The sequence below is a fragment of the Notothenia rossii genome (genome assembly GCF_949606895.1).
Source record: "Notothenia rossii genome assembly, chromosome: 11".
Classification (NCBI taxonomy): domain Eukaryota; kingdom Metazoa; phylum Chordata; class Actinopteri; order Perciformes; family Nototheniidae; genus Notothenia; species Notothenia rossii.
Genome location: NC_136910.1, coordinates 34622027 through 34863295, shown reverse-complemented (window position 1 = coordinate 34863295; position 241269 = coordinate 34622027). Strand labels below are relative to the sequence as shown.

The following is a 241269-nucleotide window of genomic DNA, read 5'->3' as shown; positions in this document are numbered from 1 at the left end:
CAAACCATGCCCCATCGGAGGTCATCTGTCCAGGAAGGCTGCAGGCTGTCCCAGCAGTCCTCTCTCTTCCCCTCCAGACGCTACACACACATCCCTGGCACACAGAGCCCGTACAGAGTTTGTACACCCCACCCCTCTGCCCCTGGACAACTGCTCTGACTCAAACGGATTAAAGATGACTCTCTTCTCTGGCTTTCTGTTTTTTTCAGTCTCTCTCTTGACTTCTCTTTTCTTTCCATGCCGGATGAAAGGCCTCCCAGACACCCACTCCATGCACATACCATTCAGGCCAGGACACACAGGAAGTCTATGTGCTGCATGTAGAGGAGGGGGACAGCGGGGAGGGAAGTGGTGGAGGAAAGAAGGGAGGGAGGGCGCTCGGTAGAGAGGGAGAAAAGAGTGGGGGTCGGGGGGGGGGCAAGAGAAGGGCTAAATGCAAGTCATGTGAAGCTCATGAGAACTAACCTACAAAAGTTGGAATCTTGTTTTCCTCTCACCAACTATTTACTGTTATTCCTTTGTTTCCGTCCTCTGTCCTTATGCTATTACATCTTATCTTAAATCTGTTTCTTTCCTGTTACCATGGCAACTTCATCATAATTGTATCTTTATGTCTAACTCAGAGCTTTAACTGTGTTGACAAGATCAAAATACTGAAACAAAAGTTTGTTTATGTGATAACCCAAACACTGAATCATTGAGGCAATACATGTGTTAAGTGCATAATTGCAAACATTATTGGCCATATTTTCTTCTTAGAAACAGTAAAGTTACTAACTTAAATTCTTTAAAGTTGTTTGGAAGATCTGTTTTTCTTCAAGAGGCGCCTACCATTTAGTTATGAGATTAGCTTCAGCCCAAATGTGCTGTAACTGTGAATAATTGGATCACGTGGAATGGAGTGCTCAGTACATTTGTTACTTTTACAGGGTACACTTTGTGTGTGTGTGTGTGTGTGTGTGTGTGTGTGTGTGTGTGTGTGTGTGTGTGTGTGTGTGTGTGTGTGTGTGTGTGTGTGTGTGTGTGTGTGTGTGTGTGTGTGTGTGTGTGTGTGTGTGTGTGTGTGTGTGTGTGTGTGTGTGTCTGTGTCTGTGTGTGTGTGTGTGTGTGTGTGACTGCAGACCCAGCTTGCAGGGGACGGCTGGTAGACCGTCTGCTGCCAACTGTCTCTCAGTGGATCAGACAGCTAACATCAGCGCTGTGGGTTCTGCCACCAGTCCTCCTTTAATTCCCACTGAGTCTTTTTCCAACATTTTCCTATTTGGGATTTCTTTCACCACCCTCTCTCACTTTCTACACACACACATTTGCAAACCCGGCTCACTGTCTCTATTTTTAATCACTTAAAGTTATCTGTCTTTATTATTTATTCATGCCATTTTTTTCCTTAAATCACACGGAATATATACAAGAAAAATCAGACACCGACACCCACACACATTCCTGCATGCAGCTCATACAAACACACAGATTTGTCGGTGTGTTTACACAGCTCACTAAGCAGCTAATCTTTATGGCACTGCTGACTGAAGCCTGTCTTTTGTATTGAAAGGCCTTTAAAAAAACAGTCAGGTGACTAATCAGGCTACATTGCAACAGCTTCAGTGCTGCAATAAACCGCCTGGCCTCTCCTGGCCAGGTGGTGCCAGGGAAAGTACTGGTGACATCACTGCAAAGGTCTCAACAAAGGCAAAGCATTCTTCACTCAATCGCAATCCACTTAGTTAATATTCAGCCCGACTTTGACAGGACAAAACCAAAAGAGGCTTTTCTCTTTCGCCACTTGTTCCCTGCTTCAGCCTCTGTTAGGGCTTGTTTCTTACTCACAAACAAACACCTTGATGACGTTCAAATAGAACACACCTCTGTGCGTGTCAGGATGTGTGAACTGATTTGACAATACACCACTTGACAATGTATTATTTTTCCAGGAACTCCCACACGATATGTCTTCTGTTTTTGTCATATGACTTGACTTGAATGAACTTTTCTCAATTGGCTCTAAGATGTCATCGTATTAACCATAAATAACGTTACCCTTCACAAGCTCTTTGATCTATTTTGAAAAATCATTACATTTCAAGGATTTCCCCAAATGTGTCACTTTTGATTCTGCCTTTGGTACTCAATATTCTGCCATTTTTCTTAAACTCAATTTTCGAATCAGATCAAAAATAATCTGGCCCTATCAAATCTAATTCTTGAAGGCAAGTAAAACAGAGTAAACTGTTTTTGCAGTGTATACAAGAATGTGAGAGTTTAGCCACACTGTAAAAAATGGCTGTGAAATCTACAGTTATTTACAGTGTTTGTGCACAGTAAATTACTGTAAACCATTTTAGATTATAATACCGTGTTTCGAACCAAAAATTACAGCAACTCTGGAGTTACTGTAGAAATAGCAGTAGTAACGTCCCAACTGTATAAAATCACAGTAACCAACAATGTACTGTATAAAATCACAGTAACCAACAATGTACTGTAGAAGATCACAGTAACCTACAATGTACTGTAGATATTCACAGTAACCAACAATGTACTGTAGATATTCACAGTAACAAACAATGTACTGTAGAACATCACAGTAACCAACAATGTACTGTAGATATTCACAGTAACCATCAATGTACTGTAGAAGATCACAGTGACCAACAATGTACTGTAGAAGATCACAGTAACCAACAATGTACTGTAGATATTCACAGTAACCATCAATGTACTGTAGAAGATCACAGTAACCAACAATGTACTGTAGAACATCACAGTAACCAACAATGTACTGTAGATGATCACAGTAACCAACAATGTACTGTAGATATTCACAGTAACCAGCAATGTACTGTAGATATTCACAGTAACCAACAATGTACTCTAGATAATCACAGTAACCAACAATGTACTGTTGATGATCACAGTAACCAACAATGTACTGTAGATATTCAAAGTAACCAGCAATGTACTGTAGATAATCACAGTAACCAACAATGTACTGTTGAAGATCACAGTAACCAGCAATGTACTGTAGAAGATCACAGTAACCAAAAAAGAAAGAACCAACCGAAAAACCCCATTTATAGCTAAAATATCTTAAATAAACCGACATATTTTTCTTAATATATATAATTTTGATGCAGTTTAATTACTAGTTTGGCTATACTAGATATTTTATATACTTATTAGATATATATTTGCGTAAGGGGGTGAAAAGTTAGAACGATTCTAAGGGCCCATGACTGACATGGGCCCAAACAATTTTAGAATATTAAGAAAAAGATGTTTAAGCAACCAATGTGATATCTTTTCATGGGGCCCAAAATCCCTGGCGGCGCCCCTGTATAGTTGTAAGACCCTATGTCTTTGCAAACCGGAAGAACTACAAATGTGGTGCTGATTTATACAAAGAATGTGTCTTGGCATTGCACCTTAAAAACGCAACACAGAGGAATAAAAATAGACAAAAGTAAGGTAATAATCATCATTTGTATTATTATTGTGGCGGCTCGAAAGTAGACGAGAATAGCCGATAACAGCTGGGGGAGGTCTCAAAAAGCTTGCCTGAAGTCGGACAGCTCGGAGTCGACTTGACTCGGTTTGCAATGGCGGGATTTGCGTTACCGTTCTTCGTTGCAGATGAACAATTATTATATCACTACAAATGAATGACTCAAGTGTCTGTTCATTTTAAAACAAATCAATACAAGGGGGGTTGAATCCTACATGTAAAAGACAGAACGACTTAATACTTTGCAAAACTACTTCCGTCAGTGGTCTTGACCAGTTTGCTTTTATAAAGAATGCACAAATGTGTTTAATCGTTAATGTCAGATATGTACTAAGTAAAGACATTTGTTCCTGCTCAAGATTAGATTCAACTTTATTGTTATTGCACAGATGAAAGGTACTGAGACAACGAAATGCAGTTTAGCTTCTAACCAGGAGTGCAAAAAGCAGTAAAGTTAAAAGTAATGTACACAATCCACAGAATAACATTTAGAATGAATTGAATGATGAATAAACAGTGAGGGGTATGAACAACAGGACACAGGAGTGGTTTAAATAAACAGGGTTTTTTATTTACCCAAAAGTCCACAGAAAACATCATAAACCAATCATTTCTAATAACTAGGCCTATAAAAGAGGTCAACAGAAAATAGTTCAAAGAAACATGGCATCAACTTAACACTTTGGTGTTAACTCAACAAACTGACCTGCTACAATGAAAAACCAAGGAACCTATATAGTGGCTTGGCCAAACCAAGTTGAAACCAAGGGATAATTAATAGTAACAGAAAACACAAAGGACACTGACAAAACCCAAATCCTCCCTTTAACATGAAAGCAGGTGGTTTGTCCCAATCTGTCCCAATTGGCTCCTTGCAGTATTTATGAGTCCTCAGCGCTAGGCCACGCCCTTTGCTGAACCAGGAAGTAAACTCCCCCAATAGACATGGTAACTCAAGAGACAAAGAAAGTAATTAATAGAAATAATTTTGTCAGTTAATTTATGTAACCCTAGCCAAAGTTTGACAGTCTGACGTCAGGCCGCTTAGTGAAAAAGCAAGTTAAGCTAACTGTACTCGGCAAGCTTATCAAAATGTCTTACACGTGTAAGGTTTGTAAGTTCAGTAGCTACAGGGTCCATTCCTGCATACATTTGGTTGTTTGTATTCAAAGTGTTTTCAAATATTGTGTATTATCTAAGAATAGTGATAATGTATTTGCCAAACAGTGCCTTTTGTTGTCTCATGTGTTGGTTATGTTTATCTATTATGTCTGTCATTTCACGTTTAGTAAGGTTTTCATGTTTATTCACGTCATGACAGGTCTGTCTATTTATGTCATTCATCTCTACTTAAGTCCCTGTGTTTCATGTCGTGTCTCGTTTTCCATTTCCCGTTTAATTTTCTACTTACCTCTTGTCTCTCATTTCAGGCCCTGTTACTCCCTCCCTTTTTGTGTTTTCCCGCCATCGTCGGTGTCTGCCCCGCCCCTGATTGTTTCCACCTGTTCCCACTCACCTCATGTTTAAATAGTCCTGTCTCCCTCCTGTCCTGTGTCAGTTCATTTTTGTTCCCACATGTGGTCGTGCCAGGCCTCAGAAAAGAGAGGATAGTTTCCAGTCTTGTCAGGTTTTGTTGTTTTGTTAGTTTAAGTTTATTTTAAGTTTATTTTAGAGGGATTTTCTGTTCAATGACATTAAAAAGAAAATGTTTGTTACATTCAAGACTGTGTCTCTGGGTCGTGCATTTGGGTTCTCCAGTTTGTGTCGAGGTTGTGACACCTTTTCAACTACAGCACGTCTCTAAAATGGCTTGGCAGAAGAAATGGCTTCATATTCTTTGTGTTTTGTTATCGACACTGTTTTAAAAATGCAATCTCCATGTTTTTGGATATTAATATCGATGGTTTTATGGATGAAAATATGTATCATTTAGCACAAGAAAATACATGGTCTTGATACCGTTCAACAATTAAGAACACATAGTTAAAATGTATTGTTTGCTGTCTCCCTGCAGTTATTCTTGAGCTTTAACATTTTGTCAAGAATTTCTGGTAATCTGTAAATTACCAGCATGACATGAAGTATACTATAATAAAAAATGTTACAGTTACGATACTGATACTGTAACTTTAAATTATGGCATTAAAGTTTCCATTTTACAATTGAAACACTATTACCGTAAACAAAAATACAGTACTTTTTAAATGGCAGTGTTTTATTTTATAGTTAAAATACTATTAGCTTAAACAAAAATACAATGCTTCGAAATTACTCTTTTATTCTATAACACTACTGCTGTAACAAAAAATAAAGTAATTAAATATTACTGTGTTTCATTTTACAGTTAAAACACTATTACCGTAAACACAAATACAGTACTTGGAAGTTACTGTTTCATTTTACACTGTTACTGTAAATAAAAACTTGTAAATACTGTGATTTCCTTTACAGTATTTAACTGGCAGCAATTGACAAGTTACTTACTGTTTACAACAGTAACTTGTCAATTGCTGCCAGTTAAATACTGTGAATTTCACGGTACGTTTCTTACAGTGCATGTTAGCATTGCCACTGTGAGCCTATTAACGAGCTGACACATTTAGCTCTAAGCACACAGAGCTGTTACTCTGGCTGTCCCCTTTCCTGTTTAATTCATTTCCTCCCTCTAGTATTAAACCTGAAATAAGTAATTGTGTCGCCACTTGGAGGGCAGCCGACACGAGTTGTAATATACCACTGTAATAATGATCACCCTTTAAGTTCCTATCATGCTACCAAACATGTTTCTATCTGTGTCCACGTCCAGCAGCTACGGAGCACCATTAGCACTCATTTGGAGTCTGTGACCATCTGGCAAATGTAAGCCTTATACTGTAGGCACTCCCTTTTTCGCTCTGGGTCCGCAGGGATATAACCTCTCATTTTTGGCTGCTTAATGGTCCATTATAGGTGACTATGTTAAACAGGAAACATGTTAAACATCTGCATGTTAGAATTGGGGACACTTAGATTGTGAGTGAAACAAAATAGTATAGGACACGTGTAGGGCCTTTAATCCAATACATGAGTTAAAAGAGGCTAAAACGCTCCGTCTGGGGAACTGCAGAGTCAGGTGATAATATAATTATGATTGATGTTCACATACAATTACTCATGTAATCTTTTATTAATAGATGGGTTCAATCCATTTGTTGGAGTCATTTAAAACCCCACATGTGTATGTGTTTTTACACTCCTCTGTGTGTGACTGCATGCGTGAGAAGTGTTCTGGATAAATGTCATGCTCCAACACTCCATAGATGATAGACACATAAACAAAGTCATCAACTTCTGTGTCAGGCTGCAGCCCCCCCATCTAAGCACAGCATTCCCACTGTGACTGTTCACTTGCGACAGTAAACAGGCCGCTGTGACCCTCTGGCTGTTGTTGTGTTTGTTATTGAGAGCTCTCAAATAAAAGGATGTACGGAGGGGTCCAATCATATTAACACCTTTTTACAAGTTTTAATTATGTGTTTTAAATCCATATAAATGGCAAATCCTGGTAGATAAATTAATAATCATTTTTGAAGTTCCACATGACTTATCTCAAACAAAGACATCAGGCCAAGAAAGTGGATCAATTTGACACATTTCCTGTCCTGTTTTCCACTAAGAATACAGCCTGAATGTCACTGAAATGCATTTTTTTTTTTTTTTTTATCACAAAATCTAATTGAAATCAATTACATAAATCGAGTACATTGCAATAAGGGACTTTTTTGAGTTTTTTTATGAAAATCACTTAATGGCTTATGTGCTGCATTTAGTTTGTTCAGCTCCTTGTAGTTGATGGCTTTTTTTCAACCTTCCTTAACAGCAAGCGAAACAATACCCAGCAGGCGTCACAAGATAAGTTACTGACGCTCAGGAAGGTTTCCCTTCCTTTTATTTTGTTGCCTTTTCCTCTGCAGGTCAAACTCTCCGACTCACCACCATCTGCTGTACACAAACATAAATACACACATATACAAACACACTCAGGACCATCGCTCTACTCAAACACAGGATATGCAAATCACTCCTTAGCAACTACCTTCATCTGTAAAGACATAAACATTCTCCCTAAAAATACAGACGATAAATTGCACAACTTTGCAGTGATAATTGTTATTGCACAAGTCTACTATCTGAACTAATCAACCCAGTGGACATAAATACTGACTTGCTCAGGATAAGCCTGCAAATAACTCAATCATACACTTCCTGTTTTTGAGCACGTATTTGGTGACCTCAGGAGGAGCACAGGATGTGCTCCAAGTGGAAGATACAGATAGAGATTTCCTAGAGTTTTAGTTGAGATACATGCTTAACTTTGAGTGGATGGGATGCAGCTGTTATGAAACTGGATGTTGTATTGTTTGTTCCAGATTAAAATGATTGTTCGTGCATGTTTTTTATGTGATTTATTCACTTCTTCTTTTAAGCTCCAAACAAACTGCTAACTTTTCTTTTTTTCCGCCCTCTTTCCCTTTTTTAGAGTATGGGATTACCTAGGATGCACTGAGCAGTGTACTATGAGTAAACAACACAGTGGTGTAACAACTCTCACATCAGGGTTTTTATCAGATATTTATCTGGGAAACTGAGGTCATCTCTCATTTATAGATACTCTAATGAAAAACAGCATTCCTCACATGGCCAATTCACAGTTTTCTTTTTTTACATTCACCGAGGCATTGTGTCAAGACAGATTCATTATAACAATGTAACATTATTATAATGAATCCCCTCCCCTATGTTCCCCACCCCTCAATATCATGACTTTGGTCACAAGATATTTAACCAGTCTTCATGACATTTCATAACACATGTTTTTCTAAACTGGTGACTGACTGAGACAGACATTTACTCTCCGTGTCCGGTTATTGCTCAATCCTTTTTCGTCATGAAACTGTCTGACTCAGTGGCTTGCATCGTATTTATTTATACTAGTTCTTTGGCTCCATTTGTTTATTTGTTGGTTTGTTTGGCTAATTATCCTGGCATGGTCTAGTGTAGGTTTTCCCAAATAACTTCCGCTTTCTCCTCCCTAGACAGACAGGCTTCAGACCCACTTTAGATAAGATTTTGTCAGCAGGAACCACATTTGAGAGGATGTTTGCTGTTTGATATAGTCTAATACAAACAGTGGAATAATGTTATAGTGTCACTGAATAGCCGCTGACCACCTCTATATATACTGTGGAGTTCTTCAAGTGCAAAAACCCAGAAAGTGTCTTCACTCTGGGAAACTGTTTGTATTAGCTGCATTCTAACAAGTAACATGTAATGTATTTGTGGGAAATCTAGTGCTTCATCCTGTTGCACATGAGTTAGTTATTACTAGTTAGTCACATATTGCATAGGCTAGTTAATGGCTATAGTTGTTGGAGTGAGTTACTGATTACTCAATGTACCTCAAGCACCATTACAATGTTAAAGAAATCTGTGCTTCAATGTACAATCCACAGAAATAGTTGCAACCTGTTAAAGCACAATGAAATGTGGTTTTGTTTCACATTTAAAACTAGTGGTGGGAATTACGTTTGCTAGTCTATTTAGAGGTACTTGCACTTCACTTAAGTAATAACCTTTCTGCTACTTTAAACTTATTTATTCCTCTACATTTAATTTCAAACTTAAGTTAATTTTCAGATTCAGATTAATAATAGAAAACGTATTCCAAAAATAAATTGTCTTGCATTTTTACAGTTTTATACAACAAATTGTTGTTTGGTCTCGTCTATTCAGTAATTGGTCTTTTGGATATAAAGTGCATATTTAATTAATGCTTAAATATATTTGGACTTAAATATGTATAATTGTGATTGCATTGTACGTATTAATTATGATGTTTTGAAATATTACTGCTGCAATAATGTGTATGTTGCATGTACTGCAGTAAATGTTGATTTTAGCTGCTTTATATAGCCTGGTGGTTAAATCTACAGCATTTGCTGCTTCTTCTATAAAAATCGAAGTCTACTTTTAGAGCTCGGAAAAAGCCCTGGTTTCTGCCTCTGGGTGATGCCTTTTCCAGCTAATGCAAGACTCAGAGCCTTTCTAGATTGCTTATTTAGTAATGGGTGAATGCTGTTAAAACATAAAGGAACAATTAGAATTAAGTGTATCAGGTAAAACAAATTCAAAAGGAACACATTTTAAGGTGCATGGCTTTCATCGGGCATCTGTCAAAAAAATATAGTGGAGTAAAAAGTCCATTACCTGCGTATATTTTGGCCAAAGGCTACTTAGTTACTTAAACAACTGGTGGTATTGTTACTTTTGCCAAAGAGTACTTCTAACTCTGTTGAGAAGCTCATTAATATTCAAGGTGCAGCGATGTGATTTGCTGATGGAAACTCTGTCTCTGACGTCGCACGAGCTCTAGGGCAAAAAAAAAAGTCAGCGGTGGTGCTCAGACCGTGTCTCTCTGAGCTCCCAGAAAAACTATCTAAAGTTTTGTCAGTGCCTAGTAAACTCATGAAAGAAACCCGGCGACGGATAGCTTTAAAGCTGGACTTGTGTTGTTGTTTAGTTTTTTTACTATAATTGTGCTTTTTAGAGACTTTAAACTGCTTGGTTTGTAACGCGAAGTCGCCGCCGGGATTTCCTCTCATCTCGAAGTTCCCAAGATGAAGTTAGAACCGGTGGTCGGGAAACTTTATGTAAGTAAACACGACAATACACCCCTCTGAAAACTCACTGTTTTGAATTTGTCTTTTTTTAAATGCCAATAATATGTCTTTAACTTGTATCGTTTTCTGTTGTACTCGCTTCACATACAGTTGCATTATTTTGCGAATAATGCGATTCACATGTTGATTCAAATTGTCGCTGCGAAGTCAGAAGGGGTCTAATAAAAATAAAAACCGACTGTCTCATTAAATAGACACTTAAGCCAGTAAAACCTTGACTTTTGTTGGGAAGCCCTGCTGTTCACATGGGTGCACAAATCCCGACCGGGCCTGTGAACTTGCTGAAGATGATACAAGCCCCTGCATTGTCCCAAGAGCGCAGGAAGCAACATTGTGTTTGTTGTTGATTAAAGTGTTTATTTCTGTAAAGAATAGACTCATTTGGAGCTTATTGGCTCCTGTTACTGGTTTAAAGCAGCCTACATGTGCTGCAGTATTCATTACCACAGCTTTAATATTACAGTCACCATCTGTGTTGGACATCATGTGGTCATATTGTTCAGACATTGATGGCTGTGTGGGTCTGTCACAGCGGATGTAGCTGGCCCTATAGGCTAACTATTAATAAGTGCACTGCAGCTATGCCTGTGTGTAGTGAACTTTTGCTCTAGCTAGCTTTAAATCAAATTGTGTGAAGAGTGTGTTGAGAGGCACGGTTTACAGAGACATGTCTAAAGCTGTAGTCCGTTTGACCCTGGAAAAGCCAATAACTTACCTTGCCAGTTAGTCAATTAAAGTCACTAAGTTCTCTCAACAGTTTTTCCAGTCAGCTTTATTCCACTCTCAGTCCCTCACAGAGACGTCTTTTCATTCCTCGCCTGTTGTTTTTTCCATCTGTGTGCAGCATTAAAGCCTGACACTATAAATACTTTAATGTAAAGCCTCAAAGTGAGGCCACTTCATTAAAGGTTATTTGGATTAATGCACAATATGTGATTACTTTATTGTGGCAAGGTTCCCTTTTAATACTTTAAAGTGTGAGATGGGAAATGAATCACAGTTCTAAATGACAGAGCAAATGAAGGCTTGGTCGCTTTTGTGGTTGATAAGAGCAGCAGTGTTAGCCATTAAGCTGCAATGTTGTGGCATGTCATCACATAATGCCTATTGTATGTGTTAAAGCAAACATCTGCTGATGGGCCTGCAGCTTTAATGTTTGTTTTCTGCGTCGTCTGATCTGTGTTTTAAGTAACGCAGTGTTCCATTACTGAAATCAGATTGAATTCTCCGGGTGGCAAAGTCAATGTTTATCTCTTCTCTAAACTGCAGTACATTCTGGAGGCCTCGCCAGCAGGCCTTGTTGCTAAGGGACTATGGAGAAACTTCGCCCCCGCCCCCCTCGCCTATATCCACCCCCATTCCTCCCTCTCTAATCCCCCCCACACCCCTTCAAATTGTGAGTGTACGTGCCTGGGCGTCCAGTAAACTTCCTGTCTAAGAGTACACAGATATGCTGATATTAGGGGCATCAATTGACTTCTGAGGATTGTCATGCCCATGCAAATGTTCGCTAGATTGTTATCTGTGATTGCTTACCGTGGGTCTGGGTGTGGGTTCACACAGGAAATATCCCTCCATGTCTCTGTGGACAACACAGACAAGGGCAGGTCTGACATCTGGGACAAGTGGAGGCCAAGCTCTGTCTCTGGGGGCCGAGCAGTGGTCAACAAATGGGCCACTCTACTATAATCCTGTAACTGTTGCTTCTTGCTGCTTCGCTTGGTGACCATGTGAACAGTTGAAACGGAGCCTGCGGCTTAGAGAGGCTGCATAGACACTGCATGATGCAATGTGGTGCAACAAAGTCGCTGTCAGATACCAGGTGGTGGTGCCCCTTTTATGTTAGCCTGTCAGGGATTTATTGTGGAGAACGGACACACTGAGTGATGTCTTATTGTTGGTAGATGAATTATTCTGAAGAGCCTGCTGTTTCTGTCGGCATTATTAATGTGAATCATTGCATAGTTATCAAAGACCTGCTGACTCACTTAGGGAGTGCCACCTGTTCAGGTGCTGCCTTCACGTGTAATGCATACCAACAGGGCCAAGTCAGCGCTCACACATGAATGGTCCTGCTTCCAGATAAGTGGGGAGAATTTACGAATAAACAGATTAAGCCTGGTATGTTGTTAGACCCAAACACTGAGAACCACTTTGAGTCTCACAGCTCTCCCATGTGTACACAAGTCATCTGACGGGTCAAATCACATGACTTTACTATCCTCTTTCAGGACGTTAAGGAAAGAGTTGTTTGCTGTTTGCTAAGGGCTGCAAAGATATTTTTGATCTCTTTTTTGATTTTTGTTTTTTTATTATACCTGTTTTACAATGTTTTAATACAATAGTATAATTATCACTGGAGGGCATGTTATGACATGTATGTCCATATCAAGTGTTTACTTCTTTGTTGTCTGTACAATAATATAGAAGTCTCTTTTATAAGTTGGTAGTACATTATGTGAAAGCATTTTTTGTTTAAAAAAAGAAAATCATGTATACAAGTAGTACAAAGTCACTATTACAAATCTGTAATGCTTTTCTCCCCAATTGCTGCTAAAGCAAATGTGGGCATTTTCAGAAGAGCTGAATCAATAAGTCAGTTCATCTTCAATTATTTTCACAATTGGTTTATTTGCAGTCACTTTTGCAAATAATACCCCAGACATCGTCTGCTTGGTACTAGGGCTGCACAATTTTGTGAAAATATCTAATTGCGATTTTTCTGACAAATATTGCGATTGCGATTCGAATTGCGATATTTGTTTTTAAGCGACCCAACGTAAGTTTATTGTAAAATGCGGCCATAACTCCGGCTAGGAAGGTCGTATCAACGTATTCCCGTCTCTAGCACCCCCGCAGCCCGAGCTACGAGTGAAAGAACTAAACTTACCTGAAACTTCCGTTGGGTTTCTTTAAAGTCAAGCTTCAGTTTAAGACTCAACCTGTAATAGAAACATGTGATGGAGCATTACTAACCTGACTCAGATGCTTTGTTTCACCAAACCATATAGGAAAGCTCCATTGGAAGCCATTTGGAAAGGGCAGGCACTTTCAAAAATACTTGGCAGGTGATTGGATCAATCTATCACCTTCTATCATGGGCCACTTCTGATTGGTTAATGGCTGATACATGTGGAGCACAGCACTTCTGATTGGTGTGGATGACTGACACACAAGAAGATTTTTTTTTTCAAACTTTTTTTTTTTTTAAATCGCAGGCTTTGCGATTTGATAATCGCATCATTTCAAATCGCGATTTCGATTTAAAATCGATTAATCGTTCAGCCCTACTTGGTACCAACTTTCTCCATTTCTCTACGGTTCTGTTTTACGTCGCTGAAAACTATATCTCTGGCTTTTGGAGAGTTGGTGGAAGACAATAAATATTTACAGATGTCACTTTGGGCTGTGAGACATGTGAGTAATATATATTTTTAAACAATTTAAGACATTTAATAGACTTAAATGGAAGTTTTTTAAATATGCACATTTTACCTCCTTTTGGACGAGTTGTAGACTTCACAAACACGCCTTTTATCAAGAAAGTAATCATTTCATTAAATAAAAAAAGAATGAAAATGCAGCCCTAAATTAGAGCTTAAGAGCTGAAAAAGATTGCACTGCAATAAGCAATCCCTTTTTATTATCCATTAAGCAAGTAATGAATGAAGTGTCAGAAAGTAGGACAATTATTATTTTCCAAAGCCCAAGTTGATATCTTTAAATTGCTTGTTTTTATTCAAATAACAGTCCAAAAATATTCAATATACTTCAATACAACACTAAAAAAAAAAAAAGCCTCTCTGAAGAACCAGCACCTTACCGTGGTAGAGAGGTTTGTGTGCCCTGATGAACCTGGGGGCTGTGTTGTCTGGAACCTTGTGTTCCTGGTAGGGTCTCCCATGGCAAATTGGTCTCAGGCAAGGGGCCAGACTAAGATTGGTTCAAAAGACCTCATGAAAGACGACACACGAAGTGAGGATACCCGGCCCGGAGGAAGCCCGGGGTCCCCTTCTGGAGCCAGGCCCAGAAGGAGGACTCGTCGGCGAGCGTCTGGTGGCCGGGCTTGCCACGGAGCCCGGCCGGGCACAGCCCGAAAAGGCAACGTGGGCAACACCTCCGCTTCTCCGTCCCGCGGGCCCACCACCTACGGGAAACAGCAATGGGGTCGGGTGCGCTGCCAGAAGGGTGGCAGTGAAGGCAGAGGGTCTCGACGGACCAGACCCGGGCGACAGAAGCTGGCTTTGGGGACGTGGAACGTCACCTCTCTGGGGGGGAAGGAGTCGGAGCTTGTGCGGGAGGTGGAGCGTTACCAGTTGGATCTGGTTGGGCTCACCTCTACGCACAGCGTCGGCTCTGGAACCTTACTTCTGGATAGGGGTTGGACTCTATTCTTCTCCGGAGTTGCTCAAGGTGTGAGGCGCCGGGCGGGTGTGGGGATACTCACAAGTCCCCGGTTGGGTGCTTCGTTGTTGGAGTCTACCCCAGTGGACGAGAGGGTTGCCTCCCTACGCCTGCGGGTTATGGGGGGGAAAACTCTGACTGTTGTGTGTGCTTATGCACCCAACAGCAGTTCAGAGTATACGGCCTTCTTGGAGACCCTGGAAAGAGTCCTGTATGGGGCTCCTGAAGGGGACTCTTTAATCTTGCTGGGAGACTTCAACGCACATGTGGGCAATGATGGAGACACTTGGAGGGGAGTGATTGGGAGGAACGGCCCCCCTGATCTGAACCGGAGTGGTGGTTTGTTACTGGACTTCTGTGCTAGTCATGGATTGGCCATAACAAACACCATGTTCGAACATAAGGATGCTCATAAGTGTACGTGGTACCAGAGCACCCTAGGCAGAAGGTCCATGATCGATTTGGTTATCGTATCATCGGACCTGAGGCCGTATGTTTTGGACACTCGGGTAAAGAGAGGGGCGGAGTTGTCAACTGATCACCATCTGGTGGTGAGTTGGGTCGAGTGGCGGGGGAAGCCTTTGGATAGACCTGGTAAGCCCAAACGTGTAGTTCGGGTGAACTGGGAACGTCTGGAGGAGGCCCAAGTTCAGGAGGCCTTCAACTCACACCTCCGGCGGAGCTTTTCGGGCATTCCTGTGGAGGTTGGGGACATTGAACCAGAGTGGTCGGTGTTCAAAGCCTCTATTGCCGAAGCCGCGGCGGGGAGCTGTGGTCTCAAGGTCCTAGGTGCCTCAAGGGGCGGTAACCCTCGAACCTCCTGGTGGACACCGGTGGTCAGGGAAGCCGTCCGACTGAAGAAGGAGGCCTTCAGGGATTTGTTATCCCGGGGGACTCCCGAGGCAGTTGCAAGGTACCGACAGGCCCGAAGGGCAGCAGCCTCAGCCGTGGCCGAGGCAAAGCAGCGGGTGTGGGAGAAGTTCGGAGAAGACATGGAAAAAGATTTTCGGGCGGCACCAAAGTTGTTCTGGAAAACTGTCCGACACCTCAGGAGGGGGAAGCAGGGAACCATCCAAGCTGTGTACAGTAAGGATGGGACGTTGTTGACCTCAACTGATGGAGTGTTAGGGCGTTGGAAGGAGCACTTTGAGGAACTCCTGAACCCGACAACTCCGCCCTCTATGTTAGAGGCAGAGCTGGAGTATGAAGGGGGATCGACACCAATCTCCCGGGGGGAGGTCACTGAGGTCGTCAAACAACTTCACAGTGGCAAAGCCCCGGGGGTGGATGAGATCCGCCCAGAAATGCTGAAGGCTCTGGGTGTTGAGGGACTGTCATGGTTGACACGTCTCATCAACGTTGCGTGGAAGTCGGAAACAGTACCGAAGGAGTGGCAGACCGGAGTGGTGGTTCCCCTTTTCAAAAAGGGGGATCAGAGGGTGTGTGCCAATTACCGAGGCATCACACTACTCAGCCTCCCCGGGAAAGTTTACTCTAAGGTACTCGAAAGGAGGGTCAGGCCGATTGTCGAACCTCAGATTGAGGAGGAACAATGCGGATTCCGTCCTGGTCGTGGAACGACGGATCAGCTTTTTACTCTCGCAAGGATCCTGGAGGGTGCCTGGGAGTATGCTTATCCAGTCTACATGTGTTTTGTAGACTTGGAGAAGGCATATGACCGGGTTCCAAGGGAGTCACTGTGGGAGGTGCTGCGGGAGTATGGGGTGAGGGGGTCTCTACTCAGGGCCATCCAATCTCTGTACTCCCAAAGCGAGAGCTGTGTCCGGGTCCTCGGCAGTAAGTCGGACCCATTTCAGGTGAGGGTTGGCCTCCGCCAGGGCTGCGCTTTGTCACCAATCCTGTTTGTAATATACATGGATCGGATTTCGAGGCGTAGTCGTGGGGGAGGGGGTCTGCAGTTCGGTGGACTAAGGATTGCACCACTGCTTTTTGCAGATGATGTGGTTCTGATGGCTTCATCGGTCTGCGACCTTCAGCACTCACTGGATCGGTTCGCAACCGAGTGTGAAGCGGCTGGGATGAGGATCAGCACCTCCAAATCTGAGGCCATGGTTCTCAGCAGGAAACCGATGGACTGTCCACTCCAAGTAGGGAATGAGTCCTTACCCCAAGTGAAGGAGTTCAAGTATCTCGGGGTCTTGTTCTCGAGTGAGGGAACAATGGAGCGTGAGATGGGTCGGAGAATCGGAGCAGCGGGAGCGGTACTGCAGTCTCTTTACCGCACCGTTGTGACGAAAAGGGAGCTGAGCCAAAAGGCAAAGCTCTCTGTCTACCGGGCCATTTTCGTTCCTACCCTCACCTATGGTCATGAAGGATGGGTCATGACCGAAAGAACGAGATCGCGGGTACAAGCGGCCGAGATGGGTTTTCTCCGCAGGGTGGCTGGTGTCTCCCTTAGGGATAAGGTGAGAAGTTCGGTCATCCGGGAGGGACTCGGAGTTGAACCGCTCCTCCTTCGCGTCGAAAGGAGCCAGTTGAGGTGGTTCGGGCACCTAGTTAGGATGCCACCTGGGCGCCTCCCTAGGGAGGTGTTCCAGGCACGTCCAGCTGGGAAGAGACCAAGGGGTAGACCTAGAACCAGATGGAGGGATTATATCTCTTCTCTGGCCTGGGAGCGCCTTGGGATCCCCCAGTCAGAGCTGGTTGATGTGGCCAGGGAAAAGAAAGTTTGGGGCTCTCTGCTGGAACTGCTACCTCCGCGACCCGACCACGGATAAGCGGGAGAAGATGGATGGATGGATGGACAACACTAAAAAAATAGCGAATATTCAGATTAAGAAGTAGAAACATGATAATCTGGCATTTTTTGTTGAACTATTCACTCATTTTCAAAACAGTTGGTTATTAATAATCTGCAGATTGACTAAGCGACTAATCATTTAAAGCTCAACGCTGTAGTCATGTACAGCAGATAATAGTGGCACCTTAAATGCTTCACAACACTAACCCCAGTGGCTTAAGGGTTATGCTCTGATTTCCTGCTCTCCAGGATGAATGAGCAGATTATAACACAAGTTTAAAAGTCTTAGAACAAACTCAACCTTTGTCCGGAGAATGGAGTTCTGTTTACAAAGACATAAATCCAACATACATTCCAGCTATTGATGGTCACTTAAATCCTTGTTGACCTGCTTCAGCAGCCACATATTCTACATTTTTGCTGTGGTGTGTTTATAGAGAAGGCTACAAGCTGCCGTCGCTCCATGCACTTCTTTCCCTTTTAACACAAAGACAAGCTTTAATGGAGCTAATGTGATTGTCTCCAGAGCGAGGTGATGGATTCCTGCACATACTTGAATCTATTAGTCATCCGTTCCTGCTCTTTTCATTCTCACCCTCCTGGGGTTGTCTTATGAGTCGCCGCTCAGCTTCTCTCTGAAGGTCCCTAATCAGAATTTGAAAAGGCTAAGTTAAAAGCCCTGCTGCACACAAATCTCTAAATTCAATTTGTGGATTGACGTTACGTTTCTCTGTCCCTGAACAATATGCCGTATGACTCACGGTGATGGTTTGCGCTTGTGTGAGCTCAGCAGCCAAACCTTTAGAAACCACACTAGAGACCAACTCGACCTCTCAACACAAACATATTGGAAAGTGTGTGTCACGCTGCACCTGCTTACACCTTTTAAACCCTGCAAACTCTCAGAAGCCCTCTCTCTTTCATACATCACAACAAGATGTTCTTGTGGTCAAAATCAACGTCAGCTTCTCAGTCATTTCAGTAACTTGTGGTTCTGCGACGACTGTAAAGAAATTCATTACACCTGTCGTCATCACACATCATTGTTTTCTCTCTGATAGCTAACCTGCTTTTGACACTGACACACTCATGTAATAATCAGTGAAGCATATCTCCTGAGGAAACTCAAGAATTTGTGTCGTGGAGCTGCTGCTTCCCTGAGTTATAAATATCCAGCAGTAGCGGATATGTTGTGGGTCCAATCAGGTGGCGGGCCCGCTCTGAGGACGCTGCTGTGGAGGGAACAGTTTGGAGCTGAACCCCGCATGAAGCCTCTGTATTGTCTCGAGCTTCCTGTGCTCCCTGAGAGGAGGGGGCCGCTGCTTTTCACACGCTCCAACACATGGTGTGTGTGTGTGTGTGTGTGTGTGTGTGTGTGTGTGTGTGTGTGTGTGTGTGTGTGTGTGTGTGTGTGTGTGTGTGTGTGTGTGTGTGTGTGTGTGTGTGTGTGTGTGTGTGTGTGTGTGTGTGTGTGTGTGTGTGTGTGTGTGTGTGTGTGTGTGTGTGTGTTGTGGTTTAACAATGCCTTTTGCAAACTGTGAGCTCTTTCTTGCCCAACTGCTTCAAATTGACTTGGGAGTTATCCTCGTTCTTTTTATATTATTCCACTTTCTTGTCTTACATCTATGTTGTTTACTTATTTCTCTGTTTTACTTGCACCATTGTGTCTCTTGCACAACTTTATTTAGTTTTCTTCTTGCACTTGATTGGATGTTGCATTGTTGGAGGAGCCTAGGATTTAAGATTGTTTTGACAAAGCTATGTGTTAGCAATGGTGCATATGACAATAAATCCTTTCTTGAGTCTTATAATGATACATGTATCCGAGCTAGGCTGAACTGAAGGATGGTTTAGTGCTGTAGCAAGTTTCAGACTTCTTCTCTTGACACTGGGTCGTACATTCCCTCATCATTTAAGACAGGATGCCGGTGTAATCCATCACTCAAGGAAAGTCGTGCATGGTCCCCTGCTGTCTCCAGGCTTTTTCTGTGGAGGAAAACGCTCTCACCGTCTTGTCAAGGTCAGCTTTGAGGGATCTGAACTCCACATTACACATCAGTTTCTTCAAACACTGCAGACTCTATTGCCAAAAGAAAATTAAAGTTTCATTTAGCACACATTTGATTTGATATCTCCTCTTGAATCATAAGTCGGTGCATGCTGGTTAAATTACCAACCTAACATTGGGCATTGGTTTTCACTGATAAACTAATGATATTAAAGGAGACATCTGCTGCGGGACTGTGGCGATATGTTTAATATTTCTGCTGCTAACCTAATGTTCAAAACTTACTTCATCTGTTGTGTTCCTTTTGGTTCAAAGACCCATCCGCAATACTTTTGTGACAGGTTCAATGAGAAATGATTGATTCAATAAGACGATTTTAGTTCCCATTATTCCTTAAAGGTGTCGGCTTGCTGCGTTTCTTTGATAAGAATTGGACAAATTGTGCAGAGAATTTAAAACTCTGTTGTGCTTCTAAACAGTGGCAACTGTGATGCAGATAGTGCCGCCGCCTCCTCCGTTATGAGATGGGGGGGGGGGGCTCTTTCCTGTGCTTGTGAGAGGCCATGGTGTTTGATAAATATTGAGCTGTGGTTAGGACAGAGGTTGACGCATGTCGTTGGCCTTTTTAAAAACTGTTACGTAAGAGTCATATAAGTCACTATGACGCGCTAAAGAAATGGCAGCGATGTCCAAAACATGTTTGTTAAGACCTTCAGGCTCTTATGCGCCCCAAACTTAGACACTTTCAAAAAAGCCCTCAAAACGCACCTTTTCACCAAGGCTTTCCCCACTATATAGTTAGTTTGATAGGTTTATTTTTCCGCTACTTGCTTGCCCCCCCCCCCCCCCCTAACCTGTCTGCCTCTTTTCCCCTACTCCCCCCCTACCCGACTTGTAAAGCGACCTTGGGTTTCATGAAAGGCGCTATATAAATATTATGTATTATTATTATTATTATTATTATTATTATTATGTGCTGAAGCAACGTTGTAATATGAAAAAGTATTAATGGATGGTTGAGTCTCAGTGTACATGATGGAGCCTCCAGCTGCTGACCAAGTATAATCCAGTGATTTCAATCACATTTCACTCAGATCACAAATCACTGCGCAGTTAAGGATTCACTCCAAAAAACTAGATTTAATGTACTGAATTAACGACACTTTGCACTTGGTTTTATATGGACTGAACAAGAAAGTAACATGTATTATGATGCATATTTTCTATATCTATTCTACCATCATCAGCACTTAACTCACTCATAACATTTTAAATCTTTAAATAACTCTTCTTCTTCTCGAAAAAACTCAGTCGTCAATTATTATATTTTAAAATGTTGAAACAATTCAAGCGTAACCTGGTTCCAATTAATTGAATGTGCTGCTTTTATGTTCTCATCTAATTATAAAACGCATGTGAATGAGTTTCTGGATAAATACTCTTTCTAAAAACATGTATTGTGATTTCTATCTTTGTTCTACCCTCCTCCTCAGGTCATCCTCATTCGTAGTAATACGTTCAATTGAAACTTAAAAATAACTCTTTCCTCTTCATCTTGATGACTGAGATTATGGATGAACAATATCGTTACTATCCTGAATGTCCTGTAATTGTCCCGTGAAGAATTGACTAATAAGAGAAGCATGATATGGAGAGTCAGGTCCGTATACAGGAGTTCTAATGAGGTGCAGCATGTTGTTGCTTATCTGTTGGCTACAATTGAAATCATCTGCCCAATATGAAGGAACTAATCCCCTGTAGTTTGTATGTGTGTGCATTGTATCTGCGTCGTCTGTGCTAGAGTTCATTGCATGTTGTGCCCGTTATTTTCTGTAATGAAGTTCACTATACTTCCCTCAGGGATATGGAGTGATCGCAGCCCTCTAAATGGCCCATTGATAACCCAGGTCAGCTGAAAGGATGTCCTGTCATTTAGTCACAAATGCATTTTCAGTGAGCATTGCATGTGTAGTGTTTGTGCCAGGGCAAGTCGGAAGAACCCAGGGTGTTCAGAGGAAGTGGAGGGGAGCTACTGTCGCATAAACAGAGCTCTGTCATTCTTTTATTCCAACTTTTTATTAGTTTAACATCCACACAAGAATACCTTTCATAAATACAGATGGGAAGCACGACAATAGGACGCTGTTTGACCAAATGGTCTGCAGCCAAGCCCACTCATTGTACAGGATGAAAGGCTGTGAAGTGGACTGAACCTCTTCAGCAGGGCTTGGAGAGCTTCCAGGATTGTGGGTTTGGAGGGCTTTGGACATTGAGGTTATGGTCACTCCTTTAGCTCAGTGAGAGGTCAAACTAGCCGCACTGTGGCTGCCCAGAGTGTTTGTGTACACAGTTCATTTATATCCATGTAGTTTAGTAGGATCATATTGTGGACACATGTCGGTGGCGTTTCTTCCTTGTCTGCAGGCGGGGTGTTTTTAAGAAATACCACACTTTTTTATTTAAAAATATATATATCTTCTTGTGTGTCAGTCATCAACACCAATCAGAAATGCTGTGCTCCACATGTACCAGTCATTATTAACCAATCAGAAGTGGCCCATGATAGAAGGTGATAGATTGATCCAATCACCTGCCAAGTATATTTGAAAGTGCAGGCACTTTTTTTTTCCTAGATGGTTTGGTGAAACAAAGCATCTGGGTCAGGTTAGTAATGCTCCATCACATGTTTCTATTACAGGGTGAATCTTAAACTGAAGCTTGACTTTAAAGCAACCCAACGGAAGTTTCATGTAAGTTTAGTTCTTTCACTCATAGCTCGGGCTGTGGGGGTGCTAGAGACAGGAGCATGTTGATGCGACCTTCCTAGCCGGAGATATGGCCGCATTTTGCAATAATAATAATAATAATAATAATAATGTAATAATAATTTTAAAATGCAACCTGGCTCCAGCTTTGGAGATTTGCTGCTTTTTTAGGTTTCATATAATTGTAATCTGAATATTGTTGGGTTTTTGGACTGTTGGATAGAAGAGTAAGACATTTGAAGATGTGGCCATGGGTTAATGGGGACATCTTTTGTTACGTTTTATAAACCAAACAAATAATAATAAATCAATAAATGAGTCAGCAGAATAATAGTTTATACAAATATTTCATAGCTTATTTTTCATATTTTTCAGAGCTTCTCTTGTGTAAAAGGCTACAGTATCTTCTGTGTAGCAAGCCTTTAACTGCTGAGTCCAACAGGTTCGCTTTCAGGGCGGCTGCACCTGGGACTGTTTTGAATCACCGCCCTGGAATGAACAAAGAATTGAAATGATGTCATCTCTATGCTGTCTATGAATCTTCACTGTCATACACACCTGAGTTTTATGTCATTACCTTTTCTAACTGCTATATGATTACATTATTGGACATACAGTGCATCGTCATATTCTGCTTGTGCTTTGTAGAAGTGTAGGGTTACCTTAAGAGCAGCTCATTATTTCCCCATCTTTTCTTTCCACTGTTGTCATGTGCTCACAAACAGCTCTTTCTCTCTTGCCTTTTCACACGGCCTTCCACTTTCCCTTTCTCCAAGTCCATGTCTCTTTACATTCCCCCACCCCGCAGTCAGACACATACTGTATTCAAGTCTAAATACTCGCCCTGTGTCATGCAAGCTGTTAGTCCTCCCCTCTATTTGATCTGCCTCCCCTTTTCCTTCTCTCTTCTGTCTCCCCCTCCCCAGAATGTTTGGATAGATCTAAATGGTGTGATTGTGACTGCTCTGCCGGCCGTCTGCCCCTCCACGTCTCGCTCTCAGCGTCTTTGGAAAGTCTGACGTGAGCGCAGGGAGAGGAAGAAGGCAGGGAGAGAGGGAGAGGGGAAAGTTCTTTTGAACAACAAGGCATGGCGGCCCTCCAGAGAGCCAAGTCTAGCGTCAGGAGTCGCTCTCCACTCTTTCCCCACCTCTGTTCTCAGTCTTTATTCCTCCCATTTTCCCACACTGTCTTTTTGAGACAACCTATTCCCTGCAGAACATCTTCAGCTAGCTGTCTACAGTTTCTCACTTTGAATCCATCCTTCTCTTCCTCCCTCTCTACCTTGCCCCCTCCACCCTAACCTGTTCTTTTCTGGTGGAGGGGTAGATGGGAAGGGGGGTGACGCACAGGAGAGACAAAACCTCCAAATCTAGGCCTCTCATTTACCCAGGAGGTGTCGCGTTGCGTTGGAGGCGCTTCACGGCGGTGTCACATGTCGTGGCATTCAAAGAGCCGGGGTTTGAGAATGTGGGTCATTTGAAGTAGAGGCACTAAAGTGTGTTGTTTGCCAATGAATGGGGCCTTCTCACATTGACATGGTGAAAAGCGTGTGAATAAACACCAGCGCCTGGGGGCCACACTAAAGTGTTGGGCCGTATTCTTCCCCCTATCCCACCTATACAAGCCTGTTATTATCTAGCACATGAATAGAGTTTTGGTATCACATTTGATACGGGCACCAAGCTGGTGTTCGCTGAGATTCCTTATCGACTCCCTTTCTGTTACACCAACTGTTTAGAGCCTCTGCTTTTTTAAATGCCTCCTACTTAAAAAAAGATAATAGAATAATTTGGTTAGGGTTGCGCTGCGTGCAGTCAGTGTATAGCTCTGCATCACGGATGTTTTGCCTCCACTTCTGACCAGCTGCTCGGCTCCCGTAATTGCTTTCCCACGGCAGATGTTCAGATCAGATGGTTCGAATTAACTTGTAGATTGCTCACACAAGGCTCCCTATGAAGTAGAACTCTCCTGCTTGCTGTCCTTCATGTAAGTTGTTACACACAACTAATGCACAGTCTTTTTGTTCCCCTCTTTTTCTCACTGATGTTTCAGGTGTGTGTGGCAGCGCTCCTCGTTGGGCTGGTTTGTCACGCAGCAGAACCTCCAGCCGCTCAGTGGTCCGGCGATGATTACAAAAACCTCACCCTCCGACGGCACAGAACATGTGTGGAGAACGAGCAGTACCTCCAGCAGGGACTCTGCTGCCTCAACTGCCAGGCTGGTAAGGAGACCACATTAGAGGGATATACAGTAGACAGTGCAGCTCCAGTTACATGCAACTAAACACATGTGGAATGCTGGGCCTGTGTAAGTACGCCGGCTGCAACATTTCAACTTGAAACTCCCTTTGATCAACATGTTTTTATTGTTTCCTGTATCATCAAACACCAACTGCCAGTCAAGAACTGAGAGCGCGCTAGAGCTAACATTTAAATGGCATTTTGTGTGAAAAAGTCAAATGTCAAAACCTGAACTGTATACCAAATGAGTTTTGCAAATATCCACTGCATGGTCTGGAAAGAATGCATGATGGCGAGGAACTACTCCAACCGGAGTGAAGGGGAAAGGGGAAATGATGCAGGAGAGGTTACTTTGAAGTCCCAATATGTTAAGCTACAGGCCATATGACTTGTTTTTGTAAAGAAGTTGCTAAATGTACACACATATTTAGCTAAGATGTAATTGCTGCATGACATTTCTAGCTGATTGAGTTATTTCATTTGCAAATCTGATTTCTAAGAAATAATTGTATTTGATCAACTCTGGCATTAGTTTGGGTTCACAGTCACTTTATAAACTAGTGCTTTGTTTCCAAAACACATGCCCATTCATCAAATCCCCAAATTGACTTAAGGTTACATCTCTATCATGTGTTTTTCTATCAGTTTAACTGAGCAGACCTTTGGGCCTATACATTTGTTGCTTTCTCACTTCTGAAATCTAAGGCAACAATAGAAATGGCGCCTTTAGAAAATCAGCAGTTTGTACAAAGAAATAGAAGTGTTGTCATTCATGGGTGAGAGATCATTTCGAGATATGAACTGATAAAACAGAGCATCACTGCTTGGTTGTAACCTGTAGAACATTTGTATTCTCTTGGGTTTGACGATTTTTCGAACCATTGTGATTCTTTTGTCTTGCATTTACAACATTAAAAGATGACCTTACCGATTGTACACACTGAACTGTAAAACACCTTTACCATCCACAGTTACTTCATCAATTCAACCCAATACATCTTTGCCCTCTTTTGCATATTTCGTATCCTACTGTGTCTTTGTTCCATTGGTGCATCAGATAAACCCTCGAACACATGACAATCTAGTGGTTTTCTTCACGGGACACATGAACTGAGTATTAGAATTTAAAGCATGACAAGTGACCACAGGGGGAGATCACTGTGTAATTCTCTTCTTCTTCTAATCCCCATGACATGTGGACATTAAATCAACATAATGTAATCCTTTGTATTTGAGTGCAAGTCATTTATACACGGCTGCAGTAAAGCTGGAGTAAATGTGGATTGCGTTTCAAATGCATTTGTCATTATTACAAAACGGAAGAAACACAACCAAATATCCAAAATATAAAAAACACAAGACATTACAACCGGGCAAACATGAGTTAATGTCGGAGAACCAGAAAACCAGAAGGCCACATTGGTTTCTGTTTTATGAGTTTCCTATCCCCAAGCTTCTGCCAAAAGCTCAAAGCCAGCCTGATTCTGTCACAATACAAAAGACAAGATTCACTGGACTTTAAATGCTTGTACTTTGGGTTTATTAATCAGATGATTTTTTGGTTGTTTTTTATTTTTTGCAGGAACCTTTGTGCAGAAAGTATGTGAGAGAGAGCAGGAGCAGGGAACGTGTGTGTCCTGTGAGCACGGACAGACGTACACGGAGCACTCCAACGGGATGAACCGCTGCCTGCCCTGCACCCACTGCCGCTCAGGTGACCACCCTCTGCCCCCCCCACATGAAGCCCATACTATCAGTATGATGCATGAGTTAGAAACGATAGAACCGGTTTCATTTTCACGTTTTCTTTCTTTCTTTTACACTCTTAGCTTTTTATTTCAAATGTACCAAGATTTGGATATGCAACCGTACAATCAAACATTCCACCAATTCAAACAGAAATAGGGCAGCAACTCACATATTTTATTCATCCAATAAATGGAAATTCTTTTTGTGATTGTTGTTCGATCCCAAAAAACGTTAGCTAATATAAAAAAGGGGTCCAAATACAAGTTCCTAAGAGGTGTAGTTGTTGTTTTCAGATGTGTTTGTTTGTCTGAAAAACAACTCAAAACTTGGCAAAACATGAGACCAACTACAATATAAAGGTTTTTTTTTCAAGAAAATGACTAAACTTAACAAATAAAAGATCATTATAAATTAAATTACACAAAACTGACTTGCCCTTTAATTCCTATAAGCCTGCCTTTATGCCGTTTTTCAAAGATGTATTGTTTGGGGAAAGTTGATACCTTTTTGTCTGCGCCTCCGCCTTCAGATCCACTCGTGAAAATGTGATCTTGTGATGTTACAGAGCAGCAGGGCGTGTCTCTGTTGTTTTGTTTCGGGGCTGAATGTGGCCATGTTACCTGTCTCTGGAGGTTTGCTTGTGTCTGTCCTAGCCTGGCTGAACTGGGTGTGGCTGTTTCTCATTGTCTCCCTCACTGTGCGTCTTTGTGTCCAATGAAAGGACGGAGCCACAGAAAAGAGACTACTGTTACATAGGATGTCTTGTGTGCTCTTTTCATGGCTTTTAAGATAGAGCTTTTTGTGTTTCGCTCCAGTTTTAACTTATTTACGACAATGTTATAACTAATGGTAACGTGGCAAAGGGGATTAAAATACATTTCAGATTTGACCTTGCTCTGGCATTCCTGTTGGGGGGGGAAAACATGCATTAACAAGGCTGCAGTGGTTTGAATGAATAACATGTGCTATGATTATGTTATGCTAATTGTAACTTTGCTTTCTTCACATTCTAAGCCCTAGTTTAGCATGTTGTATCTCTAAAACAAAGCTTTATAGTCAATTTTGTTTTTTATTCTGAACATGGTGTTATTCATCAAAGCTTTCATTCCAATTAGGTCGACTTGATGAACTACTTAGATTAAACACAAAGTACAGAGAAAAAGCTTTTCCTAATCGGGATGGGCTGAACCGACACTTGACTCTGATTTTGAGCCTCCCCCCCCCCCCCCCCCTACACACCGACGCACACAAAGCACCTGCCAATTGAATAGGAATAGCATAATCAAGATATAATAGTGTATGCCTCAAAGCACCAGCTGCCAGTTCTGTGTAGTTTTCTGGGTTGTTTTTTTGAATGATGCTTAATATTTTCTAATTCAAACGGGCTTATTAAAACAAATGGTTCTTTTGTCTTTTTTTCATTGGAGTATTTTATTTATTATTTTACTTTACCTATTTAAATGTACGGTATGCAGAAGGTTTTTAGCAAAAATAATGTTTCATATTTCAGCATTTTATGTTGAAGTCAACAGTTTTTTTTTTATCTGAACTTTTGTTTGCTTTTAATGTTTAATATTTTAGTATTTGTATTCAAGTGATGAAAGTTAAATAATGAATAATACTCCTACAGGTTACTGTATGGGTGGGGGCTTAGGACAAAAAGAAGAGACCTTTTGGACTATGGTTATATTTTGAAGTTCTGGGGCCTCATTTATAACGCCTTGAGTAGCATTCACGTGGGAAGGTTGCTTACGTAGTACAAAGCAAAAAATAGGTACAGATATTTTCCGACATTTTCCGATTCACAAAACATTGCGTACCGGCGAGGGAAGTGCGTACGGCACTTCTTACGCCTGTTTCTATTTGTGAATCCCAATCAACTCGAAAAGCGGCACAGCTTTTGGGGGCTTCCCGTCACAGCCATATTTGCCCATAAATAGTCATTGATACGCCCATAATGAATATTCATCAAACCGATTTCAGGCAAACACGAACATGGTAAAGACAGAAAAAAGAGGCAAGAAAAGAAACTTCAATAACTGTGAAGTTGAAATCCTTGTCGGAGAAGTAGAGACAAGGCAAAACATTTTGTTTGGTGGCCATAGTATAGTCATACACACCCGGCCACCTGATTGTATCTGATAAGGTACAGGTGGTGAAATTACCCTGCTTTTATTGACTGGTCCATTTGCTAGCCTTAATAAGACGAAGATTCGTCATAATCATAATGAATATTAATATGGCTTCCTTTTTACTCTATAAGGTATGTAAGGCACCTAAAGCTGAATCTGTGTTAACCCTTGTTGTAGCCTACTACTGTACTACTGTTAAAAGTTATTATCGATAATTGATTTTAGACCATGCAAGCTTTTTTAATCACAGAAACGTATAGTTGCACACCGAGGTGTGCCCGTCACCAGACGCACAGGATGGCCTACCTCAGATGTAACGTAATGTTCTTCCCTTTTTAAAAATGATAGTACACCGAGTGCAATTAAGCTGGGTTTGCACATATATGTACAAACAGTTGGGGCTTTGTTTACAAACGTGGTTTGTGTTCCAGCTGCCGATCAGCTGTGTGCAGCAGCTCCACTGCACCATGTGTGTCTCAACGCCACCACAACAACTCTACCCACCACTTAAATTAAATAAAACAAATGTGTTGTGTTAAATCAGCTGTACAATTATCCAAATATATGGTGTTCTTAGTTTCCTTACCTCCTGTGTTTTACGAGCGACTTATCAAGTCTTAGCAAACGGCATCAAATGCGATTAAACGTGATAGTATATAAAACCATGCTCGTAGCTACACAACCTATAGAAATGCAAAACGGCGTCAGTTTAGACGTAATTCTGTCCTCCTGCTTACCGCATCATTTATGAGAAAACATTTCATAACATTATCACAACATATTCGAGGTGGTTTTAAATAACATATCCATATTTATTTATTTATTAAGTTATGTTTTTGTGTGCACTGAGGAGACTCAAACAAGCGTTCGTTAAATCATTTTAAGATTGGCTTTAATCAATGTGTGAAAATGAATTCTTCATATGTGATAAATGAGAGGTAACATTTTATTTATGGTATTATTTCCACATATTTCTCTCCATTCTTCCTTCTGCCAACGGTGTCGCAGTTTCTCGTCTCTCCCGTTTTTGTGCTTAGTGCGTACGCATGGGTCAGAGTTTGCGTGGAGGACCGCACGTTTTCCCGTCAAGTTAGTATTTTATAAATCGCAAACATTGCGTAGAAACTGGCGTACGCCATTATTTGAGCGTATATCCCTTTAGGAATGAGAACGCTGGCCTTTTTGTTTGACTCTTTCCCGACCCAGGGGAACCACTTGAATCACAATTATGCTGGTATTTCAATCTCCATTTTTTGCTCAATGAAGCCAAAGATAAACTGCCCACCCTCTGCATGTGTTACTTCCCAATTATATCTACGCATAATTATGTGACAAGACTGAAAAACATGATTTTTCACTTCACTGAGCCACAATAGCAGTGTCTCTGTGCATCAGTACAACAGGCTGTGAGTCCGTGGCCAATGTGAAAATGTGCTTTTTTTTAGTACAAGGAAGCATAAAGTGCTACGGTGTGAACAGTGTGTGAAATGGCTCCTCTGGTATTGAAACTCAACACACATTTATACAACTTTATTTCTAGCTTGATGTAATTAACTAAATGGCAAACAAATGTGACAGAATGAGCCGATTTAGTCACTCAACAATATCATCCACACCTCAGCTTTGTTTAACTACTATTTAAGTCTTTGTACAAATGATACACTAAGACCCTTTTTCTTGCAGCGAGCCATTATTTTTTTTATCAAAGGCATCATTGTGAGAAACTTCAACATTTTTTAAGTATAAACACATTTCAAAATGTTTATTTGTATTTTCACAGTTATTGTCAAATATGTATGTGTTCGACAATCACTGAGAGATGATAGTTTGCTACAGGGTTTTAGAGTTTAACAGCCGTGCAATTTACGAGATTGTCCCTAAGAGTCCACGCGCCCCCTTCATTAGAAAGGAACAAAACGTTCCCAAAAGAAATTGTTTTATATTGGAAAAATGTTCAGTAAATTTGTGTTCTATGATTTAACCATTAAAATGAGGACAATCAAATCGACTCTCTCCATAACTTGGCAGCGGAAGCACTAAAGGAGTAGTCTAGGAATCTTCATAGCAGCGTCTTTGTTGGTGTAAACAGTGAGTGCCGACACTAGCCAGCCCAAAAAACTAAAATACTGACGGGACCAGGAGGAGTACCAATTAATTATAATATGTACCTAAAGAACACACTTTGAGATAGCTATGTCAGTACCTTGGACATCATTTGGACCAAAAAGGGGAATTAAGCACACAACAATCCAAGTTGTTGCTGTGAGCCATCAAGTCATTCCATATATAGTATTACATAGCATAGCAGCTGTTCTATCTACAGGCCTGTTCTACCCAGCTACATTTAGGTGAGCATTACACTGATAGTCGCTCATAATTAATGACAGGACAGATGCTAAGAATTAAGAAGAGTAGACAACCGCTTTACTCTTATTACTCTCTCTTTAATCTTGCTGGATTGGAACATGAAATACTTAGTCTAACATGTGTAGACAGAGCTCCCCCAATCAAATACACATGTTCTCAGCTCATAAACAGAGCGCTGCTGACACTCCTTATTCATGTCCTTATGAAGGTGGCAAAGTGGAGATGACTATGGACTTTGTATCCATGCAGGGAAAAATGTCAGCTGTGGAAAAAATGACTGAAGATGTCGTCATGTAGGTGAACGGGGTCATAAAGTGCTAAATATGATTATCTAGAAAACTACTCTGCAAAGTTCTTTAAAGACTTAGGTAAAAACAAAACAAGATAATAAGAGTCTGTAAAGGTCATCTTGTGTAGGTGCTTTTTGATTTTGATCATATCTGAAAGGCTAGGGTTACTGTCTTTTATGTTCTTAATTTAATAAATGAATGCCATATTCTGCATTCCTTATTATCCTCTTAAAATGAGGTCAATTGTATCTCAGAGGAATAATTCATTGAAAATCCAATGATCTAACCTTTTACCACATAATTGCTTCAAGCACACAAGTATTCTATGCATGCCAATGGTCACATGGTTATTATGAATGTACTTATACAACTCTGTAGAGGCTTAACACAGTTAGATCTTGGATTGCAAACTCCACTGCTTTTTGAAAGGATTTCTATAACCCAAGATACTGTATGTTTACATTCATCATATCATATTGCGTTTGTATCTGTATGTGTATTTAATCTGCATTTAAATATGCACTGGTGGAATTTCATTAAGTACATTTACTCAACCTGCAGAATAGTAGTTGAATTTTACTTGACTATTTCCAGTTTAAAACTCATAGTTAGTACTTCCGTTTTACCTATAAAAATATGTTATATGCTTATATGATATGATGCAGTACAGTACTAATAATATATACATCCAAAAAAGTAACAAAAATTGGCTCTGTGATGACAAACTACAACGTTAACATGCTCTTATGTGAATGTTTGCATGCTGAGTACTTTTAGTACTTTAAGTACATTTAGCTGATTATACTCCTGAACATCCCTTAGTAGTTTTGAATACAGGACTTTTACTTTGAATGGTGTATTTGAGTACTTCTACCTTTACTCTGAGTACCTCCACCACCTGTGTAAAGAAGTTATGTAATGAGTAAGAAGTTTGTTCTTGGATTTATTTCTGTATATATCATCTGTTTAATTGAAATAGATTTGTGTCATGATATGTCACACCCTTATCCGCCATGTCTTCATCTCTCTGGCCTCTTCCCTCTCCTCAGATGAGATTGTAACGGCCTCCTGCAGCACCACCACAGACACCCGCTGCCAGTGTAAATCCGGAACCTTCTGTGTGCCCGATCAGGCCTGCGAAGTCTGCAAACGTTGTGCCAGGTAAGTCTTGTTTACTGCTCTCAGTTCTACTCTTCAAGTGTATCAATTTAACTCAATGTTTAAGCTATTAATAGGAGATTAGAATGAGTCTTTAGGACGTACTGCATTGTTCAGTTTTAATCTCAAACACTTGTTTTTTTTAATGTTTTACCACAACTGCCAATACGTCTTTTTACTCATTTACAGGTGTAAACCTGGGGAGGAGGAGGTGAAGAAGTGCACCCCGTTTTCTAACACAGAGTGCCGAAAACGGGATCCGTCCCCTACTGAAAAAACTCCAGCCCCCCCTTCACCAACACCCGCTTCTTCAGCAGACATTGGTATGACTATGTTCATGTTGAGCCTTAAGCCTAACCTGGTCTTTTAAACCTAATTCTTCATCTTCCCTAATTTATTTCTGTTTTGTTCTCCAGTTACTCCTGTGTGCATTTCCCTGGCCATCCTCTTCATTATTATTGCCCTGACTGTGTGGTGGCTCAAGAGGCGTTCCTGTGAAACACCATGTGAGTTTAGACATTGTGTGCTGTGACCTTTGCTGTCACCTGGTTGCTTATTGATGAAGTACTAATGCTTTGTGTCCTCTTTAAACAGGTTTAAAGAGCCACTGTGATTCCAGTGAGATTGTGAAGATTGCTATTGTAAGTTATTGTTTGGCTCTGGTTTGTTTCCTCTTATAATGTCAACTTTTTTTAATGTGTCTCTTCTGTGTGTAAGCTGTTCCAATACATATAGATAATGTGTATTACGGATCGCAATAAAGGCGCTGTATGTTCATAACTTACACCTGCACATAGATATACTGCATACGTGTATTCATTTTTTCATTTTCATTCGTACTTATCTTTACTCGTGTTTTATGACTTATCATATATCTTTTATCTTTAATATTTGAAGCATGCTTCTTAATAATATCTTTGGCTCTTTCTGTTGTAACAATCCAAATGTCCCCACTGTGGGAAGTTTAAAGGTATTCTGATCTGTGTATATGCAAATTCAGCTACTAATTAGTTTACTGTATCTTAGAGTTATATGTATTCACACTTTTACTTACATGTTTACCCTTTTTTCATTCCAATAATCCTTCTTTATTCTGTTGCTGCTATGGCACCTGCATTTCCCCCCAGAAATGAATAAAGGTCTATCTTAAGTTATTTGTGAGACAATGTGTCACCTTTTTCTATCCTGCATCTTTTCCCTGTGCAGGACGAGAGTGGAGCCACGGCGGAGGAGAGACAGAACGATCAGAACGCCGGTCTGGAGGGGGAGGAGCCCCGCCCCGAGTCGCGGCCCCTGCTGCAGGAGACCCAGGCCGGGATGACCAAAGCCTCCCCTCCCCTGGAGGATGAGGACCGGGGGCTGGGAGACAGTTTACCAAACACCACCAGCTCCTCTCAGACCAGCCTGTCAGCCATGCCCACAGCAGCCTCCTCTGGGAACACCCCCCACCAGACCCCCACTGCCATCAGGATGCCCCCTGCAGACATGGTGAGGGCGAAAAATAAATGTTAAAGAGGACATATTGTGCTCATCTTCAGGTTCATATCAGTATGTAGTGTCTCTCCTGGGACATGTCTTCATGCTTTAATGTTCAAAAAGCTCTTTATTTGTCTCACACTGCCTGTGCTGCAGCACCTCTTTTCACCCTCTGTCTGAAACCAGAGGCCAGTCTGATCTGATTGGTTAGTTGACCGGCTCTGTTGTGATTGGTCAGCTGCTAAGAGATGTACCGGCCCTTAGCCTATCAGGTGTAATGTGTTAGAGCGCTAGCCAATAGAAGCACAAGTGTTATGTAGTGATGTCAATATGTTCCGGAGTCCAATGGAGGCATCTTTAAGTCATCAGACCAATCTCAAATAATTTATGTTTAATTCTAAATTGTAATTCATAAATGTTTATCTTCTGCTACTTATCTATTTTTTATGTTGAGTTTATACTTATTTGACTTTTGTTTGTTTAACATGTAGTTGCCTATTAATTTCTTACTGTTTTATTGTTCTCTTTATCTGTACATTTCCCCGGTGGGATCAAAGGATTCCAGATGTGTGATGAATCCCCTGTTCATCTGGTTCTGATTTGTGTGTTTTATTTTGTAGGATGATCCTCTGCAACAACGCTTGGTGCCACTATTAGGTAAGAGATAAGATTCTTGTAATAGGAAAGAGAGATTTCCCCTCTAAACATGTCGGTACAACTCAACTTAAGAGGCAGCTGTACTCAGAAAGCAGCACCGTTTATTTTACACTTCTTATCATTCCACAAGGAAGTGAAATAAACAGGATCTCTTCAAGATCCCACATTTGTTCTGCTGGATAGATTATTAATCTCATGACAGTCAGGCCGCATCCGAGCCTTCCGGGGGTTGGAACATGCTGTTTCTCTTCTGCTGTTCCTTCTTCTCATGCTGATTTAAAGAAGGGTTATAGCTGAACAGATGTGTTTGATCCTCCATTAAACACTTCATGTATGCATCCCCCTAAGGAAAATGAACTGAAACGTCCTGATTGTTCTCGTATAGGAACAATGTTAACACTGTCATTTTAGAAATTGCTGTGTGAGTTTTCAAAGCGTTTCATTATGAGTTAGTGTCAACAATGATGTATACGTCTATTGTAAGAGAATTCAAACAAGTAGAAATACAATGTAAACATTTCAAGAGTTTCTGTGTAAGCAGCTAACATCCTGCCTCACGATCTGTTATCTATAGGGTCGGAGAAATCCCTGAAGAAGAGCTTTGATTTGTTTGACGAGTACCTGGATGTGCGGATTCATAACAAGTTCTTCAGAATGATCGGAGTCAGCGACAACCACATTCGGATTTCGGAGAACGGAGCCCCCGTGGACAAAGTGTATGAACTGCTGAAGAATTGGATGCAGAGGCAGGGACTAAAGGCGGACATCAACGACCTGCTGGAGGCTCTACTGAGCATGGACCAGCGGCGCTCCGCTGAGAGCATCGCCTCCGCCGCCCTGAGGAGGGGCTACTACAGACACGCAGATACCCCCTGAGCCTGAGGGGCCGGGCTCTGCAGATGAAGTAAACACAAAGTACTTAATCCAAGAAAAACTAAAAAAAGCACATAGACCTTGTCGCTGGACATTGTGTCTCACGAACAGGCTTACCTCTTTGTGGCTGACCGGCCATGTATTCAGAAGCCAGTAGTTTTTAAAAAGAAAAACACGAAACGGGGAAGGTCGGGCCGTATTTATCAGAGCTCTGAAGATGTTGACTACTTGCCAAATGCGGACGTGTAATAACGAAAAATGAAGAATATGTGTTTTGGTCAAATTAAACAGAAGAGCAGACTAACATGAAGGTGTCAGCTTCCACAGGCAGGAATTGGCTGCATGTTTTAGGCTCTAATGAAGCAACATGCGTAAAGAAACTGAACGCTCATACGTTTTTGGGCGTGTGTCTCACAGATCACCTGGAGACAAGGATATACACTGGTTTGTAGCAGTGGCATTAGCTATGTCGCTAATACTGTGCCTCTCTGATGCACTGTCCTCTGGCACATGTAGGATTTAAAACTTACATCATGCTTTAGTTTTATAGATTTAGGGTTAGATGTTACCAGATCATGATCCTTTTCCTGACAAATGTTAGGAAACTGTTGTTATGATGGTCAATTTGCAGCCTTGCTATCATACCTTTTACCTCTTCAGTGCCATTCGATAATCTAAATGTATTTAGATATCAAGATTTCATCCCGTTAAAAGAGCGAAGTGGTTTCATAGATTTTAGACAACTGAGTCACGTTGGAGAAATGTTTTCAATCGTTAGCGTGAGGTCTTTTATATGTTCCGTGTTAGCACACACACACGACATCGTAGAAGACATTTTACAAGCTGTTTCCGTCTGAACAGCTTTCAATAGGTTAGCTTAGTGTTTCCATAATGTCTCCATGTAACTTGGAGAACTTCAAAGGTCATTTTATTTATTGACATATTTATTCTTATGAATAATAATTACATTTCATTATTTATACCATTGTAAAAAACAAACAACCTTGGAGCACGCACTGCGTCCGTGTTGTGATAATGTTTTAACTTCAGGGTAAAATGACTGTCATCAAACATGTTCAAGTTGTGTTTTAAACTTGTTTTGTTTAGTTAAAGTGTGTTTCTGCCTTACCGTGTTCAGGGTAAATACTGTGGTGTCAATGTTACATGTGCACTTCTTCACAAGACTTTCATGATGCTTAATGCACAACGTGTCATTTCAAATTCGAGTTGAGTTGCTATCTTTGAATACGATGATTGACCTGTTGAGTCGTAATCCGGCTGAACAAATAGTCCCTCTGTGAATGTCTGCGGTGACACATGCAGGTACGGGTGGTTTAGTCTTGGTTAGACTCACACTAAATGAAGGAAAGTTCCTCTGGATTTAAAAAGCTCAAATGTATTTTCCTTATTCTGTCACTTGTACATACAAATGCCCAGAGAGCATTGAAGCCTCACAAAGTGTATATGTGTATATATTCAGCTTTATTAACAAACCAAAATGAATATAGAACACCAGCAGAGTAGTTGGCTGTTGAAGTGGTGACATTTGAAAGTAGATTTTGCCCGGTTTCCTGCAGTCTCTCATGTATAAAGGAAAAAGTTACAGAGTTATATATTATTTCTGAAGAATGATGCTACAGTGCTGGCACTGCCATCTATTGACAGACAATGAAAATACAGCCAGCATCCATTTCTAGGGATCCTACAGTACACACCCTCTGACTTCTCCCACAGTTCTCTTTTCAAATGTTCTTTTCCTTCCTGAAGGAGCGTAGCAGTGGATAGGCTTCAGTGCATCTTCTCTTCTCTCTGTGGCACTTCATGTCTTTCTTTTTTTGAAATAATTTCTGTGATTTGAATTTAACATAATCCATTGCTAAGTCCTAAGCTGTTCAATTAACTTCCTTTGACTTGTATAAAAACATTCTGTCCAACGTTGCCATTAAGATTTCTCCCTTAGTTATTGTTTGCTTGTCATGAATTTCAGATATAAATTATGCAAATACATCAAAGCTGTTTTTATGTCAATTTCAAATAAATGTTTTGTACAGATGAGTGTCTTTGAACTGTTTGAAATTACTTCTGTGTTCATGTTTGTCACACAAGATCAATTGCGTAACCCTATTAGCAACAGAAAAATATGTCCAGCTGACCTGGCCAAAAGTGTGTTTTCTGGATGAATTTAAGCCTGTGCAACCCTGAAATGATTTTTTATGTGCAGTTTCAGAAGGAAGCAAAGCTTATTTGGAAAAGCAAATTATCAATATACAAAACCATTTCTAAGAGAGTTGGACTGTGTATGTGTGTAATTAACGATAATATCAAAGTGTAGACCACTTAGCCGGATTTTCACCCAGTCGTTCCTTTCGTTTGTTGAGATGAAAGACCCTTCAATCAGCATTTCATATTTAATTTTCTGGCCAGCAGCTAAGAACAGATATCAGCTTTGTTCGTGCTGTATTTCTGTATCCTGCATTTTAGTGTATTTTTCCTCCTCTAGTGTATTCTATCTCCTCCATTTGATGTGACTGGCCTTATTCCTCAAAGCAAGGCGTTTGACATAACTGATGAGATTCTCACGAGTGAGTCCTTTGTTTCTCCCTGTCAAATCATTACTCTCCGTGTTATCAGAGCTCATTTTCCTCCGTCTTTGTCTTTTGTAATCATTTGGAACTCTTCTCAGTACTCCATCAAAATAATAGAAATGATCATATTGTTGATCATTAAGAAGAGTGTCTCCGTGGTCTCTGATCGATGTAGGGTCTTTCTCCTGCAGTCCTGCATGCCTAAATGCAGCCATGGGTTCCTCTGAGGAAGGAATGTTCCATCCCCTTCTAATGGATCTTTGCTCGCAGTGTCTTCTCCCAGCTTCAGTGCGTTGTATTAAACCTCTGCACAATGGCACATCTGTAGTCTGTGGAGGAAAACTTTGCATCAGTGCATGCAGAGAAATGTGACCAAAAAAGTAAAACATGATTGTGGCACATTATTTTGATCAAAAGTCTTTTTTTTTATAGCAAATAAGAATTATAACTTTTGTTTTTTTTAAGTGGTAGATTATAATCAATGCATCTATTTTGCTCTCTAACATACAAATGGGTTTTAAAAAGTATATCCAATATTATGCCTATTTCCCTCAGAAAATGTGATTATCCTTGTAGCATTCACAATGTATTTCCCCTTCCTGTTGTATTATGCACAGTTGGGTGTAATGTATTCCTATGTTACCTCTAATTGTAATCTCTTTTTAAAGTTCAACATATTGAGAAATAAGATTAGTTGCTTTGTGGCCAATGGTTAAAGGAATAGATGAATGCCCCTTGTATGTCTGTCCTTTAAATGTTAGGCTCCAGACGGCAGCCGATTAGCTTAGTTTAGCAAAAAGGTTAGGCTAGTTTCACTGATTGTGCTAAGCTAGCTGTAGCTTCACAATAGGAGGACAGCTTTGAGACTGCTATCAACACCACTTGTTAGACGCTTTTATCCAAAGCGACTTACATACAATGCACAACCCACTGTGCCACACGCCTCAATTCTCACTCAATACAGTTTTCCTTTATAGTAATCTACTAATGCAACTTCACTTACTTTTGGAATTGTGTCTGTAGGTTGTTTGTGGATTGTTTGTAAAGGTTTTCCAAATGAGTCCACTTTTGGATCATTTTGGACATCTTCAGGTTCTGGCCTGTTCATAGTTACTTCAGCCCCTGAGCTGTCATGGAGCTTGTTGATGTCTGTCAGGATGTCCTCTCTCATTCTGAGGCCTGAGAAGAACTTTATAGATGTTACTTGCATATTCCTTGTCATACATTTGATAAATCTGGGCTGAGTGTGGGTCTCTGGCCTCGTTGTTGTCCTCCGGGTCTCTGAGCGTGGCAGTATGTCTGATTTCTGTGTGCTGCCTTGATTGAAGACTTCTGTACTTGATGTTGTCTGTTTTATCTCTGTGTTTGCTGCAACTGTCTCCATATGCTCTGTTACTGCAGTTACTCTTTCTGTCATTTTGAGTGAGGGAGGTGAAGGTATGACTGGTTCTTCTGGTTGTTTAGTATGATTGATGGCCATACGTTCAGGAGGTGTCTCTGTGTGTCCTATTTTCCCTTCTGTGTCTTTCTCAGTATATACAGACACTGTAGCTGCACTTTCTGCTGGTTTTATATCTATTCTCTCTGTTCTATCAAACTCATACATTTCTAATGAAAACAGGCTTCCTTTCAAGCACTCTGGTTCAATCATAAAGTTCTCCTTAATAACTTCAGTCGCGGACGGGGGGTCATCCAGATCCTTTATTTTGACTGTTTTCCACCCAGTGTTCAGAATCCGTTTTTTTCCCAATGATGGCTCTGTTTGTGTCTTTCTCTCTGTGTCTGGAAGAAGTAACACAATTAGGACTTCCGCCTCTGTAAGCATTTGTTTGTGATCAGCATCATTATTATTATCGGATTTATGTGCAGATAAGAGGATGTCTGGTTCTGTTTCCCTTTCTCCGTCTGGGTGTTGAAAGTCTGCTTGTTTTGTTATTATCTTCTCATTGAAATCCTCTTCATTATCACCATGAGAAGCCTTTATCTCGCTCCGTGGTTTATTTGTGGATTGTTTCTTCTCCTTGGATACCAACAGTAGTTGCCTCACAACATGAAACCAATCACCATCACATCCACTAGAAGCCGTTTTCAAAGGCTGTTGCTTCTCAGCACTTTTTTGCAAGTTGAAAGGTTCAATTGTCTTTATCATTCTGTCTGAATTTCTCTTTATCTCTAACTGCGATATAACTGAGGCTTTCCTTGAAGATTGCAAAGTAGCAGCTTGAAAGACTTCATGTTGACTGACTTGTCCACCATGCTTCCTGAGAACTTTAATGTCCATCCCTCGCTGTGTGCTCTCCTTTCGTCTTATTTCTAGTTGTGCAAACTGTTCTTTGGACATTTCCTTGATGTTCACTGCTGATCTTATGTCACCCTCTTTAAACCCACAGGAGATAATCACAGTTGCAGCAGCACAGTATCTCTTTGTCAGCATTTTCTGCCCTTGAACAATGGTGGTGGGTGCCCAGCTCTTGGATTTCTCTAGTAAGAAAGCTTGAAAATTGCAGCCTGAGGCCTCTGTGGGAGGAAGCAGTGTCCGTGCAGACTCTGAATCAGGGGGATCTTTTATTATTTCCATGGCAATATGACTGCTTTCACTAATAACATTCAGCGCTGATGGGGTATCTGACCTCAACTGGAATGCAGGAACACTTTTTCTCTTCCCATGAAGGCGAAAAACAACCTGAAACATGAGCGAGATAAAGAGTTGGTTACAAAACTGATACCAGACAAATGAAGGAACCATGATGAAAACAACCAAAGTACACTGATTCCTCCATGTGAACATTTCAGCTAGCAGCATGGCTCTAAGGATGGAAATGTCATCCATCGTTTTTCCATACTGAAGTAGCTCAACCACTTTTTGAGGGACTTTTAATCTGGCACTATCATCAGGTACATTTTTCTGACCAATAGCATATTATCAAGTGCTGAAGTTAGCATTTGGCTCAGCACAATGCCTCAAAGAGCTGCTGAGTCAGTATCACTATAAAGTAACTTTGGTGTCCCCATCAGAATCACTCAGTTATCATGAAAATAAAGCAGAATAATGAAACTCTGAGGTCTTATTATAAATGGCCAAACATTTACACACATATCAGTACATATGATAAGTCTCTTGAAATGTGTTTCCTTCATTGTATACCGTATTTTTTCATTGGATGTACGTGATTTTGGCATGTCCCACACACTGCTCTGATAACTACAGTGTGTGTAATAAGTGATTAAATGATACTACATTTTTTAAATAATTATGTCCACAACGAGTTATTTCATGAAACGAGTCATTTTGATCATGTATATTCTATTTTCATAATAATATTGAACATTTTGCATGTGTCCCTGACATTGCTGTCCACCCTGTCATTATGGGGTAACTGCCCCATAAAAAAACATCTGATGTTTTCAGTGACATTACTACCACCATTTTGTCTTTTCTCAATGGAGGCTGAGACATTGGCTAGTTGCAGAGTAAGTATTTCAACTTATATTTCGTAATTTTAATCATATTATGTGTGTAGTTGGATGTTGTCAAGCTTAACATGTCCACTCTGTCATAGTGAAATGTCAATTAATATGCAATCTTTCAGAAATTCGAAATATATTTGTTAAACAGTAGCGCCTTGCTAACTTAAACATGTTGCTCACTGAAGGTCCACCATATGTGCTCATTCCATGCTAATATTAGCCACAAATGTCCACCCTGTCATTGTCCACCCTGTCTGCAAGTTCCATGACAGGGTGGACATGGTACAAATAATTTGCCATAATTTCATTATTATCCAAATACTTTTTCCATTAACTGAAATATATTGTTGAAAAAGGGACTAAATAGCTTTCTGAAAATGTACATTTTATAATCACTATGTAATTACAATGTATTTACTCTACTTTGAATGTGTCCATTACAGGGTGGATACATTTAGCTGTTTGCATGTACATTGTCTGCCTGCAATTAATTTATAAAAAGTTATTTTTGCCTTCCCATAACTAATCTTAACAGCTGCAAAAAAAGATATAAAATATTCTTATTATCAAGAGTGTCAAATTAGTGTAAATATAAACCTGCTTATTATTGTCTGTGTTATCAGCTTCATACTTTTAGGCAGAATCATTTTGGGCAGACTTAATTGTTATGTTGATGATTCCTGCACACCAAGGAGCAGCAGAACAAAGAAATTACAAACATGCTCACGAAGATGCCTACCAGTGCTGGAATATGAATTCTATGGATTATTCCTTTAAATTCCTTATGTGACAAACGTCCTCCATGATCAGCATGGACGGTGTGTGCCCATTTAGAGGGGAGACTCCTCTGTTTGTGCTGCACAGCAACATACACACAGTTTCTGTGCGTACATCCATGTTCAGTTTGAGTCTGGAGTATCTCAGGTCCCAGGGGAGTCTTCTGAAGCAGTTTACTGCATAAACTCCCACTGTGATGATTTATGACCCAGTCCCCGTCTCCAAGGGGACTCAGGTCAGAGACAAGCAGGGACACCAGCAGCAGCCACGGCCTCATTGTGCTGAGGAGGAGTGCTGGAAGGCAGCATGAACCCAACAGTAACACTCTTATCTATACATCAGGTCCCTCATCTTACTTTGAATATGCAAACAATCGAGCAAGTTACAGCTCTGCTCTATCTAAAAATGTACCTCAATTACAAAGAAAGAAAAGCTTTTGGAAAGCTTACCTTTGTTCTTATTGAGTGCTGAAGCTTCTTCACTTCTAATACAAATGTAACTGGTTGGTTGGCACCCCCAATGTATCTTATATACCTGTTTGACAGATAGCTCAATTATTGTCCAAAAACAATATACTCATTTGATCTCAACTCTAAATGATCCCACACACACTGTCCTGCTGTCAGAAAATCTCACAAAGACACAAATTGTGTATTAATCCGCAACACAAAATAGTCCCCAACAAATGCACTTTACTCCTGCTAGAGTTATGCTTGCTTAAAGGTCAAATGCCCAGTTGTTTAAGAAAACAATTTGTTTTATTGAAACTATTTATTTGTTGCCTTGTTTGAGAGATGTTGGTCTTCTGTAGGCAGAATGGGCTGGGGGTTGAATGCCCAAGAAAGGGCAAGAAAGTCAGAAAGTGTTAAAAGAGGGACTAACATAACACCAGCCTTGTCCTTTAATCGCCTTCAGGACAGGTTACTGGAAATACAGTTGATCCTAAAAACTGAAAGGGAAATACCCACAAACCAATGACCCTTCTTTGATTAAGGATGTTGAATTGTAATATTAAGTGTGGGTTGCAAACAAAGGAGATGCTCTTTGAAGCAGTTGCATATAATATATTGCCTTACACTCGCTGTGCTAACAGTGGTTTGCATATTATCAGACTTTATCATAAGACACACTGTGCTCAGGTCAGGAGGACGGTCACAGAGCAGTCCCTTCAGCAGCAGGTAAGATGACGTCCTTGTGTTTTATAGAAGCTAGACGTACTAAAATAATAGGTTTAACCTTCGTAATTTGATCTGTGTTACATGTCTTCCAGTGAGTGTGTTTTTTGTATGCACATGTAGAGAAAAGCAGAAGATGTAATGTCTTGGCATGTCAGTTTGAATGACCCAAACCAAACTAAAAGAACCAGATTCATTCACTTTTTCTTTTTAAATGGAAGCATTGTAGCCAATGTCTTTTCATTTTCATTGATTTTGAGTATATATATGTGTTTTTTAATGCATTAAACGTGAACAAAACCAATGAATTGTCATGCTTCTTTTCCATAAAAACACTGGAAGAATGCTTTTCTTGTATAATTTGTAAAACGGATAATTGTGTTGTATACCTACAAAACACAATATAATACAGTATAAATATATCGAATGCTGGAGAAGGGTGGTTTTAAAATAATAAAATGTCACATGCTCATAATATAATATAATATTTAAGTAATAAATAAAAAGATAGTGATAATTAAGTGATACCAGTATACTTTTCAGGAAAAGTGTATAATCTGGGCTGGGATGTCCTTTTGAATATATAACACATGTTATATGTCCTCTTGTTTGAATCCTGCCTATGAAGAATATCAGTGATATGTTTACATTACAGCTTCAAGCCAGACGTGCAGCCCTGACCAATCACATCAGTCACATCACACAGAACAAAATGGGAAATCTTATCAACTCTCCATGCAAGATGAGCAACCTCAGCGGTAGAAACATCCGACTGTTCATCACAAAGGAGAGCTGTGAGATGGACGCCTTCATCACCTCTGATTCTGCGGGGCTTCCTGAAGGCAAAAGGTTCCTCTTCAGGAAAGATGTGGACGACACCCAGGTCCTGTCCTCCATCCGGGTCCTGGCCTCTCAGACAGAGGAAGTGCCCTGGGAATCTCACAACTTCCTCTCTGCCTTCGTGGAGGATGAAAATGATATGAATATCTGTGGCAAAGGAATCATACACAACATGGTGCTGAGTGCTCCAGTTACTGTGCTGGTTTATGATGTGTAGATTCACAATTTGTTCAAGCGCTTATTATTCTCTGCTTAAGAAGAATAATGTATTTGTCATAAGTAGGTCTGAATTCATTTGATAATTAAAATAAACATTAAACACCTGAATGATTTATGGAATTATATTCTTGATGCCTCCAACAAAATGTCTGCTCAGCTTCACAATCCTCCTGCTTTTCCATGTATCATTTCAAAGTAAAATGAGGTTAAACATTCACTGAGTGTCACTCTCCTTGCGTGACCGGCCCTCTCTGATCATCTGCTTGAGTCCAGATCTGCCGATAGTTGCTGAACAGTGGAGGCTTTATTCAGACTGAAGGGCTGCTAAATTAGATGACATGCTTAGGGTTCTCTATCTTCCACATGGTTGTGTTGAAAAAAAAGAAAGTAATTGATGACACATTAAAAAACAATGCATGTGATCCAGCATGTTAGTAGCTAATGATTACACTTCAATAATTAATCATTTTTGAGTTACATAGGGTGTTAAATCAAACCAAATATTGGGTTGATAAGATATATAATCAACCCAAGACAGAGCTTTCTGCACTCTAGTTTGATTATTTTCAGGCCAATTATTATTATTATTATTATTATGGCATGTTATTATATCTGATGTAAATTATCTATATGTTATAAATTAAATAATATAAGTATATAGTTTAATCATTAAATAGTCTTATCAGTGTGATTTTGTAGGTATTGGATTTTTTCGGTATAAATAATAAGTCACTTTTATAATTTAAACTGCAGTGTTGTTAAAGCCTGGTGTAATACAGGATCTTACCACTAGAGGTCAGTGTAGAGCAGCAGAATAAAGTACAATACGTTTATTTATTATACCACTTTTCACAGAAATAAAGTTCACAGTGCTTCATAATAAAAAAAGTTAAAAAATAAGATGCAATAAGACAATAAAAAACATAGAAACAAAACACATGCAACAAAGAGTCCCAAAAGGAACACACAAAAGAACCTAACTTCACATCTCAAGGAGACACAAAGCCAGTCAAAATGACAGTTGCATTTTTTACATTTAGCAGCACTTTTTTCAGTTTGACATGCTGCCATATCCTAAACTCTGAGCTCATAACTGTTGTCACTTTTCTGTGTAAATATACTTATTACTTACATTTTGAGTGTAACATGATGAGAAAAAAGGCGAACAAAAGCAATTAAGTCCATGCTGTTTACATTGCTGCTGCCAAGCTCAATTTCTATGTTGTAATTTATAAATAAACTGTGTGCACTTGCCTAATGTGACACAGCATGTGTAAAATGAGAGAGATGTAGAAAAATATCAATAGAAAATAATAATATGAAATAATGGATAATACAGTGTCTACTTTTGTCATGCCAAAGGCAACAATGTGTTCTTGGGTTGCATTATGGAACATATACTATCAAATAGCATTCCTTGGAACACATCATATCAATAAAATGAACGTAACATTTAAATACGAAATGTAATCAAAACGATTATATTTAATTATATATTTTATAATATTAGAATTATTAAAAAGTTAATGTTGTTGTAGTTACCGTCCCTGGCTGCTAGAGGCAGCATTTCATCTTGAGGTTCTCCCAAACTAAAAGACGAGCAAGGAAAGCCGCTTCCTGTAAGGTCAAAGTTCACCAGCTAGCATAGGAGCTAACTTCTTCCCGAAAAGACCATTCACTCTGTCAAAATGGATGTAAGTCAAGCGAAACAGGAACACCTCCTCGCCTTAAAAGGTATTTTAAGCTTCTTACAACATCCTAAAGATAGCGAGTCTAGACGTTGTTTTATAGGTAAAAAGTGGACATAAATATCCCAGTTCAATGCCTGGTTTTCATTTGTTGTTGCTATCAGCTGCTAATAGCGCTAGCTGATACAGTAACACTTTTACAGATAGCATGCAATCCATGTAGTCAATGACAGGTGTATCTTTAACTAGTGAAGTGTGTGTTGCTATTGGACCTCATTGCTGAGATCGAAATACACTCTGTAGCAATGTATCAGAGCAAGAGTCGTGCCAGATTACCAGCTATGACGTTTTTGTTAGCTAATTTAGCTAAGTGCAATAATGTTATCTGATGAATGAGTGAATTACGCCCTGAAACACTCCGTAGCTTTGTTATCTTTGATATGTGTCTGTATGTAAGCGTATATACTTTTGTCAATGTATATTAGTACTTACTTGGAAGGTTACTGACAGTCAATGATGTGTCAGGAAACTACTTAGCCAATAAATCTGATTCCGTTTTTTTACCCATTAAATGTGTGTTAAGAAGAAAAGATAGAATAAATAAATACTGAACCCAGATCATGCATATGGATCCAGTTGAATTTATCTTTATAAGCTGACAGCTGCTGAAATGTACGTGACCAGTAAATCATGATTATCAAATTACAGTCAAACATTCACCCTTACAATTATGTGTGGATTCCCTAGAAAACAAACCATGTCCAAGCTAAATTGATAAATTGCAATGCAACAATTGTTGTTCTATGCTTTACAGCCAAAATACATTAGCTGTTTGGTTGTCTTCTTGTGTTGGAAATTGTAATCTGCCTCTTTGCTTATAATAGGACAATTGCCTATTATTACCCTACAATTAGTACTTTAGTCATTTCACCAGGATATGTTCATCTGAGTGGTAGAGATGACTTTCAAATAAGAGCGAAATACGTCTAATCCCTAACCGATGTCCCTTTACTTTACAGTGATGCGATTAACAAAACCAACACTCTTCACAAACCTGCCTGTGACATGTGAAGATCGAGACCTGCCAGGTAAGCCTGAGTAGCTTCAGAGACACACAATCATTCTAATTGAATTCTCCATTTAACAGATCTATAGCAGAAGGGGGCAAATTATAACAGGCTTATTTGTGTGGTACCACCATTTAAACCAGGGTTGTCAAACTCAATTTCATCGCGGGCCACATTAACATTATGGTTGCATTCAAAGGGCCGGTTGTAACTTTAAGACCATATAAAAATACATATATAAATATTTAATATATATAAAATAACGTATTATATTACATTATTGCCTCTGCATTGGATTATTTTCGGATAGGGTAATAACTTAATAATTAACTACGTCTGAAAGAAGAAGTCTAGGGCAAATAATTGCAAGTCTTTTCAGTGAGAATGTCACAAAATGATCTAAAAAGAAAAGCCAAATTCAGGAAGAAAAAGGAAGTGACATTTTGAAAAAAAAGTAACATTTTGAAAAAAAGGCAAATTCTAAGAAAAAAGGCATATTTTGAAGAAAAAAAAGGCAAATTCTGAGAAAAATTAAAAATTTAAGATGCATTGTGGGACATGCTACGTGCTTCTGTAAATCGGCCTGTAACCGTATAATAAACATATTATATTAGTTGCAAGCTCTTGTGGGGCCACAGAAAATGAAGTCACGGGCCGGATTTGGCCCCTGGGCCTTGAGTTTGACACCCCTGATTTAAAGGCAACAGGAGGGACGATACCTGCATTAGCTAAGGGGTTTTCATCGCTTCATTGGATGAGGATCACAGGGCTGTCGATCTATTGATTTTTAGATTACAGTGAATTTCCTACTTTTCACTTGTTGTGGTTGATATGTCAGTGTCCTTAAGCAAAGACAAGGAACAAATAGAAAAAACCTTTCTCTGGACTTGAGTACAGAATAGACAAAACATAATACAACTGTGCTATTGACTATCAGGATGACTATTTGTACATATAGTACACGTAGGCTATGAGGAGTGGATCCAGCAGGAGGTCGGGATCACTTCAGCGTGTGTGTTGCTTCACGTGTCGCCAAACTGACCCGAGCCACACGACCTCCTCTCTATCTTGGAAACCATCACTGTTATAGATTTACACTCTCAGAACTTTCTCCCACATTTAGATGGCAGGCCTCCTGAGAGCGTCACTGCTTGTTTCCACTCCGATTAATGACAGCAAGGAGAAATGTTTTAGCTGGTAACTGAAGTCATGACACAGCATACATCATGATTATGACCCTTCTAAGGGGGTCGCTATTTATACAAGAGTAGAAATGAAGTGAGGACTCATCTTAGGTCACAAGTTCACCAAGATAAATGAGTTGAATATGACATTAGAAACATCAATCTATGACTCTTTGCTCTCATACAGTACCTTTACCTCCTGCAGACTCTTTCTGATGCTCTTATTGTTGAAGCAATAGTAGAGATAGTATTATTGTTGTATTAGTCGTGTTAATGAGTCAGTTGGAACAGCATTAGATCTATGTGACATTTGAACCAAATATCACGCCTTCAGGCTCAGACTGTTTGAAACCTGATCTTCAGAGGTGCTGTGTTTCTCTCTGTGATCCTCCCTGCTGTGCAAAGAATACTCAAACCTTTATAAGAACATATATACTGTATATATCCCTTAAAAAACCTTACTGTGTCAGAGCTGTGTCTACATCTTATCTTTGTACACAGTCCACAAACAGACAGGTTTGCACGCACTGTGATTTTGGCAGCTCATTGAAACACATTCAAGTTTATTTTATTGATACATTTGCAACCACTTGCATTTGAATGCACAAATAACATAAATATGTGGATGTTGCATCCAGTACAGGTGTGTGACTTCACATATCTTTAGGTCACATTCATGCACCGTGACATCAAGTCAAATTCCTCGTACGTGTGAAACCTACCTGGCAATAAACCCATTTCTGATTCTGATCTGATTCTGAAGTATAACAGAATATACTTTATATTACATTACTAGGTATGACTTGTCCCTTGAATTAACATCAAACTCAAATTTAAAATCTTTGAAAAATCATCTGGTGCGATTTATAAGTAATTGCTATCATTTTGGCACAACTGCTACTTACTGTACACAACTATAAAAAACATATATTACCATATGTATATGTTTTCTGCTACTGTCATATTGTGGAAATCTAAACGATCAAGAACATTTTATTTTGAGTATCATTTGTGGTTTAAGTCCACCTTTAAAGATTTGAACATGTTAATGCCTGAATACATTGCTGCTGCAACAAAGTCATTTGCCAGTTTGGGATCAATAACGTGCCTATCTATCTCTATCCATCTATCCTTCTAATAAGTGTTCATACGTTTTTTTCAACGACCAAATCAAAAAGAAATCACTTTTTGGACTTATATTACAATTGTGGTTTGTTCTGCGATATTAGAGCGAATCATTATTTCTGAAATGTTTCTTCACAGTATCATTCATCATCATCATCCTCATCATCATCATAGTTTGTCTTTTGTAGAAAGGGTGTTTATTAGGTTGTTTGTAGGTTGGGACCTCTCTGCAGCGCTACAATTCTTCCATCAGATATTTCAACACACATTTAGCCTTTAAATAATACTGTGCTTACTGTGATTGAGATATTGAAATTGTCCATATTGCATTTTGACCAAATTCCTAGTCCTATTTGTTTGTTGGCTAAATTGCTTCTCTCTGGCCCAGGGATAATGATGTTGAGCGATATTCATCAACAGAGGCTGTATACACGCTGTGTGTTCTTCCCTCCGTAGGGGATCTGTTTGATCAGCTCATGAGGGAGGACCCGTCCACCATCAAAGGAGCGGAGGCTTTAATGCTGGGAGAGATGCTCACATTACCGCAGAACTTTGGGTAATAAATGCTGATCAACTGTTGGAGAATCATTCAATCACTTCCTGTTTGTTTTGAAGTGAAAATATCTGACTTTTCCACCTCTCTGCATTACACAGAAATATTTTCCTGGGTGAGACCTTCTCCAGTTACATAAGTGTGCACAATGACAGCATCCAAGTAGTGAAGGACATTCTTGTGAAGGTACTGTAAAAGTAGATCTCCAGCACGTTGTATTCCCCCTCCTGTTTGACCCACCTGTGATGTCCCCTCCTGCAGGCTGATCTACAGACCAGCTCACAGAGGCTCAACCTCTCCGCCTCAAACTCTGCCGTGGCAGAACTCAAACCTGAATCCTGCATAGATGATGTTATCCACCATGAAGTCAAAGAAATTGGAACTCATATGTGAGTTTTCCAGTATGTACCCTCCTTTGCACCTTCAATCATCTAACATAGGTTTCTCTCTTCTAAGCGTCTCTTTCCTCTCTTCCTATTCCCAGTTTAGTTTGCGCCGTCAGCTACACCACTCAGTACGGGGAAAAGCTCTATTTTCGGAAGTTCTTCAAATTCCAGGTGAGTTATATTTGAGCGTTCTCATTAGCTGACAGACTTTGGAAAACTCCTGTGTAAGCTTGGAGGAGACCTGAGAAATGTCACAGGCCGACAACAGGGCGAATGCAATTACCATCCTCCCTGTGGATTTAGTGTCCTGCAGTCTCTCAGTTTGTGAAGTAACTCTCCAAACGCCATTCCCTTCCCTTAAGACATATCTCCAGTGTCAGAGCTCAAACGCCATTCCCTTCTTTAGCGTTCAGTCTGATTAGTCCTTTTCCCACGGATATTGATTATTGTTCCGCCGAATGGAGTTACAGTGTGACAAAACAACAGCATTCAGTTTGCAATCTATTCTCAATCAGGTTTTGAAGCCGCTGGATGTGAAGACAAAGTTCTACAATGCAGAGGTAAGTTAGCCGCTTTCAACAACCAGCACAGCATAACATGTAGAGCTCCTGTCAACACGCTGAGTATATCTGTTACCATTCTGCAAATAGAAGAACTGTGCTGTATGACAGCTGTAGCAAATACAACATGCTTCATATCATATTTTATTTTTAGCACGGATCATTACTATGTGCTAATGGGGGCAGCTAGTATAAGAATGTCTCCTGGAAAACCCTTGTACCTCCAGAAATGTAAAAAATATAATTGTGTAATGTTTGAAGAGCTGGAGATCAAGCGTTTTCCTCAGAGACAACAAACATTTTCATTTTTCTCATTCTCATACCAGTAGCTTTTTATATTAGTGGTGTGCTATTATTCATTGTCATCATCTTTGGCATGTAACTTCATTTGTTTATTATGTCTTGTATTTTATTTTCTCCATTAGAGTGACCTCAGTTCTGTGGTAAATGTTCCCTCTGTTTTCATCGCTGAACATTAGCTTTCTCTAATCCTCTTTTGGTGCAGCAGACTTTCTGCAGCCAATAGAAAGGCGCAAAGTGGAAGAATGGAAAGTCATCTAAAAATGATAAAAGCCCTTCTAGATTGTAGACACATTAAACCTTGACATGAACTTTCCATTTTTGTTATTTTGCCCTTTCTTTGGTAGCTTATGCTTTCTTGCAAACTCATCCTACACAGGGCTTTGACTTTTAATTGAAGTTTGTGGTGTTAAATTGTGGTGGGTGGGGATTGCTCTGATTATACAGTGTCTAATCATTGGGGAAATGATGATGATGCTCTATGATTGTTCTTATTTTTCTATGTATCAAGATAACATCGCAGACGGTAATGAGGGTGTCTAAATTCTTTGAATCTTGATATTAATTGTTGTATTGCTGGGTTAAAGGTGTAAAGCAACAGGCCGATTGAGTTGCTACGGTCATGGATTATAAAAGCAAGATTTCCTTCTTTCTTTTCTTTTACAATGTTTGAGTTAATGAAGCAAGTACATCTGATTATTGGTAATGGATCGTGAGGTTTCAGGTTTGTTTTGGAATGGCTGTGCATGGAGCAGAGGCTAAGCTCTGTGGTTTAACATGAACCTCACTCAGAACAGGCTATGATTCATTTCCTATGTTATGGATTGTAAAGGCATGAACTAATCTCTGCTTCCCTCTCCTTGTATCTTACTGTATAGTAGAGGTTGCACTCAAAATGTGAGCGTTGTTTGGACCACTGAGTGATACTTTTCCAAAGCATCAACTAGTTGCCCACAATCCTGTTCAAACACCAGAACCAATTATCTTAGATGTAGGTTAAACAGTTCAAGTCATATCACTTTAGGTAAGTATCTTACCTTTTTTTTATTAAATGCATTTTCATATTGAAATGAGATGTTATTAGTTATCAATGAAAAAACGAGTTGATGTTTGAGAGACCTCTTTATGACCTGTGGATTGGTGAAACTCTGGTTGTGCAACCCCTACTGTACTCACGCTGCTCAGCACTGCACTAACAATGTCCTCAAAGGTACACTGAGCAAACATAATACAATTACATTTATGTTATTTTAGTTTATATGTTTAATGTTAGTTAAATACATGTGATTAATTATGACTCTCACAACACTTAAAGTAGTTAAAAGGATATGTTCACGTTATCTTAAAAACATTGCTCACATGCTCATGTGTACATTCAAAGAGTTAAAGCTGGTTATAGTCATTCCTCCTGTTCATACTTTTTTTTAAATCCAATGGACTAAAACCATTCCTTTTGTGTCACTTTGACACTGATATAAGGCTTCAGTAATCTGAGTTCAATCATGTGGGTAAGTCATAGTATAGTTAACACCTTTACCCTTATTATTCCTGCCAAGCTGCAACAGAGGGATAGTAAAACAAGAGTCATATTATATAAATAACTTTACACACTTGTTTTAAGATCAACTTGTATTAATCCCAGAGGGGAGATACAGTTTTGTATAACTCTGTATAGACTACAAAGGCATCGTTTGATTTATATCATTATGTGCAGGAGGAAAAGGACAACTGTTGAAATGAACATATGGGTGTGTGAATGAGACATGAACAGACGTGGACCTGTCCTTTAGCACAGTAGGGTTTCCACAAGCCTAACCCTTTTAATACCCGATAATAGTGTACATGTTGCTCAGTTCACCTTGGAGATAACGTGTTTGTGCTTGATGGTGAGCAACACATATGAGTAAGTGACTGGAGGCTTCTCCGCTGCAGACAGATGAAGTGTTCCTGGAGGCTCAGATCCAGAACATCACCACCTCTCCCATGTTCATGGAGAAGGTCTCCCTGGAGCCCTCCATGATGTACAACGTCACCGAGCTCAACACGGTGGCAGGGGGAGATGAAGGGTAAAATCAGCTTTACATGTATATTCCTTATTGTTAAGGTATACCACATCAGCTTTTTACACTCAAATCTCAAACCGATCTTTTAACTTCCAGAGAGTCCACATTTGGGAAAATGTCTTACCTGCAGCCCATGGACACGCGGCAGTACCTGTACTGCCTGAAACCAAAGCCGGAGTATGCAGAGAAAGCTGGAGTCATCAAGGGAGTGACGGTGATCGGGAAGCTGGACATCGTGTGGAAGACCAACCTCGGGGAGAGAGGGAGGCTACAGACCAGTCAGCTGCAAAGAATGGTATTAGGACTCTTTTATTTATTGTCCACTATTGCCAACATTCAGAACATCCAGTGAACAAATATGGCATCCATTCTTTAAGTCTGATTTAAAAAAGAACCTTATCTGGGTTATTTTAGTAGGTTAGGGTTATGGTTAAAATCTTTCTTAGTTACTTACATTTCAATCATTTTCATAAAGATCATGTTTCAAGTGAGAACATGAATGTGTTTTTGTAGAACATGGAGTAGTGGGGTAACCGTCAGCCTCTTGTGGCTGAATTGAGTATTACAACAACAAAACAATTGCAATTCTTTTCGTAAAATATTTTTTTATTTAAGAAGCATTGAAAGATTATCCTTAAAAAAAAAACGTTGGTCATCTTTATGAGGTCATCAACACAGGAGAAAGAAATTATTTATTTTAATATTTTTTAATTTGTATTATCTTTATTTCTGTAATGCTTCTATCTGTGTTCTCCAGGCTCCAGGGTATGGAGACATCAGACTGTCTTTAGAGATGATTCCTGACACCGTCAACCTTGAAGAACCTTTTGACATTATCTGTAAAATCACCAACTGCAGGTAAAAATCCCCGGCCCAACATATGAAAGAATAATTGAGAAAAAGAGACATGACCCAACAGCGTTCTCATGTTGCAGTGAAAGAACGATGGACCTGGAGCTGGAGATGATGAACACCCGGTCCATCCACTGGTGCGGGGTGTCAGGGCGACAGCTGGGGAAGCTCAGTCCTGGAGCCTTCCTCTCTCTGCCCCTCATCCTCCTCTCCTCAGTCCAGGGTCTGCAGGTACGATCCAAACCTTTAGGAAAAGTGTTGCTTCATATGCTCGTGCTGTTCTTGCTGTTCTTATAATCTTTACGTCTTTTGTTTCAGAGTATATCCGGATTGAGACTTACAGACACATTTCTGAAGAGGACCTACGAATACGATGACATCGCACAAGTGTGTGTGGTCTGCCCATACACCAACAATGAGTGCTAGAACATTTTATTTGGCTTTTTTTGCATTTTAGATATGAATGGACCAACCTTGGGATTCTGCACATGAAGCTCACATTTCACTCTTTTTGCAACCTGATGGGATACTACTGTATTTTAAAATGAATTGTGTATAATATAAATCACTTTCTTTGAAATTAATAATGTAAATGGGCATAAATGTTAATAAAATCTCTGTGATCTTTGATTTCCTATGGCTTTCTATGGAGCCTTTGTTGACTGCACTGAGCATATTTTCTTAAAGATCTGTTATAGGGATTTTTGGACATTTTAAACCACATATTTGCCAAACATACTAAGGTGATAAATACATTAACCTGTTAAGCCCCGAGCATTTAAGTAAATTGACCAAGATATTACTTTTAAGACATTTTACAAAAAACTCGTTGGTGGTAGGATTCTCTGGAGGTTAGGTATATTTTGAATGCATTTACTACGGCCAATACAAACGCACTGCAAGGGCCAATAAACTAATGAGGAACGCAACTTGACGAAACATGCGCAGTGACTGTCAACACGTGCTGCGGTCCCAGCTGTGTGCATCACTTTTTAGTTTCTCCGTTTCCGTGTTTTTTTTATTTTCTTGCAGCATTTTGTATTTGCAATCCTTTGTTTATGCAACACTTTTTGTAAATGGTGCGAATGTTGGTGATTGTTTCTAAATGCTGCAATGTGTTGTGTAGTTGGTGGAGATGTTTCTTGATTTGCATTTGTTTGGCAAATGTGTGTTTTTATATTAGCATTATGCTGGAAAGCGTTCTACTAATGGAAGTGTTTTGGGCCGTTGTAAACTTTGCACCTGTCGGCCACCGTAATAACCCGCTATGTAAAGATTTAACACAAGTCATAATACACTCACTGGCCACTTTATTAGGTACACCTATTTCATCAGCCAATCACATGGCAGCAACTCAATAGTCTACATTTAGGCATGGAGAGATGGTGAAGACGACCTGGTGAAGTTCAGACAGAGTATCAGAAAGGTGATTTAAGTGACTTTGAACATGGCATGGTTGTCGGTGCCAGGTGGGCTGGTCTATTTTCAGAAACTGCTGATCTAGAATTTTCACACACAACATTCTCTAGGGTTTACAGAGAATTGTCTGAAAAAAGAGAAAACGTCCAGTGAGCGGCAGTTCTACGGGAGAAATCCTGTCAGCTAAGAACAGGAAACTGAGGTTACAATTCACACAGGCTCACCAAACTGGAATAAAGAAGATGAGTCTCGATTTGTGCTGCAACATTTGGACAGAAGGGTTTTGACCCAACAACATGAGGGCATGGATCCATCCTGCCTTGTATCAACGGTTCAGGCTGGGGGTGGGTGTGTAATGGTGTGGGGGTATTTTCTTGGCACCACAGCTTACCTGAGTATTGTTGCTGACCATGTCCATCCCTTTATGACCACATTGCACACATCTTCTGATGCTACTTCCAGCAGGATAACACGCCATGTCACAAAGCTCAAATCATCTCCAACTGGTTTCTTGAACAGGACAACGAGTTCACCGTACTCTAATGGCCTCCACAGTCTGCTGATCTAAATCCTACAGAGCACCTTTGGGATGTGGTGAAACGGGAGATTTGCATCATGGATGTGCAGCCGACAAATCTGCAGCAACTGGGTGATGCTATCATCTCAATATGGACCAAAGTCTCTGAGGAATGTTTCCAGCACCTTGTTGAGTCTATATGCCACTAAGAATTAAAGCAGTTCTGAAGCCGGTACTGGCAAGGTGTAGCCTACCTAATAAAGAGGCCGGTGAGTGTATAACAATCACAAAAAAGCACGAGTGAAACACGTTGCTGGATTTCAAGACATTTATTCACATGTTTTGGACAAAACATTGTGCTGCCCTAGCATATACCTATTTGTTTCCATAAAGCATCTGATCTCAAATACCAGATTTAAGAGCATGCAAAATGATCAATCTTAGTACTCTAGTTAATGAACAATTAAATATGCTTAAAGGGGGTATATTTAATCTTTGCTAAAGTGCAATAACAACATAATGCAGGCTGCAAACACTGCTATACAATTACATTGTTGTCTTAATCAACAGTTAAGTAGTACTTGTTGAAAAGCAGTGATGTGAGTCCAACGTGTTTTCAATACACAAGTAGAGCCTATGCTGTCTACAAAAATAATATTGAACTGGATGCAATATAAACCTGGTGTGTTTTTCTATGAACACACGCTGAATGTTTCCTGCAGTCCTCCCTACTCTCTAAGTATCATGAATAAACAGAATGATCCCTAACTCATAACATGAAGCGGGCAGTATTTTCAGCACATATAAAACACAATTTCAGCAGGATGTAAAAGCAAGCTTCTTGGCTCTTTTTGTGATTAAGTGTTTCAAATGTGTTTTGCCCTTCATGTGTAGGATGCTTCATTTCATGGTCCAGTCTCTAGGTCTTCACCTCTCTCCGCCTCAGAGTTTTTATTCACAGTAAAGTGCCTTCAACCCGATCCTTGTCCCTTCGTTCCAGCTGTGCCGGGGATTTGATTTCAAGAAATGGGTGTAGAGATTGTAATCGCGCCATATGGTTGCCCTTCCTTGGAGAAAAAAATGTGAGACTGGAATATAAAAATAATACATGTTAATGATATATATATTTATATACGGGCAGCTAAGATTTGGTTTAAAAGTATAAAGACCTTATCAGATCAGGAGTGCTCCTCCGCGCTGCCGCTGAATGAGCGGCTCCGGATGTGGTTCCTCAGCTGCTCGATCAGCTCGGGGTTCTGCTGCTGGATCTGCTGCGCAAACTGTTGACCCCTGACAGACCAACCAGAGAACTGTGTTTAAAACAATAGCTTACAAAAAGCAAGAGGAGAAATATCTTAGTTTTTAATATGCAGTAGAAGAAATTCCTTTTTGATAAAAGCCTTATTTCCTCACCTTGTTGACATAAGTAAAAGTATTCTGACGCTGAGCTACGTGGGAAAAAGTACTATCAACAGAGCCACTGCTTCTCAATATCTAAGGGGTTTGTGGTCTGAAAATGTCACCTCAATTTAGGGAGTTATTAAATTCTGTTTTAGCCTCCACCAACGTGTATAAGGTCGTTTTGAAAAATGTTTGTTGAGGTGCATTGCTCCTGCATCAAATTTCCCTTGATACATGCCGGAAAGTACTCTAACACCACAAACTGGCTTTGACCCTCAGTGGGCAGCATGCCCCGTTGGAATCAGATATAAATATGACATTGTTTCAGAGATGTGCCCATTTTTTTATTGTCAAGAGTTATATCAGAAGATCTATATCACTCTCAGGATTGTACCACAAATGTAAAAATGGTGCCAGTAGATAGTTAGACTAGACTGGAACCATTCAAATGGATTCCTGTAGTTTTATATTTGTCGTACAGACTGTAACATTTTGAATAACTACTTTAATGTCTTATATTTAAATATGTTGAACTCATTCAAAACTCTCGACAGTGAATAATAAACAAGCAAAAGTATTTTCATCTATTTCTATGTACTTACGCTTCAATCAAACTGGAGATGTCCGACAGTCCCCCGACTCCTGCTGCAGGACCCCCGACTGCATTAGACATCATTCCTGACATACTGACCCCCAGAGACACAGAGACAGGGAGTCAAATCATGCTTCTTCTGCACTTTACTCTGAAGGCAACAATTCATTCTGACACTCACAGCTGTTGCACTTGTTGGTTCTGCATCACGCTTGCAGCCTGTGGACAAAAATCTAGTTTTTCATAGATGTATTAAAAGGACGATTCATTTCTGATTATCTAGTGCGGTACAGCTGTATACGGACAGATGATTTAGATGTATGTTGTCATTGTTGCTGCAGTAAACTCTGGTATGCTTGTAGAAGCGTTCTTGTCCTGGCAGACATTCCCTTGTGTCATCGTTTAACGAGTCCGCGCTGTCAGAAACCCAGGGACTGTGCTCTCCCCTCCACAATAATCCAGTTGATTAATGGGCTAACTGTCACTCATGGGGCTAATTAGGACAAAAGAATCTGGTCTAACCTTCAAAGAGACAAAACAAGCATACAACACCTGTCTCCAGGACAAATGTTTGCTAAACAGCGCTAACCTCTCAGGCTTTATGTGCAGTGCATACATTCAGACTCACCATGCTGATGAAGGCAGGGTTGTTGATTAAACTAGCCATGTCGAAACCCAATCCAGCAGCTATCTGTGGCGCACATTAAAAAGGTCAAAATAAACATGACTCGGATATGTATGTAAGCTTTGATGGGATATAACTAATGTTACATAATAAAATTAGGTAAAGACAGCTTGCTTTTACTCACTGGGCTGCTTGCTTCTTTCTGCTTCTGCTCCGCTATCTTCAGGTTGGATTTATAGGTATCATTATCTGGATCTAATACCAAAGCTTTCTTGAAGAAGGAGATTGCCTCTGGATACTTGTTCATGGCTGTCAGAGCCAGACTGCAGCCACAAAATAAAGACACAGACCGCATTTTCTCAGACCTTGAAATATCATTGAGACAGAAAAATCCTTGTTTTAATAACGCCTAACATTAAACTCACCCCATCCTCCCGTAGGCTTTGCTGTAGGTAGGATCAATCCCAATGGCTCTCTCGCAGTCACCAGTTGCCTCTGTGTAGTTTCCAAGTTTACTGTGAGCCGCCGCCCTGCAGAGGGTTACATTCAGAACCCATGCTTAACTTTATAACTGTGCGTTGTACATACATAACACAAGGAAGGGATTTAATCAACAATTTAGTTCTCCTGTTCAAATGTGCTTGTGTGCTGTAGTATATAATATGTAAACCAGTACAAGTTAGGTGGAGAACATTGATAGTAAATCCTGTTGCTTGAAGTTGTAAAGACCTGTTGCAGTAGTACACAGCGTTTCTAAGGTCCAGGTCAATGGCCTTTGTGTAGCACTCCACTGCACATCTGTAGTTCTCTTCTTTCATGTGGTTGTTCCCTGAAAATAAAATGGGTAGGGGTTAGGGTTGGAAAAAAATATGTTGTTTAGAATTTTTTGCCAAAGTTATAATAGATGCATCACAGTTTTGCTTTTTGTCATGGCTTTTTTAAATAAATGATGCAAATGTATCAACAATTGATGTACAAATAATAATTCATATTGGGATGAACGTGATATCAACAGTAAGATATATTCATGGTAAAGGTCTCAATGTTGTCATGGATATCATCAGAATTTCATTTATAGGCATACTGTCTCTATATTTATCTTCTAGTTACCTAGTAACCTCTTCTGTATTATTTTTCTTTATCAGAGCACAAGCACTTTGTGGTGCTACCAGGAAGGCTACAGAGGAATGCAAAGTTTTAGTTATAGTAACAATTAACGTTTGACTTTACCTTCATTTTTAAGTTGCTCCGCTCTTTCAATGTCTTCTGGAGATGGGGAGGTCTCTGGTATGGTAATATTGTCATTCTAAGTAAATGTCAAATAAAAGAGTCATTACTTCTAAGTGAATAGTGACTGAATTGTAAACAAGAGATGTTGACCTTAACAGGAGGAAAAGCAGGTGTAACTCATTGTATTAAGGATTTCTATATGCTGGCCATTACCTAATGGCATGTGAGCCAGCATGCACAGGTGTACACAAAGATGTAGTAACAGTTATATTGACAATATATATCTGCCATAAGAAAGGCTTATAGTGTTGACTTTGAGTTTTTATGTGCCATACATAATGATGAAATATCGTACCTCCTTCATATGTTAAGTCATGGATGGTGCATCACCCACCTTAAGCAGGGAGTTGAGGAATATTTCTGTCAGGGGCTGTGGCACAGCGAGGTGGGAGTCACTGGAGCCGATCTTAAAGGTCGTCTCCAAACACTGTATGGCAACTGCATTCACAGAAAGATGTTGACCAGATAAATAACATTTGTGAGATTTTAAGTTGCCAGCCAAAAGATTGGTCTTCACAGTATTGTTCTGGTGGGATGGTGAGTCAGAGCTTGGCTGCTCATTCAGAGTGAGACATTTTTCTATCTGTTTACATAGGATGAAACACACCACCACAAGTACTGAACACCATGCCCTAATTCCCAGTCTAGTGTGATTCTTTATCTTTTATTCTCACTTTATAAGGATAGTGAGATAAAAGCATTACTCTGCTGAAAGCTGAAGCATGTTGTCCTATATTTGTGAAGTGTAGATGCACAGCGAGTTGGCCTATACCTTCGAGGCTCTCCTGCTCATCAGAATTCAAAGCACCGTGATGTGTTTGATCTCGTAGGAACTGCACAATAGAGAATGCCAGACGCTTCTCCACTGCCATTTTTATCTGGAAACTGCTGCACACAGGAAGTTGTTTGGGATGGAACAGAAAAGACAGCCACAAAAGAATGACTGTATTTATTCATAGGGTGGCCCTTTATAAAACACATGGTAAGATAATGAATAGCTAAAAGTTGCCACATTATAAATAATGCAATATAAACTTATGGTTAAACTGTTGGTCAGATGCAAACATCCAGGGTCAACAAAAGTTATCTAGTAAACCTCACAGTCAGATACAACATCGATAGTAGGTCGATTTGTCAATGAGCACCAGCTAGATATTTGTGGGTTTAAGTGAATAAATGTCTTCAATATCTCTATTGAGATTCTTAATATTCACTAACCCTAACCCAAACCCTAGCCTCAACCCTCACCCTAACCCAGCAACAAATAAATGCCATGATAAATTATTTCAAACTCATGTTCCATACCCTTTTTCCTACTAGTTTGATAAACAGGTTCACATTTCTATCTGAATATGAACAGGTGCGCTCTCAAGTGGCTGATCTTTGGATCGGAAATGATCCCTTTTCTAAGTCACAGGTTTCCATTATTGATCAAGGCACATTAATTCATAGTCAAAGTCCCTGCACAATCCTGATATATGGTATGTGGTGGTGAAATAGGCCTATGGGTTTTTTATGGTTTGTTGAATTATGTCAAATCCCAACCAACTCTTAAACAGTGTTGGTTATGTTGTTATAGTCATTAACATAGGCCTCAAAATAATCTTCAAGATTCACTACAACTCAAATGATTGTTGGTTATTAATAAATTGCAGTGGTTAAGAAGTTTGCATAACACATGGACTAATGTGAACCCTGCAGGGGACGCAAGGAGCTCTGTGTTTACAGCCATTGCTCACTAAAATGAAATGACCACAATATTGGCTCAATAGCAGATTGTTGCCCCGGGGTCCTGCTGCTAACAGGTTGATTTAGTTATTCTATTAACTCCGGCAAAATAAGAAATGATGCTGTCGGTGCATGGTTCTTGTTTCCAAGACAACTCAGAGGTGGATGAGAGCTAAATTATTATTGTATACTATACACACCAACAACAAAAAGATTGCTCCATTAAAAAGATGGCCGTTTTTCATCTGTCTGACCGAAGCAGTTCCACAGAGGTTGGCTCAGCAACCAAAATGTAAACAGACTCTATGAGGAAAATACATCGCAGACACAAACAAACAAACAAACAAACAAACAAACAAACACACACTGCCTCATATCTCCATCACCCTGATGCCATGCGTTGCTAGGGTTATATTCGGGCTCACCCACTCCTCCTCGGTGTGTTGACAACATAGACTGACACACGGACATGCAGTGATGCGGAGGCTGTGGTGTAATACCATCATGGAGATGGTAATCAGGAGACGATGTGTGTTTTTATTCATTATGCAAGCATTATTATTGAATAGCCTAAATCCAATGCATTCGAGAAAACACAACCACTGGCGCATGCAGTTGTTTGTCATAAAGCCTGTCTTTAGGATAATATCCGCTGATCGCCACTGTGCAGATTGTGAGGCTGAAACAATCACAACCTGCTGTCAGGGCAGCAAAACATGCCGGAGGAGAGGGAGGAAAGGATCTCAAATCACCTAAGTAGCACTATAAATCACATTTATAAATAACATTGTGTCAAAGGATGCCACAAGGAACCCCCCGCCCACCTACCTGAGCTCTTATCCAGCTGTCTGTTCCGCCGCGTCATGAGGACTTGTGTCGGATTTGATCGCATCTTCTGCGCCTGCGCCTTAAAAGCGGAAACAAGGAGCCTTTTCCACATTTCAGAGGAGAGGGTGCCTACTCTGCTGCTGCTGCTGCTGCTCTCTCTGTCCCTGCACAGAATGGTTTGGACTGAGCCACAGTAAGAGGAACAGAAAGGGGCTTTTTGTTTGTACGGAGAACGCATGAACCGCTGGCATGTGTGCGTTAAGAGTTATGTGCCGCGTGCTGTACAGGTATGATTCTGCATAGGCCTATGTTAAGACTGTTAATTTAACACCGGTGTGATTTGCTTCATTAACTTACTATATGGTGTTGGAGATTTGAGGATATACATCCTCAAATCTCCAACAATGGTTGCTGTTATTTCATTTACCACCTGTTAATCATAATAAAGGATGATAAAATAATGCTCCATTCACTCCTGCTCTTTAAAGGAAAGCGCTGAAATGTTTATAAGTCTTGGCAGTGGTTTGTCACAGCTGCTTCCCTTACTATTTATGATCTTGTTTTGAAAGGCTTCCGCTGTCATGCTATGAAACTCGACCCTGAGTGGGAAAAGGCTCCCTCTTAGCATGGAAAAAATGCAGAGCACGTTTCAAGTGTGACCTTGAATAATTAACCGCTTACAGTGGCCTTGTGCCACCTGTTAAATTCAATCTGAACTGTAATTCTGATTCAAAGTCGAAACTGAGAAGTCGAATGTTTTACAGCGTCTCCAATCCTCTGCTGAGAACCACCATCCAGAATGGATCTGTGATATCTGCCAGAGACTGCTCCCTGGCAGGAAATAAGAGACGCGCTTTGAGATGGGACCTGACCCCGGATGATATCCGGACCTCTACAGACAGCTTGATAAACAGAGTAAAAGCTGTCTATGATGACATCGGGTCTCTAAAGATAGAACATGTTTCAGTTGAAAACACCCTGAAAGCCTTGGCTCATGCCAAACTGGATTATGCATGTAAGTGTTGAGGTATAAATCTGGTGATAATGTACATGTTTCTTGTTGATAAGAACCGTGTGCCAATATGCTCCATTGTTTTCCTTAAGCTATATAAAACACATAAATGGGCCTCATTGTTAAACGACGTGACACTTTGCATTATTACCATGAAGTAAAGTAGCCTATACGTTCAGTCAAATATACTGTACATCTACGTATTATCGCACAACATTTGTATTATACCCCAGCTGAAAATAGTCCCAGACAAACACACAATAATTTATTTTTACGGATTTTTGAAGGTTTCGGTTTTCAGCTTGAAAACATAGTGGGTGTGAAAGTGTGGATTTGGTCTTTCAATGGGATCTTTTGAGAAAAAAATATATGTAATAACATCTTTCATTTATTTGTTTTATTTTGTAATCGTTTATTTGGCAGGGACAATGCACAGTAATGAACACTTAAAACACTCAAATGTGTCAAGCGTTACAGTGCCAGATTTAGTTTTGAGCTAATTTCCATCCGCAGTCCCTTACATAAAACATTTAAGAAGATTACATTTTACAAACAGAATGGGTTACTTCATGCATTTTCCTATCTGGCACAATGTTAATGCTGTCTTTTTGTCTGTTCTGTTCCCTTAGCATCGCTCCATGTGCTTGATTTCCCCCAGTACGTCTGTCCTTCTAAAGAGGTTCGGGCAGCGAGCACAGAGGCCGACAAGAAACTGTCTGAGTTTGACGTGGAGATTAGTATGAGGGAAGATGTTTTCCAGCGAATCACAGCGCTGCAGGTACGCCTCATATCACATCCACTTGAACATACACATCACGACATGAGGGGAGTTAGGCTAGTAAAACACCCAGTCAACTCGATAATCGTGTTAAAGTATTGTTAACGGTAAAATACATGGATTTTGAAGCTCGTTGAGGGGTTGGTGCATTTAGCTGTAGCTATGCCAAGGACAAATTGGCAAGGCCCGAAGTGTGTATACAGTAACCTTATTTGACTCCACCACTGGTTCTCTTTTTAGCGTGGGAAAGTAATTTAATCTGATCTTTTCCGTGGAAGCCCACACCATATGTTTTTCTGTGAATGAGTAGCTTGCTCACTTGCAGCATAATTACAAGTGAGTAAATAAGATCTGGGTTTTTGTGAATATTTGTTCACAGAATAAGCTCCAAGATAACCTTTCACCTGAAGAGAAGAGGCTCTTAGACAGACTTGTTACATTGGGCAAGCGGAAAGGACTGCACTTGTCTAAAGATATGCAAGAGGTAAGAAGAATAAGTGACTTAATTAGTAAAGCTGCTTTAATTTTGACCATATAAATTGCATTGAAGAGTTTGTATAATGAAAACAATTTGGTAATTTTAGGTTTGAATGTTTGGCTGTATTTATATGTTTTCCCCCCAATCTTATAATTCTTCAACTATACTTGAAAACAATATATAAAAACATAATTCCTGATGACTCCCTTTCTTTCTAAAGGAAATAAAAAGAAAATCCAAGCTTATATGTGAACTCTCCATAGAGTTTAACCAGAATCTGAATGAGGACAATACGTTTCTTGTTTTTTCTGAGAATGAACTCGGTAAGCCTATACACAATACACTAAGCCTGGGGGACTGCCGGATTTGATTTAAATTGATGTTGTTAACTTTCTGTTAAGGTGGTCTTGCTGACAGCTTCCTCGATGGACTGGACAAGACAGCAAACGGGCGGTATAAAGTGACACTTGAATATCCCCATTACTTCCCACTGATGAAGAGGTGTCATAACCCTGAGACCAGGAGGAAGATGGAAACAGCTTTTCACAGCAGGTGTAAAGACGTGAGTGGAGTCCGATAACAAATCTGTGATTCCTACACCTCCCTGAACCCAGTGAGAACTGTCTGTTTCAACTTCAGTTCGTCCATATACTGTTCACCTGCAGAAATAGTGCTGTCACTTGCAATTACTATGCTAAAAGTCTCAAATATAACCTCTCCAAACTCTCTCTCTCTCATACAAATACTTGCCCAAATAGTATTACAGACATACACACAAGGGTATCCGAGGAGGTCATGCATGCACTAGTATATCCGTTAGTTATTCCATCTCATTTATATCTGCTGTACTGTTTACTGTTCACTCTCCAGGAGCCGTAGCTGTATTAAATGACTGCTAATGTAAACCAGTTATTTCCCGCTGCTGCTTGCCAATTAAAAGTATTTACGTGGTGAAACACAATGTAAAACAATAGCAAGCAACCTCAGTGAGCTGTTTCCTCCACAGTTGCAGGTGAAAGGTTGCACACTGCTCACGTGACGCTGCAGTGTGGAAAGCTACTTTTGCAGCCTGAAATCAGACCCTTGCTGTAACTCTCATGGAAGAGTGCCAGCAATTGAGTGATTTCTTTATTAAAACAATATGAGTTTGTTATGCTGCACTGTAAACAGATACTCCAGCTGCTCTTCTGTATATTTTTGCTGCACCTGCTGTTACCACACGTGTCGCCAAACAAACCAGGACTAAAATAGAAATTCTTCAAATTGTAACCATTATTTGATCTGCATATCTCTTTCTTCCACTTTCTTTTATTTCAGGTTAACACAGCAATCCTGGAACAATTGATACAGCTGAAGGCAAAGGTTGCAGATTTACTTGGTTACACTAGCCATGCGAACTATGTGCTGGAGATTAACATGGCCAAGAATGCAGGCAATGTGTCTGACTTCTTAGGTATGACAGCTTTGACGTTGCACCACACAGGCACACGCACACATAAAAGACATGTAATTTAAGACGAGACCATCTTTTAACAGCTTTGCATTACAAAGATCAACTTCATTGGACAGATGGGTGGGCTCAACTGTTAGACAGAAACCCTACACCTCATGCCTGTTGAGTGTAACGTTGTAAATGTTGCACTTCATGCCTCCTATGTGGTGTCATGTAGCCTTCATGATCAGTGTCATATATCACAAGTGAAAAATGGCAGACTGAGTGTTTTCAGTGGCTTGTTATTGTATTACAAATCCATATAAACGAGAGATAATTGATGATCTTTTTAAAAAGTAGTAATTAATAGTAGTTTTAGATACAAACAAGATCCCAGATCTGAGAAAGGACTGAGACTTTGTGCTTTACAATTAGACATATAGAAAAAAACAATAATGAAATGATTTGAAACTTTTTGGCACATTTATTTATCTTGTTTTTGTTCTAACTCTACAGATACCTTCTATGAAACACTAAAGCCCATTGGAATCAAAGAGAGGAAATATATTCTTGCACTGAAGAAGCGTGAGTGCTTGATGAAGGGCTTCCAGTATGATGGACAGATCAATGCCTGGGACCTACCCTACTACATGAATCAAGTGGAGCAGTGCAAGTTTGCTGTGAACAAAGACAAACTCATTGAGTATTTCCCTCTTGACGTGGTGACAGAGGGACTGTTTGGTATCTACCAGGAGCTGCTGGGTCTCACATTCACACAGGTGGAACACGCTAATGTGTGGCATGAAAATGTCAAGCTTTATTCTGCCCGGGACACTGAAACTGGAGAGGAGATCGGCCAGTTCTACATGGACTTGCATCCGAGGTAAAGAAAGTGTCACTGTAGGACTGCAGCTAACAAGTGTAGCGATTAATGTCCTGATACGTTTTTGATTCTTTGATTGATTTTATCATCTATATAATGTCATACAATTATGAACATTCCAATTATATGTAAATGTCTTGATTTGTCTGACCAACAGTTTAAAATCCAAACTTATTTCATTCATTATCCAATTTTTTTTTAAACTGCATATTTTCAGAAGCCCTAACTGGGGCATTTGTGCTTGAAAAAGGATTAATTTAATTTGGAAAATAATTGCTGATCCATTTGCTGTTGATCAACCTATCGTATAGCTCTAATCAGTTCATTCACAATTATAACAAAATATTAAGGCTATCGGTGACAATAGCCCTTAATCTTTGTAATGTCATTAGTATTAATGCTCTGATTGAGGCTGCTGTCTGACTGTGTAACTTCATCTTCCACCAGGGAGGGGAAGTATGGCCATGCAGCGTGCTTTGGACTGCAGCCCGGCTGCAGGGGACCTGATGGAAAACGCAGGCTTCCAGTGGCGGCCATGGTGGCTAATTTTACCAAGCCCAGAAAAGGTTGGCCCTCCCTCCTCCAACACCATGAGGTGGAGACTTATTTCCACGAATTCGGTCATGTTATGCATGAGATCTGTTCTAAGGTAGGTCACTTTGAATATCAGCAGCTTTGTGTGAGTTTAATATAGTATTGTATATGAATTAGAGTGATGGAGATTGTCCTCTGTTTGTTACAGACCACTTTTTCAGAATTCAGTGGAACCCTGGTGGAGACAGACTTTGTGGAGGTGCCGTCGCAGATGCTTGAGAACTGGGTTTGGGAGAAGGAGCCTCTGAGGAGAATGTCCCGCCACTACAAGGACGGCAGCCCAATCCCAGACAATCTGCTCGACAAACTGATTGCATCTAGAGTTGCCAATACCGGTGAGAAACTGGAGTTTTCTGTTCATTCAAAAAATAAATGTGTAGAACATTTATAGAGAAATCAAGTGTCTCTGACTTTTCTATCCTCTTCAGGACTGATGAACCTGCGCCAGGTAGTCCTTGGTCAAGTTGATCAGTCTCTACACAGCTGTCCAGATGCTGATACAGCTGAGGTGTTTGCAAAGCACTGCGAGGACATCCTGGGTGTTCCTGCTACACCAGGTCAGTAGTTACTTTAGCAACAGTAGATTTGCAAGGTTATTTTTTCTATTACGCATATATTTAGAGAAATATATGCATTAACATTTTTCTCAGTGATTGAGAGCATTTATTTATCAATTGTCTCTATAAAAGATAAATACTTGCATTGTTACATTTAAAATGGACAGAAAAGCTCTTTGTGTTTGATTGATTCTGTGAATGTCAGCTGTATTTGATGTAATAACAAAGGTTTGTTCTCTTCAGGTACCAATATGACTGCCAGTTTTAGCCACTTGGTTGGAGGATATGATGGACAGTACTACAGCTATCTGTGGAGTGAAGTTTACTCCATGGACATTTATTTTAGCCGTTTTAAAAAGGAAGGCATTATGAATCCAAAGGTAGGTGTGATTATTACAATATATCATATACATTTTCTTGTAAGCACACATCTCACTTTAAAATATATTTATTAGGTTGGAAAAGAGTACAGAAGGGTGATCCTGGAAGCTGGTGGATCTGAGGACGGCATGGACATGCTGAAAACCTTCCTCGGCCGTGACCCCTGCCAGGACGCCTTCTTTCAGAGCAAAGGACTGATTAAGTCACAGAAAACACAGAGTTTGTAATTTGATATATATACTGTAGAACTGTTTTTTTGTCAAACTATTTAATATTTTTGTACTTTTTGTATGAAGATCCACCTTAAAAAAAAAGACTTTTCTTGAAGTGTATTGAAGACTGGATCATTTCTACCTGCTGGTAAAAAATAAATAAACTGTAAATCATGTAGGATCCTCATGATTGCATGTACAATTGTGTAAGTGTTAATAATTATATTTACAATGATTTTGTTATATTTAAGTGTCCTAGTTAGCTAAAGCAAAAGACGCCATGCACAAACCTATGACCCTATGACTATGAAAACAAGCAGCTAAATGTGAATAAGTCAGCATTCATTTAATTATTAACACCACCTGTTTTCTACTGTGACATGTGAACATTTCTTCTGTGAAAAGGCATAGTTGTGTGTGCACAGCTGCGTGTTACCATTGTAAAAATACATTATTTCTTAATTGTTTTAATTGATCATGATTTTTTTAATTTATAGATTACCAATAGCTTATGTAGGTGGATATGCAGAACACAATTGTTATTGCATCTTTGAATTTGTTGTCCTGTCAAATTTTCATTAGACTGAAATATGTATTAGAATAAGCATACAGATTCAGACAGGCAGTAATAGGATACTATGGTTAACTTTCAGAGATTCTTATGCAGTCTAGAATCTCAAAACTGCACGTACTAGGGCAAAATTGCTTACAAAACCTTATTGTAAATACATGTGTTGCATTAATTTCCCTCCTTTAAAGGGGATTAGGCTCTTGTAGGAAATATTTAAAGAAACTGATTAAGAAAATGTGTTTATAATCACAAAAAGGTTTGCATTATTTAAAATTCTCCTGCAAACACCAGGGGGCACCACAAGATAGCATAAGCTGGAATTGTACTTCGAAATAGTAAAGAAAGATACATTTTATCGTTGGATAACACCTTCTCTGTTGATAAATATATATTTTTTAAATGAAATAATGTACATTTGACTGCCATGAATAGTGAGACTGTTGTAAATAGTGCAAACACATTTATGGTTGTAGGTTTGTTTAACAAAATGTCTTATTTGCCATTGCTTCTAGTCTGTATGATTACCTTCCTTAACCTAATCAGATAGGAAGAAAATGTTGTCGAGCAAATGGATGGGTGATACGGGGATTCATTAAAAGTGTCAGGGAGAGATAGTGAAAGCATCACCGCGGGGCTCGGTGCAGCTGGAAGGAGACTTCTGGTGGACAGCCTCCTCCTACATGTAGGCACAGAGGTCGCAGAGAAGAAACCCACCGCTCCATGTTTGCTCTTAACAGCCTCAATGTAGCTTCACTCGACTCTTTCATAGCAAAAAGGAAACGAAATTATGAGTGAAAACATCTGGGAGCGGCGTACTTTACATGAAAAGGTTTCGCTTTGCCTCGCATTTTTGCCTTTTGTATTTCCTTGCTGAATGTCGTGGACATTTTGGATTTTTTTGAATGCTCTTGTGTCATTAAGTCTTTACAAATTAAGGACAATTTTTTTCAAATTTCATTCCGTTCGGTTAGTTGTCTTTATGTGAGCTGAATACTTTTACGTGCGGGGGACGACAACGTAAAACAACTTGAAGACGGCTCTGCTGAGGAAAATGTGCGAACTGGGCCAGCTTCGAGTTGCTCTTTAATGGGGCAGCATTAGCTAACTGCTAACTAGCACACCCCTATTGAACTAACCTCAAGCAAAGCTAGCTGATGCCCGCTTCTCGACACGTTTTTTTTGGATAATAACAACCTGCTCATAACCCTGATATCGTTGAATGAGACGCTGACTCGAAAGCAATTCAGGTAAGAGTCTTTGTTTGTTACTGCTTCTGTGCTTGTGTGTGTGTGTGGGGGGGGGGGCTTACAACATGCTAGCATTACGGCTAGCTGCGTAGCGCAGCGTCGTTGAGGTCCCATTCTGGTGCTGTCCGACTTGAGTCCTATGTTATTAATTCAGTGAATTCGAAAATACAATTCAACCAAAGCACAATTTAAATATGCAGAGCCACAAAATCACCCGGAATTGGTGTGTGTGTGTTTGTCTGTTTTCAAACCTTGTTGTTCTTCAATTAATGTATTTTTTTGTGTTTTTCATATATATATTTTTTGTATATTTTGTATTTATTTATTTTATTTGTTTGGAGGAAGTTAAATGTTGTGCCATGTTTACATTTAGAATGTAATGTATTCAAAGCCCCATTCATTCAGTAAAATTTAAAAGTGTACAAAAACACTTAAATCCAAAAAAACACATTTTAAATCAGTTATACAATCATCAAAATCATGTTTCTGTTTGTTTATAATAGGTAGTCACTAACAATGTAAGCAGCTGTCTGTATTTTGGGTTAACAGCTGTAACGTCACATGTCTGCCTGTTTGCAATTACTGCTTCCTTATCCACTCAGTGCCTACATCTAATATAGCGCAGTCTGGTACCATTAAAGTATTAGTCAACACAATAAGAGTATATTTTAATGCCTTCCGATATCAGTAACGTAACAGCTGCACTGCAACAACAACAGCAGCAGCAGCAGCAGTCACATCTTTTGTTGCGGAGCACCTTCGACGGACGAGGGATTAGTGTGATCTACACCCAACATCTCGGCGTTTTCATTTTCTCACCACTTCACTAATCAGATTACTATCCCCATTTAACTCCTATGTAATTTAATCCTGTTAAGATTTGAGATGGATGCGGTGCTAATCTCCATGTTTGTTTTTTAGGAATTTAAGCAGGTCCATGCATCACCATCGACTTGTTTTGCTTTGAATTAACTGTTGTTTTGGAAATTACACCAAATCTCTGAAAAGCACAAAACCTTCCGGTGAAAATGAAAGAAACCCGTAGGTGCATTTATTTGAATCACATCTGTGAATGCTTTGTGGTGGGGTTTTAACACATTATTGACAGCATGACATGTGTGCAGGCTATACACCAAAACTAAACTTATATAAACTAATACTTGAAAGTGACAGACGGGCTGTTTTATGTTTGCCAAACAGAGAATATAGCATGTTAAGGTAAACCAGTTATGTATACATTATTCCTCAAGCCTGCTTGTTGAAATGCAGAGAAGGCTTCCTTAAATCTCAAACCTTGAATTGGATGACTGGTATTGTCATGGAGGAAAACAGACACACTCTGCTCATCCTTCAAAGGCCATCCTTGCTGAGACTAGACTATCAGCTGACAGTTGTCATGGTTGTAAGCTGAGAGCTGGTGGCCAGCTGTTAATAGATGATTATCCATCTCTTCATGATAACATTGACTGATGATTATCCTGTTATTTATGATAATATTGACCAATAATATGTAAAATATAACCTTCAAATGTCTCCATAGTTTGTGGTACTATCTATAAACTGGATAATATGCTGCTGCCCACCTTTCCCCTATTTCAATTTTTGATCATTCATCTAATTATATGCAAGACTGATCTTCACTATATACACTGCACAAATCACAAAGACTGCAGTGGCATGTTTCCATTGAGGTGTTGGTGGACAGCACCTCAATGGAAGTTCCTTGTATGATCATTTACAACAGACCTTATCTGGAATGGAAGATAAGGTTTGCTCTAACAAAGGCACTCTATTGCACTGTTCTTTTCTCACCCTATTAACAGAATAGTGTTGTTATAGTACTTGCCAAACAGTTTGTTGTGCCACTTGTTGACGGAAAGAAAGCAAAAACTACAAAAGCCTTCGACAAAAGCACCAGAGTCATGTTTCCTTATCTTCATTACACACGAATAATGTTACCCTGGTTTCATAATGGTTAATCCAAAGTCAATAAAGCTTCCATTGTGAATTATTTCCATTCCTCTGTGACTTGGACAAATACATCTTTTGAATGATTAAGCCTAGGTCACCCAGGTTAAAATCATTTGCTCCTAAGCAGCTCCTAAAATATTAGGTTCAATAGTTCAAAACTCAGCCTGCATGGCAATATAGGGTAATACCTAACAAATGGATGTTTTTACTTCCTAATGTTGATGTCATTCCTGTTGAAAAGGAACACAGTGAACGATCATCCTTAACTGTGAACCAATGACATATCCGTTAAGGAGAGAATGGCTGTTGAACTGGTATTACATATACATTATTCATGCCTGAACACAGGGCTGTGACCAGAGGTATTTTGGGAGTATCGTTTAATCTTCAGGTGTGTTCGACTAATGACTTTTTTTATCAGATGGGGAAGTTTAAAAAAAAAGAAAAAAGTTTTACAGCTTGTGTGACCATATAAGTGCAAATTGCTTTTCCCAACTACAGCAAGAATAGCCTTGAATTTATTCTTTTGGTATTTCTACTTTTGTGGTGAAAGAGAAATATGCTCAAGCAATGTGTCAACAATGTTGTCGTGTACCAAATGCATTTGTGGTTATTGATTTAATTCTCTTGTTGTGACACAGTTAACTAGTTGTCGATAATGGTATAAAGCCTTAGTGAAAACATTTGGAGAAAATATCTGTGCTTGTGACACAATTAACGACATTTCCTACATATTGTTTTTTCAGCCAAAGCAAAATCCGAAATTAATTTAGGTTATATCTTTGACCACTATAAGATTGCCCTCCTATCCTTATAGCTGATTCAGTGCTGATAGATGTAGAATGAGAGCCAAATAATAAATAATTGTCACACCTTTCCTGTTTTATAGTACATTCAATATCTTTCAGATTTGGACTGTTGGATGGCTAAAACAAGTAGTTTGAAGACCTTAGGCGCGTTCACACCACTGTACTTTTCCCACTTTAGTTCCGATATAGTTCCAAAATGTTGCGTTCACACCCAAAAAATCCGGAACTATAATTAGTTGATGAGAACCTTTTTATCCCCTTTTCTGTCCCTGCTAGAGAGCATGGACTTTCGTGGGAGAAAAAGGCTCCTATTTCTGATTGGCTGGGCGGAATGCAAACCACGCCCCGTAAAACTCAAAAGGTTTTGTGAAGTCGCCATGTTATTATCCTCGCATTAGCACTATTAGCATTAGCCCAGCGCTCAAACGCAGAAAGACTAACTTATGGCAACACAAAAGAAAACATGGGAGCGGTGGTGATGAGGAGCAGGGCTCTCGACTAACTTTTTCACCATCCTCCCGGAACCATCCCGAAATACATTCTAAGCCGTCCCGAAATTAATGTGGACCGTCCCGAATTTAAAATATTAGTTTTTCTACATTATCATTAGTTAAAATCATTCAAAGTGACCTTTAACATAAATAAAACATCATACTACATAAAATACAATCTAGATCAGTGGTTCCCAACCTGGGGGGCGCGCCCCCCTTGGGGGGTCGCCAAAGATCGCAGGGGAGGCGCCAGGCCTCAGATGATTTGAGGCCAAATATGATATTTAGACTTTTTATTTTTTATTTTTTTTACATATAATTGTAAAGCAATATATGCTTGTCACTAAAAGCCTTGTCTCTACATTAAAATATAAAAAATAATTGATTCATTAATTTGAATAACAATTCAAGTTGGTAGCTATTAAAGGCATAAAAAGACAGAAATGTATAATTCTTTCTTTAATAGAAATGTTTCTTCTGCCCGTAAATTGTCCAAACCGGGCTTTTCTGGATAAGCGCATTTTTTAAAAATAGTCATTGTCCATGCCGGTTTCTGTTGGATTATTTGTCACAGTTGCTCCGATCAGATCGGTCTCCTCCATTTCTTAGATTATTTACGACTTTTGAATCCATATAAAAACATCGGCAAAATCCGGCTTACTTTGAGCATGTGCTTTAAACAGTTTAATCCCTTTGTGAATTCTTTCCACTTCCGCGCCGTCCTTTAATTTCTTCATACAGCGGGAATCCAAATGAATCAATCCTGAGTCCAATAACCATCAAAGTCACTCCAATAGTGCTCCTTAATTACACTTTCATCCTCCTTTAGCAAAATACTTCACATTCATCTAGTTTTTGACAGTAGTTGTAGCATTTTTGAGACTTTGAAACCTTAATTACCGCTGTTGCGCCCCCCCCCCCCTCCGCTTGTGTGTGTGTGGTGGGAGGTGGGGGGGTCGCAACTTCCAACAGGAGTCATTTGGGGAGGCCTTTGGAAAAAAAGGTTGGGAACCACTGCTCTAGATGATAATTCATCAACCTTTTTGGAGTTGTCTGTTGGCGACACTAAGACTGCGATATAATGTTTATGTAGCAATAATACATAAGACGTATATTTTTTAAATGTCTGCAGTACCATAACGTCGGAGCTTAATTGTACCACGTTCTTTAATAATTCCGGCCCGGGGCCCGTTTAATACCGGGGCTCTGTACCCATCTAAGGACTGAATGCGAAGGAGAGTTCTCATTATTCGCGGGCCAGGAATTTGCGGGGGTGTGTGTATGTGTGTGTTTCGCGGGTTGCTAAATGTTTTGTGTGTTTACGTTGACAAGGAGGTTTAATAACTGTGTGCTACACAAAACGTGCAGTCATTTTCATTTTCATCGCCGTTCGTAGAGAGTTAGCAGGGTATTTTTATTTCAACTCTCGTCCCAAATTCGTCCCAACATTTTTTTTATCCTCCCCGACCCTATTTTTTTCGGCCCTGGGACAACTGGAGGCCCTTAAGCTCAAGCCCTGATGAGGAGGTGTCGGCGTTCTGGCGATTTAGTCGTAAGGCTTCAGTAGAAGCTGCTGGGAGTCCCAGCAGCTTCTACTGAAGCCAGTCCCCAACTCCGGGGACTTCGGGTGGAAGTATACGCCGTGAAGTTGTTTGCGGCCTGCCAGTAAACCCAAAGCAGAAGAAGAAACAGTGACGTCACCGGCTTCATTTGCCTAATCCTCCCTCAGGGAACTTATTCCGGTGTGAACGCGGTCTGTACTTAGTTCATGAGAACTAAAGAGTTCTCATGAACTAAGTTCTGATGAGCCTTTGTGGGAAAAGTACTGCGGTGTGAAAGCGCCTCTTGTGCTATAAACCATTCTGATTGGCATTTCATACCCCAAATTAAAATAATCTTCAGAGTAATCAACAGTTTAAAAGATAAAGGTGTCAACACCTAAAACTCTCCCATTGCCATTATCAAGGATCAAGGTTCAAGGCTTTTATTAATCATACGTACATAGCTATAGTGTAGTTAGGACGATGAAAATATTAGGCCACAGGCTCCTCCAACAGTGCAACACAATAAAACAGAAAAACAGAAAAAATTGTGCAAGTAAATAAACAAATAAAAAATTGTGCAATAGGAGTCTATATACAAGTGAATGGAATATGATATATTGGATAAATCATTTCTAAATTTCAGCCAGATTAATGTTATGGATGTTGTTTCAAAAGTTCAGGTGTTTAATAGTCTTATGGCCTGTGGGATGAAACTGTCCATAACCCAAACCATATTCATTGTTTGATACTGAAATGTGTTGGTGTGTTTTGTTCTATATGAACACACATAACTAGAAATACATCCTCAACATGTGGGGAGCAATGCGTCAGAAATTGGTGACATGTGTGCTCTACTGGAAACAGTATGATAAAGTAGTCCAATTGGACCATGATAATATTAGCCTCAAATATAATTTTATCTAATCCCCATTTGTATGTGACTGATTAAGGCAATTGGAGGTCTAACCAAATTATTTTCTAATCATTACCAGCTTTTTTGTTGTCATTTCTAACTACTCAGGAACATTACATTGCATTTAACTGATGGTTTTAACCAAAGCGACTTACAATAAGTGCATTCGACCAAGAAGATACAAACTTGAAGAAAACAGAATCATATAAGTACATCAGGTTTCATAGAGCCAAAACATTTGAAGTGCTACTCAACTGGTTTTAGATAAGCCAGTCCTTTTATTAGTATATAAGTGCTTTGTTAGCAATTCTTTGTTAGTAATTCTATCGCTCAAAGTACAGTCGAAAGAGATGAGTTTTCAGTCTGCGCCGGAAGATGTGAAGTCTATCGGCTGTCCGGATTTCAATGGGGAGCTCATTCCACCATTTTGGAGCCAGGATAGCAAACCGACGTGATTTTGCTGATGGGAACTTGGGTCCCCCTAGCTGTGCTGGTGCAGCGAGCCGTTTGGCTGATGCAGAGTGCACGTGCTGGGGTGTACAGTTTAACCATGTCCTGGATGTAGGAAGTACCAGTGTCTTGAAGTGGATTTAGTTACTGGAAGCCAGTGAAGTGAGCGGAAGAGCGGCGTGGTGTGGGAACATTTTGGAAGGTTGAAGACCAGGCGCTGCATTCTGGTTGAGCTGCAGAGGTCGGATGGCACATGCAGGTTGACCAGCCAGGAGGGAGTTGCAGTAGTCTAGGCGTGAGATGACGAGAGCCTGGGCCACAAGTTGCGTTGCTTTCTGGGTCAGGAGGGGACGTATCTTTCTGATGTTGTAAAGAGTGTATCTCCAGCAGCGGGTTGTAGGAGCAATGTTTGCAGTGAAGGACAGTTTGTTATCTAGGGTCACACCCAGATTCCTTGCAGTCTGAGTCGGGGGAACAACAGAGGTGCCAATGTTGATTGTTAGGTCAAGGGTGGGACAATCTTTCCCCGGAAGGTAAAGCAGTTCAGTCTTGTCAAGGTTGAGCTTGAGGTGGCGAGCAGACATCCACTTAGAGATGTCAGCTAGATAAGCAGAGATGCGTGCGACGACCTGGGTCTCAGAGCGGGGAAAGGACAGAATTAATTGGGTGTCGTCAGCATAGCAGTGGTATGAAAAACCATGCGAGCTAATGACTGATCCGAGCGAGTTTGTGTACAAGGAGAAGAGGAGGGGACCAAGAACAGAGCCCTGAGGGGCCCCTGTAGTCAATTGACAAGGGTCGGACTCGGACCCTCTCCAAGTTACCCTGTAGGTACGGTCTTTGAGGTATGAGGTGAGGAGGGAAAGGGAAGAGCCTGACACTCCAAATTCTTGGAGAGTGCGAAGGAGGATCTGATGGTTCACCGTGTCGAATGCAGCAGACAGGTCCAAAAGGATGATGACAGAGGAGAGGGAGGCTGCTTTAGCCATGTGCAGTCCCTCAGAGACAGCAAGGAGGGCAGTTTCTGTTGAGTGACCTGCCTTGAAACCAGACTGGTGCGGATCCAGAAGGTTGTTCTGATGGAGATCATCAACATCCATTTAAATGTTATAACCTTAGTGCAGAAGCTAAAGATAGTGCCATGTTCCTAATGTGGTAAATGTAGCTGTCTCTGTTCTCGTCCATGTAGTCATACACTTTTATTAAGTTAAGCTGTACTGAGAGGAAGATGGAGCTTGACTCTATTTCTGGTGTGTCACATCTATTCAAGTTTGGCAATAAGAGAGACAGGGTAAACACAGTGTTGACATTTTCAGCCAACTACTGTCTCAACACTGCACTCTGCACACAGCTTGTGTTTGAGCTGGTCATCATTGTTTAAAGACCCAGTGAAGTGCATGTTTTTGCACCAAAATGAAATGGCAGTTTCATTCCTTACATATCATTGTGCCTGTTCATGGCTAAAATCATTTTTAATAATTCATAATGAATGAATGAATGAATTATTAATTTTGCCGTCTGAGCCTAACGGAAGTTGCAGACGATAGTGGCTGTGACGTCACAAGATGTACCCAGTTGCGATTGTAAACATGGCGGAGACTTTGGAAAGTGATACTAGTGTGAGAGAAATGATTGATTTGGACAGCTTTTCGGACAGGATAGATGAGGAAAGTGATCAATTTGGTGCACTTTGAGGGCAACATTAAGAGATTTATGGATACAGCTCTCAACACTCATATGAAACATATATTTCAATAATCAAAAAACATTGGAAGGATTTCTTAACCTATTTTATACAACTAATATTACATAGATGGAAATATTTGTTTACATAGATGACCAAACCCACTGAGATAACTTAGGCTACAGTTTACCTCCCTGAGCTGACGTTATCTCTCTGTCCCACAGGAGAGCACTCTCCCTCTCCTTATTGTTGAAACAGCTAATCTCCGTTAGCTCCGAGCTAGCACCAGATGCTAACGAAAACCCTGTAACTCTCTCAGTCTCTCTTTCTCTCTCTCTCGAATCGACCAGTGGCCTTTATTTATCATGATCAATCAAAGAATCTACGAAACAATGACACCAGCCAGGCTCACCTTCATCTTTTGGGAACAGAAACATCGCCACTTCGGCAGACTTGACATTACTACAGCCAGCGGCAATGCATCGTTTCCCCTGTGTTTTTCATCCCTCTTTCTTCACTGTCGCCTCCATTGTCAGGTTTTCTCGATTGGCAATCACTTCCAGTCGACTCCGACACACTTTCCAGGAAAATACTAGCTCAAAAACGTTGAGAAATTCGACTTTGAAAAAGAGAAAAAATGAACGGTGGTGAATGTAAACAATGCGGCGGCGTCCATCTCGTGAAGTCACGCAGTAGATCGCAAGCCACGCCCACGAAGGCGAAGGTCGACTGCAGATTTCCCCGGCAAATTCAAAACTCGTCAAATTTGTTGCTATTCCAACATCTTTTGATATGGGTTCCAATGGACAATTTTGGTCATTACTATACGTATTAGCATAACAGATCACGCACAGGTGCACACTTCACAGGGTCTTTAAGCTATTCAGGAAATACAGTGTTTATTATGCATGTGCCCTGACCGGTTTGGTAGGAGATTGTCTGTGTAGTGTTTTCCTTTGAGCCTTTTCACTGCTTTGTTCATGATTCTTCTGAATCTCTGCAGAGGACAGTGATATGTGTTTAGCTGCCAACACGTGTGTTCCCTGCTCCTTAAAGTGGGTGAAAGCATATAGGAAATTACTAGAGTTTTGGTCATGTGATAAAGTAATGTCATGAGATTAGTCAGCCACATGAGGAAGAACATTTGTGGTAAACCATTGTCATATCTGTGTAGTATAAAGGAAAAATCAGGGAAAATATATTATTTCTTTGGTTTGTGAAGAGATACAGTGGGGCAAAAAAGTATTTAGTCAGCCACCAATTGTGCAAGTTCTCCCACTTAAAAAGATGAGAGAGGCCTGTCATTTTCATCCTAGGTATACCTCAACTATGAGAGACAAAATGAGAAAAAAAATCCAGAAAATCACTGTTGCTGGTATTTTGGCCCATTCCTCCATGCAGATCTCCTCTAGAGCAGTGATGTTTTGGGGCTGTCGCTGGGCAACACAGACTTTCAACTCCCTCCAAAGATTTTCTATGGGGTTGAGATCTGGAGACTGGCTAGGCCACTCCAGGACCTTGAAATGCTTCTTACGAAGCCACTCCTTCGTTGCCCGGAGGGTGTGTTTGGGATCATTGTCATGCTGAAAGACCCAGCCACGTTTCATCTTCAATGCCCTTGCTGATGGAAGGAGGTTGTCACTCAAAATCTCACGATACATGGCCCCATTCATGCTTTCCTTTACACGGATCAGCTTACCTATTGCAGATTCAGTCTTCCCAGCCTGGTGCAGGTCTACAATTTTGTTTCTGGTGTCCTTTGACAGCTCTTTGGTCTTGGCCATAGTGGAGTTTGGAGTGTGACTGTTTGAGGTAGTGGACAGGTGTCTTTTATACTGATAACGAGTTCAACAGGTGCCATTAATACAGTTAACAAGTGGAGGACAGAGGAGGCTCTTAAAGAAGTTACAGGTCTGTGAGAGTCAGAAATGTTGTTTGTTTGTAGGTGACCAAATACTTATTTTCCACCATAATTTGCAAATAAATTCTTTAAAAATCAGACAATGTGATTTTCTGATTTTTTTTTTTTTCTCATTTTGTCTCTCATAGTTGAGGTATACCTAGGATGAAAATTACAGGCCTCTCTCATCTTTTTAAGTGGGAGAACTTGCACAATTGGTGGCTGACTAAATACTTTTTTGCCCCACTGTATGTTGCCAAGGACCAACCAATATTCTATAGATGTGCCCCCTGATGATTGGATAGTTTTATTCAGCACTGTGTTCAGTTTCACAAAAGTGTCACTCTCTTCATGACTGTAGATCAGGGGTGGGGACCTCCAGCCTCCGGGCCGTACACGGACCACGAGACCATTTGGTACGGCCCTCGAGGTAATTTATAAACACACGCAAAAAAGTTAAAGAAATCTAGACCGCAAAATAATTAAACAAGCGAGTGCCTGTCTTTCCTGGCCAAGGTCAGGTTTCTTGAACACAACACGAGCCTAAGGTGTCATCACGTGGTATATGTCTCGTCTGACAGGGCTGCAGTTCTGACCGAGAGCACCAGAACGCCGCTCCAGCACTTCCAAAAATTGCAGTACCCATAAGGAGCCGTACACATGCCACAGTTTTTTTGTTTCTGTGTCTTTAGTTGTAAGCCCAGTGGCATCTGTTCATCTGTCATACTGATCATACAGTCAATAACTTTGTTGTTATTAGCATCTGGTTAGCTAGCTATGCTAACGAATATAAAAAGCTTTTTCTACAACCAGTGAGGTAAAGGCACATCTTTATATGATCATTATAGTTATAAAAAAATAAGAGAATAAAGTAAACGGTTATAAAATACTATTTGACAGTAAAAAAAAGTTGTTGTGCATGCCCCCCGGACCCCCCTAGAGGAGGTTAGGTCCCCCCCCCCACACACTTAAATCATGTTCACATGGATAGGAAACTAAATTACATTTGCACACATCTTGTGTCAATATCTTTCTGTTTTGGTGGTCATGCCACACCGTGCACGTGCATGCATGCACGAGTCATGGCAAAATATCTGGATTAAGAGGTTGCTTTTTCTTTGCACAGCATGAAAGAAAGGCCAAATGAATGGGCCGTGATTTTAGTTTTTTTGAGCAGAGGTCAATCATTTGCTCGGCCCTCGGAGGATGTTGAAAAAATTGAAATGGCCCTTGAGAGGAAAAAGGTTCCCCACCCCTGCTGTGGATCAACATGGTAACTAAATCTAATCTTGATCTGGGGCGGTCTATATTCAGATTAGGGATGTCTTGAGTTGATATTTATAATTTATAGCAACGTTGCAGACCCACTGACCTTAGGCTGTATAAAAAGCACTGGCACACCTCTCTTTACTAAATGTGTTTGCTCTTCAAGAGACTTGTTCGGACTAATCTTTAAGATATGCTTTTTGTTCACCATTTTCATTCTAAGGTTTCTCCAAATCCTCCTCCTCTTTTTAAAATTGATTTATATTATTCTGTCAACACTTGTGCTGTGTGACATTGTTATAATTTACAATTGATCTATAACTTTGTGTCCACAGCAACATTTGACTACCTCTTTTGTTTTTCACAAATCAGTCAGATATATTCCCATGTTTATAGATTTTTTCTTTTCTTCGTCTGTTGCCCACTGGCTATTAAAGCTGGCTTAGTAATCAGCAGCGAACCACTTCAACACTTCGGTTTATTCACAGCATTCATTTTGTTATTCTACACTATTGTTGTTTTATAGTTATTTGTTAATGTATACAACCCAATTTGTGTTCTTTGATATTGAAAAGGATATTGCATTGTGTTTGTTACTTTCGTTGCAGTTGTATATATGTCTTAAGTGTAATTTGGCTTGGCTTCCTATTTTTTATGGACATGCTTTTTTATTTTGAAGGAGAGTTAGTGCTGTTGACAGGAAGTTGTTGTTGCTATGGAAACAACGTGACGGAGATTAACGGAGAAAAGTCATATCTACATATAAAGAGGAAGAAAGTAAACTATAAAGTGTGTGGTTAAGTGTTAGCACCCCCCGAAGAGGCACAAGCTCTTACGTTGATATTGGAGATTTCAATCAATTCAATCAAAAACGAAAAAAACGAATATCCGAATAACGAAATTGAAACCTGCTGCCTCCATACTGTACTACAGCCTAACTGATGTTATGTGCTGTAGGCTTGGGAAATGCATTCACTCCAGGCTACACACTGTACTGCTTCAGGCAAAATACCTCGGCACAACCGTAACACATCAGCACATCATATTCAGCCTTTAAGCTAGACATGTCAAAGTTATGCTGAAGAATATTTAATCTGGCTATTAAATCAAGCTTCTATTATATTGTATTTGAATAGTTCAGTTATATGATATCAACACTGAACTGTTTGTATTAAACGTTCAAATAAAAAGCACTAAGAATGTTTAATACGGTTTGGGACAACGATTGGGCTCAGCTCATTCATATTCAGATTCTGCCAGATTCACTGCAGAAGAAAATGCAGCAAATAAAGAAACTTGAACTCAGACTGATATGACGCAGCTGTTCGATTCTAACTAGTTCCTAGAGAACATCAACACGTTGATTATATCCTTAATTGTGATGATAACTTGTTATAAGACAGGTAGCCCAGGTTGATTTCCCAATGGTCTTGTTATCAGAAGACACAGCATCTCTCTAAACAGACTTAGCCCTTTATCTACAAATTGGACTATTTTGGATCTGCTTTACAGTCCGTTGAGAGCTCAAATCAGCTTTCAGTGCCTCATGCACTCCACGCTTATCTTAAGTGCTCTTGATCAGATATTTTCTCCGGTTCAGTCGGCATAGTAGCATATCAAACCATTTCATTTCCATTGACCACACTCATAAATAATAATACATATTAATAAATACAATTTTTCAATAATAATATAAAAAAAGGCCGTCCTCTTTTCTGTCTACCAGACTAACATGGACACAGATGTTCTAATTGGTCTTGTTTATTATTCATGTAAGGATCCTTCATGTTATTATTGTGGTGTGGTGGTTGTCTTACATAATCCGCAACTGTACAAGAAATAAAATGACAATTACATGTTTAACAAAATGAAGTAAATGGCCCTCCAGTGCAGTCAATGATGTAAGAAGTGACTACATTAGTGGACTCGACCTCTAATAGTTGCTGGAGTCATTGGGTTTTGGGTGTAATCACTTTTTTTTTTTAGAGCTGTTAATTTGTAAAAGGATCGCCCAAGCGGCATTTTAGTGCAAATTGTGAACAGCTCACAGTTGGCGAAGGCTGCCAGTATAATTCAGGCCAGGCAAAGTGGTGTGTTTAGGCCCATAAAGAAGCTCCATATTTGGCTTCAAGTTGCTGCAGTGTGCTGGGATTTAAACGTGCTGAAAAGACTATCTAATCTATGGTCAGCACCTTGTTAACTGACCCTAATACACTGTCGCCAGCCTGCAATGTGAGCAATTACAGTTTTAGTAAACCTCTTGTGTTTACCTTTGTTGTTAACGTCAGTTTACCACTTGTACTAAAGAACCTGTGAATCTTATCCGTTCCAACCCTTGATCTGCGTGTATCTCCTTTCAGAGTTGATGTCATTGGACGAACACACCTTTTTAAACTGCAGAGAGTACCAGTCTTTGTGCTTGCTCACAGCGTCATATATAACAGCAGTCTAAGAACAAGCCAAATTCGATTTTAGTGTACAGTGTTCAGCAAAGTCTTATTAGTAGAGCAGAGGAACAGCATCGCCAGGACAAGAAATAGAGAAACTGGTATGATTTATACTCAATTAGCCTATTCATAGAAAATAATAACATTATTACCATAGCAAACAAAACAAACAAACGGCTCTGTTCCTTGCCTTCATTTCTTTGATTGACTTTATAAAGAGCCAAAATAAGCATGATTTTGATGAGAAAGGCCAGTTAAATATGTTATTATACTATTAGGTTATTATATCAGTATTTCCATAAGGTTCTTAAGAACACAGACAGGGCTCAAAATACTTTCATCTGTGTTAATGGCATGATAAATGAATGAACCCAAATGTTTTTACCTGCACCATTCCGTGTAGGTGAATTTCTCCTTAAGCATAAGTTTGCGCATGATGGCCTTTTTTTTGTGTTACAATTTATTTGGGGATTATTTTCCCTTTTTAAAAAACAACAACAACCAAGTCAGTCATTCTGGAGTGTCAGGTTCAATGCATGAGAGTTTGCATCCCTGAACAGTTGTGAGCACAACTTTAATTGGTATTTCAAGTCCTGTCAAGGTTTCGGTGGTTTAAAAGTGGCCTTTGAGGTCCACTAATATGTTCTTATAAGCTTTTAGTTCTTATCAAAATGAGCCATTTCAAAGTAAAATAGCAAAAAAAATGCTTCAGAGAGATAATGTAACCGCTTATGCAGTAATATACAGAATACAAATCAGCTACTAGCTTTTTAGATGAAAATGTATTGTTTTGTGAGCAAACAATTACTGATACAGAAGCACTTAAAATCTTATGCTGCACAATACAAAGTGACTTCCTTGTTGATAGATCTCATTTCAGCAAGGGGCAGGTGATTTACCTTAACACATCTCCTGTGGTTTCACAGTTTCTCTGCAGGCCAGATGAAGCTGTCAGTGTAGCTGCATGCCTCCCTCCCCCACTGTGCCAACACCCCCAATTTGAGAATTGAAGCTTCTCATGCCCTATTCCAGTATGTGACGGAGGGGACTTTTGTTTGGCAAGATCCAGTATCCCAAATAGATGAGATGAGGATAAAAGCGCCCAAGAGGAAGTGGAGCAGAAACCAATGGGTGTCAGTGCAGTCCAATGCCGCTGATTGGGAGACCCGTTGAATAAGTCAGAAATGCTCTTTCTCTCTTGGTCACTCTCCTCCCCTATTTTTTTGCCTGTTTTTATCCCTCCCCTTTTCCTGCTCTATTGCTCTATTGTCCTCTGAATATAGTCGATGAATGATCCTATCTTTTAGCTGGCTCAGTTAGTCTCAGATCAGCTGGCAAATGCTAATACTTTTGCAGACATGCATGCACAATACTCTGTTGTGTTGTACTCTGACCCGAGAGGCAAGATTAATGCGCATTTCAAAACCGAGTTTTGTTCAGGTTTTTGTAATTTAGACGAGCTGAATTTCAACTAGACAGATTTAGCAGATTTCCATGTGCATTACAATGTATGTTGCACCAATGCTGAAACAGTGTAGTCTTCAGTAGCAAAACAAATACACCTACATTTTTGTCAAATTGTTAATTTACCACCTGTATGACAGTGACTAGTGATAGTGAGGTGGGCTGAAGATCGGAAGGCTGTGAGTTCAAATCCCGCCAGGAACACCACCACTAGTGTGCCCTTGAGTAAGGCACTTAGCCCTTAGTTACTCCAGGGAGAATGTCCCTGTAATCGGTAATTGTAAGTCGCTTTGGATAAAAGCGTCAGCTAAATGAAATGTAATGTAATGTGACTGGATTCTTCGTGATAGAAAATAAATGTCTTTTTAGTTTCTATGGTTCTGTCCTCAGACAGGGCTAACTTGGCACATACGAGGCGCTTAATATAACTTAAACCCTAATAAATTCCACCCCCATTTAACAGCTTTATGTAGTTAAAATAAGTATTTGCTGACAAATCAAATTATTTTGTTGAACATTAGCTTCCACAGGTTCAAAGCTAACCCCGAACAGCATCATTTACCATGATGAGAGAAAGAGTTATTTTGACCTAAATCTCAGTGCTATCTTAAACTATTCCCATTATTACATTTAGATTGAATTTGTACTTTTTTGACCGGTTGGTGCTTATGTTTTGTCTTTGTCCATTTTCCATCAGATAAGAACATTACTGCTGTTGGATCTATCCTCTCCTATCCACTGGGATCCAGGCGCTTGAGTCCTAAATGACAAGGTATGTATTCATGTCAAGTTTCTTTTTATATTTTCGGCACGGTTCCTTGTCCTTTTTTCATTTATATTAACATTTTTGTCTCTTGAAGCAAATGCTTCAACAAGAACATTGTGTATCTCAGGGAAGCAATATATTTTTGTCAAACATTGGTTCAACTCATACAAGATACAACAAGAGTGCCCAACCCTGTTCTCCTGGAGGCTTAGTGACACCTGCCAAACTAGCTGAAATCAGCATCCTATTTCCTCTTTAAAAGGTTACAATTATTTTGGAATATGCTCTATTGAAAATACAATATCTAGTATGTGGGTATAACTCTAGAATTCCAGTAAGATGGATTTGATACAAAATGGATTCATTTACTCATCACAAAATATTTTTTAATTGACTGAAGAAGATCTCAACCTAAATTCTTCCAGAACAACAGATGACGGTGAAGGTCTGACTACCTTATGATTGGGAAGTGCTTCTGTTGACTTATTGTCTATGGTTCTACTGACAGGAACAGGTTTGGCTTTCATAGCTCAAGGTTTTTGCTTTGTCAACTCCACATTGACTTGTTTAACTACTTAGTTTTTCCTGTAACTCTGTTTGCATAATTCCCACACCACTGCAGGGTTTACATCGATCTACATGTAATACCCGTATCTAGCCAGTGTCAACATACTAGCCTCCTATTTCCACAATCCTTTTCTTTCTTTTTCCCATAAATAAAACCAAATGACATGGACATAAATCAATGTATAAACTGCTTCATGATGATTCTGCTGCTGTTCGTAAAGCACTCTTTTTAAGCAATGTGATCAATACACGTCTCAGTTTAGGACTGATACAGGCAGCCATTCTCTCACACATTCAGCAGTGACCATTTTCTGCTTTCTACCCGTGAGTTGGGCACATCAACCAGTTTCTTTGATTGTATGTAACACCAGTTTACAGAGGGTATGAGCTCATGTCTCATTGAAAATCTTCCTGTCATCCACACTGCGCTAGAGCCATTTAGACATTGAATGTATTCATGTATGGCTTTTCATTCTTAGAAGAAAGTCATTTGTACCGTGCTGAATTTTTGGTGATTTACCTCTCTCCAAGGCCAGTCTTCAAGTGTGCAGGACTTTATTTTTTAGCGTTGGCACTGTTGTTACATTATTTTATTTTTTTTAGATACGTCCAGTTCCTTCTTTTAAATAATGTCTTTCTTCAAGTATTTTCTAAAATATGCCACGGATTATAAAATGTGCACCCAGAGGAAGGACATTTTTGTGTGAACTCTTTCTGTTGCATCAAGCTTGGTTGCTTGCATTTGTGCTAGAGACCGATTTCTCATTAGTTGGTTCCTCATACTGAGTACTAGTTCTTGAAATGAATTCATCAGTATAACAGCTCTGAATGGTGTCAGCATGAATTATCCTTATGTATGCAATTTCATATCTTATCAGAACTTCTAATTGATTATTCCACGCACGAAGTTCCAACTGACAGCTTTTAGCTCTGAGACAATTTTGCTATTATTAGCCCCTCATCCTTTTTTCTGGGTAATGAGGTGCAGCCCCTTGTCTGCCTTTGCAAGACTTAAATTGCACAATTGTGTCTGACTTTAGCTTGAATTGTGATGTAACTTTTTGGACACGTTGAGTCCACGTAAAGCTGTCACAGAGTATTATAATCTTTCAATTGAAGTCCTGTTTCTGACTTCCTGTCTGACCCGTATTCGTTCTGCTTTGGCTCTGTTTGGTCTCTACCAATTCTAGAGGGAAAAATGTGTCTCTTTAGCTGTAAAGAAATCTCCATTATGTTCACCAGATAGTGGCTAAATTAATCTGTCTGCTGTTTAAGTGTCAGACCTTCCAGAAAACGTAATAAATGGCAACACTGAGAGCAGTGAGAGTGAACCAAAAGCGTAAAGCTGGAGCTGGACGGCTTCACAATAAGCCCAAAACCGTGGTAAAGTCCAAGGGAGCTACAGCGACCCATTTTGAAATGTCGCATTGTTGCATTGTAATTTGTACATCGTATATACTATATATGTCAATAATAGCATATTTAAAGGTCACCTATTATGCAAAATCCTCTTCTTCATGTCTCTTCTACATCAACATGTGTCCTCTCTTCTTCATGTCTCTTCTACATCAACATGTGTCCCCACTTCTTCATGTCTCTTCTACATCAACATGTGTCCCCTCTTCTTCATGTCTCTTCTACATCAACATGTGTCCCCTCTTCTTCATGTCTCTTCTACTTCAACATGTGTCCCCTCTTCTTCATGTCTCTTCTACATCAACATGTGTCCCCTCTTCTCCATGTCTCTTCTACATCAACATGTGTCCCCTCTTCTTCATGTCTCTTCTACATCAACATGTGTCCCCACTTCTTCATGTCTCTTCTACATCAACATGTGTCCCCTCTTCTTCATGTCTCTTCTACATCAACATGTGTCCCCACTTCTTCATGTCTCTTCTACATCAACATGTGTCCCCTCTTCTTCATGTCTCTTCTACATCAACATGTGACCTCTCTTCTCCATGTCTCTTCTACATCAACATGTGTCCCCTCTTCTTCATGTCTCTTCTACATCAACATGTGTCCCCTCTTCTTCATGTGTCTTCTACATCAACATGTGTCCCCTCTTCTTCATGTCTCTTCTACATCAACATGTGTCCCCTCTTCTTCTTGTGTCTTCTACATCAACCTGTGTCCCCTCTTCTCCATGTCTCTTCTACATCAACATGTGTCCCCTCTTCTTCTTGTCTCTTCTACATCAACCTGTGTCCCCTCTTCTTCATGTCTCTTCTACATCAACATGTGTCCCCTCTTCTCCATGTCTTTTCTACATCAACATGTGTCCCCTTTTCTTCATGTCTCTTCTACATCAACATGTGTCCCCTCTTCTTCATGTCTCTTCTACATAAACATGTGTCCCCTCTTCTTCATGTCTCTTCTACATCAACATGTGTCCCCTCTTCTCCATGTCTCTTCTACATCAACATGTGTCCCCTCTTCTTCATGTCTCTTCTACATCAACATGTGTCCCCTCTTCTTCATGTCTCTTCTACATCAACAACATGTGTCCCCTCTTCTTCATGTCTCTTCTACATCAACATGTGTCCCCTCTTCTCCATGTCTCTTCTACATCAACATGTGTCCCCTCTTCTTCATGTCTCTTCTACATAAACATGTGTCCCCTCTTCTTCATGTCTCTTCTACATCAACATGTGTCCCCTCTTCTTCATGTCTCTTCTACATCAACAACATGTGTCCCCTCTTCTTCATGTCTCTTCTACATAAACATGTGTCCCCTCTTCTTCATGTCTCTTCTACATCAACATGTGTCCCCTCTTCTTCATGTCTCTTCTACATCAACAACATGTGTCCCCTCTTCTTCATGTCTCTTCTACATCAACATGTGTCCCCTCTTCTCCATGTCTCTTCTACATCAACATGTGTCCCCTCTTCTTCATGTCTCTTCTACATCAACAACATGTGTCCCCTCTTCTTCATGTCTCTTCTACATCAACATGTGTCCCCTCTGTGTAAAGAGACTCTGAGCGTTTCAGGAACAAAGATTCTCTCTCTTTTTGTCCTGATCCATTTATATAAAAAGCTGTCTGAAAAATGAGCTGATCAAATTGTGGCCACTTTATGATGTCATAACGATTTTTTGGCTTGTGTAACCATTAGCCAATCAGCAACCAAGGTACCGCCCCCCCCCCCCCCCCCCCCCTTATCACCTGAATCTCCTCATAGAGCACCATTGTGTTCTTTCTAACCAAATATCTCCCAAAGGGGCGTGGGGAGGGGCTCCTTATTTTCAATTAAAGCCACAGACAGAGAATCAGCACTTTGGAAACAGGGCTGAAACAGAGGGGATTATGGGTAATGCTGCAATACACGAGCCAAACCCTTCAGAGACATGTTTGTAGATATCTGAGGCCTATAATATATTGATGAAAAACAGTATAATAGGGGACCTTTAAAGGAAACTCATGTTTGGCGTCTGCGTCAGGGTGTCAGTGGGTCGCAGATGGAGTCTCCATATTTGCTTCTGAATTGTGTGAATTATCAGCTTGCTCTCCTTATGTTTTCACCATCATGCTCTTGAGATGGATGATGGTGAAGATTACATCAAGCTAGACGAAGAAAGGCTCAGTTATCATATTTGATTTGTTTTCTCCTAAAGTAAGATGGGCTGTTCTGGCAGATTCTCAGCCCAATGCTTAAGTTGATGCAGAGGATGCAGTTCAAAATCTTTTCTAATCAGTACATATATATATATATATATATATACTGTATTTAAGATAAATTAATCTAAGTTTTTTCAAAGGTTTTTTTGTAGCCTTTTCTGAAGAGAGAGAGAGAGGGGTGACATGCAGCAAAGGTTGCCCCAGATTAATCTCTTAGTTTTTTTCAGCCCAGTTTTGATGTAAAAGGCTCATTTACAAACCAATTACAGTTGCTTCTAGATATCAAAGTTCATCTGCGCTCTAGTTCAGAGAGGTTATGTTTTGTCCCATCTTGCTTTGTGCTTTTTTGTTAACTATCTTAAAACAGCATTTTAATGAGCACACATGATGACTTTAACAAGCCATTGGGGGAATGTAATCCAGGTCCAGATTCTCCAGCAGGCAAACAAGGAAAATGTGGCAGTTGTCTGCATGGATACATGACTCTGACCTGAATGTGTCTGACCTGGTTATTGAGACTTGGCAAACTGTATCTCACTCCCTCTGTCTTCCTCACTCACATGTTCAAACACAGACAGCGAATGAATCTGAAAATGGTCCCAGATCTCCTTTTAACCAGGAAAGCATTATCTTTAAAATATAGCGACAACTGAGAGGTTTTTAAGAATTGCTTTTGGTATCTAAAACAAGACCCATACATACTGAAGTGATAGTTAATACATTGTAGATGACTTAGTGTAATTGAGTAACACACACAGCGAATATGAGATATTTACCTTCACTATGTGCTGTATAAACGATATATTGCTATTGCTTTTAATGCCTGACTTGCTGATTTACTATCCATTCTTGGCCATCTGTGAGCGTAGCCTAGATCATGAGCAGATATCCCTCCAGGTCCTCTTGAGCTCTGCGAGTTGGAAACCAGACAAGCCACATTGGTCTGTCGAACTTCAACTCGCTTCAAATTCATATCTGCATGCTTGGGTTACACTAAACACTTATCAGCTGCTTCCGTCATATGTCATGGATCAAACTCGTACAGTAAACACAGTATCTCTTCATATTCAAAGTGTCACATGGGGGTAGTAATCTTGGTGTATAATGGATTAGATTCTACCTATTTATAAACAGTATATGGCTTTCTTGTTGCTGTCACATACTGAACCGGAGCAAAATTCTTTAAAAAATATTTGATTTATTTAGCAACTGTATACCTCTTTTGAGTAGTTTGTATACATGTAATAAGTGCTAATGTCATTGTTGGTGTCTCCTCTTCAGAAATGAATCTCATGGGCTCATATTCAACTGCATCTCATATTTAATTAAGAAGTTATTGGCAGAAGAGACCTTTGAGCAGACTATTTATAACTAGCCGTATTCTCGCCTTCTCTGTCCTGGTTAGGTCTTAATGAGGAAGAAACAGCTCTTCAAAAATCTGCTTCCATTCTGAACGTTTTAAACATAGTGTTACAGAAAGCTTTATCATTCATATCTAAAGCTGCTTCTAACAGGGTTGCTTTAAGCTAGTTATTTAACAAATGCACTCATTTATTTGCTAAAGTTCAGAAGCACCAGCTAAATTATTTAAAACAAATGTTGGCTAGTATAGATGATGCAACATGTATGCAAACAGTTATGCAAACCATTCTAGCATTCAGTTTCCAAAATGGACTATTGGGGCCATTTGGACCATTGTAGAAATGGGACATCAAGTGAAAAGAGAAATAGTAAGAGAAGGGTGGAAGACAAAAGTCATGTGTGTAGAGAGAGGGAAAGAGACTAAATGATAAGCTTTACAAAACATAGTTCTTTGATAAGGCAGCGCTGTACTCATTTAAAGAACAAACTATAATAACTGCTTCTCCTTAACAAGGCTTTTTAACTACAAGTGTTTCCTCTGTTTCACATGGAGATGATTTAATTAGCCTAGCCTGAAATACATTTAGCAACTGTGGCTCAGGAACCTCACTCTTTTTTGAACTGTGCCCATTACATGCAGGTCAATCTGTGTTTTTGTTTTATTTCATCTTTCCTTCTATGATTTCTTCTCCAATTAGCATAGCCTACCTTTTTTCTTTCAAACTGACTGTGACTTTGAGTCGAAGTCAGTAGTGGCTGTGGTGAGCATGTCTCACAGGAATTGACAGGATACCCTCTTGTTGCACGTCTCAGCAGAATTATCATCGCTCTTTATGTTGCCAGGAAGTGGCTTTCAGACACACAACAAGGTAGTCCATAAAAGGCTTTGGTTGTAGTTCTGAATGATGATACTTGATGCATTTGACCTGCAAATTGAATATCTGTTCTCCAACAGCAACAGAAGGCATACATTTGTTGTTCAACATCCCCATTGATATTTTTTTAAATCTTGCAGAAATGCCACTGTTGCCCTTCCTATTTTTCACATAATGACATTTTTATAACTCAAGTGAATTGACTGTTAACAGCTTGCATGAAAGGTCAGAAAGTCACCATGTCAAGAGGTGCTTATAGGACATAACCTTTGGACGTGGATTACCTTATGCCTCGTGTTTGTCCTTCTTTGGGGGATCCATGACATCTACATAACCTCCGATTTGTGAGGAACAAATGAAATGGAAGCAAGACTGCATCCATTTGCCCAAGGCCCATCCGTGTCCTAAGACATAACGTGGGAATTATTCATTAGAGTAATTATGATAGTCATCTATAGGGAAATCGCCTGGATTCTGAATATTTGCAATCCTTTGCATTGTGATTCAGGCTCTTTGTGCAGCGAATAAAACTTATCCCATTACAGCTTAAATTGTTAAGAATTTACGTTGATTTGAATATATACAACCTCTGTTTCAGTTTGTGAGAATAGTATCAGTATGTTAACATAGACGTCAGCTTGGGCAACCTTTTTCCCAACCTCTATAATGACCAGAAGGCCCTTTTCATACATCATTCAGCATAGCTGAACAAAAAATTACAAATGGCTAGCTAGAAATAAATGTTGTACTAATAGGGTTTTTATTAAAGAAACACGTTGGAGGTAGTGCACTGGTAAAGCATAATAAATCAATCAATCAATCAATCAACACATAACATATCATGTGAAGCCTAAAAGCTACACAGAAAAATGTTTTTATTTGAAATATTTTTTGATGAGAATGAGGCCAACATTTGGAATGTAAACAACAAAGGTATGTGCAGTATATTGATTGTACATTTGTGAGACAAACACAAAGCCGCAGTAGCTCTAAACCAGGGGTAGCCAACACGGTGCCCGCGGGCACTTAGTCACCCGCAGGGGCAACGTGAGTAGCCCGCGGGGCATGTTCTAAAAATAGCTCGCCAACCAAATCTAAAATGTATAAAATACACAAAACAAAAAAGGAAATGTAATTAAAAGAATCTGCCCTATGCATAAATGAAACCTCAATCATAGCGAACTCTATCTACTTACTACAACTCTATATCTATCTAACACCCCTCCTCCCCCCACCCCCACAATGAATATCGACCAATCACATTCTTGCTTGATTTGCTGGACCAGCGTTGCAGTTGGGAAGAAAAGCAATGTGGCACCTCCCCGCTGATTTTCCTTCTGGCAGAATCTACACAACACATCAGCCCCATTGAACAGCCTAATCATGCCAGCCTATACAACACATGAGGGGCAGAGTTTTACTCTGTGTCTGTTGCAACTTGACGCACACACACGCATTGCGTAATTTCCACTGGGGACAGTCCCCCGACATGTCCCTCGCTCTTTTCGAAATCCCGTCTGTGTCCTCCCACTTTACAAATATGTTGTTATTTTTTATCATCGCCACGGAGGAGCACACAGCCTCTGTGAGCGAGCGAGAGGGACTTTCTCTCTAATATAGATTTAAGTAAGAAATCATTCCAATGTGTACTATAGGACAGTAAGAAAAACAAAAAACAGTTTAAAAGGGGAGTGATTAGTAAAATATGCATAAATAAAAAGAAAGAACGCTACTAGGTAACATAAGTTAAGAATACACAAGAAAATAAATATATACACTGCAAAAAACAAAAAAAAGAGGAGTAAAAGTAGCCCCCGACTTTTTGAAATTAGCCCTCACCCTAAAAAAGGTTGGTGACCCCTGCTCTAAACAAACGGCCCAGCGGACTTAGCCGGGGCAGGGGGCATGTAGCTGTTTGTCACTGTGTGTGGGAGGGCTGCATCGTTAAACACAGTGTGTTTATGGTCAATATACAGGGTGTCCGCGGGGTCTTAAAAAGTATTAAAAGTTGATAAATCAATTTAGTGAAAATTAACGCTATTAAAAAGCATTAAACGGCATTTTCCAAGGTATTAAGAAGGTCTACAGCAACCTCAACATGAAACACCCTTTAATTTACTGCAACGACATGTCGGGAAACCCCCTCAAGGCGGCCCCATGCATAGCGTTTTGAGTTGTGAAAAGCGCTATATACCAGTAAATAAAATGCATTATTATTATTATAGCGCGCCGGAAAATTCCGCTTCTTATTTTAAGTTTTGTTGCCTTGCACCGCCTAGGGGGGGAGGAGAACAAGTGTTTTGGGGCGCCACTGATGGTGATGAAAGCTGGTTCGAGGGGCCCACAGATTCTAGAATCGCCACTGTCGATGGGGATCAAAGCTGTCCGGTCCCACATGCTAAGTAATAGCCAGAAAGCCGCGGCGTTTAAGTCCCGACTCTCCCGATAGCCAATCCGTGCCTCCCCTGACTGCAAGTCGCTGACACACACCGCTGCAGACTCTCTGCACAGAGGAGCAGCGGAGTCCGGCCGATGCTGCTCCTCCAGGGAAGAGACACATGTTCACTAAGCCAAACTATATCCGGTCACAGAGATCTGCTATTTTAAAGTAAAGTACATATGAATAAATAAATATAGTCTATAATCTATATTAAGAACGAGGAAAGTGTTAACATATATCGTTTTTTGTTTTATCTCTTGGGAACAATGCCTAAATCAAATACTACTTTCTAATGGTTTCTTTTTCTAATAAACCTTGCATTGGGTTAGTCACACAATTCATTCTCTTGTGCTTTGTTCTATCACAAGCTGTTTAGTTGTGCTATATACTTACAATCCATACTGAATATAGTAAATGTGAGGTAAAGTGTGTCGCCAATGTAACCGGTAACTCGAAGTGGCGATGAGGTCTTAAGTTAAAATGTATGGAAAGGGTCTTAAAAGGTATTACATTTGACTTCGGGATTCCTGCATATACCCTGATTATAGAGTATTGTGGGAATGTGTTGAACAAGTTCAGATTAAATGTGTATGATGCCCATATTTATTGCATATAATGTGTTATAAAAAAGTGCTGAATTGTAAAGCCCTACAAAAACATATGCTGATATAAAGCAAGTGCGTAGGTTACTTGTAAATGTTCAAATATATACCCGTCTCATTGTTATGATGAGTTCAGTCTGTCAGTGCCGGGCTGCTCGGAGTAGAACATGGGGAAAAGGCTGTAAAAGAGCTCTTTGTCACAGATCGGATTACTTACCCTCATTTCACCACAAATTCAAAGAAAACAATCATGGTTTTGTTTCCTCGAGTCACGCAAGACCACTGAGACCTAAGAACGCTGGTGAGAACCAAAACTGGAGGGAGAGCAAAACTGGAACTTCAGGTTCCACTAAGCTACATACCCCCTGCTACAGATACTGGCAACACAGCACAGTTGTACTTCTATTTCAGCTCTACTTCCAGCCATCGTTTCCCGCTGCTTGGTTTTTATATACAAGGATTGCCTCCTATGTTTACTCATCAAGCCCTACTTTGATGGAAAGGCCCTCATGTTAATTGCAAGTCTAACATAAGAAAGAAGGCATGGACATGAGTCCAAGCCATGCTTGAGACAGCTACTGTAGGTTTGAGATATGGATCTGTGTGTCTTAGTCGGTTGTTTAACTGTACTGTCCCTTTAACTCAATATACCTTTGCATTATTGAGAAGCAGCCGTTCTCCTGCTGTGTCAGCTGTAGTGGAATGTGAGTGGAAAGACCTCACTAGAGAACACTTTCACCACCACTACACTGATATATATTTGTCAATTATACTTTACAATTAAACAGATGTTATTTTAAATAAAAATAGTTTTTTTTCTAACAACAGATAATGGTTTACACAACTGCAATTGGGAAAATAGGAGTTGAAGATGTCATATTTTCCTATGCGTTAAATAACCTGACAACTAGGATCTGTCATCCCTCGGTAGGATATACTGTATGGCTGCAACTGTTAGTCAACATCTCCTGTATGTCTCCTATGTACAAATCAGCTACGTGCCTATTCATTCTGCACTTTAATGTTTCGGCATGCACTAAGTATATGTTTGACAATTTAATTAAAAAAATTTGCGAACCTGAAGCTGCATTCCACAGCAGTGTGGTGTCTTGAGTTGTTTTAAAATACGCTATGCCTGAAGATTGTTTAAATTGACATTTTGATAATCTAATAATCCAGACAAGTATTATAGTGTGAATCCTACTTGGATGCACCGAGCTGTTGAATTTTCCTCTCTGCAGTGGTGTGTGGTGTGTGATGTGGCAGTGAATAATAAAGAGGATCTCCATGATAAAGGACATGATCCCATTTGAGAAGAGCATTATAGGAAGGGTGAGAGAGCTTATAGCTTGCTGGCAATCCACCCTGCTTTGAGGAAGTCACTTGTTCTTTCCTCTTCCTTTACAGACAGACGCAATTCAAGTGTATCCCAAAGGCTCTGCAGACTCTCATGCTTTTGTTATTCGCCTCTACATTGTTTTTGTTGCCATAATCTCTAATACAACATTTCAGCTGTGGCCCAGCAATCCTGTAACAGTCCTCTGCAATCTCGATCAGAAGCTCCTTTCATAAGAAGAGAGCTAGCCCGTACTAATCACATTCTGCCATATCAACCAGACGAGTACTATTTGCTATAAATAACACATGCTGCTTGCTACTGTCAAACACTGCGCTTTCGTTTCCGCTTAACCCATTAAACACAAACAAACCAATGTTGGGACATAGACCTCCACACAGACACAACAACATTACAGCAAAACCTACTGGACCTATTTTTTAAAACATACGCCATTATGCACCTTTTGGCCCGTTCTCTATTATTACAGGTTATCACCAGGCTCCATTGGCTGGTTAAGGGCAACGCAATGAGGGAGACTAGAAAAATATTATAATTGGTGTTTTTTTAAACTCACACTCATTATAAACTTGTAATTTGTTCCCAGCACAGTCTACTGGATAGACTAGAAGTAGGCCACTGAGTGCTAGTTGGCCGCTTTGGAAGGACTCAGTGACCTTTTGGGAAACACACACACACACACACACACACACACACACACACACACACACACACACACACACACACACACACACACACACACACACACACACACACACACACACACACACACACACACACACACACACACATCTCGATATCCGCCTCTCTTTCAGAGTTTACATTCAATAACCAATCTCTCACTTTGACCACAGACTGTCCTTTGTAAAGCCCTTTGTACAACTCTTCTGTACAGTTGAGCGAGCTCAGCTGTGTGTTTCGTGTAATACTTTGGGGGTCGGAGAGCTGATCTTACCCTTGACCGTAGTCTCTATAGCAACAGCACTGACCCAAGAGGCACTTGAGTTACAGGGAGAGAGGTTGTGACAGGGAAATGGTTTCCTGGCTCTGACTGGGAGAATAAAATGTGAATCTGAGGCTGGTCCTGCCCTCTGGACTGTTTCATTCACTCTAACACAGAGGAAGCAGTAGGATCATTGCCAGGCCGCTAAGTCACATGTGCACCATTCACACATGCCCACACATTTGGACATTTCTGGATAAATACAGCTAGTGTCTTAACATTTTCATGGCTATCAGGCAGATCTGTTAGTAGCACACTGGTTAAAGAAAATGTGATGCTGAAAAAGAAAATCTGAAACGAGAGCTTAACATGTCTGGAAATCTTTTGCTTTTCTTGAACTTTTCAGTTCAAAAGTCAAACGCTCTTGATGGACTAAAGCTGGATGAATGTAGGCAGTCTTCATTCCAATAACATGTAGGTCAGTGGATAAGCTTATCTGTGCTGAAGGCAGTGCGGGTCTCATTAGTGTGCTGCCTTCCAGAAAGCCAGCCGCACAGTGCCACAGTTATCCAGCCCATTTCACTTTGTTTATTCTGAGAGAAAGTTCCCTTACAAGGAAAATAAGGTAAACACATTTGCATGACACAAATAAAGCGTACAGAAACCTTTACCAATACTGTCAATACTAGTTTAGGAAATAAATGTGTGCAGCAGTTGATAAACTCTTGCATGACATTGTGTTGTGCATTATGCAAATGAAGAAGACAGTGTGATGCATGGTTTAAAAAACGAGTCATGTTTCCTTTTGTGTCTTTTGATTTGTATGACTTATATGACAAATCCTTGACCTAATTGAATCAGCTGTAGTTCCTCCTGTAATATTTGCTTATTTTGGATGACTGTAGATCCAAATGAGCAATAAACCTGTTTTACAGGATTATTATTCAAAGTTTCCTGTTGTTATCATACTTGCCATGTTGATCAGTGTGGTTCTCTACCCCAAACCCATTTGTTTATAGTAAAAACATTAACTTTGACAAACATGATTTAATGTATCTTCTTCTCAAAGCCAACCTTTGGATTTTGTGGTCATTTAATATTATAAGAAGTCATTTAGAATGCATACTTAAAGTGGGAGATTAAATTATTGTACCAGCTTTAAACTGTTCACCAGATCCAGACTCATCCTTCTTGATTTGCCGACTTTTTGTTAATCTTTCAAACCATATAAATCTTTCCCCCAAATGTTCTCCTGACACTTTATCTGCGCTTTCTTCTTGATAGCTTTTTCTTGCATACCTCATAATAACCTGCACCTACCCCCTTCCTCTGTTAACCCACCTCTCCCTCCCAATCCTCCCTGTCCACTCTGAATAGCATGCGTCTTCCATATGTTCAGTGTTTGTTACTCGGGTTGAATGGAGCCAAGCCCTCTGTCATCCCCTACGGTGATAGACCAGATTACTCCGAGTATTTATACATGATCTGCCTGCTGTTATAGCAAAAAGTGTGTGGGAGGCTGACAACCTCCTAGCTTGTGCATACCTCATGTGAGTGTGGGTGTATTCACACATGCACCCATTTTTTATGAGTTGGAAGTCTTTGAGTCCACTTTGGAATGTTTCTTTTTGAAACCCTGGTCCATTATTGTGAAATTGAGTGTACATTTTTTGAACTTTTTATTTCATTTTTTAGTAACACGACTAATGACATGATGATAAATAATATTTTGAGTTGCTCCAAAAATCACACCTACACTGAACTGTGTAAACAAAAAAAGATGTCTGCACCACAAAAATGTGTACATCTGATGACAAAAACAAAGGTTTGTATTCTGTTAACCAACATTCACAGAAAATAAGTACTTGCATAGTTCCTTGTAGCAACCTCTAACATAAACATGTGGTCACACCCACCCACACACACACTGCACTAACAGTGTAGGTCAAGGCTATCATAATTGTGCAGCTCAGTCAGACAGTCAGGATACTCTGAGACTGGAGGAATCAGAGATTATGTGCTGCAGCCGCACTCAGATTAAGACGGGGGGAGGCAGAGTCACATTCTCCACATGCTCCAAGGAAAAAAGCCTCTGTTGACAAGAACACATTCCATAGTGAACTGTACTAGTAAAAACGTCAGTGTTTATCTCAGCTATAAAACTTATACATACATCCATATAACAAGTTCAAGAACAGCTTTACAGCTGCCCAACCATCCCCTAAACATCCCCCAACAGATTGTAAGCTAAAAATATTTTCTGGCTTTGACAAATATGTATTTATTTGTTTTGGATAAAACCACTAAAGTACAACGTTTTTTCATCAGCTTCAACCCAAATGAGGAAATGGCATACTCACAAATATGAACCACTTCTCATACTTTATAACTATGGACATTTGAAGTGTTTTCCCACTTGAAAAACAGAAATGCGAAACTGAAAATGTGCAACATATGTCAGGCTTCTTATCTTTTCAGTTACTGTATACCTTCAAAAGGAGGTGCTATTCATATGACGGTTATTTTTATATTTGCAATCAATTGTGGTGAGTTTTTTTGTCAGTGGTCAGACATTAATCGCAAGAACAATTTGAGAACATATTTAACAGTGAACACAATTCCTCCCACGGCGGTTTTGAAAAGTCCTTCTGCAGAAGTGGCTCTGCCCTGAAAAGCTATTATACATGCACTGAAACTGATGGAAAGACATGGCTCACACGTGCTCTCCTTTTAGACCTGATTCTGAATTGGATATCCATTCATAGGAGCAGTTCCCTGAAATGAGACAGTAGAACCTGTTATTTAAAACAGCAATGTTGTATTAAAGGTTAACTCCACTCCGTATTTGTCAAACTAAGAGTTATTCAAACATTTTTGTCCATTATGACAGTTTACTCACATCCATTGAGTAGGAAGACCCAGCTTTCAGCAAAACAGAGTTCATCAGGGCAAGGGGCAAAGGCCTCCTACAGCTTTTCAGGAAACTGGATTTTATTAGAAACCAACCACATAAACACTGACAATAAACACAGAAAGTAGTTCCCAGGAAATCCCTTTTCATGTTGGAACAAACCAGATAGTGTTGTAGATAGAGCGTATTTCAAATGATACTATGACTAATAGTCATAGACAAAAATAAGAGACCCAAACGAAGTTGACAAATATTGAAATGTCCCTTTTCAAAGAAGGACCGGAGGTTTTAGTGATGTGTTCCCATGATGTCACAGCTGTTGGATCGGATCCCTTTTTCAGGCCACGTGTTGCTTTAGCTCTTCATCTTAATGTTGCCCCTTGCTCTCTCATAATGGGTTACTGATCAGTTGTAAAACTGAATCAAGAATACATAACTTCAATGCAAAAATATAACTTCACTGCAAAAAGATGTCGCAGGCCTGGAGATTTTGTACCCCTTTTGTGTCTTTTTGTTGTTGTTTGTGTTGTTTACTCAGGCCGCCACATTCTGTTTTGGCCGGCTCATGCGTTTGTTATCAATAAACGATGACATCCCCATGTATGTGGATTGACTGGAGGCACTTGATCTCATCATTTTCTTTCCCATCATAGCTTGAGCTAATATTTCCCATGAGTTTTCTGAAGCAGGCTACTGACAACGATCCGCTCTGTGGAAAGAGAAGATTTTAATTGTGTTCTGACAGTTAAGTCACATGATCATGGTTTAGATCAGATATAAAGATCAACATGTGCATGCATTTTTTTACACAGCACTGAAACATACATTTGTATAGCAAAGAGGGGATGGGGTAACACATCTGAACCTTGACACTTAAAGCTGAAGTGTGAAGGTAGCATCAGTCATATACCTACCATTCCTCCTAATCCTCTCCTCTCTTTACATATCTCTCTGTTTTCCCTCTCCAGTGCCTGAGGATGTCGAAGCGGAGCCTGTTTGTCCGTCTGGTGCCATGCCGCTGCTTGCGGGGTGAGGAGGAGGCGGTAACATCGCTTGACTACTCCCACTGCAGCCTGGAGACTGTTCCTAAGGAGATCTTTAGCTTTGAGAAGACCCTGCAGGAACTCTACCTCGATGCCAACCAGATCGAGGAGCTGCCTAAAGTAAGCACTCACTGATGTATAGAAACTTTATATTTCTCCATGTAGGCCATCTTCAACATCTGCATAACTCACGAGGCCACTCGTAAAATGATTCGCTGCATGCATAAAGAGTTTATCTCTTATGAGGAGCTTGCTTTGTTCACACTCTACGTCATTCATATTCATTTAGACAGAAGAGCCTTTGAAAGGCGCATTTGAACTTTTATGAAAAATAAACATCTGTATGTTTGGTGAACCATCGGCCTTTTGATGAAAACTTTTATCTCTTCTCTTTCTCCACCAGCAACTGTTTAACTGCCAGATACTGCACCGACTGAGCATGCCGGATAATGACCTGACAGTGTTGCCAGCAGCAATCGCAAACCTCATCAATCTCCGGGAGCTTGATGTCAGCAAAAACAGTAAGTAAAATGAACATGTATTACTTTTTGTTTTAAGATTCCAAGTTTATGACTGGCAGGTTAAATAAGCCATGTTGCGGTAGATCCTGTTGCTGGAAAGTGACCACACTGATTCAGTGACCTGTGAAGTTCAAATGTGGAACTTTCCCAGCTGTAGTGTTAAGGTAACTGCAACCTAAATCATTAATGAAAGAAAAAAAGAGGAGGTCATTACCAGGAATGAGTTACATCATTGATCAAATGTTTAGATTTGAGGTAAAATGCCACAGCATGCTTCATCTACAAGATGTTACGTCACAACAGTGCGTGACTGAAACCCCCTAACGTGATTGCTAAAGCAAGCAAGCCCAGACCTGCTGTATACTTTTCACTTTCTGTACAGTAGGGAGTAGTAGCATGAAAAAAAGCAAAGCTAGATAAAGCTCCTTAGAGAATAGCACCTTGTGCAGATAATTCTCAGTTTATGTGTGAACCAGCTCTAAGTGTGTTGTCAGTGGTTTCATAGTGTGGGAAGTGACAGAGTGCAACGTCACCTCTTTAAAGATTTGCACCAAGGAGAGCTTTGTACTAGAAGTACTTTCTATTTTGTTTGTTTGATGAAATCTTTCCGCTGTCAATGTTGTTCAAGTCTTACATTTAGAAAAAGAAACAGCTGCAGACCAAAGTGTTTGAAGGCTTGACAGTTCTCTGTTCTAATGCCCAGCTGCACGTAGAATCAATCAGGTGACTGCTATTTTAAAATGTCACTGTTTTTCTTTTGTACATCCTGTTGCAAATTTCACACAGGTTTTGCTTCAAACATATTGTCAGTAAAGCAAGATTAACATAACTGTCTGTCATTATCTTTGTGATTCTCAAAACATTGATTTCTGTAAGCTAAAAGAAAGATCTAACACTCCAGGTAACTGCATAAAAAGGTTGATCGTCACTATATAACCTTGAAGCTCAGCAGAGCAGCAAACTAGTGAGCATGCTCAGCAGAAACCCTTTCATGAAAAGAGAAAGGTTAAAAAGGTAGTTCTTACATAAATAAATGAGTGCAGAGACGACCAATATTAAACAAATGTTGAAGGATGTGGTGGTGTTTTCATGATCCAGAGCTGCATGTGCCATGTTGACATTAAAAGTAGCTTATCCTTCTTCACAAAGCACTCTGTAAGTGTTGAGGACACAAAGCAAAGTGGATGGAAATAATCCCTTGGTCCCGGTCACGTCCCTTTTCGCTCAGTTCTCACATTGTAGATGCTTCATGAGAAATTGCAGACTAATTCAGTGATTTTTTTTTTTTCCTTTTCTGATTTTTCATATTGTCACCTTGAGCGCTCGTGGTTGTTTAGAGAGGAAAGGTGCAGAGCCACTCTTAATGTATCTTCAAGCTCACATTCCAGACAGAAAGCCTTCCTGCTTGTACTCACAATGCATCTGTGTTTAACATTCCCAAAGCTTTTCTTACTTAACATGTGTGGCGACATCCCTCATCCTTTCCGTTTTGACAGGAGTAATATGTTTTGTGTCAGTGATAATGAAATGGTTTAGATACAACATGCAGATGTTTAATTAAGGATTGTGTACCTTTAAACCTTTACCATTTCTCCCTAGGTATCCAGGAGTTTCCAGAAAACATCAAAAATTGTAAAGTCCTAACTATTGTAGAAGCCAGTGTGAACCCTATATCCAAGTGAGTACTGCCAAATGTTGCAGTCTTTTAAGCTGAATTCACATTTTAGTTGTATGTTAGTCTATGTTTGGTATCCTGGCATTGCAGCAGCTTTGTGTGAGGGATGTGATTCCTTTTCCTGTTTGCGTTGTCAGGCTCCCAGACGGGTTCACCCAGCTCCTGAGTCTGACGCAGCTCTACCTGAATGATGCCTTCCTGGAGTTCTTACCCGCCAGCTTTGGCAGGTCAGTATGGTCCCCAGATTAGATCAGAAGAAAAACTCTGGTTGATGACTGTGGTATTAAGTTTATATCTTGTGCAGTGACAATAATCAAAAATAATTAGATTATGTGAAAGGGGACGCTAATATTACTGAACCTACAAAGAATAGTTGAGCTCTCCGTTGTGTATTTCCTAGCGTTTTCACCAAACTGCAGACACTGATGGAAACTAGCTGGCTAGCATAATGGAGCATTTAGCGGCTAAAGGGCAGTATCCCTCAGGAGTAGAGCCCAAAGATTGGCGCTATAAGTCAATATTGAAATGGTTCATCAAATTATTACCAAACAAGAAATCAGTGATAATGTTGCTAAGTTATTACTGGACGTTTAAATAACCAACCATTTGGGTTTCACAGGATTTTCGGCTTTCAAATAATAACACCTTTTGATTTAACAAAATAAAACACATATTACTGGTTTGTACACGTCATGTACATTTTTTACGTAAAGTGTGTTTCATTAAACCAGCAGGATCAGTATTGCTCTTACTGTTTGTTCTGATTACACAAAACATAGGGTGCAAGTTGCTTTCTGTTTGCCTTATATCCTCTTATCCTCCACTTAAATAAATGTTTGCTTTTTGTTTTAGCTTAATTCTCAAATAATTACAAAACACTTTGTCATGTAGATGCACATTATGGCTGGTTAATAAGAGTAAATTGTGGAGACTTCCGGTTATGGAAGATCAGACATAGTTCAGTCGTCGCTCTGTCCTAATATTGTAAATTAACTATTTGGAACGCGGGAGGTAAAAGGAAAACACAATTTACACAATCATAACGGTGTTGCTAATGCCTTCACGCAAGAAAACAACTAGAAAGGACAACGAGAGAAGAGTGAGCGTGCACTTATAGACTTGTGTCTTTTACAAGCTAAGAGGGCAATAGCTATAGAATGGGAAAAATGTGAACAAACCTAGTATGAATAGATATATTAAGGATCTGTCAGCATGTGTCGCTTTAGAAAAACTAACATACATTACCAAAGGAAAGCTGACAGTTTTCTAGCTTCATGGAGTTTCTGAAAAATAATGTTTGTAATGATTAATAATACCAAATACTGGGGCGGGGAAGGGGGCAACGGGAATACGATTCTAAAGTGTAGTCGCCCACGTCCTATTCTTTCAGATTTTTGTCCTGTATCATCTGTATACTGACCTGTGTTTATTTACATGCCTATTCATTTGATTTTATACTGTATCTGCCACCTAGACTGACCATGTCTGTATGTGTAATGTTCGTTATTGTATCTATGTGTAACGTCCGTATTTGAAAGCTTCAATAAAAATATTGTAAAAAAAAGAAGAAGAGGAGTAAATTGTGGCTTCTGTAGCTTATGGAGAATCTTTTTTAACTAAGTATGATTGAGTTGGCACTTACTAACGCAGTAACCATAGACAAAAGTATATTTGCAAACTTAAAAAAGGTACAATTCCATGTGAAACAGGTATGAAAATTAGAAGTTAGACATTGTCTTTTAAATATTAAGTGTTGTTGTAGAAATTAACGTTACATGTTGTTTTTTTTCACTTGGTTGCAGGTTGACTAAACTACAGATCCTGGAGCTGAGAGAGAACCAGTTAAAGATGTTGCCAAAGTAAGTAGTTTTGCACTTCACATTTTCCTAACACCAAATATACAGTGTTCATTTTATTTAAGAAATAATTGAGACTCTCGAAGAGTCAAGTATGTTTCGTTAAGCGTGGCAAGAATTCTTCTTCTTCTTCTTCTTCTTCTTCTTCTTCTTCTTCTTCTTCTTCTTCTTCTTCTTCTTCTTCTTCTTCTTCTTCTTCTTCTTCTTCTTCTTCTTCTTCTTCTTCTTCTTCCTCCTCCTCCTCCCCTGGGAATGTCTCTGCAGTGTCTTCCATCCTTCCTCTCCTTTTTTTTTACAGTAGATTCCCTCCCCATACTTCTAACTGAAGCATTACATTCCACAGTGTTGCATAACCGCCCCTTTGGTAGGCTGCTTGCTGGGGCAGGTTTTATAAGACAGTTGTGAGGGTTATTTCACCGTTTGAGAAGGTTACAGTGCCGCTGCGAGAGTAAATGTTCCACGAATATCCAAAGCTCCAGGTGATTGTAGGGGAAGTTACTTTCTTTTTCTGTCTCCTCTCATGCTTCACTTGGCGTATCATTCCGTTTCAAGTCCATCTCAGCAGAACTGTATTTTTCCCATTTGCATTTTTTTTCCTTCCACCCCCTGGCTTGGTTTCCTTTGTTATCTCACTGACTTTCCCCTTCTTATTTTTCACTGACTGACGGGCCAGCCAGTGTGTAGAGTGCTGCAGCTCAGAGCGGATCCTCTCTCCTCGCTGTGTTTATGTGACAGAGGCCAGACCTGTTAAAGGCTGGAGCCCTGACAAAGAAAAGGACTAATGGTCGGGAAGGTTGCCAGAGCAACACACAAGCATTTCAGAGATGTGAACAATGTGTGCGTGCACAAAAGGGGGGCAGGAGAAGGCTTTGCAGGGCTTCCACATAGAAAGTGCAGCCTCTTTTCTCTCACACGCACCAAGCTCAGGCATAAGCCATACGCTGCTCTGTATTTTAAAGACTGATGCTGTGTTACTCACAACTTGGGGTCATCAGCCAAAATGTGTTTTTTTTATTGCTAGTGAACTCACTCTTTAGATAAGCCAGCACAGCTCATTCTTACTCCTTTCAGAACACATGGAGAGCTCTGGTGTTCTCGCCAACGTTGAAGTAAGGAATTGGAAAAGCTGGCTAATGCTCAAGAACATCAACATGATTAATGTTTTCATATTGTAGTTAAAGAAAAATCACCAAACAGCTTAAATCACATTTATAATTTGTGCCGTATGTTTTACATTCTCATTTGATGAGAAAGGCCTAAAAGCAGACTCCACAGTAGTGCTGGTGGGCCTCTGCTTTCCATTCCTCTGCTCAATCTCACTTGTGTTTAACACAGTTAATCCCTGCTGTGAAGGGATCATCATATCTGTTCCCAAACACAACTTGGTACATCTCCATTTCATGGTCTTTCGCTTTAGTTAGTAGGGAGGATTATTTTGTTGAACTTCAGATTTTCCATAAGTCTTTGTTGCTCTTGCCTACATTTGATTTGTGTTACACTATAATTTATCATGCCAGAATTACAGTACTACACAATTTAAACTCTTGACTCAAGTTTTACGACTAGCTCAGAGAAAGTGAAACAACTCTTGCAAATCTTGAACTCGTACTTGTTTTGAAAGAATTTGACCTTTGTTATGTACTGTTGTGACGTCTATTTAAAGTATTTTATGTATGCTCTGCGGTAGTTACTATTTGCAGTTGCTATTGGGGGTTAAAAGCCCTGAAAGCCATCTTGCCAGTAGATTTGAGAAATGGGAAAATTATTCTTATTCACTATTTATGCTTGGAATTGGAAAAAAACAGCATTTAACCCCCAAGTTTTCTGTCACTGGTAATCAGCTAAATAAAGCAAAGACTGTAAGTAATCCCGGTTTGTATCTGTTGTTTACAGTGTAGCAGAGAATGTGGCCTGAATGTGGAGAGAAAACTCTGGAGCGAGGCTTAGGGCTAGCATACGTAACATTTTACATTATTTAAAGCATATTTTGTGTTAAGCCCGAGCTGTAAAATGTATTTATTCTCTCGTAAAATTATTCAGTGAAAGGCGCATGAGCAAAGCATGTATGCTATCCAAATCATAGCATGAACTATGAAAGATGAATTATTTTTCTTTTGGCTTCCTTTTTGAAGCGTAAGACCCCATTGCTCATAATCCTGACTGATTTTCCCATTGATTTTAAGATCTTTCTCCCTGTCTGTCCTTGTGTGTACAGGAGCATGCAGAAGCTCACGCAGCTGGAGCGGTTGGACCTGGGGAGTAATGAGTTCACTGAAGTGGTGAGTATCTGTCAGTCTGCCTGTCCATGCCTTTGGCTTTCTACCTTACTGCTGCTGACATCTCCTCCTTACATAATCCATTCCCTTTCCTTCTCCTTCATTTAAGTGTTTTCCCTCTCCTGTAGTGTGTTGTATAGGTTGTTGTGCACCAAATGGTCTGCAAAGGCTCAAATGTCCCACACAGGCCATCATTCTTTCTTTGTATTCAATTAGTAATTAATCAGTACATAATAGTCTCTGTGGAATGAATAACTTGCCTCAGGGTTCGTTTTTTTTGTCTCCAACACTTAACCTCCCTTTTTCTCTTTAAATGTGCAGCCTGAGGTGTTGGAGCAGCTGACTGGAATCAAGGAGCTGTGGATAGACGGGAACAGACTGACATTTTTACCTGGGGTATAATTTACAGTCAATCCTATGCATACTTTCAGAGGCTGCTGTGCCCCGAGACGTCACCTTGAGATTATTCCTCTTTTTTTTTTTTCAATCTATGTGTCTGCCTAAATCTTCATCAAAATGAACCCCAGTCAGTTTGCATCAGACTTTGAGCCCTCTGAAAACCAGCAGAGAAGGAGCCGCAGTTTAAAAAGATTATCTTGCTGGGTGAACACTATCAGAAAATCTTACAGAAGACAATGAAGTATTTTGGATTTGCAGATGTCCCAATAATAACAACAAACATCTGCAGCTGTGAAGTCATTATTTTCCCTGGAGCATAATTAATTTACAATGATGTTTTTTTATAGTCAAATTGTGTTACATGAGATTCATTTTTCATCCAAATGACCAGCTTGTTGGTAACTGGGTCATAATTAGAGCATTATTTATTCTGCCAGCATTTCAACAACATCATGTGTAATCACAGTCTGGCCTTTTATAAGCAGTGACGTCTTTAGGGAATATAAACCAAAATTGAATACAGCAAATTGTTTGCCCAATTCTTGAATAATGTCATATTAGTGACAATTATTTGCATTAATAGTCTGTCTCCTTTCTTTATCCAGATGCTAGGGATGCTCAAACAGCTGGTATACCTGGATGTCTCAAAGAACAACTTGGAGATGGTAGATGAGCAGATCTGCGGCTGTGAGAGTCTGCAGGACCTTCTGCTCTCAAACAATGCCCTCACACAGCTGCCAGGCTCCATCGGTACAGATTACAGCACACACACACCCACTCATTTTAAGGAAACCCATTATGAAACACCTCAACTCTTGTAGCTGTTGCCAATATATTTTTCATTCTTGGACCCCTTCCTGTATTTAGTTACCATAAATGATGTTGCAATGTTTTTACGACCTACTTTTAAAAGTCATGCATTCGGACTTTATCACAGAAGAGGATGCAGTTACTGTTTCCCCAGTTACAACATAGTCACACAAAATGAGAAGTTTTAAAAAAAGAAACAAAATGATGCCAAAAGTATGTTTTAAAAAAACAAGTACCGTAATTTTCAGACTATAAGCCGCGCCTTTTTTTCCATTTTTCGACGCTGCGGCTTATATAACGGTGCGGCTAATCTATGGATTTGTACAGCTAACGGCCACTAGGGGACCTCCTAAATCTATGGCCGGTCCGCGCCCCCCACCTTTAAGCGGCGGGCTCCAGCAGGAAAAGCTGGAGGCCGGAAAAGAGTGAGACAGGTAGCGCGCAAAAGTAAAAGTGGAACCGAGAGTGGTACAAGAGACAGAACGAGAGCAAGACAGACAGACATTACGAGAGCGAGACAGTTTGTCCCCGTACCACTGGTTTAAAACCACTGCTGTAGATCACTGCCGGTACGTGCGCTGGGAGCGCACCGTTTAAGTTTGAAAGTTGAAAAGTTTGTGTGCAAATATAACTCAAACAGTGGCCTCTGGTACTATGGAGTCTTTTTTTATTCTCATTTTTAGTTATCCCTTATAGATGAATGGACACTGCGAAAGAATAGATACAACTTTTGTGTTGAAAAGAAGCAAAGCGGATATTTGAAATGACCTGCTTACTTTCGCCTCTTGGGGAAAAAGGTAATCATTCATATTTGAATACCAAGTTAATTCAATCCAAAGTCCAGGTGCACAGAGTCAGGGTGCATTACTACTAACTGATTATAGCAGTGGTTCTCAACAGGTGGGTTGCGACCCAAAAGTGGGTCCCGAGGCCTGACCAGTTGAGAACCACTGGATTATAGTATTGACGACAGTATGAAATAATCTAATTACACGCTGTAATGGATCCTCCTCTATGTGGTTTCAACAGCAAGCTATAATCAATAACTGACATGAGCTTCTGCATACGTCTCTCTAATTCTCTGTCTCATTTCCTCCTACTATAGGCTCACTGAAGAAACTGACTGCACTGAAAGTGGATGAGAACCAGCTGATGTATCTGCCTGACTCAGTCGGAGGGTGAGCATTACAGCAATAGCTTTAATATCAGAAGATTATGGGCTGTTTTCATCTGCCATCCCCTGATCGCACAAAATGTCTGTCTGGATAAATCAGATATTCCCATTAAACATAATGTGTTCTGCTGCTTTATTTGTTTTGGTCTAATGCTGGCCATATTGAATGACTTGATACCGGACATGATTATGAAGTATGATTGACAATAATTGAGTCTCATAGTTCTGAGTCTGCCGTATTGATTTATGGAAACAGAGTAATTAATTGACCCTCTAACACACTACTGATTAAAGCAGCCATAGCTGTTCTCAGCTGATGTTGTGTGCAGCAGACAGGTAAACCCAGCAGGCAGCAGATGCAGAGGTCCACATAATCCAAATCCTTTTGTTCCAACACAAAGATTATTACAGATATATCTACATTGACTGACAATTACTCCTGCAGTCCCTTTTTTCATCCATTGTTTCCAAACAAGCATTGTCCATTATGCCATATGTTAGAATATTTCTCCTCATGTAATTTGACACGGATTATGTGACAAAGCCTATGGTTTGGCTTAATCCCATGCAAGGATTTTATTTTAAGCAAGCTGATAAATGTTTCAGTTATACATGGCTGTTTTTTATTCATTCTGCTATTTGTGCACAGTGTGGTCTGTCCCTGTTTTATACTCCACAGGGAGGGGTCGAATGCCGTGTTTTGGAGTTGGATTGTTTTATAACACTGTGGCTCTCCTGCGAGTCGGACTCTTTTTTTGCATTCATCTGAATCCCCAGAGTGCATTTGCATTTTTCATTCAGCAGAAAGCCCCAGCTGCCAGCTCTTCTGTGTCAACATGGGTTCAGTCCCATGAAGCTTTTAAGATGCATCAGTGTTGTTGTAAACATCTATTTCACTGTTAGATACATCCATCTTGTATAAAGTATATTTGAAGGGCAATCAAGAAATATTTTACAATCTCATGCTACCCAGTAATGACATCTATACTGACAGTTTGATGCATTAGAATTAAAGGGACATTCTGCCGATGTTTGCTCATGAATTTCAGTTTACTTGTCATAAAACGTAATGAGCCTGTGAAAGTGGTTATAATGTCTACTGGGGCTCCATCTGGAGCTTTCCGAGGAAAGTTTATTATGTTAGCTTAGCATGGGTGTGGTGAATACACACTGGGGATGTGGAGTTTAAAAGATTTCCTTGTTTAAAAGGCAAGGAGTGTTTATTCAAAATATGTAATTGAGTTGCATTATGGGAATTCTGGGATCCAGGATTGTTGGCACATACTAGGACCTAAGGTCAGGATCAATCTGCCTGTAATGGTTCAGTTTTAATCATTTATCTTAAGCCTCTTTCAAGTCTTCCAATTATTTATAGGAACACTACAACATCAATGTTCTTTAACCAAGATTTAACATAATAAAGTGCTGTATATAATAATGACATCAATTGATGAACGTCTCACTACCCTCCTTTGCATCAGACTGCACTCTCTGGATGAGCTGGACTGCAGCTTCAATGAGATCGAAGCGTTGCCCTCTACCATCGGTCAATGTGTCAGCATCCGCACCTTCGCTGCAGATCACAACTTCCTTACCTTACTCCCCCCCGAGGTGAGTATGCACATTACAGTATAGAAGAACGTGTGTTGGTGGAGAATAGAGATGTGTTAAAGGGTGTGAGAGGCTAGTCTGGTCATCTGTAAAAACATTCACGTCTCTGAATCCTCGGTTTGTTCCCCTGGCAGATGGGCAGCTGGAAGAATGCAACTGTATTGTTCCTACATTCCAACAAGCTGGAGTCCTTGCCTGATGAAATGGGTGACATGCAGAAGCTCAAGGTCATCAATCTCAGTAACAACAAGTGAGTCCTGACTGACAGTCTTCACACTTATCAAAGTTCAAGGACAAAATGATTTTTTTCTGCTTATTTTGATAATGGTTTAGCAAAAGGCATTTTGAAGCAACATTTTAAATCATTATCTTTAATGTGACGGTTGGCCACTAAATTCTCTGTTTCTTATTCATGGGAATTGAATTTATTTTTAAGACGTCACCAAAGCATTTAAGACTAATTGTTGACAATGTTTGGACATTTGATGGGCTAATCAATTATATAGGAAAAAATCTGCAGATGGATCTATGATGAAATATTTATGAGCAAGTCCTTATAAAAGAAGCCGCTCCTGCAGCCTTGCATAAATGCTTCATTATGAATGCAAAGTAGTTGATCTCACACTTACACACCCACTTCCTGAAACATATAATGATAATTACCACACCATGATGGAATAATCTTTATTCTGGCCAGAATGAAATTGGGATGGTTAGGAAGCTAAGGCCTCAATACATTTTTAATCAGGGGTTTTCCATGCCTTGAGTCTGCTCTGTGCCAAATACACTGAATAACTTTGGCCACAATCCCAAAGCACTGACATTATATTTTTCACGAAAAATAGGCTTAAGCCTATCTTTACAGTGCGCCGTCACACATTAAAATGACCTTACACACTTCATATGGCAGTCATTTGTCACTTTTGCTCATGCATTGTTGTTGATGCAAGACGACTGAGTACCTGTGTGGTTTCTGTTCCTCTGCAGGTTGAAGAATCTTCCCTACAGTTTCACTAAACTGAACCAGATGACTGCAATGTGGCTGTCTGAAAACCAGGTAATATTATATATAGGGCTGTCAAACGATTACAATTTTTAATCAGATTAATCACAGCTTAAAAATGAATTAATCATGATTAATCACCATTCGAACTATGTCCAAAATATGCAATTTCTTTATGTATACTGTTGTGGGAATGGAAAGATAAATGAAAGAAGGCGGATATATCCATTTAACATACAGTATGCATGTATGTTTATTATAACATTGTTCTGTGTGTCAAAATGAAAGACAGCCCACACAACTATCAATCATCAAACCGTGGGGTCTTATTTCATTACGTGTTGATTTCTATAGCGCAGTTCTCCAGTGAAGGGGGGGAGTTTCCCTCCGCAGCCGGTTGGCATAGTTTTGGCAAAATTCCGTTGTATAGACCGACGTTAACAGCAGCTCTGTCTGTGCACACGGAGACAGACTCTGTCGTCCGGTGATCTAACCGCCTTCTGAAAAAGCTTCACAAGTACGTCGGTACGCAAATGCGCTTTGTAACACAAGTGACGGTACGCATTTCAGATTGTTGCCGCGCATGCTTACCTGCGTACCAGTTATGTGCACCCCTGTACTACAGCAAAAGTATTCTCCGTCGGGATTTCCTGCAACAACACCATGCCGTTATCTTGATTCTGATTGGCCAGAAGACATTATCAAAGATGTTCTATTGAGAAGACGATCACTACGTGACAAAAGTTTTCAAAACCGTTTCTGGTCTTCTGTATTAACAGACAAGTGGCTACTGAAATCAATCTTACTAACTGCTGTCTCTGCAATTCTCGGCGCGAGTTGGCAGACTTTATTTTGCTTACTTTAACATCATTTTTCATGGTGGGGCTAAGGCATTTCTTGGTATGGGTGTAACCTACTGCAGCCATACCCTGGAGCTGCCACTGGTGGGATGTATGGGGCGGGCCATTCTGCACATGCGTTAAATGCGTTAAATATTTTAACGCAATTAATTCAAAAAATTAATTACCACCGTTAACACGATAATTTTGACAGCATTAATTATATAAATTAAATATGAATCTCAAGTATAAAGCTGATACAGTAGTGGTAGGTTACTCGCCACCTTATTCAGCTGTAAATGAATCCAATGAGGCCAAGGAAAACACATTGCAAATTCAGTACACCACTTCCAGGACATTTGATCGGGCCAAATGGCAGTGCAGGTTAGACAGAGAAACCGTAAATACTACATTTTTAAAGTGCTGGTGGATCCTAATGAATGTCAGAAGATCTTACGCTTACATGATTACCTGTTGAAAGACAACAGTATGGTCATCTAGGCATGCGTGTCAAACAGTGTCGTTACTGAGACTAGAATGACAGGGAAACCGTTTGTGAGAAAAAGCAGCAGCAACTAGCCGGAGGTGAAGCAGATGTTGAGCGATCAAGGTCACTGAAGAAGTTGTGTTGCTTGAAGCTTGGAAGTCTGCCTTGGATAATGTGGCCCTGCACAGGACACAAGATAAGCCTATCAGAGGTGGAAACGTTTGAGTCCGCTCAGTAGGGATGGGTATGGTTAAGGTTTTAACGGTACTACTACTTTTATCGATACCGCTTATCGGTCCGGTCTTTTAACTGTACTCTTATCGGTTCTTTTGGAGAAAAAAATAAGGTAAACTAACTAAATGTTGTATGTCAGGGACTACGCAATGAATATCTTAAGTGCTTTGACAAAAAATCCATAAAGAAATGTCATCTGTAGAAGCCGTGGTACTGTAAAAAGCACGACCAATCATTTTAGCCAGCCCGGCTAAAATAACTGGATGGCCTACCTGCCTGTCAGCCTTCCATCTGTGCACAAACTTATCTCGTACCCTCATTGGTCATGTGCTCGTTCGTGTGTGTTGGAGGAGGGGCTCTGTAAGGAAGTGGCAGATTTTTTCCGGTTATGTATTTTCTAATTCTAGCGCACGCGAGATGGTTTCTCCGAAATTACCTACCCCACCTTTAAATAAAATAAATAATATTTCACATCAAAAGAAACAACAATGTTTTAACAAATCGTATTAAATAATCTGATGACAGAACTGTAAACAGAATAGCTGAAACTTTAACAAAATAAATAACTCAGTTACCTCTAATCATTAACCCATGTTTTAACCCATATTTTTTACATGTCGCCAGTACCGATAAAAAGACCGATAACGTCGGAGCTTAACGGTACTGCTGTCCTTAATAATTCAGCCCGTTTAATACCGGGGCTCGGTACCCATCCCTACTGCTCAGATTGTGTGTCAGGAAGGGACTTTGTCTCGTTTTGTCATAGCAGTGTAGCTTTGTGTGGGAAAGGAATTCTTGAACGGCTCGTTTCCAGCTTAACGGAGGCGTTGTATGCAAAGGCAAAAAGTAATGTAGCAGAAGATGCTGCGGGAGTATATTGATTCATTGTGTTTGCTTGCTCCAGCTTTGACATACTTCTAAATGATAGTCTGTTGACTCACCGCATTCTGAAATCAATTAATAAATAATTCAGCCTTTGTTTCATCGCTACTAGACAATTTAAGTGTCTGTTTAATTGACTTAACACATTGTCAATAAAAGAATGCATCTTAAAGTTGTCCTTGGCCTTTTAAAAGTAGAAAACATTGTGAGAACTTTCTTATCATTTACACATCTCTACAATCAATCAACTTAACAAGAAACCAGCCAATAGAGAACTTTAAAGGCAGTGGTTTATTCATAAATAAATTGCGTAATAAACTAGTCTTGAGCATCTGTACCTCAATTCGCTGTATAATGAAATACATGCCAATCCTGATATGTATCTGTAATGATCCAATAACACCGGATTTACCAACCTGACTGATTTATTGATCACACATAGAGATAGACAGGACTCCAAGTTCATATGACCAAAGCCCTGTGGACCAATGGTGATTAAGCTTTTTCCCTGAGGATTTAAAAAAACAGCATTCCTGTACACATGAGATGTGTCGATGTAGACTGTTTTTCATTCATATCTGTTTGAGAAAACATGTATTTAATGTTGTTTCTTCATGTTTTGTTTGTAAATCAAAAGTGTAATTGTCCTTAATTGACTTGTAGAACACTGACACGATAAAGGTACTGCATGTTTATAAATGAGATTTACTTACTTATTGAGGAGTGCAGTTTTGCAGAAATCACATCAAGGAGAGATTTTTCAGCCGGCACAGCAGTTTTGAGATACAGGGATTCTCTTGGGCAGGTGCAGTGATGGTGATTGGGTCAAGGGGACATTGATGGAGCTTAAGCCAGCTTTATCAAGGGATGGTTGACAGGAAGAGGCACTGAAGAGGTGTTTAAGTATTATTTCAATCAAAGCAAGGACAGTGGGTGGTTTGGAGAAGATTAAAGGGAGAAACTCTGCTGCAAAGACCTGTGGGAAAGTAGTTGAACCATATCAATTTCCTAATTGGTGCATCTTATAATGTGTTTCCCCCCCATGCGTTCTCTAGTTTGAGTTTAATCACGTACCAATGTTACAGCCAAGTTCATTTCCAATGCCAAAGGGAGGCGCAGAGACACCAGGACTCGCAGGACTAGCAGATAGCACACTCAAACCTACTTTTTGTCTCCAACAGTCGAAGCCCCTGATCCCGCTCCAGAAAGAGGAGGATCCAGAGACACACAAAACTGTGCTGACCAACTACATGTTCCCCCAACAAACCAGGACGGAGGAATGTGAGTACTGTGCATTCAAAGAGAATAATCATAAAAAAACATAAAAGACAAATTTGAATCTGCAAATATTTCTGACCTTTTTTCACTTTTTAGCTAGATATTTAAGATGTATTCAGTACCACTAGGCAATTACACAAATGAACTGTTCTTGTATGACTAATAAGAGCACTTTCTCAGGATAATCTGTGGGAATTGATAGTCTATACCTAACCCAGAATGAAAAGTCAGGAAAATAAGTGGTTTTGTAAGTCTAATTGTCTCGTAGCAATCTTATAAGTGGCCGGCAAGGATTCTTGTTTTCATTTTTCATGAGGGACCTTGTTACTCGAGACTAAAGTTGCAGTCAATGCAGAAACAGCATCTGTTAGTTTGGTTTGGTTTCCGATGACACGGGACAGCCTGCGCTGACCCCGCTGGTCTTAACATTGGAGTAATTAGTGGTTTAAGATCTACACGCTTGAACTACAAAATGGCAGTGAGTCAGCTGCTGGATTTTTGAAACAATGTCAGTGATGTGGTGCACCAGCAGAAAATACCCCGCTGAAGTCACTGCATGCAGGTCCTGTTCTCTGTTTGATATCTCAGAGCCATCTGCTTCATGCCATTTTCCATGCTAATCAACTGGGAATGTTCCAAAAGAGCTTTCATCTGTTTCCTCATGTTTCCTGAAAGGCTGGAAAAAGTCTTGACCTGACTGCGATAATTGTTTTAAAACTTGTCAATATGAAGGCCACACACCAGGTGACTCACATTATCCACTGTGCATTCACACTCTGGTGTAGTCTCAACAATTTCAGAAACAAGAGTTCTTGATTTGGACTTTTATAGTGCCATCTATTCCACCTGAAAGCTTGAATGACAGTTTTAATCATATAGTATGATATAAATTCTTTAAAAAATGGATGAGATTCTGGTCAGTTTACAAATGTGTTATTTAATTTGCGATAAGACTTAGACACGTGAGAGGGCAGATCACCAACATTGATTCTGCTGCAGAGTTCACGGATCATCATAACCACAATCACATATATTTTTGTATTATACATCCTGTGCTGTGTTCTCCCTTCACACAGGAGTCATACAAACGTGACAGTGAAGAAGTGATCTATCATTCTAGTGACATTTTTCATTAAATTGTTGTCATATTTTTTGCAGAGTAATGTTGAACAATCATTTGTCTGCTTTAAGAGTGACACATTTTTCATTATTTCATTTTGGCAATAATGTTTAATGTTTTGCTTTTGATCTTTTTGCTTTTTTGTCCGTTTAATAAAACAACAATTCCATGTATCAATACTTCATGATTGAATGGTTTGAGTTGAAAGGGTTAACTCCTGAATTTGAAGTTTCTCCACAGCTCTTTAATGTTTCGCCTCATGCAGTCTTTGTGCCACCGTGTGGTCAAAGTCAGACATGTATACATGATGATACAAAACATTACATTAAAAACTAACACCTTATCCTCCTCTTCCTTGTTTCTTCTTTTATTTGTAGACATTCCCAGCTCTGACTCTGAAAGCTTCAATCCAGCTCTCTGGGAGGAACAACGCAAGCACCGAGCTCAAGTGGCCTTCGAGTGTGACGAAGACAAGGATGAGAGAGAAACACCCCCAAGGGTAGGTGTCTCAAACACTTTTTGAAAAATGAAGCAATAAGGACATTGTTGTCATCACAAGTATCATTTTGCAACAACCATCAATTTGATATTGCTGTTTTCATGTAAAATCAGTTATTTCAAGATATTGCTCAACATTAATGTCTTTGTATCAGTGAGAAATGTGTCCATATGATATTGAATGCATCTCTTTCTACATGTAATTCCCCCTGACATTTTCACTTCTTCTGTCAAAACTCCAACTGAGTGATTTTTCTTTTGATCTCCCCCAGGAGGGTAATCTGAAGCGCTATCCCACTCCGTACCCAGAGGAGCTGAAGAACATGGTGAAGACAGCCCAGTCTGTGGCTCACCGGCTGAAGGAGGACGAGTCAGGTGACGAGTCGGGGAGGGATGCAAAACCAGTGGAGAGGAACCACATTGGAGTGCAGGACGTGGGAGTTAAGGTCAGCTTCAGCCAAATTTGATTTTACTTGGAAATAAATCTTGGTTCCCCTTTAAGTTCCCCTTTAAGAAATGATCATTCTGTACACAGGTGAAGGAATATTTGTAATACATTTGTTTTCTTTTTAGGTGATTGAAGCTCCCTATCCCAATGGCACAGTATCAGACATTGAACCCTCCATCACATATGGCCAAAACTCCTCTTCCACAGAATGGAAAGACACTTCAGACTCTTACAGCTCTCACAGAGTCCCTCTCAAAACTGCAGGGGGCTCTATGATGAACCATGAGGACACACTGGAGGTACTTTTAACTCTTTCATCCTCCCAATTTCAAATTCAACAAGTACATTATTAGGGTTGGGTATCGTTGGGATTTTTTGATTCAGGTTCTGCTTTTTTTTTTATATATTTTGAAAAATATATTTATGAAAACATTTAGTCATATCTTTATTCATATTTACAAATTACTTCATACTTTAGTTGCTGTTATTGAATACAATTATATTAAAATCATCTCTGTATTGTTTTTGCATTCACAAGTTAGTTCTAAGTGGTACAATTTGAAAATGTACAATTCCCCCAGTCTCCTCTGCTGTTACACTGCAACCTGCCTGTGTGACACAGAGTCCAACCACAGTCTGTGTCCAACATGTACTGCAATACAAATGTTACAGCTGCCCAACCGCTTCACTGTTTGGAAAGTCATAAATCCTATTTTCATTAAAAAAAAAGTACTTTCTATACCATAATTCATAAACAATGTGGGACGAATAAAAAATATTCTGATCTGATTCTGACTCCCTCTGCTCCTCCGAGTCTGCCTCACAGTTCGTGGATGTGAGGACACAGACAGACGGAGGCTGCTTTACGTCATAGAGGAAATGGCGGTCAATATGACAACATAGGAGCTAAAATGCTTAATAACCTTCATTACGTATGAGAGAAGGACCATTAGATAGGTTGATAAAGATGAAGCTGTGTGTAGAAAGAGAAAAAGGGCTTGGCCTCCTGTCCTCATAACTGTTATTATCCCGGTACCAGACAATTGTCATTTGTTCTTACTTGCTTCCCAACTCTGGTGCTCGCTACATTTCCCACTCACCCCCGTCTAACAGTACAGAAAGCAGCGAGATACATTTCCTATATTTTCCTACATATCAATAAGCAGAACCGAAATTAACATTTCTAAACGATACCGATGGAATCTAAATTTTGGAATCGGATTTCGGTACCAAACCTTACACATTATACACATTTTAAATTATTGTTTTTATACTCAGGATTCTGAGGAGCTTTCTGATGAAGAGGCAGAGATGAAAGTGGCTCAGATGAGACCCCCTCTAATTGAGATCTCCATCAACCAGCCTAAAGTGGTGACTCTAAGTAAGGAGAAAAAAGGTAAAAGTGTTTTTTATTTGAAATATGTATTTAAAGTGACAGTTACTACATTTACAGTATACAAACGGCAATATTTCTGATTAACAGATGACGCAGACTCTTTGCTGGATGATACAGTTGCCAACAGCAACCAGAACAACAGCAACTGTTCATCTCCATCACGCATGTCGGACTCAGTGTCCCTGACCACAGACAGCAGTCAGGACAACTCTCTGTGCACCCCCGAGAGAGAGGCAAAGATGCCCTTCCTGCCAAAAAGCAGGTTTGTATCATTCTATAAACCTTTTAAAGAGTTTTCTTCTGCTGATGTTCAGGTGTATATCAGCATGTAGTGTCTCTACTTTAAAGAGTCCTCTCCTGCTGATGTTCAGGTGTATATCAGCATGTTGTGTCTCTACTTTAAAGAGTCCTCTCCTGCTGATGTTCAGGTGTATATCAGTATGTAGTGTCTCTACTTTAAAGAGTCCTCTCCTGCTGATGTTCAGGTGTATATCAGTCTGTAGTGTCTCTACTTTAAAGAGTCCTCTCCTGCTGATGTTCAGGTGTATATCAGTCTGTAGTGTCTCTACTTTAAAGAGTCCTCTCCTGCTGATGTTCAGGTGTATATCAGTATGTAGTGTCTCTACTTTAAAGAGTCCTCTTCTGCTGATGTTCAGATGTATATCAGTTTGTAGTGTCTCTACTGGGACATGTCTCCATGCTTTAATGTTCAAAAAGCTCTTTATTCGTCTCATACTGCCTGTGCTGCAGCACCTCTTTTCACCCTCTGTCTGAAACCAGAGCCCAGTCTGCTCTGATTGGTTAGCTGGCCGGCTCTGTTGTGATTGGTCAACCGCTTAGAGATGTCCCGTCCCTTAGCCAATCAGGTACAATGTGTTTGAGAGCTAGCCAATAGAGTGTTGGGTAGTGATGTCCCTGTATCGCAGAAGTAAACAAGAAGAAGTAAAGTCCATCGGAGGCGTTTCAGGCAGGGGGGGGGGGCGGGAGTGTGTGGGAGAGAAACTCCCTCTTGTGGAACACAGGGATTTTAGGCTTTGCAGACCATTTACATGCACACAAACCTTTAGAACACACTTTAGGAAAGGGAAACTCCAGAAAAGCAGTTAAGAGTACAGAGGAGAGTATTCCTCATGACGTCATTACATAACCTGATGTATCTACTTCTTTGTTTTAGGCATGTTGATGAGAACATGAACCAGCCTAAAGACACCACCCCTCTCCTCCATAATGGAAACGGCTCTGAAACATCCCTTCAAGCCCTTCTGAAAGCCCAACAGACCCCACCAGAGAAAATGGGGGACTATGACCTGTCCATGGAAGCCAGGCTGGCCTTCATCGAGAAGGGAATTAACAACGGCATGGGAGAAACGTACACCAAGTGGGACCAGATCAATATGAACATGTCCAAATTACCAACGGACAACATGGTGCGGCTGGACGATCTGGATCAAACCAAGAATGGTTCAGTCAACCCAGAGGACAGCAAGCAGGGCTTCAGCAATGACAACATGGAGCATTTCCTGAATGGAAACCAGCAGGTCAGTGACTGCATCATCAGTCTGGGGAACAAAAGCCAAGCGATGAGAGTGGAGACGTCTGCGGTGCATTCGGCCTCGACAGGAACGACCGCCAGCAGCGACATGTCTCTCTCTCGCAGCACTGAGGAACTGTCTCCAGAGAAGAGGTGCAACCCCCCGCAGGTGATGAAGTGTCAAAGTGTAAGCAACATGGAATCAGGAGGACTGAAGCTATTCTCCTTTGATGGGGGCGATGAGTGCTATGACACAGCAGGCATGACCAGGATGGCAGGGGCCGGCCCAGGGCCGGGGGCTCCTCAGGGCCAGAGCATCGTCAGGAGCAAGTCGGCCAGTCAGTTACTCAACGACCAGACTCTGCAGATCTACGCCGGCTCCTCCGCCTCCTCCTCAGACCTGCTGTCTTCCTCCAAGCCCCCTGCCAGCACCAGCAGATACCCCGTGTCTTCCAGCATGGCCATGGGCCCCCCCCCCCCTCAGTACAACATCCAGTACTCAAGCAGTGCCCTGCCTAAAGAGGGTCTGTGGGCCCCGAGGACGCCCATGCCTCCTGAGCAGCATGGCTACCTCCCTCCTCCTCCACACTCACTAGCCAACACCAACTACTCAAACCGTAACCAAGCCCCTCCCTACCCTCATCAGCACCAGCAGAGGGGGCCTCCCAAACCCTCCGGGGACATGTGGGCTTATTCTACTGGAGGCCAGGGCAGAAGCAGCACTCTGCAGAGGCAGAGCAGCACCGCCTCCACCGCTTCCATGGGCGACCCCAGACGCATACAGGTGCCTGACGGGGAATACATGACATACCGGGACATCCACACCCTCGCCAGGGGGCCACTGGCGATGAGCCAAGCCATGCAGAGGCCCCTCTCAGCGCGCACTTACAGTATCGACTCTCCTGGATCTTCCAGGCCTCCCTGCGCCCGGCCGCAGCCTCACGAGCTTCCAGAGAGGACCATGTCCGTCAGCGACTTCAACTACCAGCAGAGCAGCCCCAGCAAGAGGCCCGCCACCAGGGTGAAGTCTGAGCACTCGCTGCTGGAGGGGCCAGCACAGATGCCGGGGGGAGTCGGGGCGGGAAGGGTGCCAAATGACTGGAGAGACCAGGTGATGCGGCACATCGAGTACAAGAAAATGGAAAAGGTAAAAAAAAGTACTGCTGTGGTATGTGAAATGTCAGTGAATACATTTTCAGACGGGAATAGCTTTTTTGTTTCTGTAAAGGTTAACATATGGACTGTAGATTACAATGATGACTCCAACAGCACGAATACAATTGTCCTTAAGGGGAAGCCCAACAAGGATACCGTTTCATGTATTTGGTTTTGAAACCAAATAATAATAACCATAACCATTTTATTTTCAAGTGCTTTATCAGGTGCTCAAAGGTAGTTGGTTTGGGGTGAAATGAAAGCATCTCAAAGTAAAAAATCAAAAGAGATATAAAAGATTTGATGGGGGTTGGTGAGCAGTAGAGAAGGTATTATACCAACTTGAAACAAATCCAACATATACTGGCTATCAGAACCTATTCCTTTATTGGGGTCTCAAACCTGGGCAAACAAAACGAAAACTATGTGGATATTTAGATGGGATGAACCTTTTAACATGGAGTCCGGAGTTTACCAAAGCCTACTAACCCAGCCGTGTGCACAATATTTCTGATTCTTTGCATGTGTGTGTTTTATAAGCTGTAAACCTTTTTGTTGTGTCTTTTATGTCATCACTCGTGTGGTGGATGCATGGTCTCGGCTAACATGTCCGTGTTGCCGGTTGTCCCGTGTCGTCCCTCTGTTCAGAACGCGCTGTCTCGCTCCTATAATTCCAATAACGCTCCGCTGAGCTGGTCTCACTACGGCAGCTCTAGGGATATGCATGCCAGCCAGGGGTCTCTGGTGTTTAGTGCCAGGGACGGAGGGCCCTACGGAGCGCTGGGCCTCTGTGTGAGTACTGTGACCTGAAGTCAGCTCCTTCCTGCAGCTCGTAACCAGCCGGGGCTTCCTGCTAGTTTCACATCCTTTAGAAGAAGAGTAATGTCTGTTTCCTTCTCTCCTGGGTGTTGAGAAGTGATCACTGACCCTCAGAATCTTTCACTTGTCCTTTTTTTAAGTGAAAGTATAATGTCTCTCCTAACGTCTGATTCTCATGAACACAGACCCTTCCTAGTACGTGACTGTCTCCTCCGAGTGTAAAATGGGTGGTTTGTTTTGTGTCTCCTTTTACTGTAGTGCAGTTGGACTTGTTTAAAAGGGGCCTACTTATATTTTGTACCATCATCAAATTGACTCCTAGGCTTAACTATACTTTATGCTAGAATCAGAGAAAGATGTATCTGCTGAAGTCACACTGAATGGATGAAGAATGCTGCAGAGCTTAAGATTTTCAAGTAATTATCTAAAATATTTTCCTTCAAAAAAATGTATAAGCTGTGTTTGGCAAAATGTATTGTCGACCACATGCATTAAAGTAATCTAGAAAGATTTTTCTGTCTCTTTTTTTTGCAAAGAGTTAACATTTATTAAATCTAGTGACACATTTACAGCAGTATCTTTTTCTAAATGTTCCTGGCAACATAACTGAAGCAGGCTTTTTAGCAATTTTGCTATTTATAAAGAGGCTTTTCCTTAATTAGAGTCTAAGTTGATAAAGAGATATGTTGTTTTATTTATGGTACACCCCCTTTTTAAGCCAGCCAGGTGCTCTAACATCATTATCATCATGGTGTACGTTATCCTTCAAACAACCGTGATTTTCTTCTCCTTCTAACTGCACTTGATATCCCTATTCTGCTCATTCCTCATCTTCACTTCAACTCCCTGTCACTTCAGACTCACTTCACATCCTCTCACATAGTGTGTGGGGATGAAATCTGTGTTTGCAAAAGGTAAGTGGTCAGAGGTGTGTGTTTGAGTGACTAGAAAGTGGGTATTAGAATCTGTAGAGAAGAATAAGAGGCTATGACACAATCTAAAGATAAGAGCATTGTGTAACCCCCTCCCTACTTAACATTTAAGATTCTCCTTTTCCCCCGTAAGCCAATATTTAGAATTACACGCTTCTCAGACTGTGAATAGAAACTAAGCACAATTTAATCTGATTCCTATTAGCTGTGTCCCTTTCACCTCCTTCGTTCACGACCTAATGTCATCCCTAAACATAAGAAGTGTTGGTGTCAGTGTGTACTCGTCTGTCCTGCCTGTTATCCTTGTTGTTTCAGTGCAGTGGGGTTTGGGCACTGTTGATAATCATCACTGTCTGCCCTTTCAGGACGATGTGTTTCCCCAAGGACAGCAGAGCTACACCATGGACCCTCACAGAAAAGTAGGTTCACACACACAGACATCTGGCTGCAGAGCAAGACGTGGTGGTAAAATGTGCTCATTTAAAAACTCAATCCCAACCTCATGTGTTTTTGTTTCCTAGGTGCCTTTGATGAACGGTCAGATGGGCCCCTCTGTCCGTCCTCAGGCGAGCCAGGGGTCCATGGCCCGCCACCCCTCCAGAGAGCAGCTCATTGATTACCTGATGCTCAAAGTCTCCCATCCTCCCCAGGGGCCGCCGCGTATCCCGCCTGATGCTCTGCAGCAAGAGGTGAGGCATGGGGTAGAACTACTTGAAACACTGAACTGTTAAAAGCGTTTTATATTTTCATGATACTCTTTATTAGATGTCTTTATTGGCTGAGCTGAAGCTTGGTTAAAGTAAGAGTTCCACAGTTTGAGGCTGTCTGATGTTTGATTACTTTCTTGCAGAGCATTGGAAGAGAATATTAATACTCTAGTGCAGTGGTTCCCAACCTGGGGGGGCAAAGATCGCAGGGGGGGCTCCAGGCCTCAGATGATTTGAGGCCAAATATCATAGTTAGACTTTTTTTTCCCTTTTTTTCTTTTTCATAATTTTCTCTTTTTTTCAAATAATTGTAAAGCAATACATGATTGTCACTGAAAGACTTGTCTCTACATTACAATAAAATATAAAAAAATATTGATTAATTCATTTTTAATATAAATTCAAGTTGGTAGCTATTAAAGGCATAAAAAGACAGACATGTATCATTCTTTCTTAATAGAAATGTTTCTTCTGCCCGTAAAGTGTCCAACCCAGGGTTTTCTGGATAAGCGCATTTTTAAAACATAGTCATTGTCCATGCCAGTTTCAGTTGGATTATTTGTCACAGTTGCTCCGATCAGATCGGTCTCCTCCATTTTGTAGATTATTTACGACTTTTGAATCCACATAAACACATCTTAAAAAATTATTTCCATGTAAAAAAAGTCACAGTTTTTCGTAAAACTGTTGAAATATAAGACTATGAAAAATACACAACTAAAAAGACTACAAATCCCAGAGTCGCGTAAGTGATGTCATAACTGATGTCACAATTGTTTTCCTCCACCAAATAAGAGATAGATAAGATAACTTTAACAAGATGCCTGTGTGCTTAGTACCAGGTTGTAATCATACCAGCAATGGGTCTTGCTCGTTCTTTCGCTTCCCGTCTGATGAAAGGACCAGGCGTGGCTGGATCAAGTTAGCTACCTAGCAAGTAACTAGCACGTTAGTTAGCATTACAGTCTCAGCCTTGTCATTTTTATTAGCCTTAACATGAAGTGACATTAAGTTACCCAAAATATTAAAAAGTAAGAGTAGTAGTCATATTTTGTGAACCCTTTGAAGAGTACTGTCACACCGGTGTGATCATTCTATAATACACAATTTAAGCCCGGGGGAGAAATGCTAACGCTACATTAGCATCGGCAATCTTTTGTACTTCATGCTATCTGCACAAATGGTTGACATTAAACATTAAAAAGACCAGGCAGTTCAGAGAGAATCAAACGAAGACAGGCAGCAGCTTTGCATGACATTCTCCTGGACGTGTTTCATTGTGGTGATAGTGAGGGTAGTCAATCCCTTGTTTAGCAAGACAGTAGTGACGGCCATCTTGGTGAGGTGTGTTGTTGTGCAAGACCAGACATGTAGTTCTTTGAGCGTTTCAAACAAAAAAATGTGTTACTTCACAGTTTTACTCCACCATTTTCTTTTTTTGACTGGCAAAATTATCTCTTAAATTGACAAACATCCAATGTTTAATTCGTGGCACAATTCAAACGGGATCGAAAGATAATCTTTCTCTCTCCATTGACTTCAATACATATTTTTTCCGAAATAAGGTCCCATGGAGGTCCACCGGAAGGGCAGGGACTTCGCCTCTCTATTAATCCTGAGTCCAATAACCATCAAAGTCACTCCAATAGTGCTCCTTAATTACGCTTTCATCCTCCTTTAACAAAATACTTCACATTCATCCAGTTTGTGACAGTAGTTGTAGCATTTTTGAGACGTTTAAACTTAAATTACCGCTGGGGGCGCAACTTCCAACAGGAGCAACTTCCAACAGGAGTCATTTGGGGGGGCTCTTGGGAAAAAAGGTTGGGAACCACTGCTCTAGTGGATCTGATATGCAACTTCTTCTTAGGAACTTAGGAAATGCATATTGACTTTGTTGCTGAAAGGCTGAACTATTATCTTAAGGGAGTTTTAAGTAAGTAAGAATCAAATATTCATTTCCGAGAGTTTTGTTTCTCAAAGAGCTGTCAAGTCATTTAAAAAAGAGATCCTGTGTGGTTTTTCAAGCATACTGTAGGTCAATTGTGTGATTAACAGTAAATTACTAATGTGGGTTGGTTTCAGTTTCGTGTGAAAGTGGAGAAAAATCCAGAGCTTGGTTTCAGTATATCAGGAGGAGTGGGAGGTCGGGGAAATCCTTTTCGCCCAGACGACAATGTAAGTCAAATAGTTATAATACCATACTCAAAGAATGCCATTTATTCAATGATTTGTTATTTTAGAAGAAACTGATGTGTGATTTGCATAATTAACAATGATCCTTTGTGGGTCTGATTTAAGGGTATATTTGTGACGAGAGTTCAACCTGAGGGGCCGGCATCTAAGATTCTTCAGCCTGGAGATAAAATCCTCCAGGTATTTTGCCATCTGACAAAACATCACAGAAATATCATTGCATTCTTGGCGATTAGTTAAAGCTTTATCAAGATGTTCTCTATGTTAACCAAAATGCTGTCTCTTCCAGGCGAACGGCTACAGCTTTGTGAATATCGATCACGGGAACGCAGTGGCCCTCCTGAAGACTTTTCCTAACACTGTGGACATGATTATCGTAAGAGAAGCGCAGGCATAGACTGAACCTGACCTCTGAAGCTGAGGGACACGAGGCAAACGGAGACATTAATGTTGACTCTCATATTTTTGTACGCAGAGGACACTGACATGCCGGGACTATTTATAGCAGAGCCTTGATTTACGGGGAAAACCACTGAATGTAGTGGATCAAAGTGAAACGAGTACGAGTCCTCAAAAGGCCATCACTGTGGTATATATATTTTTATACAAAAGAAGCTGAAGATGTGACCTGATGCAAATAATTACTGTGGTCTCTGTACAGATCATCTTTTCGTTTTTCTTCTTTTGTCCACAACTCAGAAGTCCTTGATCATGAATGAGGTTTCATTTATGCAGATTGACATGAATTGACCACTCCCTCGCCTTTTTTTTTTAAAACTTTTAATCTAAGATGTTGAAATCTGGTCGGCCCTGCGATCTTTTATGGAGGACGATGTTACGTGCTTTTCTTGTGGAGACGAATGTAGATCAAGGAAGTGATTTGATTTTGTTTTTCGGAGAGATATCGTTTGATCCAGCCCTGCTTCCATAAACCTGTGAACACACGACGCTTCCACAGGAATATCCTCACGGCTCTGCACACCTTCCCTACACACCACTACCTGCGCTGTGTGGAAGACAATCCTTGGCAATATGAATGAATCACAGCTTCTCGGATGTTGCGGAAATGGGAGACGGGAGGTGTTAGCTCAGCCTTAATCTGTTCAGTCGGAAGCTTTAGTTTGAAGCTGAAGTTCAACATTTTGGGACATTTTCTGAGAGAAGTTTGAAGCACTTGCAGTGACCGTACGACAGAAAGAGCTGCACGTGTTTCCCAAAATGTTGGAACTCTTCCTTTAAGCGTAGAAAGACGTGGCGGGTGTGCTAGTGAACCAAAGCAAGTTTGTGGACAGGGAGAGTGCAGGATATTGAAAAGATATTTGAATAAGAACAGGTCAACGTTTCACTCGTGTGTTTTTATTTCTTAAGGGCTTCATCTTTCAGGCAGCCATTGGGGAGATGAACGTTTTATTTTGCAGGGGTTTCAACATCTTTCAGTTTTTACATGGGAGAAGACCACAGTTTGCCTTTTGTGTCTATGAAATGATGTTTTAATCACGCTTCTTACTCATCACTTTGGAACCGTTTCTCAATATGTTTTCTTTGCTGTACAGAGAGTAGAGCTGGGAGAAACAAGTTGTCAAGTGCCATAGACCTGGAACTGTTTGAGCAGGGGAGGACCCCAGAACCCGAGCAATACTCACATAATCACAGCATTTGCAGCATCATGGCTTCAAAGCAATACTAAAGCCTTTATTTTCAAAAAGATCATCAGATAGCATTTTTTTAAACACAATCTTTAGTAATCACCAATGATTTTACATAATTTTTATATTGTGAAAACATGTTTTTTTTCTAATGACATAGCACAAGAAATATAAACAGTGCTTAACAAAAGATTTCTCTGCGTTGTGTAAAAGTGAAAGATGGTGTCACTTTGTCCAATGCGTTTGACTGTGTGTCGCTTAGATTACCATAGCTCCTCACGTTCATTTGTGCAAAAATAATCCACTTTAAAAATCGAATTGAGTCAAAGCTACTTCTCAGATCATTCCTAATGTTTGTCACATGTAGGAAAATGTGTTTTAAAAGCAGCATTATGTCACTTCGTATTCTCTGTGCACATCTCCGTTAATATTCTTTCACTGGTAAATAACTCTTGAGTGAGACGTGTTTCCACAACAAACGGGAATGATAAAAGTCACTAAATAATGGGCCCTTCAATTCCAACAACACATTTGTGACCACTGAATTATTTGTACAAAATTTAGTGTTTTATCCTAATGCACATGGCATTCCCTCAACTTGTTTACAGTAGATTGTGGCCTCTACTGATCCCATGTGTAGTTAAATAGATTTATATTTTATGCGTGTGGCACTGTTGAACCAAATTTAAACACTGTGGTAGTTCACAAAATGAAATATACCTTTTTATATAATAGTCCAAATATTTAAAGGTAGTTCTAAGTGAAGCTGTACCCTTAATTTTTTAACTGAATCTAGAATTTGTAAATTGTATCCACATGAAAATGAAATGATTTCCTAAATGTCTCACAGAGCGTAGTATTTCACACAGATGATTTGTTTTTATTATTTGTATTAATTTCTTGGTGATTTCTGTTGACTTTGAGGGGATTTCTGCGGTAATGGTCACTTTATATTCATGGCAAAAAAACATAGAGACATGGTAGAAAATCTAGGGAGAAAAAAACATTTCTTCATTCATGTCGCTCGTTTCTTACGCTCCCGTATCGTTCTTATTTATTTAGCAGCCTTCTTTGGTTTTTAGACCTCACTAATCAAATTGTAAATATCTTAAAAAATTGAGAAAATAATTAATGACGGCATTAGTGACTTGCGATTGTAAAACCAGCAATAAATTGCAATGCAGAGGCACTGGTTTTAATGTATAGCTAGTATTTCTAAGTTTCTCTGGAAACAGTGAGATGATGATTGAAATGCATTTATCCAACATTCCAGATTTTGTACATAATTACCTGTTTCTGAAGTAACCTGTGGAAAATAAACGAATGCTCTTTAGCAACGGTTCTTCTGTCTTCATTTCATCCTTTGCAGTAAATGAATAACACACTGCATAAGGACAGTGCAAACACCAGGGGGACTGTGAGGCATCATGCACTGTAGCAGATGTACGCACTGATTCAATTAGGACCTAAAGCACCATATAACGAGTTTAATTCCAATATACTGGTAAATGTTGCTGTCAACATTTACCTAAAGCTGAAGGATTCGGTGAAGTAACTCAGTAGATTTACTCAAATACTTATGTTACTTTGTATTTCTACCCGACTACAATTCAGAGACAAATCGTGTACTTTTACTCCACTACATGTATTTAATACCTTTTTAGTTACTTTATAGATTTAGATTAATGATGTGAAATATAATCAAGTCTTAAATCAGACTTTAGTTCCACCTGGAGTAAATTCATAAGCTACCCTGCAGTATACAAAGTCATTCAAACTAGCTGCACCTTTACCATCTTTGAGAACAATTTAAAGATCATTATAAAACATATCATATATATTATTCTGACATGGACCAATCTGCTCAATGACTACTTTTACTGTCGCTACTTTAACTATATTTTGATGATAATACTTTTGTACTTTTAGTTGAGTAACATTTTGATTGCAGGACTTTTACTGTAACAAAGTATTCCTACGCTCTGATAATTCTACTTTTACCTCAGTAAAATCGGAGTACTTCTCCCACCTCTGTAAGGATTGCAATGTGTCGAATAAGGTAACGTTTTACAAACATGATTCATTTTTTTTAAAACAAACGTCCAGATGTTAATGGAAGTGTGTGTAGCAGTCTTCCTGCCTGTTTCTTTAATACAGAGGTTGTGTTTAGTCAGTCTTACACACTGATGAACCCATTTCAAACTCTCAACATGCTGATGGCATTGTAAAGTGGATCTCCTGAGGCAGGAAATGTATTTCTCTACACACTGGTGAAATTAATTTGTGACCACATGTCCCTCTGGAGGAGCTCCTTTCGACGCTCCTCCTTCGCGTCGAAAGGAGCCAGTTGAGGTGGTTCGGGCACCTAGTTAGGATGCCACCTGGGCGCTTCCCTAGGGAGGTGTTCCAGGCACGTCCAGCTGGGAAGAGACCAAGGGGTAGACCTAGAACCAGGTGGAGGGATTATATCTCTTTGCTGGCCTGGGAGCGCCTTGGGATCCCCCAGTCAGAGCTGGTTGATGTGGCCAGGGAAAAGAAAGTTTGGGGCTCTCTGCTGGAACTGCTACCTCCGCAACCCTACCACGGATAAGCGGGATAAGGTGGATGGATGGATTTATGGATGGATGGATGGATGTCCCTCTGGCGCCACCCTGTGGTCAGACTTTGTCTTTCAGCTGTTTCCTGCCTTGTGTTATCCAAGAATAGCCCTAAATTTTCTACATTTTTCATTCTTACAATGTTTTTTGTAATGATCATAACATCTTCACATCCTCGGGTGGCAATAAACTTTATTGCATGTGTGCATCCTTTTTGTTTCTCGTTTAAACCAAAAGTACTGGATAATGAATGAATGTTATATTACACAAAACAGCTTTGGGTCAGGCCAACAACCTTTGCTGTGATATCTCAACATACCACAGCCTGTCAGAGCCGTTTCCTCACTGTACTGGTAGGTATGTGTAAACTACATTTAAACGTCTCTTGATTGATTCTTAAAGTATATTTAGATTTGTGTTGATGGAAAATGTAGAGATAATTTAGTATTGTGTGTATCTGTGTGTTTTGACTTCTCTCTCATCATTTTACCTTCTCAGGATATACTGTATGTCAAAGCTTTAATCTGGATATGCTTCAAAAAACATTTGTTCTGGGTTTTACAAATAATCCAAAGACTCAGTGCTTAGCAGATTTAGCAGCAATTTAGCCACTATATTGTATGACACCGGCAGTTAATACACTTTTAAAATGCTGCAGATTATCCCAACATCACTGAAGTTAAAAAAAAAAACATCTCACAACAGAAAGATGACTTTAAACCAGGTCCGGGTGTTTTATTGAAGTCAACAACAAAACAGGGACAGTGAGAGATTATGCTGACGCAGCGTGTTCAGTGGAGCGCTTTGATCTGGCCTGCATCCCCCCTCAGGAGACCCAGACTTCCAGAAACATTGTTTGCCTTTTGCAAGAGTTCAGCATATGTTAACTTTTTAAGTGTCTAATGCTTTTCTTTGTAATCTTAAATTACTTACATAGACTGAAACACAGAGGATATATCTCTTCAGCTCTCTTGCAAAGGTCAGCCTGGACAGAACACTGTGTCTCTGGATGAGAAATGAACAAGACGTGTTAAGAGTAAAATAGAATGAGCAACAATTAGAATTGTTAAAAAAAGTTAAATTAAGACTTGCAGGAAATGTCATTGAGTGATGTCATTGATTGATACCCCTGTCTGATCTCCATCTTGTCCTGAAGGTCGGCTGGGAGCACACCCCCTTGAGTTGTCAAGGTAACCCTGCATGTGCTTTATGTCAGTCTGAAGCTCACACTCACCTTTAAGTGCACGGTGAACAGCAGGGAACAGGTGGTGGAGAGCAGAGAGAAATATACATAATGGTTAGTACAAATAAAATGGCTGAATATCGATGTGTGTATGGATGAGTGTTGCTTACAGGATGCAGATAGTTTACATAAAACATATATTTGCTTATTTTATATCCTACTCTACTGTTTCTATCCACAGTGAATCGCAGCAGCTCAGGTGGTGGAGAAAAGAGAAGGAAATATATCAACTGGTGAGTAAGACAAATAATATTCCAATTTTGAATCAATTTTATCACATGGAGAACCAGTTTACACGACAACATTATTTTTCTAGTACTTACCTGGCGAGTGGCAGCATTCTCTGAATTGAAAAGCAAGTATTACATTTATAAAGAGAAACTTGAATTAGTGATAATATGAAGGAAACAGGAGAAGTATATGCAGTAGATTTATTTTTAGTTTGGGTCAGAATCTCGTACTCACGTTTGTTGTCCGTGGTGTACAGCTGCGGCTCAGGAGATGGAGTCTGATAAACGTAAGGTTAGTAAAACATTTATTTGATTTATTTAAAAAGTATGGATAAGCATACTGATTGAATAAACCGATTAACAATCCAATAACACTTATTTCCTAGTTTGACATTGTAGACTTGACCTGACACGCGTCAGAAGGAAGATCCTACCTTCTCGACCACATCGAACAACAGCGTTTATCTGTGAATTACTGAACAAGTTATATTATATGAACAATTAGATATTGCATACAGTTTGTAGGTAGGTTACATGATAATACTTTCTGTGTTTTTATACTATAGACCAGGGGTCGGCAACCCCTGGCACGCGTGCCAGCATTGGCACGCGGCACCGTAACCAGTGGCACACTAGGAATAAGTGGAAAATGTGTGCAAAAATATTTAAATTGTATTTTCGGATCCTGAACGAGACCGCCGCCAGAGCGCGTCTCCCCGTTACCTGCAGAAGGAAGCCATGCACGTAACGCAGCCCAGCTCTCTTTAACTCCAGGTGACTTTCTGCCGCTTTCCTCTGTGGTGCAGTGCTGATCGTTTCACCACGGAGGAAAGCACTTCACTAATTGCAGTACCCATAAGGAGCTGTACAAATGCCGCAGGTTTTGTGTGGCTGTGTATTTAGTTGAAAGCCCAGTGGCGATCTGCTCATCTCTCATCGAAATAATATGCTACAAAGGGGCGGACTGGCCATCTGTGTGTTGAACTTTCTTGTCGGCTCCCAGACCGTAGTCGAGGAGGGCAGAAGCAACAAGCTTCAGGTTCAATAACCAACTTTAGCTTAAATGACTGGAGAGAGGCGAGCTCTTCTTGGGAGGCCGTTGCATTTATTTAGCTGTTCTTCTGTTTCACAAAATACATCACAGACCTCTGTTTTTCTGCTGCCTCGTTTTCTCGTTTCACTTCCAGAAACATACACGTTCCCTCACTGTCGCTCTACCATCCACACATGCACAAGCCACACCTCTCTCTCTCTCTCGCTCTCTCTCTCTCGCTCTCTCTCTCTCTCTCTCTCTCTCTCTCTCTCTCTCTCTCTCTCTCTCTCTCTCAAATTCAAATTCAAAGGGGCTTTATTGGCATGAAAGTTAAATTAAACAATGTTGCCAAAGCATCACAACACAAAATAATTAACAACATTAACATACATTTCAAATGTTGACATATTATTGATGATATGTATATATATACAGTGATGCAATTACGTGTGTGTGTGTGTGTGTGTGTGTGTGTGTGTGTGTGTGTGTGTGTGTGTGTGTGTGTGTGTGTGTGTGTGTGTGTGTGTGTGTGTGTGTGTGTCATTCACTGTCCCTCAGGTTGTGGCATGTGTATACATATTGGGCAGCAAGGTGTGCCTTGTCTCCTTCTCCTAGGAGTACTCTCAGTCTTGAGAGGTCATCAACCTCCTTGAAACCTGGGATTACAGAGTTCAACTTGTTCCAGTAAATGCTCCTTACTTCGTTGAATGTTTGGCACTTCAGGAGGAAGTGCATCTCTGTCTCAGTCTCACCTGTCGTACAGTGACCACATATTCTGTTCTCTTTTGGTTGCCAGGATCTTTTGAGTCTTCCTGTTTCGATTGCCAGTTTGTGGTCACTGAGCCTGTACTTGGTTAGGATCTGTCTCTGCTTTCTATCTCTGACAGTAGAGAGATACTCTGCCAGCTCATAATCTCTGTTTAGAGCCAGGTAACATTCTAATCTACTTTGGCTTTTAGTTTCTTCTTCCCAATGTTGTAAATAGTTGTCTTTACATTGTGTTATAATGCGTTTGACTGTGATTGGTGTTTGGAGAGCAGTGTTGTTGAGAGACTGGTCAGAGTGGCTCTGAGAGGGGGCAGCTAGCCTCAGCACCAGCTGACATAGGGGACTCTTCTCTGGGGTTAGCTCTTGGCTTTGGAGGGCTTTGGAGTGGAGGGTGTCTCGGGGGCTGGACCTAAGGTGGTTAAAGAATGTCAGTGCTCTCTTTTGAGTGTTAATGATCAGTGGGTATCTGCCTAATTCTGCTCTACATGCATTTGTTGGTGTTTTTCTCTAAACACGTCAAATGTATCTGCAGAATTCTGCATGTAAAGACTCTGCTGGATGTTTGTCCCAGCGGGTATAGCTCTGGTGACTGAGTGGACCCCATACTTCACTACCGTACAGCGCAATGGGCTGGATCACACTATCAAAGATTTTGAGCCAGATTTTAATTGGAATTTGGACATTATAAAATGTTCTCTTAATTGCATTTAGAGCTCTTCTGGCTTTTTCTTTGAGTGCATTCACTGCCATGTTGAAACTTCCTGATGCTGTTATGGTTAAACAGAGGTAGGTGTAACTCATACTATGTTCGATGATATGATTATTTATGGTAAACTGGTATTTGTTCTCCTGACATCTGGGGCGTTTTTGGAAAACCATGACATTAGTTTTCTTCATATTGACTGCCAGGGCCCAGTTCTTACAGTACTGGTCTACTATGTCCAGCTGTTGTTGTAGTCCTTGTTCAGTAGGAGACAGCAGAACAAGGTCATCAGCATAAAGCAGACACTTCACCTCTCTATCTAGGAGGGAGAGGCCAGGAGCAGCACAGTGATCCAACTGAACAGCAAGTTGATTTATATATATATTAAATAAAGTGGGACTTAAATTGCAACCCTGACGAACACCTCTTCTCTGGGTGAAGAATTCAGTTTGTTTGTCTCCAATTTTAACAGCACACTTATTCCCTAAATCCTTTGATTTAACCAGATCGTACATTTTGCCCCCTCTACCACAATGTAGAAGTCTATAATAGAGCCCTTCGTGCCAAATAGAGTCAAAAGCTTTTTTTAAATCAATGAAACAATTGAATATCTTACCATGTTATGTTTGGGGTACATGTTTGTTAACTAAAGTGTGAAGGGTATATACATGGTCGGTGGTGCGGTGTTTTGGAAGGAAGCCAATTTGATTTTTACTCAAGATGGATTCTTGGTTAAGGAAATCTTGTATTTCTTTTATTTAGAATACTACAGAATAATTTCCCCAGACAGCTGCTGACACAGATGCCACAGTAGTTATTAGGGTCTGATTTGTCTCCACTCTTATGAATGGGGAAAATGAGCCCTTTGCACCAGATGTCAGGAAAACATCCTGACTGCAATATGATATTGAACAGCTTTAACACTGTACCCTGCATATCTGGGGTGCTGCATCTGAGCATTTCGTCTCTCTCTCTCTCTCTCTCTCTCTCTCTCTCTCTCTCTCTCTCTCTCTCTCTCTCTCTCTCTCTCTCTCTCTCTCTCTCTCTCTCTCTCTCTCTCTCTCTCTCTCTCTCTCTCTCTCTCTCTCTCTCTCTCTCTCTCTCTCTCTCTCTCTCTCTCTCTCTCTCTCTCTCTCTCTCTCTCTCTCTCTCTCTCTCTCTCTCTCTCTCTCTCTCTTAAAGGAACAGCGACCTCATCTCACTCTGCATGATAGATGGAGGTTGGCAGGAGGAGGCAGAGTTTGAATAGGGATGTAAAGCAATGTATTGCTGTGTACCTGGGCAGCTGCATCACTTCTTAGTGAGACACTTTGGAATGAATCCAATCTAGCGAGTTTAAGTCACACAATTACATATACTAACTAACATATCGTGGAATGGTAGACCATCAGCTCCTGTGTTCTGACGGGTAAAACTGACTGTTTTGTGAATGAAGTCTTGTGGCTTTGAGGAAAGACTAGATAGTTGCTTCACTCTCCCTTTGGAAAGGGAAGGTATATACTGGGTTAAATAATCTAAACATCGCATTGCTTTTTTGGTGGGCCTTTCTTTTTGGTAGCTAAAAAAATATGTTGCCGTTGTCCAGCCTCCATATAAATACTTTGCTTTGCTGTTGTGCTGTAACGCCTTTCTGTGTGTTGACCACAATCTACTGTAGGTAAGACCCTGACTGTCGATCAGTACCGTACAACCCCCTTCAATCTATCCAAAATAATGTTGACCTGTGGAGAAAAAACATTCAGGAGGTATCGTCATGAGATGCCTATTTCTTAGCAGGCTTAAATCAAATCAGATTTTTTGGAGGTTTTCTTGGTTCAATAAAGTTTCCTCATGTTGGATGTTATGTATTTTGAAGGTGTCCAGTGCATTGCCAATCAATTGGCGCGTAAAGGTGCTATGAGAGTCAAGGAAGAACATGGGGAGACCCAAGACAGTTAGGTCACACAGCTGATGTCGGTGGGACAACACTCCCTCAAAGTGTCCTTGATAAACAAAGAGCAGGATTCTGCGGTCTCGCGCTGACAGCTGCCGACCTAGCAGCAGGACTTCTATTCACACCATCGGAGGACTGCGGGTCCATTGTTTGTTCAGTACTAAAAGGTCGAACTCCCACAATTAAGTGTAATAATCATTTGACATGTTAACTATATCATAAACCGCTTCAAATGTTCCCTTCTGCAACATGAAAGTACCACGATATGTATCGGTCGAGTATCGTTGAGTAGTATTGGTATCGGTATCATCAAAAAGTCAACGACACGCATCCCTAGTATTGAGTAAGTATAACTGCCAGTCAAAGTCCTTCAGATGCGCCGGCCTTCTGACTGGCCTGCCTGAACTCGTGCACGGAGTGCGGGCCATCCCGTCCGGCCTCCTTTCTGCCTCTGCGCTGCTGCTCTCGTCCTGTGTTGGTTCAGGCTCACCATTCAGCTCAGCCTAAGCTACTTCCCCTGCTGCGATGTCCTCATCTAGCTCCTTGGTCATCCTGATATGTCTCCTGTTTCTTCTCAAGACCCTCCTCTGTCATTACTAAGACCTTTGCTCTACAGGTTGTATGACTGTTGCTTTGTTCCACCACCGCTTTTGCCCAGTGAGTGGTTCGATTCGCACCCTGACCCCTCTGTGCAGTTCAGGTAAGTCTTTTGCAGTCGATTTGTAGTGTTCACTTCGTCTCATTTATCTTTTTCTGACACCCTCATTCCGTCTGCTTGCTGTTGGTCTCAACAGAGCCTCACTCATAAGCAGAAGGGTTTTGGTTCGTCTCCCCATGAGCATCATTGCTGGGCTGCAGTCCGTACCTTGCAGTGAAGTGTTCCTGTGATCCAGCGTGGCTAAATAGGGGTCGCTGCCTGCTCGTTTAGCTTTAGCCATCAGCCTTTTGGTTGTTTTAACAGCCGACTCCACTTTCCCATTGCTTTGCGGGTATCCTGGAAAGGACGTTTTGTGTCCGAAGTCCCTTGACCTGCTGAAATTCCTGAACTCCTCCGATGTGTATTGAGGCCCATTGTCTGAGAACACCACATCTGGAATTCCATATCTGGCAAAGTGAGCTTTTAGTTTCTCAATCACTGTTTTAGATGTTGTATTCTCCAGATGATCCACCTCCCAGAAGTTTGTTAGATAGTCCACAGTTATTGAGTAGTCCCTGTCATTAAACATAAACACGACAGTTCCTATCTTTTCCCAGGGACGCTTTGGTGTCTCGTGTGGTCTCAGTCTCTTTTTGCTGCTTTCCTCCCCATGCACTGCATGTACTACACCAAGGCTATTCAACTACACATTCAGTTGGGCCATATTTTATAACTACAAAATTCAGCTGGGCCAGACATTCAGCGGCCTGTAAAAAGCAGGTAGTGACAGATTTTAAACCAACACATATTACTGCGATGAAAAACATGCAATTTTTATTCATTGTTCATCTAACAAAGGTAGGTCAAAAAGCGCATTAAAAACACAAAGAATTAGCATTAATTTAACAGAATCTGAAAAAAAAGTGCACAGTTGTAGCATTACATTTTTTTGCTTTAGAAGTCAAATATTCAGGTTATGTTTTTTTAACCAGGCAAATCACAAAGTGCATTTACTGAATACAATAATAGCAGTCTTAATAAATGTCCTCACATACAAAAAACACAGCTAAAGAGCTCCAAAGCAACACAAAGAGGTAGTATAGCAATACTATTTTTTCACTTTGCAAGTAATAACAAAAAAAATCATACGTTTTGGTCACATTTGACCCAGACACATTACAAAGTGCATTTAAATGAATACAGAAAGAACTGTCAAACCCTTCAGTGCACAAACCCATAACAAGGGATACGGGTAACTATATGAATGAATACTACACTACACGCCTACTATAGTAAACTAGGTGCTTACTATCACCTCATTTGTGATTTGTCATCGCTGACTTTCTCAATGGGAGAAGGGACATTTTTTGTTTTGAACAAGAGCAGTGATTTTTGGCTCATAGGATGTCAATGCAATCCTAAGACAATGGTGAAGAGTGCTGTCAGTCAGGGAGCAGCAAGTGCTACTTTTGATTGAGTTCATGTGTGAAAAGCTTGATTCACATGTGTATGTTGATCCAAACATACTGAGCACACAGATCGCTACTTTCTGAACGTTAGGGAACTGCTGTTTTTTGACATCACTCCAAAACTTCGCTGGCCCGTTAGTGCGCTGCATGTCAATAAGTTCCAGTGTATATTTCCCCTTGTCGATGCAGGGGACCACTTCCTTTGCTCTGGTTGATACGTCCCCCTCTATTGCAACAGTGAAGGGGTCTCTGGCAAAGCCCATCACCTCTGTGGGCAGAGCAAGTCCATCCAATCGACCGGCAAAGTTCTCTTTCAACCTCGCAATGAAATCTGTCATTACATCCGTGATTTGTGCCGGAGATTTGATGTGTTTGGGGAGCGTAGGAAAATGCAGTGTCCGACCCGTGCTCAAGTCGGTCGCGAAAAGGTCCAGCTTGACTTGGATCTGCTCCACAAGATCAATGAGCGTTTTGTCTCTGTTTACGCTTCAGAGTTGAGAGAGACATGTTTTAGAGTTGCTATCATAGTACCACCGTTACTAGCACCACTAGATGCATTTTCAAAAAACATGCTGCGTTGTGGTTTGGTGGTTTCTATGCAACGCGGAGTGTTGCGTTCATGGTCTGTACTAGTGTAGGAATTTGGCTACGGGAGGCTGGGCCACTCGGGAGTTGGTTCTGGGCCGCATCTGGCCCGCGGGCCGCCAGTTGAATAGGCCTGTACTACACTGTTCCATGAATGTTTTTAGTTGTGCATTCATGCCTGGCCAGTATACACCAACCCTTGATGCCTATATGTGAGGACTGAATTCTCTGCATGATATCTGACCTCAGTGCTGCAGGCACCACCACTCGCCTCCCGTCTGAAAATGACTCCATTCTGCATGCTCAGTTCATCTCTGAATTCTTTTAGCACAGGCCATCCCCGCTGAATAACACTCTTTAAGACCTGCAGTTCTGCATCTAGCTCTGTCACTCTTTGAATTGCCTGCAGTCTCTCACTGGACACTGGCAGATAATGTACCATGTTGATTGACTCCACTTCAATCTCTACTGAGCCTCTGTCCCCCTGCCCTGTAAGATAGGTTCTGCTGAGCGTGTCTGCCAGCACTAGGTGTTTTCCAGGGCAATAACGGAGTTTGATCTCATATGCTTGTAGTCTCATCAGCATGCGTTGTAGTCTCTTTGGAGCGGTTTTGTCATAATACTCTCAAGGGGCTTATGGTCTGGTTGTACTTCCACAGGCCGGCCATATGTAAACTGATGAAACCTCTCCATTCCATAGGGAACAGCCAACAGTTCCTTCTCAATTTGTGCATAGCCCTGTTCGGTTTCTGACAGTGTTCTATTGGCGTATGCAACAGGTTGTCCATTTTTGCATTAGGGCCGCTCCAAGCCTGCTCTCTGATGCATCACATTGTAATGTTAGCATGTCAGCTGGGTTATAGTATTTCAGCACAGGAGTCTGTGAGATCATCGTTGTAATCCTTTCAAAAGTCTGTTCATGCCGCTCTGCCCACTCCCATGTCACATCCTTGTGGGTCAGCTCTCGCAGAGTTTCCGATAGGTGTTAGTTGTAGCTTCTTTGGATTTAGCTTCACATTTCCAGCTTCCTGTCGTGGTCTTTCACAGCTTCATCATCTGTTTTTCCTTCCCCTACAATCAGGATGTCATCTGCAATTATCTTGATTCCTGGTAACCCCTCCAATGTTTGATTCAGCTTTCTTTGAAATATCTCTGGGGCTGGGCTTACTCCCATTGGCATGCGTAACCACCTGTAGCGGCCGAAAGGTGTGGCAAATGTTGTGAGGTAACAGCTCCACATGCCAGAATCCATCTTTCACATCACATACTGTGAACACACGTGCCACGTTCAGGTCAGGCAGTATATCTTCCATAATTGGTAATGGGTGATGACTTCTCGAGTGCTTTGTTCAGTGGCTTAGAAATACTAACATAAAATTGTAGTGCCGAGAGATAGGGAGTCAGAGGCGGTGCATCGAAGGTGCAAAGTTGTCTTTAATAGAGAGCTGCAAAGGACATGTTGTCGGGTCGCAGCCCGGGACGACAAGAGGAAGAGCCAGGAGGGCACACAATATATATAAGGAACACACAACAGGTCCGTGTGGAAACAAAACCCCAATTGTAGTTCCATGTGTGAATTATGAACCAGTGTATCAATACGTGGTCACCACACAAGCCCCCCCAGAATTCAAATATGGCAAAATAAATCCTCGCGTCCGTGGAGGAAGCACCACAGGGGCCGAGGAGGGCGGGGTCGCAATTGAGGACCGGGCCATGGAACGGGCCGACGAAAGGAGGCCGCATGAGAGGGTAGGGACCCTAACGAGGGCGAGGGCACCCCCACTGGGGGCGGGCCGGAACGGGCCGTTGTAAGGGGGCTGCAGTAGGTGTCGTGGCGAACCCAGCAGGAAAAAGCGCTGCCCGGCCGCCGGCGAAGGCACGGCGGCGGCGGGCATGAAACCTCCGGAAGGACGGAGCGGAATCCCAGGAAGGCAGGAGCAGTCACCCCGGGAGGAAGGAGCCGTGGACAGGGGAGAAGCCAGACGGAGAGCCGTCCGAAGCTGCCGTCGAGGCCAACCGTGAGCCGCGGTAAGAGGAGAGGCCAGGCAGGGTCCCGGAGCGCGCCACCCACGGGCCAATGAAGGCATGGGCGACGTCCGAAACCGCCGAGGCGAAGGAAGAGGCCAGGCAGGGTCCCGGAGCGCGCCACCAACGGGCCAATAAAGGCATGGGCGACATCCGAAACCGCCGAGGCGAGACGGGGTCCAGAAGCGTGCCACCCAGGCGCCGATGAGAGCGCGGGTGGCGTCAGAAGCCGCCGTCGAGGTGATGAAACGGCGAGAGGGTCCACACGAGGCCGACCAGACATGGTCGAACCTCCTCTCAGGCACCAGAAAAAGCTCAAAAAGGGCCGTACTGTCCACGGTCCAAAAAAGGTAGGTGAAATCGTGAGAGGATCCACACGAGGCCGACCAGACATGGTCGAACCTCCTCTCAGGCACCAGGGAAAAAAAACAAAAAAAACTCAAAAGGTCGATAGCCGTTAGCAGCTAGCCGTTAGCCGCTAGCTGGCAGCCGTCGGTAGCCGCTAGCCGTAGCCGTTAGCTAACGAGGTTAGCTGCTAGTCGTCGAAGGCTAGCGCAGCCTGGACGTGCAGCCGCACGAGCAGAAGAAAACAGCCCCAGGAGGTAGCAATCGGGTTCATCCCTACCCAGCGGGTCGTGCATTGTCTCCCTGTTGGTTGGAAGACCGATGCGGGAATGGCGAGCAACGTCCCCAGCCATTCTGCGAGGCGCGCACCGAGCCTCAGTCCGCGTGCCGGTGGCAGCAACGGACGATTCCAAAAATCCCCGGCATTTCGAGAAAGAAACCTGAGTTTCCTTTGCCGTGTTCGGGTCCGTCTCGGAAACTTCTGCGAGACTTATCACGTCAGGGTCACCAATGTAGTGCCGAGAGATAGGGAGTCAGAGGCGGTGCATCGAAGGTGCAAAGTTGTCTTTAATAGAGAGCTGCAAAGGACATGTTGTCGGGTCGCAGCCCGGGACGACAAGAGGAAGAGCCAGGAGGGCACACAATATATATAAGGAACACACAACAGGTCCGTGTGGAAACAAAACCCCAATTGTAGTTCCATGTGTGAATTATGAACCAGTGTATCAATACGTGGTCACCACAAAATACACATTCTGGTACATCTTGAGAAGAAAAATAAATAAATCTATTACTACACGACACATTCGAAGAAATGAATGCCATTGTTTTTTGTTACTTTGTTCTGAAAGCTGAACCTGCTGCTCCTCTCACAGAGAGAAGAGGGAAGAGGCTGTGTGAATTAGGCTACTTTACATTTGGATAAGGGTGGATAGCCCCCATTGTTCTGTGTGTCAAAATGAAAGACAGCCCACACACCTATCAATCATCAAACCGTGGGGTCTTATTTCATTACGTGTTGATTTCTATCAACACGTAATGTTGTATCGATGTATATAGACAGCAAAAGTATTCTCCGTCGGGACTTCCTGCAACAACACCACGCCGTTATCTTGATTCTGATTGGCCAGAAGACATGATCAAAGATGTTTTATTGAGAAGACGATCACTACGCGACAAACGTTTTCAAAAACGTTTCTGGTCTTCGGTATTTCCAGACAAGTGGCTACTGAAATCAATCTTACTTGCTGTCTGTGCAATTTACTCCGCGAGTTGGCGGACTTTATTTGGCTTACTTTAACATCATTTTTCATGGTGGGGCTAAGCCATTTCTTGGTATGGCTGTAGCCTACCCCAGCCATACCCTGGCGCTCCCACTGGTGGGATGTATGGGGCGGGCAATTCTGCGCATGCGCTAAATGCATTAAATATTTTTAACGCAATTAATTCAAAAAATTAATTACCGCTGTTAACGCGATAATTTTGACAGTTTGAAATAAAAGATAACGTGTCTGTCATTTGAATATTCAGTATTTTGGAATCAAAGTGCTTCCCTAAATAAATGTTTGTGAATGTTGGGAAAGTACTGTTTAGATTTAGCTGCAATTAGGAGTGTAAAGTAAATGTATTGCATATCAAATTGTAAAGTTGATTAAAATAATGTCATACTTTAATCCTTACTCTAACACAGTGGTTCTCAAACTTTTTCTGTCAGGCCCCCCCTTTGGAGAAAAAAAAAAGTCGGGCCCCCCCAACACAAATAATCAGGCTCAGTGGCGGCGCCAGAAATTTATTTTGGGGGTGCTGTGGGGTAGCTTGACGTTTCATAGAGGGTGCTCAAACATTTAGGGTTTCCCATTAATGTACCGGGCGCTACAGTGGAATTTTCTACTGCAACATTCCCCACGCATATACACAGTGAGACAGTTACAATGAAGGCTCGCTAATCAGCTCACGGCATAGGGTAAAGTGCTATTTTTATAGGTGGTGTGTGGACCTCACATAGGGGGGTCCGGGGGCAAGCTCCCCCGGGAAGATTTATTTTTAAATATTGAAGTTAAATGCACCAATCTGGAGCACTTTGAGAGCAAAATGAAGAGATCTATGGATACATCTCTCAACACCCATATGAAACAGAACTGTAAACAGATTTACTTTTTCTTTATGGATATTTTACAAATCACCCTTTTAAACGTTATTCTTGTTTTACTGCCATATAGTATTTCATACCTGTTTTTCATTTATTCTCTTATATATAACTATAATGATCATATAAACATGTGCCTCAGAAATAATTGATTACATTAATCGTGACCAAACCGTTTGAGACCCACTGAGATAACTTAGACTAAAGTGAACTATCTAAACACTGAGAGTCCTTTAGCTCAGGGGTTCCCAACCCCCGGTCCGCGGACCGGTACCGGGCCGTGGAGGTGTTACTGCCGGGCCGCGAAATGGCTGTGAGTTTATCGTAATATTTTCAGAATTAGATGATCACAATGATAACATATTTAAAAATATGTTATCATTGTTCATTTATGCACAGAGAAAGTTACCGGTGCGCCAATAGGAAGTGGAGCACACAGGGGACAACCGTTTAATCGCAGACTGTTATGTTTATGTGGGGAAGTGGCAGTGCATACATTATTTGAGATATATTTCGAACTCGGACTTCATTTTAAGGACATTGCGGCCAGGGGTGTAGAGCTATTTTTTTTATTTGTAAAACCTCCTTCACTTCATGAAATGGCTGCAGCATCAGGAGGCAGCCTCTGAGAAGTGCAGCACCAGCGTGTACACACAGCCTTCACTGTGTTCCCCACTGCAGGCTGCTACGTTTCACACACACACACACCGAACGGCCTGATTATTACCCCTATTAATCGTTGTATGAAGGAAATGTCCGGTAACAAAGGCACATGATGTGTGTGTGTGTATGTGCTCTGCTCAGCTCCGCTGTGTGTGTGTGTATGTTCGGTGTGTTTGTGTGTGTCCAACAATGGCATTTGTTTTCAAATTACCATGAACAGTAATTTACACACATCTGGCCAACTCCATAGGTATGTGGGTGTTCCCAAAAGAAGTTAGTTTAATCTTAATCTCGATGTAGTTCTAAATGCTGTCGGAGTGCACCGGAACGAACGCCCCGGTATGACGTTATTATGGCTGGCAAACAAGCCTAGGGGTCTCCCTGACATTTCAGTTATATCAATATGTGTACAGTGGTCCTAATTTGTTTTGATTGTATCCTGGTTTTAAACTTTGTTAATATGTTTTGGATGCATATTGCTCTATTATTTGTTACATACAATGTAACAGCCTGATATTGCCATATTAGGCTATATTATATTATATATTATATTAATATTTGTAAAGCGGTCCTAATTTTTAGTTTTAATTGTATCCTGGTTTTAAACGTTATTAATATGTTTTGGATGCATATTAGTATTTCTTCAGGCTGTTAAAAACAATTAGCCTCTGTTGCCACCTGCTGGTGAGTAAATATTAAAATCAGCTAAAATTGACAACCGGTCCGCGAATTTTTTTTAATGTCCTTGGCACAATAAAGGTTGGGAACCCCTGCTTTAGCTCACTGAGTCTCTCAGTCTGACAGGAGAGGACTCTCCTCCACTTTGTTGTTGAAAAAGTTCCTTATATCCGTTAGCGTAGCTCGCTAGCACCAGAAGCTAACAACAACGATCCCCGGTACCAGTGCGCTCTCTCTCTCTCGCTCGCACACACAAAATGGCTCGTTCCACACACACACAGAGCCGAGCTTTAATGAAACACAGAGACCCAGACGTAATAGTACTGCATCATATTATTTTCGATTAAATAATTTTTCAATTTATGATTTTTTATTTTTTTATCTTTTACATTTTTTATTTTTACCATTTTTCCTCCTGGTCTCCCGCGCCCCCCCTGGTATGCCTCTGCGCCCCCCAGGGGGGGCGCGCCCCCCACTTTGAGAACCACTGCTCTAACAGAAGGGATATAAACACTGCTTGTATGATATATTACAATTCTGAATACATGTTTTCTAAACACCAGGAATAATCTTTATAACGGTATATTTTTTCATACCTAGAAATGACATGACTTAAATTCCATGTCTTAAAAACATGTCCTCTAAGACAGTGGTTCTCAACTGGTGGGTCGCAGATGTGAGTGAATTAAAAAAGAAAAAAATGTTTGTTGTTTTTTTTAAAGGCCCGATTTTCTAACGCTGTGCATGCAGTAGGCGTTGGACTGGAAGTACCGGAGACCATAAACGGTTTTGAAAACGTCTGTAACGTAGTGATCATCTTCTCAATGAAACATCTTTGCTGAAGGTTTTTCAGTCTTCTGGCCAATCAGAATCAAGATTTTTGCCGGAAGTCCCCACGGAGAATAACTTTGCGGTAGAACTACTCTTTATACATCCATGGGTACAACTTCAGATACAAATGAACACATCATGAAATATGACCCTCGGTTTGATAATTTACAGGTCACAGAACAATTGGAGCTATCTACCCTTACCCAAAATTTAAAGTGAGTCACACAGACTACCTCCCCTTTGCTCTTCTCTCTGTGAGGAGCAGCAAGCTGTCAGAACAAAGTGACAAATATTCAAATATTATTAATATGTCGGGTAGTAATAGATCAATTTATTTTCTTCTCAGAGTGTACCAGAATGTGTAGTTTATATGTTAGTATTTTAAAAAATCTCCAGGGGAGAATCCCCCCAGACCCCCCTTCTGGGGATGGGTTTTCAGCATGTGTGCCTTTTTATGTTATCCAGTTCAGCTTTGATTCCATCATCTCATTAAACCTTTTTTTAAACATACTTTAGTTCTGTGAAGGGATATAAGGGATGCACTGTACTTCACTTTAATATTGTATGCCGAAAAGCGTATATATTACAGCACAATTTTTGTTGAATAGATTTGAGTGGTTCGACATTTCGGGTCGTGATCTATTGACAAAGGAAAAAGTTGGTCCCGAGGCCTGACCAGTTGAGAACCACTGATCTAAGATGTCCTGTTGAATGTGAGGCCACCAGCTGTTTTCTAATTGTCGTTGGATTTGTGAATATCATCTCTCCTGTTAACTTTAAAACTACTGCAGAAAATGTGTTCTATTTTAAGGAATATTAAACTTTGAGCGTCTCCATCAGTTAATGAAAACAAGTTGTTAACATGAAGAATGCAAGAGATCACTTAGATTTGAATTTATTCTCTTATCTCTTATGTTTCAGGAGAATAATACACAACTATTTACAAATCCATCAGCAAGTCTATGCAGTGGGCTTCAGCTGATACAGTACACATCAAGTACATCAGAAATGTGCTTTGCAATCACTGCATTTAATCACAGTTTCTTGATGAACTTTGCAAACCACATGTAGGAGGTCGCTGCACACAAGCCGTACCTAAGAGGAAAAATAGACCAAACTCAGTAAACAGGATTATTTACAGTACAGTAGCTTTAGAGACAGGATTTAGGACCTACCATGTTACTATGTACTGCATGTGTTCGTTCCTCAGTGTAATTCTGGTCTGTCCTCCTATTGGTCCACCAGGTATAGTGCTCTCTGCATGATAAATGAATATTTACATTTATTTAAGCAATCAGGTTTAAAAAATCTCTATTCTGTGGTATAATAACGTCCAAGTTAATAACCACCCGTATATTTAATATAATCTAATTGAGTCAAAGTGCATCCTGGTCTTAGTAGTTCTTACCGAAGGATGCATCGATGAAGACGGGCTCGGCCCCGGTGACCCCGCCCATGGCCTCCAGGTCGCGGTAGTGCCATTGGTTCCTCTGCACGTCGTTGCTTGGTACGAAGGGTTTACGAATCTCCGTCAGTCTCACGACCCCGACCACCTCCACCTCCCCCTCCACCTGCACAGAACAGTCATTACATTCTGTTTTAATAAGTGTAAGTATATCAAATGTGAGGTTGGTTTTAAATCCCATCACTACTATTACTTGCACTATTACTTGTACTGTGAATCAATTACGGCACTAGCCAATTGTCTTGCTACAGAAGAGAGCTATATGAATGTATTGACTCCACTTCGAGCAATACAATTACTATCAAAGCACTTATATACTAACAAAGGACTGGCTTATCTAAATCCAGTTGAGTAGCACTTGAAATGTTTTGGCTCTATGACCAGTGGCGGAGCTGGGGGGTGGCTGGGAGTGGCACCCCCACACACCACGGGGGCCCAAACAATTTTAGAACATTAAGAAAAAAATGTTTAAGTAACCTTTCATCAAGAATTAACATTAATAGGACGTTATATTGATAATGTACTCACTAAACTTACAATTCATTTAACTTATTTTCTTCCAAAAGTTAATTATCCAAAGCCTCTGAACACCCCCCTCTATTTACATGTAATGGTTTGGTCCTGCCTCCAAACGCGGTGCAGCAACGCCAGCATTTTCTAGCAGAGAGTGAGAGCATGAGAGCAGGGATGCTAGTACTTACGTGTGAACCATGTCTCAACGACTAACAAAGTCAGGCTTTCAAAAGAGAAAAGAAAGGAGAGAAAGACAAGAGAGGGACTAAAGGGCGACAGTATGTCACCCAGTTTTTCAAAGAAAAGGTGGGTGTGGTCCATGAGTGGTGGAAATGTGTCTGTTAGCTAAGCGTATTGTAAATAATAATTTGTATGTTTTTTTTTTTACGAAGCTGACATTAAGTACTGTTAATATCTATACAGGTTTTTAATTTCACTCCTCTTTTAGCTGACATTTAATAAATGCAGGTACATTTTTAGCAGCTATTCATACTAAATCAGTTGTCCCTCCCCCTGGTGCCAGGACCAACAGATCCATCTCTAGACTTAGCAGCCCTGTCCCCCCATAAGTGCTATATGTTCACCGCTCAGTGTCAGTAAATATTGTGCAGTTAGTATTGGACTACAAGATAGATGCAAGCCTGTACAGGTAGAGTTATTTAAAGCATAAATGAGTCGGTTGGGTTCTGGAGGTGTGGTTACAGCAATTGTGCTTGGTTGGCGTGGCCTGGGCCTTGTGGTGGGGCCCAATGTGATATATTTTCATGGGGCCCAAAATTCTTGGCGTGTATGGCCAGAGGGCAGGAGGACCTATAAATACATTTACTACCCAATAGCATTTTGAGGCTGAACAAAAGGACCCTTTGACTATGTAAATGTAGGCCCACTCCCTCGACCCTACCCCTCCGTGACGGAGTGAACTCCGTCTGTAGCCACTTTCGCAGCTCAACGAGGCTCCCTCCTGTCAGATGGAGGGAGTAAATACATTGGCAAGCTTTGGGACGGCCTCCCCTCTCTCCGGCAGAAACAGGAAATGCCGTAACTGTATGAAACAACGGTTTCAAATCAGCATCTCTTTGACAAAAAAATGTAAATTAATAACTCAAATAAAACTCCAAACATATTTCATTGTGTTACTTTTTTGTAAAGCTCTTTTAGTTTTAAACCTGATGTTTATAAGCTTCTTAGTTTTTGCAACAGTCTGTAAATAGCTATACACAACTTTATAATAAATGCACACATTTACCTTTTTCTAGACTAAACACAGGTATGATCCTAAGTTAAAACATATGAGGCTATCATGAGGTTGTTAACATCGCAGTTTATCAGTGGGTGTTTGCTGGAACTACTTGTTAACAGCTTGTTTCCTGACGGACACACACAGCGTGACTCCGGTCAGGTAGAGACCGGTCTCAAATCAGCCCCGCTGCTGACTCGCTGTTTGAGGGCTTGATAGCCCACTCCCCCTCCACACCGCTCCACACTCGTTGCTTTGGAATAGCCCTCAATATGGTGGACCCTCCGCGTGAACGCGCAAACTGAGAGGTAGGGTGTAGGGGGCGGTTTGGGAATCGGCCGTAGTCTTTTAAAAAAACAAAACATTTACTGACTTTTTTAGGATAGCTTCAAGTAATGTTGTAAAATTACAACCGGGGGCCTTACAGGGTTAAGGGTTATTGTTTATTGTTATTTACTTTAAGATGTTTATTCTTAACCTATCATTTAATTTAAAAACTCTTATTTAAATGATGTGTGTATGTCTCTGTATTCCTGATGATACACTGAGAGAATGAGCTCATAGGACTGCTGATCACCATAAGCCAAACAGTCTGTATATTGCACTACATTTGTATAATGTAAGCTTCGTTGATACTTTGCCTGTGGGAATACGAAAAAAATAGTTAGATATACTGAATATTATTTGATCTATTCCACCACTTAATCCCAAATAATGTAGAGGTGTGTTGTAGGTGCCTTAAATAACCCCTTATTTTCTAGTGAGATGTATTTTTGTATGTTCATATAATAGTGATTTCAATGCCACCCCAAAATGATAACTGGTTCCATCCTGGCCACCCCACTGAAAATGTCCTGGCTCCGCCACTGTCTATGACACCTGATGTAGGCTACTTATACGATTCTGTTTTCTTCTAGTTTGTATCTTCTTGGTCGAATGCACTTTGACTAAGTCGCTTTGGATAAAAGCGTCAGCTAAATGTAATGTAATGTATTGTTTGAAACTAGAGTGCATTCACACCTAATAGTCCGTTTTCTGGTGCGCACCAGACCACAGTTTGTTACATTGTTTCATTTTTCAGAAGGTTCGGTTTGCGTTCACACGGGCAAAGCTCAAACGGACTATAAACTTTAAACACAAGTCATGTGCACAGAAATGCTGTTCAACCATTGGTCAGACATTAAGGGGGTAAAAACGCTAATCCCGGCAATTTCTACCGGAGCCTATTCTCATGCTGCTGTTAATCTGGAGATCAACAGACACTAGCGGCACGCGCATATGATTATATAATCAGACAACGTCCGTTAAAAAACATTATAAAACGGACAAGTCAAATCAAGAAATCCGATTGGTTCTTAGCCGTGATATACTGAGCGTATACCACGGGTAGAATTGTAAGTTACTTTTCACAACAAGTCAGTATCCCTCCGCGTCTGAGAAAAACAGTATACCGTTGGGCTGAAAAGCAAACTGCCTGCAGTTGATGGCTGCATCGTTACCAAACCTGTGAAGTTTTAGGCCATTTGGAGCATTTTTACTGAAGTTATGAGAAAACCGTGTTTTATTACATTACTCTCTCTCTTCAGCATATGATGATGACACCCCATAATTGACGTAGAGCTGTTGAGGGCAGGACCATTAAGCATTATCTGAAGTCTGCTGCTCTGAGCATCTCAGTTGGAGTTATGAGATCATCGTGTTCCATTACACAGTTGTTTATATTTGAACTAACGAGGTGTGCAGAGATCACAGGTTTCCATTGTTCTGAATGAGAGATAAACCTCCTACATGTGAACGTTTTGTGGAAGAACCGTAAGAGATATCTGTGAAATTTCAAAACGTGAAGCATGTCAAGGAGGTTGAGTATCTGAAGTGTAATTTTTGTGTACTTTCGGGTTAATAATGTGGCCTTTTTGGCAGTTTAACTAAAGGTGTGCGGCTGCTACCGTGGGAAATATCTGCCTGAAATTACAATGGGCTTTAATGGAGGCATGTTGAAGGTTTTTGTCACTTCATGCCCTCAAGAGGCATTTTGTTTAATTATTTTTTGCTTAATTATGTCATTTTTCAAGCTACGAGATGTTTTCCTACGTTTGTCATGAAAAATTATGTCTCAGGAATGTAGGGTTTGGGAATTATGGCAGTTTGAAAAAAATATATGAAAGCAAATCTCAAGATTTCCTACCCTCTAGCTGTGACATCACACACTCTAGTCAATGTTAAAATCTGAAGAAAACCTCTTTAACAAGGTCTGAACAATGTTATATATATATCTCTAAAAGTAAGAATCAGATTTACATGAATAATGTCAGAAAGATGTGTAACATTTTAAAGTTGGAATGAGGTTTCTGAGTGAAAGTATGAATGAACAGTTAACAGTTGAATTCGCATGAAGATTAGTTGAAGTCTGAAGATTTCCTCCATTCAAAATTTGATGTATTATGGGATGTATTTCTGGAATTATGAAAGTTATGAATGAGAAAAGTAATAGCCATCGATTCCCGACCGAGCTGAACGTTTTGATGTTTGAACAGAGTTTCTGCGATGTTCAATGCGGGAGAAGAAGCGCGGCAAAATAAGTCGGCGGAATATTAATAAACTTTTCGTCCGTAGAATAACATTTAGTTGAAATGCTGTATCAGCATTCCCACTAAATCATGTAAAATCATGTGAAGCCCTCACCTGGCCCTTCATCCTGCTCTCTGGTCTGATCTTCCTCTTTGGCACGTAGCCTCTGTTCACCAGGATGGTGATGCTGCAGGAGAATGGAGCAGTGAGTTTTGGATTTAAGACTATGCAGTTATTATTTTCCCTTCACAGTGTTTATTACCCGAGGTCGGTGCAGTAGAAGGGGGTGACCACATTAGCGCCGGTCTCTCCACTGGAGGACAGCGTGCCCGCCTCCCGGGCCTCCTTCTCGGGGTCCACAGGGGAGCGGGGGAGGACGTACAGCTCCTGGGAGTGGTCGAACTGTCCTCGCACTTTCACCCGTCTGTACTCCAGGCTCTGCAGCTCATGAGGACTAAGACCCAGGGAGGAAAAATACTAAGTGTAAACTTCATACAGGTAAGAATTCGAAGAATTGGGGGGATACAAGGACATGTCGTACCCTCAGTTATAAGAGGAGGGATTGTAGTTATTGGTTAAGTTGTTAAAGTGCTGTTCAGGGCTTTAGTCCCTGCTGTGGCGGACACAGGTTTGAATCCTCCATGCAGTCCATTAACACATTTCATCAACACTCACATTTTTAAATCTATCTCCCTGATTAAGGCTTCAATTGTCCAGAAAATGGTTTAAAGTGCATTTTATCACTTTATTGTTCACAGTATGACAATTGGAGATGTGTGCTTTTGTAATCACTTTTTCTATAAAATAATGTTGTGTTCTTGCCGCTCGCAATGAGGAAAAAAGGATTCTTCTGTTAGTGTTTGGATTGATTATGCTCCTTATAGTCTGAGTGCTTACATTTTTCTGAATTGTAAAAGGTGGTTATACTGAAAAACAAAACAAAAAAAGAAAAACTGTCCAGATCAAAGTAAAAGTATGGATTTATAAACTAATAGTGTGTGGGTGTTTGCCTCTAAACTGATCTTACTCCAGAGGCAGAGGGATGGGCTCAGCAGTCGTGAGTCGGTTCAGGTCAGCGATCAGCTGCATCTTCCACTGACGCCGTTTCATCTTCACAGAAACACAAATATCAGAGTCCATCCAACGACAGCAAACCAAATCAGCATTATTTGAAACAGTGCTATGACACAAAATAAATATAAAGACAGACCTGCCATGTACCAAGGCCGAAGGTGGTGGCAGGGATGAGCAGCAGGAGCCATTTGAGTAAGGAGTCTTCTCCTCTCTGAGCCTCGGCTGCTGTGGAGGACGACTGGCGCCCGAAGGTGATCAGCCTGCCTGTTCACAACATGCAGGACAGGAAGTGAAGAAGGTAAAGTATATGTGTAAAACATTTACTCTCAAAGAATATAGGGATGGTACCCCATACGCTTTGCTCACAAATATAAAAAGAGACGTACCATCAGGAGGTTATTCACTTTAAGCATTAGAATCCAAACTTATCGTCTACACTTTTCATGTTACCGGCTCTCAGTTTACTTACACATCAATACAAATCCAGCTTTAGACAAGGAGAAAAAAGCTGAACAAAAAACTAAACCAAGACATTGTACAAAATGGTTTCAATCTTTATGTATGACTCATATATTATTATTTTATTCATTTATTGTATGATTTTTTCTTTGCTTTGTCTAGATTAGTATTATACATTTTATTTTTTTAAATGTGTGCAATATTTTTTTTAAGAAACTGGCTTCTAGTAAGATTATCAGTCAGGTTTACAAACAAGCAATTCGTTCTGGTATACTGGTACATATGCACTGAGTAGGTATTGCAAACAAAAGATTGAAACATAAATATAGAGAAGAATACAAAACAAATTCACAACACAAACATATTGACATTACCGTCACATAATTAGTCATTTAGAGTGGAGATGCTGTGCAGTTTTTTGAAGATGTAGTTCTGTGCGGAAATGTTCAAATAAATTACCTTCTGCACGTTTGAAGAGAGGCAGTCTGGGCAGGAGGAGAGTCCTCTTGACATAAATAACATGTGTCTGAAATAAATAACAGAAGAGGAATACAATCTGCAACCACTGGAAAGTGACATTCACAACAACACAGTGAAGGTTCTTTATAATGAAAAACTGGCAATTAAACAAAATAACTTACCTTGTTCTTCAGGGTCGTTAAGACCCTGTTGGAATAAAAAAGTGCTGATTTTAAAGAAGCCATTCTCAGTGAAATACTAATGCAAATATGTTTTAAAATGGTCCGACTACATAACAGCTATCCTACATAATGATCAGAAGGGGGACCGCTTATGGTGTTACCCCTTCCGGGTTGTGACGCTCCGCCCCGGCGTCTTGACCACATGTTTCAGAAATGTGTTGATATTTTCTGAGAAGAAACTCTGTTTGTATTCTTTCTGCTTGGATCATCTCAGACAGCTCCACGGTTCTTCCATCATGATGGACCTCGCCGCTAAAGACTCGTACATGCAGAGGTTTGCGAAGAAAGTGTTTTTTCAGCAAGAGCAGGAGCCGAAGAAGAGAGCGTTTGGTAACGTTTTACCGTATTTACAAAATAACGTGGATATAATACTTGCCTATAAGTTAGCTGTATTTATTATGGGCGGTTTATAGTGTATGTGTTATTGGTGGTAGAAAATGGCTTATAAAGTGTCATTAAACATGCGGTTATTACTGCATGTGACCAGAGGAGGCACTGCACTGTGTGGAGAACAACGAATGGAGTTCTATTGTTGAATGCTTATTTATTTTAATCCATAAATGTAATGCTTTTTGATGTTTTTATGAGAGAAAAAGCACTCTGCTGCAAATCAGGGAAATAAATAACACAGCAAAAATGCTAATGGTATAATAGTGAGAACATGCCCTTTAGCTTATTGTTTTAATGTTATTAATTTGTTACAATTCTGTTGACATTGTTTGTCCCTTTTGATTCCATGATGATATTTACAGTAAAGGCAATTGAAGTATTTCTACTAAATAAATAGACTACTGTTTTTGAAATGATTATAACATTTTGGTCATTTACCAAGCACAACACTGCATTCTCCTTTCTTTGCTTCATAAATGCATTTTTGTTGCTGCTTTCCATTGGTTGTCATGTATTCAGAATATGAATAGGACTTTAAGGAATTAGTTGTAGTGCACAACTGAAAGCATTTTTTAAACATCATACAAAATCTCTTAGATAATATCATGTAAAATGCTACAGCTAGATTGATGACTTTCTGAAACTAAGTTTCCGCCACTAAATCAGCTGACTTTGATATTTTTCTTTTATTTAGAGAATAGGGAATTAAGATAAATATTACTTATTTCCTTTTGGTTCACAGAAAAGCTTCTGACTTGTTCAGTTTCAGTGCAATGCCTAAGCATGTTGAAGCTCCTAGTCTGTTCATGTAAGAATCTCCAGAGCTGTGGCAGTCCAGCTGACATCATGTTGAATACATGTGATCATTAATGCATGTTTTATCTCTGTGTAGCTCCTTTCAAGGGTAAAAGCGAGACTGGTCCTCCAAAGAAGAAGAAGAGTTTTAAAGATGTGAAGAAGCCTCATCCCAAATCCCCCAAAAAGCCCTCTCCTTCAGTGGCTGCTCAGAAAGGCCCCCCCGCCGCAAAACAGCCAAAAACTCAAATAAACGGATCAACAAAACCAGCGCCTAAAGGTACCGCAAGTGAATCCATTACTCTGTTACTTTTTGTTATTTCAAAATTCTTAGTCACATATTTTGTTTTCTCTTAAAGGAGGAAAGGTACCGTCCAACTTCTCCACCGTCGATGTTTTACGCAAGAGACTTCATGAAAAAATCGAGGAGTCCAGAGGACAGGTATGCAGATTTAAAGATGATTTATTTATTCAAGATTTGAATGACATTACTCATTAGCATTTATCTAATAGTGCTTCTCAAAGTGTGGTCCGCGGACCACTGGTGGTCCGTGATTAGCCCCTAGTGGTCCGTGAGTATATTGGTAAAATAAAAAAAAATAAAAAAATGTAAGTCTTCCACACTCTCGCTGGAATATCTCCGCAATGGAGCGAGCTTAAGTTTCGATTGCATGATATAGCCCAGCGCAACACCTACGTCACACGTGTTGCCACTTGTTTGTATCATTTTCAGGTGATTTGTAATCTGTTCTAGTAAAACGATGTGTTTTTGGATATTTGTGGAGTTAGGTGGTCCGTGAGTGTTTTTGTATTGGTTAAGTGGTCCTTGGTATGAAAAAGTTGGAGAAACACTGATCTAATATGATGTGACTTTAGCTGAGACGGTAAACTCAACTGCAGCCATGCTATTAAAACCTGTAAACAAGTCAGTATTTACCTAAAAGATGATTATTGAACAGTTGATTCAACTTTTACCGCTCAAGCCGATGCCGTTATGTGCCCATCTGGCCAGAGATCTATTCACAATGTGTGCATGTTCCTCTTTCCATATTCTCACTAGTTTTATAGTTGGTGCTGTTCAGTTCAACATGTGGATGACAGAAGAAATGATTATATCTTTAACTCAATTGAAAGTAGCAATACGGCTCTGTATAAACATCGTGTCATTTTGCAGGATTTCACTTGTTTAAGATGACAAAAGTATTCAAAGCCAAGTGTACTTAAAGTAAAAGTAGTTAAGTCCGAATGATTCTTCTCAGATATTCTTATATCATATTATTGGCCTCTTGTAAGTAAGTAGGACTTCCATATTCATGTCTGATAGTTCGTTTTTGAGCACAGTATCATATTTTTGAGGTTTTTCACAAGTTTTAATGTCAATTCTTAATATGTTAAGTAACTCCAACTATCAGATACACTGTATACAGTAGCAACAAATGTAAAAGCTTTTGTAAAAGTAGCTCAAAATGTAATGCTAGTACAGCACTGGACGCTTAAGAGAAATGTATGTCTGACAAACAAGTTGCACTTTTTTCTTATCAGGGAACCCCGAAGAACGCACTCTCTGAGGCCGTGCTGGCAAAGCGAGCAAAACGAAAGATAGAACGGGAGCGCAAGAAGAGGAAGAGGAAAGAGTTTATCCTGAAGAAGAAACTGGCTGAAGAGAATAGCCAAGATGTGCCAGTGGAGATCAAGAAAGAACCTGAGCCCGCCCCCGCTGCGAACAAAAGAGATGTAACGGCCCTCGTCTTCAACAAGGTGGAGACGGTGGAGGCGGAGTACGTGGACAAAATACAGAAGAAGAAGCAGAAGAAGCAGAGCGTGAAGGGCCAGATAACTCCCCTGCTGGGGAAAAACTACAAGCAGCTGCTTGGCCGTGTCCAGGCTCAAAAAGCAAAAGTGAGCGAGCTGAGGGAAAAGGACGAGGACAAGGCCAAAGAAATGGAGAACAAGATCAAGTGGACCAACGTGCTCTACAAGGCCGAAGGACTCAAAATTAAGGACGACGAGGACATGCTGCGCTCCTCGCTAAAGAAGAAGGAGAAGAGGGGCGCCAAGATAAAGAAGGACTGGGGCGATCGAAGCGAGAACGTCGTGGGGAAGATGCAGAAACGGCAGGACAAGAGACGGAAGAACATCCAGAAACAGAAGAAGGCCAAAACAGAGAAGACGAAGGACAGATTGAGGAAGAGAGGCAGGGTGCTGCCGGAGGACTTGAAATGAGCGGCAGCGTGCTGTTTCATCACGACATAGGTTTAAATAAGTACATCTCTTTCTATAGCCGTACGATTTATTGACATGATATAAAAATGTATTCTTCCTTCATTCCTGTAAAGGTAATGTGATGTGTGTTGTGGTCAATAAAATGTGATCTTCACAAGATGGACATGAATGAAAACATTTTAGAATTGTTTTTTTCTTGTTGCTCAATATCAAACCTGCTGGTATTTTTTAGTAGCTTGACATTTTGGAAGATATGTTTTTTTACTTTTATTCAGATGAGAATTTATTCTTCTATCCTCAAAGATCGGTATATATTTTTTGGGAAAAGAAAACTATTATTACTGAAAATAAATCAAAACTGTTCCTCTTTTGTCTTTTTGGCAGCAGCATTAAAGAAAAATTCAACGACCAATACAAAATATTGAAAATGCATACATTTGTAAGTAATTAAGAACAGTCTAATAAATACATGGGTTAAATCAATTAAAATTATTACATTCAGAGTCAATTAATGCACCTTTTTGCACAAACAATATATATGTATTATTTCTATATATATATATATATATATACATTCTATCTGCTTATTTTATTTTTTTCATCTTAGATTTTAAATATTTTTAAATGTTACATTGTGGCGTCTGCCATTACTGTGCACACGCTGGAGTTGCATCCGGGTTACTGCTAGTTGACGTCTCGCCCCGCCCATCCAGGAAGTAGAAATGAAAACATAAGGAGGCGGGGGAGGTCATTATTTAACTTCTTCTCCCGCTTACTAGTAAGTTATTTCGCTTAAAAGTAAATGTCCACAGGGAGAATGTGCTCATTTGGAAACCCGTGTTAATGCATTGGATTATTTTCTAGTTGTCTGTTCCAGTTCAGTTAAAGACATGTTCAGTTTCAGGTGCACAAAGCGAATGATAAATGTCCCTTTATTACAGATCATCATGTCACGAAGGATTCATGCACGAAGAACAGAAGGCGTCGATAAAAACGTTTGGTAAGTTATAATGGGTTTTCATTTGAATAATGAATACAAATCCCTGCTCAGAAAGACTATAAACCAAACCGTTATCGCGTGGTTTGACCATAATAACTTACAAATATAATATATATAATGTTATTGGTGGAGCATGGGAGTGTTAATAGTGACAGCCTGGTTCAAGTCCTTTAGAAATGATTAACACATTTATGGTTCCATGCATTCAAACATGGGACACAAACCTGTGGTGTAATATTGAGTTAAGCAGTAGCAGCTGATAACTGGGGTGTCTTCCAAAGTGCAATACAAAATAATCATTCAAAAAGAGAGAATTCATTAATACAGATTATTATTTGACATATCAGAAATCAGATAATAAAAATATATTTTTTAACCTAAAGTGAAACCAAAACGATTACAAAAATCCACATTGTTTGCACTTTTAGGAACTGAGTCAATATTTTAACCCAGATACAAATGAATTTTTACAACAAAAAAACATTATCAAGCATTTGTTATTATTTTTTTACTTACTTTTTGGTACATTTATTGTTTAAAGGTTCCATGTCATGGCCATTTCTACTGATCATAATTCCATTGTTGAGATCTACTAGAATAGATTTAAATTGTGCAATTTTCCAAACTCACATTGATTTCTCATACAGCGTCTCTGTATAGTATGTGTATTCACTCTCTGTCCTAACCGGCTGGTTGGAGCTCCTCCCCCCCCGTCCCCCCGCCCCCCAACACTCACAGCCGAAGTAAAAACAATGAGTGTGGCTTGATATTGAGTAAGAGAAAGGTTTATAACGCTGTGAGAATAGGTCTGCAGAGAGCATTTCTCCGTGATCCCAACTCGTCTATTACCAACCAGGGAGCTCTATGCAAGTCAATGGGGACTCGCTGTTAGTTAGCCAAGGGATCCTGGTGTGTGAGGTGCTCCGCGGATTGGTCCATTTGGGCGTTCTGGGGCAGCATAGACTGGTCTTTTTTCTGTGTTAGAGTTTTACTCGCTACAGGGTGTACTTTGAGGGTTTGTGACTCTGCAGACCGTTTACATGCAGAAAAACCTTCATAACACTGGAGGCGTGTGGCGCAGTGGATAGAGCGTTGGTGTTCGGATTAGGGGGTCACAGGTTCCAACCCCACTGCAGTCAGCATGTCGTTGTGTCCTTGGGCAAGACACTTCAACCCAAATTGCTCCTGTGGGGATTGCCCACAGTATTGAGTGTGTAAGTCGCTTTGGATAAAAGACATGATTGGTGGTACAAGTAACATGTAATGTAACACACAAGGAGATGGGTAATAACCAGAAAAGCATGACAAGGGACCTTTAATATTGTAATGAAATAAGTATCCTTTGTTTACATTTTGTTTATTTATATTGTATATTTGATTGAGAGACTTCATCGGTATAATTCTGTACATACAATTTTCTGTTTATGTTTATTTTCTATTTTATTCTATTTTGTATTTATGTGTAATGCTTTGTTAACATGCTTCTATGACCAACACAATCTTGGATCAATAATCTAAAATGGCTGCAGGTAGCTCAAAAGGCAGAGAACATGATATAACTAAGACATGATTGGTGGTCATATACCTGAGGTATTTGATTGAATCGATCATTTCATTCACTACACCACTGTGTGTTATCCTTCACGCTAACAGGGTTGAATTCACTCAGCTGGCAGCAGATTACAAAGCAGTGAACCTCGGTCAGGGCTTTCCTGACTTCTCCCCTCCCAAATTCGTCCAGGAGGCTTTTTGTAATGCTGTGAACGGAGGACCGCAGATGCACCAGTACACCCGAGCGTTTGTACGATCAAACACACACCAAGAACACTTTACCTTTCTGTCAAAACCAGAAAATGGTTCTTGAGTTTACTTCACTGATATTAAAGTCATGTTTTTGTTCTCCTCAGGGACATCCTCGTCTTGTGAAAAGTCTGGCTACATTCTTCAGTAGGGTTACGGGACATGAGATCGATCCTCTGGAAGACGTGCTGGTCACAGTGGGAGCTTATCAGGCTCTCTTCTGTGCGTTCCAAGCTCTCATCGATGAAGGGGATGAGGTAGGAAAACTACAACACTGGAACAAAGTTTGCCCATGTGCTTTACTTATTAAAGAGTCTTTGCTGTATTTCTCCTTTTTAATTGGCAGAAAAGGGACATAATTATACACATTTGGCAACAAACATTTAGAGGCTGCACAAAACATTGAATGAACACCCCATAATGTACCTTTTAGTAGATATTTTATCTGATATTTAGTAATATAGTATACAACTCTGAAGTTTCTCTTGTTTTACTATTTATAGGTACCGGTATGTATTTGAGTAAAATTAAGAATTTTTTATTATATTCTATAAACTACCGACAACATTTCACTGTGTTGGAATTCAACAGACACTGGAATGGAATGGCTGCCATACATGTACAGATTGCACAATATCAAAATGATGGGGATGAATTTCAACCCAAGTCGTAATGTTGTCCCAGGCAGCAGCCCTAATTAGCACAGGTTAAAAGATGCTTACAGTTAAAGAAAAACTAATGCCATTAGCCACATGTGTTTTCTTTCTCACAGTAGATTATGTGTGTTTCACTGTTGATAAAAAACTGACAAAGATTTGTGTTTCAGGTTATTATTGTTGAGCCGTTCTTCGACTGCTACCAGCCGATGGTGAAGATGGTCGGGGGAAAGCAAGTGTATGTTCCTCTGAGGCCGGTGGGTGCTTTATTCCTTTTGTCAAAATAGTCACAGGCAACCTCGCCCACGTTTGGAGTCCTTTTATGTGCACCATCTCTTAAGTTTTTGCTTAAGACTTTACTTTAGAGACTTGCCTTTATTTCTTAAAAATGTGACGTTAAACACTGGGTTACATGGGGACGCCCCAATGGTGTTCATTCTGGCATGTGAACATTACACGGAGACATTAAGGTGGTGCATTAAAAACACATGAAATCTGTGGAAATAATGATTAAGCTATATTACACTAGCTTAATCATCAACCTTGTTTAAATGTTGTTCATGATCCTGCTTTGAGTGAAAGGATTACATTGATTATTTGACACTGTAAGGAAACACCCTGGGAGAAGTTGAAATCACGCACTAAAGAATGTAAAATCCTCTTGGTCAATGGCTTTTTTAAAAACTTTTAATAATTGTTGCAAAGAGATGCATTAGCGCAGGACATAAGTATGGAACTATTAGATATCAACTAAAAGCGTACTTAAAACCAACAATTGTACATACCATCCTGTCTCTGAGCCTTAACCACATTGGGTTTGTGCCTTTGTGTATTTGCAAAAAAAATGTAATACATTTTATTTTGTTAATTTTCAGAAAGCGGAAGGAAGCCTGTCCAGTGCGGATTGGACTCTCTCTGCTGAGGAGCTGGCCAGTAAATTCACTCCACACACAAAAGCCATTGTCATCAACACTCCCAACAACCCACTGGGCAAGGCATGACATTTACATGTGTACTGTCTGAATCAAAGAATTAAAGCCAGCTGAACAAAAATAAAATGTGATCTTTTGCATAATAAACACATTACAGGTTTACAAGACTGAAGAGCTCCAAATGATCGCTGATCTGTGCATCAAACATGACGTTCTGTGCATCAGTGACGAGGTGTACGAGTGGCTGACTTATGATGGAAGCAAGCACGTAAAGATAGGTGAGATACAGTCAGAAGCTAACAAAATGCACACAAAGCATAACGCTGCATTATTATTTGTATTAACTATGTTATTGACAGCCAGCCTTCCCGGCATGTGGGAACGAACCATCACCATCGGCAGTGGAGGAAAAACCTTCAGTGCTACTGGCTGGAAGGTAATCCCTTTAAAATATTGAATTATTTAATAATCTATAAAGGAAGATATGTTTTTTTTTGTTTGTCAGCCGCATTAAGAAAAAAACGCTGTTCCGATTTTTATTAAATAAAGTGTAAGGGCCCAGGAATACCTCATTGACATTTCTCAGTGGATTCACAAATGGAAACGAAAACACACGTTCTTCTTTTAGTCACACAGTGTTATCATAACTTATTTTTCCTCTCAGGTTGGCTGGGTCATCAGCTCGGGGCATATCATCAAACACATGAAAACCATCTTCCAGAACTGTGTGTACCACTGTCCTACAGCCGCTCAGGTACATAATTACATAATGCCTGGAGCATTTATAAACATTTGTAAAAATACAACTTGGATTCAGAAGAGGCCCCACATACGGTTAGAAATGTGGGTTCTGTACTTACGGATTGTTCAGCATTGGTGGGCAATTAAGGAGATAGTTCAGGATAGGGATGGACGAGTATCTTATTATTGATTGAGATAAAAACACTCACAATAAGGTGATTGTGGTCAATTTACATTATCGGGATAGTCGCTGGATGAGGGCCTTGAAAAATCTGTGTAGTTTGGGAAAAATAGATACGATTAAAAAAACAAACAAGCATTTCAAGAAGAAATACAATTTAAATCAATGAATGAATGTATCCTATTTATTGTGATTTATGATTATCTTATTAAAGTTTTTTTGATTGATTGATTTAAAGAGATGTTTACTAAAAAGATGTGTCCTATATGCACCATGGAAACTAATCTTTTATCCCGTTCTGCTCTTTTCTTCTCCTCTTCTTCTCCAGGGGGCAGTAGCTCGTGGATTTGAGAGGGAGTACGAACTGTTTGGCTCTCCGGAGAGCTACTTCCAGCAGCTGCCTGCCATGCTGCACCACCGCAGGGGGAAGCTGGCCTCCTGCCTGCAGAGCGTGGGTCTGCAGCCCATCATGCCGGAGGGGGGGTACTTCATGATCGCAGACATCTCCTCCGTCAGTGAGTGGAGGACAGACATCCAGCACTGCTTCAACTGAAGTAACATGTAACGTCTCTTCTTTCATTAGGGCTGCCTGACTTAAGTTGACCTCTTTCTTTTTCACAGAGGTGGACTTTAATGATGACAGCACTAAGGATGAATCCTATGACTACAGATTTGTAAAGTGGCTAACTAAAGAGAAGGTAAATTATAAGCATTTTATTCATACTTTTTTATTTATCTCGGATTAATGCATTCCCTCTTAAAGCTGTTACAGTGTTATTGTCTGTTTTTAAAAGCATGTTTGTCTGACATTACTCTAGTTCTCTGATGATGTACATCGAATAGTTTGCTGATTTATGTTGTGGATTTTATTTCAACTCATTTTTGGAAGCTATAACACAAGTTTGGGATTTTGTTTTGAAAGAATAAGGATTGGATTAGTGTTTTTGTATAGTATTTGTATGATGCATTTAGGATATTGTGCTGAATATGTGGTGCTTTGACTGTATGATTTTAATTTGTCCTGCAGGGTTTAGCAACAATCCCTGTCTCCGCTTTCTACAGCCCAGAGCACGGAAAGGAGTTTGACAAATACGTCAGATTCTGTTTCGTCAAGGTAAATGTAACCTAAATACCTGAAATGAATGTAATTCTTCTCCTGTCTCGCTCTTTGACTAACACGTCCTCGTTTCTGTCTAACAGGAGGAAGCCACCCTGGATGCAGCAGAGCAAATCTTGAGAAAGTGGAGTCAGGAAAAGTAAAACGCCTAAAATAAGAAGCATTACCCGTCCATTACAGATTTCCCTGCTTAAAACCGGGTTGGGTTTCTTCACATCAAAATGAGCCATTTTCAGTGTTTGTTTGTGTTTATGTCAAGATATGTACTTTAAACTATGTCCAGTTGTATTGTGTCCTTATACTGCAAGACACCCAGGTTTTAGAAGGGGAAACAATTATTCTTGCTGGGTTCATTTAATCAGAAATCATTTTATTAAATGTTGCTCAAAGTTTGACTCAAGTTTCTCAGAGTTCATCAGAAGTCATCCACAGATGAGTAAAGCACAATTGAAGATAATCATGTCATGAAGAGTGTGTGGACAAAATGTGTGGAGAAGATAAGTGACACAGGTGGACTTTTGATTCCTGAGCTGCTCTTTAGTTTATAGATAACTATCACATGTAATCAGCCTGTCCGTGAACTGCTCCCTATAGTGTCAACCTTTCTGTATTTTATTAAAGATGAAAGAAAACAGTCTTTGCTCACAATGTGGAAGAAAACGTAAACATTGTTGTTCGACTTTTCCACTAGTCGATCTGTTGAATATATTTGTATTTTCAGCAAAAAACTGTACAAAAGATATTTCAATATTTAATTGTATAGAGTTGCAATGTATCCAAGTATCCAAAAGGTTTAATAAAGGTTTGAATGAATCCACATCTTCTCCCTTGCAGTCAGAGCCATAGTGACGCGTCCTAAAACCCGGAAGTAAGTTAGCATTCGACCACTACCGGTTCCTTCGACAAAAACCAATGCAATTTCTCCATAGGATTTGGGGAAATAGCTCGAAATAAGGTCTGTGGTTGACACAAATTGAAGAGACAGATCAAGTTTTATTCAGCCGGATAATATCCACATGTCTACCCTAGTTTTATAATTTTCTAATCCTAAATCTTATCGATAGATTTATGATTATGAAATTGCATTGGTTTTTGTCGAAGGAACCGGAAGGAGTTTACTTCCGGGTTTTAGGACGCGTCACTGTGACTCGATACATGTTTCAACGGAAGAACATGTTAATTACATGTAGTTAATTTTTTGTACACAAGTCTTGTCTTTTTTTATTGAAAAATAGTTCCTAATCTCAATGAGACTACCTTCCCATGCCAACGGCATTTGATGACATCCCATAATACGTTTAGATGCGTTGATGGCTGCATCGTTACTAAGCCTGTGAAGTTTTGGGCCGTTTGGAGCATTTTCACTGAAGTTATGAGAAAACCGTGTTTCAGGGTGAGCATTAACGGCATTTGAAGAAATCTCAAAACTGTCCCATAGATGTCTTCACGGAGGGACTGTTTTTGAGAACTTTTTGAAAATGTTCATAGGAGTTATAGCGACATCGTCTTTTATGGCGAGGGATACGAGAAAGAGCTATCAATCTGTCAATCCTTTCCGTGTCCGGGCCGGGTGAGGTTTCCCGTGTTGAGTCAAATTAAGCCGCCATGGAAACGGCATATGAGGACACCCCATAATTGACGTAGAGCTGTTGAGGGCTGGACCGTTAACCAATATCTGAAGTCTGGTGCTGTTTTGACCCTTTTCATAGGCGTTACGACAACATCCATGGACAACATCGTGTTTTATGGCAAGGGATGCGTATCCCTCGCCATAAAACACGATGTTGTCCATGGATGTTCCATGGAAACGGCATATGGTGAGATGTCAGCTTTGACGTAGAGCTGTCATGGGCATGGGCATGGAGAGAGGTGATATACAAGTGAAGATTGTGGGACGACCGGACCGTGTCCATTGGAGCTACAGCGACATCCTGGTTTATGGCGAGGGATGCGTTTCCATGGCAACAGCCTACGGTGAGATCTCAGATTTGGCGTAAAGCTGTTGAGGCATGGACCGGTGATATACAAGCGAAGTTTGGGTGGCAATCGGACCGTGTCCATTGGAGTTACAGCGACATCGTGTTTTATGGCGAGGGATGCGTTTCCATGGAAACGGCAGATTATGACACCCCATAATTGATGTAGAGCTGTTGAGGGCAGGACCATTAACCATTGTCTGAAGTCTGCTGCTCTGAGCATGTCAGTTGGAGTTATGACATCATCGTGTTCCATGACACAGGTGTTTATATTTGAGCTAAAGACGTGTCCAGAGATCAAAGGTTTCCATGGTGAGGTGCAGTAATCAGTGAGAGGAAAGCTAAACCTCTTACATGTGAACGTGTTGTTGAAGAACCGTAACAGATATCGGTGAAATTTCAAAGCGTGAAGCATGTTAAGGAACTTGAGCATCTGAAGTGTGCTTTTTGTATACTTTCGGGTCAATAATGTGGCCTTTTTGGTAGATTAACTAAGGGTGTGCGGCTGCTGTGGTGGGGAAAGATGAGGCTGAATTTACAATGGGGTTTAATAGACATGTTGAACGTTTTTGTCACTTCATGCCCTCAAGAGGCATTTTGTTTGATTATTTTGCTTATTTTATTTTATTTTTCAAGCTACGAGATGTTTTCCTACGTTTCTCATGAAAAAATATGTCTCAGGAATGTAGGGTTTGGAAATTATGGCAGGTTTAAAAGAAAATATGAAGGCAACATTAAATCTGTCCTCCACTGTGACATCACGCACTTTAAAATCTGAAGAAGGCCTCTTTACCAAGGTCGGAACAATGTTTAATATCTCTAAAAGTATGAATCAGATGTAGAAGTTGTGTTACACGAATAATGTCAGAAAGATGTGTAACATTTTAAAGTTGGAATGAGGTTTCTGAGTGAAACGATATGAAGGAGCAGTTAGCAGTTGAAGTTCCTTGAAGATTGTTCAAGTCTGAAGATTTTCTCCATGTATCTTATGAAAGTTATGAATAAGAAAAGTAATAGCAATCGATTCCTGACCGAGCTGGACGTTTTGATGTTTGAATGGAGTTTCTGCGATGTGGAATGTGGGAGAAGAAGAGGTACAAAATAACCCGGCGGAATAATAAAGAATTTCGTGCGTCGAAGAACAGATAGTTGGAATGCTGTATCAGCATGCCCACTAAATAAGGCAAAAACTAGTCTCAGCTCTTGAAATTCCACATCAGGCTTTTATTTTGAAACGTGTGTCGTGACCCGGATGTAAATAGTCTTCACGTGTTGGTGCGTGTAAAAATGTCTACCGACGTCCTAGCGAAAAGACCCAAAATTGAGCCCTCTTTGGTACTTAAAACTATTATATTACATTAAAGTATCACTTTAATTTTCTCCATATTACTTATAATGTGTTGGTTATTTTTTACAGCCTGAGGACAAGGTGGACTGGAAGAAAAAGAAAGCAGATGGTGAGTACAGCTAGCTAGTTAGCTACATGCTAAAGCAGTTTAGTTTGATACACATGTTCAATTATAGTTCAACTGTTTCATCGCTATTAAGTTAAATTATGTTTTAAAGTTGTTATTTCATAAAAAAAAGGTCTACCAAACGCTACAATAAATAATTACGTATGATGTTTTACCATGTGTTTAGCCACTCCATTGAGATATTGAATGTATTGTTGGTAATTAATACTTTTAGGCATTGGTAATGTAACTCTTTTATTCAAGTAGGCCTACTGTACTTTTCTACAGTTTTGAGGTATTGGTTCTTTATTTGACTATATGTTTTATATAATTCTACTCCACTACATTTGTTTTTTGTTTTGCTATTGTTCACTATCTATATAATTGTTAAGTTATAAATGAGTTACTGTAATACATTATCATTTAATAATTTACCCAACAGTAAGCAGTAATAAAAGCAATAATACTTTCATATGTTTTCTGGAACAAATGTTTTTACCTTAGTAAGATTTTAATTCAGGACTAGTAACAGAGTATCTTCACACTCTGGTATTGTTCCTTTTAAAAATGTAATGGATCTGTATATGAATACTTCTTCCACTTCTGCTTTTTAGAGAGTAATAGTAGAAGTAGACAACTCAGATTCAGTCACAAGTAGATATTGACATCTTCTCCGTACTAATTTCAAATGACCACAAACCAAAAAACCCTTACACTCTCCATTCAGATATCCCCAGTCTGTCTACATGTGTCTTCATCGCTTACCAATATCATTCATTCTTCTTTAAAAACAGTAAAGGAGTCCAAGAAGCAAAGGAAAGAGGCCAAGCTGATCAAACAGTTGGATAAGCAGATAGAGCTCGAGTCTGCAGAGAAGGAAAAACATGAACAGAGCCAAGACAATAAAGGTAACCTTGTTATCATTTTTGATATTGTTATTCTACCTGTGAAAGACCACGTGCTGTAATGTGTTGTCTGTGTCCCTCAGGTCGGGCGTACACGGTGAGTGTGGCTCTGCCCGGCTCTGTCCTGGATAACGCTCAGTCCACGGAGCTCCGGACCTACCTGGCGGGACAGATCGCCAGAGCCTGTGTCGTGTTCTGTGTCGACGAGATCGTTGTGTTCGATGAATACGGAGAAGATGTCAAGTAAGTTAAATCAACAGGTACACTATATCTGTGAACACCAAGCTGTAGAAATAAAAAATCATAATTTGATGCAATTGTGCTAAAAAATACAGTTTCCCATTAACCTACATTAGGAAAGACATATCATTTTTGAAGTAAAGCAACTAGTCAGTACACGCACCATTCACTGCTTCTTGTTCTTTTTACCATGGACGTGTACCGTTTGGATCTCATGGTTATGAACGTGTGCTTACCCCTTTATTAAATGCTTGTGTACTCATTCAATTCTACCTTTTATCTGCCCTGTCCCATTTCTTGTACAAATGTAAATGTCCCCTCTTTGGGACAAATAAAAGATTTTCGATTCTCATTAGTTCCTGAAAGTTGTAAAATACGCATATAGCCTAATAAGCATGTGTTTAGAATAGAGTTTTATCCCTACATACATTAGACCAGGGGTCGGCAACCCCTGGCACGCGGCACCGTAACCAGTGGCACACTAGGAATAAGTGGAATAAGTGTGCAAAATATTTAAATTGTATTTTCGGATCCTGAACGAGACCGCCGCCAGAGCGCGTCTCCCCGTTACCTTCAGAAGGAAGCCATGCACGTAACGCAGCCCCGCTCTCTTTAACTCCAGGTAACTTTCTGCCGCTTTCCTCTGTGGTGCAGTGCTGATCGTTTCACCACGGAGGAAAGCACTTAACTAATTGCAGTACCCATAAGGAGCTGTACAAATGCCGCAGTTTTTGAAAGCCCAGTGGCGATCTGCTCATCTCTCATCGAAATAATATGCTACAAAGGGGCGGACTGGCGATCTGTGTGTTGAACTTTCCTGTCGGCTCCCAGACCGTAGTCGAGGAGGGCAGAAGCAACAAGCTTCAGGTTCAATAACCCACTTTAGCTTAAATGACTGGAGAGAGGCGAGCTCTTCTTGGGAGGCCGTTGCATTTATTTAGCTGTTCTTCTGTTTCACAAAATACATCACAGACCTCTGTTTTTCTGCTTCCTCGTTTCACTTCCAGAAACATACACGTTCCCTCACTGTCGCTCTACCATCCACAAACACACATGCACAAGCCACACCCCTCTCTCTCTCTCTCTCTCTCTTAAAGGGACAGCGATCTCATCTCACTCTGCATTACCCTAATATCATAAAATGTGTGCTCTGGAAAATCACAAAACGGACGATCGTCCTTATTATTATCCCTTTTAAACCAATTATTTAAATGTGTTAAATTCGGCATCATGTAAGTTGCGCTGACAGGTCCACACACTGCTTCCCCTCAGCGAGGCTCCCCCGCCCTCCTGCCGATAGTTCACGAGCGTCAAGCTCCTCAACCGCACCCCCCCCCTTGATAATTCTCGATCGTTGGCACGCTGATCAATTTTATTTTTTTAAATGGCACTTCATATCAAAAAGGTTGCCGACCCCTGCATTAGACCCTCCAGCAAAACGCGGGCTAAAATCCTTGATTATGCGATTAAACATGCGGGGTTTCTATGTGATTTTATGCGGTGAAATTGCGGGAAGTTGCGAAATATGCGGAAAGTTGCGAAATATGCTAAATATGCGGGGGAAAAGAATAACAATTTTTTTAAATATCGGGCTGTCTAATTTATTCTCTCTCACGCACAACCTGCCACTAACGTTAAACCCCTTTACTATTCAATTAAACACATTCAATGTTTATTTATTGTAAAAGCAATTGGGCTATTTTAATCTCACACACACACACACTTCTCCGCCTCATTCTGTTTTCATTTACTCGTTCGTTATCTGACCAGCTTCAATCTTGTAGGCTACTCACTTCGTTTCTTGTAGCCCTCGAAAGGGTTTTGGAGGTTGATCCCTCGGTGAACGTGAGTTGAATGGCTTTCTTGTCCGCACTAGCAGAAAGCATTTTCGAATGTTTGAATGAATCAAAGTGGGTCGCCACCGTCGATTTTCTGTTATACTCCAACACACAGTTGCACGGGGTGCCGAATAGTTTCCCCCCTATTTTTGCCCGGTCTTTAGTAGAAATGTTCGTTGGTAAATGAGCTCTATACAGTGTTGTTTACATTCTGTGATGCGCGAGCTGATGACGTCACGTCAAGACGAGTTAACTTTTTTTTCTTCTCAACTTTGTGTGGAAAAATGCGGGGATTATGCGACCTTTTGATAAATATGCGGCCTTTTAAAAATCTGCGCCATTTTGCTGATTATGCGGTAAATTCTGCGATCGCAGAATCGCGTTTTTCTGGAGGGTCTAATACATGGTAATCACCCCAAAGCCATCTGAAAACCAATAGAAAATACTATTTGTTTTCTCCCACAGGACCGTAGAAGGAGAATTTAAAGGTGTTGGTAAGAAAGGACAAGCTTGTATTCAGCTGGCCAGAATACTTCAGTACCTGGAATGTCCTCAGTAAGTAGTACACTTATTATAATCAGATCACTGCCATTTGATCAGATTCTGATTACTGCTTTTATTTTTACCCAGGTATCTGCGCAAGTGGTTTTTCCCAAAGCATCAAGATTTGCAGTATGCAGGTTAGAGTTCCAATTTCATTTATGGCGCATTTACACTGCAGGCCTCGCTCGGTTTGGTTAGGCCTTATTAGGCCCGGCTCACTTTAATGCTGCGCTCACATTACAGTTTAGGAACTGGGGTAGTATCTATAGTAACGCAGTGTAGGCGGAGCCGTGACGTCATCTTCAATGAGCGCCCCAGAAAAACAACACAGCTGTTAGCTCTTAGCGCTCAGAGCTCACAGCTCCTCTTATCTGTTCAGAAACTAGACAAAAGTTAAACAAGTACAAACCACAGACTGTCTGTGTCATGGTGAATACAGTCGTTGGTTTATTTATGTCTGTATAGGCCGTTGTTGTAAGTGTGGACGGTCGGAGCATTTACAACGTTAGCTTAGCCAAATCTCCATTAGAAAACACGCATTTTAAAAGGTTTTTCGCCTGCCGTCTGTCTGCAGACTTGTCAAAGCCTTAATTCATGGTTTTTACTAACCGGTATCAGTATGTAGTTACTTCGGCATCATTTTGAAACGTGTATTACAATTAAATCACGGTCAAATATGTTCATCTTGTTGTAGTTGTAGCCCCCTTGAATGCGATTCTCTCTCTAGTTTAGCAAACTCAGCCCGACTCGGCCCTATTTGTTGGCCTCGATAGAACCTCGATTTAGTCGGGCCAGAAAAAAGGTGAAAAAGTAGCCCTGGGCCGGAACTAGGCCAAGTGGAAGCGCAACCAAAAACAGGCCCCGCACGGCTCGGCACGCTTAAAGCGTGCTCCGCACTGCAGTGTGAATGCGTCAATCTGAATATAAGAAGACACATTGATTATAAGAAGACACATTAATCTAAGAAGACACATAGATTATAAGAAGACACATTAATCTAAGAAGACACATTTCTTGAAAGTAATTGCTCTTTTTTTCTGCAGGTTTGTTGAACCCTTTAGACAGCCCTCACCACATGAGGATAGACGATGAGTCAGCGTATCGGGAAGGAATCGTCCTCGACCGGCCGAACAAACCAGGAAAAGGCTCTTTGGTCAACTGTGGGATGAGAAAGGTGAGCATGGTTAAATAGATAAGTAATAGAGGGATAGTACAAAGTTACTGACATCATGTCATGTGGACAAAATGCACAAGTAACTAATTAAAGATACATTTGACTGATATCGTCCAAATATTCAAATGTTTGCTCATTATAACGGTGTAGTGCAGGGTGTCCGCGGGGTCTTAAAAAGTATTAAAAGTTGATAAATCAATTTAGCGAAAATTAAGGCTATTAAAAAGTATTAAACGGCATTTTCCAAGCTATTAAGAAGGTCCACAGCAACGACAACATGAAACAGTGAAACACCCTTTAATTTACTGAAACGACATGTCGGGAAACCCCCCAAGGCGGCCTCATGCATAGCGCGCGCCGTAAAATGCTGCTTATTATTTTAAGTTTCTTTGCCTTGCTCCGCTCTGTGGGGGGGGGGGGGGGGAACTAAGCGACTACGGTAACGGGTCCCAAGGTGGGTAGACCGGCATACGCAACGCTCTGGGGGTCCAACGGCTCCGTGTGTAAGCCCTATATGATCATTTTCTGATAACGATGAAATGGCCCGCCTCCCTCTCCCCGCGTCTCCTGCTGCTGCTGGGCTGTCAGAAGAGGGGGAGGAAAAGAGGCAGGCACCGTTTATTAAATATTCTTATATTATTATACAGAGAACAGAGTCGTTATCAATTTGTTTGAAAGCTCAATAAATAACAAAGAAGACCTCTGACCGGCACTTTTCTAATTTTGTACGGAAGATTTAAACTTTAACGGACATGTTGACCGGCGGAACATTTTTTTTACGGAAACTGCCGCACGGTCCCCTCGTTCCTTGGAAGAGGCGGTGAGGTGGGTGTTTTTCATCTGCTGTGTACGTAAAATGCTGTGGAGAGATATACAGCAGGAGAACACGCCGTCCACCGCGGAGAATAAACAGAAGGGCAACCATGGCAACCATGCTCCGGGGTCTTCTTCGCTGCTTTTGGTGTATTTCGGGAGGCAGCAGCGCCACTTACAGGCCTCGTTTCCAGCATTTCCAGCGGTCTAGTGTGAACGGACACGTTAATGAATCGAATGCGTGTGAACGGAAGCCTTTTTTGCGCTTGCGTATGTGTCCTCGTGGGGCCGGGGTCTAAGCCAAACTATATCCGGTCACAGAGATCTGCTATTTTAAAGTAAAGTCAACACATATCGACCCTAAATATAGTCTATATTAAGAACGAAAAAAATCATAACATATATATCCTTTTTTGTAAACATATGACAAATGTGTGAGGGTGATGACGTCAGAGCATCGTCCTATGTGCCAGGGCTTAGCCCCGGACAGCCCCAGCCCAATTTAACCCCTGGGTATTTGAGAGGGAGCTCCTATATGGCATTACCCCACTGAAGCTCACCAAAGTTTAACATATTTCATAGTTCAAAGTTTTGTCAATTATTTTGTTTATTGGTCAAATACTGGTTTCTAATGGTTTCTGAGGAGTTTTACTGGAATGAAAGAACACAGAGTCTACAGAAGCAAAAAAGCAGCATACTGCATTAAACCTGACCTTCACAGAGAGGTTGAAGTTCATGTGGAAAGGAGGCTTCAGTAGTCTGTCTGCACTCTGTTTAGTTTTGCTATCTTACTATCAATATTGTAAATGTGAGGTAAAGTGTGTAGCCGATGTAACCGGTTAGAACTCAAAGTTGGAATGAGGTCTTAAAATGTATGGAAAGGGTCTTAAAAAAGGTCTTAAAAGGTATTAAATTTGACTTCAGGATCCTGCATATACCCTGTAGTGAAAGTCTGTACATGCTTTGGCTGATCTTGTTATGACTGTGATTGGTTTATGACTGCTTGAAGTTGTCTGCTGCCTATCTTGGGCCAGGACTCCTTGGGAAAAGAGGCTTTTAATCTCAATGAGATAATAAATATAGAAAGTAGGCTATAAATAACGATTTTGTTCTGATTTACAAAAAAAAGGTATTCTTTAGATTAATTTCACATTCTAACATTTGAAAATATAATAGTATAACTTGAAGTTTCCCAGAGCTCAAAGTGATGTCTAGATATCCCTTCTTTTTTTTACAACTGCTGAAAACCCCAAATATATTGGGTTTTATAGTTTATTATAAAGACAAAGAAAAACATTGGTGTGTTTATGTGCTTCAAGAGATGGCCCAAACTATAACATAATAATCTAAATAATTGCCTATTATTATCATTCTGATTCTGCCATAGACTGATTGTCTTCCCTCTGCTCCTACAGGAGGTTCGTATTGACAAACAGCTGCAGTCTGGACTCCGAGTCACAGTGAAGCTCAATAAGAAACAGAGCAATGGTAACAAGACATTTTATTATTTAATATATTTTCTCTCTTAAAGTCCCCATGCGCTCTGGATTCTGCCACCATCAGCTCAGTTTCTCTTCCTGTGTCTCCTCCTCAGACAGCAAGATGTATAAAGGAGCGGTGGTCTCTCCTCACCTCCCCCGCACTGAAGGAGGTCTGTACTGGGGGTACAGCGTCCGCCTGGCATCCTGTCTCAGTACGTTTCTTATTCCTGTGATCAACTGCTATTATGCCCTAAATCAATTTCTAACATTTTAACTATTTTAATCTAAATAGCTAGGCCAGTCATGTTTTTTTACGTTATCAGCTTAGAGTGCGATAACCACCATCATTTGTACATTATCGACTATTCTTCCACAGCTCGGGTTAAGGAACATTTCATATTTGAGCCGGATGGTAGAGGCGTGTTGTTATTTGCACTTTCTGTAAACAAATGTCCTTCTATTGACAAACGGCTTGCACCATTATGCCTGTTTCGGATGGAAAGACTATGCAAATAGTTAATACTTGTTTTTATCATTTTTAAAGATTCCAAGATTTTTTAGTTTTGGTGGTTTTAATTTATCCTTTATTTATTTAGAATATTTTGGACCTTCTCCATCGAAATCAGTCGCATTGACTTGAAGACACATTTTGAGTTGTACTGTTGAAAAGAGGAGATTCCTAGCTTTCAAAATATTAAGCGAAATATGTCACATTATATAATGACTGTCACCGAGTCATCATTTTGAGAAAAAGGCCTTCAAAGTTTCTTCTTCTCTGGAATCGATCGATCTGATTGATTATTAGTGGAGCAAATGATAAAAATACTACGGAGGGAAGATATTTTCGTTTGGATTACTGGTCTGGTGGAAGCTCGCGTGTGTGTATACGTGTTTGTGTATTTTTGCGTTTGTGTGTATTGTGTGAAAACACTCACGTTCATCCACGTTTATTTTGAAATGAGCCGTTGCGACTTCCGACTGATTTCGATAGAGCGGGTCACATGTTTTCATGTTTCAATTCCAGTGTTCATTGCTCTTTGAAAATGTTTACTTTCATTATAATGCTAATATATTATCATTTTATATAATGGTATAAAATGGGGTTAAAATGAAAATAGTGTCTTTTATCTCAACTATTTCTGGGACAATATATCGTCCAAACAAAAGTATTTATCATGACAGGCCGGAACTAGCTTTTTCATCCACACAACCTACTAATTTGTGTACTAATCCAGTTTGAGTATCTAGCACGCTGTGACTGCTTGATCCTTATTGCTGTTGGTTTGGTAATGCAGGTGCAGTATTTACTGAAAGTCCGTATGAGGATGGATACGACCTGACTATTGGAACATCAGAGAGAGGCAACAACTTGGACCAATCAACACTCTCACCATTCAAGTAGGTTCAGAAACAATAGGATAACTATCGCCAAATTCACTCTCAACGAAGCAGCAAAGTGCGGCATTCAACAGTAATTATTAAAAGTTCAACTTTTAAGGCACATTTTTGGCCAGAGATTTCCTACAGCTAATTTGTTAATGGACTCTTATTTACTCTATGTTGACCTGTGCTGCAAATAATTGATTTAGCTTGATGTACATAAATAGTCTTCTGGCTGCACACAGTACATTAATATCTCCTTTTGAAATGTAGAGGGGTAGAAGTTTAAAGCAGGATAAACCCACTTTCCACCACCACATTCTAACACAACATTTAAAGTCTTCTTATAACAATAATGGTGTTTCATTAGTTTTAAATTGAGTTTTTCCCACGTGTAGGCATCTTTTAGTCGTTTTTGGAGGTCTTCAGGGTCTGGAGGCCAGTGTAGATACTGATCAAAACCTGGAAGTGACGGACCCGAGTGTTTTGTTTGACCTTTACCTCAACACATGCCCTGACCAGGGCAGCAGGACCATTCGCACGGAGGTGAGGGCTCCTTAAATGACATATTTGAGTGACTTTTTTTTGGAGAAAAGACAGATTTACACTCTTAAAATCTACGCAAATACCTTTTTCATTTGGATGCACACCACGTGTTAATTTACTTTTGTTTATCTTCTTTTCAACAGGAGGCAATTTTAGTTTCCATGGCAGGGCTGAGACAGAAGATCACAGCTGCATTTTCAGATGTTTCCAGCGGTTCATTAAAGATTTAATGAAGACAGGAAGTGAACAAAGACTGGCAGACGTTTTATAATGACCATCAAGTTGTACTTTTTCCATTATCAGTGCTGTAGTGTTGCTTACTGTAAAACAGATGTTATTTCAAACATTCAACATCATTGTTCTTCATTCTGTATGTCTTTGTTTGTAAATGGCTCAACATATTGTACATATTGAAATACAAAAACTATCAACAAGCTTCAACTGACTTGTATTGTATTTTTCAAAGCATATAATATGACTCTCGCAACAGTACTTTCAATGAAAAACAGCGTTGAGATGGCACAACATGTACAGATAAATGTACGGAGGCAGACGGGTGCAAACGCGCTACATCGGCCCAAAACACTCAACAACTTGACAATCCCTGAGCGCCAAGAAGCGCTCCGTCCCAGCTGTGTGTGTCTCTTTTTACTGTCCCCAGGTTTCCTTTGAGTTTTGAGCTTCTTGCAGCGTTTTTTTAATGCAGTTTTTTTAATGCAGTTTTGTATATGCAGCGCTTTTAGTAAACGCTGCGCATGTGATGTGAAGTTGGTGAGATGTTTCTTCGTTTGGATATGTTTTGGCAAATTAGTGTTTTTACATTTGCATCGTTTCTAAAGCTGCAGCGTGTTTTTCCAAGTAGAAATGTTTTGTGCCGTTGTTTTGCATTTTCACCTGTTGAACTACATGGCACAGAATATTTTCATCAATGAGTCTGCTTCAGGTTTGTAAGCAGTTAATCCAACAGATTGTGTAACAGATGCGATTACTTTCCAGTTGCCATGCATGCTACGTGCATTAATCTACCCATGTGTATTAGCATTTTATTCTCATAAATACAAAAAGAAAGCCAGGCAAATATTTCATTTGAATACCAGGTTTGCACAGGAATTGCAATATGCGTTTGTTGTTCGGAGTATTTGTGGATTAGCTTGATATACACTCAGTTCCCACATAATTAGGTACATGTGGCAATACATAGTTTGATACGACTCCTGCAATAAATAATACCTTCATAAATGTTCAGATTTAAAATGTTAGAATAGTAGTAGTACAATATTTTGAGGCCTGTATTATTGTGCTGCTGAATTGCATCTGTTTGATTAATGTTTATTATACTTAGTTCTACCTTATTTATATAACTTGGGTGTCTTAGCTATTGAATGTTTTTGCATTATATGCAATATAGACATTTTGTAGTAATAGTAATATCTTGATATATTTTGCAGGCAATTTAATATCGGTGAAGTAGCAGCAGTTGTGGATTATGTATTTTTTCCAACAAATTACTTTCCAAAAATCCCAACTATACTGGCTTCTGACCAAGCACATTGCTCCCTTAAAGATGAAGGAACACTTGGTTTGCAAAAGGCATCACAGTTTTAGATATTGCACCCTTCTCTGCATCCTGTTTAGTTTAGTCATGTTTAGTTAATAGCAACATACTAATATATATATATATATATATATATATATAACACGATCATGATGCATTTTGTGAATTGAAGATGCATGCACTGAAATGCCACTGAGGTAAAAAGGTCATGAGGCACAACTTTAACTCAATTTCATGAAAACATTCAAATCAACAGCAAAAATGTTACAATGAAGTACTACATTAGACAAATCGAGGATATGACAACTTCTTTAAGATTGGAAAAAACTAGTCTTAGTATTAAGACCTAAGTATTCTGTGAAAGTGGCATTCTGTATCTGTAGAATAGTTTTTCGTGCCACATAATTTCAAGAGCCTTAATGTGTCCTATCAATATAATCAAAACATATTTGTGTCCGTTCTATTTATTGCCTGTGTCAAACATATGAAGAAATGATTCTAGCTAAAATAATGAAAAAGTATAATGGTCCTGTACGTCATATTGCTCCCATACTAAATGTGAATATACTGAAATGTACATGCCGATGAAATGGTTTAGTTGAATCTGACTGCAGTTACTGTAGTTTCACATTTGTATAGTAGACGGTTGATGTAGAGCTCAAATAGTGTTTTGTAGTCTATTGTGTTTCATGAGAATGCTTGCTTATATAATCCCCCTGAGCATGGGAAACACAAGTGCATTTTCAATAACAAAAATATTAGAAACATGTAAAAATTCCTCTTTAAATTCAATTTCGTCTATGTACAAAAACACCTGTCGGACGGCCACCACGTCGATGTGGGATTTACACAATATATTATTTCCTCTCATTTGGTCCATACGCTTTTGACCAAAAGATTCTTCGTCCTCTTGTCGTTTTCATGATTATGTGGCTTCACGAGGGTTCATTCTCTCAGTCAGGCCACAGTGAGTATGTATATTTCTCTCTTTCTTTCCCACTAAAGTCTAAACCCATTTAGGGTGAGAGAAAGTGATGTTGTACTGCTTCGCCCAGCGGCCAAACACTTGTTTCTCCGTGATGAAGCGATGGTGGTTCCCTCTGCGCCCCCCCTCATGCTGCAGGTATGTGACACACTCATCCGGCCCCCTGGGCTTGTAGTAGTGGTAGGGCATCTTTTTGGCTGGAGGTTTAAATTTTCTAGAAAAATGTAAGGTTTTATTAATGAGTTGAACAACCAGATTATTAGTGATGTTCTAATTGTGAAGCAAGTACTGCATTGTTACCAACAATGTACTTACCCACAGTGATTGGGTGGGACCATCCCATACACTTTGATACTATCACAAAGCTCGATGGCAATGACCATAGTGAACCAGCCTGTGCTCAGCCAGGAGTGAGATTTCTGTCTGAGCAGAAGAAAACAGCAAAACAATCTGTTAGTGAAATCTACCCAATATGGGTCTGGAAAAGATATACCACCATTTTATGACCAAATACCTCTCTATCAATATAGCAATGATATTGTAGGGTTGTTCATTGATGCGTTCACAACAAATGATACAATGACAATTTTTATAATCATCAATAATAGCAAATGAATTACTTAAAAACCTAAAAAAAGTTGCAAAAATAATATTTAAAATTGCAATATAATGAGCAACGTCCTCAAAACATGATATAGTGTATATAAACATAATAGTTTAAAATAATGACTTGGTATCTCAAAGCAAGGAGACACTTTCACCAAATATCGTAAAAGATCATCTTTGTATTAAGCCATTAAAAGACATCCATCCAAATGACAAAATAATGATTTAATTTCACCAAATATTGACTAGAAATTGCAAAATAACAACTTAGTTTCTCAAATAATGGGAAACATCTTTCAAATAATTACTAAATTTAGCAAAAATAATGACTTCATATTAAGCCAGAATAGAAAACATTTACGATAATACAATTTGCAACATCTCTGACAAAATGCAGTCTCATATCATGTTCTGGATAATGTATCTGGCTCTACAATAACCCACATGAAACCTGATCCCTCTGCTCAGTGAACCCTCACCTGTCCCGCCCGGTCTCCCGGTGAAACAGGCTGTCGAAGCGGCGCATCTTGCTGGCGGTGATGCTGAAGCAGGACATGTTGCTGTAGGTGGTGCTGACCCTCTGGATCAGCCGGTACAGGGTCCCTTTGGCGTCCTTCCCCATCTTGTTGGGGGGTCCCCAGAAGATGATCACAGGGCTGCTGTCGGGCCTGTGCAGGAACTCGCTGGGCCTGCGGACCACCCTGAACACGCTGGAGTGGGCCACCACCCTCAGAGAGGTCTGGTTCCCCACGTCCGCCTCGAAGCCCAGCGTGGGGGCGTCGTTCATCCGGATCACACACTGCGCCTGGTCGATCTCCGTCCCGGCTCGACTCCCCAGGACGTGGCTGGAGCTCGTCACCAGAGCACAGCTGCCACAGTGCAGACTCATCGTCTGACGGGAAGAGACACAAGAGTGGATCAACTTATAGTTTAGCAAAATATCGATTTAATGACACAAAAGAAATGATGAAGAACCTCAAAATAATGAGAAGCTTTCTCAGAAATAAGTATTGCACAATATTTTGAATTTACGGCATTAATTAATGCATTTTTATTGCAAAAATAATGACTTGGTGTTGAAAAAAAATTACTTGTATCATCTTAATGAGTAACTGTTCCCAAAAAGAACTTTAAATAACTCTTTGTGTTGAAATTCTTAGTCATTGTTTGGAGAACAATGTTTTTGCAGTGCTCAGCTGGCTTCTTATAGCTTCATATTTGTATTTTAAACTGGTTGACATAAGTTGTTGTGTGTTATGAGATATGATAAATGAAAGCAGGATGTAGCTGGTTTGGAGAGGAACAGTTCACCTTGTATTTCACAGTGTTTACTTTGAGTGACTCATCTCTTACAGTTCTTGATTTTGAATAATTCCCTGTAATGTCTTACATAAGCTGCAGCTGCCCACTGTTTAGGACAGGGGTGTCAAACTCAAATCCGGCCGTGACTTCATTTTATGTGGCCCCACAAGAGCTTTTAAAGAATATAACATGTTTATTATACGGTTACATGCCGATTTACAGAAGCGATGCCCATAAACTACATGTCCCACAATGCATCTCAAATTGGACTTTTTTCTCAGAATTTGACTTTTTTTTTCTTCAAAAATATGCCTTTTATCTTAGAATTTGACTTCTTTTTCAAAATGTTACCTTTTCCCCAAAATTTCACTTTTTAAAAAAAACGTTTTTTTCCAGAATGTGGCTTTTCTTTTTAGATCATTTTGTGACATTCTCACTGAAGAGACTTGCAATTATTTGCCATAGACTTCTTCTTTCAGACGTAATTAATTATGAAGTTACCCTATCCGATAATAATCCAATGCAGCAGAGGCAATAATGTAATACATTATTTTATATATATTAAATATTTCTATATGTATTTTTATATAGTCTTAAAGTTACAACCGGTTCTTTGAGTGCAACCATAATGCGAATGTGGCCCGTGATGAAATTGAGTTTGACACCCCTGGTTTAGGAAGTCCGTGCGTCGTTCCTTTTTTGAACAATGCACCAAATCCTTTTTGTATCTTTACTGACTTCCTGAGTTTTGAAGTTAACATGCTCCGTGCAGCAGCTACATTTCCCTTCTTTTGCATTCTTCTCTGATACTTATTGTGGATTTCCACGTCATAAAACACATTTCTTCGTCCGTGCATGAGCTGTTGAGTACCTTGTTCCCATGGAATGGCACATATCCGTCTTTCCCAGACCACTTCTTCAGATCTGTGGCCTTGATGGCCTTATTTATAGCCAGATGTAGTGGAGAGTAGATGTTATCGTTGACATTGTTGGAGCCATAGAGGATGAGGAGTGTCATCAGGACGAAGATGGCTGCGAAGATCACCAGCCTGTGGCTCTGCTGCCCCTGAGGAGTAAACAACAGAGTTAAGGTGTCATCTAAAACCTAATTTGACCGACATTTTGTATCAACACTATGCTTCTGCTCCACTGGTTTCAGAGGGAATTATTTGATTGTTTTGTCAACAATTATTTTTAAAAGCTGTAATTAATTTAGGAGTTTACATTTTACAAAGAGAACAATTTGGAGCTTATTAAATATAATGTATTTTGTAACATAAACGAATCAACACTATAGGCCTACTGTAAAAAAAAAAGTCTCACTATGGTTTCAACTTGGTCTGAGGGCCACACCCTGCTCTTACCTTTGCACTGAGCTTGAGCCCCATTCTGTCAGATCAGGCTGTGTTCCAACACACTGCCAGTGACTGTCTGTCATCATATCTGAAATATGGACAAACATGAGATGCTGCTGTACATTCAAATCCAATCATGCGATGAGTCCACCATTGCCCTAACACTACATTATTCAGTATTATGGCGATGCTCCAACAAAAACAAGCACAGTTATTCACTTAATGTATGCTAATTGCAGTACAAATCCTATACCAATCTATATGTTACTTTTACCTTAAACCCCATTAATACAAGGCAATTATTATATTGTAGAAGAAAAGGAAACATCATACGCAGCCATATTTCCCAACGGCTGTTGACGAACATGCACTGAGATGATTCTAGTTTTAAACAACACCCCGCTGATAGGATTAAATATCATCCGCAGCGACATGTCCCATTCCGATGGACAACTGTCTTTAATCCGCACTTTACCGTTTTATGCTCCCGGTGTGTCTCCCTGTGTGATGTCTCTCTGCTCTGCCTCGCGCCCCCATTTTCCTGCGCCACTAGCTGACGTCATCATCACGTATCTCACTGCAGCAGTGTGTGGAAAATATAATCACATTATGTATTCTTCTTATAAACATGCAAAAGTGTTCACACTAAGGGTACACAGAATAAGTAACAATAATAAAAGAAAAGACAAATACATAACTAAAGGTGATATGTATTCAAGGATTACAAAAGTGTTGTTTCATGTTTCACACTGAGGGTACACAGAATAGGTCAACATTTATTTTAAAACAAAATCATAAGATAATACATCTCTAAGAAAAGTCGATACAGATTAAAAATATTTTTTAAATATTTCCTTCTTATTCATATGTATTTTTGTATTTGTGGTGCCATTATGATGTAGTCCAACATTTGGTTTAAAGTCCGTCTATTCTTATGGATCTGGAATGTTCCTATAAATGAAATTAACAGTTTATAAAACATTAATTTTTCTTTTCCATCATCTCCTTGAAAGTATATAAACATATTTAGCGTGTATGTGTCTGTAGGCCTATATAGGCTCAAAACGTTAGCATTCATTTTCAAACATCTACTAAACCCTTGGTTTGCATCACAATTAGAAAATGTATGCAATTTGAAGGCACATTTGACATAAACCTGTACGAAAAATGAAATGGAATATTAAAAGAATCCATTAAAAATACTGTAAAATACTATAATAACTAACTGACTATATTATTAATGGAATATGGTCAAATAATAAGGATTATATTTTCAGCATATAACATGAAAGTGTAGTCTCCTCAGTGAAAACAGCTTATCCTTAAACTGAACTCATCTGATACAATTCAAAATGTCTGAAATAAAGACTTCTTGTCTTTAACCTCATACAAAGACAAGCTCTCACACACACTGTAAGCAGATTTATTCACATTTACACCAATATCTGCAGTAACCAGTGGTTTAGTTTACATTCAAGTTCGTACTTTGTACACCTCACAACACAAGTCTACTTAACACAAATCATCAATAAAACGTTTTAATTCAAACAACTTCTGTCTGAAATGTACCTTACAGAAGAACACAGTAGTTTGCACAGTAGTATAAGTACTATTATGGTCTTTGGAATTGGTCACAAATAAGCGTTATGTGACTGAAAAGGCAGCGCTATGTTTTTTACTGTAAACAACCAGCAGAACATATAAAGGGTGAAGGTGGATTTAACTCATGTTGTGTTTATGGTAGTGGACCAATTACATTCAAAGTTTCAAAAGACACTAAACTGGGTCTCCATGATCTGTGTGTACTATCCATTTAATACTGTTTGTTGGCCATTTATTGTAAACTATCTGTGAAGAGTAACCTCTGCAGAAACATGTACTGCTCGTCAGAGTTACATAGAGCCGCTGTGTCCTGTCACTGGTGTTAACTGCAAAATCTCTCTTTGGGTTAAACGGCACTGTGGAAATATCTAGACACTGCTCACAAAATGCAAGCTAAACTAAAAGCTTACGACTTAAAAAATTAAAACCTTGAATCTATGTGCACTCAAGGCAAGTTGCAAGTACAATTTGAACAGTTTTGAAGCGCATTTAAGGTACCAAAACCAACTGTGTTTCATACTTTAATAGCTGTTATCACATTAACATTATTATAAATGCAAGTTTACAGAATTATTTTTTAATTCTGAATTTTCTGTGTAATATTACGTGTGACTTTCACAACTAATTTTGCAGTTGAAACACCACATTGAGTTTTAAATTCAAGCATATGCCTAGCCTTTGAAAATCAGCAACTTCTTTGGGAATGAATCATCTTTGAGATCATTTTTTAGGCAAACATTTAAAAAGAACTCTTCGATTCCAGTTAACAATTGTCTTTGTTTTCTGCTTTTCTTTGTCTTTTATGACTGTAAATTGACCAAGGTCATTTCAAATGTAAACTTGAGTTCTGGTACAATGTCCTTCTGTTGACCTTTTTTAAAAACAATTAAAAAATGTTTTGACCAAAACATGAAACGATTAATTGAGATAACAAGTGCCAGATTAATCAAAAGTTGCAGCCCTAAACAATAAACTTCCTGTTTCCTTGAGTATAGGCGCAAGTTGAAGCTGCAGCATACAAAAACGTTTTGCAAAATTAAATAAAAAGTCAAGGCACAGGTATGAAGAAATGAAAACTGTATGCTTTGGTATAAACTGGTTTTAGTATCTAGTTTAGTGGCTTAGTTTTTTGTATCAGTTTCTATACTGATATATGGCTATGCATAATGGTAAGTAATACTGAGAGTGGGTTACCAGTTGAATGCCGGGACATCTGGAGCATTATTTCATATTTATGGCTAATGATAGTATCCACTATCAAATGGAACTTTTGGTGGTAAAAAAAACATTTTAGAAAACGATCTTCAGCAAGGAAGATTAAAAGCCAGCAAAAGTAATCTTTAAGACCTTTTTTAGAGGCTCCATGAGGGGTGTTTAAACTCCATTTTGTGCCGTGTTGCCCATTTAGCGTAGATGGCCTTCTCGGTGATGAAGCGATGACCCCCCCGCTGCGTGTTCTCGTGGACCTTGTACATCCGACACTCATCCACTCGGTTCCTCTCGTAGTAATGGTAAGGAACAGTGCTGTGATTGGCTCGACTGTCAGGAGGAGTTCACAGGTCATTTAGGATACGTAGAATAAGATGAAGCTCCAGTATTGATCATACAAGAATGCAAAATTTCTCACCTGCAGTAGTTATTATCAATCATTCCATAAACACGGATGCTGTCACACATATCTAAAGCCAGAATCATGGTGAAGAATCCGGTGCTGAGAAACGCCCCGGTCTTCATTCTGAGGGAGAAACCAAACATGTGTTCTTAAAAGACCCGTAAATGAACATAATAAAAACCAAACAAAGGCTAATAATTTACTTATGTCAGGTAAATTCATTGCAGGTGTGAGAATATTAATGATCGGCTCAAAATAATGTCAAAAACAATTATCTCCAATCAAATAACATACATTTTTTGGACTGAGACATCAAACTCATTCTGTACCTGTTCTTTCCGGTTTCATTCTGAAACACACTGTCACAGTACTGGATCTTCTCCCTGGTCACAGCGTACAGTTTGACTTTTGGATACTTCTCGGCCATCTTCAGCAGAGAATTAAAGACCCTTCCTTTCCCGTCCTGCCTCATGTTCCTCTCAGGACCCCAGAACACGTACGTGGTGTCGGCCGACTGCTGGAAATATTGGCGCTCGTTTTTTACCAGCAGGGGAACACTGGTGTGAGAGACAACCCGGACGCTGGTGCGACCCCCCACGTCTCTCTCGTAGCCCCCCGTGGGGGCATTGTTCATCCGGATCACACAGGGTACTTTGTCGATCTCTTCTCCAGCGCCGGCTCCGATCATCTGACCCGAGCTGGAGACCAAGGCACACTGGCTGCAGTGCATGTAGAGGAACTGTTGAGGACCAGGACAGGATAATCAAAATTAGAAGTCCTATTTACAGTGACAACAGCAGATAGACAGCACAAATGAAAGTCAAAACAAAATTAAGTATAATATCAAATAAAAATACATCCATGGTAAACAAATCAGGGGCAGTGTTATGAAAGAAAGTGAAGTATCAGTAAGTGAAAAAAACCAATACAACCTAAAAATGTTGTTTTAGATTTACATATTAAGTAAATTCATTGTCATAAATCTAATCTACTACAAGCATATCTCAGTATTTATTCTACCAGAATTACATCTGTATGAATATTTCTGACTATGAGACCTAGCCTGTGACTTGTTGTCATGGTTAAAGAAGGACTCAGATCATTTTCTTAAGTACAAGTACAATTACTACACTGTACAAATACATCTGTAAACACTGGAGACATGTGATCGGCAGGATTGATGTTGAGACCGAGTTCCAACCTCTAGCTTCGCAGGGGTTTCCTTTTTTTAATAGTCTGTGGATGTGCGTCTCAGAACTAACAAAACGAGCTATGACTTGGACTAAGACCCTAACGGATGTATTTTGTGAGTGATGTATTTTGTCCTCTCACCTGGTCCTTCTGGATGGGGCCGATCCTCCTGTAGCCCTGGAGCCCGTGTCCCTGCAGGGCGGTCTTCGGACCGTCCCGTGTGAGTACATGCCAAAACCAGATCAAGAGAGGAAGGCTCAGGCTGAGCAGGCCGAGCCAGCGGAGCATCTGAGGAGACGACAGGGAACGTGTTGAGGAGGTTCATCTGGAAGGAGCCTACCGGACATCCAGCTCATGTTTCCATACAAGAAGTACTCAGATCTTTCACTTAGGTAGGCCTTAAAGTAGTAATTATCAAAATGTAGAAATACTCTGTTAATCAGTTAAATAAGTAAATGTACAAATGCATTGTACTCAAAATGTACATAAATGACAAAAAAAATCGTCACTTAAATGCAAAAATATTTCACAGATGATTGGATTTGCAGCTTTTTTTGATAATAATTTTTCTCTTACAAAAGTGAGACAAAACAACCATAGGGCATGTGCCCCTTTGGGTTATTCGGACGTCATTTATTTTTCTCTTTCTGATTAACAAAATAAAATGGACAAATTACAGTATTATTATAATGTATGCATTGGTGTGTAAGCATCACTAATGCTGTAGCTGCAAGGTGGAGCTTACTTAATACTGTTTAGCATTAAAATAAACTAGTACAATTAAAATTGTCAGATAAATGTTGTGCAGTAAAAAGTACAATATTGGCTTACAGTAGTAGAATAGTCCTATAAGGAGAACAAGAAAACACTGAGACACCTTACAATTGTACACTATCTGCAATATATTCAGTAAGTGTTCTTTGTTTTGAGTACACATACATTAAATAACCGGCTTGTACCTGATATTTCATATTAAGGCCCAGGCTGCGATAGCTCCGCTTCTGAGAGCCCTAGCGAACTCATTTTCGCAGCCGATTAACTCGAGGCAGAAGCGGCAAGAAAGACAAGCCGATCCGCGGAAGACTCATGATCAGACGAATTCATATTTACAGATTTTAATGGCCGCTCCCGGTCTATTTTCCACTACAAGATCCTTTTCTTGTCAGGTTAACCTTCATCCCCAGGCAGATAAACACTTTCAGTACTGTTGGTTAATCGATTGCATGTTGGAATTAATTGTTATCTTAAAATACGTCCAGTTTTTTTTTTTTTTTTACCGTTATCTCTCATTACAGTGCCTGCCTGATTAACATTTTCTCTGTGAACAAGGCTTCCGGGCCGACCTTTCAAAATAAAAGTGTCACCTGAGCCCATAAAACAACGAAATACTCAACAACAACGTAGCCTACAATTATACATTTATCTGTTTGCATATTCTCACCTTTTTATACATATTTAATAAGCATTGTCAAACATTAGTCTCAGATAAAAACACCCAGCCAGATAATCACATGCCTGCCATTCATTGGCATTGCATACAGTTATGTTTCGTGTACATCTCAAAACATGTGTAACATGTAATTTTATATGATATTATATGATGGTATGTGTTATGCTTTCATATAATGTATATTACATTTGATTGTATGTTTTGAAAAATACATGTGGTACATTTTCCGACAGTTTACCTTGTGAGTGTTATGTTCATTCAGGGATGATGCTCTTTGATCTGCGATTTGATTGGTCTTTTAAAAAACGTATCCCGCCTCCCTTCCATCCGATTGTCCAAGAAAAAAAGTGAACCTCTATCCTCCTCCTTCCATTGGCTTTGGAATTGCGTCAGTATCGTTACGCACCAAAAACACCGCCCCCTAGCAAAAAGCTAGTGTGCGGCTTTCACTAACTGTGACACAGGAATGCCCTTTCCTGCTAGCGCCTTTAATGCTCACGGTATGTACCTGTGTGATGGATTATGATGTTAGTTACCGCTGGTTAGCTGTACAAAGAGCCGGTGAAACCTGTGAGATGTCAGTTTAAAAGCACCGCTGCTCACAGTGTCCGGTTGATCGGATCATGATGCTGTGATGTGAAGTGACAGATGAGCTAGGCTAGCCCAAAATGCTAACTAACGTTAGCATTTTTGCTTGTGAGATTGAGGGCTTTTTGCCTACTTGTGAGTGTTTTTTTTAGCTTGTCAATAATATTTTTAACAAATACAATATACAGGCTTGCTGTGTATTTGTATCTATTATTTTAATAACGTGGTGGCTGTAATGATTTATGTTCTCAGCTGCCTGTATGCTACCTAGTTTCATGTTTGTTCAGCGAGCAACCTCGCTGTTGCTTTTACTTTCTTAATTTCCGATTGCAAACCTCCTGTTTGCAAGTCACTATCACTATGATAGTGACTTGTATTCACTTTCAACCTTTGTTTTTTAATTGTAATTGGCTTATAAAATGTTTTTATTGTCTATTTTACATTGTTATTTTGTCTTCTGTTTCAATTTGCTATGTGAAGCACTTGGGGGCTGCATGATTGTATAAAAGGTGCTATATAACAGAAGAAGAAGTCGATTTTCTTATTGTATTAGTTGGTTTTGCACCAAATAGAGAAAGCCAGCCAGTCTTTCATGTTTAACACCTGGTGTTTGTCATGTGTACCAGGTGTGGGGCAGGCTGGTCAACTGGCTGCATACCAGACAGCGTAGATAGCTTAGTAGCTGGTAGAGTGTCAAGCTGCTCGGCTGCTTAACAGTTAATGCAACCTGTTATAAATGCAGCTTTTTGCATGTTGATTCTGTGTCTTGAGAGTTTTGCCCTGGAGCCAGTTTCAAAGTTCCTGTGATGATAAAGTGTCTTTTGATGAATCGTCTTAAGCTTTGTAATGTAATCTATCACTGAAGGAGGAAGCTGCAACAACCTGGTCTTTTCCATAATTCATGTCTTTATTAAAGGACAATAAATCTACAATCGAACATTGGACCAGTGTGGAGCCAAAGCTCGGGGAGTGGATGAGGACAGCCGGTTCATCAGCAGGCCCTGAGCTGGCTGATCTCAAAGCAGAGACAACACCTCGATTAGGGTGATTTTGAAAATAGCTGTGCCCTGAAGGCATTTCCATTTTTAAGATGTCATGCAAACGAGCAGACGGGATGTCCATAGCTCAGGCGTTGGCCATGACTGTAGCAGAGATACCGGTGTTTCTCTATTCCACATTTGGGCAGGTAAAAAACATTGCCTCAGTTAAGCTTTGCATATGTACACACAAGCACTTTTCAAAAACCCCAGTAACAATGGCTGAATTTATTTTTGGTAGAGCCCTTTATATCAACACCTTATGTTTTCCTCCTCTGCTTTCAGTCCATATTTTCTCAGCTAAAGCTCACCCCAAGCTTGAAGAAGGTGCTGTTTGCCACGGCGCTGGGCAGTGTCGCATTGGCTCTCACCGCTCATCAGCTGAAAAGGCGGGGGAGAAAAAGGAAGCAGGTAACACAAGGGAAGGATGGCCAGAAGACAGTGGGAATACCTGAGGCGCTGATGAAGACAGGAAGACCCTCGTCATTAAAGAGAGGTGTGCTTGACTCAGTGTTTGGACGAAGAGTCATTTGAGAGGTTTAAAACAAATGCTTTGTGGTTGCTGTATCAACATCTATTGAGAATGTTTTTCTCTCCACAGGCCAATTTACTGGCCGACAGATGATGAGTCCCAGCAATCGCAGCAATGACACCATGAGTGGAATTTCTTCCCTGGGCCCAAGCAAACACTCAAGCTCCTCACACAGCCTGGCATCTGTAAGTTTAATTATTTGCAACATATTTGTACATTTTTGCTCACAGTTTTTCCCTTTTCTACATTTTTCTAATATGCCTTTTTTTCTGTCTTGTCTGCTCCTGTCATAGATGCGAGTCCCAAGCTCTCCAAATCAGTCTGCCAATCCGTCCACCCCCTGGGAAGCGGAGCCCGTGGTGGAAGAGTCGGGAGCTATGGAGGATGCAAATGCAGAGAATCTCTATATAATGGGTATCTATTTATAAAGTTGCTCTATTGTACCTCTTAGTATTAATAAAGTACTACAGTTATTGGTGACTATGGTAAAAAACAAATGCTGCATTGGCACTAGGAGGGACAATACTCAAATTTGCAGTTGGTTTGGATGACTTGTAACATTTGCATCTTGAGTATAATGTTAAAGTCATTATTATGTGGTTTTAGAATAATCTGATAATATTGATAGTTTAACACAGCTTTCCCCCAACCCATGACTATAATGCAGCATTACATTTCTGCTGTTGGTAATGTAGAACGAGTCAAGAAAATTGAGGGTTTAATAAGGTTATTGTTGGACTCTTGGAGCCGTAGTGCTGTGGTATTTGGATTAGCCTTCATGAAGAATTTGAATTATTTGCTCTTTACACCGTACAAACTCAGGTCCCTTAAACCTGCAATTAGCTGCTTTTTTGATATGAGGATTTGCCCTATTACTGAAACAACTAAGAAGTAACTCCAAACACTGTAACTCTGTTTTTCTGTGCCATTTGCAGTACTTTCCATCTCAAACCTTTATTTTCAAGCTCACAAATAAACAGTTTGCTAAAGTCTTACCACTCTATTGCTTGAAGGGATGGAGCTGTTTGAGGAAGCTCTACGAAAGTGGGAGCAGGCCCTGAATATCCGCCATCAGCCCAGCTCGTCCTCCAGCAACCACAGCCTCGCTCTGCAGGGGGCCGCATGTGCTGAGCTTCCTATGGTAACCAATCTAACAATGATTACCAATACAAACTGCATGAAACTCTTCTACATGGTTGAATGACTTTCCAGCTTGCATACAGACTAGAATTGCATTGTTTAGCTGGGATTTCACCTGCTTTTCTTTGTTGCACATTTCTAATGAATTACAATGAAAGGTAATGTAACTGATCCTGGACTAAAGCCCTTTTTTTTTAACATACAAATCCATGATCTTTACCTGTTTTATGCTTTTCCCTTTTCATTACAGGTTGAATCCCATAATAACGTGTTTGCTGAGAAGTTGGAGACCCTTCTGCACAGGGCCTACCACCTGCAGGAGGATTTTGGCAGCAGTATCCCGACAGACAGCGTGCTAGCAGATTTCGGTAAGCGTCATGTTGGTTTCACGTATAAGGTTTAACGATATTATTAATCAAGGGGAACACATTTGGATTACAGGCACAAGTTTGAAGAATAGCTGAGTTTCGATGACAAAAATAACTCGTTATGGTTCATTATTGCCGTAGGATGATGCAGTCCTGGTGTGTATCAGTAGGAATACCGTTTCTGTTTTTTACATTGGGGCTACACTCTTCATATTCCTGTTTTGACCTGTGTTTCGATTCTTGCCCTGTCAGTCAGAGTTTGTGGTGTTCCTTTGGCAGAGAGTGAAGGAACTCTTATCTTGCCTCAAGTGGAGAGTTTCCACAGACTGCACGATGACGATGCCACAACTGTTACCTCCGACGACTCGTTCTTCTCGGCTGCAGAGGTCAGTTCCCAAATAACTGGAATACATTGTAACAGACACTTATTTGTACTTATATTTGTACCAAGTACACTTCACATACTGTTTTTTTTTTTTCTGTCCAGCTGTTTGATGCCATGTCTCTGGAAGGTGTGTACCAGCCTCTGAGGCCTGCAGCTCTCTATGAAGAAGCCTTGTGTCTGGTGCGGGAGGGCAAAGTGCCCTATAGGTCCCTGAGGTAACTGTGAAGTTTAACAACTGCAGCTAAAAACTGCATTAGTGCTGTGTTAAATCTTGTTTTTTTACTTAAAGTGGGTTAAATGTTTGTGTGTAATGTCAAAGGAGTCGTCGGTAGTGACGAACCGACCGATTATCAACTGATTCTGCACTTTTCAATAAAAAATCCGCTGCACAATACCTACCCTGAATGAACAGCACAAAGAAAAAGTTATCCGTTAGCTGGTGAAGAACATAATGGAGCATTTACTGTAGCAGCTAAATTACCAGATATTTCCCTTAGACAAAACAAAAAACAAAGCTAGTGAGTAAACATTGAACTGAGTCATGGCCCCTGCAAAAATCAACTAGCCAAAACAACTAAAGAAGAAGAAGAAGAACAAGAGGAAGAGGAATATGACTGTCCTCTGCATGTGTATTCTAGATTCTTCTCTGCTTACACGTTTGCCCTTTCAACTTCATAAAAGGATTCTTTGTCAGTGTTTCATTGAGCTTCATACATCTGTCTTTCTTTTTTTCCCAGGACTGAATTACTTGAATGTTTTGGGGACCAAGACTTCCTTGCCAAGCTCCAATGTGTGCGACAAGCATTCCAGGTGTGTTTGAGCTCCTAAACCCTACCCTTGTTATACAGATCCTTTTCTTTGTTTGGATTGTTGCAATCATTGTCATAATCCCCTCCCCTTTGTTCAGCCTTTTAAACCCACTTCTAAATGTCGGTCCTTTTCCAACATTGTGGTTATAAATAAGCTTCACGAGCTAGGTTATACTTAGCAATGCTTGGTTCCTGTTCTAATATAGATTGCTTTTTTGTTTTGCTGGACCCCCATTCATGATCTCATACACAATGTAATGACACCCTTGTAGAAACCTTGTAGCCAGACTCTAACCTACCGGAGTTTGTAATATGCAACCTTTGTTCAGGTGTAGTCTTAGCACCCATAGGCAGGTAGAGCCAGGGGTCTCTGTTCTGTTGAATTATGCTTTGGAAAGGTACAAAATATATACATAAAGAAAACATAAATGGATGATACTTTTATCTTTAGAACTTTAGATTTTAAGCTTTGTTCTTCAGTCTCAGGAAAAAAACCAGTTTCATGCATTGACAATTGCAGAGCCGAAGTTGAAGCAGAAATGTTTATATTTTGGAGGTGTTAAACTCTGTTGCGTTTATCTACTACAGCAAATGCCATGTATTACACTTCAAGTCAGAGATATGTAGAACTCGGATATCTAATGAGATGATGCTTTTCTTTTCAGTTCCTGTTGCTAGATGAAACTCACCGCACATTTTTCATGGAGACCGGGAAGCAAATGATTGCAGGGTTAATGGTGAAGGCAAACAAGGTAAAAACACTACTCATTTACATCTTCACGTATAAACGGGACAGTCTTCTATTTCTCTGGACACATTTGTACATCAGTAACTATTAAGTCTGTGTGTTGTTTGTTGCGTTAACACAGAGTCCCAAAGGCTTCCTGGAGAGCTACGAGGACATGCTGCTCTACACAAAGAGAGAGGAAACATGGCCCGTCACCAAGATGGAGCTGGAGGGTCGGGGGGTGAGCACTCGCATCATTTATCTCACTGTGTTTGGATTAGTTTACTCAGGGAAACAAGGATACTTTGTCACAGGGTTTATGTAAACTGGCTAACCTGAATTAAACTTTAACTGAAGATCAGCCCACAGTTAGATCACTCTGCACTTTACTCACAGTAAGGCTCATTTTAGAGTCAGGCTGGTGGCGATTGTGTAACTGGCAAACAATCCGTTCTTATTTAAGTGCAACATAATTTACTTACTTTGACTTGCGTTAAATACTTGAGAACAATAACGTTTTCCTAAGAACTTAAAGTGTGTATGTGTAATCGCTTTCACACCAAGTACTTTGCTGCACTTAGGCCCCGGCTCCACGAGGACGCATACGGCTAAACGCATAGGATTAACGCAAACGCAATCGCAAAAAAGCTTCCGTCCACACGCAATATTCACCGGATAGTGTTTGTCCACACGAGACAGCTCCGTTTAGCTCCAACCGCTGGAGAAGCTGCAGTACATATGCAGGAGCCTGTACGTGGCGCTGTAACTTCCTCCACAAAAGCAGCGAAGAAGCATGGTTGTCATGGTTGCCCTTCTGTTTGTTTATTCTCCGCGGTGGGGGCCGAGGGAACCGGGCAGAGTTTTTCGCCAGTCAACGTGTGTTAAAGTTTAAATCTTCCGGACAAAATGATAAAAGTGCCAGTCAAAGGTCTTCTTTGCTATTTATTGAGCTTTAAAACAAATGAATAACAAATCCATATAATATAATACACGGAGCCTCTCTTTTTCTTCCCTCTCTTCTGACAGCGTCAGTGTCTGTCTCAAGCAGCAGCTGATCCAGTAATGAGTGACCCGGCCGACAGTAAAAATAAACATATTTATAACTAGTTTAGGTAGTTTGAGAGGTAATTAAAATAGCTAAGGGCGATGATCTGACTTGAAGTGTGTGTGTTTTGCTCCGTTCACCGCTGCATCACAGCGGGAGGAGCTGCAGGTGAGCAGAGCTGCGTGTCTCCGTCCTGTCAGATTCACTCGCGTTTATGTCCATATCGAGAGAAAGATAAATAATCTGAATTCAGTGTGCAGTTTATTTTGACGCGGGGGTGAGTAGCAGAGGTGGGGAGAGGCGGGGCAATTGTGTCATCATTATCAGAAGATGATCGTATAGGGCGCACACACGGAGCCGTTGGACCCCCCAGAGCGTTGCGTATGCCGTTCTATCCACCTTGGGACCCTTTATCGTTTCCGCAGTTGTTTACTGTCATATTCGGTCGTCCTCGTGTGGCCGAACGGTCTATATGACACTAAACAGTAACGCAAACGACCGTTTTCGTCCTCGTGTGGCCGGGGCCTTAGTGCCCAGCACTTAGTGTCAGCACTTAGTACCCCCATGGAACTAAGTACAGAACGCGTTCACACCGGAATAAGTTCTCTGAGGGAAGACTATGCAAATGAAGCCGCTGACGTCACTTCTTCTTCTTCTGCTTTGGGTTTACTGGCATGGTTTTGCAATTCGCCCTGCCAATCGAAAATGGTACTTTTTCTCCCCAGGATAGTAACACCTCTCTAGCAGGCACTAAACATGGGGGTAAAAGTTCTCGGAACTAAGTTCTCTTTTTGGTGTGAACGCAAAATTCCAGACAGAACTAAACGGGAAAAGTATGGTTAAAAGTACTCCGGTGTGAACGCGCCTTGTGTATGCTCAAGGCTTTATGAACGTGTCAAATGCATATTCTTTGTCATTAATCATTTGCAGAGTACATTTTTTAAAGGAAATATTTTGCTGACCAATTCTGATTTTTAAGAGAGTGAATCTCTACTTGCAGGTGGTCTCCTATTTTGGTACATTTTCTTTTACATGGATCATACAGATAACCATTTTAAGAGGACATATTTGTGGGAATTATTGGGAGAAGCATAATAGGGTCTCTTTAAACAAGAGAAGTAATACGTTAAGTTCAGGTTAAAATTTTGATTTAAAATCTGTAGACTTGTTTTAACTGGGTGGATCAAATAGACATACTTATTTATGTAACTGTATATAACATATAGTATGACTGATTGACTTGTAGAGTAACATTAACCCAATGTACTGGTGTAATCTCTGCAGGTGGTGTGTATGAACTTCTTTGACATTGTGCTGGACTTCATCCTGATGGATGCATTTGAAGACCTGGAGAGCCCCCCCTCCTCTGTGGTGGCTGTGTTGAGGAACCGCTGGCTCTCTAACAGCTTTAAAGAAACGGTTAATTTAAACACACACATTTACAAACACACACCAATTCCTTGCTTATGCCACCAGATAGTTTCTCGTCACATAAGTAACATAAATGTATTTTCACAATAGGCCCTAGCAACTGCTTGCTGGTCTGTGCTAAAAGCAAAAAGGCGTCTTCTAATGGTGAGTTTGAGCACATTTAAAGATTATTTAAGGTTTTATTGCATACCTGTTTCTTTAATTTAATAGAGTTTTTCTTCCTGCTCTCCATAGGTTCCTGATGGTTTTATCTCCCACTTCTATGCCATATCAGAACACGTGAGCCCAGTTTTGGCTTTTGGCTTTTTGGGACCAAGGCAACACCTAAGTGAAGTGTGCACTATTTTCAAGGTGAGAGCAAACACAACCAAGAAGAAGCTGAGGTTTTAACAAGATGTTGGAAAGCAAGTTAGTGTTGGTACTAGACACAGTTAACACATAAAGGTCTGTTTATTCATCATGAGGAGGACCATGTAAACCTGCAAAACACTTGTAAAATGTCTACTGTGACTCTGAGAAAAGCAACATGAGATCCTCAGAACTCAAGCCTTCAGATGTGTAACATAAAGCCTATGTTACAAAGCACAATGTTGTACTTCTATAAAGTCGAGATGTGTCATTATAAACTCCAAAGCTTCATAAGATATCAAACAAAAGTTTTCATAGGCTAGGTGAGAACAATGACAACTTAACTAAACTTCATTTATAAATTAGTTAGGTATTAAAGTCGAAGAATATTTTCAAACGGGACCCTATCGTCCCATGTTTTTTATTTCTAATTGACTTGATGAATACCACATTTTAAAATCAAGTTTAAAAGTTAGCTTCAACATTTATGTTGTATTTCTCCTTCTCTCTGCAGCAACAAATCGTGCAGTACCTGAAGGACATGTTTGATCATGACAAGGTGCGCTTCACCTCCACTCAGTGTCTGGCCGAGGACCTCCTGAACCTTTCCCACCGCCGGAGTGAGATTTTACTGGGGTATCTGGGGATAAACAGCCTGGTGGAGCTCAATGGGGTCCTGCCCAGTGACACGGAGGAGTCTTCAGGGCCCAACTGTGAGAACTGAGTGCTTCACTGGGTTCATACGGGCTAATAGGTAATGGAGCTCATTCTGTAATCAACACTGGATTCAATCATTCATTCATCTGTGTTCATCCAACACACCTTAATGTGAGAGGATTGCTCTCACATTGACAGATCAATGGTATGAGGGAGACCGGTTGGATAATATGATTCAGTCTCTCCCTCCTTATCAGCTGCTGTGTTTCAAGGCGTTTCGTCCTCACGTAATGTCAGAGGACTTGTCTCTGCCTTGTTTGGTGACATGAATATTTCCTGAAAACACCAGAATGAAGCGCTCCCAACACATAAAGACCAGGAGCTTCTGCTAAATAAATCCATATGGGTCGCCTCTGAGAACCAGTCGCTGCATTATGACCTCCCATTCATCGGACTTGTGGGATATCATGGTCGTCTTTTTTTGTGAAAAGAAATGGCGTGAGAGTCTGTCCACAAATGTGCGTTTGTGTGTGTTTTATATTCAAGGGGGAAGGATGTTTGCAAAAAAGGCGTGATAAATCCTAACAGGCTGGGCCAGCTGACTACGTTTACATGCACAAAATATTCCGTTTTTTTGCCCTTATTTCGGAAAAAGTAAATATTCCTGGAGTGCTGTTGCAAAGCTAATTTACATGCAGCTGTCAGTTTAGGATTGTTACAAAGTTTTCAATTGATGGCAGACACCATTCAAAACAGAGCCTCCCTCTTTCAATCCTTCAACCACCTTCTTGAAAAGATGGGCGTTTTGATTATTTGCACATATTCAGTAAAACCTGTTGGTATATAAAGCTTTCATCATGTTTTAAATAAATGTTGGTTTTGAACCTGAATATCGACATTTCCATTGTCTTTGTGGGGGAAAAGCTACATTCAAATTAAGACCTAATTGTATTTACATGAACCTTATCCAATTTGCTATATTATTGTGTATGTAAGCGTTGTCACTGATTGTCCTTGAATCCCTCTTTAAAAATACGTATTTATTCCAATTTGGTTTCATCTAGCAGGCTAAAGATGTCACATATCCCAGGACTTCGCTGCATGTAAGGACGTCATGTCAAAATGGTAACTTAAGTTGAATCATCCCAAAGTGTTATTTTGACCCCAGATCAAAGCTGTCTTCTAATGCAAAGGGGACATAGCAGTGATTCAGCTGTGAAACAAAAGGTTTTGTAAAGTGTTACCCTCAGATTTTACATGGCAAAAGATGAAATGAATATTTTTTCGTTTTTAGTGCCACAGAGACATTCAAATAAACGTCTAATAACACAATAGCAGTTGTGACAGGATATCTTTATTGCCAGAAAGAAAAGTCCTCAAACACATCCGTGATCCTAGAAAACAATGAGTGAAATGATGGCTTGAAATCAAAATTAGGACTTTGTGACTTTGTGATGTGCTTGAAGATTTATTTTCTTAAAATGTCATAATGGAAATACTTTTTAATTGGTTGAACCACTTAAATTGATTTAAAATGTGTGGGCCTGAAATGTAGTTCCCTTTTTAAAAAGGTATATCAAGAACTAAATCAATGTTTTGATTGTAAAATGTGTAACAATAGTTATTCATGCATAAGGTTTTTCTTTAAGATTGCTGGATGTGAAAACGTTCAGGGGAAGCAGATTATAAACCAGTTTTACTGAGACTTATTTTTCACTGCAAATATTTGGACTTGTCATAGAAAGAAAAGCACTCGATAACTATAAGTTAAACCAGCCTTTATTCATGAACATTGCAAAGAGGTTATGTTTTTGAATCCGCTTCATTGACAGCAGGATTACAACAACAACAACTGTTTCTCCAATTGTTTTAAGTAACTTGGTTGGTGGTTATCCCCCTTATATTTGTATTATTTACATTAGTGCCTTTCCTTCTGTGACATGTCAAATTGTCCTCCATGATTACACCTTTAGAGACTTTGAAAATACCCACAAATCCCCCTTTTTATAATTGATTAAGAGCACTTGGGCATTCTCCATTGCTATACACAATCTAAAATGGACACACTAAATGAAACCGTGCCATAGTGCTAGTGAGGATATTGTTGTTTGTTGTAAAGTCTGACTGTAACCTATAAGTGCACTGATATTAACCCTGACTTTGTTTTCTGTGAACAGAGACACTGAAGGGGCCATAAGATGCCAACATGGATCATTACACTACTGTAAAAGCAGATATGTGATATGCAGCACACAGCAGATTGTTTGTTTGAACTGTCAAATACTAAATGATCTCAATGGAATGTGATTCAAAAGGTTATTTATTGTTATCTGCAGTAGAAGCACAGTATGTATGCTTATGGTTGCCTGCGTGAATGATAAAAGGGAAGACATTCCTGCCTGAAAATATATAGTTTCACAGATCTTTCATTAGTTTATCATACAAATCAGCAAGTCTTTATTCAAAATCATATACATGTGTGTTTTGTGGTCTTGATCATCCAAATCCTGCTCTTGTTGCAACACGTCTTTGAAATTCAGATGTGAAGCTTTGTGTTTTGATTCATTTTGCACTTTGTCAGAAAAGCAGAAAGATGCAGGAATTTCCAACAACCCTTTTTTTTTTCTAATAATCCCTTTGAGAGTTTAACTGTGCAAATTGCATCATTATTGCATCATAGAACTGACACATTTTTGAGCATAAATGCTGTATATTAGAGAAAAGATCTTTCCCATACAATTTTACAATGGAAATGGTTTATTGTGCTTACTTTCCAAAGTGTTGGTTTTAGTCTCCATCTTTAAAATAACCTTTGTTATTTTGATTTTGACGGCGTGTCATCATCCAATCCATTCTCTCAGGCTTTAGTCCTGGTAATGTATACTGTCACATGTGGAACATGCCAATGCAGTTGCAGAAAGGAAATGCTAATATTAATCTTGTGTTCACATTATGGTCTGCAGAAATGAATACCCTGCATGTTAACAGTGTAGATTCTTTCAAATGCATCAATCATTGTATCCCTGCAAGATTTAGAGCCAGGCTATTATTTTACAAGCCCATTTATAACCGTCTAATTGAACGTGAAATATTCAGGCTTGGACTCTCCTACTTAGTGTGTATTCATGATTATAGAGTTGAATGAGGATTTCAGATGGCCAACATGTGGAAAGAATATTTTTGTTCTCTTTCAAAATTCACTGCTGTATATTATAAGTGTCCTATTCATGCCTTTTGTCTTTTTCTATTGTTAAATTACAATGCCAGCACACTGTAAATTGATTTTGATTCTCCATGTTAAATGTTATTTTGTTATTAAACAATATGTTTATGATGCCTTTTCCCAACTGATGCAGCTCACTGTATTTTGTGTCTCACCAAAAAATAAGATGATTGTAGAGTCAGTAGTGATTCAATGTTAGGCCAGTGGAGGGTGCCTGACTCCTTTTGTACTTTTTTGGGAAATATTTTTATGCAATATCCTTACATTTGCCTTAAAGCATGTTTATCCAGGGGATATAATCAAAATATACAACCTATCTTAATTATCATGACTTTACCAAAACTTTTTTAAACATATATTAGTCCTAAATATAACTACAGTATATCACAGGCATTCTTTATCTCCTGAAAAACACATTTAATCTCTATGAATATATGCATTCATCAGACTTCAACATTGGTCTGATTTGAAACATGCATGACATCTCAATATGTTCAATCCTTTCTGGCTGATAGTCTATTCCATAACGCTGCACTTGCTCTTTAAGGTTGCTTAACAATTAGAGGTACTCCAATAAGGAAATTATGGAGTTTGCAGTCTCAGGTTTTACAGTTGACTTACTGTGTGTCCTGGTTTGTCAGTTTGTGTGCACTTAATGTTCTTGACTGATTTAATGTGATTTGAAAAGAGCTTGGAGGTCAGTATCAGTCTCTGCTATTTATTTTTATATATATATATATATTATATATTATATATTCTTCTGACTATTTGCTATTTGTAACTCATGTAGATGACATGGGCTTTTTTAAGACATTTCCATCATACATTGATGCACAACAGACCACATTGGAGCATACAAATTCAAAATAATTCGGTAAATGAAGAGTTAGACAATGTCCTGTCACCCCAGAGTTGAAATGAGAACTATCCCCTTGATCATGGCTTTATTTAACATAATAATTGTATATCTCTTTAACAAAAGTAGTCATCCTACATGCATATATTTACTTGCAAAAATCCCCTTTAATGAATGTGGGCTAACAGCCGTTATTATGCTGTACAATGCCCTGCTTTGACATGGTGCTGCAACGAAAACATTTTCCAATTTGGGATCAATAAAGTACATCTTATCTTATGTCTGTTTGTGGTGTTTGCGATATGCTGCCCTCTTGAGAAAGATTTTAATCTCAATTAACCTGCTTAAATAAAGAAAACATATACACAAGTTATTGAGCCGTTTCCGCTCTACATCCTGAACTCCTCCCTTCGATGCAATGCACTTCCGTTTTGGCGGACTGGGTTTGTTTTGCTAGCTAGCTCCGTTGTGCCGACAAAGCACTGATATCGCAGAGACAAAGAGGATATAACAATTACAACATGAAGAAAAGTGGTTCGGGAACTACGTGTGTGGTAGTTGGTTGCAATCACTCGAGAAAGCACCTGAACGAGTGGTTAGATAGAGAGTGCTACGACCACAAACCAGCACCCAGCACCCAGCCATGTTGTTCATTAAATACAGATAAACACAACAAATACTGCATGCATTGTATTTTTTAATATTATATATGAATATTTTCATAGTGATGTAATTGTGTGGGCTGCTTTTATATTTTAATTTGTAATACCTGTTAGGATTAAACATGTGATCTTTCTTGTTGAAGCCATTTCTTTAGTTTCCTCTCAACAATTAATTCATTCAGTGTTATTTATGTACAGTATGAGCTTAATATGAATGATGAACTGTGTTAAAAGAAATTGTAGCACTCTAAGGAACATATGAAATGCAATAATGCAATAACAGTGCAATAATGAAATGAAATTACATCAAACTTTATTTTCACTCAAACAGTACAGGCACATATGATATATTGCACAGCATAAAGAGATCATGTAAATTGTGCATTATGTAAACAACAGACAACTGTTGGCTCCTGTGGGCATGACCTAAATAAGGCAGTTTATTTTGGTTTTATGCTGGGCCACGTCGTCATGTTATCCTCCCAGTTTTGCACTGAATTCGGGTGGGGGAGAGTAACGCCATCTCCAGTCAAAGAAGTAGAATCGTGTTCCCAAGCTAGCATCACTGTTAGCATCGAAATCGCTGTGTTTACACCAGTGCCCGTCTGAATGTTTACATCGGTTTACACCGACAGACGCTGTGCAAAAGACTTCCGGCGGAAATGAAGTGCATTTGTGTAGGGTTATGGCGCTACCCGTGTTTTGGCGCGTAAACTTGTCTATAGGGTTACAAGTAGGCACATTTTCTATACATTCAATTAATTATTATTTATTTGTACTAACTGTTTGTAATTTAATTTGCTATTTTTGGGTCACTCAATATAATTATCTGTCGATCAAACTGTATTATGATTACTATGTGACTCCAAATAAAGAATACAAATATAAACATAGCCTATAGACCTATATATTAAATTAGTAACTCGATAATTATTTGTTTTTTCTGAATGAGTACAGTTACCTTACATGAAGTGCTGGACTATTGTGTTTTTTTTAGTTTCCTTCAATAATTCTTCTCTGTGGGTAAAATATATTCTCTCCGGTGATCTGCGGGGATTGGACGGCGGCTCCTCTGCCGGGGACTCAGAGCTCCGCTCCCGGATTGGTGCGACACGTGTCTTGGGCGTTTCTTCACTTTGCCCGGTTGTGTCCGGGTAAGATGGCGTTGGAAGAGCAGTGCTCGGCACCACCTCAATGGCGGTCCATATCTCTGACACACGTAGAGTTCCCGGAAGGTACGTAAACCAAACATAGTTCTTTAACTAATGAGGATGTTAACCACTGCGAATTTTTATAATTTCCGTGTGTTTTCGCGCTGCTGAATAAACACGGCCGTTGGTGATACTGCCAAATAGTGAGACAGTGTAGAACGTCGAGCCCAGCGAGGAATATAGCCCCGGACTGCTGAATTGTGAGACAGCGACGCATGCGCAGTCGGAGTTAATGTCCACAATGAAGGCTAGCTAGCCTGTTAGCTGCCGTAATATCGGTCTTCATATATTTGCTCACCATTAAGCAAATATTCCGCGTGCTGCAGGAATTATTTCGCACAATTCAAGCATACTGAACACTCAAATATAATGACTCACTGTAGTGGGAATAACTAGCTATTTCGTGCGGCTAATGGAGCTAGCTCTTTGGCCTCATACAGATTAGTAAATTAGCTAGCATTAACCACGTTGCACAGAGATGTCTGAAATAACAACGTAAAATAATGTGGTGTGTTAGTTATCTAAATGGTGGTTTTGCTTTTTAGCCACAGCAGCTTCCTACTGCTAAATATTTCAACCATCCGGGTTCACTGAGTCCCTAAGTGTCACTCCCACTGTTATGCGACTTTACTGGGGTTTATAAACTTTAACATCTTTAAACAACACTGAATCCGTCTGCAAAAGTGCAACGTAGATATTTGAATCTCGCCAGGTTTTTGGGCCGAGTAGACACATTTGCAGTACTCAGATCTTGTACTTAAATAAAGGCAGAAATACCTTGAGTGTTACAAGTAAAATAACTGCAATCAAAATGTCACTCAAGTAAAAATATACTTAAAGAGCAACTTGCAGGTTAGAGACACCAGTGAATAAATGTGTAGGAAAATTATGTATGCACTAGATTGTCCATAAAATATACATAAATATACACTACAGTGACATCTGGCTTCGTTTTTGTAAGACATTTTTGCTTCCGCATAAAAAAAGCCTTCCCGCGTGTGACGTAACATGGGGGAGAGCGGCCGGTCTAACGTAGTAATAAACATGGATCCCAATGCTAGTTTTGACACAGAAGAGGTTGAAAATAAATATTCGAATGCATATGACGGACCACAACAATATAATTATGAGCCTGCTAGGCGTCCAAGAGACCAGGAGCCAAGGATTAGAAGAAATAACGGCCATCGGAGAGAAATGGAGGAGTGAGAAGAATCAGCTACAGTTAATGTTAGCTAACATCAGTCACATCACAACATTGTGAAGTTAGCAATCATATATCAGGCTATATCTAAAGTAGTATTGATAATATAGTAACGTTACTGGCAGGACTGTTGATACTGATCCATAACAGAAATGAATGCGGAAGTATCAGCCGTATCTCGCGTCGCTAAAACATCCAGGTGTGAGAAAATAGCTATAATGATGCCCTGAACTCGAGCCGAGGGCATCCACAAATATTAATAATTCGAGAGAAGATCGAGAGTTTTTATCGCATGAAATAACGTTGGAGGGGCAAAGGAGTCTGGTAGGACTCTTTTCGGAGTATTGAAGATCGTTTCCCCGGCATCGTTGGACAACACGGAACGTGCGCGATTTAGACACGATGAGCAGGGGGGGTTTTAGTGGAGCACGCGCGTGAGCTGCGAGCGCCGGAGCCTCGCCAAACTGAGGCTCCGTGGTAAACTGTGGTAACATGAAGAGCCGTTTGGGAGCCGAAACAGCCGGCGCTTTAAGAGAGCCAAGCCAAATGATCCGGCTCACTAAAGTAAAAAGACAGTATAAAGGGACGGCTCAAGTCAACCCCCCCCCCCCCCATCACAACCGCTCAAACCAACTACAAACTACTACCACGGATTGGGCAGAGAAGGAGTCCGAGAAAGTTGCTCCCCCATGTGACGTAATATGACGCGTTTGATATTTTAAAAAAAAGCAGTTTTTAGAAGCAGAGCTCAAAACGGCTTCTTTCCCTCTGGATTCTTGCCCTTATGTCTCGTAGAACATATCAAATCCTGCATTAACTTTTTTAATTGTAATTTTCAGGCAAGGTTAAGCATAAATCTAGTAAAAAAAAAAAAAACCCTGCAAGTTGCTCTTTAAAGTACCAAAAGTAAAAAATACCCGCTATGCAAATTGTCCCTAAAGCCTGATTTAAGTGTTGAATATAATTCAAATCATTAATCAACATTTGAAAAGTTACTAACGGTATTACAATATTTACCTCTGAATTGTAGTGGAGTAGAAGTTCAAAGTAGCATAACCTTCTCTTAAAATTGTACTTAAGCACAATACTTGAGTAAATGCACTTAGTTACTTTACACCACTGCACATTTGCCTACGAGTGTTTACAGTATTATAGTACAATGCCAAGGGCACACGTTTCTGTCAGAGACTTTTATGCGGGCCTACTACATTGGCGACACTGAGCACTTTTTTGTGTCAATCCTAAAAGTAAATATGGACCATAATCCCAGATCAAATGCATGATGAGAGGTCCTGAATATGTTGTCTTCAGTGATTGTAATGTTATTTTAAATGTCTGTGTTTGTTACAATTGTTATAATTTCATATGTTTTGGTGTTGCAAATGGAGCTGCTGTGATGCAGGTAAAATGTCAGACTATTTCTAAAAAAGTGGTATCTATATAATGTCTGTCTTAGGTGATCTGACGGGACACATGCTGGCCTACATCAGTCTCTTACCCATAGCAGTCCTTGTGGGTTTTGTCACACTCATAGTGTTTAAACGGGAGCTGCACACGGTGAGTTCTGCACATGCACTTTTAGCACCACTTTAAAAATAGTTTTGTCACACTGTTAATTGTCTCAAAGGACCCTGAAGTATGACGTCAGGCAGGCCAGAAATGTGTAAGCACTCAAGTGGTGAACTTCTTTTTATTTTTTACAGATTTCCTTCTTCGGTGGGCTCATCCTGAATGAAGTTGTGAACTGGGTGCTGAAGCACATTTTCAGAGAGCCGCGCCCATGTGCAGGTGAAGTGAAGGAACAAGCTGCTGACTTTATGTTTGGTGATCAGCGCTGAGCATCACTGCAAAATCATAAATCAATTGTGAAATTAGTTCCATGTCAAAGAAAACAATCTCTCTGGCATTCAAACAATTCAAATCCAGTCTATGCAAATATTCATCAAATGGATTAAATTGTGTCCAACCAGCAACCTTATATATATGTATAAAGTTAAAGAGTAAGAGACGCACACTTAAGCTTCGACTTGGGTGTTTTGTTTATATGTAATTGTGGTCCATATTGAAAATGTTTTTTTGTTTTTTTTTCAGGAGCTCACACAACCCTGCACACAGAGTATGGGATGCCCTCCAGTCATTCCCAGCTAATGTGGTTCTTTGTCGTTTACTTCTTTCTTTTCCTTTATTTAAGGTGAGTTTTGTCTTTGTATTTGGAGAGCTTTAAAGGGTCGAAACATGAAGCTGCGAAAGTTTAGCAACTTGCTAATATAATGTTCATGTCCCAAATCTCATATTTTTTGTTAATTTCTACAATTGAAGAATTTCATTAAGGTTAATAGCTAAAAAAAAAATAGATCTAGACAATAATAACTTTATGTTGGCAACTCTGTTTAAAAATGGTGTCATGAATGCATGCATTGTATAAGTGTTTGATGAAATCATATTCGTGTGAATAAAGTGTGTTTATAAGCATGTGTTATTTACATGTTTATTCCAGCAGGGCATGTATTTCATTATCTAATTTTTGATTATCACTCATTAGGTGCGTTCCATAAGGTTGTGGTTCGGTGAGAACTCATGCTGATTTCTTTTTTTCCAGAATGCATCAAACGAACAATGCTCGCTGTGTGGACCTGCTGTGGAGACACATTCTGTCCATCATCCTGTTGGGCACAGCCTTATCAGTCTCGTACAGCAGGTAGGGCTGCAAGTCATTTTTAATATCAACTGAACTGACAATTATTTTCTTGTCTATAAAAAAAAATACCGAGAAATATTCCTGATATTTTGTTTTACCAAATGTCCAAAAACCCAAATATTTTCTATTTGCCACCAAAAAAAACCTGTTAATTATTAATGGGTTATCCAAATTCATGTAAAGGTCTACTGTGAAGTGTGAATTCAGTAAATGTTTTTTTTAAGCTTTAAAAATCTATGAAGCTCGTGAAACTATGGCATTGGTGGACAAGAACATTTATATTATGGTTTCTGTGTTATACTTTGACTTAAAAGCAAAATGGTGCTATTTCCTGTCTAAATATTTCTATAACTAAGTGTGAAACTATTTAAAGTGCATGCTACTAGACTTAGTTTAACAATCAAGACACAATTTGTATTTTCCTGAACATTATTTTTCTCCGCCTCAGGGTCTACCTGTTGTATCACTCCTGGAGCCAGGTTTTCTATGGCGGAGTGGCTGGTTGTACAATTGGCATAATGTGGTTCTTTTTCACACAAGAGATGCTGACACCATTGTTCCCCAAAATAGCAGCCTGGTGAGTAGTGCTCTCTTTTCTCTCTGCCTCCTTCTTCTGTCACAGGGGAAGACGATTCGTCTGCAGCCTGAATAACTAGATAAAACCGTCTGTTCATTTGTTCTCTCCCAATTTGTAGGCCAATATCAGAGTACTTCCTGGTGCGAGACACAAGTCTGATCCCCAACATCTTATGGTTTGAGTATACAGTGACCAGATCCGAGGCAAGGTAAGATCATTAAGAACACTCTACACCACATCAGCACCATTTAGGCCTGATCACAATTAAAAGTAGCACACCAGCCTTCACCTGTGTACACATTTTGAAGTCCCCTAAATCTTCCAAATTGACACAAAGAAATCAGCCCACAGACAATACAAATATTGGCGCTTTCTGTTTAAAACTGCCATTTTTGATCATGAAAATGTCAGAAATTAACTCGGCATCCTCAATTACCCCCAAAACCATTACCAAATTGGCCAAGCCATTTTTTAACTATTGTCCCCATCGGCTTTAATGCTAATTGTGCAAATTGCCCAACATAGGCTAATTTAGCATCCGGCAGTTTCTATTTGCTGTCGACCCGTACTGTACATTTCTATCATAAAACCTTTCCGGGTTCACAATAAAACTCTGAGCAGGCAACTAGACTATTTAAATGCAGGGTTACATTTTACCACTAGTTAGTCACAATCACTTCCAGAGCTTCTTTATTTTTTCTCTGAACTGTGCCTTTATCTCCCCTGATATTGTGTTCCCAAAATGGAACATCGTTTATTGATTGGAAACCGCTGTAATAGGTGGAAGAGGGGGGAACACTTTCCAAGCTAGCTAGTCTGTTTTCGGTTACTTAGCAAGGTTGTTAGCTCATTTGCTAACAAGATGCTCCCATTTTATTTTTAAAAAGTATTTGTACCACCTATGAACTGTCTGTAATTTGTTTGTCATTAATATAGCAGTTTATTCATATGCAGAGGAGGTTAAATAAGAAGTCAATAAGCTGCATTAGCTTTCCTCAGTTTAGACCCGTTAAGTTCACCAGATGCACTTTTTTTGCAAAACTTTGTTGTGAGTATAGCTTGTCCCTGTTAGCAAATGCACTGTATGCTGCGATTCCATTGATATAAATCCAATAACTGTCTTTTGAAAATTAGATTTGACCATGCCTTAAATATGTTTGAGGCTGTTGCATTGGTTTTGTGATTCGATCCTTTTTTTGTTTTTGATTCACTGTAGGAACAGACAACGAAAGCTTGGAACAAAACTTCAGTGATCTGCACAGCTCCTCTTGAAACTTGATTTTAGGACCACATACACAAATACATACTCGTACACACACACAAACAAAATGCTCGCTCGACAAACACACTGGACTGACGTGGTTACGAGGAGAAAAGGGTGGAAAGCTTTTCCGGGCGGCGACAGTTCCTGGAGTCCGTCCACAAACGCTTCCTTGTACAGCTTGCCCCCAAAATGCTCCTCAATGCATGCAAGACTGTGCAAGAGGCATACTATTTAATGATAGATTAATATATATATTTTAACTATAAACGCACGCTGACAGTAACTGTGTACTGTAAGAGATTCAAGGATTAAAACAACAAACAGGGAGACATAGATTCAATTCGGTGGGCGTCATTGCAGCATGTATTTAGTGATTTCTTTTTTATATTCGGATGTATAGCAGCTGGGGAGGGGGGTGGTTATGGCTAGGTTGGGAGTATGTGGAATTAACCATTTTTCATTGTTATATAATAGAAAATGAGAAATTTCAAAAAATTGGTTATGATGTAATATAAACAAAAATGTGCACTTTGTGAAATTTACAGTTAAGAAAACCCCTGACTAACACTAGTTATATGTTAAGACCCTCCCCCTCTTTTCCCTCCTCAGTCTTTGCTTTGTGTCTATGACTCCAAAGCTAATCTGCAAGCCGCGTACATTTCCTTTGTACTATTGAGCATCAAGGTTTGTGCTTTCTATTCATATCCACGTGTGAGGACTATGAGACTGATTCACAGCGCTTCAGTTCTGTTTCCTTTGTCCAACACTTCTGGACTGAGGTGGAGTTTTGTATCTAAATGCCTCGCACACAGTAGCAGCCTGGGAACAGGATTTCCTTTTTTTTTATTCCATCAGTTTCTTATCTCCTTTTCTTTTTACCTGCATTTCCAAGATTACATTCCATATCATTTAGTGAGAAAACATTCATAAAGACTGCTGAGGGGATATGTTTTCTTTTTGTATTATTTTTAAAGAAAGGAGTTTAAAAAAAGAAGCCCTCAGGTCAGTCGTAGCATGTGATTATGCTTCAATCCTCACAGCTCACAGCAGCTAACGTTGGCAGCTGTCATGTGGGGACAGAAGCTGATTTAAAACTGTCATATCATTAGCTCCGCAAAGGGAAGTAGTTCTCTTAGTTTGGTTTTGTTTTTTTCATGTGTAACCTATATCGGGCTGAATAAAAATGTGTTTATGTACAAGAGATGGTTCATGTCTCGTGCTTTGAAATACAGTGGTATCTTTTCAAATGCTATTTATCTTTTGAGAGTGTTTTCTGTTGAGCAAATGTGGCACTTTATCAGATGTAATGATGGTGGACTGGCTGTGTGCATCAGTATCATTCAGTTTGATGGCAGCAGGGCTGTAATCCCATCAGTGTCTCAGTTCTGCTCCATTACCCACTCCCAAAGTGAGGATGGAGATCAAATGTAGTGATAGAATAGTGATGGAAAGATTTTCATCTGGCACCTGTCACTGCCTTTTTAGGAATATTACAGCAGTGCAATATAAGCATTTAACGCATTAAAAGCTTGCAAAAAGATATCAACAAAGAGCAGTACAAATGTTTTCTGATTGTTTGTAACATTTGATAAGAAGCACTGGAGAAAGTTTAGCTGATGCCATTTGTTTTTGACGGATTTGAGTAATTAATATAAGTAATACAAATGTATATTTTTCTGATATCTGATAACGCAATGGTGTAACGTAATCAAAAATATCTCCATGCTTACATAGGGGGGGATTGAGTGTTTACACCACATTTTATGAGAACCTGTACAATAATTGTCTACAAAGAAATGCAAAATAGCTGCAAACGTTTGGCATTGCCACAATGCAAGCAAGGCTAAAACAAAATGTCATTTTAGACTGCAAAATAGATTTGATGCGCTTAAAAAGCATACAATGCAACACTTTGTGCCCAATAGAAATGTCCTGATGTGATCTAAGGTAGATAACATAAATGTGCATAATCCATATAATCCTAATTGTTATGGAAAATGTGCAAAAAATATAACACAAATATAGCCTTATTTGTCAGAGAGGGACTATCTCTTTATGGGCTAATCTTGTTGACAAAGAAAACATGTTCCTGAGTTCACTACGAATAAACTCTGCATTCTCTCTGAGCTGAACACTGCTGGAGGAAAATACTTCAGGCCGCTCCTACAGAAACATCTGCCCTATTTAAACGACCTATTCCATTTTTGATCCACTTTTCAGGTCTAACCTCAGGCTATCCCCAAACACCCGCCGGGAACGGCCGTAGCCTAGATAAGAAATGAGAAAGACCTCAACCTATTTCCGTTTCTCTCGGACCTGCACTGTGAAACCTTCTTTGGAAGAGATGGTTGGAGCTGGTGGTCAGATGTGTGTTTACTGGCAGATTTGTAATCCTTATCTCTCACTGTTATACAAACAGAAAGGCTATAGCCTACTGTAGTGCCGAGAGATAGGGAGTCAGAGGCGGTGCAAGGAAGGTGCAAAAGATTGCGAAGTTAGGAGGGCACACAACATAAGTAAACGCATAACATGTCCGTGTGGGAACAATACCCCCAACTGTAGTTCCATGTATGAATTATGTCCCAGTGTATTAATAGGTGGTCATCATACAAGCCCCCCCCCAGAATTCGAACATGGAAACAAAAAAAATCCTCGTGCCCGGGAGGAAGCACCACAGGGGCCGAGGAGGGTGGTGTCGCAGGTGAGGGCCAGGTCATGGAACGGGCCGACGAAAGGGGGGCCGCAGGAGGCGTCATGGCGAACGAAGAAAACCTCCACCAGACGTAAAAAACCGGGTCGCTGTTCTGCGACGTGGGAACGGGCGTCAACAACCCGGTGGTCCCCAGCAGGAAAGAGCGCTGCCCGGCCGCAGGTGAAGGCACAGCGGTGGCGGGTATGACATCTCCGGAAGGACGGAGCGGAATACCAGGAAGGCAGGATCAGTCTCCCCGGGAGGAAGGAGCGCAACCCGGCCGCAGGCAGACGCGCAGCGGCGGTGGGCACGAAGTCCTCAGCAGGCGTTCAGGTATCCCCGGGAAGCAGGAGAGGCAAGACAGGTTCCGGAGCGCGCCACCCACGGGCCGATGGCAGCATGGGCGACGTCCGAAACCGTCGAGGCGAGACGGGGTCCAGGAGGGCGCCTCGCTACCCAGGCGCCGATGAAAACGTGAGTGGCGTTTGGAACCGCCGTCGAGGTGGTGAAAAAGATGAATGTCCACACGAGGTCAACCGGCTGGTCGAACCTCCTCTCCGTCACCGGAAAAAATTGTTAAGTCAGATGTTAACAGAAATATGTCAACGGCAGTTAACAGCTAGCCGTTAGCCTCTAGCTGGCAGCCATGGTAGCTGCTAGCCGCCGTTAGCCCCACGTGGTTAGCCGCTAGTCGTCGTCAGCTAGCGCAGCCAGGACGTGCAGCTGCACTTGAAGAAACAAGCCCACGAGGTAGCAATCGGTTTACTGGTCGTCCCAGCAGGTCGTGCATCGTCCCCCTGTAGGATGTAACGGCCCGTCTACACAGCAGCGTTAAAACATCTTCCAACGCTTCTGCCCATTCACTTTGAATGGGGCGACGTCACGTTGCCTCGCTTTTCGCCGAACTGCATTGTGGGGAACCAAAGCGAAGATTTCCAGGATTTTCAGGATTCAAAAGTTGAGCAATGTTCAACTTTTGAAGAGGTGAAAGCGTCAGCCAATCAAATCCTGTTTATGCAAATCTGACAGTACAAGCGCTAGCCAATCAAACCGCGTGTAAGCCGAGAGAGACAGACCGCAGTTAATTTCCTCATATTCCAAACGAGAAATTACGGTAGCAAATCACCCGGTTCTTTACGACCAGTAACTATTTACCGGGATACAAACCGGAGGAACCAGGCATGGAGGGAGGTGGCAGAGACAGTGGATGAAACTAGTAGGTTTTCGCCTGTTTGGGGAGTTTATATATATATGTATTGCTCGCATAAAATTCCCGGGGTTTTTTGCTATGTATGTCGGGGGCGGGATATTCATGTGATTGGTTGTTGGTCGCGTTGCTCTCAAAAAATCCCCAAGCTTTCAGACACGCCCACCTCCAAGATTTTCAAGATTTTTTTAACGCTGCTGTGTGGACGGACCGGAAGGCTGATGCGGGAATGGCGAGCAACGTCCCCAGCTCTTCTGCGGGGCGCGCACCGAGCCTCAGTCCGCGTGCCGGTGGAAGCCACGGACGATTCCAAAAAATCACCGGCATTTCGAGAAAAAAACTTTTGTTCTTTTTGCCGTGTTCAGGTCCGTCCCGGAAACTTCTCGACACTTTGTCGGGGTCACCAGTGTAGTGCCGAGAGATAGGGAATCAGAGGCGGTGCAAGGAATGTGCAAAAGGGTACTTTATTAGAGAGTAATTAAGGTCATGTTATCCGGTTGCAGTCCGGGAAGAAGAGAGTGAAGTAGTGATGTGTCGGTCGCGAACGAGCCGATTCTTTTGAACGGCTCTTTGGTATGAACGAGGGGAACCGAGTCGTAGTTGGTGAGAGCCGTTCTTTTTATTGTTCAATCGTTGGTCCGCACTCACTGCCAAAATCCACTCGCCTTTTTAAAAAGCTTGGCTTTGTTCCCCAAACGTATTCTGTGAAGACCCGCCCCTACTCTGATTGGTAGGTTTCAGCACGAGGAGTGAGATGGGGTGGGTCTTAATGGAATACGCGCGAGAGAGAAATCATAACAAGTGGTACAGGACAGATAGACGTCCCATGTGTTTTGCGGATAGATAATGAGTCAAATGCGAAAAAGCAGCAGTATTTGGATGCACTTTAAACAAAATCCAGGCAGTGATAAAGCAGAGTGCACCATTTGTAAAGGAAAAATATCATTTAAAGCAGGGTCAACCAATAATCTTCATCACTACTTAAAAACACAGCATCCAACGGTGCAAGTGGCTGAGCTGAGACAACAAGGTTCCAATAATAATGACGGAGACGGCGCCAGTGCTTCTGCTGGAACCCCGACCACATCAAGTCAGTCATCATCTGAAATTACCACTAGGCCAACATTAGTGCCTGGCCAGGCACCAAGCTCTCATAGAACCACTGGCACAATACCTAAAACAAAACAGACTCATCTCCACAGTTATGTAGCACCTGTCATAACCCCAATGAGACAAGGTAAGATAGATGAAGAGCTTGTTAAAATGATTGCAACTGACTTCCAGCCATTCAGGATTGTGGAAGACAAAGGATTCAAGCGATACAGCAATGCTCTCAACCCTTCCTACAGTCTTCCATCAAGGAAGACAGTATCCCAGACAATTGCAAACATGTATCAGAGAGAAGCAGCATCACTGAAGGAAAAGGTGTCTAAACTGTCAGCAGTTTGCTTAACTGTAGACTGTTGGACATCAAGGGCTACAACCTCATTTATGGCAGTAACATGCCACTTCATTGAAGATTTCAAGATGTCCTCCTGCCTATTGGACTGTTTTGAATTTAGTGAACGGCACACAGCAGACAATCTGACCAAAAAGCTTCTCAATGTTGCAAAAGATTGGAAAGTGGAAGGTAAAGTGGTTTGCTGCGTAACTGACAATGCTGCTAACATTACAAAGGCTATACAAATAGCAAAATGAACCCACCTTCCATGCCTGGCACATACTATCAATTTGATTGCCAGAGATTCCCTCAAAGGCCTAAAACCCATTCTGGATAAAGTGAAAGAGGCAGTGGAATACTTTAACAGGAGCACAGTGGGTGCAGAAACACTGAAGGCCACTCAAAAAACCAAATGGGGATGGCAGAGCTACGACTCAAACAGGATTGCATCACAAGATGGAACTCTACATATGACATGTTGAAGAGTTTTCTGAAATCCAAGGATGCTATTATCTCCACCCTGGCCATCACAAATGCATCAGTCAGCCCTCTGTCCCAAGAAGAATGGAGCATACTGCAGGAGGTGTGCACTATCCTGGAGCCCTTTCAATAATTCACTGTTGAGATCAGTGCAGAAAGGTGTGTTATTAGTTAGCTGTAGCTTTCTATAGCACGCATGCAAAAATACCAGATAACAAATGATAAATGAATGTTTGAGACCATTTTATTTGTATTATATAAATGATATAGATACCAGTGTATATAGTATAGTGTGTCATTGTTGGTAACACTTTATAATAATTGTCTCAATATTAGAGATATAGATCCTCTCAAGTGGTGGGAAAGTCGGGCCACCTTATACCCCAGGCTCACCAAGCTCATGGCTGAAAGGCTTTGCATTGTGGCAATGTCAGTTCCGTCAGAGAGAATATTCTCCAAGACTGGACAAATAGTATCAGAGAGGAGAAATCGCCTTAAGCCCTCAAAAGTGAGGGAACTTGCTTTCCTTAATGCAAATGTGCCATAGATGATGGCATAATGCATTCTCAAGCAGCTAGAAGGCCATAGGCCGGGAGAAGCTCATCTCCTGTTTTTGACAAAGCAGCTCACCGATTTTTCTCTATTTTACTCTGTTTTTATAATACTTTAAATATTGTTCAGAAACAGTTTTCCTATTTATTCCTAAATGTTTTTGGTGTTGTTGTTCTATTTGCACTCAAATGGACGCAGTTCTCAAGGCTTTTATGCGTCAATCGATTCCTCTCTTGCGTCTTTATCGCATTCATTGAAGAAAATGACTACTTGCATGTATAGGTGGAAGGGAACATTGTGAGCACATCAAATGTGAGTCTCTTGATCGTGCTATACTCCTCTGAGCTTCCCACCCAAAAGGAACTCACAGACTCTGCACTTCTGAGCGCATCGCTGACCAGGGAGCTTGTTTGAAAATCAATTAGCTCCATTTCTAATGCAGCCTCGTCTAAGGAGGGGATCATTTGTTTCGCCTGGGAGGTGAAGTCTCCACTAGGATTGCCAGAAACTGACCATGATCAAAATCGATTATTCGTCAGCCCTGGCGAATAATAATCGATTACCAGGAAGGCAATCCCCCCCCGCGGGAGAGAAGAAAAAAAAAGTCAGACAAAAGGAATTCCGTTGTTTGTTTCATTTAACTTCCTTTGGACTTGAAAGTTCAAAGTAGTTCCACGAGGAGAAACTCTTTTTACCTGCCGCTTTATTCATCTTTAGTCGCACGTGTTTGAGAGAGGGGGGGTGGGGGCGGGGTCGGTGTGTAGCGTGCTGCAGCAGCAGTCTGCTCTGCCCGCAGGCTTCCTCCAAGTTTACAGTAAAACAAACTGGTGGTGTGACCAATGGCCATTTACAATTATTAATACTATTACTATTATTAGCATTAGTCTATATTTTGGTTGAAACTAAGCCAGAAAAAGAAAAAAAAAACATAAATAATAATACAAAAATATATAAATAAAATCGATTTAAAAAAATAATATTCGATTATGGAGACTGTAACGAATAATCGAATAATCACTGGCATCCCTAGTCTCCACTTGGTCGGACTGTGAGAGGATCGCATACAAAGGCAATGATATCTTTTGGGATGGAGTAGTCCTCAAACAGTGGCGGCTAGTGGAAAATATTTTTGGTGGGGCTATGGAAATGGTGACAAAACCATACTAGGGCATTTAAAATCAGGAGACTAACTACGAACTGTGTGTGTGTGTGTGTGTGTGTGTGTGTGTGTGTGTGTGTGTGTGTGTGTGTGTGTGTGTGTGTGTGTGTGTGTGTGTGTGTGTGTGTGTGTGTGTGTGTGTGTGTGTGTGTGTGTGTGTGTGTGTGTGTGTGTGTGTGTGTGTGTGTGTGTGTGTGTGGTGTTTGTTTCCCGGGGAAAACACTCACAAGAAACACCGGCGTTTTTTATGCCTGCTGTGACGTCAAGTTACTCCTTTCTCCGATTGTAATTATGCCGTTACAAGCTTCAAAGCTGTATTTATCATCGGAATTTGCCGAAACAAGTTTTATATTCTGAAAGCCAATACTTTGTTTATTTGAAATCAGATGAAAACAAACTATAACGGACCCTGCCGTGTTATCAATGATTATCCTACTATGCCTACATTCATAATGTCAGCGGAGAGAGGGGAGGCGGCGCTGCGGTCATCTTCCCTTTACAAGCTTCAAACATGTATTTATCGTGTGATTTTGGAAATACAAGTTTCATATTCTGAAAGCCAAGACTTTGTTTATTTAAATCAAACAAAACACCCGAACCCCGAAAAACTAGTTTTTTACGCAAATCCATGTTTATTTTGAAATGAGTCGTAGCGACTTCCGACTGATTTCGATAGAGCGGGTCACATAAGGCGAATGTGTGGTTGTGGGGAAGCAGGTCAATTAAAGTACTTATCTAACTATTAAATACATTGAGTTTGACTAAAATACTTGGTTACTGATTCATTTAGGTTATAATATATTAAATTGCAAAGCAAAACATGCTGAAATGTTTTTTTTTTTTTTAAAGATTTTCAACCTGAAAGAATCCTAATGTGTCCTTTAAAAGTTGAAATAAAGAAAAGGAAAAAGGATTCGAGTTGTCCATGCGTCCTCTGTTGCCCTTCAAGCCTCTCAAATGTGGGCAAGCACTCAAATAAATGCCAAAAACCCAGAGAACTTGGCAATACTTGACAATAAAAGTATGTTAAATAACACTGCTACCTAGTTAATAACTCTATTTTACTCAGTGGAGGCTTGTCCATTGAGGAAAGGGAGGACCATCCTCCCTAAGATTTCAGAGAAAATAAACTTTGAAGAGAACAATAAATACACCTAAATTTAAAAGATAAGTCGGTTAAAATACCGATAATAGCCCTGGCTTTTAACATGGGACTGAAATGGGGCTAGAGAGGACGAGTCTCCCTTTGGGCGGGTCTAGCCAGAGGCTCTGGATTGGGCGCCTATATCATCAGTGAACCAATCAGCAGATCTGACTGCGCGTCAGAGTGTTGATGGGAAGGGTCATCAGCGATATCAGAGTTTTTTCTGAACTGGGGAACAGGGGCGCTGCGCCCTCTTACCAAAATTAATCCCTTGAATTAGGCTTTGATTATGTTTTGGCCCGCCATTTTGTGGCTCAGAAAAAAATTGGCCCACGGCCAAACTTACTTGCCTACCCCTGCCATAGAGGATGGTATAATGCATGCTCAAACAGCAAGCAGGCCATAGGCCAGGAGCGGCTCATCTCCTGTTTTTGATAAAGCAGCTCACACATTTTTCTCTATTTTACTCTGTTTTTGTAATACTTTAAATATTGTTCAGAAGTAGTTTTCCTATTTATTCCGAAATGTTTTTGGTGTTGTTGTTCGATTTGCACTAACATCTTCAGATTACTTTTAGAATACTTTATTTATCCATAACAGATGTGTATGTTTTGGTGCACAGGATACACTTATTTTACTGTTTCAATGGCTTATCAAGAACTCAAACACAACATATTAGTGTCATTCTGGACAGCTCCCTCTCATCTGCACCCCGCATAAAAAACATCACCCGGACTGCATTCTTTGTACTGTCTTAAAACCTTTCCTTTGAATATGTTATGAATTGTAAGGTGTCCTTGGGTGCTTTGAAAGGCGCCCCTAAATAGAATGAATTATCATTATTATTTATTATCTGAAACGAAGTAATAACTTTTAAAACTTTTTCCAGTCACTTGCCCCATGCACTCAGCAGCAGCAGCAGGCCATTCACTTTGATTTGATCCAGTTATGAAATGTCATCATTTCGACAATAAATAAATGCTACATAAACGTTATCTTGCACATTTTATCTAACCATCTCCGTTTCTAACTTTCAATATATTTAAAAAGAGATCTCTCTCTCTCATCTGCGTGCGGGGGCGGGGCCTCACAGACACGCTGCATCTCTCTCTCGCTCACAGACATGCTGCAGTGCTGTGCAGCGTGCACGCAGTTCTGCCGGTAATGAATATTACATTTTGTGAGGAATCTTTTCCACCAATAATTCCAATAAGTATTCCAAAATGTATTCACTTCAGGTTTACGAAAGTAACTGTTATCAGGTTACTCGTTTTTCAAATGTAACGCCAGCTGAATACAGTTAGCCTACTTGATTTTTGTATTCTGATTACGTAACACCGTTACATGTATTCCTTTACCCAACCCTGCTTCTAGGCTACTGTCCCGCAGCTCCTGCCTCTCCGTTGGACTCTCTCGCAGCGGGGCTACTGCTGTGGTGCGAAGCGCATAGAAAACCGCAGTGAAGCGTCCAAAAACCCGGAAGTAAGTTAGCATTTTTAGCACTTCCGGTTCCTTCGTCAAAAAGCAATGCATTTTTTCCATAGGGTTTTGGAAAATAGCTCGAAATAAGGTCTGTGGTTGACACACATTTAAGAGATAAATCACGTTTTGTTCTACGACATTAAATACATGAGCAGTGACCCCACTGGTGATTTTTTAAAGAGTTTACGTGTCTGAAAAACGATGGTTGTTACCGAGTGGCTGAATAGGACTACAGAAATTGTCGAGGCCGTTGTACGTCATTACGCCTAACACGTAAACACTCCCGCTAAGTTTGTTTCCCCCTGTGTTCTGCTTGAAAGCAAGTACCTGCATATCTTTAGTATCTGTATATCTATATCTGACCATTAGAATCTGTATTTTTGAAATTGTCGTTTTTAACACCGTAGTTTTACAAATTATAGAATAATTAATTAGCAGTGTTTTCAAATTTTACTTGGCAGTTCGTTTCGTTAGCTAACGTTAGCTAAAGTTGGTGCTACTAGTTAGCTACGCAATGGTTTGTTGCTTTGCTCCGGGTTGCAACCACAGGTCTTCGCATGAAACGTGCTTGTTCTATCGTTTCCCGGCCAATGTTTTCCAAAGGAGAGTCTGGATTCGTGCCATGAGGTAAGCTGACGTTACATTTTTGTCCATGTCACTGAAATGTAAATGATGGGTAGTGACTGTATCGCCGTTATAGAGATGGCGCTGCTGAAAAGACCGCAACATAAGTAAAGATAATGAATACATCCTATTAAAACCTGTGTGGCTTATATGAAAAGTCTAATTAGTACAAGCAGCATAACGTTTCACCATGTAACTAAAGATTGTAGTCAGGGAAATCAGTTTGACATAATGAACTAATAACAAATCACCTCTGGCTGGCAGAGAACTCTCTGCTCCATGGCTTCTCTTGGACGTAAAATCACATGTACATTTTACATTTATATTCAATTTAATATCCCATCCCTCACATACTTTTGTATACATAATAACTTATATTTTGTTTTTCTTGTTATGCTGCTGCAACACAAACATTTCCCAAATTGGAATCAATACAGTAATATCTTATCTTAATTCATTAAGAAATATAACTATTATAATTAGTGTAGTAGCTGACACCTATTTTCAATATGGATTAATCTACCATTTATTTCTTTAGTTCAATTTTGATCTATAAAAATGTCAAAATAGTGAAAATGTTCACGAGACTTATCAAAGTGCTAGGTTATGTCTTTAGATATTTTGTTTTAGCCTATGTACTGAATGTCTTAATGCTCTTATATGTGACGGGTGAATTCCATGAAACTAATATTTGATATCTTCCCAACAGACGAGGTGACAGGAAACCTAACACTCTTACAACCACAACATTGCAAAGGCGAGTAAATGTAAATTAAAAACGATTCACAATTTTTTTATTTCTTCTTTTTTCTTGCAGTGAGGTAGGGCTGGGCGATATGGTCTCTAAATGATATCGCGATATTTACTGATTATATCGCGATATACGACATATATCGCGATATTCTGAAATGTCCTCTAAAACACATACATTTTTTTTATTTAACCCCTTGATGTTTACAGTCACGCCAGTATGATGATTCTAGTAGTCCCTGCAACATATGTCTGCATTAAAAATATCGACTAATAATAAAGAAAATTAACACATTTGTTGCAATAGTAATTTATGCACTAACTACATTACTACTTGAACTACAACATTTGAATCATCAGTTCTTCCTCATTGTCCTCAATTGTTCATATTTGGTTTATTAAAATAATGATATTGTGGTCATTGTTCAAAAATGTCTGCTATTATTATGAGTATTATTATTATTATTAGTAGTATAATGCGCTTTCTGTCTTCCTGTCATTATCAGGAGTTAGACATGTAATGGCTATGTATTAGATTAGATTAGAACCTTCATTCTCCTAAACTGCTGGGACATTTCCCTATAGCCAATACCTTTTATATTTTCTACTCTTCACTTAGTTGTCAGCATAGGTCGGCATTGATGTACAGAGCCGACAGAAGACCTTGTTTATATAGGCATCATATTGAGAGGTGCAGTGACGCGTCCTAAAACCAGGAAGTAAGCTGCTGGTTCCCTCGACAAAAAAGCAATGGGATTTCTCCATAGGGTTTTGGAAAATAGCTGGAAATAAGGTCTGTGGAAAACAAACCTGTTTGATAAATGCAGGTTTTGTTTAGCCGGATAATATCCACATGTCTACCCTACTTTTATAATTTTATAATCATAAATCTAATCGATAGATTATAAAAGGGTTTTAGGACGCGTCACTGCACCACTAGAAAACAACTCCATCGATCAAGCTGGCTGAAACTTTCTCTCCCTCTTCTTCTCATGCTCCCTGTCAATCTCCTTTCACTCCTCCGGTGACTTTCTTTTATTTGAAGATAGTTTTTTGCCCGGCGCTCACGGGCAAACGGGAGCCTGCTCACGCTGGCTCCGCAGCAAACAGCTGTTTGCTTTTCACCCAACAACGACAACCGCCTCACGAAACGCTATGTTGTAGCCTAATAAACGAAACAATTTAACAAGATTGCTTGTCAAAGTACCTATACCACAGGACAATTTTATTTATTTTTAGCAATATTTTTAGTGGCCCGAGCGGGCAAGTGGAAAGTACGTTATGCTGGCCCGGGGTGTCTAAATAGTGCTTCCGAGCCAGCGGGCCATTTATAATGTCGAGCCCTGCTCTCTGTCACTGTGCATGTGTGTAATGTTTGTGTGCAAGTTACAGATGTAGCGATTCATTTCAGACAGTTTGAAACGCGAGGGCTGTGATTGGTACGTGATCTGCCCTCGCTCAAGGGAAAACCTCCAGTTTGACTTGAGACCGCCCCCTTGATAGATAAATGTAATTATAATGAAGCCAGCTGCAATGGATCATTGATCCACCAGGGAGTGCAGTGGGGTTCCACACTGGAGCTCATGTGAAATAAAGTCAGATACAGTACGCTGGATGTACAGCGGAACTTTGTTAAGATCCATATGTCACGGATATCATACTCTGTTCTAAATAAGACACATGTAATCATTTACAAAACATCACCATGTTGTTATTTAACAAAATAATGTTGTTTAGTTGAAAAAAACGAACAGGAGGAAATGCAGCCCGGCTCTCGATTTTTAATCCTAATTTAATCATCATCTTCACCAAGATCATTTATGTTTATGTTCGCCGAATTGACATGAAATCACTGACACATATGAATATACTGTATTCAACTTCATTAAAACGTTATTAACGTGCCTAAACTCAGTAATTCACTAAAAATATTTATATTTTAATGTAGCCTCGTCGGCAGATCAGGATCCCAAAGCGTGGCGGAGGGATCCTCGTCTGGATGAAGGGTGCTATTTTCCCCATAAGGAACAAGTCGCTGCAAATTATCCCGCTTATTACACGGCCACATTCTCAACAAAGTAACGACATGACTCCCAGTATTAATTGAAATGCTTTTATGGATTTAGAAAATGTTTTTATTGATTTAAAAAATAGTTGTATGTATTGATTTACATTGACATGCATCCGCTAAGAAAAATAGTCCGTTGTTACGGTTTTTTAAACAGTCTGAATGAAACGGCAGCTCTCAGCTGTGTATTTACACAACTAATGGCCCATCAACCACAGCTCTCTCCCCCCCCCCTCCCCCCCTGATCTTTCTTCTCCAGCAGCTAAATTAACTGTAGGTTACTCTGAGTGACCATAGACTGTATGTGACAAGCTTACAGTTAGTGACGTAACAACACCATAAAAGCTGGTGGGTTGAAAGCAATACGGGAGGTAAAAATAACTAGAATAATTGTGATTCATTTATTGTGGCTTTTATGTTTTTAGGTATAAAATGTTATGTAATTCAGGCTTATAGTTCACCCTTCTCTAAAAGCCTTCAACAATGACAATATTCATAGTAATTTAATAAATCCTTCCAACACACATTGTAAAAAATAGCCTACTGTAAGTTAAGAAATCATTCCAATATGTACATCTTCTGATGTAACAACAATAACATTATAAATAGTAACATAACTGAACATGGTATTGCACATTTAGCTTTGAGTGTTACTGACCTGAGATGTTTTTATTACATGAATTAAGGTGACTGAGGCTTTTTAACATACAGGGATGCAAACTCATCAGGTATGAAAAAGGTGACAAGGATCCGAGCCCCCGGCTCCCCCACCCCACAGAATATCGGCTTTAAAATGAGGAATAACAGAGGATATTAGCAGAACAACTAAAGCAGCAGTGTTAATAATAACAGAAACACCAAAGAGTCACATTTAATAGAAATATATAAAAGCATTTATTTTAAATTGTGTAGCAGTCAGTTTATAATTTTGGCAGCACTGTTGAGCATTTTGAAAATGTATTTTCATGTCTCTGTGCAAGGCTTAGTCTTTCTATCTTTATAGCCACATTGTGTAAAGTATCTAAGTTCATAAACTCAACAAGTACTATACTTGGGCCCAATTTTGAGATACTTGTACTTTATTTAAGTATTTCAATGTTTTGCTACTTTGTTCTTCTACTCCACTACAGTTCAGAGGTACATAGTGTACTTTGACTCCACTACATGTATTTAATACCTTTAGTTACTTTACAGATGTGGATGAATGATGTGAAATATAATCAAGTGTTAAATCAGACTTTAGTTCCACCTGGAGCAAATCCACAAGCTACCCTGCAGTATACAAAGTCATTCAAACTAGCTGCACCTTTAGCAGCTTTGAGAACACTTTCATGATCAATCATTATAAAACATATCATATATATTATTCTGAAATGGACCAATCTGCACAATGACTACTTTTACTGTCGCTACTTTCTCTATATTTTGATGAGAATACTTTTCTACTTTTACTTGAGGAACATTTTGAATGCAGGACTTTTACTGTAACAGAGTATTCCTACACTCTGGTACTTCTACTTTTACTCAAGTACAAGATCTGAGTACTTTTACTTTTACTCTAGTACAAGATCTGAGTACTTCTACTTTTACTCAAGTACAAGATCTGAGTACTTCTCCTTTTACTCAAGTACAAGATCTGTGTGCTTCTACTTTTACTCAAGTACAAGACCTGAGTGCTTCTACTTTTACTCAAGTACAAGATCTATGTGCTTCTACTTTTACTCAAGTACAAGATCTGAGTACTTCTACTTTTACTCAAGTACAATATATATATATATATATATATATATATATATATATATATATATATACTTATACCACCTCTGTTTATAGCCTATGAAAAAAACTATTAGAAATAGAAGGCTAAAGCTAACATTAGCAGATAGTGACAATGTATGCTAGCTAGCTAGCTCAACGATTCCTTAAATAATATTGCCACACAAAAACTTTTCAGTTCACATCACGCTCTGCCGCTCCAACAGAGAGCTCTGCTCTGAACACCTGAACGGCCCGTTCTAACAGCTGTTCACCAGCGGTCCAGTCTGTGCCACAGTAACTACGGACGCACAGTTAATATTAACGAATGCACCCGTAGGTAATGTAGCTGCTGAAGCTAGACCATCATGTCGGAGCAGCAGAGCCTTATTATACATCCACCATGAGCAGAGCCGACAGGCAGGAAGACTCGTGCACACAGCTCGTACTTCATTATAATATATAAAAAAGAACACCATGCGTGTCATGATGGCACATAACAGCTCACGGCCGCAGATTACTCCGGTTCCCAGACCCCCCCATACCACAAAAATATTTTTATTGCAGATCTACATGAATCACACAAACAACCTATTTTGGATTCAAAACGGCGAATTTCGCCGAAAGGTGACAAGTTTGCATCACTGAACATAGAGCACAACTGAAACATAACATCTGAAACGATGTAACAACATAATACACTTGTGGGGATGCAGCTTGGGATGTGAGGAGTGAGGGACACAGCTTAGAACGGGCGTGTCGCCTGGCAGGACAGGAGAGTGTGTGCACCAGTCTACCTTGATCTATGAATTCATGTCCGTGACACTCACTGCTGCCCACAGCTGTTTTATAGAAGGAAAACCTCCTTCACTTCATGAAAGTGTTTTAACCACACACACCTCTACACACACATGACGGGTGTTATTTTCCCCATAAGGAACAAGTCGCTGCAAATTATCCCGCTTATTACATGGCCACATTCTCAACAAAGTAACGACATGACTCCCAATATTAATTTAAATGCTTTTATTGATTTAAAAAATAGTTTTATTGATTTAAAAAATAGTTGTATGTATGTATTGATTTAAATTGACATGCATCCGCTAAGAAAAATAGTCCATTGTTACCATTTTTTAAACAGTCTGAATGAAACGGCAGCTCTCAGCTGTGTATTTACACAACTAATGGCCCATCAACCACAGCTCTCTCCCCCCCTCCCCCCCTGATCTTTCTTCTCCAGCAGCTAAATTAACTGTAGGTTACTCTGAGTGACAAGCTTACAGTTAGACACAACACTCATTGCAAGTGACCCTCAGTTAGTTGACTTTTATGTTCAACTGCTAAATTCGTTACTGATAAAAAAGGGCTTCTACTGTACCTAATTACCTTAACACTAGAACCACCAGAGGTTTTTGTATAGGCCTACCTAAACCTGTCAAATCCCGCTATTAGAATGCAATTTTTAACAACATAGGGTGCTACATAACACACTTTCAGGAAAAGTCACGGACTGGGAGACTTTAATATTTTATTGAAAAAAAGTTACATTGCACACACAACACACATCACACAAATTGACCCGATTGGCGGTTCTAGTGTTAAATAAACTCACAAATTAATGAAACCAGTTCAATACGCATTATTCTTATTCATATCATTCTTTATGAGCGCTGAAGTAGTCTTAAAATCAGATCTGTTTTTTAAATGAAATCTGACGGCAGGCAGTTAGCTCTGATCACCTATGATAAATGTGCCACACCTAATCTGGCCATTCAGCCACAGAGGTCCCTCTATACAAATCAAACTCTAGACGGTGTGAAAACACCTATTGTTTTAAATAATGGTCGGAATGTGACCTGTGAGCCTTCTGAATTACCGTGGGACAGCACATTCTAAACTAAAATGTTCAATCAATAAAGTAACATCTTATCTTATCTTAATAATATCTTCATATTAATAATAATAATAAATCATACAGTATGTGTCCGAAAGGGAGCAGGAGGAAGCAAACACAAAAATATACAAAAAATATACTGCATATTAAATCAAACGATTGTAAAGGTAAAAGTATGAGCATAACAAATAAAGAAGTGTAATGTAAACATTTACATTTACATTATGATTATTTAATATATAAAGACTATATATTATTGAATTACAAGATTAGATATACTTTAGTTGATCTAAAATATTGATGTGTTCAAATGCTCTTCAAAACACAACTGAAAGTCCATGAAACTTGTCTTTCTGTATTTGTGAATGAAGCGCCATCTCCTGGTTAAAACCTGAAATTGAAAATCTGGCAACGCCCTCTTGGAAATTAGTGGGAGGGCTTAACATTCCTCTATACTGGTCTTAGGCAGGTCGTAGGCAGGAAGCTGTAAGCTGGAGTCTGAAATTCAGTGCTACATCTGTAGACGGGGCCTGCGTGTGTGCCTGCGTGTGTGACTGTCTATGAGGGAGAAAGGAAAGCTCATTTTGGCCGCGGCGGGAAATTGATTTGACAACATAATACTCGATGTTCACGATGTGGTCATTTACGACATCGCATGTAGTGCAATCCACGATGTATCGTGTAAACTCGATATATCGCCCAGCCCTACAGTGAGGTGAAGCTGACCTTGCACTTGGTGCCAGAAAGGATGTTCCTCACGCAGGCTGAATGTTTCTCCTTCCTTACTGACACAGAAGCCCTTGATTTGCAATGCTTTACTAATTGTCATTTCCCTGACTCCGTAGGGACACTTTACCTCCAGTACAGCGGAAGACCCTACCAGACCATCTGGAGATGCCCCCAACAATCCTGATTGGCAGAGCCACAAATCTGACTCATGGACCTGCATCTGGGTTGCAGTGGTGAATGCCCTGACGCCTTCACATTCATTCATAGCCCCCCACTGTACAGACAAAACACCATCAAGGGCCTGTTGTTGCCCTAGCACCCTGGCAATAAGGGAAGCAGTCACACACTTTGACCTCAGGACAGCTCCAAAGTTGCTGGCAGTCAACCTTCCTTTCCTGAACAAATGCCAGTTTGGGCTGGTTCGCTGACCAGTGGTAGCCACCTGAATTGCCCTCTGTTGCTCTTCAGACAATGCCATGCCTGCCACAATTGCCTCAGGTCCCTGATGCCCAACAGATTTGATAATTTCAGGAACAGTAAGTGTTTCCAAGCTGCAGTGTTCCTCTTCTGGCTCGGGGGAGAGAAGCCAAGAAATTCCTGAAAACCTGCCCCCGAGTCTGTCCCTCACCCGATCTTCGGAGGTGGGCTCTCTGGTCAGCGGGTTGAATTAGTTATTGGTTGGAGGAAATAGCTCCTCCACTGAATGCATACGTTTAGCTGCCTTTGGCTTCTTCCACTGACAGGGGTTGTCAGTGCAGCTGAAATTGTGGATGGCAAAGATGGCTCATGCAGCCGCATGATTGCATTTCCATTCTCCACATGGGCATTCAGGTTTTGTGGAGAGAGTTCCCTCTTCTCCTGTAGATACCTGTGGTGGTGGGATTGTTTTATTATTTTAAATATATTTACATTTGTAATGCCTTCCCAATTATCCCTTTAATTGTTTATAGCCTACTGTATGTTTATTTCATGGATATTTCTGTGTTTTCTGGTCTGTAATATTTGTAATCTTGGGGCCTCTTCTCTTTAACGTCTACATGCTACCACTGGCTCAGATAATGAAGAACAACAAAATAAGTTACCATAGCTATGCGGATGACACACACATTTACGAAACCATTTTACCAGGAGACTATGCTCCAATTCAAACACTGAGTAAGTGCATTGAACAAATCAATGACTGGATGTGTCAGAACTTTCTCCAATTAAACAAAGATAAAACTGAGGTAATGGTTTTTGGAGCCAAGGCAGAACGTTTAAAAGTTAGCGCTGAGCTTCAGTCTGCAATTTTCAAAACAACAGATAAAGCCAGAAATCTAGGTGTAGTCATGGACTCTGACCTGAGTTTCAACAGTCTCATTAAAACAGTTACTAAATCGGCTTACTATCACCTAAAGAACATATCTAGGATTAAAAGACTAATGTCACAGCAGGATTTGGAAAAACCTGTCCATGCTTTTATCTTCAGTAGACTGGACTACTGCAATGGTCTCTTCACAGGTCTCACTAAAAAATATATTGGAAAGCTGCAGCTGATTCAGAACGCTGCTGCTCGAGTCCTCACTAACACTAAGAAAGTGGATCACATCATTCCTGTTCTGAAGTCTTTACTCTGGCTTCCTGTGTGTCAAAGAATAGATTTCAAAATACTGCTGCTGGTTTATAAAGCTTTGAATGGTTTAGGCCCAAAATACATTTCTGATCTTCTGCTAAATTATGAACCATCCAGATCTCTCAGGTCTTCAGGGACGGGTCAGCTTTCTGTCCCCAGAGTCAGAACTAAACATGGTAAAGCAGCGTTCAGTTAATATGCTCCAAATATCTGGAACAGACTCCCAGAAACCTCCAGGTCCACTGCAACTCTGACTACTTTTAAATCCAGGCTGAAGACTTTTCTTTTTGTCGCTGCTTTTAATTGAACTATTCATATCTTAGACTGCACTGTAACTTTTATCCATGTATTTTTTCTTTTAATGTTTATTTTATTAGCTTTTCATTTTAATGACTGATTTTAAATGCCATTTTCTTAATGTCTTTCATTTTTTGTAAAGCACTTTGAATTGCCTTGTGTTGAAAAGTGCTATATAAATAAACTTGCCTTGCCTTGCCTTGCCTAATAAAGATTTCATGTGACACATAAAATAGATTTTTTGATGGGAATTAATGTGAATAAATGAACTCTAGGTTAACGGTACTCTTGCTATCACTACTCACCGACACTATAAACCTTGTCCCTCATGCTAGCCCTGACAACGTTGGTAAGCACACCTTCATCTAGGCTGCACTGTTACGTGTCCTGACTTGTAGTGGTTCTCTCCTCTATCTACACTCTTCTTGTCATCTTTGTAAAACGATATCAGACTGGTAATTGACACAGCCATGACTTCTAGTTAAATTCAGTGTGGCTAAAATGAAAAGCTTTGTTAAAATATGCAAGCGTGCGAAAGTCAAAGTCAGCTTTATTGTCAAATATTCTACATGTGTTATACATCCAGAAATATCGAAATATCGTTTCCCACAGTGTGACATGTATACATAAAACAAAACAAAAAGGGCCTAGATAAACGTGGTATACATTAAACAAAACAAAAAGGGCCTAGATAACCGGGGTATACAGTTTAAAATGTTAATATATTTAAAGTGTTCAAAGTGCAGTTTCAGTGCAAGTCAGTTGAAACGATCTTAAGTTGGCGTAACGTTGAAGTCGTGCGACCCTGCTGCTGTAATGGCTTGTAGTTCGTCTATAGCATAACGTTAGCATTTTGCTTCTGGCGACTAGATTTATGATTCAAAAATTATAAAAGTAGGGTTGACATGTGGAGATTATCCGGCTAAATCCGGCTATCCGGCTAAATCCGGCTATTATTGACTGTATCTGCATTGTAAACGTGACACAAGGTGGCGCCATATCCATGTCATTCATGTCAGTGAATGCACTACTGCAGTGATCACCTACTGGCGGCCCGCCAAACAAACAACAAAACACAACGTGATCCCTCTCTTAAATGTGTGTCAACCACAGACCTTATTTCGAGCTATTTTCCAAAATCCTATGGAGAAATTGCATTGGTTTTTGACGAAGGAACCGGAAGAAGTTTACTTCTGGGTTTTATGACGCGTCACTGAGGTTCTCTATCAACCAGACTTTTCACAACGAAGGATCACTTCTTCTTCAAGGAAGGGAAGGTTTCGCAGTACGCAGTCTACTGTCCCGCAGCTGCTGCCTCTCTGTTGGACTCCGGTACTGCACCTTACTCACGAGACGTTGTAAAAAAAATGTGTGGGGGGCGAACGCAGTAACCACTTCGCCAACGCCACTGTCACCCCCGTCGTGCGGGCCGGATGAGAATGTCTGGCGGGCGGGATGTGGCCCGCGGGCCGCCAGTTGGTGATCACTGCAGTAGTGCATTCACTGACATGAATGACATGGATATGGCGCCACCTTGTGTCACGTTTACAATGCAGATACAGTCAATCATAATCCTGGTGATTATTTCGCAGATAAATCTAGTAACCCCGCCCCCTTTAACAAAACGGCTCTTTAGAACGGCTCTTTAGAACGGCTCTTTAGAACGGCTCTTTTGAACGGCTCTTTGAAAGGAACAGAGCCATAAGATCCGGCTCCCTTCAAAGAGCCATAAATCCCATCACTAGAGTGAAGTCAGGAGGGCACACAACATATATAGTAAACACATAGCATGTTCAGATAGATAGGACCTAAACCAGCCAATGGTTCTCGAGTGAGGGAACAATGGAGCGTGAGATGGGTCGGAGAATCGGAGCAGCGGGAGCGGTACTGCAGTCACTTTACTGCTCCGTTGTGATGAAAAGGGAGCTGAGCCAGAAGGCAAAGATCTCTGTCTAACGCGCCATTTTCGTTCCTACCCTCACCTATGGTCATGAAGGATGGGTCATGACCGAAAGAACGAGATCGCGGGTACAAGGGGCCGAGATGGGTTTTCTCCGCAGGGTGGCTGGTGTCTCCCTTAGGGATAAGGTGAGAAGTTCGGTCATCCGGGAGGGACTCGGATCTGAACCGCTCCTCCTTCGCGTCGAAAGGAGCCAGTTGAGGTGGTTCGGGCACCTAGTTAGGATGCCACCTGGGCGCCTCCCTAGGGAGGTGTTCCAGGCACGTCCAGCTGGGAAGAGACCAAGGGGTAGACCTAGAACCAGATGGAGGGATTATATCTCTTCGCTGGCCTGGGAGCGCCTTGGGATCCCCCAGTCAGAGCTGGTTGATGTGGCCAGGGAAAAGAAAGTTTGGGGCTCTCTGCTGGAACTGCTACCTCCGCGACCCGACCACGGATAAGCGGGAGAAGATGGATGGATGGACATAACATGTCCGTGTGGGTACAATACCCCCAACTGTAGTTCCATGTATGAATTATGTCCCAGTGTATTAATAGGTGGTCACCACAATACAGACTTCTACGGCAGATGCACAATGAAGAAACACACTCTTCAATAACAGTTTCGGTAATTTATTGACAAGGATGACGACACCCTGAAACAGAGTAATGCAGCAAGATAATCAATCAATCAATCAATCAATCAATCAATCAATCAATCAATGTTTATTTATATAGCATATCACAAATGTTACATTTGTCTCAGTGGACTTCACAGTTTGTACAGAATATCAGTATGACAATACGACACCCTCTGTCCTTAGACCCTCACATCGTACTAGGAAAAACTTCCAGAGAAACCCCACAGTTTAAAGGGAAAAATGGGACAAACCTCAGGGAGAGCAACAAAGGAGGGATCCCTATCCCAGGACGGACAGACGTGCAATAGATGCCGTGTGTAAATTGAAAAGATAATACATTTGCAACATAGGTAGTCCAGATGTTTGGAAATGCATGTGTGTATAATCGGAAGATGAATCCACGAGGATATCCATCCAGGACTTATGATCCAGGACCACAGCCACGACTCAAGATCCAGGACTCGCGATCCATGACACAGGACCGCAGGATCATCCATGACTCCGGATCCCGGCGTATATAGACACCAAAAAGAAAGACATTTGGGGAAGCTGGGTTAATCGGAACATGAGAGTACACAGGTATAGACAGAGAGAAGGAAGAAGTAAGATGTCCCCCGACAAACTAAGCCTATATCAGCAAAACTAGGGGCTGAATCTAATCAGCCCTAACTATAAGCTTTATCAAAAAGGAAGGTCTTAAGCGCACTCTTAAAAACGGATAGGGTGTCTGCCGCCCGAACACAAACCCGAAGCTGATTCCACAAAAGTGGAGCTTGATAAGAAAAGGCTCTGGCTCCCATTGTACTTTTAGAGACTCTAGGAACAACCAACAACCCTGAATTCTTGGAACGCAATGCCCTAGTAGGACAGTAGGATATAATGAGTTCTTTAAGGTAAGATGGCGCCTGCCCATTAAGGGCTTTGTAGGCGAGAAGAATAATTTTAAATTCTATCCTGTGTTCTATAGGGAGCCAGTGTAAGGCAGCCAGAACAGGAGTAATGTGGTTCCTTTACCTAACTCTGGTTAGTACACGAGCTGCAGCATTTTGAATCAGCTGAAGCGACTTGACTGACTTCTTGGTACACCCTGATAATAAGGAGTTACAATAATCCAGCCTTGAAGTAACAAATGCATGGACTAGTTTCTCTGCATCGTTTTGAGGCAAGATATGCCTGATTTTTGCAATGTTACGTAGATGGAAGTAGGCGGTCCTTGAAATTGATTTTATGTGGGTGTTAAAGGATAAATCCTGATCAAATATAACACCAAGATTCCTTACAGTCTCACTGGAGGCCAAATTAATGCCATCCATAGTTAGTATATCTTTAGATAATTTGTTTCGTAGATTCTTCGGGACAAGTACAATAACTTCAGTTTTGGTCGTGTTTAACATCAAAAAATGTAAGGTCATCCACGTTTTTAAGTCCTTGAGGCAGTCTTGAATTTTATTTAGATTATTAATTTCATCAGGCTTGATTGAAAAATATAGTCGAGTATCATCCGCATAACAATGAAAGTTTACAGAATGATTCCTTTTAATATTGCCTAACGGAATCATATATAGTGTGAACAAAATAGGTCCAAGCACTAAGCCCTGTGGCACTCCATGGCTAACTTTGGTTTGCATGGAAGATTCATCGTTGACACGTACAAACTGAGAGCGTTCAGATAGATAGGACCTAAACTAGCCTAAAGCAGTTCCCTGTATGCCAACTAAGTGCTCTAGTCTTTGCAATAGGATATCATGGTCGATAGTATCAAATGCAGCACGAAGATCGAGCAAGACAAGAAGAGAGACAAGTCCCTTGTCTGAGGCTATTAGAATGTCATTTGTGACTTTAACCAGAGCTGTCTCTGTGCTATGTTGTGTTCTAAAGCCAGACAGAAAATCTTCAAATAAATCATAGTTTTTTAAGTAATCACACAGCTGTTTTGCGACTGCTTTCTCAAGAATCTTTTAGAGGAACGGAAGATTAGAAATAGGTCTATAGTTGGCTAAAACCTCTGGATCGAGGTTGTGCTTTTTAAGAAGCGGTTTTATCACTGCTACTTTGAATGATTGTGGAACATAGCCTGATAATAAAGACATATTCATAATATTTAATAAAGAAGTGCTAATTAATGGAAAAACTTCTTTTAACAGCTTAGTTGGAATCGGGTCTAAGATACACGTTGATGGTTTAGAAGAGAGAATCATTGAATTTAATTGTTCAAGGTTTATGGCGGAAAAGCATTCTAGTTTACTATCTAGTGTAATATTAGAACTTACGTTTCAGGGAGCTGTTGATAATACTATACTGGTCAAAGGCAAGAGGTCATTGATTTTGTTTCTAAGAGTAACAATTTTATCGTTAAAAAAGCACATAAAATCATTACTACTGAGTGCTATGGGAATAGAAGGCTCAGTCGAGCTGTGGCTCTCTGTCAGCCTGGCTACAGTGCTGAATATAAATCTTGCATTATTCTTATTCTCATCTATTAATGAAGAGTAGTAGGCTGCTCTCGCTTTACGCAGTGCTTTCTTATATTCATTGAGAGTAATAGGCCAAATTAAACGAGATTCTTCAAGTTTAGTGGGACGCCATATCCTTTCAAGTTGTCTCGACTTTTGCTTTATTTTGCGGGTTTCGGCATTATGCCATGGAGCTAATCTATGTTGTTTTATTTTCTTCTTTTTCAAAGGAGCAACAGAGTCTAATTTTATTCGCAGCGCATCTGTAGCACTATCAAGTACATGATCAATTTGGGGTGGTGTACATTTTGTATAAGTTTCCTCCCTTACATGCAGACATGCTATCGAGTTAAGTATTGGTGGAATCTCTTCCTTAAATGTGGCTATAGCACTAACAGATAGGTTTCTGCTGCAGGAGCTTTTGACTAATGCTTTGTAGTCTAGTAACAGTACTTCAAAAGTTACTAAGAAATAGTCGGATAAAGCAGGATTATGCGGTTCGACTAATAGTTGCTCAATTTCAATACCATAAGTCAGAACAAGGTCGAGAGTGTGATTATAGCAGTGGGTTGGTTTATTTACACTCTGACAGAAACCAACAGAATCTAATATAAAGTTAAATGCAACAGTAAGGCTATTTTTATCATCGTCAACATGAATATATTAAAGTCACCTACAATAATTACTTTATCTGTTTTAAGTACCAAAGTTGATAAAAACTCAGAGAATTCTGATAAGAATTCTGAATAAGGACCTGGTGCACGGTACACTGTAACAAATAAGATTGGCTGCAAACTTTTCCAGGTCGGATGCGTAAGACTAAAAACGATTTCAAAGGAGGTATAAGCTGACAAAGTATTACATCCATGCATGTCATCAACACAAATATATACCACGACACAGAGTACCAAACAATAGTGGAAACAGTCTAACATGAATGAGTGGACGAACGTCTCAACTCGAGGCGGAGTGAATGAATAATGTTTGAACTAAAATGGCCGTTCGGCACTAACGGTTCAGAGCACGGCATAACCGGGCAGCGAAAGCAGTGACGCAGCCCTCTAGTGGCCGGCGATAAATTCTTCATCCCCCCCGGACCGGAAAGCTATGGGCCGGAATAGGTTAACAGTCTAAATCCCGTATCCAGCTTTCGGACTCAGGCTCGTAACGTGCAGGCGGCCTCCTCACGTGGCCCGGCCGAGTAGGCTGGGGCAGCTTCGGCGGCGACTGCGGCACCGGGAGCGCTGCGCCCAAGAAGGCACCCGTAGGAACAGTGAGGTCAGAGTACGCCTCATCAGCAGGCGTCGGTGGGGAAGCGCCAATAGCCGAGTCGCGGGGTCCAACAGCCGGCCGCTGAGCAATCCCCTGGGGCGTCCCCCAGCCCGGGTGGATAGGTGGGGGCTGGTGACCCAGGGCAGTGGGCGGCGGCGACGGCGCAGCCGACTGCTCACGGGCGCAGGGTGTGGCCGGCGTGTAGTCATTGAGGAACCGCCGGTTGCGCAGTGTCAGACGTCCCGAACCGTCAACACTGACCCGATACTGGTCGTGGCCCGGCGACTCCACCATGATCCCTGACCTGTCCCATTTGTGGGGGCTCGGGCCTTGCTGGTTCGGGAGGAATACCCTTTCGCCGAGTGGCAATGGGCGGAGCGGTCTCAAGTGAGTCCCCAGAGACTCGGTGGTACGGGACATACGGGTCCGAAGGGCGTCCTCCTTCGCCGCCCATGCCTCGCGCCATAGCAGGTGGATATGCGGGTTCGAGAACTTCTCGAGGCGGTTCACGAAGGAGAGCGAGCCACGTAGGGGGCAGCCGAAGATGATCTGTGCTGGCGAGAGGTCGCAGTCGGGGTCAGGCATGTTACGCAACTGCAGCATAGGACGCAGGAAGTGGTCCTGATCAAGGCTGCCCGACGGGCCGGTGTTGGACATCAGGAGGCGCTTAGCAGTCTTAACCGCAACTTCCGCCCTCCCATTCGACTGCGGAAAGCTAACGGAAGACACACGGTGTTTGACGTGCCATAAGCGGAGGAAGTCCTCAGTGTGGCTCGCCTTGAATTACGGACCACCGTCACTCGAGAGCTCCTCCGGTACGCCGAAGGTGGCGAAGATCTCACGTTGGCAGAACTTGTTGAGGGGGGAGAGGTCCACGGTCCACGCCACCGGCTCGCCGTATGGCACTCGTTCAATAACCCCAAGGGCTTCGTCCCGCAGGAGGTCATCTTGGACCCTCCGCTGCCAGTGTAGAGGCAGTGTAGCCGCGGTGTGGCATGCCTTAGGCGTAGCTGCGGGGTCCACGTGCATGTCGATAGGTGGCCCCTCCATGCATGGTAGTGCCCGATGGGGGCAAGTATTGAATGTCGACGAGGCATATCTCCCGAGTTGCCAACCTTTCATCCGGTTATTGTTCTCTGGCTTACAAGGGAACGGCAGTGCTGCGGGGCGCGCCGGGGGGACCGTGCGCTGAGGACATGAGCACTGGGCCTCCCGGGGGTCACCTGGCCCCGCGCAGCCGCCGTTGGTTGACCTCGTCGCATTGATGGACAGGGGCTGGACTGGCGTGTCAGCCGTGTCAGGGCTACGCCTGTGGGCCCCCCTGCAACGTCGTCCGGCGGGAAGTTCACGGGCAAGAGGCCAAGGTTGAGCAACGACTCGTAGGAGAGGTACATGGCCAAGACTGAGCTGCTCACGTATACCATGGAACGGCAGGATGTAGTACGCCCCTCGCTGCAGGTCACCGAGAGCCTATCAAAGAACGCTCCCTCAAAGGCTACAGGGGAGCGGTTGGCTGCCGACAGGCAGAGGCTGACGGGTCGCAGGTCGTCCCGCGCGAAACTGCAGGCCAGGAACTCCTCAAGAGACCAAAGGTCCAACTGCGCGCCAGGGTCCGCGACGGCAGATATTCGAGCTCCGTCGGCCGAGCCCCGGTTGCTGGTGCCATCCCTCAGCCCGACTGGCATGTCCATCGAGATGGTGATTAATGAGCGGCGGTGGTCTCTCAGCCTCGCTCGCCTCCATTCGCCCTTGGAGAAGATGTGGTGCTCGAGTTTGATAGGTGCAGGCCTTTTGACACAGCCGTGCGACGTAGGGGCGCGGTGTCGGCGATGGCTCCCGCGACGTCGGCCAGGGCGGGCTCCAGCTTGCACCGACGAGACCTGGGAGACCAGCTCCGACCCCATGGCGGCCTGTTGACTGTCGGATGACGGCTGTTGACGCCTCTGTCGTCAGCGGGCCCTGTAGCATCCGATGCATACCTGGTGAGGCTTAGGATACCACCTGCGAGGCCCCTCCGTGAAGACGTTAAAGACGCTCTTAAATTCCGGGCACGAGGCACGTTTAACCCCGTCCGCAGGGCTCGGGGCGGGGCTCGTCTGTGGAGTCGTCTTCAGGCGCCGGAATGACGACATGGCTGATAGGGAGGACGACGGGAGAGCGTTACGGGCCATCTCTTTGTTCTCGACGAGTGCAATTACGTCGTTAACTGGCTTTACCAGGATGTCAGTTGTCCCCAGCGTCTCGCGGCGTATGTCCGAGTCATAGATGCCATTGAGCAGCACATCACGGATAATGTGGTCGGTATAGTCCACGTCCTTACCACACTCGCATACCTTATTATATGCGCGTGTCTCTGCTTTACCCCGCACTCTGGCAGCGAATGCGCGGAATGTCTCGTCGCGTTCCTGGCGTAACTGAAGTAGCTCGGTGCGCAGGACGCATGTAGCGACTGGGATGACAGCTAGGGAACGCATGACGGTGATTAGGTCTAGCAAGGGTCCGGAAGCTGCGTCGGGGACGGCTTTCAACAGGCTGTCTCCAAGTACAGGCCCAGCGCACTGAAACAGCTGGAAGGGGGCCTGGGCATCCCCTATGCCTGAGCCAGCGCGCAATACGTTCCAACTGCGGATGAACACGTTCCATTCCTCTATTGACACGCCCACATCCACTTTGGGCCGATCGAGTCTCGGGCCGTGAGGGGCTGGGGCCTGGGCTGGCGCGGCCATGACAGGCGCTGCGTGATGGTGGCTACATCCATGAATCGTCAATATAGCAATGACGGGTGCTTCAGACAAGTCATCGGATTCAAACTCGCAGCCGGGGACAGGGCATCCAACAACGACCATGGTGTCGTCATGAAGAAACACACTCCTCAATGTCAGTTTCGGTAATTTATTGACAAGGATGACGACACCCTGAAACAGAGTAATGCAGCAAGATAAGCTGGCAAAGTATTACATCCATGCATGTCATCAACACAAATATATACCACGACACAGAGTATAGACACACCAAACAATAGTGGAAACAGTCTTACATGAATGAGTGGACGAACGTCTCAACTCGAGGCGGAGTGAATGAATAATGTTTGAACTAAAATGGCCGCTCGGCACTACCGGGTCAGATCACGGCACTTCCGGGTCAGAGCACGGCATAACCGGGCAGCGACAGAAGTGACGCTGCCCTCTAGTGGCCAGCGATAAACTCTTCACACAACATCTTCTACGGCAGATGCACAACATATAACAGAGGTGTCTCATATTGGGACAATAAAGTCCTCTGAAATAAACATAGTCGGGCTGACATCCTCTGGATGAAGGCGTAATTGCAATGTTAAACTTAAAGGTCTCCTATCATACTATTTGTAGGCATATATTATGGGTCTCAGATATATACAAATATATAAAAAACACGTATATGAAGTGTTTGGCTTAAAATACAGATCATACATTTTAGACATCCCTCATATCCCTCTGTTTCAGCCCTGTTAGAGAAGTGCTGATACTGGGTCCTTAGCTTGAAAAAAAAAAAGAGGAGGGGGAGCTTGAGCTTGTCAGAATTCTAGCAAATACCCAGCTAAATGCTGCCGTGATGAAACGCCATCATGTTCCAAACCACATCAAGGATTATTTCTGAAACAGTATGGAGCTCAAATGTTTTTTCTCTTGCGGGTTTACCACAAGGCATGCCCGGCGCCTTGGGAGGGCCAGGCCAGGCCCTCCCATTTGACATTCCTGCCCTCCCCCAATAAACACATTTTTTTTAATTTATAACATTTTAAAAAATATGTTTTTCTATTTTTTTAATTATAAACTTTGAACTTTTATGCTATGATGTAGGCCTATGTGATGTCAGATAGTAAAAAAAAAAAATCGCAGGCTACGTCAAATAAATTAATGTCTGTTGTGGTTTGTGATTCGTCCACATTTAGACCAATCACAGCGTCACACTCTGCCGCCTATTCTGGATTTGTTTATTGTGCATTCTGTAGACTCCCATTTCTGTTTGAATTACAAAATGGACATCATAAATTGGCTTAAAGAGCAACTTCCAGGTTAAAGACACCTGTGAATAAATGTGTAGGAAAATGATGAATACACTAGATTTTCAAAAGATTATACAGAAATATACACTACAGTGACATCTGGCGTTGTTTTTGTAAGAAATGTTCACTTCCGCATAAAAAAGCCTCGGCACGTGACCTCCCGCGTGTGACATAACACGGGGGACACAAGGGGGAGAGCGGCCGGTGTAACGTATTAATAAACATGGATCCCAATGCTAGTTTCGACACAGAAGAAGTTGAACATGAATATTCAAATGCATATGACGGACCACAACCTTATAATTATGAGCCTGCTAGGCGTCCAAGAGACCAGGAGCAGCCAAGGATTAGAAGAAATAACGGCCATCGGAGAGAAATTGAGCTGTTGTGTGAGGAGAACCAGTGGAGAACTGGGCAGCATTGATAATATAGTAACGTTACTGGCAGGACTGTTGATACTGATCCATAACAGAAACTAATGCACAAGTATCAGCCGTATCTCGTGTTACCTAATGCAACTCCACACTACGGTGCTGTGTACCGGAGTTTCTGAATTCCTGCCCTTATATCTCGTAAAACATATCAAATCCTGCATTCACTTTTTTAATTGTAATTTTCAAGCACGTTTAAGCATTAATGTAGAACAAATAAAAACCTGCAAGATGCCTCTTAAAAGGTCAAAGGATTTATTAAACAAAATAGCGATGAAAGAACTGCAGCCGTTGGTGCTGCTGGCGACCCTGTACCTGCCGTTGCAGCAGCACACCTTAGGCCCAATCCCAAACAACTCCCTCGACCCTACCCCTCCGTGACGGAGTGAACTCCGTCTGTAGCCACACTTGCAGCTCAACGAGGCTCCCTCCTGTCAGATGGAGGGAGTAAATACAGCAGCAAGCTTTGGGACGGCCTCCCCTCTCTCCGGCACAAACAGAAAATGTCATAACTGTATGTAACAACGGTTTCAAATCAACATCTCTTAGACACAAAGTTTAAATTAATAACTCAAATAAAACTCCAAACATCTTTCATTGTGTTTCAAGGCTCTTTTAGTTTTAAACCTGATGTTTATAAGCTTCTTAGTTTTTGCAACGGTACCTTTTTCTAGACTAAACACAGGTATGA

At 40.6% G+C, this 241269-nt stretch overlaps 14 protein-coding genes and 2 long non-coding RNA genes across 30 annotated transcripts; 11 read left to right on the top strand and 5 right to left on the bottom strand.

Annotated features, from left to right (window-relative positions):
* The first annotated feature begins 9927 nt into the window (after positions 1–9927).
* On the top strand, positions 9928–37154 carry tnfrsfa (tumor necrosis factor receptor superfamily, member a). The gene is made up of 10 exons (XM_079657256.1): positions 9928–10191; positions 24212–24380; positions 25982–26113; positions 31987–32098; positions 32285–32418; positions 32512–32601; positions 32690–32736; positions 33302–33583; positions 34192–34228; positions 34803–37154. The coding sequence occupies exons 1-10, from the start codon at positions 10159–10161 to the stop codon at positions 35102–35104; spliced, it is 1338 nt and encodes a 445-aa protein (XP_079513382.1). The 5' UTR covers positions 9928–10158; the 3' UTR covers positions 35105–37154.
* LOC307023749 lies at positions 36565–40690 on the bottom strand. Its single transcript, XR_013803768.1, has 2 exons — positions 38690–40690; positions 36565–38015 (listed from the first exon to the last, which is right to left on the bottom strand). It is a non-coding gene; the product is annotated as an uncharacterized lncRNA (long non-coding RNA).
* Positions 40691–42952: 2262 nt separating this feature from the next.
* LOC307025904 (uncharacterized protein) lies at positions 42953–44382 on the top strand. Its single transcript, XM_079660880.1, has 2 exons — positions 42953–43109; positions 43762–44382. Exons 1-2 carry the CDS (start codon positions 42969–42971, stop codon positions 44161–44163), a joined length of 543 nt encoding a protein of 180 aa, XP_079517006.1. The 5' UTR covers positions 42953–42968; the 3' UTR covers positions 44164–44382.
* Positions 44383–45752: 1370 nt separating this feature from the next.
* On the top strand, positions 45753–54578 carry trappc13 (trafficking protein particle complex subunit 13). Of its 2 annotated transcripts, XM_079658636.1 has the most exons (13): positions 45753–45899; positions 46873–46941; positions 49686–49785; positions 49884–49968; positions 50044–50171; positions 50267–50339; positions 50684–50728; positions 51154–51171; positions 52961–53094; positions 53188–53386; positions 53849–53949; positions 54027–54174; positions 54262–54578. In XM_079658636.1, the coding sequence occupies exons 1-13, from the start codon at positions 45854–45856 to the stop codon at positions 54367–54369; spliced, it is 1254 nt and encodes a 417-aa protein (XP_079514762.1). In that variant the 5' UTR covers positions 45753–45853; the 3' UTR covers positions 54370–54578. The 2 variants fall into 2 exon arrangements, with proteins under 2 accessions (XP_079514762.1, XP_079514763.1); XM_079658637.1 differs by lacking the exon at positions 51154–51171.
* A 1615-nt stretch (positions 54579–56193) lies between these two features.
* Positions 56194–62479, bottom strand: sgtb (small glutamine rich tetratricopeptide repeat co-chaperone beta). 4 transcript variants are annotated; one of them, XM_079657258.1, is made up of 12 exons: positions 62344–62479; positions 60560–60675; positions 60122–60225; positions 59728–59803; positions 59227–59326; positions 58923–59027; positions 58682–58820; positions 58501–58563; positions 58054–58091; positions 57883–57966; positions 57049–57169; positions 56194–56967 (listed from the first exon to the last, which is right to left on the bottom strand). In XM_079657258.1, exons 2-11 carry the CDS (start codon positions 60657–60659, stop codon positions 57058–57060), a joined length of 921 nt encoding a protein of 306 aa, XP_079513384.1. In that variant the 5' UTR covers positions 60660–60675; positions 62344–62479; the 3' UTR covers positions 56194–56967; positions 57049–57057. The 4 variants fall into 4 exon arrangements, with proteins under 4 accessions (XP_079513384.1, XP_079513385.1, XP_079513386.1 ...); XM_079657259.1 differs by having other exon boundaries at positions 60560–60672; positions 62344–62422; XM_079657260.1 differs by lacking the exon at positions 62344–62479 and adding an exon at positions 61941–61955 and having other exon boundaries at positions 60560–60672.
* On the top strand, positions 62350–69137 carry nln (neurolysin (metallopeptidase M3 family)). 2 transcript variants are annotated; one of them, XM_079657254.1, is made up of 13 exons: positions 62350–62536; positions 63108–63358; positions 63985–64133; positions 64513–64617; positions 64832–64934; positions 65013–65173; positions 65929–66064; positions 66560–66926; positions 67374–67575; positions 67669–67855; positions 67949–68077; positions 68321–68457; positions 68533–69137. In XM_079657254.1, exons 1-13 carry the CDS (start codon positions 62379–62381, stop codon positions 68683–68685), a joined length of 2238 nt encoding a protein of 745 aa, XP_079513380.1. In that variant the 5' UTR covers positions 62350–62378; the 3' UTR covers positions 68686–69137. The 2 variants fall into 2 exon arrangements, with proteins under 2 accessions (XP_079513380.1, XP_079513381.1); XM_079657255.1 differs by having other exon boundaries at positions 62490–62630.
* Positions 69138–69874: 737 nt separating this feature from the next.
* erbin (erbb2 interacting protein) lies at positions 69875–130739 on the top strand. Of its 2 annotated transcripts, XM_079657252.1 has the most exons (27): positions 69875–70488; positions 86125–86199; positions 101839–102033; positions 102317–102434; positions 104034–104112; positions 104247–104336; positions 105912–105968; positions 108181–108244; positions 108563–108637; positions 109246–109390; positions 110556–110628; positions 112106–112235; positions 112370–112485; positions 113223–113292; positions 116862–116961; positions 118456–118577; positions 118849–119022; positions 119150–119323; positions 120303–120420; positions 120508–120682; positions 121595–123098; positions 123755–123898; positions 125223–125276; positions 125379–125546; positions 127650–127742; positions 127866–127940; positions 128050–130739. In XM_079657252.1, exons 3-27 carry the CDS (start codon positions 101848–101850, stop codon positions 128155–128157), a joined length of 4212 nt encoding a protein of 1403 aa, XP_079513378.1. In that variant the 5' UTR covers positions 69875–70488; positions 86125–86199; positions 101839–101847; the 3' UTR covers positions 128158–130739. The 2 variants fall into 2 exon arrangements, with proteins under 2 accessions (XP_079513378.1, XP_079513379.1); XM_079657253.1 differs by lacking the exon at positions 123755–123898 and having other exon boundaries at positions 69877–70488.
* A 17432-nt stretch (positions 130740–148171) lies between these two features.
* Positions 148172–155448, bottom strand: surf1 (SURF1 cytochrome c oxidase assembly factor). The gene is made up of 9 exons (XM_079658634.1): positions 155250–155448; positions 155068–155134; positions 154286–154413; positions 154103–154185; positions 153338–153529; positions 153190–153262; positions 148701–148863; positions 148468–148549; positions 148172–148387 (listed from the first exon to the last, which is right to left on the bottom strand). The coding sequence occupies exons 1-9, from the start codon at positions 155310–155312 to the stop codon at positions 148327–148329; spliced, it is 912 nt and encodes a 303-aa protein (XP_079514760.1). The 5' UTR covers positions 155313–155448; the 3' UTR covers positions 148172–148326.
* Positions 155449–155504: 56 nt separating this feature from the next.
* surf6 (surfeit 6) lies at positions 155505–158894 on the top strand. The gene is made up of 4 exons (XM_079658635.1): positions 155505–155639; positions 156592–156774; positions 156854–156936; positions 158037–158894. The coding sequence occupies exons 1-4, from the start codon at positions 155546–155548 to the stop codon at positions 158715–158717; spliced, it is 1041 nt and encodes a 346-aa protein (XP_079514761.1). The 5' UTR covers positions 155505–155545; the 3' UTR covers positions 158718–158894.
* A 502-nt stretch (positions 158895–159396) lies between these two features.
* On the top strand, positions 159397–165957 carry kyat1 (kynurenine aminotransferase 1). 2 transcript variants are annotated; one of them, XM_079658255.1, is made up of 13 exons: positions 159397–159495; positions 159659–159717; positions 161371–161518; positions 161625–161774; positions 162344–162430; positions 163049–163168; positions 163263–163383; positions 163465–163541; positions 163770–163859; positions 164356–164542; positions 164649–164725; positions 165055–165141; positions 165228–165957. In XM_079658255.1, exons 2-13 carry the CDS (start codon positions 159665–159667, stop codon positions 165285–165287), a joined length of 1257 nt encoding a protein of 418 aa, XP_079514381.1. In that variant the 5' UTR covers positions 159397–159495; positions 159659–159664; the 3' UTR covers positions 165288–165957. The 2 variants fall into 2 exon arrangements, with proteins under 2 accessions (XP_079514381.1, XP_079514380.1); XM_079658254.1 differs by lacking the exon at positions 159397–159495 and having other exon boundaries at positions 159502–159717.
* Positions 165958–168310: 2353 nt separating this feature from the next.
* On the top strand, positions 168311–177935 carry spout1 (SPOUT domain containing methyltransferase 1). Its single transcript, XM_079658256.1, has 12 exons — positions 168311–168455; positions 168538–168577; positions 169369–169482; positions 169563–169722; positions 172023–172112; positions 172188–172237; positions 173144–173274; positions 175503–175575; positions 175682–175780; positions 176864–176966; positions 177347–177494; positions 177638–177935. Exons 1-12 carry the CDS (start codon positions 168408–168410, stop codon positions 177722–177724), a joined length of 1143 nt encoding a protein of 380 aa, XP_079514382.1. The 5' UTR covers positions 168311–168407; the 3' UTR covers positions 177725–177935.
* A 1320-nt stretch (positions 177936–179255) lies between these two features.
* st6galnac6 (ST6 (alpha-N-acetyl-neuraminyl-2,3-beta-galactosyl-1,3)-N-acetylgalactosaminide alpha-2,6-sialyltransferase 6) lies at positions 179256–183907 on the bottom strand. Its single transcript, XM_079658257.1, has 6 exons — positions 183773–183907; positions 183307–183385; positions 182814–183008; positions 181120–181532; positions 180350–180457; positions 179256–180248 (listed from the first exon to the last, which is right to left on the bottom strand). The coding sequence occupies exons 2-6, from the start codon at positions 183328–183330 to the stop codon at positions 180056–180058; spliced, it is 933 nt and encodes a 310-aa protein (XP_079514383.1). The 5' UTR covers positions 183331–183385; positions 183773–183907; the 3' UTR covers positions 179256–180055.
* Positions 183908–184704: 797 nt separating this feature from the next.
* Positions 184705–189008, bottom strand: st6galnac4 (ST6 (alpha-N-acetyl-neuraminyl-2,3-beta-galactosyl-1,3)-N-acetylgalactosaminide alpha-2,6-sialyltransferase 4). 3 transcript variants are annotated; one of them, XM_079658259.1, is made up of 5 exons: positions 188662–189008; positions 187844–188100; positions 186841–187250; positions 186527–186634; positions 184705–186438 (listed from the first exon to the last, which is right to left on the bottom strand). In XM_079658259.1, the coding sequence occupies exons 2-5, from the start codon at positions 187988–187990 to the stop codon at positions 186252–186254; spliced, it is 852 nt and encodes a 283-aa protein (XP_079514385.1). In that variant the 5' UTR covers positions 187991–188100; positions 188662–189008; the 3' UTR covers positions 184705–186251. The 3 variants fall into 3 exon arrangements, with proteins under 3 accessions (XP_079514385.1, XP_079514386.1, XP_079514384.1); XM_079658260.1 differs by having other exon boundaries at positions 187844–188038; XM_079658258.1 differs by having other exon boundaries at positions 187844–187990.
* A 521-nt stretch (positions 189009–189529) lies between these two features.
* miga2 (mitoguardin 2) lies at positions 189530–201570 on the top strand. 5 transcript variants are annotated; one of them, XM_079657958.1, is made up of 17 exons: positions 189530–189652; positions 190657–190926; positions 191063–191273; positions 191379–191494; positions 191603–191723; positions 192323–192450; positions 192700–192817; positions 193070–193203; positions 193305–193417; positions 193940–194012; positions 194677–194763; positions 194881–194979; positions 197068–197202; positions 197305–197358; positions 197449–197565; positions 198077–198316; positions 200397–201570. In XM_079657958.1, the coding sequence occupies exons 2-16, from the start codon at positions 190831–190833 to the stop codon at positions 198284–198286; spliced, it is 1812 nt and encodes a 603-aa protein (XP_079514084.1). In that variant the 5' UTR covers positions 189530–189652; positions 190657–190830; the 3' UTR covers positions 198287–198316; positions 200397–201570. The 5 variants fall into 5 exon arrangements, with proteins under 5 accessions (XP_079514084.1, XP_079514085.1, XP_079514081.1 ...); XM_079657959.1 differs by having other exon boundaries at positions 193097–193203; positions 198077–201570; XM_079657955.1 differs by having other exon boundaries at positions 198077–201570.
* A 2447-nt stretch (positions 201571–204017) lies between these two features.
* On the top strand, positions 204018–211110 carry dolpp1 (dolichyldiphosphatase 1). Its single transcript, XM_079657960.1, has 8 exons — positions 204018–204195; positions 206829–206929; positions 207076–207160; positions 207464–207563; positions 207972–208070; positions 208519–208647; positions 208766–208855; positions 209864–211110. Exons 1-8 carry the CDS (start codon positions 204120–204122, stop codon positions 209898–209900), a joined length of 717 nt encoding a protein of 238 aa, XP_079514086.1. The 5' UTR covers positions 204018–204119; the 3' UTR covers positions 209901–211110.
* Positions 211111–217121: 6011 nt separating this feature from the next.
* On the top strand, positions 217122–230024 carry LOC307025783. Of its 2 annotated transcripts, none has more exons than XR_013804266.1 (3): positions 217122–219747; positions 219961–221449; positions 228005–230024. It is a non-coding gene; the product is annotated as an uncharacterized lncRNA (long non-coding RNA). The 2 variants fall into 2 exon arrangements; XR_013804267.1 differs by having other exon boundaries at positions 217122–220695; positions 221402–221449.
* Positions 230025–241269: the final 11245 nt, after the last annotated feature.

Bases quoted from the DNA above. Each gene is read 5' to 3' on its own strand.
- sgtb (XM_079657258.1), bottom strand. From the start codon at position 60,659: ATGGCAGTGGAGAAGCGTCTGGCATTCTCTATTGTGCAGTTCCTACGA. The intron at 59,327-59,727 runs GTAAAGTCAAAC...TTTTATTTTCAG, and splicing joins GGAGCAACTTAAAAATGAAG to GGAACAACCACATGAAAGAA. The intron at 58,092-58,500 runs GTGAGTCTGAAT...TTTTGTCCACAG, and splicing joins ACCCTGCCTTCATCAGCATG to GCTGCAAGCGTGATGCAGAA.
- LOC307025904 (XM_079660880.1), top strand. From the start codon at position 42,969: ATGCTCTTTGAAGCAGTTGCATATAATATATTGCCTTACACTCGCTGT. The intron at 43,110-43,761 runs GTAAGATGACGT...TTTACATTACAG, and splicing joins AGCAGTCCCTTCAGCAGCAG to CTTCAAGCCAGACGTGCAGC.
- miga2 (XM_079657958.1), top strand. From the start codon at position 190,831: ATGTCATGCAAACGAGCAGACGGGATGTCCATAGCTCAGGCGTTGGCC. The intron at 191,724-192,322 runs GTATCTATTTAT...TATTGCTTGAAG, and splicing joins AGAGAATCTCTATATAATGG to GGATGGAGCTGTTTGAGGAA. The intron at 192,818-193,069 runs GTAAGCGTCATG...TTGCCCTGTCAG, and splicing joins CAGCGTGCTAGCAGATTTCG to TCAGAGTTTGTGGTGTTCCT.
- dolpp1 (XM_079657960.1), top strand. From the start codon at position 204,120: ATGGCGTTGGAAGAGCAGTGCTCGGCACCACCTCAATGGCGGTCCATA. The intron at 204,196-206,828 runs GTACGTAAACCA...TGTCTGTCTTAG, and splicing joins ACACGTAGAGTTCCCGGAAG to GTGATCTGACGGGACACATG. The intron at 208,071-208,518 runs GTAGGGCTGCAA...TCTCCGCCTCAG, and splicing joins TTATCAGTCTCGTACAGCAG to GGTCTACCTGTTGTATCACT.
- st6galnac6 (XM_079658257.1), bottom strand. From the start codon at position 183,330: ATGGGGCTCAAGCTCAGTGCAAAG. The intron at 183,009-183,306 runs GTAAGAGCAGGG...TTTACTCCTCAG, and splicing joins GGCTCAAGCTCAGTGCAAAG to GGGCAGCAGAGCCACAGGCT. The intron at 181,533-182,813 runs GTACTCAACAGC...TCTTCCCGTCAG, and splicing joins TGCCATTCCATGGGAACAAG to ACGATGAGTCTGCACTGTGG.
- erbin (XM_079657252.1), top strand. From the start codon at position 101,848: ATGTCGAAGCGGAGCCTGTTTGTCCGTCTGGTGCCATGCCGCTGCTTG. The intron at 104,113-104,246 runs GTGAGTACTGCC...TTGCGTTGTCAG, and splicing joins AGTGTGAACCCTATATCCAA to GCTCCCAGACGGGTTCACCC. The intron at 112,486-113,222 runs GTGAGTCCTGAC...GTTCCTCTGCAG, and splicing joins ATCAATCTCAGTAACAACAA to GTTGAAGAATCTTCCCTACA.
- spout1 (XM_079658256.1), top strand. From the start codon at position 168,408: ATGTCTACCGACGTCCTAGCGAAAAGACCCAAAATTGAGCCCTCTTTG. The intron at 172,113-172,187 runs GTAAGTAGTACA...ATTTTTACCCAG, and splicing joins CAGTACCTGGAATGTCCTCA to GTATCTGCGCAAGTGGTTTT. The intron at 177,495-177,637 runs GTGAGGGCTCCT...TCTTTTCAACAG, and splicing joins GCAGGACCATTCGCACGGAG to GAGGCAATTTTAGTTTCCAT.
- kyat1 (XM_079658254.1), top strand. From the start codon at position 159,608: ATGTTCAGTTTCAGGTGCACAAAGCGAATGATAAATGTCCCTTTATTA. The intron at 163,860-164,355 runs GTACATAATTAC...CTTCTTCTCCAG, and splicing joins ACTGTCCTACAGCCGCTCAG to GGGGCAGTAGCTCGTGGATT. The intron at 164,726-165,054 runs GTAAATTATAAG...TTTGTCCTGCAG, and splicing joins AGTGGCTAACTAAAGAGAAG to GGTTTAGCAACAATCCCTGT.
- st6galnac4 (XM_079658258.1), bottom strand. The intron at 186,635-186,840 runs GTACAGAATGAG...TTTCTCCCTCAG, and splicing joins AATGAAACCGGAAAGAACAG to AATGAAGACCGGGGCGTTTC. The intron at 186,439-186,526 runs GTGAGAAATTTT...TCCTCCTGACAG, and splicing joins ATTGATAATAACTACTGCAG to TCGAGCCAATCACAGCACTG.
- trappc13 (XM_079658636.1), top strand. From the start codon at position 45,854: ATGGATGTAAGTCAAGCGAAACAGGAACACCTCCTCGCCTTAAAAG. The intron at 53,095-53,187 runs GTAAAATCAGCT...TTTAACTTCCAG, and splicing joins GTGGCAGGGGGAGATGAAGG to AGAGTCCACATTTGGGAAAA. The intron at 53,387-53,848 runs GTATTAGGACTC...TGTGTTCTCCAG, and splicing joins CCAGTCAGCTGCAAAGAATG to GCTCCAGGGTATGGAGACAT.
- nln (XM_079657254.1), top strand. From the start codon at position 62,379: ATGAGGACTTGTGTCGGATTTGATCGCATCTTCTGCGCCTGCGCCTTA. The intron at 67,576-67,668 runs GTAGGTCACTTT...TGTTTGTTACAG, and splicing joins TGCATGAGATCTGTTCTAAG to ACCACTTTTTCAGAATTCAG. The intron at 68,458-68,532 runs GTAGGTGTGATT...TATATTTATTAG, and splicing joins AAGGCATTATGAATCCAAAG to GTTGGAAAAGAGTACAGAAG.
- tnfrsfa (XM_079657256.1), top strand. From the start codon at position 10,159: ATGAAGTTAGAACCGGTGGTCGGGAAACTTTAT. The intron at 24,381-25,981 runs GTAAGGAGACCA...TATTTTTTGCAG, and splicing joins CTGCCTCAACTGCCAGGCTG to GAACCTTTGTGCAGAAAGTA. The intron at 32,602-32,689 runs GTGAGTTTAGAC...CTCTTTAAACAG, and splicing joins GCGTTCCTGTGAAACACCAT to GTTTAAAGAGCCACTGTGAT.
- surf1 (XM_079658634.1), bottom strand. From the start codon at position 155,312: ATGGCTTCTTTAAAATCAGCACTTTTTTATTCCAACAGGGTCTTAACG. The intron at 148,864-153,189 runs GTGAGGGCTTCA...TGTTCTGTGCAG, and splicing joins AGAGCAGGATGAAGGGCCAG to GTGGAGGGGGAGGTGGAGGT. The intron at 148,550-148,700 runs GTAAGAACTACT...TTTATCATGCAG, and splicing joins CTTCATCGATGCATCCTTCG to AGAGCACTATACCTGGTGGA.
- surf6 (XM_079658635.1), top strand. From the start codon at position 155,546: ATGATGGACCTCGCCGCTAAAGACTCGTACATGCAGAGGTTTGCGAAG. The intron at 156,775-156,853 runs GTACCGCAAGTG...TTTCTCTTAAAG, and splicing joins AACAAAACCAGCGCCTAAAG to GAGGAAAGGTACCGTCCAAC. The intron at 156,937-158,036 runs GTATGCAGATTT...TTTTCTTATCAG, and splicing joins TCGAGGAGTCCAGAGGACAG to GGAACCCCGAAGAACGCACT.